Raw genomic sequence first — 288358 nt, forward strand, 5'->3', positions numbered from 1 at the left:
CTACCAAAGAGAGGTACTTGTTATTTATTTTATATGAAACAAATCTACTCGTGGAATAAATTTTATTTCTTTTTGAGCAATAACTAACAGAATTAAAATCAATTACTGCATAAACACTTAGTACATATAATTATGTAGATTATAAATGATTAAATATTTAAACTATGAGCTATCAATGATTATTTTTTCGAAAAATTAATGAATTCAGATTTGTTACTCTGGGCTAATGATGGTAATTGCATTTTATTCAGCGAAGCTAAGGATCTCCAAACGAAAATGACTTTAAGAGAGAGGTTACATATAATGAAAATTTCGAATAATTTTATTTTTTTCCATTTGATTTTGAAGCTATACATTCCTTTGTGGCGAATGGATATCACAGCAATATGGAAATTGTGACACATGGGTTGTTCTAGAACCTCTTTCAAAGGGTCTTCTTGTTAGGGAAACCATTTTCACAGAAACAGCAAGAAAGGGATTCTTTGATGATCACCTCTGGTTTTCGATCTCAAAACGCCCACATTACAGTCAATTTACCAGAGTTCAAAGACTTTGGACTCTAATGGCTCTTCTATTCCTCTCAATGGTAGCGTCTGCGATGTGGTTCAATCAAGAACCATCAAAGGAAGACCAAGATCCTGATACAGTCAGTGCTATTAGAACTGTTCAGTTGGGGCCGTTTAAATTAAGCTACAAACAGCTGTATGTAGGGTTCATGTCATCTCTGATTACCTTTGTCCCATCTATAATTATTGTTGCCATCTTTAAAAACAGAAAGATAAAACAAGAAAATACAAGCTATTCCGATTCTCAAAAAGAATCAGAAATAGTATCTATTGAGAACAAAAAACGGAGACTCGTACTTCCTTGGCAGAGTGTATATTTTGCATATGCTCTAATCGGCCTCTGCATAACTACTGGAGGAACATTTACATTTCTTTACTCGTTAGAGTTTGGAACTGACAAAACAAATGATTGGCTAATGTCATTTGTGTTTGGAACAGTCTTAGGCGTCCTCATCCTGGAACCAGTGAAGGTAGAGTTTTTTCTACTTTCTTCAATGTTTCTTTCTTGTTTGATATTTTAAAATTTTTCTTTCAAATATTATTATAAAGTAAGTCTTTTTTTTAACTTTATACATTTTAGGTTCTACTTTTTGCAATTCTGATTGCATGCTGCCTGCAAAGATCAAAGGAAACGCTATCAGATGTGGGAAATCCATATCAAAATGTAAAAGGTGTGTTTAATTTTGTTTACTGTTAGGCCATGACATCATAACACTGAATTGTAATGTTTTATGCTTGTTTTACTTTTTCATATTAAAGATTCTGATATAATTAATGTTTAATTTGTTTTGTTGTTTTTTTTTTTGGAGGGGGGGGGGGTATAAGTTTATTGTTTTAAAATATGATTTATTTGTTTTTGTTGTTGCTGTTGTAGTAGGTTTTGTTTTGTAATTTTTTAATTGATTGCTTTGCTTTCTTTCTTTTTTCTTTTCTTTTTCTTTTTGTTTTGGGTTTTTTTATGGGGGATTGAGAATGGGGTGCTTCAGTTTTGTTTTTTTCGATTTTTTTTTCGTTTGTTTTTCAAAACTCTTTGTTTAAAATCGCTGAACATAAACTTTAAAGCTATATATGGCGTATCAGCTAAAAAAAATAAAAGATAAATAAAAATACGAGATTTGAGTGTATATAAACATGATATTTCTTAATTACGTTCAAATTAAAATTTTCACCTATTTTGAACTTGAATAACCCCAAGTTTCTATAGTTAAATTGACTTTAAACTGTGTCTGATACTTAAATGCGGAGTCGGTAAATAAATCGGTTATTGTTTTAAAGTTCTAATTTAGATGAAACGCGATTGATTTAAATTGCGTAATTTAAGGAAAGCCCTATCTTCATATAAAGTAATAAAACAAGTAGAAAGATCTTTTTTAATTTTAGTTAGTCTGAACTTATCAAAAATACGCCATATATGACTTTAAAAAATCATATAGTAATTTCTTATTAAAATTTTCCTTTTAATAGAGGATGATGTAGATGGAGAATGCGACGACGTGGTAGAGGCAAAAATCATTTACCATCCTTGTCCAATCGCAAAGGCAAATACCAGAAAAAGTCAGATGAAAAAGAAGAGATTCAAATTAGACAATGAATTAGCAGAACACTTCAAGTCTTTTCTTCTGTGTATATTTTACATATTCATCCTCGCTATGATCTGCTCACACATCACCACTACGACGGCTTTCCGCCAGAACGAGGCAATGAGCATTTCCATTAACAACAGTTTTGTGGTATGAGCTGAAAATTCTTGTTTGCTTAGAGAAAAAAAGATCAATTATATTCAGTTTATTGATACATATTTGTCATATCTTTATTAACTCGATATAGTTAAAGAGCAAAAATTTGTATATGTATGATTAAAATGACCATAGTAACTACATTGTGCAGCCAAAATCTCTCTCTCTCTCTCTCTCTCTCTCTCTCTCTCTCTCTCTCTTATACAATATATTTTCTTATTTTTTTCATTTTGATTCTAATGTATTCAAAATTGAGCATATATGTAGGTGCTGGAGTATTTGACTAGTCGTTTATGACCTACATTTGTTGTTTTGCATGCCATGCTTTTACATAATTTACAATTGTGGATTATGAATCTACAGAGTATCCAGACCGCTAAAGTATTTAACAGTATTTATAACAATCCTTTTTGTCAAGCATAGTTATCATAAAAAAGAGATAAATTTAAATTTATAATTTGAATTGAAGATTATCTGCCCTTGTTTTTCATTCAAAGCATTAATACAAAAGATTCAGATTCTTTCTTCACTTTGTGTACGGTGTGGGTCATTGGACAATATAATTAAGAGTTAAAAGATTTTGTTTGTTTATTTTTGAAGGTAAACACAACAGATGACATCTGGACCTGGTTAATTGATTATTATATTAATGCAACTTGGACCAAATATTTCGTTAATGACGATCTGAGGACAGCGTATGAACAGAGGTTTACTTATGATGGATACAATTATAGAATGTCATTGATCCAACTTAGACAAGTTCGTTCTTATGGTAAGTAAACTATTTCAACAATGCCAATTTAACAATTACTTAACATGAATAATCTTGTGTAAAAATCGTAAAAGTTTTAACTTCTAAGTATTCAAAGAAATCAGCTATACATATTGGCCCTACCAGAGAAATTAGATCTCAATTTCTTACTGCTATTCTTATAATACAAGTAAAATATTTCTGCGTGCACCAGGGAACTGCAGTGGACCAAAGGTTGTACAGAATGTTGTAACAAGGTGCACAAATGATTATGATATCGAAACAGAATCCACTGAAAATTTTTGTCCAGGTGAGGAATACTTATACTTTCTTATGAATGAGTTTTTCTATTTTGATTTATTCATTATATAATTAAAATTAAGGAAAATGAAGAAATTCTGGCATGATTTTTTTATCCACAGGTTGGGAGAAATTCAACTCTTCTTGTTTTGATGAAAATGAAATAATTGACTATAGCTTTCAGTATAAATCTTCTAAGGAACTGAAATCTTTTTCGTACTTGGGAAAATATGCGTATTACGGCGGTGGTGGATATCGAATGCAACTGGGTCCCAAGCAATCCCTGGTCATCAACCATGTCAATCAACTCAGATCTAAAACGTGGATAGATGGAAATACCCGCGCAATATTCGTAGATTCAAACACGTTCAATGCCAACAGCCGACTATTTACTCATTTGAAAGTCGTTTTTGAGATCTCTGAGTATGGAGCCATTACCATGACAACAATATCTAAGTCCTCCAATTTATATCCGTACGTGTATGCATTGGATTACATCATTCTTTGTCTCCAGATAATCTTTGTGATAATAATCGTGGTTAAGATGATTCTGTTTGGGATAAACGTATTCAAATTAAAGCGAAAGTGTTTTGTTACCTTTGGTATGTGGATAACATTAGCAGAAATAGTGTTGGCTCTATTGGCCATTGTGTTCTTTATCATTCGAATCGACAAGACTATCAAAGCAGTAGATGACATAAATGATAGCAATGGTAAGTACTTTACAATCTCATTGCATACTGTCAAATCAATTATTTTCGAGGGGTCATTTTTTGGTTTGAGGAAAATTACTGGGAGAAACATCATATTGCAATATTGAATTTTAACATTTCGTGGGGGATATGAATTCGTGGGTCACTCCACTCCATGAAAACAACAAAAATTAATTCTCCATGAAAATTGGTGATCTTTCTGGTTTCTTCATGGAATCTATGCTACATGTAATTGAAAAAGTGCATCTGTATATTGTTTGTTTGAAAAGTACTTTGTATGTCCTGTTTAAGATGCTTTATTTTTTTTCTTTGCAGGAGCTTTTGTGTCGTTTGAAGAAGTAGAATTATACGACGAAATTTACCGTTTATGTATAGCTGGTGTATTTTTCATAGTGATCCTTCGTTTATTACAGCCTTTATCTTTCAACTATCATCTGTTTGTCTTGGAAAAATCTCTTTCAAAAGCCAGAACAGATCTAATTTCTTATAGTATATTGCTTTCAATTTCTTTGACGGCCTTTGCTTCGTATCTTTATTTAACTTTAGGCAGGTATGTTTTTGATTTCAAAAGCATGGATTCCGCGTTAGGAACTTTGCTTCAGATGCTATTGTCTATGATATCCTTTCGTTTTAACGTGGACATGTCTTCTATGCAAGCACAAGTTGTTGTCAGTTTGTTTGCCTTCACGGTGTCAATCATTGGAATCAATATTTTTATCGGAATACTTACATGGAACTTCTATTACATTAAACTCTTACAAACGGATAAGGAAGCGACACAAAACGTACTTTTTAACCAAGAACTCAACGACCATTTCTGGTGGAGAGTTGATCAAGTATTACGTCGACTGATTTTTAGAAGAACACGTACGTTATACTAAATTTGTCATATTATATATGATTTCATATTATATATGATTTTGTCATATCAAATATGATTTTTCGGACAAAGATCAAAATTGTTACATGAATGCATGGATTTTTGTTTTGTTTCAGCAAAGAGTAAGAACAATGATGCTCTGTATAAGGCAAGTTATATATTGTATTGATTTTAAACATATGAGTTCTATGTGGAACAAATTAAAAATAAATCAAGAAAGATTTTTTTAATAGAGAAACATCCTTCTCCCTCTTAAATTTATGAAATAAAAAAGATAAAAGAATACAATTATTATTTTTACTTTTTGTATTTGACTCACTTAAAGATAAATCGAACAAATACAAAGCATCTATAGAATGTTATGCATTTTCCAACTTCAGAAAGTAGAAAAGAAGATTGATTGTATAGATCAAAAGTTTAATGATATCACAAAGGAAGAAATCGAGTGGACATTTTCTACGACAGCAATGATGTTCATCTGCAAGAAAGATCACAGGAGAAATTTGCTGGGATGCTGTATAACCGCACACAACAACGACATTCAGTATAGGTATTACCAAATTCAAGGCTCGGTTTATTTATTGAACAATAATGTATATATTCTAATTTTGGGGAAAAGAAAGAATTTAATATTCTATCATAAGCTCTCTCCTGATTTGTTAGTATTTTTTCAGATTTTTTGACCAAATGACAAAATCGACTAAGGTAGTTCTTACCCTCCCATACTTGAGACCCGGGGATGCCCCAGAGATCATTTGTTACGAAGTTCCGCTCTCTCTATTTATCCTTAGTGGCTTCAAAATCCCACACAGCTGTTCTGCAAAGACTGATATGTTTGAATTCATTATAAATGGCGATTTACAAACAGCTAAGGTTAGACATCACTGCTTTAATTTTTTATTAGGATCCCAAAAATATGTATTTGGCAGATGATTGATTATTTTTTTTAAACACATTGCAGTGTGGTTCCAGAATAACATTTAAAGATGGTAGCATACTGGCTGAAGATATCGTTCATTGTAGCTATGACAACATGAGAACATGGCAGACGAAGCTCTTACGTGAGGTTGCATTTTCCAAAAAATATATTAAAAAGTAGTCCTATAGATTTTTATTTGTTCTTGCAGGTTTAGTGTACATATGTGATCTATGTAAAGGTTTTTTTCAGTTCTAAATTGCTTCCCGGTATTTTTTCAGGAAGAGTCATTAGGAGTGTATTGCTGCAAGTTCCATTCTGTTCCCTCTCATTGCTTTGTGGTGCATCGACAGGAATCTATTAAACTCGATATTGGAGAACTGCATAAATTTCCTGATCTAGAACGCCATCGTCTTCTTAAATCTGATCAGTGCATTCGACTTCGGTCAGATAAACGAATAGGCATTGCTATATCAGCAAATGCTGTACAGGAAAATGGGGATATTATTATTATGGTATATCAAGAATAATATATACAAGAAAGATTATTAGAGTTAAATTTCTTTTCGCTAATTATTATACCTTTGTTTGATTTATTCAGGTGGAGAAGCCGTTTGCAGCCTTGTGTCCAATATTACAGCTCTATTCTACAAGAAAAATTAATGGCACTATAGATATTTGTTTGCCATTGAAACACCAACCCACGTCAAACATTTTTAATGGTATGTATAAATTTTCTGTTTTTATATTTATCTATTATATATTTATAGTAAAGGATTCGCATTATTTTGAGAGAAAGGGGGCAATATGACCAAGGTGAACGTTCTCCGATAGATCTCTTGTTTTAATATTGCTGTTCTCAATTTATGGTCTTAGGGCATAGACTTCTTCAAATTTGCAAAAGGGTTGAAATATAAAGAAGAAAAAAAATAAGAAAGGTAAACAATTACTTCTTCTTAAAAAGGGGTAACACGTGAGTTCTGGGTGTTAATTCGTGAGAAGAATGCTACTTGGAAAAAGACTGAATGTCAAGTGGAACTGGACTTTGATCGAATAGTAGTGTGCCTTCGCCTAATCAACATGAAGTAAGGGCATAATATATACTGTCTCTTACTTTCAACATATTCATATTCCATGGCATAATAAATTTTCCTGTATTTATTAAAAATGATTGTGTATATTCATTATTTATTGAACACAGATTAAGCATGCAAAATACATAACATGATATAAATGTACTAGTATAAACTGTACAAAATAAAGTCAGCTTAACCATTCTTTTGATTCCTTCAGGACACCCACTGCAATATGTGTGAAGGAAGTTTTGCTACCCTGGGTAGGAATCTTAATTTTCAGTTTAACTCAGCCTTTGATATTTTTGCTATCTGATCTATAAATTTAGTACATATATATGTATATATTTCTATTTTTTCTCAGGGACAACTTCAATCTGCGACACAAGGTATACTTTTAACTCAAATATCTGTCACATGTAAACTGCGCCATTGAGTCAACTGAATGCTCACAGAAAGATCTGGAAAGTGGCTGAATGACAGAGATCTGCCACTCAATCACCTTTTAGTTAACTGAATAGCATAGTTTCATCTTGTAGTATCTTGCAAGTTATTCAAATAAATGACTCTTTTTGGCTTTTATGTCTAAAACAATGAAAATCTGTTTCAATATCTTATGACTTGTATATCATTTTATCATCGATATATTATTTGCAATGTAAACAGATTGGAAATTTGTGAGAGAAATAAACCAGTTGAGCCAAAATGCAGCGGTTCAGAAACACTGGCGGGATTTAGCAGAGAAATGCAAAGTGACCTTCACCTCCAAGTTTGAAGACCATCATATTCCCTATTTTATTTCTGTTGAGAACCGGAAGTATGTTTTCAACATGGACAGGTGCTTGTTCAGGCGAATCACCGCGGTCCCCATATCCGATCAAGAAAAATTCCTGACCATCTTGTCCACGTGGCTGAAAGGATTAAAGTCCAAGACCGGCGTGACCTCATTGATTCCGTTGCTGAGAGAATATAATCTGCCTTACTTACCGGGTACAGTAAACATTTTATTCAGTTTTGTTACCATAACAACCTTTTTCATTTTGCAAAAAAATTAATAATTCTAATAAAACACTTGCCAATGAGAAATGCTGGTAACATCTGAAATAGGGTTACTTTCGTTTGATATTAAATAAAAATAGGATATGATTATCCAATTCATTTACGTTACATACATTACATACAACAAAAACTGGCTATTTTTACTTTTAGATTTGTAGCTACGCCACATGTATGAAAACTTGTACAGAAAGAAGACGCTGCTACAGTCATTCAGTGTCAATCTGCACGTGAAAACATGCTTTCAATTTTATATATTTACATTTCCAAATATGTTTACTTAAGATTCTTTGCAAATTAGAGTATTGTTCATTTTCTCATGAACTACCATGGATGAGCATGAATATCCCCATTGTTACGTCATAATACCGAACTTGACGTCAAAACTATAGTGCAAACTGTTTTGCTTTAAAAATGACATTTGAATTGTGGCACCTAATCAGAAAAATAATGTAAATATAAGAAATAAATTTAATTTTTGAAGATTTATGAGGTACATGAACTACAACGCTTCACACCGGCATATTTATCATGAAGCGCTAACGCGCTTCATGAAATATGCCGGCGTGAAGCGTCGTAGTTCATGTCCTCATGAATCTTCAAAAATTAAATTCATTTCTTAAGCGAATTCCCATTTTCGCATGAATCGGATACATCATGGATCGGATTACTTTGACAAATCATAAATAAAATTCGCAGTATTAGAATTTTTACACAAGGGTGCGAATTTGAAGACTTTTTCCCTCCAATGAAACGACTTTTAAATAACAATTTAAAGAAATATATGATTTAAGAATAATAGGTATAGTCTATTGTATACTTTATTTTATTACATTTTCAACAGTGAAATACTGTGATTTATTTATTGAATAAAAGTGATATTCTCTCACAGTGTGAAAGGATACCAAAATGGTATTCTCTCACAGTGTGAAAGGATATCAAACTAAGTAAAAAAAAAAATTCTGGCCTGTCATAAGATAGAGATAGTAACTTAACATTTTGCTTGAGCTAAAACTGCAAATTTCTTCCCAAATATGTTGCTAAAGTCCATGCTATGTAATGTTTTCAATCTCACAACTGCTTAGCTATGACGTCTCAACCGCTCAACTATGACGTCAAGCCTATGACAATGTGTTAAGAAAAGACAGGGACAAAGGGAAAATCAAAGAAAATGTAATAAACAGAAAATTCAATGTTTTGTAGATAAATATGGAATTTATTTCACTCGTGAGACAGGATTTTTTGATATTTTCACTCGTGCTTCGCACTCGTGAAAATATCAAAAAATCCTGTCCCACTCATGAAATAAATTCCATATTCATCTACAAAACATTGAATATCCTCTATATATAGTCTATGTATAGTCCCTTTATGTACTAAAGCGCAAATTGTTTATCATTTGTTACTCTGTGTTTCAAAAAGTCACTTATTTTCAAAAACTTCTACTGAAGCAAAGTGTATTAAGAATTTGAGAACTTCATTTATTTTCTAAAATACAAAGTGATCACCGAAGTTCACCAAGTATCGAACTTCGTAATATATGTACAGGTATTATCATGGTATTACTTTTCTGCTGTATTTATTAACTTTTATGAAACTTGTTATTTCATAATAAACAACATTATTTTGAACGTGTTATATTTTGTGTTTATTTGGCAAAAACAAGCCAAATGTAGTCAGGGGAGTCTTTAATTCTTGAATTGAAATGCTTTTCTTACTATCCTTATGAAAATATTTTAGTTTCATGTGAACTGCATCTATTTAACATCGCAAATCCTCTCATTGTGGCTTAATAGTCCCCTACCTGTGAAACCAGAGGCGCTTGGTTTCTGGAGGGGGGATTTTGTGTATTATGTGTTTTTCTAGGTGTGACTGAATACACTCATTGAAATAAAATTTAAAAATTGCTTAAGGACAGATGATACAAACTTTTATCAAAAATCTTGAAAATAACAACTTAAGTCATGATTATGTAAGTAAAATAAGTTTATCCGAATGAAATTTAATTTTTCATTCATAGTTTCACAATAATACGATTTAAAGTGTAAAAAGGTTGTATAGATTTATATGGAGGGTTGCAGAAAGGTAGAATTTTAAACATCATAGAAAGTTTACGATTTCTTGATATTTTAGAAATTTATTATTCGCATTATTTACAACCAAAATAGGTCCCAAAATATATTCCAAACCAGGCATCCATTTTTTTTGTATCATCTGTCCTTAAGTAAGTACGTTTTAAAAATATCATATTACTGTATATGAAAAAAGTGAAGGTATGACAGTTGCCATCTTGGATTTCAGGGGGTGCCTCGGTTCATGCTTGGTTTTAATCTATATATATATATTTACTAAAACAACTCTTAAACTAACATAACTGCCCTAAGTGAAGAAATCTTAATATAGAAAGCACAAGAGAAATTTACTTTATTATTATAGGATACCCACTTCCGCCCCAACCCGTGGTTGAACTCTCGACCTACAGAATCTGCCTCCTAGCAGTACAGGAACAGCGTGCTAGACCGCTCGGCTATGCTTTCGATGCCAATGGAATTCTCGCAGCGCTGTCTACACTACACGGTCATTGAGAGTGGAAGCGAGATAGTTATTTAGACATTTATTTTATTAGAGGATCGTTACCGATACATAATGTAATGAATTAAAGCAATATGTGATCTGCAACTTTGATGTCAGAATTTTTTGTTGCAAAATTGTAATTAACTATTTCAATGACAGAAAAAAAGAATGTTTATAAACTTCTGTTGCTTATATTTGCGATGGAAGAACTATTTATAAGCTTTGAATGAAACAAAATTACATTTTTGTCGTCCTGTACAATATTGATTTCTTATATAACACTCTATATTTGATTGTACAGAATCCTTTATTCTGAAAAAATTTAATACTTTATTTCTGTATAATTGATCAAAAAGGTTTAAATTACAAATTTATCAAGATAACACATTTTAACAGCAAAATTTTTTTTTAAAATGCAGCTCATATTACTTAATTTTTTATTTATGAGGTACGTTTTACAACTCTTAAACTAACATATCCTAATAAAAGTGATTTTCTCTGTGTTTCCTATATTAATATTTCTTCTCTTAGGGCAGTTATGTTAGTTTAAGAGTTGTTGTAAAACGTGCTTTATAATTCATTACAATATGTGACGATCCTCTAATAAAACTAATGTCCAAATAACTGTATATCACTACCATTTTCAATGACCGTGTAGTGCAGGACAGCATCGCGAGAATTCCATCGGCATCTAAAGCACGTTAGATAGCCGAGCGGTCTAGCACGCTGTTCCTTTACTGCTAGGAGACAGATTCTGTTGAGAGGTGAGTTATGTACACCTTTAGAGTCCGAATAAATCAAGGAAAAAACAAACTGAAATTTTAACAAAATTTAATAAACAAAACAAAAGTAAATTTTTACAACAAAATAAATAAAAATAATAGAAATGAAATGTCTATCGGCAGACAGTCCTGGGAAGTGTCCTGGAAAGTGTTGATAACTGATCACAGCACGTCTGCTTAACATTTTAAGAATTTCGGTGTTGAAATTTCCTTATTTTTCACAAATGAAATTGAATATAAATTTACAAATAACACATAAATCACTGTTTCCTAAACTTTCACAATGGTGTTTGGATTATCTTTGGATTTAATCAATATAACTTTCAAAGAGTGGAATTCTTTTAAACACATAACTTTTAAATGCTGGTACCGAGCTGTCCGTCAGGGCTGCCGTATCTGACTCTATCACATGTGATGTTGTAAATGCATAACCAGGACTCTCCCTCTCGCCCTGGACTGGCTATTGTATCAATGGAATTAAAGTACCCCGCCCAAGACCTGTGTCATTTCAGAAACGGGAAGAAAGACCTAGGAAATAGGAACCTGGGGAAAAATAGTAAGAAAAAACAACCATACTAAATGTGTAGATTCTAACTATATAAACATATTTTACAAATTACATTTTCATTCCCGTAAATACCTGATGTACATTCGAGCACCCGCCCCGGAAACTTCAGAACAAGCCAAACAGGTCTTACCGTTGCTGTAACTTCCCAGGTACTACCCGAACACGCTCTCATGTAGATAAAATTGCTAATTCGAGGGGCTCCCCACAGGATAAAGACCAATATCTATTATCACACGATAGGGGTATCTTAAGGGCAAAATTTATTTGTTACAGATTCCGTCGGTCGAGAGTTGAGATTGGGGCGGAAGTGGGTATCCTAATAAAAGTGAATTCCTCACGAGAGGAAAATACCTCTGTTGACCATTTAGTCCAGAGTTACAACGAATGTATCTCTGATATCCTAGACACTCATGCACCTGTTGTAAGCGAATCAATTCTTATAAGACCTAACACACAGTGGTACACAGACGAACTTAGGGCAGCGAAACAACAGAAGCGAAGAGCAGAGAGACTTTGACGTAGAACTAAACTTGACATACACCACCAGCTTTTAAAGACTGAATTTAAACATACAGGCCACTTACTACACAAGGCCAAAGAGGAATTCTATTCTTCCAAAATTCAGGAATGTAGAAATGATCTGAAAAACTTCTTTAAAGTGACAGATTTATTGATGGGCAAGGTTTTTCATAGACAAAGTGACTTCCATCCGAGAGACACTGAAACAAAAGAAAACAGAACAAGATGTGTTTGTGAAACACTGATGCCCCCGTATGGCAGCTTATGGCGAAGGCTAAAGTTTCTCAAAATCCAGGCCAAAAGATAAAAAATGTTGGTATCTAAAGAAAGGTCTTGTCTCGAGGAATATACCTGTGAAATTAGAAAGCCCTAGCGGCAACTGTTCAAAAGTTATGGTGAAGGTTAAAGTCTTTTAAAAGTAAGTAAAACGTCAAGGTCAAGGTCAAAGTTGTTGGTATCCAAAGGAAGGTCTTGTCACAAGGATTACATATGTGAAGTATGAAAGCCCTAGCACCAACCATTTTTAAAAGTTATGGCCAAGGTTAAAGTTTTTTCGAAAATAGGTCAAACTCCTATTTCAAGGTCAAAGGGTCAAAGTGGTTGGTATCCAAAGGTAGGTCTTGTCACAAGGATTACATATGTGAAGAATGAAAGCCCTAGCATCAACCTTTCAAAAGTTATGGACAAAGTTATAGTTTTTCAAAAGTAGGGTAAACTCCTATGTCTAGGTCAAAGGGTCAAAGTGGTTGGTATCCAAAGAAAGGTGATGTCACAAGAATTACATATGTGAAGTGTGAAAGCCCTAGCATCAATCATTCAAAAGTTATGGCCAAGGGCAAAGTTTTTCAAAAGTAGGTCAAACTCCTAGGTCAAGGTCAAAAGGTCAAAGTGGTTGGTATCCAAAGAAAGGTCTTGTCACAAGGATTACATATTTGAAGTATGAAAGCCCTAGCTCCAACCGTTTAAAAGTAATGGCCAAGGTTAAAGTTTTTCAAAGTAGGTCAAACTCCAAGGTCAAGGTCAAAGGGTCAAAGAGGTTGATATCCAGAGGAAGGTCTTGTCACAAGGAATACACATGTGAAGATTGAAACCCCAAGCACCAACTGCTCAAAAGTTATGACCAAGGTTAAAGTTTTTCAAAAGTAGGTCAAACTCCAAGGTCAAGGTCAAAAGATCAAAGTTGTTGGTATCCAAAGGAAGGCCTTGTCACAAGAAATGCACATGTGAAGTTTGAAACCCTAAGCAGCATTTGTTCAGGTTATGGCCAAGGTTAAAGTCGCATAAAATTTTGCAAAAGTAAGTCAAACTCCAAGGTCAAGGTCAAAAGGTCAAATATGATGGTATCCAAAGAAAGGTCTTGTCACGAGGAATACACATGTGAAATAGGAAAGTCATGGCTCCAACCAAAAGTTATGGGCAAGGTTAAAATTGACAACAGACAGACAGACAAACGGACAAACAGACAGACAGGACAAAAACAATATACCCCCGGGATCTTTCGATCCGGGGGCATAAAAAGAAGACAGCTATCTAGCCACAGATATATATTATAATGGACCTCTTTTAACTGATTTTGAACGTTCTACAGAAGGTGAAGTGAGATCCTTAAGGACATACGCAACGTACCTTACCTACTGATAATTTTTCAAGACATTCTTAATTTAAGATTATAGTGCCATCATATGTTCGTAGACAAAAAATCAGTATGCATTACCAGGGGTTTTGAAAAGATATCAATTGATGAAAATTCTTGTATAATTCAAAGAAAAATATACAAAGATTACTAAACATATATTCTAGATATTTTGTTTATCCAAACTTGTTTTAGAAGAAGTGTACAACAGCATCTATAGACATTAAAATGTAGCACACAGTTCCTTTAAGTATCGGAACTCTTCAACTCAGGGGAAAAAGACAATAAAGTTCAAACTGCGTTGCGTATGTCCTTAAAGGTGCTTGGACACAGATTTGAAGTTAATATTTTCTCAAATTTTCTGTATAATTTCATGACTTATATGTTGCTATAGCATTTAATACTAAATTATAATAAAAATCTTATTTCATCTCGAAGTTATTAAAACTTCGAATTTCTGGACGCGTTGGATTGACACATCTTTGCGCTTTCACATATTTTAATTTTATTCTTAATACTTAAGAAAAGTGGCAATTTTGTTGTGTATTAATGAAAAATATTAAAACTATAACCCAGAAAATTCAGAGTAGAAATGTTCGAAAGCAAAACCTACTCACAGTATTGTAAGTCCGTGCTCAGTGGTGTGTGAAGAGTTTAACAATTGAACACACCCGGTGAATCGTAAACATTAACAGTAACAGAGCTAGTGCCCTGTTTACAAAAACAGTGTACGTTTCACGGGTGTGTTAAATTTTTTAAACTCTGTACATCACAGAGCACGGACTGACAATACTGGTGAGTTGGTTTTGCTTTCGAACGTTTCTACTCTGAATTTTCTGGGTTATAGTTTTAATATTTTTCATCAATACACGACAAAATCGCTTCTTTTCTTTAATATAAATGATAAAGTAAAATGTTGTGTAAGTGCAAAGATGTGTTAATCAAACGCGTCCCGGAATTCGTAGTTCCAATAATTTCCAGATAAAATAAGTTTTTAATTATATTTACGTGTGAAATGCTATTGCAATATATAAGGCGTGATATTATACAGAAAATTTGAGAAAATATTAAGTTCAAATCTGTGTCTAAGCACCTTTAATAATGAAGGCACCTAGTAAATCATGCGAACTGGATCCTATTCCAACAAAGATACTGAAAAAGTGCACGGATCCAATAATACCAATTATCAGACATTGTTAATTCATCTCTCGATTAGGGAATTTTCCCGTCAGCTTGGAAGGAAGCCTTAGTTTGTCCACTTCTTAAGAAACCCGAACTTGATAAGGAAGTAATGAAAAACTATCGACCCGTATCAACCTTGACTTTTGTTTCAAAAATACTGAAGAAAGTTGTGGCTCGTAAGATTGATGTCCACTTGGATGCGAATTCTCTTCGCGACCCACTTCAGTCGGCATATCGTCCCAGGCACTCCACGAAAACGGCCCTCATTAAGGTCCACAATGATATTGTGACAGCTCTGGACCAACAATCTTCAACAGTCCTTATCCTTCTAGATTTATCCGTTGCTTTTGATGAAATTAATCATAAGATACTGTTCCAACGCCTTACTGTATCTTATGGATTCCGTGATATATAGTGCTCTTGAATGGATCAAGTCTTACCTCAAGAACAGGAAACAGGTGTCACAATTGGATCCGTCCGATCAGATTCAAGACAGCTGCCTTTTGGTGTCCCTAAAGGATCTGTACTCGGGCCGAAACTGTACTGCCTTTTCTCCAAACCAATAGGAACCATGTGCCGTCGACATGGAATGATGTATCACTGCTATGCAGATGATACACAAATCTACATGATTATTAGACCACTGGAAAATTGAAAAAATTATTTCTCTCGACTTGAAGCGTGCCTTAGTGACATTGGTTCATGGATGACATCAAACCAACTCACACTGAACCAAGGTAAGACCGAGCTAATAATCTTCACCACAAGGCAGCATCAGAAGCATCTACCAAAATTACAACTTAAAGTTGGTGATAATATCATTGAAAGCGTGCCATGTGTGAAGAACCTAGGTGTCATTTTCGATCAACACCTTACTATGGAAAAACAGGTAAGTCATGCTATTTCCAAATATGCAATATTGGACGTACACGGTATTTTCTTACAAAAGAAGCCTGTAAGACCATGTTGAACGCCGTAATCACTGCCAGATTGGACTATGGAAACTGCCTACTATATGGAGTTTCAAAGAACGCACTAGAACGGATGCAAAGAGTCCAGAACACTGCAGCTCGTCTAGTAACAAGATTGCAGAAAAGGGAGCATTTTACTCCTATTCTAGCAGATCTTCATTGGCTACCCGTTTATCTTCAGCTACAATATAAAATCTTGACGTAAGTCTACCAATCGTTACTCGAGTTAGTTCTATCTTATATGGAGGATCTTGTAATTGAATACAAGCCCGCCAGATCACTGCGATCTGAGTCAACATCGCGGTTAGTTATTTCAAAAATCAGGACAAAGACATATGGCGAACGTCAGCTCAGTTGGGCAGCAGCGTTTTTGTGGAACGACCTTCCTAATTACATAAAACAGGCCCTGTCCCTGTACATTTTTAAAAGACATTTAAAGACACATTTTCATAGAGTAGCTTTTTAAATACTTGGCGCACAAATTTTAGCAACAAATCTCAAAAGATTTTCTAATATTCACAGTTTTTAATGACGAAATTGTATGTACATGTGTATGTAACTTTAGAATTTTAATGCTATAATTTCTAACACACATACTCGTATGTTAAATTACATGTAATTAATTTATGCTTAGTATTATGTTTATTTGCGTTTTATTGTACAGCGCTTTAGAGTATAATTTTATTAATATTTAGCGCTTTATGAATGTATTTTATTATTGTATATTATTATTAAGTTCTCTGTGCTTTCTTTATTAATATTTCTTCACTTAGGGCAGTTATGTTAGTTTTGAGTTGTTGTAAAACGTGCATTATATATATATATATATATATATATATATATATATATATATATATATATATATATATATATATATATATATATATATATATATATATATATATATATATATATATATATATATGTATATATATATATATATATATATATATATTAAGAACAAGATGTGTTTGTGAAACACTGATGCCCCCGTATGGCAGCTTATGGCCAAGGTTAAAGTTTCTCAAATGCAAGTCAAACTCCAGGTCAAGAGATCAAAAATGTTAGTACCCAAAGTAAGGTCTTGTCCCAAGGAATATACTTGTAAAATATGAAAGCCCTAGCACCAACTGTTGAAAAGTTATGGCGAAGGTTAAAGTTTTTTAAAAGTAAGTAAAACGTCAAAGTCAAGGTCAAATGGTGCCCAAGGGAAGGTCTCGTCACAAGTGATACACATGTTCATGAAATGTGAAAGCCCTAGAACCAAACATTCAAATGTTATGGCCAAGGTTAAAGCTTTTCAAAAGTAGGTCAAACTCCAAGGTCAAGGTCAAAGTGTCAAAGTTGTTGGTATCCAAGGAAGGTCTTATCACAAGGAATGCACATGTGAAGTATGAAAGCTCTAGCACCAATTGTTTAAAAGTTATGGTCAAGGTTAAAGTTTTTCAAAAGTAGGTCAACTCAAAGGTCAAGGTCAAAGATGTTGGTATCCAAGGAAGGTCTTGTCACAAGGAATACACATGTGAAGTATGAAAACCCTAGCATTAACTGTTAAAAAGTTATGGCCAAGTTTAAAGTTTTTCAAAATTAAAGTAGGTCAAACTCTAAGTTCAAGGTCAAAAGTCAAAATTGTTGGTATCCCAGGGATTTATCAGCCTATTTTGGGAAACGCCATTTTTGGGGAATTGGGAAAAAATTACCGGCTATTTGATGAAATTGGGAGAAATTTAAAATGTTGCTTAAATCATGTATTCAGGTGTAATTCATTTAACATTTCAGCATGAACTCTAATTTGGGCAACCAAACAGACAATTAAATATGATCAAACTTCATCATACAAGATCAATTATGAATAATAGACTAGCTAATAAAATTAAAATGACTTCAATGAGTATAAAGTATTTACCTATACAACTTAGGGTAGTACATGTGTGTATGAAATTCCAATTTAGGTCATTATAGAATCTGTTTCTGGAGATTATAAACCTCCTGCAAATAATTATACTAAGTACACATTTTCTCAAAGTCCTCTTTTAATATGTATTAAACATTGAAAATATATTTTTCTATCTGAAATAATGCCTGCAGTCCTTATCTTTCACTCGTAGATCAATTGAGTAGGTGAAAATAACTTAATATATCTATACAATTACACAATATCACCATTTTGAGAAAAACAGAGGAAATTCGGATTAAAAGTTGGCGATGTTTTTACAGTGTTTTTAAACATGTGTTATGACTGTAGCTTTGCTTAATGAGTTAAATAGATGAAAATTACAGACAATCTGACAATTTTACTCTGTGTTCTTCCAAGATAAATAAACATAAAAGCATTGTTCACCAATTGAGAAAAAATACTGCCAAACTGGGATAATCTGAACTCATTTTCAATTGAGAATGGGGCCGAATTTCGGCCCCTGAGAAGGTGCTGATAAATCCCTGTATCCAAGGGAAGGTCTTTTCAAAAGGCATACACATGTGAAGTATGAAAGCCCTAGCACCAAGTGTTCAAAAGTTATGGCCAAGGTTAACGTTTTTTTCAAAAGTAGGTCAAACTCCAAGGTCATGGTTAAAGGGTAAAAGTTGTTGGTATCCAAAGAAAGGCCTTATCACAAGAAATATACCTGTGAAGTTTGAAAGCCCAAGCACCAATTGTTCAAAAGTTATGGCCAAGGTTAAAGTCTCATAAAATTTTGCAAAAGTGGGTCAAACACCAAGGTCAAAAGGTTAAATATAATGTTGATAGATAAGAAAGGTCTTGTCCCAAGGAATACACATGTGAAATATGAAAGCCATAGCTCCAATCAATCAAAAGTTATGGGCAAGGTTAAATTTTTTTTCAAAATTAAAGTAAGTGAAACCCCAAGGTCAAGGTCGAAAGGTCAAAGTTGTTGGTATCCAAGGAAGGTCTTGTCACAGGGAATACACATGTGAAATATGAAAGCCATAGCACCAACTGTTCAAAAGTTATGGCCAAGGTTAAAGTTTTTTCAAAAGTAAGTCAAACTCTAAGGTCAATGGGTCAAAGGTGTTGGTATCCAAAGGAAGATCTTGTCACAAGGATTACACGTGTGAAATTTGAAAGCTCAAACACCAACTGTTCAAAAGTTATGGCCAAGGTAAAAGTCTCATAAAATTTAGCAAAAGTGGGTCAAACTCCAAGGTCAAGGTCAAAAGATCAAATATGATGGTACCCAAAGAAAGGTCTTGTCACAAGGAATACACATGTGAAATATGAAAGCCATAGCTCCAACCAATCAAAAGTTATGGGCAAGGTTAAAGTTTTTGCGGACAAACTGACAGACAGACAGACAGACGGACGGATGGACGGACGGACGGACGGACAGGGCAAAAACTATATGCTCCCGAATCTTCAATTACGGGGGCATAAAATTAAGTAACGTCAGGTGGTTGTGAGAACATTATATCAACTTATGTTTTCTCGTAAGAAAACCCGCGACCTACCTTACATGTATAAGTCATTTTATGGAAATGAATAGATCAAGCATTTGTCATATGGTCGAAGAGGCATAGGTCTTGTATGTGGGAACATTATTTTGTCATGGGTTCTCTTGAACTTAGTCACACAGTAAAGTTACGAGATGACCTGAGCACTTTTTTCGCACATTCTTGTTATTCCGGAAAAAAATCATCTACTACTTGTATAATTATTGTTTTAATTTTAGCGAGGATTGTGTATTTCCTATAAGAATTATGGCCAATTAATTATGGAATATAGTGACATTATTCGTTGTTTAGACGCTTTTAAAAGTGTTAAAGTCGATGAAAAATCAACAATAGGAACTTTTGAAACTTTTTGTGACGCATTAACTATCTGGATAAACAAACCTCATGTTGTAAACCGGCGACTTTGTGGTTCGAAAGTTGTGTATCAAGACAGCACTGGAGAGACCGACCTCCGCAGTTTTATACATAGATGTTTATTATCCTCCAAAGACCTACAAGCATTACATAAAAGAGATGATGTAGAAGAAGTTCCGCCCCTCTCATCTTTGATGGATATGACATTTTATTTTATTCTTCTAGAAATTTTCTACAAACAACAGAACCAAATGTCAACGAAAGAAGCCATAATAATAGGTTTAGTGAATATTGTCATAGACATATGCAGGGCTTAATTAATTGACCCTTTTTACATGTATCAGTAGTGACTTAGAGTTAAATCTAAAGCAAACTAGCATGGCGCCGCGCCATGCTCTTTTCTCTCGGCGCCATGCCCTTTTTTCCTTGCAAAAATAAATAAATATGCCTAGCAGAGGCAAGATGGACTAGCAGCTTTGTTTATTCAGTGCATGCTGATTAGCCCCTTTGTTTATTTAATGCACGCAAAGGTGTGAATTCAGGACAGGATATCACTTCTCGCTTGAACGCACACAGCCACCTGGCCAGGTAACATGCCTCAGGCTGACAGGGTATAAGAGCTAGATAACACGAGAAAATATCATTTGATTGCATTGATTATGCAAGAATTAGCCCAATGTCAAAGATAGATTAATTTGTAAATTAAAATGTAACACATTTTAAATCTGGATCGTTTTTTTTTTAATTGAAAGTAGAAAAACAGAGATGATGAAGAAATGTGAAAAATAAAACTGCTGATGAATTAAGTCAACTTACAATGTACCAAAAAAAAAACAACTGAATATTACGTGTGAAATGGGCTAGGAAACAACAAAGTATGAAGTTAGTTTCTTTCAACCTGTTCAATGATTCTGTGTTCTAACTTTTTGAGGTGACACCCTGAGGCTCAATGTTCTAAGCCAGAAAAAAAGTTTTATCCAATTAATATATTATTTCAAGTTTGATTTTTTTGTTATGATCAGTTTTCACTTGAGTTTGTTGGTAGATTACTTTCAAAATAAAGGGAATGCCCTCTACATTTATTATCCAAGTAACCCCCCCCCCCTTGCAATTTTGTTCTGTTATTTACCTCATCCACAAATAACAATATTAAAGCAAGGGACAAAATTCATACCCCAAACTAAAATAATTCTTAAGCAAGCGACAAAAAGATTCACACCTATTACTTATTAAGCATAACCTTGATAGCCATACTAATTTCTTGATTAAAAAATTTGAATTTAAATTTTGGCAATAATTGCCCTCTCATTGTGTATTGTATGAATTAAGCTGACAGATTTATAAATTTTTCTTTTAGATACTCGTATAACTAAAGATTTCAGTATTAAATAATAATTTAAGTACATAAACATGAAATATTTATAATTTCAAAGACGTTAAAAAAGTGCCCTCATGAAAACTTGTCGCGGCATAAAGTGCCCTTTTGATTATTGGATTACCATGCCCTTTTTAGGGTCTGGATTTAACACTCTGTATCTGTAGCCCTTTCAATTGGAAATATTAAATCAAGAAAGTAGCAAAATTTTTAAATATTGATCCCATATATCATGTTTATTAACTTTTACTGTTGAATAAAGTGTTACATTGTAGTGTAAAGTTTAATTTCCTTCACACATCTTAATGAATCATTAAAGTCACAAAATTCAAGGTTTTTTTTTAAATATAAAAAGCACTGAAAAATCAATTTTCTTGTCATTTGGGAATTTTTATCTAAGCTTGCCAATGGGGGAAAAAGAGAATAAATTTCATTTGGGACAGGATCCTTCTACTGGAGCTGGATGCAGGAGTTATTAATAAACCCTGATATGTCTTTGATTTTGCACAATTTTTCAACAAGTAAAAAGTGAATTTTTAATGGTAGTGTTTATGATATATTAATTGGTTCAATTTTAAACTCATGGTTAACTTAATTTATTCTAATGAAATATTATACAAATATAGATCCAAAATCACTTTTTAGACACAGTTTAGGTACATGTAAATAAAGGGGGTTACAGAACACTGTCTGCCTGGATAATAAAAAAGTCAGATATTTTCAAACTGTCAAAAAACCTGCATGATAAAAATTAACATGTAACTATATACATGTATGTGTATATTTTTGAAGAAAATTCACCATGTTCACAATATCTGCACTTAAGGGCGAAACGATTACATGTGAAAACGGCGACATTTCGATTAAATGCTCTAAACGTTTACGAATTGAGTAAACATTTACATGAAGGTCATTATCAATGTCTATCAGAAGTAAAGATAAATACAAACAAGTTGTTTTATTTCATATTTACCAAAGTCTTTGAAAAGTGTTTCAATACAGTTAGCAAATCGTGGTATACTTAATTCAGGATTAAAAGAGCCACCTTTGCAAGATTAATTTGACAGTGCTTTTTCTAAGTGTGGTATGTAGCCAAACAAACTATTAATGCAATATTGGGTGACGGTGTAGAAAGTGAATGAGTTTTATGCGCTTCATATTCTTTTGTCATAAAACACATGTAAAAACCAACAAATAACTAGTTATAACAACTAATACTTACATTATAGTGAAAGAATAGAGTATTAATTTAGTGTTTCATGAGTAAGTAACCATAAAAATTCAACACAAACTATTCTCCCGTTTAAACGGTAACATTTCGTTTACTGCTGTTTGTTTAAATGTTTACAAAATTCAGTAAACGTTTCACCCTTATCTGCACTATACTATGTATATAACATGTACAAACTGCCAACATTCAATACATATACACACTTTGGAAGGGTACAAGGAGATTGTTCATAACTTATTATCATAACTTTGATTTGTAGTAATGATAATATGCACTCAAATCCAGATTCTTTTTGACATACATTTTTTCCCTGAAGCATCTATCTCTATATTCCCACTCTGAAACTGTTTGTTTTAATATCAGTTTTAAATTGATTTTTTTTTTTTAAACAGATTTTGGTAATAAAAGTGCAACATTCTTACCAATTAATCAACACAAGAGGGATAGTAATGGAGAATGCAATAAAAGTCTTGTTGCACCATATCAGTTGTGCTTTAAACAAGAAAGCAGTCAATCATGGTATGTGATCTAGGGGAAGACATAGATTGGTCAGGAAAATCAAAGATTTGCTATGCAATCACTTACAGTTCAATTTTTTTTAAATAGTTATAATTATTTGTGAACAAATACTTCTTCATGTTAAAGATGTGACTTGATTCCACTCACTGAAACATTAAGTATCAGGTTTATAGTAAAACTTGTCTAATCTGTTTGTTGTGTATTCCTAAATCTTGCACAATTAGTAGCTATTAGTAAATTCAATTGTTTAAAATCTTATCTAAGCCAGTATACTGTCTAATTTGGCAAATTTCTATAAAACCAGTGGTGTATGGATTAGACAAGTTTTACTGTATTTCTTTTTGCACACTTTGTAAATCACCGTGTAGATGTTATCATTTCTCTTATTCATATTTGTAGGATAATCTTGAACACAAGAACTGAATTAGCTGCATCAGAGAAAGGGTATATTGACTGGCTTAAAACAACTTTGTTGACAAAACTAGTCAATTGGAGTTCTGAGAAAAATCTCCGAACCTCTGTAACTTCCCTTAGGTTGGTTCCTGTTGACAGATACAACCAACTTTACAACAGTCTTAAGGATAAATATGGCAGGAAGTTTGTTAAGGTTTGAATTTCCTAATGAGTGATAATTATATATTTTTATAGTTATTAAAAGTTAAGCAAAATGGTAAGCATTTTTTGATAATTATACAGTTATTAGCTATAAATTACACTTATATGTTTTGTGATTGCAATTTTTGCAGATTTGTCCCATCTGCAAAATTATGGGAAAAATTGGACAACCATAGATTTTTATTTTCTGAATACCTATTTACTGTATTATATGTTTATGAACACCTCTAAGGAAGTTTACTAAATGTACTTAGAATTTTCATGTGTAAATTAGGTACAAATGGTTCACATACAGTAATTATACCTTCCTTAATTTTTCTATAGATATGGCCAGAGAAAACAGACCCTGAAAAATTTGTGTATGAAGATGTTGCTATTGCCACTTATTTATTGGTGGGTATTTTGACCATGAACTAATGATGTATTAAAATTTTCTTCTGATACAGAACAAGAGTTATTTCTCTTTGTGATATGTATTTCATAGATCATATGGGAAATACAAAGAAGAGAGCAAAATCGTGAAGAATTACAAAGTTTTGTGGACTTGGGATGTGGAAATGGATTACTAGTTCATATTCTCCAGTCAGAAGGGGTAAATGGATTACTAGTTCATATTTTCCAGTCAGATGGGATAAATGGATTACTAGTTCTTATTCTCCAGTCAGAAGGGGTAAATTGTTGTGTATTGAATAAAAGCAAAAACAAAACAGCACTAAATGAGTAATTGTATTTCATGTTTTGAAGCATCCTGGCCTGGGTTTAGATGTAAGGAAAAGAAACATATGGGATCTCTATGGTGATCAAACAAAATTGAAGGCAAGTCATTGCATGGCAAAAAGCTTTAGCACTTCAGACTGTAGAAGATCATTTTGTATGAGATTAAGAAAGTTCTATTGTTAAAAAGATTTTGTCCTACAAAAGGTGAAGGCCTTTCTCAAGACACAGTAACATATAGTTCATTCTATCTAATGGTAACTCTGAATCATATAATTGTATCTTTGAACAGGAAGAGAGCATAACACCTTCAGCAGAGAGTACTTTCCCTGATTTTGATTGGCTGATTGGAAATCACAGTGATGAATTAACTCCATGGATTCCAGTCATAGCAGCAAGGTAAAAACAGAAAAAAATGTTAAATTTGCATATTGCCTTGGTTTTTAAAACCTTCTTATTGTCTCCCTGTACTACTAGTGTGGTCTTAGAAACCATTAAGTCATTCCTGTATGTGGGTGTTATTTAAAACATGGTTAAGGTGATATGATTCGTTTGAAGTAACTTTAACATTAAGTGTCCTACTTTCAGGTCATCTTTTAGGTGTAATTATTTTGTCCTGCCTTGTTGTCACTTTGACTTTGATCGTAAGTTTAGCCAGAGGGAAGCCAACGAGAGTAACTACAGATCCTACTTGAACTTTGTGCGTGAGGTTGGGGAGGTGTGCGGCTTCAGTGTTCTAGAGGATACCCTTAGAATTCCATCCACAAAGCGGGTCAGTTTCTCTTGCTACTTGTTTTAAAACTTTAACTCATTTTACTGCCATGTTTATGTGAATGGCAAGAAATTTTTTTTAACTTTTTAGAATATATTTATGTCAAATTAACATAATGCATTTTAAAAAAAATTTACTTCTTGTCTAGTTTAGCCTCTGCAATTGATGTTTGCACAGACTTTCCCTTTGCGTTTGGAGTAAAATGAACCTTTTTTGAATTTGGTATAGGTTTGTTTCATTGGTAAAAGCAGAAATTATGAGCCAGAAGAAAACAACCTAGTTGATGACAGGATAGCAAACTATATTAAGTTAAGAAGTTCAAGGTCATTCTCATCAGACAGTGATGGTAACCCAGCCAAAAAACAGAAAACTGATGATTCCTGGTCAGAAGGATTCACTCCTCGGCCAAGCGAAGAGAAGTCTCGTAACTGTAAAACTGTGGATTCAGAAACTGTGAATCACATTGTGAGGACAGTGTTTGATGTGCTACTGAACAGTCCAGACTGTGAGGAGAGGCAGTTAGAGGAGGGAAGGGTGTGGAGGAAAGGAGGTGAGTTTTCACGTTACACAAGTAAGCATGCTTTTTATAATGATTTAATGTATTCTACAGGGTGTCTAAAATTAAGTATTTCCCGTATTAGTAAATAACTGATTTAAAATACACATGTATAATTTGCACTATAATGCTTCAACATCATCCAAGCTGTAATTGTAAGTGGTTTAGATAAATTTGTAGACATATTTTATCAATATTTTGAACAAGATACAATAAATTATAAGATTGTGATGCAGATCTGTACAATTAAAGGTAAAAAGTGTCTTGGTGATGTTGTGAAACTGTTTGATAAGGATGTTCTGAAACAGTTAAAATCAGAGTGTGGTGGGCTACAGACATTGCTTAGGAACCACAACAGTGTATTTAATGGTGAGTATAGTTCATATCATGTTTGATAATGCTTTTTTTTGTTTTCTTTATGTGTACTCTCAGCTTTTCAACATAGTGATATTATTAATATAAACAGAAAAATGCATAGGCTAAACTTAAAGTTGATGGACCCTTAACTAATTTTTACAATAGTAGATTCTCTTACAATGTAGTGTGGTGATATTGACAAGTTTGATAAATGGAAGCTTTGACAGTCTATTTGTAATTAATACATTTAGTTATCCTTTACAATGATGAGAATTTTGACTGTTGGAAATAATGACTATAAGTCATCTGTCAGTATTATCAATGTTTATTTATAATCAGCATTTCCCTGTGTACAGTTATTGTACTTGTGTATATATCTATCATTTACGGCAGCACAGTCCAATTCAGTGACTCTGTACATTTTATGTACTTCTATACATATCTTTCTATCATTTTCAGTGTATGGTGGCACAGTGCAGTTGAGGGATCTAACTTTGGATGAACCGTATAGCAAACACTCTAAGTTATCTAAGAAGGACAAAAGTCAACACTTTAAAACTGTACAGTGCTGGTTCTATAACAATCACCCTGATGGATGTCCCCGAATAGCTGAGAAATGTCACTTTGCACATGGAAAGCATGATATGAAAATAATAGACACAGCCAATAAATAGTATTCAAAAAGGAGATTTATTGTCACAAGTAATTCATTTGTTTTTATTCATTGCTAGTGATGAGCCCAGCATTAGGGATCATTTGTTGTTTTCTTCCAAAGAGGATGGAAATCTAAAACTCTCTCAGATTTCATGTGACATTGCTCAATCCATCCGCAGTAGTTGCATCACTTGCATGCACTTCAAAATTAAGCATCTCTCTCTCTCTCTCTCTCTCTCTCTCATGTGAGTAATACTATTATCATAAGCCAGTAATACAAGGCATGTATAAGTGAATACCAGTAGTTATGATGAGTGAAGGTGCCTCTTCCAAAATTCTACAAAAATACTTCTCTGCTCCTGGATAGTTTAAGCAGATAATCTAAGTGCATGTTATCATGAGCAAGGATGCCTCTTCCAAAACAATGAAATCCCTGGATCAGGGGTTTTTATACCCCACGCAACAAGTTGCGGGGGGGTATAATGTTTTTGACCTGTCCGTCAGTCAGTCAGTCCATCAGTCCTTTTTTTTTTTGTCAGCGCAACTCCTCGTAAACTGCTCACAGAATTTCATCAAACTTTGCAGATATATAGGACACAATGTGTAGATGTGCATATTACCAGGAAATTTCGATTCTTTTATTTTTTCTGGGAATTTCGGCACTTTTCAACTTAGATTTTTGGCCATATCTTGAAGAGATGAACAATTTGTAAGTGCAACTCCTCATAAACCTCTGCACAGAATTTGATCAAACTTTGCAGATATTTAGGACACAATGTGTAGATATGCATATTACCAGGAAATTCCGATTCCTTTATTTGTTTCTGTGAATTTCGGCACTTTTCAACTAGATTTTTGGCCATATCTTGAATATAGAGATGAACAGTTTGTCAGCGCAACTCCTCTTAAACCGCTGCACAGAATTTGGTCAAACTTTGCAGATATTTAGTACACAGTGCGTAGATGTGCATATTACCAGGAAATTCCGATTCCATTATTTTTGCCCTAAGAGTTTTGCCTATTATTGAAGAAACTTTCCAGCTAGGTAATAAGGAAATCCACTGGAATCAGTTTTTGTAATGAAATTTTATGTGCAATATTATATGACCTTAAAAGACCCCTATTGATTTTGAGATCAAAATATAAATGATTTAACACACACACACGCACACACAAAATCTTGGATAGTTCTCTCAATTTTGATTCATTATTTATCTAGAAACTTCAGCCCAATTAAATTTGTAACATATAAAGATTTGAATGTCCTTGTATGCAAGAAGTTTTGATGTGATGATTTTTTGCAAGTAATGCCCCTTTTTGAATTATACTGTGTATTTAACTAAAATGCGCTGTGTCATTCATTACGTGTTGCATTGTCGAGTTTTGGGGGAGCGTGGGGTATGTGAGCTTGCTCGCTTTTTTTTTTTTCATTGGTTTTAGGGTGGGACTTTGTTGAATATATCATGAAAATGCATTATTTCTTTGATAATCTTCTCTGTCCCTGGGTAATTAGCAAACATACTTAGTGCATGGTTATGTTAGGGCGGGGCTCTATTGATTATATAGTGAAAATACATAAATTCTCTGGAAATCTTTTCTGTTTATAGACCAGGTAGTGAAAGTGCATTGTTTCTTTTAAAATTTTCGTCTCTGATTTTGTTTATTCAACAAACTAAAAGTGCATACATGTAGTTATGATGAACAAGTATGCCTCTTCCAAAATTGTGAACTTCTTGGCCCTGGAGTAAAGGGGTTCTGGTGTTAGGGCAGAACTGTGTTGAATCTTCATTGAAAATACATTATTCTTTGAAAATTCTCTTCTCTGCTCCTTGGTATTTAGTAGGCAAACGGAGTACAAAGCTGTAATAAGCAAAGGTATTTTCATGAGATTTTTTTTTGAAATTCTGGACCATTTAGTCAAGTGTTCTTGTCTGGGAAGGTCTACTGAGAGAAGTTATTCCCCTTTTGCTTTTCACCTTTGATAATTAATCACTGTGAGTAACGCATTTGAAAAGTCAATTGAAGAAGAAAATTATGCAAGAAATTTTATAATACATATTACAGAAAGTGATTTAGTAGTTTTTAATGGTCAGGTATACTTGTAAATAATAATTACAGAGACAAAAATACGTGATCTTTGTACATTAAATGTTTGTTAAAATACAAGTCAGATCAGTGTGAAAGAGAATGAGATTGGTTCTTCAATGGTGCTCAAACACTATTGTTTTGTCTAGTAAGAATGGTGATAGTGACAAATGGGGGCAAGTACAGGTAAGTAAATAGTTCTACTTAGTTGTATAGGATTTGTTACTGTGTATTAGACTAATTATTGTATTTCAGTACAAATGTGTCTCCTTGTAGTACACAATAGAAAGGCCAAAGTTTTTCTCAAATTCTATTTTTTTTTTATGAAACTTTGATATTTTGTTCTAGAATTCAGAATATCTGTTTATATGTAATATGAAGGAAATTCAACCGCACATTTATTGCCCACATAGTTTAAAATATAGCCTTTCAACCCCAGTAAGAAGATTGTGAAATCAGACATTCGACTTGAGAATGTGCATTATTTAAAAATTACTATTTGATCTATTCCAAACTTGTGTGATGCTGTTTATGAAGGTAACCTTTTTGTTACTAAACTTCAGTAAAATATATTGATACCGATATATTTGAGTACAATGTGATATAAAAATAGAACATACGTAGCTTGGGAATTAAATAAGCTACACTTTAAAAAAAAAGATCTCTAAAGAGAATATACATTTTTCAATTTTTACAAAAATTCAACAGAATGATTGAAATGGAAGCAGATAAAATTGCGTTAAAGTGAAGAAAATTGAACCAGCGGTTTGAAATGTTTTTGCGATATCAAAAAAAAAAAAAAAAAAAATCAATGCAAAAAAAACAAAGCAAAACAAAACAAAAAACAATAATAAAAGAATCAGTAGATGACGTCACAATGTTTAACATTAGACCTCTTTATATGACCTTGAGCTTTGTTATATTTAAAGAATGGAGACTCTTCATAAATATTCCAAAATCAGGTCACTACTATGTATGGACCAAAAGTTACTTTTCATTTTAAAACAGATGGTAATATCCCATGTAGATGGCATTAACAATTCTTTAATGTAGGTTCCGGAATGACTAATATATAAAAAGTCTCCAATTTTTAACAAAATATGGCGAAAACATGTCAAAGCTTTTTATTTTTATTGACATTATAGTGATGTATTTTTTGTTGTTGTGTTTTATACTCGGTAAGGAATTAGTTAAAACAGATTTCAAGGGTGTTTTGTACTACGTTAATAAATAAGTATTTAATTTTACTATTATATAATAATCAAAATGTGTAAGATACGATAAGCACATATATATTCCAATTATACAATATTTAAATAAAATGTCCATGCAATGCATTCTAAACCCTATATACATGTATCATATGTTTACAATTCATGCCCCCTCCCCCGATGCATGGTTTAGACCCTAAGGTGGGGCTTTCTAAAACATTTTATTGAAAATGCATTACACCTTCAAAAACTTCTTATCTCCTGGAAATCAAGCTTGCCAGTCCAACTGTTGGTATGAATTTAATGAGTACTTAAACTTTTAGCAAATTTTGAATTTAAAATTCAAGAATGCAGGGTCTAGTGTTCTGATGACAGGTAGAGATCAAGAACATCTAGCAGGCAAACTGTTAGCACGACAATAATGAACATTTAACCATCTACCAAAATTGTAAATTCGATGTCCCCTGGCCCATTGTTCTGTTCCAAGATAGGGCTAATTTGGTCAAATCTTGACCACATATAATACATTTTTGAAAATCATACATCATCAACATCAAGCAGTCGAGTTTTTGGCCTGATCATAAAAACTTGCCCTCTACAACAATTCATTCAAACTCCAGGTCCACAGATAGGTTTCTGGGTGTGACTATGTTGGTCATGCATATGAAATTATTGTACTGTGTACCTTATCATCCGTACTCCTGAGCTCCTATGACTTAAGTTGCACGAGTATGATAAAAATGAATCCTGAACAAAGCCGTAAAATTTATGTCACATTTGCGACCAGTGCATGTTCAGTTTTTGGTGGGGCTGACGCGGTCATATAGCCTGACAAACTCTTATGCCCTGGTGAGCAGCAAGGCCCACTTGGCTGTTATTTTAAACATTTTTTGGAAGTCTAGAACATTACTACTGAGTTCTTTTTACAACTTTTCATATAAATTTTGAGGTATGTTCCACAGAAAGTATCAGCCTTGTTTGTATAGCTTTAGTTTTGTCTGACTCAGTTTATCAATGACAACTGTGCCACGTTTCGGAGACAGTGTGTTTCAGTACATGTAGCTTAGCTTTTTCTCAAAGTAGCAATATGAAGTCCCTTTTCAGATACCAAAGTTCGCAGAATTAAGCGAAATAATTCATGAACTTAAAGGGATCAAATCAGGAACAAATTCGATAAAAAAGAAAGAAAATTGTATTTTAAAAAAAGCTAGTAGGAATTTAATAAAGAATTTAAATGAAATCTGCGTTCAAACAAGAGATCAGTTCGTGTGAAGATGATTGCAATGCAATGTATACCAAGGCAAAATGTTTCCAATATCTGACTTAGCAACGTTCGTTGTGATTAAGTATTTTATCAATTATAATCGTTACATTCTAATCATGCATTTATTTAATAAGACCGACTGGTCTCCTAGAGCAGAATTTTTATTTGTGACTTAATACCTGTCGACAATCGACATGAAAACATCGGATAAATTGAAGAAGCATACTCAAAGTTCTCTACAGCTGAAAATCTATCTTATTGAAACGAATTAAATCTTACAATAAAAATATCTCATTTCAAGTCTGGCGGTTTTTGATATGTGGAGGGAATTGATTTTATTTTGGATGATACTGAATCTCAGGGCAGTTCCCTTTATATATTAATGATCGTCATTGTCAGGAACCCTAACTACCTTTCAAACGGTTTATAAAACTGTTACAGGAGAAATTATATGTAACATTGATTTATTCAAATATGATGCCAAAGAAAAAAAAATAAGGATTTTAAAAATCATTTCAACATTAAAAAGAATTGTTTGTTGAAGTAAGTATTTCGTGCAACAGAGAATTTTAAATTGACACCTTGGAATTTTTATTACATGTAAAAGGATTTTTACATTAATGCAGCCAAAATCGTGTCATTAAACATACAGTATTAAACGAGTGATAAAAACGCTAAATTTCGTACCACACACATAAAAATCAAAGAAGACAGATTTTATAAAATTTATTTACAAAAATCATATTCATGATTGCACATGAAGAAATAAATCTAATTAATAATTCAACACCAATTGAAAACTGGTGAAAGAAACAGAGTACATAAAGAAACCTTGTTTATGCAACGTTTAAAATGTCGAGTAACATTAATATCCATTCATCCGCATTTAAAAGCTCAGCTTAAATGTCTTCTCAATTCTCCCCATCCTCGTACCCCACCGAGTCTTGTATTCAATACTATAAGAAGACCCCTATGTTCCCTTTCCTCTGTGCAATCGTTTAGTTCTTACATTTCAACATTCAATATATCCCCTAGTCTAGCAGTGAGATACATCGCGTGGAAATTCTTTTGTATACCGATGGATTGAAAAAGCAATTGGACCATGTTCAGATTATTTTATATGCAATGATTAATGACATTTTTACGAAGGAAGAGAAAACCCATGAACAATACTGGAATCAATAAGCTAAATAAAATCTAAACGTGGTATACAGGGGATTTTCGATCTTATATCCTTGATACGGGATAAAATTCTCAGTATTTACTGAATACAGAATGGAGGTATTTATTCTTGTCTAAGATCGTATTGGATGCTTTACCTATATAGAATAGGAAGTTCCTCTTTCTAGCGACGTCAAAAAAATTAAGGCTTGGAGAGGAGCTAAAGTTCTCTTCGTTTTTTACTTGCAAACGATAAGTTGATTGTCTGGGATATTTGTTTTCCCCACTGGAAGAAAAGTATATAATAGAGATAATCTCATATATCGTTCATACTGAGGATATTTATTGCCCCCATCAATATCTGGCAATAGATACAACACTCAAGGACTTGATTTAAAAGAGTTGCATTTGATAGCGCAATTGAATTTGCCTGCGATACGGACCATTTGGCGATAGTGGAAAATGCAGCACCATATCGCCTAGCAAGGACTGGGGGCAATTTAACCAAGTGTTATATGATCTGGGGTGATAATTGATAGACAATTGACTGTGGACATTATGTAGATGAAAATTAACACCTCAATAAACGGATGTGTATCACGGCCATGAGGTAGATAAGGATTTTACTTCGAAAACAACCGTGTGTCATACCAAAAGGAGAGACATGGACGGCTTACACGGAATTGAAGGTATTTTAACTAACTTTTAAAAAAATCAAGATGTATAATTTTTGACAATTTTTTATATAGTAATTTAATTTTTTCTTTCTGAAAACTCTCTCTCTCTCTCTCTCTCTCAATTTCATTATTTTGAGATGTCGAAGATTTACAAAGTACAATCGTCGTCTTTCAAATTCATTTATTATTGATCACCAAAATAAATTTCATCTATTAATATTTCTTTCATGACAGCCTTGTAATCAATAAAAAAGAGGATATAGTTTGTTGCTTTATCATAAATGGTATAGTTATTTTTAATATTTTATGCTTCAATTTTACCTTGGAGTATGAGAATAGCCCTTAGACAGAACTGTAACAATCTTTGTTAATATGATGCGACTCATTGCTACAGTCTCCCGTGAATAAAAGCTTGATGCGACGTTTGATGAAAATTGTATATCATTAAATCAGTATTAATCATGATAAGTGAATTTAGCCCGTGGAAACCTTTAACTATGTTAGCTAAAGAGCGTGGTTCTATATAATATAAAGACCATAGTACAATAATTCATCCTTATGTATTTGTCTAGAAGATTTCCCGGAGGTATAGATTTATAATAAATTAATTTTACGGATAATCGTTCCTATACTTATCTGAAATTCAAATGGTTCTCATGGGATTTGTATTTTGCAAATTTTGTTTAAGAAACCTTTGCAATCAGCTCGGATACCTAGAAATAGTTCCTCATTAAGTGTTTCTATGGAAACATTTGCTACGATTTATTTCTCATGAAACAAAACAAAATCGATAGATTAGTCTTTCAGAGTACAGAGATCAGCTGTTCTTCAGTAGCGTGGGGATCTTTTCTGATTGATAACTGGGATATAAATTGTCATGTAAAGAAAAGCTTTTCAGATTTATAATGGCTTATTCTTGATGCATCTCTTTTGCTGTCAGAATTGTATACAAATGCGTTTTTCTAAAAAATTAAAAAGCATTTAAATCAATTTTCTTTTTTCTTCAAAGCATCTAATTTTTTATATGTATGTTTACTTTTGAAAAATATGTTGATTCAGTCTTTAGATATTTTAGATGAATATCCATGATTATACCACGATGAATTGGATTTTTTATCTGTATTGTCCAAAGACTCGGTGTCATCGTCTAAATGTAAAAAAAGAAATCTATTCAGAACTGAATAAAATCAATAAATTTAATACCCCTTGATAATGCCAGGATTCAAAAAGACACATTTTATTAGTTTAGGGAACTTTCAAAATATCAAGTCATACTTTTTATAATTGAATCATCAATGGAACCAAAGATCCAATTAAATATTTTTGTGTCCTGAACAACAGGTAGATGTGTAGCTGTAGACTTTTGTCAGTAAGAAAGAAGTCTTTGCAAGGTGTTATTATTTGAGGAATCATATTGACTGATGTCAAAGTAGACCTGATAGACTGGTTTTCATACTATACATGTATTTTAGAGTGGATCAACGTTTCATAGCACATGAAATTGAAAGTGGAGAGGACACTGGGTTTTTTTTTCATCACTTATCGTATAAAGATATTCATAAATTTCCTTCCTGGTATAGTTTAGTATAAATTTGTTGAATGCTGTCCATGATAAATTCATTTTATTACTTAATGACATAATACATCATACTGTATCCCATAAAAACGAGATCGATCATGTCATACCGCTATTACCGGTGAAAGTGTCTTTAAAAAAGACATGTCATTGTATTTATGTAAATAGAAAACGACCCATGCATTACTTAACAACGCTCCAGATATTCTAATACAGAATGGTCGTAAGACTGTAAAGCATTCCCCTCGTGGGCGGAAGAGTGAGTTGCAATGTATAACGAATAAGAGCCTAAATCTTTGAAAAAGATATTACCTGGTCTATCACAAAAAGTCAACTTGGGGGGTGGGGTTGGGGTGGGGGTCTGATCATGATAGATGCTGACTTGATTTTAATGAAAGGCTCTTTGAACAACAATGCCTGCTTAGCCACACTCTCTATCCTGACAGATGGGAATTGTGAAAGCAATATCTTCTTGTGAAGTTTAACGAACTTTTTTTATCAGTTGTACTACCAATGATTAATTTTAGATTTACTAATTTTGGACCTTTTTATACTATTATAAATATCTATCTCCATATAGGATGTTGCTAGTGAAAAAATAGTTAAGCTATTTACTATTAATTTGAGGGTTTTTTTTCCCATTTCAAAAGGAGTCGAAAAGGCTACAATAAAGGTGTTCTGTTACGCGTTAACTGAATGTACATTAAAACATACATTATGCTCTGTATTTTGTGATTTTTCAGCCCTTTTTCGGGAACATAAAAGACTGGCATCGAAACTGACAAAGGAAGAAATGCGGGCCTTGCGGAGTTACCTTGACAACCGATTAGTGGCGGAACATAATGATCTGCTATTCAATATCAAAACTTTGAAGACGAACTTCGATATGAAAACTCTAGAAATGGAAGACACAATATCAAGGCTGCAGAAGGAAGTAGAATTGAAGAATGAACTGATGCAACAGTATAAATCCACGGATACTAACTTAGCAACAGTCCATAAACGCCGAGAGGAAAGACTGGAGAGAGAGCAAACCATTCTTCATTCCGATATGGAAAGACTGAAAACTGAAATTCTTTCTCTTACCCAAGAAATAGAAGTCATTACCCGCGAACGTAATTTATTAGACCGGGAACTCAAAGACGCACGGATTAATATTTCTGAATTAGAGAGAATCGCGGCGAAGGTGGAAGCTGCTGAGAAATTGATTATTGACAATGAAAAACTGAAACAGGATATAATTCGGAGTAAAATGAATGTGGATAACAGAGATAGAGAAATTCAAAGGCTTCACGGTGTGAATGAAAACTTATCAAAAGAATTCTCTGAAAAGAGTAAGTTATTAGCGAAACTGAAAGAAGACTTTGAAAGCTGTCGCACAGAGATAACGCGACAGGCAAAAGAACTGGCTGTAAAATGCGACAGTCTTGCGATTACTAAACACAATTTGAATGCAGAAAAACAAAAGGTGCGTGATCTTGAAAGAGAACTGAAAATGCTGCAAGAGGAGAAAGAACATAAGCCTGAAAATGGTCGAACAGATTCATTGGCATTGCGTGTTGAGCTACTGAACATTCATCAAAAGCACCTGGAAGGAAGGGTACGACTGCTCGAAGAAAAAGTTCAAATGTATCGTAACCAAGCCAGAATTCTGGGTCGTGATCTTGCCAAAATTAACCAAGACATCTCAAACTTTGCTCAGCTCAAAGACAAAGTAGTTATTCATGGAACGACCACTGTCGAAAAATTACTTATAGAGATAGCCGAAAGCCTTCAGGACCGACAAACAAATATGGAGTCCCTACTCAATGATTTATCAACCCAGGTACCTTCTATTATATCTAAAGATGTACTCGCTATCAAGCAAGACGTTACGGCTGTCAAAAAGCAAGCAGAGGCGTTCAAAGCTACAGAAATAGCAAACAAATGTTTCCGTCTTGTTCAACGCATTGAGGCCTGTGAGAAAACACAAATGTTTTTCACACCACCAAAGGGACCCTTAGGCCCTTCTATGACGAATGGTTTAAAGGACAACAATGACAATATCGTTTTGACATCCCCTAAACCGGAAGTAGATAACACAAGGCGACGGTCTGAGAGCATGGTGAACGAGGTTTCCAAGTCCCAGCCTTGTTTTGTGAAAAGGAAACCCCCAACACCAGTGCATCTACTTCGCTCCCGCATGACTCAGCCACCAACCCCATTCTCTGCCTGGCGCAGACGAAGCTCAGTTTCTTTTGACACTTCTCACAGTGTAACTCCAACGTTAATTGACTTAAATTTAACTTCACCTGGGGCCCAGAGTCCGAGGGAAAAATCAAAAGCATTCTTCCCTTAGTAATCACTTGCATAATGATGCATGATTTCTATTTCCTTTCATGTAATTGCCACGTGATAAAAATTGTGAATTTTAATTAATAAGTTAACTCTCTCTCTCTCTCTCTCTCTCTAGCTCAAACAATAAACTTAACAGCTAAATAAAAAGAATTTTTCTCCTTAGTTGATCCTTTTAGGGGACTCTTGGTAAAGACTATTTGAAAGGTGTTCTTCTCATTATTCTGTTTCTAATGTACTCTGGACTTTGGACAGTCGAATTTATAGATAAATGTAGTCTTTTATTTATTCATTGGCTATAGATTTCTATACTTAGTAAATTATAGTTATGTTCATGTAATACCTTATACCAGGAAAGGATGCATAATACTTATCTATAATTTAATCATATTACTTCTGTGGTCATTGCTATCCTTTACTGGATATGTTCAGATGTTCATTGTACTTTTAAGAAAGGTTTATTGGGTTTAGCATTTATAAAAATTAGAGGAGTAGTGAATGATTAAGTGAGATATTTCTAAATTAATCTTTCCTATAGGAACAATGGATCATGAATCCATTGACGTACATGCTGTATGTAAATAAATTTAAAAAAAAGTTAAAGGGGTATAGAATCAGTTAAATTGCCGTTTTGCTAACAATTTTTAAATTTTCTTTATTTGAAAAAAAAACTTCAGTTTAGTGCATTAAACTTTCATGAAATTTCTCTTGTATTCAATAACAATGGCATTCCTCGGTCTTATTTTTATATTACAGGATGTGTTCGATTTTCTAACACTGCATACATGATTGAACACGAACAGAAAAAAAAACAACTAGTAATATGTTGGATTTTCTTTCTTACTTTTTTTTTTTAGTTTTCTTGATTTTAAGTTTTAATTTCTTTTATTTATACACCACAGAAATGCCACTTTTCTTAAAAAATTAAGGACAAATTTAGGTCATGAAAGTGCAAGGATGTAGGACATTCAAACACATCGGAATTTCGTAAGTTGATTATTATCAGAAAACACGCTTTTATAAAATATCGGCCTGAAATGCACTTGCAACTTGAAGATCATGAAATTCTACAGACAATTTTGAAGGATATATACTTCAGATATTTGTCTATGCCTCTTTGATATCAAATATTACTCTCACTTTGTAAGTCAAAAGATGAAAGACCTCTATTTCTTTGTAATAACGCCGGTCTTAGAGACGGTTAATGTTGATAGTTTATCCAAAAACTTTAAAAATGTCAAAGAAATTTTTTTTACTTTGGCATTATTTCTGTTATCTTCTAAAGGTTTTCACAATTATGATAAAATGGAGACTGTGTATTGTTTAACGTACATTTCTAGGAGGATTTGTGCTATTCATTGTACCTAGCAAGACATTTTTTCAAATGGTTCATATGAAATTTAGGCATCGTTTATTATTTAACAAAGCATATTCCTTATGTTTGCTAAAAAAACTTGTACCGACTATTTTGTTATTCCAGTAATGTAAAAAAATTATATCTTTAATATACCATTTTACATTTTGCCATTAAAACAATGTATATATATTAAAATATGACATTTTTCTCGTATTTGCTCTATAATCTAACTGATACTCACAGTTTACTTTCTATGGATGAAATACTTGAAATCGCAATTCAGTGCATGTTTCTGTGTTTAATACTTTTAACATTCCAGTCAATCAAGCTTGGTTCGATCTACCAATCCTGCCCTAACAAAAAAATAATAAAGTTTACTATAGTCAGCTATAGTTTACTATAGTTAACTTTAGTAAATCAAAGTTTTCTGTATGGTAAATCTAAGTATTTTTACTATGAATTTCAGTTCGTCATATTTTATTTCTTTTAAATTCCTACAAGCAATTTTCCTATATTAAAAAGAAATATTACTTGTATGTTTACATTTTATTTAAAATGTTACATCGTTGGTATGCAATTTCAAATATATTAAGGCTCTTAATCTTCAAAAAAGTTCTAGAGTAAAGTTTCATAGTAAATCAAAGTATTTACTATAGTAACTTTATGATGGATTCATAAACTTCATTACACTGATACATTGCCAGCTCCAGCAAATGCTCTAACAAGCCTCTCCTTTGCTCCTTACAAATATATTCACTGCTTTAAAGGGAAAACTTCAGACGTAGTTTGCCACAATTTATTCTAGTGGTGGCGTAAATCAGATATGGATTCTCAAAAACTCGAAAGAACTTTAAGAAAAATTTGTTGAAAATAGCCTCGATTCTACACACAAGTACTCTGTAGTTGACATTCAGAGGATGCTGGAGTTCCTCATTAACAACATATATGTATTATTCGGAGACCAGGTCTTCCAAAAACTTATGTTACGCTTATTGTGCTCCTTTATTAACCGACCTGTTTTCATAATCCTATAAAGCAGAATTTTTCAAAAAAATTGACAAGAAGAAAACATGATGAAAAGAGAACACTTCAACTCAACATTCAAAGATATTTATAGAGGACATTCAATGTATGTTTAGTTGTTGAATATGGAATTTATTTCACGAGGGAATAGGATTTTTTTTTTATCTTTTCACTAGTGCGAAGCACGAGCGAAAAATATCTAAAAATCCTGTCTCACGAGTGAAATAAATTCCATATCCAACTACAAAACATTGAAGTTTCTGTTTATTACATTTTCTTTGATTTCTTTTTCCCTCTGTCTTTTCTCAACACAGTGGCATAGGCTGTGACATCATAATTGAGCGGTTGAGACGTCATAACTTAGCAATTGTGAGATTGAAAACATCGAAACATAGATTTTAGCAATATATTTTGGAGGAAATTTAGTTTTAGTCTCTATCAAGATGGTTTAATTACTATCTCTATGATCTTATGACACGCCAGAAATCACTTTTACTTACTTTGATATCCTTTCACATTGACACAGAATATCATTTTGGTATCCATTCAAACTGTGAAAGAATATAACTTTCATTATTTTTAGAAATAAATCACAATATTGCACTAATGAAAATGTAATAAATGTCGTTTTATCAGTTAACAATAGTAACTTCCATTCATATGTATGATTTGGACATATCCTATTGAAATTTATAATTACAAAGGGATTGGGCACAAGTTCTGAAAACTTATTACGCCATCTCCCTACATGTTAATTACAAGTTGATATTGTCAAATTGTTTAAAATAAAGCTTTTAAAGTATACAATATTTGCATAAATTTACAAATCGATGCATTCTGCAGATATATATGTGTGATTTTATACATAAACATATACTGATATATTAATTAATGCTAACAAGGAAATCTGCCAGAATGTTTAATAAATGTTTGAACAAAACAGCACTCAGTGAATCCCCCTCCGAAAAAAACATGTGTATCTAGAGTGTGTATTTTGTCAAATGGTAAAAGCACTATTTAAAAATTCTTTTCTGGCTCTCATATACTTTGGACAAACAAAAAATAATGATATGTATCCTCTACTTTACCACACACTTTACCACACGTGCATAAAGGACTTGATAATAAATTACAACTGTAAAGGTTGTTATTCAATACACAATTATGTAGTAGTCTGGTTTGAAGAACATTTAGTCGTCTGTTACCGTATTCAAAGTATGATGATGGAGCAGATTTTTTAGTACTAATTTTTAGATTTGAAATTAGACATTGTCTGTATATTTCTTCATACATATATGTCGCCGCGATATACCCCAGTAAACTTGAAATAAAAGACACGAGAGAGTCTGCCACTTCTGTTCTGTTCCATATTTGGACGTTTTTATTGACATTAGACAATAATTCAAAGGGCCCACTGACAACAAAATTGTATTACAAACGAGATGATTTCTGCTTTTCCATCGTCAGCATTTTTAAAATAAGGCAGTCTATCGACAGATAAGTTGATGTTACAGACAGACTTTTATACATTCTATGGTCGCTATAAATATAAAATTAGCAAAAATAAACCATAATGATTATTGGGTTATAGTTTGACTGACGTGTTTCATTGCAATTGTAAGGTCTTTGTATTATATCCAATTTGAATTCTTCGTCTACCTGATCAATACATAGGGCTTAATGCGGGTTTGTCCGGTCAACAGAGGATGCTTATTCCTCCTAGGCACCTGATCCCACCTCTGGAATTTCCGGTGTCTGTGTTTTTTGCCCTATATACATATTTGTATTGTTTGTAGATTTTTTTTTAAATCAACCACTGTTCGATAGTTTTGACTTTTTTATTATTGTAAGAAATCATATTTTAACTTATAAACTTGACGAATATGCACTTACCATTCCTAGTTAGTGATTTCTTTTTATAATAACATCAAAATTGTGCAATGTCAAAAAACATTTGCCAACGAATTGGCGATTAATATCTACGAGTTTTTAAGTGCAGATTTTAAATAACAAATTGTTGAACACTTCACAATGTTTTGTATTGGACTACATTAAAAATGTTCACTGCAGTTCTTTTTTAAAAAACAAACAAAATTGTAAATATACAACCGGTTGGTAGTACTTGAATTTGTCATTGTTTTAAAGGAAAGGTTATATGCCCAGTTCCTGTTATGTATTTCACTTTTAGGTGAGAATCAAAAGATCAATAAAAACATAGAAAATCCTGTAACCACATTCCACAATGATCTTTTAACTTCAAATTCTTTGAAATGCAGTAGCTTATAAAAAGATAATGCCAAGCATTACGTCATATCAAAAGACTTGAAAAGTAAAAAAAAAAAAGGGTTTCAATAAGTTCTAAGGAATAATCTTCAGTAGTGACAGAACTGTATTTACTTGCACACATGAATCGGGCGATTTAATCAGAGAGGTGGGTAAACAAGTCTGTATATCTCACCTAGTATAATAAGTAAACATGATATGTAGATAAAGACCACTGATATTAACGTGGACGCCATTATTTCTCATTACACAATCAACAGTGCGTGTATTCTGTAATTTTCAATAAATTGAATAAAGAAAATAGGAAGTTTTTGTTCGCTTTACTCATTATTTTAATCAAAACATATTATTTTTTTTATTTTAAGCGTGAATGCCTATAGCTTAGCGAAAATTATTCACTCTGAAAAGTTTTGTATATATACAACGAATTTTAAAAATTTCACCAAAAATGAACACATTTTGAAATTTTAATTAGAATATTGCAATTAAATAAAAGTATATCTACTGTTTATAATAATGAAAACATGAAAGAGGTGTTACAACAATGGCAAGTGTCCCAAAAACGCATAAATTCTGAACAGTTATGAAGAAATATCCACAACAATTCATATATCAATCAAATCATTTCTATACTATTTTTTCTTAAACATTTTGGATTTATTTTTCAAAGAAAAAGTTTTTCAATGACAAAAATATCATTTGCACATAGTACAAATTATACATTTCATGAGATTCATGTAAAGATACAGATATGTCTAATTTCAGTGTAATTACAAGCATGATTTAATTAAAACCTTTTTCTATTCAGCTTATCATAAAACTTATGATCATTAACTCTCGATCGTCTCTTGTTCTTTTCATTAGCATGTCTAGAAGGGGAGGGGAGGTAACTGTGTTGCAACCCCCTTTGGATTCGCAGAGAGAGAGTCCCTAACATTTGTTGTGTTTAGTAAAAGAAAATACGAGGGTCATTCAATAAATTATGCAAAAGGTCATTCAAAAAAAGAAAAAGAAAAGAAAACTACGTAAAACATTCTTAATATTTTTTAATCCCTCAAAGTATCCCCTGTCACCCTTTACACGTCTTAAGTCTTTGTACCCATGACCAGAAAACTTCATCTGTAAGGATGTCAAAATTACACTGATGATTAGCAATTCCCATAGCATATCTGAAACTGATTGTTTGAATGGGTTTTGGAATAAAATGATCTTACAAAGACTGAGATCTAGCGAATATAGGGGATGGCAAAGCTCTGTAAACTTTCCTGTCTTCAAAATGTCCTTGAATTACCATGAGAACTTGGACTTGGACATGGGAACTTGGAGAGTATTTGGACTTCCTTTGCAGGAAATCTGCTTATCTTTCCCTAATGCAATTTTATCACAAATGTTACCATTGATGGTCCTTTCTTTCAGTTTGTGTGTATGTACATGCTCTACTGGACCTCCTGAAAAAAAAATATGAAAACATGTTTAAAGTCCTTGTTTCTCTTTAAAATAATAGGACGACAGCTATCTCTCTGATATCACTTTTTTATTGGTCTTTCTTTTTCGGCTATAGAATGTGCACCCATTTTTCGTCATCCATCATGCAAGTTTATCAAGTCTTCTTTTTTCGTAAAAAAAAAGTTTGTTAATAAATAGACAATTAGCACATTTAAAGAGTGTTTTCTCTTAGGAGTTTGTAGGGAAATAAGGCAACTATCAAATAGAAATATTATTATATTCATTTGTCATGTCAGAACTCTATAAATTGTTGTAATGATGAAATGTTTAGTGTCTTAGCAATGTCCATCAATGTAAATCTGGCATATCAGATAAAATATTTTTTTTGTTTCCCCACAGAATTCAATCGACCAGTTTGACTGCTATATTTTAACTCTCCTTTTTTTACTTTTGAATTTCTGAATCCATCGGAAACATGGAGTGAAGGGGAATGACCACCTCCTTCAGGCATAACAAATAGTCTTTCGACATATTAAAATCATATCTTTAATATGAGTTCTTCAGCGATTTATGTAATGAAATACTGCTTTTACATACGCTCTTAAATTCATCTTTTTGGCAAAGATCATTTTTTAAAGTTTACACCTCAGTGTAGTTACCTTGCTCTCTTTAGAAGTGAATTTCTTTGCGAACACAATAGGAGAAGTCATGGGGTTTTTTTTACTGTGTTTAGTAGTCCTTTTATTAAATATTTAAACTGTAAAAAAAATAACATTTGATACTACTTCATTTATTATGATAAACTGTATGTTGCATTATTTATTGAATGGCCCTCTACTAGAAACGTTTAATTAAAAACTATGTATGAAGAATATTCGGTTAAGAAAAATGGAACTTATCCCATCCCCGAAGAAATGGGATTTTAGGGTTCGAAAAATCATCTTCCTTTTTTGTCAAAATTTATGGTGGTAAGCAAGAATTATTTCCCTGGGTGTTCCTCCCACTTTAAAAAAGCGATACTTGTCCCTGTAGTATTTCCTTTTAGTTGTCGTTTTAATATTAAACGTACGTTACAACAACTCTCATATCCTCTACAATCCCCCTCCCTTTAAAAAAATTCTAGATCCGCGCCTGTTGAATGGAGGAATGTATTTAGTTTACCTATAAGTCACCTCCTTCTTACATCCACTGTTTTTCTTCCCATTTAGAATTATACCTAAGGCTTACTCAAGAGCTTGGTGCAGAGGAATACATTCTCATCGTCAAGGATTAACGTTCACATTCTTTAATGCAATTGTCAACAATGCCAGACCTAAATCTAAACCGAAAGAGGAATTTATTATTTCTTATTACAAAATCTGCAGCGTAACGCTATTGTGTTTGACTCGTAAATTTTTAGTGCTGAACTTTAATCATAGGTCTGTTTTACTTTGAACTTAGAATTTAGCTGATTTATCTTGTCAAAGCATTGTGTTGAAATTGTTAACATCGCATCTAACAGTGAGAGACCACAATCTATTGATGTTTCTTGGAGGACACAGGTCATTTTAAGAAGATAAATAATACTAATAATATTGTTTTTAATTTCCTTACAAGCAAAAAGTCTTCTTGAATCAAGGTTCTTTTTCTTGGCCAGAAGTATATCTTGTACTGAAGTTTCAAGTTTCATGACATCATACCCTAACCTTGGGTCATAATGATTATAAGGGATCAGACTTTTATATAATTCCAATTTTGTGATGTACAAAAGTTTACCTACAAAATGAAACTCTACAATGAACATTTTTGTTTTACGTTAAAGAATGTACATTAAAACACACAATTTGCTCTGTATTTTGTGATTTTCAGCCCTTTTTCGGGAACATAAGAGACTGTCATCAAAGCTGACGAAGGAAGAAATGCGGGCCTTCAAGTTAGCTTGAATACAGATTAGTGGCGGAACATAATGATCTGCTATTCAATATCAATACTTTGAAAACGAACTTCGATATGAAAACTCTAGAAATGGAAGACACAATGTCAAGACTGCAGAAGGAAGTAGAATTGAAGAATTAGCTGATGCAAGAGTATAAATCCACGGATACTAACTTAGCAAAAGTCCATAAACGCCGAGAGGAAAGATCAGAGAGAGAACAAACCATTCTTTATTCCGATATGGAAAGACTGAACACTGAAATTCTTTCTCTTACTCAAGAAATAGACAGGGAACTCAAAGACGCGGGGATTAATATTTATGAATTAGAGAGAATCGCGGCGAAGGTAGAGGCTGCTGAAAAATTGATTTTGACAATGAAAAACTGAAACAGGATAAAATTCGGAGTAAAATGAATGTGGATAACAGAGATAGAGAAATTCAAAGGCTTCACGGTGTGAATGAAAACTTATCAAAAGAATTCTCTGAAAAGAGTAAGTTATTAGCGAAACTGAAAGAAAACCTTGAAAGCTGTCGCACAGAGATAACGTGGCAGGCAAAAGAGCTGGCTGTAAAATGCGACAGTCTTGCGATTACTAAACACAGTTTGAATGCAGAAAAACAAAAGGTATGTGATCTTGAAAGAGAACTGAAAATGCTGCAAGAGGAGAAAGAACATAAGCCTGAAAATGATCGAACAGATTCATTGGCGTTGCGTTTTAAGTTACTCATCAAAAACACCTGGAAGGAAGGGTTCGACTGCTCGAAGAAAAAGTTCAAATGTATCGTAACCAAGCTAGAATTCTGGGTCATGATCTTGTCAAAATTAATTATAGTTACTTCCATTCATAAATGTATGTTGACTCGATATGAAATCGAAATTAAAGGCACCTCAGACTTGGCCACATCAGTTTCATATTTGGATGTTTTGCTGACTATAGACGATAACTAACTAACAACTTATTGTATGACAAGTGAGATGCCTTTAGCTTTTCCATCGTCAAGTTTCCTTATTTATGTAGCAATATTCCGTCATCACCTGCAAATGGTGTTTATGTCTCTCAATTGATTCTATACTCAAGAGCATGTTCTGAGTACGATCAATTTTTAATTCTTTGGCAGGCTACTGACAGATAAGTTGATGTTACAGGGATTTCAACAACCTCGTTTTAAGTCAGCATTTCGTTAGTTATTTGGTCGTTAGAATGAACTTGTTAGCAAATACAATCGATCTTTGAATCGTATTTTGGCTGACATATTTAATTCCTACGAATTATTAGGCCTTTGTTTTTATATTTACATGTAAGTTGAAGGAATATACCGTCTACCTGATCATAAGGTTCACGGCGGGTGTGACCGGTTAACAGAGGATACTTGTATCTCCTAGACACCTGATCCTACATCTGGATTCCTAGGATCTGTTTTCTGTTGTTTTTGTTTTTTGCCCTGCTCACGGATTTGTATTGCTTTTTTTTGTTTTGCTTTGTTTTTTGTTTTTCTTTGTTTGTTTGTTATTTTTGTTGTTGTTGATCGTCACTGTTCGTTATCTTCGCCTTTTTACATTACGTATACATTTTTTATGAATTAAGTAAAACAATGCGCAGCACAGTTAAGGCTGCAGTAAGGAGGCGGGGCATAATTTTTACGGGAAATGCTTACTATGACATCACACAAATGTATATGTTCTTCAAATTACCGCAAAATGAAATGATTTGCTATTTTAAACTGTTGGATAGCTTTAAACTACATCAATACTAACTATTGCATGTATTTTTGTCGTTGGTTTAATCCCACAGAGCAATATATAAACAATTCACTGATCGCAATGCACTTGTCAATGTGACGTCATATCGCAAAATTTGACGCAGTTTGTATGCAGTGAGAGGCGGATCAAGTTATATTTTATACAATGAAAAATGTATTTTGTAAGTAAATAAAATATATTTGCAGATATATAAGAAGTCATTAACTTGGATGCGATGTATATTTTATGATTTTAATCGTATACTTTTCGTACATTTCCTAGACAAGCGATACTGCCGTATATTTGTATGCAGATTCATTGAAGGGTAATAGAAGGGTCGTAATAAATCGATATATTGCAAGGGCATACCCTCAATTATGACAAGCTTTTACACATAAACTCAAGAGGTATGAAGATATTTGAAAAGTGCTGCGAACCTGATGAAATCTTGCAAATGAATTAATTATATCTATATTTAATGTACTTGACCAGCAAAATACTCAGTATACGGTCTAACAAACTTGATTTTAGCAGTCATATAGTAGAATCTATATAGGTTCGCAGCACTTTTCACAAACTACAAAGAATGTTGAAAATAATTATAAATTAAACTTAGATTTTCAACGTGGTTATGCCCTTGCAATATTGGAATTTATAGATGACCTCAATACTGCAGGTATATTTGCTAAAATCACGTGACCGCCACATTACGTCACAAGTCTAGGTAAGAAATCTAATCGTCCCCAACATGTAGTTTTCAACCACATTACATTTGTCTGATAATAGTAAAGTCCTAAAAAGAATCGCCCATCCTTGTAAAGAATGTATTTTCTATATAAAAATTCGCCGATATTTTCATTTGTCACCTTAACTGTACTGCGTGTTGCTAAAGAATTCCTTTCTTCATGTAAAGTAAGAGCTAAAATTCTATTTTAAAAGACCGTCACGGTAGCTCATTCGGTAGAGCATTAGCTACGTGATCGGAAGGTCCTGTGTTCGAATCGCGACTGACCTAAGTCGATAAAAAATAGTTAGCAACTGTTCCTTCGCCAAGCGCTCGGCACTTTGAAGTGAAAGTTGCGCGTCTTTCGGATGAGACCTTAAAAACCGAGGCCCCGTTTTACGGTAGGCGTTGGCACGATAAAGAACCCTCACTGCTGAAATTTGCCGACGAATTGGATTAATATCATTTTACAAGTTTCGAAAGTGCAAATTTTCAACAACAAATTGTGGAACACTTCACAGTTTTGTATGGACTGTTACCTTGAAATGGTTTAAAACTGTTCATTCCAGTATTTTGAATATATACGAAATTGTAAGAACACAATTCGTGGGTAATACTTTTGTCATTGTTTTAAAGGGAAAGGTTATATGCCCAATTGCTGTTTTTTTCTTTCAAGTGTGAATCAAATAAGCTTTCATGATATGGAGAATCCGTAACCACTGACAAAATGATTGGTCTTTTAAATACGAATTCTTAGAAATGCATTAGTTCATAAGATAATATCAACGATTGTGTCACATAAAAGACTTTAAAAGGGAAAAATGGTTTTCAATAATTTCCATGGAACAATCTCCAGAAGTGACAGAACTGTATTTACTTGCACACATGAATCAGGTGATTTTATCAGAGAGGTGGGTAAACAAGTCTGTAAATCTCACCTAGGATGATAAGTAAACATGATATATAAATAAAGACTACTGATATTGATGTGGACGCCATTATTTCTGATTACACAATATTCAATGGGTGTGTTCTGTAAATTTCCTATTTGAACCTACATAAAGAAAATAATGACACTTTTTGTTCGTGTGACTCACTTTTAATCAAAACTACCGGGTATACAAATTTTTTTCAAAATATTTCTCCAAGGCTTCATATCTAACCCAGCAAAATATTTATTCTAAAAAGTTTAGTATAAATACAAGGAATTTTAAAAATTTAACCAAAAATAGATATGAATAAAATAAAGATAATTTAAGAAATTTTAAAACGCATGTTGAAATTCTTGCAATTTTTACCACTATGTAATTATATACCCAGTATTTAGCTATATAATAATGAAACCATAACAAGAAGCCAATGGGCCACATTGCTCACATACATGGGCACTTTGCTTAGAGAAAAGTAGAAATCAGTTCAGTATTGAAAATTTTAAATATATAAGTGGTCCCAACTTACCCCGGGAGGAGCAGGTGACAGGGTCATGATTTGAACAAACTAAATCTATATATACTTACTGAAGATGCTACTTTATTTATATGACTTCATGGCTGTAAAAGATTTTCTAACAGATTTTCTCCTATATAATTGTATTCGTATGTTAAAGTTTGATCTTCTATTGTGATCCCGCCCTACACTCAGAAGTCATGATTAGAACAATTCTGAATCTACGCTACCTGAGGATGTCTCCATATTAATATGAACAATCAGAACTTTGCTGCACTCGAAGAGATTTTTAAAGTATTTTCCCTATATATATTCCTATGTAAAATTTGATCGCCCATAATGGTCCCACCCTAGTCTCGGGGGTCATTATTTGAATCTACATTACCTGAGGATATACGACTTGTCATGAATTTGCTGTTCTTGAGAAGAAGAATTCAAAAGATTTTTCCTATGTATTCCTGTATGTAAACAAATAGAAAAATACTGTAGATCACTTAATTTTCGCGACACCTTATTTTCGCAAGATAGTTATTTACTCTTCATTAGCGGGACAAAATTTTCACAAATGGTGGTTATTGCTCTATACAATCATTAGGAATACTAATATACGCGAGAATGAAAATTTCGCGAGCTCACTGTCTTGCGTAACTACGCGAAAATAAAGTTCTCGAGAATAATACGTAATTCACAGTACATGAAGTCAAAATGGATGAATTCAAATCAAATTTTGATTTAAATTTTGAGAATATGGACATTCTTCAACTGTTTTCCAACACAGATTTTGATTCTTTTCTTGCTGATTTATAAGAGATCGGTAATCTAAATGTAGATCTAGATCTACATGTAGGCCTAGAAGAAAAACCTGAGGCTCCATTTCCCGAAACACTCACTGCATTTGATCAACCAAAAGCAAAGGTATCAATTATTAGCAAGAATTAAGATAGTAATTATTATAAATATTTCTTACTTAATCATTTAATTACTTCTAAAATAAAGTAAATTAATTACAGTTTTAGATATAAAATTATACATTATGGGTTGGACCAAGTTGAATGTGATTCCTAATAAAACCTGCATTTTCAAAGAGATTTAAAACTGTAACAAGCGAAGAAATGGATAGACTGTTTGAATCTACACAGGCAAAAACAACAAAAAGAAACACAGCATTGGGGATAAGAATTTCTCAAGGTATCTAAGCTGCAAATTGACATTTGTATAAAATCTTTCAAGAGTCAAAATTTGTTGTATTAATTGCTCAAACAAATACATGACTCCAAAAATTACAAAATGTCACTTCAAAACACAACTGAATAGGTCTATCCATTTCAAAATATTATAGATTGGAACATAGAAGTCTTTAATACCTTTTGGACATGCAGACAGTAGACATACTAGCACTTTCAAATCGACTATCACGGTTCTTTTGTGAGGCCAGGCCAAAAAGGAAACATGAGGATGACAAATCTTTGTACCACAAGAATACTCTCATTAACGTCAGGGCCGCCATTAATCGTCATTTAGCTGACCTTCGTAGAGACGTCAGTGTAGTAAGGGACAAAGAATTCCGCACTGCAAATGGTATCTTGGAGGGCCTCTTCAAAGAGCGGACGCAGTTTGGGCTGTCTAAGCCTACAAAACACAAAGATATCATAGAGATACATGTACATAATCTGCAAAAGATATATCAATACCTTAAAGGGGCGCCATCATCACCTGTAGTCTTGCGTCATGCCGTTTGGTACTTTTTGACCATCCATTTTGTTACAAGAGTGCTGGAATTTCATCATCAGCTGAATATTGACAGCTTCAAATGTTCCACTGATGAAACTGGAGAGCATGTTGCATTAAGACATGAAACCCTGCAAAAGAATAATCAAGGAGGGGTTGAGGCACATGACACCCATACTGACAAGCGGATGTACGCAACAGATGATGGAAAAATTGCTGCCCAGTTAAATTACTTAAATTATTCATATCAAAAACTGATAAAAATGCAACTTTCACGTATCACTTTCGTTAAATTCAAAATGGCGACTGAGGACCGTTTCACTCATACAGTTTGTCATTACGCATTAAACTATTTAAAGACATTTTGTCTTTTTAAACTAATAACAAAGACACAACATTGATAGTTGTTATTATCATTAATAACTGTTCAAATTTCTTTTAAAAAATGAAAATTTATTAAAAACTGTTAAAAAAAATCCTGTTTAAATAAATTTATTTTCCCAAAAATATATTTTTTGTTGTTTTAATATTTACAAAGGCTATACTTTTCATTGTTAACGTAACTACTAGTATGTCATTGTCAGTTGATTACCTGCTCTTTCGTTTACTGCCCACACCCATTCTGAATGGCGCGGAATTTAAATACGGAAAAAATAACATTTATATATAGGAAAAATTAAAGAATGTAAATGTAAGCATTGTATTATGAGTGCAATGAGAAAGAACAAATAAAAGAAATTTATTCTTCAAAAAAATGCATGGACAATTTTCATGCATTTCTAAAAATGGTTACGATTCAGTAAATATTGAATTTACTAGCCAATTTGGGCATTTGAATATATTATTTGAGCAGTTTAACAAAATAACAAATTTTTACAACAAATACAACATAAGCAAGTTTTAGAAAGGTATACATAAATGTTAATTTTCTATGGTAGTGCGTCAGCAATTTTGTGTGCAGAATAAAAACGGGTTGGATCCTGGCGACTATAGAACAATATCCATTTTCCAATAAATGTAAACAATCATACAAAAATATGTTGATTAAGAAATCCGTATTCTTATTTGTTTGATTCTGAACTCTAATAAGATTTTTAAAAATTACATCAATCATACCATTTGAACTGCTTTAAATTACTAACCAATGGATTGATTCATTTGATAAAAGGAGATAACAAACAGTAATCAAGCACAAAAGTCCATTGAAACAATACAAATCTGGAGCAAAGCAAACACGAACCTCTAAAAAAAAATCAGAGGTGTCACGTTACTTACTGACAAAAGAATGTCCCTGACAAATTTTTGATTGTAAGCAAGACTTTTATATATAATAGATCAATGACAGGCTGAATTTGGATTTCTCAAACCTCTGTTTATGATTTGTATTAAATTAACATATTATAGCGTGATTATATTGCTTCTATAGAATGTTGGTTATTTATAATTTCTAGTATGTATAAAAAGTGAAAGATAATGCCTTACATGTTATTTTGAGTAAGTGTGTCTTGCTCCTTTGAGAACGAAAATTTTAAAGAGTTCGTAACTGTAAACTCCTATTTTGACTTTTGGAGGAATAAATTTCTTTTATTTGTTTTTTATTATTGCATTCATAATTTAATATATTCAATATTCAAGCATTCTCGAGCTCCCTTGGAAGGAAAAAAAGATAGTATGAATAAATATCTATAAAAAATACGTAATTTACATGCAAAAAAATATTGCTTGCGTATGTCTACTAGAGTAGTCCCATTATTACAGTTTTACACAGTACAATAATTACTATTTTACATTTACTTGATTATTTTAGTAACAGAATGCAGTACACTGTATTTCTTATTTTAAAAATGTTGAGAAGAAATTTGCCCAGCTTAATGAACGATACTATCTTTGACAAAATCCTTTAAAAAAACTTTATTTATATTATAAACTATAATTCTACACTATCTCTTTAAAATCCTTTACCATCTGTAAGAAATGTTTTATAATGGAATGAATTCATTGGATTTTTATACTTTTCTTTTATTATCCTCTTAAATTTGAGTTTGTCTTTCAAAGAAAATATTGCTTTAATAAGAAAATGATGTAACTCGATATCTGTATTAAATATACAAATACATGTAAATTATGTTTTAAAATAGATTCTAATTATACTGATATGTTTTAATTTCAGAGTAATTAAATGTCGCACAATCTGTGAGCTTAAAACCAACCCGAGTAACCTCTTGTACGTTTCAATACTGTCTGAAGATTAAAGAATAAGTCACTACCTTCTGACATCTGATATTTTTTCCGTTTAAAATTCTACCCTACTTAAGATCTACATGTAGTGCACAGGGCAGTCATTCTGTAATAAAAGAACCAATTCAGGGCAAATAAAAATGAAGCGAAGTATCAGATCTGCCGCAAATAAGATTAAGCGTTAAAAAAGTTATTTCAGACTGTATTCAATGCTCCTTGAAGTTTGACCATATTTTAAAATAAAATTACATTCATGATAACTCTGTATGAGAGAAAATGTTCATATTTGACAATTGCATTACCTGTTACAAGATGTTTTCGGATGTGCTATGAATTTTGACCTATGACCTTGAAGGTTGCCCTACTTTCATTTTTTTTTTTTTTTTGCTAATAACGTTTGAAGTAGAGAAGATATATTTGACATTTGAATGACATATGACAAAACGTTTCCAAATGTACCACGATTTGAAACCCCATGGCTTTGAAGTTTGGCCTTATTTTTAAAAAAAATCACACTGCTGTTAAATTTTGGATGAAAGAAGATAGGGTGTTTATATTTGACATGCGCATTACCTGTGATAAGACCTTTCCAAATATACTATGAATTTTACCCAATGACCTTGACCTTGATGTTTGACCTAATTTTCGAAAAATTTTAATATTGCTGATAACTTTTGAATAAGAGACTGGCATCAAAGCTGACAGGAAGAAATGCGGGCCTTACAGAGTTACCTTGAAAACAGATTAGTGGCGGACCATAACGATCTGTTATTCAAAATCAAAACTTTGAAGACGAACTCCGACTTGAAAACTCTAGAAATGGAAGACTGCGGAAGGTAGTAGAATTGAAGAATGAACTGATGCAACAATATAAATCCACGGATACTAACAGTCCATAAAAGCCGAGAGGAAAGATCAGAGAGAGAACAAACCATTCTTTATTCCGATATGGAAAGACTGAAAACTGAAGTCCTTCCTCTTACTCAAGAAATAGAAGTCATTACCCGCGAACGTAATTTATTAGACCGGGAACTCAAAGACGCGCGGATTAATATTTCTGAATTAGAGAGAATCGCGGCGAAGGTAGAGGCTGCTGAGAAATTGATTATTGACAATGAAAAAGTAAAACAGGATATAATTCGTAGTAAAAAAACAGGTGGATAACAGAGATAGGGAAATTCGAAGAGTTCACGGTGTGAATGAAAACTTATCGAAAGAATTCTCTGAAAAGAGTAAGTTATTAGCGAAACTTGAAGAAGACTTTGAAAGCTGTTGCACATAGATAACTCGACAGGCAAAAGAACTGGCTGTAAAATGCGACAGTCTTGCGATTACCAAAAACAATTTGAATGTAGAACAACAAAAGGTGCGTGATCTTGAAAGAGAATTGAAAATGCCGCAAGAGGAGAAAGATCATAAGCCTGAAAATGGTCGCACAGATTCGTTGGCTTTGCGTGTTGAGCTACTGAACATTCATCAAAAGCACCTGGAAGGTAGGGTCCGACTGCTAGAAGAGAAAGTTCAAATGTATCGTAACCAAGCCAGAATTCTGGATCATAATCTTGCTAAAATTACCAAGATATCTCAAACTTTGCTCAGCTCAAAGACAAAGTAGTTATTCATGGGACGACCACTGTCGAAAAGTTACTTATAGAGATAGGCGAAAGTCTTCAAGGCCGACGAGCAAACATAGAGACCGTACTCAATGATTTATCAGCCCAGGTACCTTCTATTATATCTAAAGATGTACTGGCTATCAAGCAAGACGTTACGGCTGTCAAAAAGCAAGCAGAGGCTTTCAAAGCTACAGAAATAGCAAACAAATGTTTCCGTCTCGTTCAACGTATTGAGGCCTGTGAGAAAACACAAATGTTTTCACACCGCCAAAGGGTTCTACTACGAATGGCTTAAAAGACTTAAAGTTCTTTGGGCGTTAGAATGATCTTGTTTGCAAATATAATCTATCATCGGGTCGTATTTTGACTGACATATCTAATTCATAAGAATTGTTAGACTTTTGTTTTTATATTTAAGTTGAAGGAATATTCCGTCTACCTAATCAATACATAAGATTCACGGCGGGTGTTGCCAGTCGACAGGTGATGCTTGAACCTCCTAGGCACCTGATCCACATCTGGATTTTCCAGGGTCTGATTTTTTTGTCCTGCTCACAGATTTGTAGTGTTTGTATGTTTTCTGTGTTCTGTTTTGTTTTGTTTTTAATCGATCACTGTTCGTTATCTTCGCTTTTTTTCATGACGTACATTTTTGTAATACAAATGAAATGTATGGAGATAACGAACAATATTCAAGCTCAAAAGTCCATTAAACAATACAAATGTTGAGCAAACAGAGACCTCTTAAACATCAGAGGTGGGATCAGGTGCCATGGAGGAGTGAGCATCCCCTGCCAACCGGTCACACCCGTGTGCTCCTTGTCATGATCGGGAAATAACGGGAAAATCCGTCGACAATTAAGAAAATAAAGTTGCTAAAGAAGTCCTTTTTTCATGTAAAGTAAGATCTAAAGTTCTATTTAAAAATAGGTACAACAATTAATCTATAATGAAACGGACACACACAATCCACGCAGCGTTATAATGCATTACAACAATACATGCATATCAGTCGTTCCCTACACATTCAAGTTACAAAAGGTTTCATCAAATGAATCATTAAATCAGAATTTACATTTAAAGAAACATTCAAGTATCAATTATAATTATTGGAAGATACGTACAATGTTATTTTATCTTATCAATTTTTAAAACGATAATGTTTATGTCATATGTGACTATATCCTTCGTAAGAAAGATGACAAGTCAGTAAACTACAGTCGTAAAATAGGTGATAACGATAAAAATAAATCTGACAAAAACGTCTTAGTATCATTGCCCTTTATTGCTTTTTCATCAATATCTCATAAGATATACAATACTAGTAACAACATTTGTTGCATGACACCGTCAAAGTGCAATGTACAATATGCATTGCATCAATAATATAAGTAAACTAACAGATAATTAAACAGAAACAAACAATAGATCATTTCTAATAAAATTACAACTGGATGCTTCTTTACAGATCGCTAAAATAACTGTAATAAAGTCCAAAAGCCTGTAAATATAATAGGTAATATTCTAAAGTCCGCCCCAAACCCCAATACACACTAGTATTGGTGACAAACCACTTTGATTTAAGGTCAGACGATACGTTCCTCAAATATCTGTTTTGTATATCTTCGTATTGTATGAAAATATTCAAAATTTTAAATACTTTCTGATTTCTAAACTCGTTTCTAATTGTCTTTTAAAAATTGAAACACTAAAAATTGTGATATTGGCAAATTAAGTAATTCCAAAAGGATTTTATAGGAAACAACATCCTCCGGAATCTTGCACAAATGCCTGGTAAGGTACCTCAATTTTTTGCTAGTAAACAAATTAAAGTAGCAATACCTCGATGACAAAATCTTAGAAAAAAAAATATATTATTGAGGAACGTATCGTCTGTTCTTAACAATAAGCTGAAGTCCTTCCCATACATATTACAACATCAAATGTTGGAAATCATTTATAATTTTACACAGCATAATCCATGTGTTTGTTTAGAATTTTGCACCGGAGTGTTTGTTATTCTAGTAATGCAAGAAGTCGTGTTGATATCTTTGATGCATCTGCATTTTCATGCGTCTACTTCATTGTTAATGATCAAATTAATTCACAAACTTGACGAATATGAATTTTCCTTTCCTAGTTGTCGACTTTTTTTGTTTCAAAATAACATCATGTAATGGTGCAAGGATTACACCAAACAAACAAAACCCAATAACTCTCGTGGAACCGCTGATTCTTTTTATATAATGTGCATTCAAGCTTAATGAAAATCATAGGTCTTTGGGAACATGAGTCAAAATGGGAGTTCACAGTTTGAGTCTCAGAGAAGCAAGCCATAATTACTCAAAATAACAAGCAAGCAATCCGTCACTCAATACATGATAAAGTAAATAAGTGTAATCAGGAAATTCACGTATTTCCTGATATTAAGAAATACATGAATACATTCCTACCTACTCGGCTTAAGAAATAAATTGTTTCTGTTATCGGTTAGGTCATACATGTATTCACTGAATTTTTCAATATTATTTACACGTATTTACTGACTTAAAGATTGCATTAATTTTGATGGTTTTTTTTTTGGTGAAATACAGCAGTTAAACTACATATGAACCATTAATGTTGATGTAAAATATTTCAAACTTTACCTGACCAATACTTTGTGGGTAGAGTGCAAAAGTTACCTGTCAAAAAATACCGTTATCTGATTTAATTCAGATTCATTCAAAATGGCTACATGTAATGAGGAGCGGCTTTTCACTGAGGAAGGAACTCTATACTTAGTCTGACAGTGACAACTTTCATGAATACAGATATGGCATGTCAAACTTTGCAATATTCGCTCTTTTCCATTTGTTTTGCATAATATTTATTTGCATTGTATAATTTTCCATTTATATTGTATAATTTTCCATTTGTATTCTATGATTTTCCTGTATTGTAAAAAATCATTTGAATTGTATATTTTTTTATTTGCATTCTACATTTTCAATTGCATTGTATTATTTCTTATTTGTATTGTAAAATTTCTTATTTGTATGTGATAATTTTTCATTTGTATTGTATCCGAGTATTGTTTATTTGCTTCGTTACGAAGGATTTAATTGGTTGAGTATTAGCCTGTGTCGTGTTAAAACGAGCGAGATGTTCCAGATGCTCAAAGCAAACTGGACTCCTGTATATATATATATTTGCGTGCATGTTAGAGGACGGCCATTTGATTCTTAAAAGGGAGCGCTGGCAGATGGCAAATAAATTATTTATCTTTAGAAATGTTGACTGAGAAAATAAATAATTTGATCTTGACTGTACTGGTACCCAACTCCCAAGAAACGGAGTTTTCGGGTTTGGGCAGATTTTCTTCTTTTTCTCCTTGCCTCTGGTTATCTTGAAAATAAATATTCTCTCCTGCGAGAGCATGAAAATAAATAATCTGATTCGACTAAATTTGGTACCCCCCTCCTTGAGAATTAAATGACCGTCCCTTAGCATGAACGCAAATAGAGGAGCCCAGTTTGTGTTCGGCACCCGAAACATATAGCTTGTTTTGAACACTATACTACAGAAAAAAAAACTAAAACTTGACCAATGAAATCCTTCGTAACAAAATAAATAAACAATCCATTGGATACAATTTTAACCAAAGTTGGTACAAAGCATCCGTGGGTAAAGGGAATTCTAAATTGTTTAAACGAAGGGTCAAGCCCACTTCCAAGGGGTGATAATCAAGAAAAGGCAAAAATAGGGTAGGGTCATTAAAAAATCTTCAAGAACCACTGGACTAGGAAAGTTGAAAATCATGTGGAAGCTTCCTAAGGTAGTGTAGATTCTAAATTGTTCCAGTCATGGCCCCCTGGTGTAGGGTGGGGCCACAATAGGGAATCAAAGTTTTACATTGAAATATATAGAAAAAAAGGAAAGCTGAGACTTATGTGGAAGCTTCCTGAGGTAGTGTAGATTCTAAATCATTCAAAACATTGCCCCCGGGGGTAGGGGACAACAATAGAGAATAAAAGTTTTTACATTGAAAATTATAGGAAAAATCTTTTAAAATCTTCTTCTTCAAGGACCGAAAAAGCTGAATCTCATATGGAAGCTTCCTGGCGTAGTAGATTCTAAATTGTTCAAATCATGACCCCCGAGAGTTGGGTGGGGCCACAATAGAGATTATATAGGGAAAAATCTTTAAAACCCCTCAAGAGCGAATCCATAATGATTCATATGAATTTGGAAAGATTCTCTAGTAGTGTAGACCCATTTTTGTTCAAATTACAGCCCCATTGTATTGGGTGGGTCCACAATAGGCGATCAAAAATACAGAACAATACGAGGGGTTATCAAAAAGTTCGTGGACTGATGCGATAAAATTAATTCATGTACTATGAATTCTGTTCTTACATAATTTATATGGAACATAAAACAAGAGGCCCAAGGGCCTTAACAGTCACCTGAGTATAATACAACACTGTAAAGGATCCATAGAAGTATAAAACAAAATAAACTGATAGTCAAAGCAATGTTGCCCAAGAATTTCAAAAATCTGGTAAAAATACCCTTGCTTATTGTAAGGTGATAGACCCGAGTGATCTCCTTAGGATCATACTTGGTTTTCCCAAATCTTACAGGGATGAGAATGAATGCAAAATATACAAATACAATGGACACTTGCCTATTGTGTAAGGTATTCAATATATACAAATATGTTTTTGTTACTTGCCTAGTGCTACAATTCAGTACACACAGACTTGGGTATACAACGTGGCTATTTGCCACTTGTCACTAATTACAATATGTCACCCTGACTCTCTGTGATTCTTTGTTTACTTTGATAAAGTATAAAACAACTATATCCAGTCTCTTGTCAACCATGACTCTTCTACCAGATACAATAACTTAGATCACAACAGTTTAAACATACTGTGTACAATTACAACTTTTGCTAAATATATAGATAATCTTTATGTCAATCTTTTATACTGCTTTCCAGGCAAGAATCTGACTTTGAGCATGTTTTGCTCATTTAAACTAAACATTCATTTTTATTCTGTTTATATATATATATATATATATATATATATATATATATATATATATATATATATATATATATATATATATATATATATATATATATATATATATAGAATATTATTATATATTATTATATTGAAATTTCTCCTTTTTTTCAGAATGAGACACAAGTGCCTTCAATTTGTGATACTAAAGGAAGCTGTTACAAATTTAGTTTGCCACAGTTCTGGCCTGGCATATGAGGACAGGAATAAAAGATGTTTTAAAAAGAAATGTCTATAGTTTAAGTTATAAGTATGACTAACTAAGATCACAAAAAACAAATCAGTTGCATTGCAAATGTACATATAGCATGTTTGCACTAACGACTGAATATTCACTCTCAGTGAAAGTGAAGAACTTTGTTGGCATGCAGGTCAATTAATTATTGTCACCGAATCATCTGTCAAATTCTCTGCATGCAGCTGTAGAATTTGATCAGAAAGATTAGCTACACTATTTTATGTATAAGTCTTATGTATAAATATAAAGACATTTTGGTTTCTAGTCACCAGTCTAATACAGTTTATAATCATTGTAGTGTAAAAAAAATTCTGGTCCATAAGTTGATTGAGACTTTATGTTTTAGTGAAATGTTTTGTTTATTTATTTCCAACTCGCTGTAAATCAAATGTAGTTAAAAATTTCATTACTTTCATTGTGTTTATGCGTTCTTCAATATGTCAATGACATGTATATCATGTTATGATGCACAATCAGTATTATTGTACTAGATTTATACTTGTCTCTTATTGATCTGCATTTTTGGGGGATAATTAATGTTTAAATCCTACTGTGAACATCTTTTCACTTGGTGCCAGTGCTTGAAAGAAACCAGCCTGTCAATAATTTTTAAGAAGATGCTGAGATTAGCTTTACATCGTAAAACAAACTGGACATTGTATATAGTATAGCATATCATTGTTAAAGATGTATGTGTGTTTGCAAACTGTACATGTACAAATGATGTTTAACATGTTCTCTTTCTTGTATTGTAGATATAATTCTTGTATTACATCATGTATATTTCATAGAAGATTTTGTTAAAAGCTCTGTTTTCATAATTTAATTATTTTCATGTACATAAAGACTTTGATCGTTTGTTTGTTTGTTTGTTGTTTAACTGATACTCCCTCTTGAGAATTTTTCACTCAAATGGAGACGCCACCACTTCCTGGTGGAGAGCTGCAAATTTTACTCAGGACCATTGAGCAGTGAGGGACCGGTCTCCACATCCCACTGTGGGATTCGAACCCATGACGTAAGAATCAACTCCTTACTCTGTGACTCTAGAGCAGACGCTCTTACCACTGTGCCAGGCAATTTTGTTCGTGGAAATTGGTTGAAGTATTTAACACGAAATTCTACTGTTTTTAGTCCTATATAATCCATTCTAATGAATGATCTAGAAGTGTACACAGAGAACTTTGTACTGTAGATTTTAATATTATATTGTTTATTATTTGAAGAATTTGATGTAACCTCAGTCACATTACTACATGTTTGTTAGATTATACTTTGCTTCATTAAGAACCTGACTGGGGGATTAAGGGAACTCTAAGTACAGTTGAACTTCAGCATTTTGAACACTGATATCTCAAATACCATGGATAATTCAAAGTGATTTGGAAGTTTCACTCACTTTTTTTATATTTATATTTTATCCTTGGTCTCTCAATTCCTCCAAGTTTCTTCTCAGTTCCGTTGAGACCGAGGTATCAAAGTTTGACTGCAATTTCATTGTTTTTATTGTTTTTAGGCCTTTATAATTCACTTGATGAATGATCTAGTAATGTACACAGAGAATACAAAACGGATTGAAAGCAATAAAGTTATGAACTTCTGTAGATTTTCTTGTGTTCATTTTCAGTTCAAATTAAGAAAAAAAGTGGTGATTTAAAAAAAAACTGATCCTTTTTATATACACGGATTGTGAATTGTGATTATAAAGTGAAATATAAAAAACAAATATACTGAGTGGATTGGACAACAGAGTAAGTCTATAATTTTACTGTCCTTTGACTTTGAACTTTGAGAAATCAACACCTCAAGAATGATATGGGAGAATTTAAGAAAAAATATAGAAAAAAGCACAGAAAACATATCTGATTATTAAGCTTAAAGCTGAACACAATTCATAAAAGGAAGAATTATCTTTGACACCATATTTAGTTTTATCCAAGATTGTCACTCGCTAGCTGCTTCATAAGCCTCAGCTTTGTTCAGAGTTGAATGTATTTTGCTTTACAGAATTTACCTGAACAGACATCTCTTTCATGTGTGATGGACTTAGGCGCAACAAAAATGACATCTGTGTGCCACTGCCACTTCAGGAAAAATAATTACCAAAGATATTCGATGTCAATTGCACTGGTCAATGCATTACAAAATAAAATAAACATAAATGCGCCCTCAATAAAACAAAATGTAAACAAAAAATACATGCACTACACCCAACAGCGATCAGGTTGAATTAGTCAGGTGTGGGTTCCAGTGCTTGCATACGAAACAAGAAATATAATATGGCTTAATTAAGCCTATTTAAGAGATGTGTTCAACTAGCTTTAACAAGACCAATTGTTGCATATAAAGAACCAGTTGTTTATTCAATTATATATTTTAATATGTTATACTCCAGAGTCACTACTTATCTGATTGGGTTAGGTTTCTGCCTGAGTGGTAAGGTTCTAAACTGACTGTTTTATGACTCTGCCTGAGTGGGTTAGGTTTCTGCCTGACTGGGTTAGGTTCTATACTGACAGTTTTATGATTCTGCCTGAGTGGTTAGGTTCTAAACTGACTGTTTTATGATTCTGCCTGAGTGGGTAAGATTTCTGTCTGACTGGGTTAGGTTCTAAACTGACTGTTTTATGATTCTGCCTGGGTGGTTAGGTTCTAAACTGACTCTTTCATGATTCTGCCTGAGGGGTTAGGTTTCCGTCTGACTGGGTTTGGTTCTAAACTGACTGTTTTATGATCCTGCCTGAGTGGTTAGGTTCTAAACTGACTGTTTTATGACTCTGCCTGAGTGGGTTAGGTTTCTGCCTAAGTGGTTAGGTTCTAAACTGACTGTTTTGTGATTCTGCCTGAGTGGGTTAGGTTTCTGCCTGACTGGCTTAGGTTCTAAACTGACTGTTTTATGATTCTGCCTGAGTGGTTAGCTTTTAAACTGACTGTTTTATGATTTTGTCTAATTGTTTTAGGTTTCTGCCTGAGTGGTTAGGTTCTAAACTGACTCTTTTATGATTCTGCCTGAGTGAGTTAGGTTTCTCCATGACTGAGTAGGGTTCTAAACTGACTGTTTTGTGATTCTGCCTGACTGGGTTAAGTTTCTGCCTGACTGGGTTAGATTCTAAATTGACTGTGTTATGTTCCTGCCTGAGTGGGTTAGGTTTCTGTCTGACTGGGTTAGGTTCTTAATTAACTGACTGTTTATGATTCTGCCTGACTGGGTTAGGTTCTAAACTGACTTGTTCATGTTTCTGCCTGACTGGGTTAGATTCTAAACTGACTGTTTGCAGTTCCTGCATGAGTGAATTAGGTTTCTAATTTGCCTTATTCATAATTTCTGCCCGACTTGGTTAGGTATCAAATTGAATGTTTTAGGTTCAGTTTTAGGTTTTAAAAGTTACTTGATAATGTTTCTACCTGAGCGGATTATGTTCTTAGCAAATGGTTTTTATTCCTTCCAGACTGGATAAGGATTTAACCAACCTGGTTTAGCTATGAAACTGACCGTTTATGTTCTGCTTAACCGTTACTTTCACTTATATTTTATATTTATTTCATGTGTAAAAGGCGTTATTACGTCTCTTTTTTTCAATACATGACTTACTTAGCCCACCCTGGGGGCTGATTATAATTAGATTTCCAGGAAAAAAGATTTTTAAATGTGTAAAATATTTTCAGTGTTAAACCAACTTAGTCCTTCTCTGATGCCAGACGCCTCTACCAAGGTGCATGGATTTCAGAAATTTGGTTGAAGGCTAATTGCTCATTATACCTATGCAAATAGTTTGACTGTTTTTTTCCAAGAGGAGAGAAAAATATTTCAAATTTGATATGAATTTTTAATACGTGGCTAGCAAAGCCCAAAGCTGGCTCTGCCTATATCCTGGATTTTTAGAGTGTTGACTTCTCTCAATATGCATGCAAAATGCAAACAGCTGTCTGCGAGATGTGCAGGAATATAGAAAATACTATGATTCATAATATAATTTATAATATTAAAACTATAATCTAAATATTGCATAAATAAGGATGGCTTTGGTTCAGTCTTTCATATATTTATTATTTTAAAATAACGCCTTTCCATTTTTGGATATAACTCCTTTTCAAACAGACCGGTAGTACGAATGCGAGTGGGGGGGGGGGGGGGGACTTCCACACCCCACTTTTTGGGAGAATAGTCTTGCTATAGTTTAAATATAAAAAAAACATTTATTGATTGCTTGGTCCCTTAACTTTTTGTTGCAGTATGGTTAAACTCGGGCAAGTCATTGCATTTTAAAAAAGTTTTACCGAAGAGTTAGAAAAAGATTCCCCTCAAGTTTAGGCAGTTTATTTTTTTCGGGGGGGGGGGGGGGTGTTTCTTTGTTTGCTTGTCAATTCTATGGGAGACTGCCCCCCCCCCCCCAACACACACACTTCAAAAGCACGGGCCTGTCAAAAACATAATGGCCCTTCAAAAGGCGTAATAACGTCTTTTTGAAAGGTGTATTAATGCTTTTAGAAAGGCGTAATAACGCCTTTTGGAAAGGTGGAATAACGCCTTTTGGAAAGGCGTAATAACGCCTTTTGGAAAGGCGTAATAACGCCTATTCAAAAGGCGTAATAACGCCTTTTTTTCGCGTTATAACGCCTTTTGGAAAGACTAATTACGCCTTTATTTGCGTTATTACGCTTTTTTCCGCGTTATAACGCCTTTTCAAAAGGTAATTACGCCTTTTTTCGCGTTATAACGCCTTTAAAAAGGCGTTATAACGCCTTTCAATTTTTTTTTTACCGTAGTTTGAAAAAGTGGTGGGCTGGGCAGCTTTTCAACGAACAATTTAAACAGTAAAAGGATGTGCCCTCTCCCCGCCCCGTGATACTACGACCTTGTACATGTATTTACGAAAGTCTATTAGGATCAAACTACGGTAAAAAAAAAATTAAAAAGGCGTTATAACACCTTTTCAAAGGCGTTATAACGCGAAAAAAGGCGTAATAACTCCTTTTGAAAAGACCTTATAACGCGGAAAAAGGCGTAATAACGCCTTTTGGAAAGGCGTAATAACGCCTTTTGGAAAGGCGTAATAACGCCTTTTGGAAAGGCGTAATAACGCCTTTTAAAAAGGCGTAATAACGCCTTTTTAATTTTTTTTTTACCGTAGTTTGATCCTAATAGACTTTCGTAAATAACGCCTTTTTTCGCGTTATAACGTCTTTTGGAAAGACTAATTACGCCTTTATTTGCGTTATTACGCTTTTTTCCGCGTTATAACGCCTTTTCGAAAGGCGTTATTACGCCTTTTTTCGTGTTATAACGCCTTTGAAAAGGTGTTATAACGCCTTTTTAATTTTTTTTACCGTAATTTGATCCTAATAGGCTTTCGTAAATACATGTACAGGGTCGTAGTATCACGGGGCGGGGAGGGGACACATCCTTTTACTGTTTAAAAAAGGTTTGTTGAAAAGCTGCCCAGCCCACCACTTTTTTTGGCAGTATAGGCAAACTAGGCAAATGTGTATGAATAAGTATATAAATATTATTTTGCTGTGAAAGAAGTCGATCTTAACCTTACCCCCCCCCCCCCCCCCACACACACCAACACATACACACACACGTCCACACAATAAAAGATTTTCGAGTTTGCCCCCCCCCCCCTTTCTTTTTTTCTTTTGTTGGTTTGTCAAAGTTTTTTAAAGCAAGTTATCTTTTTTTTCTTCCCTTTTTCTTCCCTTCCTCCCCTCGTTTTTTTCTCAAAGATGATACAACGTGCCAGAAAGGAAAGAAACAAATGGACTCCCTTATATACCTGCTTGAAATTGATAACCAAGTTCTAAACTGCCTTAGTTTAGTTTTCGGGGTGAGATTGGGGTTATTGTTATTTTTTAATTTTTAGATTCCTTTGTTGATTGGTGGATGCGGACAGGGTTTTTTTCAGCTATATTAATCCATTCTTTAATATTCTTAATTCCATTCCATTAATTTATACCTCTGCTTTTTTAAAATTATATAAGCAGTTTCCTTTCTTAAGTTCAAATAATTGCCTTACTTAATGATACCTAGACTAAAAAGGATTTGATAACATCTGAAAAACACATAAACTATAAGGTCATTCAATTCAATCGGGTTAGGCCTTCCCTCTCCGATTACATAATCCAGAGTCATACCGGAATTTGTTTTTCCGAACTGCCTGACTTAATAGACTCCATTTACAGGCTGCAAGGAAAACTTTTCCAATATTTGAATGTGAATTTGAAACTTTGTAACCATATTTTTTATACGTTTGCCGATTCAAGGAACTAACTGAGGAAAACTTACATCGATATCAACCATTCGCGCTTTAAATATGATTTACAAGTACGTACATATTTGATTGATCATCATACTTTTTGTGTTCTCTAAAAGTAAAAGCGAAAGTAAATACTTGTGTCTTTCTTACTAGTGATAACATATCTGCTTTAAATAAATCTGGTGCAGAATATTAGTAAATCATTGGCATTTCCTACAATAAATTGATAGAAATTGCAGGAAAAGGAAATATAATTTACTTGTTAATTCCAAATTTAACACATTTATTACATTTTCAACAGTGAACTACTGTAAGCACAGTCAGAAAATAAACTTTATTAAATCAACATTAATTTTACAGTGTACATTGTAACAGAAAGATTGGAGAAAGGGGTGCTGGTTTTAATCAGACTGAAAAAAACTGAGGACAATAGGAGAAGGGGGAGGGTTGTTAATCAAACGGAAAAAAAAAACATGTAAACTTCTTAAATGACAATATCGAACAGCTATACAGTTCGATAAATATATATTTCAATCTATGGCAAAATTAGGTAACCTGTAACAATAACATTAATGAAAATAAATGAATACACTCTCCACTCTCAAACCCACATTTACGTCGGAACCGGAAGGGGGAGGCTAGGAAGCTTAGCGCCCCCCCCCCCCCATTTTTTTTTTTTTTTGCAAAGATAGACATAATATAGGCAATGAAAATTGGGGTTTGTGTGTGTGTGCTCGACGTAGAAACTTTTTGCTGGTTTAGTCCCCCCCCCCCTCCCCCAAACTTTCAATTTGCTTCCGACGCCTAGATGCATTAAACTATTTTTAGTATATTTTAACAAATCTAGTATTCTAATTATCTTTAAGTAGATGATTATTTTATAAGATATATATAAAGGAACTGTGGTAAAAGTTCTTAACGAATACAGAGTTCATTTGTCCTCGATTAAACGAGATGACTTTATAGGGAGAAGAAGATAGAGTCTGTCTTACTTTTGGCTGTCCTAGGGTGGAGTTAATTAATCATGGTATTTGTTGCCAAACATGCGGACCTGATACCAAACCACACACTCCTCACTCTATATGTCTACCAATCATACAAGCACTCTGTTCCAAACACCTTTTACACTCCCAAACCAACCAATGCTCATTCAAACCCATGAATATGAATGAGATACTTTATGAATGGATACACAGTAAATTCCAGAAGACTGTAATTTACGATGGCTTATAGATAAAAATGATATAATGAAATGATATATATTAAGTCATTAAAAAATGTATTCATATTTTTTAGAATAATTTTCTATTCACCCTGTGACACATAAATAAGAGACATAGGTAAGAGAGAAAGTCTAAAAGACTTTATGCATGGGTTCTGATGTTAAAATAGCTGTGTTATATCTCTGAATTAGCTCTCTGATATTGATGACTCATTACACAGAGTTTGTAGAAAAAAAGAGCACACGTACTAGATATGGATATAGAATTTTTTTAAACCTAGTATAATTTTTTTTAACTAGCCTTACTTTCAAGCCTTGTTTTAAAATTAATTTTGACATTTCATTTACAAGCCTTGAGGACAGAATTTAAGATTTGTGCAGAACAATCAAAATGTAAGAAGAGTTTCGAGGCTTGTATCAAAATGTCAAATTGGGTTTTTTGTCCCCACATTAATATGTTTTTCTTAAATTATTTCAGATACATACTGGAACTTCTCCTGGATGCAGGTAACAACCTTTCAAAAATATTCAAGCAAGCAACGATTCCACGACCGACCTTCTCTTCCATCGGGTGGCTTACTTTAGTAGACTGCATTGCATTAAGGAAAATTTTGAAAAATGGTCGCTTACGCGTATCTTACCGAATTTTTTTTTCATTTCAACCCAATTAGAAATCTGTGTAAACAAATTTAAATCTCACTTCTAATTTGGCAGCTTTATGCTTTTACACAATTTCATGAAATGATATACATGAATTTTGTTGAAATGTGCATTTTAAAATTTAGAACTGCCATTTGTATAGATGATTTTACACAACCACCTTTAAGGTATCAAACCAATCATTGTTTCTACTATATACACGTAATTCTTTGTAGAATTAAAAAAAGATTAAAAATGATCAATCAGGCATCTGAATTCATGAAAAAATATTTAGCAGAAAGCATGTTAAGTGTTTTAAACATAGTAACATTAGTTGATACCAAAATCAGGGTCCCTACACGACATTTTATGGGGGGTTTTAATCTGTAACCGGGAATAACCTCAAAACCACGTGTTTCCAATGTGTTTGTAAACATTTTTGTGCACCCCCCCCCCCACCCACCCACCCGAAAGCGCCCGTCTATGCCCTGAAAGAAATAGTTCCCTGGCGCGGATCCAGGATTTTTTTCCAGGGGGGGGGGGGTCCATCCAAGTCAAAAAAAAAATTCGAACCCAAAAATTTCTTGACAAGCAGAAAAAGGTAAAATTCATTTCCAAACGTGAAAAACACCTATTTCATGGTGATGATGATGGGGTCCACGTTTTATGGGGGGGGGGGTCCAAAGTCATTTTTTATTTGCTTCACTATATACTTTTGATAATACTGCAAATTCCAAGGGGGGTGTTCGTCAAAAGACTTCATCAAATTTACAAAGTACTTAAAATAGGCCAAGCATAGATATTGTAAAATGTAAAATAGAGTAAGTAAAAATATTAAATTTCTTATGAAAAAAATTCTTTATTACATATGGAACTACCATTGATTTAACAATAAGCGCTGTGATACTTTAAAAAACATTCTGATAAGTTACCTGTATGTGTTCAATAAGTTCGGATCTGTTCATTATTAAACTTGGACATTTATTGTCAACTTACTGGATAGTGCCAGGTAATCCTAAAACAAAAGAAAAATGTTATATTTTGTCAAACAGAAGCCAATTTTTTCATTTGTAATTAAATTAATGTAATAGGTAATCATCACACAATTAATTTCATGGAATTGATTTTTAAATTTTTTTTTTACTTTTAGATTCACAGTTCACATTAACACAATTATTAAGGAAATCCTGTAAATTCTTTAACTTTTAGATTCACGATTTACATGAATTCTCTTGAACAAAAAAAAATCTGGTTAAATAAGGTTATTGAAAGAATATAAAAAATCAATGTTTAGGTGAAAAGCAACATGAACAACATATATGCGCCATAAAGGTGACCTATTCAGAATACTAGTTCTTCGGTTACTGTCAAAGTTCATGTATATAAAATATTCAATAATTTTCACATTTAACCTGTCAGTTTAGTTCTCAGACTCTTTAACATGTACCCTTGTTAAAGGGTGGTCTTCCGAGTGCTGTGAAACAGGGGTCCAGCACTCGAAGTCGAAGATAACATTTCTCTTTCACGTAAAAATTCTATGAAAAGACATTGGAATTAGCCGTGCCTCGCCACCCACATTCACCACTTTAAAAGGCACTTATGTTGGCGGGCGCAGTGGAAATAATTTTCGAAACTTAATTTTTTTAAGATTATGAAGTAAACTTTTCATTAAATTCTCCATACAACAAAAAAAAAACAACTGGTCTTCAAATGGAACGATACAGATAAAATGAATCAGGGATTCAGAGGGGAAAAGTTTGTTGGTACACGTACTTTCTTTTTGAAAACATACCCTATAAGATACATGTTTATTTAGAATTAAAGTATACGTTGCCAAAAGAAACCTTTTGACAGAGTAAAATGAAAACATAAAATAGCATACAATAATTGTCGAAGTGGTTCATTTTCTTAAAAAAAAGTCATAATTAATAATGAATACTTACAAGTTACACAAGAGCTGCCTATCTTTAAGACGATTAAGCCGAGTGTATTGATTTTTTTTAAAATTCTTTATCTGCAGGTAGATAATGTATATCAGCGGTAGCATATTTCTTATCTTAACAGAGGATTTTTTTGTTTAGAAGAGAATAGATTTTATTTGTCAATCATTGTTCCACTGGGGGCGTAACATAGATACAAGTAAACATGATTTGTAAACACTCAGGAGGACAAGAAAACATATAAACATACACAGCAATACATAACATAAAAAAGAAAGAAAAGTAGACGACTGAATTTTATGATACAAAATAGAGTATAATAAACAAATTAAAAAGGTAATTGGTTTATATTTAATTAATTACCTTAATGTGAATGTATTCTCTAAAAGGAACGCTGGTGCAAAAAAATAGAAATCCTCGATATATACATGTACATGTAAGAAGAAATTCGGAAATTAAGCGAAATTGATTGTATTCAAATTGACATGATTTTGAAACTAAGCTCACACAACTTGCATACAGTTACACCTTCGAATGTCTTAATTTACCTAATAAATATTCCTCGTTTCATAAATTCTTAACTTTATATATTACTCCACATTTTTGGACTTGCAAAAAGCAATGGCTCAACAAAAAGAAAAATAGCTTCTTATATGTTATATAATATTACTAATTTTAATAAGATTTCGAACCATCATTGTCTTGTTCGAAAGATGATGTAATTGATATAATTATGTACTCCTAAAAATGTATGTAAATATATTTCTTTAGCACTGGTTTTTGGACGAGACAATTTTTATCCAGTTCGCTCTTGTACTGAAGTCACACTTGCCGAAATTCCACTAGACCTACTAAAGACGTGTGCTGAAAAAAAGGATTTCATAATACACTGCCTCTCAGAAAATACCAATGAGGAAATGGGTCTCAGTTGCTTTACACCGATTTGGATTGATCAAGGTAATCTGTTCATTGGGTTTAGCTTACACAAAACAACAGCTTAAGTGAGTTTGAAAGTTATTCGGTGTCCGTCCGTCAGTATGTTTGTAAACTTTTCTCAATTTCGACTTTTTCGAAAACCACTTACGAATTTCAAGTATATCTGATAAAAACGATTTAGATTTAAATTTGTAAATTTGGAGAAAGGGGAGAGGGGTTAAATACATGTAAGGACCTGGTGAAGGCGAAGATAACGAACAGTGATCGATCTCATAAAAATCTATAGTTAACAAATTTGTGAGCAGGGCATAAAATACGGACCCCTGGAAATTCCATAGTTGGGATCAGGTGCCTAGGAGGACTAAGCATCTCCCTGCTGACCGTGAGTCCTATGTATCGACCAGGTAAACGGAACATTCCGTAGTCAAATTCAGTATAAAAACAAAGGCCTAACAATTGGTATAAAATAAATCAGCCAACATACGACCTAATGACAGGTTATATTTTCTAACAAGGTCATTATAAATACCATAGAATTTACGAAATGCTGACTTTAAACGAGGTTGTTGAAATCCCTGTAACATCAATTTATCTGTCAGTAGCCTGGCTCGATTTAAAAATTGATCGTACTCGGATCATGCTCGTGAGTATCGAATAAGTTGGGAGATGTAAACACCATATGTAGGTGATAGTTGGATATTACTACATAAATAAAAGGAAAATTGACAATGGAAAAGCTGAAGTCGTTTCATTTTTCATACAATTTAGTGCAGTCACAGTTGTTTAGTCGGTAGAGCGCTCGCTCCGTGATCGGAAGGTCATGTGTTCGAATCAAGGCCGCGACTGACCTAAGTCGACAAAAAATAGGAAGCAACTGTTCCTTCGCCAAGCACTCGGCACTTTGAAGTGAAAGTTGCGGGTCCTTCGGATGAGACCTTAAAACCGAGGCTCCGTGTCACGGTAGGCGTTGGCACGATTAAGAATCCTCACTGCTCAGTGGCCCTGAGTGCCAAGTAAAGGTCTAAATTTGAAGCCCTTTACCGGTTTATGGTGACGTCTCCATATGAGTGAAAATCTCTTGAGGGGGACGTAAAACAATATACAATCAATCAATCAACATACAATTTAGTTGTTAGTTTGCCTTTCTATTGTCAGTAAAACATCCAAATATGAAACAAATGTGGTAGACTCTGTGAGGTCTTTTATTTCAAGTTCACTGGGATATATCGAGTCGACATATGAATGGACGAAACTATTGTTAAGCGATAATACGTTGTCGATATATTTAAATGTTGAGTTGAAGGTCACAGCAAGTGTTTTCTTCTTCTCATGTAAAAGTTTTTGAATAAATTCTGCTTCATAGGAATATAAGAACAGGTCGGTTAAAAAGGTGCACAATTAGTGCCCATGGGAATTCCAACAGTTCCAGGTCTCCGAAGACTACATAAATGTTGTCAAAGAGGAACACCAGCATCCTTTAAATATCAACTTCAGAGTACTTAAGTGTAGAATCAGATTATTTTTAACAAAGTAATTTTGTAGATGACCAGTCGCAAGATAAGAAAAATTGCGACTTCCAATTTTGTTGAAGAAGCAGTTGTCTATAATATCAAAAAGCCTAGTTTTTGATTTATCATGAGGAATGGTTCTATAAATGTAGAAAAATCGTCTTGATGTTTCTGACTTTTGAAAAATTTGGTGATTTTAAATTTTCTAAAAGCAGGCCCGTAGAACGCGGGGGGGGGGGGGGGGGGGGGGGCGGTCCCCCACTTTTTTCTGAGTATAGTATTTTGCTATAGTAAATTTTCTTTTAGAGGCGGGTTCCTCCCCCCACCCTTTTTGATGTTGTAAGGTCGAGTACTGGCAAATTCCCGGAGTCGCCCCCTCCCATTTTTGAAGCCGTTGCTACGGGCCTGAAAAGTTCTTTTGAGTTTTTGAGAATCCACATCTGATTTACACAACTTCTAGAATATGCTATAACACAGTACATCTGAAGTTTCTTCTTTAAAGCAGTTAATTTTGTAAGGAGTAAAGATAGGGGCTTGGTATATATAGCATTTGTTGGACCCGGCAATGTATCTCTGTAAGGATTTTTATGAAGTTTAGGAATTAAGTATAGGTAGGGTAGATCGAAGTCACCTTGGTTGACTGAAATGTGATTTTGAAGAATTTCATCTTTAGAAAGTGAACTGCGAGTATAAATTGGATTTCCAGATGTGGAATTAAACCAAGTTCTTGTAAAATACTGTTATGATAATGAGTTTTACGAAGACGATATTGTTACAAGTCTTGTCGGCTGGAACCATGACATATTGTTCATGTAGTCTTTTTAATTCTTTTATCACTTCCGATTAAGTGAAAACGGAAGATGGTTCGCATATTGCCTTTTAAATTTCTTATACGATTTTTAACTGTACTGGTCAGAGACCAGAAGAGCTTATGCGATAATAAGGTGTCCTTCGTCCGTCCGTCTGTCTGTCTAGCTGTCCGTCTGTCTGTAAACAATTTTTCAAAACGCTACTCCTACAGTTTTGGTCTGATTTCAATATAACTTGGCACATAAGTAGACTACACTAAGATACATAATTTAGTGCATCGGTTTTTGATTTCGATGAACGGTGTTGCCATGGTTACTAAAAATAGAAATTTCTGTGAAAATCCTTTAAAACGCTACTCCTCCTACAGTTTTGGTCTGATTTCAATATAACTTGGCACACAAGTAGACTACACCAAGATACATAATTTATTGCATCGGTTTTTGATTTCGATGAATGGTGTTGCCATGGTTACTAAAAATAGAAATTTCTGTGAAATTCCTTTAAAACACTACTCCTCCTACAGTTTTGGTCTGATTTCAGTATAACTTGGCACACAAGTAGACTGTACAATGATACATAATTTAGTGCATCAGTTTTTGATTTCGGTGAACGGTGTTGCCATGGTTACTAAAAATAGTAATTTCTGTGAAAATCCTTTAAAATGCTACTCCTCCTAGAGTTTTGGTCTGATTTCAGTATAACTTGACACACAAGTAGAATGCACTATCATACATAATTGAATGCATTGGTTTTTTTTATTTCGATGAACGGTGTTGCCATGGTTACTAAAAATAGAAATTTCCGTGAAATTCCTTAAAAACACTACTCCTCCTACAGGTTTGGTCTGATTTCAATATAACTTGGCACACAAGTAGACTACTCTAAGATACATAATTTAGTGCATCGGTTTTTGATTTCGATGAATGGTGTTGCCATGGTTGCTAAAAATAAAATTTAAAAAAAAATCCTTTAAAACGCTACTCCTCCTACAGTTTTGGTCTGATTTCAGTATAATTTGGCACACAAGTAGACTACACTAAGATACATAATTTAGTGCATCGGTTTTTGATTTCGATGAGTGGTGTTGCCATGGTTACTAAAAATAAAAATTTCTGTGAAATTACTTTAAATGCTACTCCTGCTACAGTTTAAGTCTGCTTGTAATATAATTTGGCAATAAGAAGACTATACTAAGATACATAATTGAATGCATCTGTTTTTGATTTCGATGAGCAATGTTGCAATAGTTACTAAAAATAGAAATTTCTCTGAAAAATGTTACTCCTTCTACAGTTTTGGTCTGATTTCGATCTAATTTGGCACACAATTAGAATATACTACGATACATAATATGTATTTCAGTTTTTGATTTCAGTGAATGGTGTTGTCATGATTACTAATAATAGAAAGAACGAGGGCGCTTTTGATTGGCATTCGGCAGGAATCTGGGCGCACTTGAAAAGTGAAAATTCCATTGATCTGTCACATGGAATTTTAGCATTCTTTTGATGTATCGGGTTCCTCTGAAATAGGAAAGGGAAATATTTTCCCGATACTGTATTTTGATTTGCTAAAAAAGAACTTGAAAGTTGGCTAGATGAGTCATTTGGTACAAAATGTTACATTTTTAAACACGTTTTTCTAAAAATTTGATATCTCTGGGTCATCTCTCCATGATTTTGAAGCGGTATTTGTGTGCATTTTAATTAAAAGAAACTAACAAACAGTTGTAAAAAATGGAGAGAAGACCCAGAGACGATAAAAAATGAACTTTTTCCCCAAAAATTCCAATGTTTAAATGCGGTGCTTCATTGTCGCTTTAAAAACCTAAAAGTGTGTGTAGCGGTGATAGCTCAGTTGTATGCGTTACCCGTCCAGTGCAATGAAAAAGAAGTATTTTTGGTTCGATCCTCGCATGGAGCGTTAATATTTTTTTTTGTACAAACAATCAATTCTTTTGTCAGTTTAATTTTATGAACTGATTTATTTTCAAATTTTCAAATAGATAAATTCTCGTTCTGCTGCACAAAAAGCGAAAGCAATTCTTCCAACCTACTGATACTTTAATATATACAACTATGTACTTGTAATTGGATTTAGCTATACCCTATATGTGTTTATTATTTATGTGAAGCGTTACTAAGTTTTAGATGTAGTAATTATTAAGATAAGCGGAGTGATATATTAAATTTGGCAAACTATTTCAAACTAAATGTAACATTTTCCCATGTGCGTAACTTTGTAAAGTATGTCCAGCTGTGGTCAACCGACCAAATCGTAGACATTTAAACTATAAATGTTTCGTACGCCTTATTCCTGCAGATCACACGCCAAACACGCCCATCTTCTTTCTGTGAAATACTTTCAAAACGCTACTCTTCCTACAGTTTTCTTTTGATTTCAATATATTTTTGCACAGAAGTACACTACATTAAGATACATAATTCTTTTTATTGTTGCATGTTGCAAAGTTTCAAATCCAAATGCCACTTTTCCTCATCAGAGACTTCTGGTTAAATATACATTTGTATTTCTAAAACTCTTGTAAAATTAAAATTCATTCTGACAAAGTGTTCAGATCTTCCTTTTCATATTTAGCCAACCGTCTTGCATAATCTTCGATAGAATTTTTCATAGAAATAAAGTTCTGTCGCTAATTGAAAGATCGAGGCTCCCTTTAAGGTAATTGCTTTCATGTCTTCATTTTCAACTTTATTGACATCACCAGTAATGACATGTCCAGCTGGACTGTAGTTTAAAGAAGAAGAAGAGAAAGAGCACTGAAGAGGATTTTGTTTTAGATGTTTAGTATCTAAGTACTGCAAGGTTTGTTTATAATTGAAAAGTTTGGAAGCAAAAGTTTGGAATATCTGTATGAAATGCAGGGTGTAGAGTTCAACTTGAAATATGGTGGAATACAAGACTGAACTTTTTTATGATCAAGAATGTTGCTTATGTTCACAGCATCTATTCCTTTTTTGGAAAATTTAAGTTTAAGGTACGGACGGGTTGAGTCAGAATTATCTTCCGACGCACGTCAGGTGGCTTAAAGAGCCTGTGCTGGGCAACATCCATAATCACAAACACTAGTTTGTATTCTGCAGTTAAAAGAATCTAAGTATGGACTCGCTTAAGCTTCTTCTAATAGTCCATTCCAATATTTCAAGGGAACCGAGTAGAGTTTGGAACGAATGTGGTGAAGACCTAATTGTATATTGACGTAAGGGAAAAGGAAGTGAATCAAAAGAGATATGTATATTTGGTCAATTGTATGTCTGATGTCTATGGCTACGCCTACGTCTAGGTGTATTGTTTAAAAGTCTCATGACATTTACATTTGCACACTGTGGGCTTGAAAGATTCCCTACATTATTTATGTTGTCGTTGCAACCAAACGGAAAGACCGTGCCTAGTTTTCTGATCCAGTATTCTTCTCGTTGTCTACGGAATGGAGTACTCGAAGTCGGACTATTAGTTGGATGATATATTTTTTTCAATCATTCAATATTCAAACCTGCTATGTTATGTTGATTAAATGTGTTCAAACAGTAACCCCTAGTTGTAGGGCCAGGGTGAGGCTACAGTATGGACATCATAAGAAAATACTTGCAAAAAGTATTGGAAAACCAGAAATCAATAGTGTGAGCATACTAAGTGGGTCAAACTAGTATGCCAATTCTCATAAAGTAGATCGAAGACAACTTCTAAATTTAGAATTTGTTTAATTTAAATTTGTATATGACAATTAATTGAACATTAAAGAATATGTCATGAAGGAGGACCAATCTTGAAATATGACGTCATTAATTTGTTAGGCTTACATATATTTTCTAAGTTTTCAACAGAAAAAAACCTCAAAACGACTCATTTCTTGGGTTATTTTCCCTGAGAAAATAGTGTCCACAGCCGTCGCCCACTTCAATTTTTGAATATATTGTGTAAAATCCTTTAAAAAATCACATTTATCAAAATTTTTATGGGCGATGCATGTGCTTTATATTATTTGATAGAAAAGATGTCCTTTCTACTTTTTAAGAAAATACGGGAAAATGCACAAGTTCACGATGACAAAATATTAGCATTTAAGAGGTCATTTGAGAAAAACGATTTGTATGTTCTTACTGCATGAAATTTCAATGATTCAGAAAGCACGAATTTTATATTCTTACTTAGAAAATACAGGGCCTGATTTGTATTGAAACCGTACCTTGTTCTTTTAAATTTGGCAGAGGACAATAGGAATATTCATGCCAAATCTTTAGCTCACCTGAGCTGAAAGCTCAAGTAAGCTTTTCTGATCACATTTTGTCTGTAGTCTGTCTGTCTAGCTGTCCGTCTGTCTGTAAACTTTTCACATTTCCAACTTCTTCTCCAGAACCACTGGGCCAATTTTAACCAAACTTGCCACAAAACATATTTGGGTAAAGGGGATTCAAGTTTGTTCAAATGAAGGGCTACGCCCTCATTCAAGGGGAGATAATTCAGAAATAGTGAAAATATGGTGGCATATTTTAAAAATCTTCTTCTCCAGAACCAATGGCCCAAAAAAGTTGAATCTTATAGGAAACCTTTGTTATATAGTGTAGATTCAAGTTTGTTCAAATCATGACCCCTGGGGGTAGGGTGGGGCAACAATGGGGGATCAAAGTTTTCTATAGGAATGTATACGAAAAAACTTTAAAAATCTTCTTCTCAATAACAGCAAAGGCATGTTTAGTCATATTGAAATGGAAGCATTCTCAGGTATTGAAGATTCAAGTTTGTTCAAATTATGACCCCGGGGGTTGGGTGGGGTCACAATGGGGGATAAAAGTTTTACATAGAAATATATAGGAAAATATCTTTAAAAATCTTCATCTCAAGAACAGCAAAGCCATGATTTGTCATATTAATGTGGAAGCATCCTCAGGTATTGTAGATTCAAGTTTCTTCAAATCAAGTCCCCTGGGGTTAGGGTGGGGCCACAATGGGGGATCAAAGTTTTACATAGGAATATAAAGGAAAAAATCTTTGTCTCAAGAACAGCAAAGCCATGTTTAGTCATATTGAAATGGAAGCATCATCGGGTAGTGTAGATTAAATTTTGTTCCACTGAATACCCTTGGGGGTAGGGAGGGGCCACAATGGGGTATCAAATTTTTACAAAGGAATATATAGGAAAAAAATCTTTAAAAATCTTCTACTCAGGAACAGCAAAGCCATTTGTTATATTGATATGGAAGCATCCACAGGTAGTTTTAAATTCAAGCGCCCCCCCCCCCCCCCATTTAAACTTTTCAATACTGAATTGATTTGTGCTTTTTCCTAGAAATTGTGTCCAGGTGAGCGATGTGGCCCATGGGCCTCTTGTTAAGAATCTCTTCGCATGACCACATTGAGTCATGTGCAAGCGTAGAAAGGTATTATTTTATTCATAACCTATCCCTAAGGGTTAGAACTTAAAATAGTCAAAATTGACATAAAAATAAGTAAAGGAAAAAATTTTAAGGATTTTTCAAATGTGCAAGTATTTTAGAGTTTAAATCGGCCGGATTGGGGATACAGTAATATCTGAGTTTGACATTGCAGTATGTAACTTAATCTAAATCGTTTAAAAATTTCTTTTCCTCAAGAACAGCAAATGTGACAGAATCAACATTTAGTGAGGATTGTTATATTCAAATTCTCTTTTTTTTTCTTTTTAAATATCCCAGGCCAGGGGATCAACGTTTTCTTGTAACAATACTCCAAACGATGTTCTTTTTTATTTCAGGAGAATGTCCTTACTTTAACAATTATCAGGGAAATTTGGATGCTAGAGCCTGCATGGGTACGCAGTGTGCAACCAAAACATTCAGTTCACCGCTGTCTGTTGAATGTAAGAATTTGTGTATATGGAAAATATTAAGGTTGTTCGATGCCTCTTTCTGTTCAAAAAATTTCAAAAATTAAGGTAGTAATTCTCGCAGTGGTGTGGATTCTTTTAAATTGCTCAGTCTTTTTTTTTTTTAAATTACTCTGATATCAATATTAAAGAATAATCCACTACTAAATTAAATAATTTCATTTGTCAGGATTGCTGCAATACAAGAAATAAAATTTGTCGTGAATAATAAAGAAAATATTACTAATAACATGCCGTAGAGAGGATCTTTAGAATATGTACGGTTTTGTTTTTAAAGTTTTCCACAAGTAGACGTCGATCTTGTCTGCATTATTTATTCCCAAGATTGCATTTTCATGTTTATTCTATAACTATACGTTTTATTTCATATGAAAGATAAAGGATGTTACCCTAAAGAATTATTGTCCACGGTATCTGCAACCACGACGTCTGTCATGAAACAAAGTACACCGCAAAATGCAACAACAGACATGATGCGTTTATCAACATCCGAACCACTAACAAACGGATCGCAGGACAATTGGTAACTAATTTTCTGTGGCATTTGTCATTAAAAGATTCTTAGTCATCTTTCGTAGGGGGCAGGTCCTACAAAATTAAAGGTGATTGGGTCTGAAGGTGACATGGGTACTTATTTCTGTAATAAATTATACACAATAATTTGATTATTACACAAGGTATCTACATGTAATACCCAATCCCCAGTCATTTCGCTTTCAGAGAAGATGCACTGGTAAACTGTTTATTACAATTCTATTCTACGATAATTTATCTAAAAAAAAAAAGTATATATGGCATTTTTGTCTTAATTTCTTTTTGCACAATTTAAAAAAAAATTAATTTATATCTTTTTTTTAAATTAGGGGAATGGGATAACATGTAATCATGTGTTGTGACACGATAGAGGTGTATTTCTTTGAAGTTTGCTGTTCTGTATTTAATTTAGCAATACAGATTGGGACTACAGTGGGCGGAGCTACTTTCCGTTCTGTATTAGCCCTATAAACTGTGTTGTATTAGCCAGCTATTCTGTATCTAAAATACAGCACGGTCTAAAAATAAATCTGATTCAATTTATCAAAAGCACATATAGATAGTAAATGCCGAATTTTTCCTATTATGAATTTTGGACCAATATTTCCTTATGAGTGTAAAATGTTAAATTTTCTCAGTTTCTTTTAAGAAGTTATTCCACGCAGAATCTACACGTTACTTCGATCCAAACGAAAAGGAAAATTCGCAGTATGGAAAACATCCTGTGTTGGATAAATTCCTAAAAAAAAAACCTCTTTGCTTTCCCTGTTTTTTGTATCCTCTTGAGAATGGTAAAGCCAATGGGTCACGATTGTAGCATCCATTAAGTGATATTCGACCCCCCCCCCCTTCAGTCTTCAAAGTCATTCAAGTCCTTTCTTAGCATTTTTATTTTTTCAAATCTCTTCTTAAATCCTCATCACTGACGACTGACCCACATCTCTTTCACTTCGTTTTTAATGTCGCATTTCAAGAAGAAAATAAAAATCCGTCACATCAAAGTCCACCGAAGAACTATTTGTATCGCCTGCATTTGTACCTCGGTTAACTGAGATTTTGAGACCCGGCCCTCAAATATATCAGGATCAATCTCCATAGTGTCATAGAACTACTAGAAAGTTAAATCGTCCATCTTATCCATTAAGGAGTCAAGTCAATTACATCTACCCTGTTGTCAAAACTAACCTGACTGAATCTTACTTTGTCCGTGGAATTATATAATATATACTGCGGATGCTGCACAGCTAAAACTGGGAGGTGCTTATTTTGATTGATCGTGTCACAAATCATTTAGAGAACTCGACAGGTTCTGCATCGTAGATACAAATTTGGGGGGCGGAGACTCGTGCTACGCACTCGTCCACCCCCAAATTCGTATCTACGATACAGAACCCGTCTCGTTCTCTAATTATACTTGTGTTTAGTTATTTCAAACAGTCGCTGTTACTACTGAAGTTATTTTTTAGCAAAGCAAACACTTTGAAGTTTCAAGATTTGTATTTGTTGTGTGTGAGCACAGGGATTTTTTATATACTCTTTCAACTCTAGATGATTAGGGTTTTAAACGTTTATTTTTATAATGAAAATAGAAATCTTCTTTATTTTATGTGTCATATTCTCTTAGCTTTTAATAGCATTATCGTATACTGTCGTGTATTAGATTTTGAACATATTTTAACTTTGTATATTCAGAGCCCCTTCATCCGTTCCTTTAACATGTATGTGTAATGTGATACCGTTAACGTATTTCAGTTGGCCGTTTATTCTATTTAGCGCCTTTTGCGGAAAGCAGCTACCGTTAAATCGGGTACATCACTAAATGATAGTAATTTCAGTTAACTTTTTAATGACAAAGTATTCTAATTCTTTATTTTCTCTAAGTAAAATTGGAAATAAAGAGTTAAATTCCTGTAGGATGCTTCATTAAAAAAATACAAGTATGCAAATGGGAACATTACTGAAATTAGTCATACCTTCTATTATTTATTTTCTTGGAATTACTTTGTCTAATTTCATTTGGACTTATAAAATCGTTAACAATTAAGTTTATAAAACGTCTGTACTATTTGTGTATTTCTGATTATAGTTGAACCCCATCACGCTGGTCATTTCCTGTTATTAGCCGTACCTTATATTCAAACATGGCGGTAAAAATTGTCAAAAACAACCAGTGAAGTGAGGCGAAGAAGGTTTTTACGGTTTAAAAATTCAGGATAATTTTTAACCTTTCTGCAAATGTTTTTTTAGTAATAAAATTTGAAGTTTAACCCAAATTAACCTTTAATATTTTTATCAGCGATGTCGGCGGCTTTTGTTATGTAATCGATTAAATAGTAGCATCGAAGAGCTCCAATCGATCGACAATCGAATGTCGGCGACAATTGTTTCATCACTACTACATGACATGCATATATGTATACTTGAAGAGGTACATCCAGAAATGCTCAAAAAATCCACGCTATTAGCATATATTTAAAAAAAAATAAATATCGTACACGATAAGTATAATACATTTACATGTACATGATGTACAGTAATTTTTACCCAATTTGATTATAGATATTCATTGCAAAATTTAAAAGACAACTTAAGATTTTTAATTAGGGATTTTAAGGTCTTCAAAGGTCGTAATCAAAAGGTAATTGGGAACGCTTGTTTTTCAATATTTTTATATGAAGCTTGTAGATTTGGTGGTCATTCAGTTAAAGAGATCAAAATTATCTTATATTTGTCTTTGAAAACTATCAAAATATGAGTTAAAATGACATATATGGTTAACTTTATATAACTTCACTGACTCCTGTATGAAATATGAAGATAACGAACAGAAATCAAGCTCTAAAATCCATTGGAACAATACAGTTTAGGAACAGAGCAAACACTGACCTCTGAAAACATCCCAGGTGCACGGATCAGGTGCTATGGAGGAGTAACCATCCCTTATCGACCGATCGGACTTAGGTGAGTGCTGTAGCAAACGGACATCTAGTATATATCTAGTGTGCTTCCTTGTCTTGATCGGGTAAACGAAAAAAATCCTTAGATAATTCAGTGTGAAAATGATGGCCAAACAATTTTTATGAAAAACGTCAGTCAACGTTTGACTTAAAGTTAGATTGCAGGCCCGTAGCAACGGTTTAAAAGAGGGGTGCAATTTCCCAAAAAACATCTGACAAGCAAAAAAAACCTATACTGACCTAAAGTGGGAGGGGGGAGCAACTTCCCAAAATTATCGGACAAGAAAAAAAAACACCTAATTTACTGTCCAAATCCTGGAATTTGCCAGTGCTCGACCTCACAACAACAAAAAGGGGGGGGGGGGGCAACAAGCATCTAAAGGGAAATTTTACTATAGCAAAATACTATACTCGGAAAAAGGGGGCTTGGTCCCCCCTCCACCCCCCACCCCCCGCGTTCTACGGGCCTGGATTGTATTTTTTAACAAGGTCATTGAAACAATTACATGATTTGAGAAATGTGGACTTTAAATGAGACTCCTGATATCCGTGTATTATCAACTTATTTGTAAGGTCTTGTTTAAGAAATTGTTCGTACGTAGAATGTGTACTTGCGTTATCAATCAGCTTGGAGACATGAACTCCATATGCAGGTGATGATGGTATATTACTACATAAATAAGGAAGTTGACGATTGTGGATTGAAATCATAAAATGTAGCTGTTAGTTTGCCATCAATGTCTATCTCTAGCAAAATATCCACATATTAAACAGATGAGATGTATTAGAGTCTGTGGTGTCTTTTAGTTCAAGTTCAGTGTCAGTTAATCAAAGATTAGGTCAAAATGCCAGGAATGTTGATATGTGATTTCAAAATTTTTATGCAATGCAATAATCAGTATTCTCTTACGCTTAGTAAGGTATTTACTCTATATGCACGTGTGTTTTGCGGTTATTTTTAAGGAGACACTTGCACATTTGGAACCACTTGATCAATATCAATATAAAAACGGCATTCATGATTAATTACCTTGCAGAGGGTCAGGTCTCTAGTTTTACGGGTGTTTACCCAGAAATGTTAACGTTAATGCTTTAGTCAATTGGAATAAAGTTTATACCTCAAAAGGGTGAATTTTCAAAGACACAACATTCATAATATCTAATCAGCAGAATTAATTCAAAACCTGCATGAGAAGAAAACTCTTGCTGTGGCCTCCAACTCAACATTTACATATGTCGACGACTCTTTAGGAATTTACAATTGTTGATTTCATTCATATGTCGACTTGAATATCCAAGTGAACTCGAAATACAAGACACAACAGAGTGTACTACATCCGTTTCATATTTCGATTTTTTTTCATGACTAGCTAATAATTAAATTTTATGTCAACTGGGATGATTTCAGCATTTCATGCTTTGAGTACGGTCAGTTTTTCAACAGAGGCAAACTATTGACAATAAAGTTGATTTTACATAGATTTCAACAACCTCGTTTAAATTAAGTCAGCTTTTCGCAAATTATAATGTCTTTATAATGACCTTGTTTGCAAATATCCATCTTCGTATTTTTGTGAAACATGTTTCATACAAACTGTTAAGTCATTGTATTATACTAAATATGGCTACAAATTACATGTACTCCGTCTGCGGGATCAAAAATCGGGATTATAGTGAGTTGACTGGTCGACAGGGGATGCTTACTCCTCCTTGGCACCTGATCATAGCTCTTGTGTTTCAAGGGGTCCGTGTTTTGTCCTGTTCATGATTTGTATTCCTTACTTGATTTATGAAATTGATCACTGCTCGTTATCGTCACCTTTTACATGCCAGTATCCCTATTTTATAATATTGTTAATTATGCCATGTTCATAATTTCATGAAATTTAGGTGTAAAACAGAGTCATTTAAAAGAAGGTAAAGTAAACCACTTTTCATTATACATTATACACTTATCCCCCCTCTCTCTCGAAATATATAATTACCACCTCTATACAATATCTGAATCCGAACCGTGCTTATTATCTTTATATATTACTCCAGCTATATGTTATATGAAACACATATATTTTCCGCTTCTTTGAAATCGCATGTTTGTTTGGTTTGCACAGTTTTGAAACAAGAGTGTTATAACTTCTAAAAAAAACGTTCTTTCCTTTTTGTCAACTAATTACACAAAATATTAACAAAGGCGAATAAGACTATCTGCTTGCAGTAACTATGCATGCATGAACAAAATGATTTGATATAGTATGTACAAATGAAACAGGAGATAATTATAAACTCAAAAAAAGACCATATCTGTTTGTGTTTGACTCAGTTTTAAAGAAATCGTTCAAGATTTTTTTTTTAACTTTGTTTGCTGAAACATATTGAAGAGAGTTATTCAACTGCATCATAAATTAAAACTTTGACCTTCCCTTTGACCTTAACCTCACTTTTTCTTAAATTTGCATTTAGCTCATTTCCAAAGATACTTTTTAAGATATATACGTATTTTATCAAACTTTATGTGCTTATACATATTAGTGAGAGCTATTCAACTGCAACAAGATTTTTGACCTTGACCTTTCCTTTGATGATGACATCAATTTCCTCAAATTAGTGTTTAGCTCCGTTTCAAAGAAACTTTTCAAATTTTTTTTAAACAACTTTATATGCTGATACATATTGATGAGAGCTATTGAACTATATAAAAATTTTAGACTTTGACTTTCCCTTTGACTTAACCTCACTTATTTTTTATTTGCATTTAGCTCACTCTAAAGAAAATTTCAAGATATTTTTATCAAACTTGTATGCAGATACATATTAGCGAGAGCGATTCAACAGCATAAAAAAATTGACCTTGAATTGTCTTGACCTCGCTTTTCTTAAATTTCGGTTTGCTCAGTTTCAAAGAAATTTATCATGATACTTTTATGTAAGCTTATGAACTGAAACATAATTTGGTGAAATTTATCAATTGTGTCCTTTTTTACCTAGACTTTCCCAATGACTTCTGACTTCATTATTTATTTGTATAAAACTCAGTTTTAAAGAAACTAATCAATCAATCAATCAATCAGTTTATTCACTCAAACCATACAACATGGTACATGAGGGATATAAAGTATAAATCCTATCTATTAAATTGTCAAGGGTACATACCATATATATATATATACATAAATAAATATTTTACAACTGCATGTAAAAGAATAGACATATAGTATTAACAGTATGTATGTATTCAATGCAAAGAAAAAACACCAGGAGGACAATTAGGGGAAACAGACAGTCTCGAAGATTTTTTAAATAAATGTACAAAGTTTTAAAGATTTAACATTTGAATTTGCCATGAGTTCATAGAACTTTACAACATTTGGTCTACTGCAGTAACTACTATATGTAAAATTCTTTCCTAATTTCTGAAAAAGCTGTACATTCTAAAATATAGTGGTATTCATCACCTATTTTTCCAATGTTACATAGTAAACATATCCTTTCATTTAAAGGGGTGCCACACCATCTCCCTGTTTCTACAGGTAGATGATGATTTGAAGTACGCATTTTCATCAATACCTTTCTTTGTTTTTGGGTGTAATTTTTTTAAATAGCTTTCAAATCCGAAATTGGTTTTTAAAATTCTGTAAACCTGGCCTTTAGAAGAACTACATTGTATTTACATCATTTGACCATTTCTGAATAAACTGATCTTTTAAGTTCTGATTTTCTATACCACTTATCCATTTAATATTGACCACACCTTGCTCGTGTCATACATGTATATATGAAAGTCCACAATTATTTAAAATCTTTTAGATACATTCAATCCATTCACAATTAATACCATCGTTACCTTGTTGTTTATACATATACATAATATTGACAATTTTATGTTCTGTACATGTAAACATCTTTGACCAGTATGTAATCATTCTTGTAAAAACATTAATATACATGGGGAATCGTCCCGTCTCTCCATAAATCATATTATTTGGTGTAGAGCTTCTTAAATAAAATATAGTTTTTAAAAATTTTAAATGAACACGTTCAATAACATCGAGATTTTCATAGCCCCATATCTCACACCCGTAAAGAAATATGGGTGCGACTACTTTGTCAAACAAGTCAAGCTGACATTCAACCGGTAAATTAAATTGTCTAATTTTTCTTATCACCCCATACATTGCTTTCTGTGCTTGTTCACATAATTTTTTTCTTCACTTTACATTATGAACCTGTTCTTGATAATATAATGCCTAAATATTTAAATTCTTTTACATTTTCAATAATTTCGGTATTATAATAAAATTTCCTCTATAACATTGCCCCTTTGGAGAAAACCAAGACTTTGGTATTATCAACATTGACATTAAGTTTCCACTGAGTACAATATGTATGAAATTCATTCAATGCGTTTTGTAAATCATCAGCAGATTCTGCTAATATAACAGTGCTATCAGCATATTATAAAATCATAAGTTTTAAATGTAGCAAAAGTATCATCAAGATAATATCATCAAACTTCATAACTAATACAAACGTCCATGTTGCATTACTAATCTGTAAATTTGATTAAAAAAAATAAATCCAAACTTATCCAAATCTGTTTTAATATTTATAATCTATTCGTCTAGGTTTGAAAATTATCCCATGGGATTAACTCTGTTTAACGACAAATGATAATAATTGAAAAAGAGAATGTTAGATATTTTTCAAAACAAATAAAGGATTAGAAAAATGTCACAAAATAGACGTAAGATAAAAAAAAATAATAACCATACGATAATTAAAATGACGGTGAACATTTAGGATAATACATTAATATATAATAATACATTAATACATAAATTTAATTCCGACACTTTGGTAAACTTGTATTCCATTCAGTAAATATATTTAAAACATTAATATATTTTGAAAATTATATGAAGCACGAATTAATATATATATTAATATATATAAATATATATATATATATATATATATATATATATATATATATATATATATATATATATATATATATATGCTAAAAGAAATCGTTTTCAAATTTTCTTTAATGAATGTATATGAAAATACATTTCAGATAAGAAAACTTATATTTTATAATTTATAGTCATTTGTTTAGGAAACGGTGGGTAAATTAATTGTTTCTCTTCTTTTATAGCTGTGAAGAAGAGCCTTGCCTTCCTGAAACAATTGTATCTATTGTAATAAGCATTTTTTTAACGGGGTTCATCTTCGTTATGTTTTGGCACAAGACATTCTATGAAGGGATAAGGGGAAAATTATGTGAAAGTAAGAATTTTGTTTTCATTTGTCACAACAGTTTTCATTACTTTAGTAAGTGAAGAACTATTCAATTCATATGAAGTTATTTAATTAATGCAATGAAATATATACTTGTTGATTAATGAGCTTTTGGCACATAATTTTTGTAATTTATAAATACAAATACATGTATCTCTTATACAGTAATCGGGAGTCTATGTCTACGCTCAGAAGGTAAGTTTATAAAAGATAACTAAAAATGTTTAGAGTCGACTTCAAGTCTATGGAAACCCATTTAGGATCTATTAAAAATATTTCTGAATTCGAACGGATTATCAACTTTGTTTAAACGAATTTAATTAGTTACTGAGTATAACATTTTTAGCTCTACTGGTCAGAGACCAGAAGAGCTTATGCGATAGTAAGTTCTCCGTCGTCCATCCGTCTAGCTGTCCGTCTGTTTGTAAACAGTTTTTTCAAAATACTACTCCTCCTACAGTTTTGGTCTGATTTCAATATAACTTGGCACTCAAGTACACTACACTTAGATACATAATTCTGTGTATCGGTTTTTGATTTCTATGAACGGTGTTGCCATGATTACTAAAAATAGAAATTTCTGTGAAATACTCTCAGAACTCTACTCCTCCTACAGTTTTGGTCTGATTTCAATATAACTTGGCACACAAGTAGATTACACTGAGATACATAATTCTGTATGTCCATTTTTTGATTTTGATGAAGTGTTGCCATAGTTACAAAAAAGCTGAAGTTTCTTTGACATACTTTCAAAACATTCCTTGTCACCCGCGTGGCGCAGTGGTAGAACGTTTGCTCTAGAGTCACAGAGTAAGGAATTGATCCTTACGTCGCGGGTTCGAATCCCACTGTGGGACATGGAGACCGGTCCTTCGGATGAGACCGTATAAACCAAGGTCCCATGTCGCAGTAGGTGCTGGCACGAAAAAGATCTCTTACTGCTCGATGGCGGTGAGTGCCGAGCATACGTCAAAATTTGCAGCTCTCCACCGGCAAGTTGTGGCGTCTCCATATGAGTGAAAAATTCTTGAGAGGGACGTTAAACAACAAACAAACAAAATATTACTTCGCCTACAGTTTGGTCTGATTTTAATATAACATGGCATGCAAGTAGACTACACTGAGAAACATAGTTTTTATTTTTTTTTTTTATTTTGATGAATGATGTTACCATGGTAACTAGAATCAAAATTTCTCTAAAATTCTTTTAAAAGGCTACTCTTTCTACAGTTTTAGTCTGATTGCAATTCATCTTGCAACAAAAAGAGAGTAAAACAAGGATTACTATGTATTTATTGCTGTTGCAAAGTTTCAAGTCCAAGTACTACTTTTCTCTTCCTTTGTTATAAGTACAAACCAGTAGAGCTACAGTCTCGACAGAGACTTCTGGTTTAATACGTTTTAACGAATTTAATTCCTCAAAACAGATTGTTGAATTTATTTCAGCAAATTGAAAAAAAATTAAATCAGAATAAATTCATTTAAATAAGAACAAATTTTCTTATAACGAATTAAATTCGTTCATAACGAGTTCTAAAATTGGTTATAAGGAATTCGACATTTAGAACCTTTAGAAAAATGTTTATGAACTCGTAATTACGAATTGTCGAAATTGTCTTAACGATTTTTTTTTTCGTTATAACAAACCAAAGAATTAGTTTAAACGGATTTAATTAGTTATAACGTATTCAAAAATTGATATGAAAAATTAATTTAAATTCGTTTTTAACAAATTTGACAGCTCGTTATATCGAATTCAATATATTTTTGGTGGGTCTTAAATGGGCTTCAGTACAAATTAACGAGTTATGACAAAAGACAATAACCATTTCTATAAGCTATATAAGATTAAGTATACATGTATATACTATTGTAATATTTTACAAAATATATAAGATGGAAAATATTACTTGCCATGGTAAGGAGATGGACGAACAAGGTGTGCTGAATGCCTACAGTTTTAAGATACATAAAAATCATATTCAATTTGTGAATTTAGTATTTAAAGTAAAGTTCTCATTGAAATTTATGCAATTATGACAAATAAAAGTTTTCTGAACTAAAAAAAATCATTCCTCGGCACTGCTATATTAAATATATATTCATTTTATTCACAACATCATCACACATTGACATAATTATAGTCATGAATACATCAAACAAATAACATACATCAAAAGATCCAAATAACTACACGTTCTTACTGTAGTCATATCCTTTTTGATATCAAAGCATTCCAATCTTTAGAAATTTACATAACTCTTCTACCAATTTTAACACTTAGGGGGTTAGTAATTTCAATAAAAAGGGCTCCCTTCATGTAACATTGAGCATTAAATACATGTATATCGCAATAATGTTATCTACATTGATCATAGCTAGGACAATAAAGTACTTTTTTTTTCATTTTCGATAAACAGTTTGTAGGAATGACACACATTTTTCTATAGGAACATGTGGCCTTGGGTTTCTCCCCATTACAATATGTAGTGTATGAGCAATAATTCGTAGTTTTGTTAGGATTGTACTCTCATATGCTCGTTCGTTTTTTACTACATACTGATTTTTACCACAGATGATGATCCTCATCGTAGAGATGATGAAATCGGACATTTAAAGCCCAATGAAAATGTGATCTGAAAACAAAACCAGGCAAAAAAATCTTAAGTCAAATTTAATTTTTATGCCCCCGGATCGAAAGATCCCGGGGGTATATTGTTTTTGTCCTGTCTGTCTGTTTGTCTGTTTATCTGTTGGTCTGTCTGTCTGTTGTCAACTTTAACCTTGCCCATAACTTTTGATTGTTTGGAGCTATGACTTTTATATTTTACATGTGTATTCCTTGTGACAAGATCTTTCTTTGGGTACCATCATATTTGACCTTTTGACCTTGACCTTGGAGTTTGACCCACTTTCGCAAAATTTTATGAGACCCTTGGCCATAGCTTCTGAACAGTTGGTGCTTGGGGTTTCAAACTTCACATGTGTATTCTTTGTGACAAGGCCTTCCTTTGGATACTAACAACTTTGACCTTTTGACCTTGACCTTAGAGTTTGACCTACTTTTGAAAAACTTTAACCTTGACCATAACTTTTAAACAGTTGGCACTTGGGGTTTCAAACTTCACATGTGTATTCCTTGTGACAAGACCTTCCTCTGGATATCAACCTCTTTGACCCTTTGACCTTGACCTAGGAGATTGACCTACTTTTGAAAAACTTTAACCTTGGCCATAAGTTTTCAACGGTTAGAGCTAGGGCTTTCATACTTCACATATGTAATCCTTGTGACAAGACCTTCCTTTGGATACCAACCACTTTGACCTTTTGACCTTGACCAAGGAGTTTGACCTACTTTTGAAAAACTTTAACCTTAGCCATAACTTTTGAATGGTTGATGCTAGGGCTTTCATACTTCACATATGTAATCCTTGTGACATCACCTTCCTTTGAATACCAACCACTTTGACCCTTTGACCCTGACATAGGAGTTTAACCTACATTTGAAAAACTTTAACCTTGACAATAATTTTGAATGGTTTGTGCTAGGGCTTTCATTCTTCACATATGTATTCCTTGTGACAAGACCTTCCTTTGGATACCAACCACTTTGACCCTTTGACCTTGACATAGGAGTTTGACCTACTTTTAAAAAACTTTAACCTTCGCCATAACTTTTGAACAGTTACAGCTAGGGCTTTCAAATTTAACATTTTTTATCTTTTGGCCTGGATTTTGACTTGCATTTGAGAAACTTTAACCTTCGCCATAAGCTGCCATACGGGGGCATCAGTGTTTCACAAACACATCTTGTTATGCTTTGTTTTTATTTAGCAAATATGTTTAAAATGCTATAAATTTGTATGATATGAACTACAAATGCTTGATGAAAATTTTATTTTATTTTTAAAATTATTTCTTAAGTTATATACTTACTTCAAATTTTGACTTTTCTGTTCCGAGTCTACAGTGTAGAGTCAGTGACTCTACAGACTTGCTAGACATATTCTTGTTTTTTTTTTTTTCAATATCCGAAAGTAATAAACTTTAACAATTCGACTCTTGAAATATGAACGTCTCTTCGAAGAAATGTTCAGTCCAAAATTGTTAGTGTCGACGAATCTCGCTGAGATTACACAAAAACTCAACCCTGATCTATAAGTCACTGATATCAAGACACATACCAGAAATAATTGATATTCCTTAATCAGCTCATTATCCACAAACAGAGTGAAAAAATTCAGAAAACAAACATATGGACTCGGTACAGATAGTGTTCATTTAATTAAACAATAAATGTTTTCTTTGTTAGTATGGTCTGCAAAAGCCGCAACGTTAATTCCCATACTAAAAAACAAAGGAAGGCATTTTATTGTTTATATTTAATATCTATATAAATATTCATATAAAGTAAGATTAAGCAGGTAATATATTGTATTATTGAAATGTACGTCATTGTGTTTCATTGATGGAAGAGCCCCTTCAAGAAATCTTTACAGGTGGTATGCTTAGTGGCGTTTATTGACTGATAAACGACAATGATTTTCTTAAAGAGTAAAGGAGATCATATTCAGTGGATCCAAATATTACTCATTGTGTGTATGTCTGTGTGTGTATTATTATGTATCATTTTTAAACCCTCATTTTGTATATACTCATCCAATTAAATGTACATTTTCAAAATGACAAAGACCAAAGGAAAATAAAACTGAAATTTAACTCCAGTGATTGTGCAATATTGAAAGTAATTCTCCATTTTTCACATGGATAATTATGAGTATTTTTGGGTAGACGTTACTTTACCGGTCCCCAGATCCGCAAGATCCGCGCGCTCATTGCACTATGACGTAAGATTTACGTCACTCAACTGACAAGGGTTAGTCTTGCACATTTTTTGACTGGTTAGGGTTAGTCTGGCACTCACCTGAGAGATTAGGGTTAGTCCTTGCACAAGTTTTCAACTGATTAGGGTTAGTCTCGCATCCATCCGAGAGATTAGGGTTAGTCCTCGCAAATGGGATAGTCTAGCATCCGCCCGGGAGATTTGGGTTAGTCCTCGCATACCATCCGAGGGATTAGGGTTAGTTTCTTGTTTGTTTGTTTTTTTAGATAAATTAAGAAATTCAGTTGCATATCTGTATTTTTTGCAAGATCTAAATTCAGCTTTCACGAATCTCTTTGGTTTGTTTACATGAAAAAATGGCTAAGTACGAAAGAAACGGCACTAAGCATGCGCCGCACGCGCTTCGTTGACAATTATTTTTCGTCTCCTTTTCACTGAATAAACAATATTAATCACTTTTTTCAGAAAACTTGGTTAAAAACATCGTTTAAAAACGAAGTTTTAAACTAAACTTTTAACCGTAGAATTCGATTTTGGGGTCAAAAAGGCTAAAAACCTCATACTTTTAATTTTTTTCGATTGCTCACGCGATCTCATATATACTGAAGTCGCCTACGGAGACACTATATTTTAGCGCATTTTTCTGGGGACCGGTAAAGTAAAGTCGTTCCGTATTTTTTTTTTTTTACTTATTGTAATAATTTTTATTATTTTTTAATGTTGCAATATATATTTTGTGCATCCCCGGTGTTTTCCATTTCAAAATGACTAGGAATTATTTTTTTTAATACACGTATTTACTTGAACCAAAAGATTGCAAAAATTTAATTGGTTGATATTATCAAGTCTCAGTAATGTATAGGAATATTTTATGAGCTGAAAATACAGGTCAATTTTATAATAATGGTTGTTTGCCCTCTCCCGATTCAGGATGAAAAAAATTGGGTCGGTAGGTATGTGAGAAATTTTTTCTCACAGAAAATTTCAACATCAATGCTGAATTTTAAAAATCTATTTTCCGAAATGCATAAAAAAAATAATTGCTTCCTGGAGGTCAAAATTTTTTTGGAGTCAGGCCATTTTAGCTGGTCGGTCGGGAGATGACAACCAAACAATTTTTCAAAGTTGGCCTCAGAGGAAAATTTTTTATGGGAAATGAAAGCACCAATTTAAGTCTCTACTTTGTATTGATGTTTAAAATGGGACATTGAGTCTTGGTCAGTTAATAGGTATATAGGCAGGGTCATTTTATGGATAAAGTGAACCTAGCTCTTTTTTTAAGAAATAACAGAAAAGGGTGCTAATATGCACATATTTATATTATATGACTGTAGTTTTTACAATTGTGTTATATAATTTTTATGACTGTGTTCAATCTTATTACTACCAGGTATTCACAAGTGCAATGTTGTATTTTGTCAATGTATAATGTTGTAAATAAAATGCATTTAAATTTAGCACTTTTATTGCTTGTCAATAGACCTTTCATTATAGGCTCACAGAATGTTATTTTTTTAAAATTTAGTATTATGCTACATATGAATACATGTATCAAAGCTGGATAAGATATATGTATAAGGATTTAAAAAAGAGGGGACAAGTCAAAGATACCTTAAATCTCTATCCTAATTCAAAATAAAATGGCCTATGCCTTTGAACCTTAAAAAGTTGGCTTTGATAGATGGAATATTAATAGACTTTTTATTGAAAAATGTCATACTAGGGTTACTGACCTTGTGGTCTAAAATTTGACCTTGTTTTATTTTTCCAGGAGGGGTTTGCAAGGGGATACAATCTATATATTTAAAAAAAAATAAATGGTGATTTGGTATAAAGTGTGTCAGTTTTTGTGGCTACAAGACCTTCAGAGATAGATCTTCATGTCCTTGGCCTTTGTCTATGAACAAGTTTTAAAAAATCTCTATTGTAAGATTTTTCTGTTCAATTCTCTGTGTAAAATAAAATCAAGTTTGGATCAATTAGATAATAAATATTACTGTAACAAGTGATGGTAACCCAAGAAAACTTTAGGGATACATAAATGAATATAAAAATATTATCCGTCCATTTTATTAACTTCACATTTGATGTGCATCTACAAAAACACTTTTTTTTAAAATATAAATTGCATTATTGTAAAATTTGATGAGAGAATGTCAAAATTCAAATCTAATTCATTTTAACTTTGGATCTGTGAATCATGGCAAAAAGAAATCCATACAATAATACTAATCCAATCACAAAGAAACAAAATCCCACTAGTCCCACACCCCACCACAGGGTGAGAATCAGGTAGAAAAGTCCCAAATACACCAAGGTCCGATAACTGGCCAGCAGTCGAAGGCTGAGTCGTGGTCTCTGTAATGCTCGTTTCTGTGTGCTTGATATTGGAGAATTTAATTTACTGTCCAAAGGAAGAGGTGGAGCAAAATACACCTGTGCCATCCGTCCTATAAGGTCAGTCCTGTCACATAGGTTCTGAATATCCTGACCATACTGTAAAAACATCAGAATTAAACAACCCTTATTTACTCAAGTGCTAAATAAAAATTTTATCTTTGAACCAAATATTTTCAAGCAATAATTAAATATTTCTTACAGTAAAATGTGTAAATCAAACTAGACTCTTGTACAACCCCTTACTGACAGTCATATGAATATCATAAATATCTCTATACACTCAAAGGGGTACTGGAGTAGAGCAACTTTTGAGGTCATTTGAGTCATTCAAGTCCAGTTACCTATGATTGAGATTTGACTTGTCTGTTTCATGATCCTGGGCCTGAAGCCAAGGTCAGACTGAGTAAGTCATTGCCAAGGAAAACAGTAGTTAGGTGACCATTACAGTCCATGAGTCTCTTGTATGTCACATACCAGTCTTCAAATTCCTCTTCTACATGCTCAAACTTAAGGCCATACAGACCTTTTATAAAGTTCTTCTAGAATCCTTGACCTTCATTATGATGACCTTGTGTCAAGTTTACAATAATACAATATTCTGGTCATAAATGAATGGCATGTGAAGAATAAACTAACATTCCTTATAAATGACTACAATGTAGCCACACATAGATGTCATATATGTATTTTCCCTTTCAATAACAGTGACTTTGTCTTAATAACATTGTGTTACTGCTTTGACAAAGCAATCTTTCTATAGGTATGAACATGCACTGTATCAGCAGGCAATTTCTTACCAAGTCATGGTGACTCATATACATGTAAAAAAAAAACCTATAATTTAATTTCAAGAAGGAAATTTTACAATGTGTGGAAAAAATACACATGCATATTCCCAAAAATCTAAACATGAAAGATTTTTCAGGAACTCTTTTTTATCTCTCATAAGGAAATCTGTATAAATATCACAATTTGATTTTGAGGGCCCACTGATGGCTGCTTTTCATAATCGTGAAGATAATTTGTCTGCTAGATGCAAAAATAAAATGTAAAATTTAGAGATACTGAGAGTGGGCTCTCAAAATATCCTCTATTTCGCAAGCTTCCCACTTTTTCTACCACTGAAATGAACTTGTCCACATAACTTACTTGTATAAAGGTCATGACAGTTTGAGAACTTGGATATTCTTTAACTTAAATTTCATTACAAGCTTCCAGTGTTTTATGATTACAAGAAGAAGACAAGCACATGATTTACATTTTACAACAGTAACCTTCAACTTTGTCCAAATAAACTTGGGTTAAAAGTAAGACATACTCTCAGGTCTTTTGTTTGCTTTCAATGTGTCTCCATTACAAAGTTGTGGATTAGACACTATTTAACAAATGGAAGGAAGGAGAGACAAAGAACTTCAAAGACAATTCCTATATAGATGTACTAGTATAGTAACCAAACTTTTTTTAAGAGTCTGATGATATAATGCATTTCCAATGTATCATCATCTTGTCTCACTCTAAAGGACATAAATTTTACAAATTTGGTAAAAGGGTGGCTGAATGCCATGGACTAATAAAAGTTTTTTTTATTATTATTTAATTTTCAAGATTCATTGTATGGATCACCTTCACTGAGCTCTGAACCCAGGAAACATAAATTTAATAATTTTTGTACAGCACTTATTTGTCATTTATAATTGTGCATACAGTTTGTCTGCAAGATGTTCAAAAGTAAAGAAGATTGTAAAGAGGAAAGAAATCATGATAATTTGGAGATTATGACCCCCATTTTTAGGCCCCATGAGCTGGATACCATGACAATCACTTCTAGCCTTGTAACCATAAACACAATATATCAAACACTGAGCTGTACTGTCGGAAAAGAAGCCAAAAATAAATAATCAGAGTTTACAGACTCATGTGCAATCATGGGAGGTAAACAATGATGGACAGATGGAAAGTAATACATGTATCAAATAGCCACCTGTGTGACTCAGGTGATTTAACCTACCTGAGTATTAACGAAGTTACAGAATTGATGAAGCAGACGAACTAATGTGGCATTTTCAAAACTTCTGATTGGCTGTAAATCTGGGTCACCTTGATACACAACATCAAACTTCCTCATCTTATTCTTCAACTAAACAAAAAAAAAATTGTGAATTTAAGCAAACTTTTTACAAATATTCCAACTATTCTTAGCTAAGGTTCATAATCCTTTTAGACCCTTAATGGTATTATTGTGTTCCCCTCTCAAATTTAATACACAGCTTGACAAGATAAAATACATTATTCAATAAAATAATAAAAACAACACAGTTTCAATGATTGATAAAATAGTAAAACACTGCATTTCTCTTCACTGTCTATTACATCATTTAATAAGGAGAATCTGACCTGATATCTTCCATGAGGTGTCAGTGTAAACCCCTCCTCTGTCTCCTCACAGTCTGGTATTGTATTTGACAACAAAGAGCTCTCCAAAAATGAGGACTGCTCAAATTGATTTGGTGAAGACATTTGTTTTGAAGGAAAAGAATGAGTTTCAATCTACAAATACCCAAAAATGCTGTTAATATAAAGTAGAAATAACCAGTGAGCAAGTCTGCATCGTTAAAGGGATGAGAACAAAACTTGACAAAGAAAAATGTATTAAGAAAAATGAAAAAAAAAAAAAAACGACAGTAATTAAGAAATTTCAAGATCCTCTCTAAATGACAGAATGATGTTACCATCTTACTACTTTTTCATTCTCTTGAGATATTTCTATTTAACATAATAACTCGTACATTCTTTGTTGTGCAATGATTTCAAAATATTTATTATTTGATTTTGCATGCACATTTAGTGCAATTTATATGAAGAGCAAACTAAAATTGTCCAATTCTTGGATCATTCTATGTAATAAATATCCTCCTATATGAAGAATCGATGAGTGTGAAATCCATTCCTACCTCAAATATATAGCATATGTTAGAAGCTGCTGTGTCCAAGTATGACTGAACTTTTTTAACTTCTGACGGAGACATGTCCCCCATGCTCTGGTCATCCTGGAACCAAGATGACACGTCAAATATGGCTGCTAATCCTGACTTTCTGGTCCTATTAATAGATTCTTCATAGGCTACAAGGGTTTGTTTGGCAACTTCTATATGTCCTAAAATAGCTTTCATCTGAAAAGTAAGTCCATAATGTCAACCTCAAGAAAAAGCAAAGCAAAATTATCACTTTGTTCACTTCTCCATCCATCTGATGATCAACACATTTATATAAGTATCTTTTTGATCAACATGTAGGAATTCATATCTACATGTAGTATGTGTATAATAATGTTTTAGGACATCTTAAGGAAAACATACAGATTTGATGTCCCCATGTCAAAGATCAAGTTAATTAATATGATCATTTATGTGATGTGATATCCTAGTAATTTTACCGGGTTGCAAATAACCACTCACCCACTCGAAAATATAAGTAATTTTGTCTGTGACCGACCAAATCTTAAGAATGTTACTGCCAACATGCAATTTGAACGAATTTTATTGGAATTTTTTTAATTTACTGTGGTTTGCTTCTAATATTAAAGGCATTTTCATTTTCACTATTTCCTACACACTCAGAGCTCCTTGCATGGCTCGTACCTTGCACACTGGAGCATAGTGGAGTCAGCTGAGGATTGCAGATTGATTATCTATCTGCAAACCATTTTGTAGAGCCTAAATCGCATCATTATTTCCATGTGGTATCAAAGTGAAGGAAAATGCATTAAACAGGAAATTTCATACAATGATGAGGTCTAAATCCACAGAAAAATGGAAGACTGTGGACAGGAAAGTAGATGTACTTCTCAGAGACTTTGATATGAAAAGATGAAGATTTAATTACCAAGTGGACAGAAAATTGTGGGCCACAAAATATCAATGTATAAAGCTGGCAAAACTTGAGAAGTTGGGGGCCCACATGGTCCCTAAGGTTTTAAAAGTTATTTGCCACCCAAATTCTATCTCTCAACTTAAATTACTTGACAGAGACTTCACATTCACTACATACATATAGTTGGAGAATGGCTAGAGGAAGATGCCTATAAATTTTGAGGTCCCTTATTGAAGGTTCAAGACAAAGGGTAATGACTACTGATATGACCATTCCATGATTTTTTTTGTTTATACAAGTTGTCTCATTTGTAGACTACATGTATGTGTTCGTCCTAAGGGGAACAATGGTTAAAGAACAGTTACTGTACTTATAACTTTTTGGATCATTCAGTCGAAAGTCAAAATAATTTATTTACCAGGTACTTGACATGAAGCAAAATGTTGAGAATGCTGCATGTTCTTGATGTTAAGAGTTTATAAGGAGAAACATGTACCCAGGTCAGCAAAGCCATATGAATTTGTCAGTTTTGGTTTTGTGTCTAAGTTAAACTTTCTCTTTAAAACAAAAACAAATTCTCAGCAAATCCAGATTTACCTATATTTCAACATTATTTTCCTGAAAAGAAAGAGCTACTCTTTTTTGAGATATCACAGGGCTCAGATAGCTAAACCTGAAACTTGTATGTTGCATGTATCAACATTATTTTTCCTATAAGTAAAATCTACCACTTACCATTTGAATCATTTCTTCACTGTACATTCTGCAATACTGAAATCCAGGCTTCTCTAGCTCTGAAATCTGTGAGTGGAGGGACAGACTAGCCTCGGGGGAGATGTAGCTCCCTCCCAGGTCATGACTTCCTGGACGTCCTAACCTTATAGCATTACACATTTCCCTCTCGGCTACAAATCAAAATCAATGTCATTTGTGAAGTGTATCTGTTTGAATTACAATTTTTTTCCACGACTAGTGTTTGAAATTTTGAATTTGAATTTACCAGAGGCTTCAGATTAGGTGTTCCTACTATCACTATAATGTTATAATTACAAAATGACTTGAACAATTACAAGCTTCTTTTATACAGAATCATGGACAATTCAAAACTTTATAACAATATACATGTTATGGGGTACATTTTAAGCTAAAAATTTAACAAAACGATTTCATTTTTTTTCTTATTCTTTTTACTCTGAAATGAGATATTTGCAAAATAGATTCTGAAAGTTTATACCTCTAAATACCATGTTTGATAAGTTTGGCAGACTATACACCTGTGTAAACAAAAATGTACATGTAAATACGTGTATGTTACAGAACAAAATTAAAACAATAAACCAATCAATCTTTCTATTGTGAATGAACAACTTTAAATATCTGGAACTTTTCATCAACATGATCAAACAGTAAATGAAACTCGCTTCTTCTGTATCGGATTCACTATATATACATTTGTACATGGTGTAATATTTCACATGAAAAGAAGATTTCAGAAATCCAAAAAACTGTGATAAATGTCTTAATAAATGTTTGACTTTCATCAAATTAACAATTTTTCAAACATATTGTACATGTTTATCTCATATATTGTGTGACAGGTTAACACAAAGTTGTCAAAAATAAGGTTAAAACTATCAAAACTATCTACACCAATTTTCTATGTATGACACTGAACTTTGAAATCAGCTGCATACATGCACAAATACATTTAGTGTAATGAAAACAAAACTGAATACAAAGAACTGATTACCCAAGCAAAATGACTACCTCTTTAATGCACTGCAATGGTTGAATATTTATTAAATGTAATAAAAGTTGATGTTATAAATTGAGCCTTCCGAATAACAAGACAAATATTTACATCAAATATGATTTTCTTGCATTTTAAATACCTGGCACATACATGTATGTAGCAAAGTTTATTTTTATACTCGTACCTTGTTTGCCCTGTAGAGCATGCAGGCATTAAATTGTGTAGTGAGATCCATTCTGAATACTCTCTGTGTAAACTCCTGATACAACACTGTATAAAACAGCAGGTTATCCTCCACAAAAGGAAACCTACAATCATGTATAGAGTATATAAATATTGTATATTAAAATTACTATAATATTGTACTACAATGTATTACTCCAGTCACTGAAACATACATGTAGTTCTGCATTAAAAATCTTAACTTTTTTCCCTTTATGAAAAATCATTATAGTAGTTTCCCTTTCTAGGGAAACCTGAATGCTTTTCTTCCTTTCCTGGAGTGAGTGTTTTGTAATACTGACCATTTTTCCTCTACTGTTTTATTGTCACCAACATCACTGTCCCTACAGCCTGTCTGTGACTTGCTGTAAATGTAACGCCATGGCTGAATGTACGTTAACCATGTCTCTAGAAGCTACAAGAAAAGTAAGTTTTAAAAATACAGTCCAGCCTCATTAATCCAGACATCAATAATCAGAACACTTCAACAGTCTGAAAGCTTCATTTTCTGGATGAAATTTTTTGAGGAACAGAATTTATTTATGTATATCTACCAATTATAAAGGGTCTGTGTTAGTAATCTAGGGACTCCATTAATCTGGACAATTTTTGGGGGGAACATGTGCATCTGAATTATGGGGCTTGACTGTACATATTCTCACTATGTCATTTCACCTTTAAAATCGAGCATCACAGTTTTTCATAACTTGATTTCCATATTACATATTCATTGATTGGATGTTTGATTTCCATGAAATTATTATTACATTGCATATGGAACACAGAACACACCAATACATGTACTACTGACAGTACTACTATGATTATTTGTGCTGAATGATTGTTTACAGTAAACAACACATGGTTATTCAAAGCCTGTTTTACTTCCTATAATCATAATGTCATATTGTTATAGCAACCTTCTGAATACATTTTCTCTCAAAATACAAGGACGGAACCTTTTAAATACATGTACATGTATTTTAATCTATTTAAATAATTTTGATCAACACATCGAAGTGCTAATGTTTCTTGAACAGGAGGAATTATCAACTTAAATGTATAGAATATAAATGACTTTTTTTTTTCTAACTTTCACTTGCAAATGTGCATCTTTATACCTTAGTAGTTTTCATGTTGTAATTTTTTTATACTAGCTCCACCTTGTTAAAACACAACTGAATATGACACATGATTATAGGAAGTAAAATGGGCTTTAACTGGCCACATGCTTACTATGAATGCTGTACAAGTGAAAATTTATTCCATGAGATTTTTCACACTATAAGTGGTATTGTTGGGTTGTTGGGCTTTGTGTTTCATATGCAAAGTAGAATTCATTTCATTGAAACCATACATCCAATAGATAAGTAATATCATAATGGTAATCATTTTATGAAACTTGAGCATCCTTGCTTAAATGATCTGACACCCTGTTACTGGAATGATAAATTATAGTACAGTGTACATGTACTTTAAAAATTGTAACATATTTTGCCAGATTTGAAAAGCTAAATGCATGAACATGTATTTGAGAACTTTCTTTCATGGTAGGGAATGAGAGGGAAAATATTTATGATTTTGAGTCCTTAACTGATTTAAAGAATATTCAACTTACAAGTCTGAAGGAACAGTCCAGTGGCCATCTATCAAAGCCATGGCGAAGGAATGTGTAAAGCTTCTTCTGTATGACATACGGTATCAGAGACCTGTCAATAAAGCCCTGCTGATTAGTTAAAACCTACTTAGAGGAGACAAGTATCTTTTATCCTAGTAACTGATGTGAAGGTGATTTTTTTTTATCAAAGATTAAAAGCCTAGAATTATGCTGCTAAATCCAGTAAGGTTTTTTTTTTGGTCTTTACATGACATTTTTCCAAATTTAATTACAGAAGAGAAGTAAGTTTATTTCTGCAACAGAAAAGAATATTAATTGCTGTACTGACTTTTTGAACTCGTCTAGTGTTGACGTGATTTGACTTTGATATGGTGAGGACACCACCTCAGGTTTGGCCGTGTTGACAAAGTTATGGACGTGTTTCACCAGCAATCTCACGAGGCGTACATGGTTTGTGCTGGGCATGAAATTCTCCTGAAAGATGGCAATTATCTGAACACATTAATGGAATTCACATATGAAATGTATAAAAGTACTTAACAGTTAACTATCATCTTTATCGAATAAGAAAAATACTATTATTTCTGTAATGTAGTATTTACATGTATACATGTACTCTCTTTTCCCAGTGATTTATAGGTTAAAAGCTATAAATACCTGAAACATTGTATGCATGCCAATTTCAGACCCAAACACATTTAACATTTGGATTTGCATGCTCAATGTGTAATGTATGAATGCTGTTTGTGTATTAGTTTAAAATTTTTAAATTTGGCTTAGCATAATAGTATTACAGTAGTTTCTTTAAAAGAAAAGAAAAAACATGCAAAATTCATTTTTTTCAACAACTATTGCATGCATAGCATCTAAATTGTATATATATGTACACAGGTATATTTTTCTGTCCATCCAAAATCATACACCATTAAAAAAAATTCAGCTTTTTTTTCTCTTTTCTTTTTTAAGCTACAACCACATATCATTATTCAAAAATTCTTTTTTAAACAAAACTGAAGACTGTATTACAAGCCAAGCTGGTTTACAGGATAACATGACTACAGTAATGTGTACCAAAGTACTCACAAACCAGTATTGGTACGGCCCTCTTTGTAATCTCAGGACATACGGTGGCTTGTCAGATAAAACACTAATATTTAAGTACATGTATTACACACTTAATATTTCAAGATTTGCAACAGAAATTTATTGTTTGTTTATTTGCTCTTGCATACTGTACTGTCTAAAAATTCCTAAGAAATTTTCATCTGATTACTTCCAAATGCACTGATGGGAACAAAATACTGAACTTTTGTCAAAACTTACCGAGGCTGTATGAGAAAATGATTGTCGGTCAATGCTTATGGGATTCTGGTTCAACCAAAACTCAGCAAACACCTACATGTACCGGTACATGAAAATAAAAATAAATGCTCTTAATAATGTATTTTAAAACTACATTTCACTCTTTCAATTTTTAAAAAGCTCAAAAACATTATAATTTGAAATAAGAACTCAATGCAATACTGTATAAGTGGAATTTTTAGCGAAAAGAAGATTTAGCGATTTGTCCTTAAAAATCAGTATTTAATTTTAGCGAGGAGTAATTTTAGCGATTTCATGGTGCACAGAAAGATAACGGTAACCTCCAATACGGAATAAAATATTAGCAATATTTAATTTTAACGATCTCAATACCCTTGCTAAAAATGCCAAAATTGAATCCTCGCCAAAATTTCTGCATATACGGTATTTTATAAACTGAATTTCAAGTTCTTTTATATAGTGTTCAATGAATGGCAAAAACCAAGGTGCAAATGAGCATTTAGCTTAGAAAAAATACTAAAAATGGCCTAATACTAGACTTTTTTACATCTTAATGAAAATTCTGAAGAAATTTTTGATGAAATCCAGAAACCCTGCCTATACACTTCAACAAGGAAACCTGGCTTATTTCAATATAATGTCTTGAGCCTTACCTGTATAAGAGTGTCCGATCGGTATGTCTCAGTTGTCTCCCCCTGACTGATAACTGCTGCTGTCTGGGCATGCTGTTTCTGGGCTGATACGAAACTGGACTTCAGCAGACTGGGTCGCTGTGGGGAGGGGGGAGACGTTGGCATATTGAAGGACTTCCTGTAATGTGGGAATATCTTTACATAGAAATCATTCTGTAACATTTTCACATTTTTTTTCTTTATCACCCTATCTTATTTCTTTTTAATGACAATCATAAAGTTCTTTTTTCTTACTTTAATAAGATTTTAAAACATTGCTCATTTGATTTCATTACTCAGATATTTTCCAGAAATTAGATTGTGGAGAAGTTTTATAAATTTTATGGATTCTGTGAACAAGGAAGGCTTGATTATTACCCCGCCATTGGAGAGTGGGCAACTGGACTGCGTACAAGTGCTTGAACTATGGGCATCTTGGGCAGACTGTCTTTATTCAATGGCAAGAAAAAGTTTAGGTAATCATCAATAAGAACTGGGTAAAGGGAATCAGTTATGTTATTCCAGGTACTGTTGTGTCTCTGAACACTAGGATTGACTAGATGGTAGGCAAGGTGAAACATATACAGCTCATAGGCATCTAATCAATAAGTCAAGGCCAACAAATAAAACCATCAATCTGTAAAGTAAGTTGTATATGGTACATCTATTTTACAATCAACTGAATACAATTCAAATAAAGTTGAACTTTGTTATCTCAAACACCGTTATCTTTGATGCATGCCATATGTCAAAGTGATATGGCAGTCCCAATCACTTTTTCTTTATGGTTTTTAACCTTGTTATCTCAAATCCTTGGACATCTTTGAGTTTTATCTTGGTCCAATGGAGATCGAGACAACAAGGTTTTACTGTATTGTGTTAAGGTCAAGGATACTAAGTACAATGACTGGTCGGCCAAAATTCAGATACTGAAGTTTGTTGGCATAAAAAATTGGTAAACTGCCATCTTCAATCAAATGTTGCGTTGGTGTCTGTAAGATTGAAGTCATATACAATACAAATTAAAGTGAATATTTCAATCATATTACAGAAACCTATAAATCAATTAAGAATTTAAATTAATTTTATTTTAATTATAAATACTTTTTACCAAGATGTATATACATGTATCTGTCCTGAACCTACATGTATTTAAATTTAACCATTAAAAAATTACTATTACTATTTGGTGTACAAAAATCAGAACATAAAAGGAATACATTTTTATGTAATGCTTACAGGTAGACTGTTTATTGGAAATTCGTAGAATGAATCTGTCATCAGTGTGTACACTAGAGACAGGAGAGTTCCCTCAGGGGCTAGTAGTCTTCTGATGTTATCAAAGTCCTGTGAATTGGAGGATCTGTTGATCAGGTCTAACCCCCAGCCTGGATTTTGTCCATACCCAAATATGTTCTCCAGTAAATAAGGCAGGACATTCTTCAATTCCTAATGGAAGGAATATTCTCAATTCAGATGTAAAGTTTATTTCAATACTAGTTAACACTGTGTGAGTAGTTGATACATGAATGAGATAGAAGTTGAATGTAAACTGAAGGCATATTGTTGAACAAAAAATATTTGTTTGCAGTTGAAATTTTCCTTATTATTGCCACTCATAATATTTGAGATATATGTGCTGTTAGCCAGGCTAGCTTAAATGTGAGGAACTGATGCTTATTTTAATGACAACAATTAAAAACAGTTTTACATAATGTGAACAATAGATCAGTGTTTTGCAATTTAATATGAAAATGAAATGTCTTATCAAATTGGCATGTAATTTATAATCTTGATAATTATTTTCAGAATGAAATGATTAAACCAATACATTTTAAGAGCATAGGAATACATACAGTGTAATATATTTTTCTTACCTGCAGGCAAAATAAAGTTTGAAGTTCAAAGCTCATTACTTTTTCATCTTGTAAAAAAAACTCCTCCTACCCAGCTCAAAAATTATGAGTCAGAGCCTCAGAAGAAACAAAGACTTATTTAATTATGGGCTGAGCTATAATGAATGGAAAAAGAAAACATGTAGTCGTACCTTAGTACTTGTATTCTTCAAAACTTTTTCCAGTTCTAAGCACCTCTGGTATAAAGGTTTTATAGAATTCAAACTCTGAACTTGTGTCTGAAAAATTAATACACAGAACAATCAACCCTAAATTGTAATACTGATTGGCACAAAATGTCTCCTGCATAGTGAGGTTTACGACAACATTTAATGAAGAGAGTACATTTGAGTTTAAATCTACACATAAAGGTATTTACCAAAATTTGATTTCCAATCATGGAAGCCGCCATTTTTAAAAAATTCTACATTAACTCGATCATCGAATGCTTCATATTTCTACATGCTTATTTGAGGAGACTCAAACATACATTCCGACATTAATTAATTTTAAATGGAATATTCTAAATAAAGAAAAAAATAGTATAGTTAGGCCTAAATGAAGGTTTTATAAAATATAACTAGTCAGTTAAATCAGAACTCTTCTATTTTGAAAACAACATTTGGTGTAATGAGGAATTTCAGAGGTTTTTCGGCCTGTTTTGTTTTGTAGGAAAAAGAAGATGAGTAGAACTGGTGCAGAAATACGTGCAAGGTAAACAATTAATCAATGTATATGTATAATTATTATCAATACTTTATGACTGTTATGAATGACTACATACTGAGTTAGAAAAGAGGAGAGTCTTCTGCTTTCATGATTTGACATGTTTGTTTACTTTTGATATGGACCCAGGGCTAGACTAAGTTCAGTAAAATATTGAAAACTGAATAAATCGGTATCTTTGTTTAACTTCTTTGTCCCTAGACAACTATCATACAATAGGTCGTTTAATAATTATAGGGAATAACTATGACATTAATGACCCTTGGTTCAGGGTTCATGACCAGGGTTGGAACAAGTTGATCATAAACTGGAAAATGCATCACATCATTTAAAAATCTCTGCACTCCTGAACATGTAGCATTTTGATCAGACAAACTTGATGTATAATTTTAATGAGCTAGTAGGTGTCTACTAAGATAGTGCAGTTCATGTCCCCTGGGTCTACTAGATGCCAGAGAGTGGACATACATATAGTTGATCATAAGTTGAAATGCCATTTTGTCTAGCAGACAAATTTTTAAATATTTTTAAAGATTACACTGTACAGAAAACGATCTGCGAATCCAGGGTTATATAAAATGGGAGATCAGTTTTATCATTGCATGAACCCATTCTTTCCGCAATTTAATACCAAGTATATGACACACACACAACAATGGTATGGGTGTTCTAAATAATCAGTAATTTTTGAAAATAAATCTAGTGCTGGTAGACTGCTTTCAGAATGATTGTAAAAGTTTATAACAGCAAATAAAATCTACTTCAAAGTCTGTAATATATACAATCTTAAAGATTTTTAAAGAGTTTTAATGTGCCTTTAAGCAAACAAAAGCCAAACCAAAGAAGCTGGATTAAACGAATGATGGGTAATGATTCTAAAGGGCAATCAAGGTATATTGCTATGTTACATTCTTTGTTTATGTTGGCTAGCATAGATTACCTTTGTACTCCAGAGAGGCATATCATTATTTTTTCCTGCATTCATCACCTGTGCATGGTATCTGTTAATAGTCAGAACAGCATGTTGCATGAGTAATGCATGAGGATTTTGAGGCATTACCAGTATCATACATATAGGGGAAGGGGGCATTAACATTAATTTAGAATTGACAGTTTCTGGCATTTGTTACTATGTTTGGTGTAAATTATATTGCTTGCTTGTTATAAAGATGATTCCAGTGATTTTAAATATTTTTTAAAGTAAGATGTAATACTTAGTTTTATACATGCATTATTTACAGTCATGTTATAATAAGGTAATTTATTAATTTGATTTTAGGTAGAAATACTTATTAATATCATTAACCTATACCAGAATTCTGTGCTTTTAAAATATTATAAATATTATGGATGTCAAGTGTTTAATGTAAAATGATGCTCCATTAATATTAAAATTTTCATTTGTGAATTAATGCTTTATTTGCCATTATAATACTCTTGAACATCTAGAAAAGACCTAATGCCTGTACATGTCTTGATTCATGTAACTTTATGAAATCTTTCCATCTGGATTTTAAACAACCATTTATAATCATAATCTGTTGATGGGATTTATGGTAATGAAACTAATTTTAGAGAAGTCCCTTAATTATGTCCCCACTTATGTTGTCAAAACAAATCTCATGAAAATGCTTGAAAAATAGTGATGAGTGGAAGTTATGCTAATACATCAAATAATGTTAAATGAAGAATGAATCACAGGCAAGTGCTGTAATGTAATGAATCCTACATATATTCAATTCAATTCACTTTATTGACAATTACCATGTCGGCATACAGTCATGACATAAAACGAATTAACAAGAATAATACATACATATACAAAGTGACAAATGTGAGTTGAACAAAATAATGTAGAGTATATTCACATATTTCTAAGTATTCATTGCTGACTTTCTTTTCTGGTGTCAAAGCACTTTTTCAAAAAACAACATATCCTTCTAGAAGTTGTAATATTTGTAGGATTGACAATTTTTCTAATGGGATTATCACTAGTATATGTGTTTACATTAAATATATCAGTATAATTGCATCTAAATTGGTCATACTATATAGTAACTTAGAAAAAATGTAGAAATGAAGTTTATTTCAGTTCAATTTATTATTATTGATACTTCTAGACTATCATAATACAATGTTGAATAATGGTTTTTCCAAGTTGATTCAATTTATAATCAATGTTTATCCATGTAATATATTTCCAGTCAAAACTTTTATTAATACATGTATAAATTATAATATTTTGTGTATTTATATTTGATTTTGTCCATGGTATTATTTATTTATTTGTGTTAAACTGACTATATAACTAACATCGAGTCTATATTTGAAATATCATATAAATGGAATTTTTAGCAACCATCAAATTTTGGCTTACATTTATTTAGTAGTGGTCCTGGAAAAGGTAAAAATAATGTCTCCAAAAATTTTAACCCAAATAATGTATGGGAAAACAAATAGAGTTATCCCTAAAATCACTAAAAATTGATAATATTTTAAACATGTTAAATAATACAAAATGTAGTTAATTTTAGGATAAAATCACAAAATTTGCTGGGTGCTAAAATATCCTGTTATATATCTTATGATATGCTGATTGACAATTGCTCTTTATTACTGATTAAATTTAATGTCTCAAAGGTCAACTGTTTATATCAAGTAAATTCATGTGATTCTTTTTTTTCCTTTAAATTTTATTTTCCTTATTACATTTAACTTTTTCTAATATTTTACAATTCAGTATCTATTAATTGTACATGTATTTGCAAAAAAGAGTCTATTGAAAATATTTCTGTGACATTTACATGTACATGTAGAGTATTTAACTGTACAACCACTATTTTTTCTACATCTGATCTTGTAGTGAGAACAAAGTTAAGCTGATACAAGAGCGTATAAACCTAGTGGAGCGACACTTTGGTCAGCTGTGTGATGATGTGGCATCTTACACAAGAAAATGTGCCCGTCTCAGGGATAAAGGTAAAATAACAGCTGTCACCTGTAACATCAATAAAGGTAACCTTCAGGATAAAGGTAAAATAACAGCTGTCACCTGTAACATCAATAAAGGTAACCTTCAGGATAAAGGTAAAATAACAGCTGTTGCCTGTAACATCAATAAAGGTAACCTTCAGGATAAAGGTAAAATAACAGCTGTCACCTGTAACATCAATAAAGGTAACCTTCAGGATAAAGGTAAAATAACAGCTGTTGCCTGTAACATCAATAAAGGTAACCTTCAGGATAAAGGTAAAATAACAGCTGTTTCCTGTAACATCAATAAAGGTAACCTTCAGGATAAAGGTAAAATAACACCTGTAACATTAATAAAGGTAACCTTCAGGATAAAGGTAAAATAACAGCTGTCACCTGTAACATCAATAAAGGTAACCTTCAGGATAAAGGTAAAATAACAGCTGTTGCCTGTAACATCAATAAAGGTAACCTTCAGGATAAAGGTAAAATAACAGCTGTCACCTGTAACATCAATAAAGGTAACCTTCAGGATAAAGGTAAAATAACAGCTGTTGCCTGTAACATCAATAAAGGTAACCTTCAGGATAAAGGTAAAATAACAGCTGTTTCCTGTAACATCAATAAAGGTAACCTTCAGGATAAAGGTAAAATAACACCTGTAACATTAATAAAGGTAACCTTCAGGATAAAGGTAAAATAACAGCTGTTGCCTGTAACATCAATAAAGGTAACCTTCAGGATAAAGGTAAAATAACACCTGTAACATTAATAAAGGTAACCTTCAGGATAAAGGTAAAATAACAGCTGTTGCCTGTAACATCAATAAAGGTAACCTTCAGGATAAAGGTAAAATAACACCTGTAACATTAATAAAGGTAACCTTCAGGATAAAGGTAAAATAACAGCTGTTTCCTGTAACATTAATAAAGGTAACCTTCAGGATAAAGGTAAAATAACAGCTGTTGCCTGTAACATTAATAAAGGTAACCTTCAGGATAAAGGTAAAATAACAGCTGTTGCCTGTAACATTAATAAAGGTAACCTTCAGGATAAAGGTAAAATAACAGCTGTTGCCTGTAACATTAATAAAGGTAACCTTCAGGATAAAGGTAAAATAACAGCAGAAACATAAAGGTAGCTTTTAGGATTCAGGTTAAAATAACAGCTGTCATATCAATAAAGGTAGCCTTCAGAATAAAGTAATTAAAATAGCAGCTGTAGCATCATGAAGGGAGGCTTTGAGATAAAGTTAATTATAGCAGCTGTAGCATCATGAAGGGAGGCTTTGAGATAAAGTTAATTATAGCAGCTGTAGCATTATGAAGGGAGGCTTTGAGATAAAGTTAATTATAGCAGCTGTAATAACAGTAAAGGTAGCTTTTAAGATAAAGGTAAAATACCTTCTGATGTGTCTGTGAAGGAAGCATTAGGGACAAATATTCATGTATGTAGTCTTGACTATAAAGTTAGATTCAAGAATAAAGGTAATATGCTGCAAGTTTTACTTCATTCAAACCCCTCTTCACTTGTTTCTGTACTGCAGCAGCAGTTTTTAGTGAATTGCTTAAATAATGTTTATGTCTCCCAACTGATTCAATATCCAAGAGCATTTTCTGAGTACAATCAATTTATAAACTGGAGCAAGTTACCGACAAATAAGTTGATATTACAAGGATTTGAAAAGCCCTATTTAAAGTCAGTTTTTTGCATATTCTACAGTTGTTATATTTACCTTGTTTGTAAATACAACCTATCAGTTCACTGGGTCATATTTTGTCTGACATGTTTGATACCATTTGTAAGGTTATTGCTTTTATACTAAATTTGACTACAGGGTACTACAATATACTCCGCATACCTGATCAATACATAGGGCTCACGGTGAATTTAACATGGAGTGCTTACTCATTCTGACACCTAAACCCACCTGGTGTTTCCAGGGGTCCATGTTTGTGCCCTGTTCATTTTGTTTACTGGATTCATGAGATTGGTCACTGCTTGAGATCTTCACATTTTACATAAGATTTAAAGTATAATCAGTCACTGTTATATGTGTAAAGAAAGTCTCAAGGTTTAAAGTAAAATATTAATAATTATATCTGTCAATGTTAGACTATCTGCATTCTGAAAGTGTTTTAATGAAGGACAATAAATGTCTCTCCTTCAGATGTCTTAAACTTTCTGAATGCCAAAGTCAAGGTTATCAAAACGATCTAATAATCTAAAGGTCAAGGTCAAGAGAGGATCAAGATGGTTTACACTGTCTTATTGTCTTTAATACCAAAAATCACTTGTATATTTGAATTTTAGAACAATATGAAAGATTCTTGCCTGAAAATGGTTGTAATAGAAAAACAGAATTGAGCTTTAAACAGTGTTTGTTCCTTCAGTGAAGGCATACCATAAAGTAGTGACAGTTAAGATTTCCCAAAAAAGAAATGAAAACAGTTCTAGCTGTAATTTTCCTTACTCAGTGCTGCCTCTCTGAGTGACACATAAGAAGATTTGGTGTACGTGTGACACTAGATATTGTTCTGTATAATAGAAGGACACTAAACATTCAAGTGTAATTTTGCTTTACTATAGGTGATCAGATAGCAAAGGACTTGGTGGATTATACAGATGCTGAGACCCATAACCCAAGCATGGTCAGGTCATTGTCAGAGTTTGCTTCCAATCTGTCTTCAGTGCAGGACTACAGACAAGCTCAGGTAAAGATAGGTGACATTGTCTTATTACATGACTGTAAACAAGCCCAGGTACAGATAGATGACATTGTCTTAATATGCGACTGTAAACAAGCTCAGGTTCAGATAGGTTACATTGTCTTGTTACATTACTGTAAACAAGCTCAGGATCAGATAGGTTACATTGTCTTATTACATTACTGTAAACAAGCTCAGGTTCTGTTCAGATAGGTTACATTGTCTTATTACATTACTGTAAACAAGCTCAGGTTCAGATAGGTTACATTGTCTTATTACACTACTGTAAACAAGCTCAGGTTCAGATAGGTTACATTGTCTTATTACACTACTGTAAACAAGCTCAGGTTCAGATAGGTTACATTGTCTTATTACATTACTGTAAACAAGCTCAGGTTCAGATAGGTTACATTGTCTTATTACAAGACCATAAACAAGCCCAGGTACATAGATAGGTGACTGTAAACAAGCTCAATTATAAATAGGTGACTTTCTCTTATTACGTGACTGTAAACAAGCTCAAGTATCTGTATCTGAGCTTGTTTAAAATCTTGTAAGCAGACAATGTACAGATAGGTTACTTTAAACAAGCTCAGGTGACTGTCTTATTACATGACTGTAAACAAGCTCAGGTATAGTAAAATAACATTATTTTATTATTAGACTACAGACAAGGTCAGGTATACCGATGGATAGACGACATCGTCACATGGTGCATCAAAGGAATCATATCCACTTTTAATACTTGAACCAGATTTTATGGGGTTCTTTTTTCAGTTAAACCAGATTTTAGTGTGTGTTGAAATCAAATTATGGTCCAAAGAGGACAGCGTATGTTAATTTATGTACAGGTATAAATGGTTATATCATGACATTAAAATGTGTAATTTTTCAATGTAGGTAACAAGACTGGAAGCCAAAGTTCTGACACCTCTCGCAAATTACGGACTAAAATGTAAACAAGCCAAAAATGATATTAAGGAAGGAATGAAAACACAAGAACTAGAAGTCACTCAGCGTAAGAAGTTAGACAGACTGCGGCAGAAAGCACCTGCTAACAGAGCCCAGCTGACAATGGCGGAGACAGAGCTACAGAAGGCCAGTGTTAAAGCATCAGCTGTCACAAAAAGTCTAGAACAGCTGATCGATAAATTTGAAGAGGAGAAATTAAAAGATTTAAAGGTATATGGGAGAGGAACAGCATATGCACTGTATTATTCATAGCAAAACAACATGTTAATACTGAACGAGAGATCATTGTACAGCGTATTGATTTAAATTTATTACACAGTGTTTTTAATTATCATTCATTCCCTACACAATCTGAATAATTAAAGTGTTTCATATGTATATCATGAATATACTTGTAGTAGAAATGCAGTGATTTTATGCTCAAAATTATGAAATAATTCATTCTTGCTTCATATTATTCAACAGAAAGTTTTGACAGACTTTGTCAACATTGAGATGATCTACCATGCCAAAGCTCTAGAAATGTACACAGAGTGTTTTCAGAACATTAAATCATTTGATTTGGATGAAGATATAGAGGTATGTCATTGTTAAACGAGTGAAATGTTTTTTTCCAAAGCCCATTTGAGGCTCAAGTAGGATTCATGGACCAAAGTTTGTCTATTGTCAATCTGTTGTGTATTTGTTAAATTTTCTTAATTTTGTAATACTTCAGAATAACTGGATGCAGCTTCATCCAAACTTACCACAAAGTGTCTTTGTAAGAAGGGAATTTTAAATTTGTTCAAATGAAGGGCCACATTTCATTAACATTAAGTAATCTTATATTCATTACTAGTACTCTGTTTAATTTTTATTTTAATTCATTAGGAATTTAGGTCCAAAATGCAGCCATCCAATTCTGCCAACCGAATGAACATGGTAAGGTCCTCCTCTTACACCTCCCTGGAGTCAGCTGAGGACCGACATCCACCGTCCAGTATTCGACGACAACAGTCTGCCCCTGCCAGTCGTAATGTCACCCCCACCAAGTCAGCCAGCACAAGTGCCTCACCTCTCAAAGCCACTGTGGACTCCAGGGTACACCCATATTATGCTCATTTCAAATTTCTCACATTTTAAAATCCTTCAAACTGCAAACCATTGAGATCAGTTTTAATATAACAAGGAGTGAAGAGACTTTTTAATTTTAGTTACATTTTCCAGTTTGACTGTAGAGTTTTATGAAAAACTTAAAATAAATAGAACAAATTGAAAATTTCAGCTTGAAATCCATGACAGTCATTTTATTCTATTAATTAAATCATCTATTGAATGTCCTCTAATATCAGACATATGGAAAAAAAATAAATGCATTTTGTACACTCACAATGCAATCTGAAATTCCCGATTTTCAGAATGGTTTGGATGATGATGAAACTGAGGAAGATGAAGATGATGAAGAAGAATCTGATGAGGATGATGATGATGAAGACGATGATGATGATGAATACACAGAGACAGAAACAGCTCGTACAGAGACAGCTAGATCCACTGCACGGACAGACAAACCATCAGGCCAATCAGAAAAGACTGTAATTCGGCCGCCCTCTAGTCTGATAAAGAAGGTATCCCAGTGAGTGGCTGTTATACATACTAGAAAATCAAGTCTTCTGACCTCAACAAAGTTAAGTTTTGTCATCATCAAAACTGCTATATATTAACCAAAATACAATGCTGTATGGATTCAGATGTTAAATGGTGGAATATTAAGGCTATGCAATATTAATGAAAGAATAACTTTTTTTATACATATTTGTACTTATAAAATTTTAACTGAAAAGTTTCATCTACGTCATCTGCTATTGGAGGCAAGAAATTTACACACTTGGAAATACTATGTACTGTCTATATCTTGTTATATATATATTATATATAATTTGTACAGGTAAAGTGTGTTATTGTTTACTTTTGAAAATACATGTACATGTATCTTCAATATTGTCAACAAATATGAAGTATTGGTGCTGATGTTATGAACAGAACTGTACAGACAAGCAGTAGTTACAAGACTGAATATTTGTACATATGGAAGTTACGAGACTGAATACTATGTACAGTATATGGTGCAGTTGTCATGCATTTTTTGTGACATGGTTCACACATCCGTCCAGCATTTAATCAAGTTGTTATATACTTGTGATATTTTAAAGGTTGATTTGGTTGTCGATCTTAATTAGGTTATCTTATTAATTGGCTTGAATAATTTATTGTCGTAATCAAATTTCATTGCCTTATTTAGAAAAGTACACTGATGTTTTACAATGTTTGATATTTCAGTAAGAAGATAAATTTATATAAGATGCTTATATAATATGCATGCATGTTTAAAAAATATTTTATGGCAGTTATTTTGTTCTGACTGTCATCTTTTCATAATATGTACATGTATGTAGACAAGAAAACATATAAGAGGTTTCTTTTTAAAAGCAAGTCTTTAAAAAACTCTCAGGAAATCTATGGATCTTAGGTGATGCAAAATTACTACATGAGTACATGTACCATTACATGAACTGCCACCAATAATTTCTCATCTGCTGCACATTAAATTGATCACTTTAGTGCAATTGTTTTTTATTATACAGTATATGCCCTTTCACAAGAAATTGGTTCAGAAATAATGTATAAAATGAGTTTATAAGCTCATATAATCTACAAAAACATTTTGACATGACCACTTTTATAGTGCATTGAAACATTTACTGAAATATGTACACAAAATTCGAATAAGAAAAAAATTATGGTATTCGCCCAAAGAATCATAATTATGATATCTGCCCCAAGAAGGAATTAAACACTTGTCATAAAAGGTAGAGACCACTAAATAATAAAGAAAGAGAGTTTTCAGAACGTTATTAGAATATATGTCAGAAAAAACAACAAGTATTGATATCAGGAAAACCTGCTTTGTAAACAACATTTTTACACTATTTCTGGGCCAACTTGTTTCCACCTTGCCACAGTACACTGAAATATATTTTACATTTGTATTTATTATAATACATCATTATAGTATGAATACATGTATCATCTGTTTAGAAGTGTTGATTTAAACATTGTTTTTGCATTTGTATATAAACATGTACCAGTAACATGTAGGGTAGTTTGGCACAAAGATTTGAAGTCAGATGGCTTATCATTTTGAGCCACAAAAAGAATAATTTTGGTTTTTTCATAATCTAAAGCAAAAATTAAATGGACCCATGTTATTTGGGATTAATTTATCATTTTTTCTTTCAAAATTTACTTGGAATAAAATTACATGTACTCCCTGATAAAGTTAACTGTCATGTGTAATTGATATGCCATATGTGTTTTGCACGGAATTACGCACTTGTCTGTTTTTGTTTTTTTTAATTTTTCCAGCCACTCTATTAAATATAAAGTCAATAAATTTCTGATGTAATAAAATAAGCTTTATTATATAGATACATGTAGACATGTATATTTTTTTTAGAATTACATAGAATCTCATCCTTACGAATTTTGTTTAATATATAAATATTCTTATGCCCAAAGTCATTGACTAATTTTTTTATTATTATTTACACATACACACTTGAAGTTTTCTTTTGAATTTCAAATTATTGTTTGTATCATCAACTATTTCTGGCAGTGTTTAGAGAATTAACTTCTGCACTACAATGTTAACAAGATGCACAGCCTGTGATAAATGACAGATTCTCCACTGAAATGTTTGATAAAAAGCAGTTCAATAAAATCTTAATTATAGAGAAATATTCTTTGTAATTTCTACAGAGCTTGACATTAACAATACAGATGTGTGCTTAAGATCAGTTTCAACAAATTTATATTCTCCATGACTTGTCGCATTGTTCAAGATGATGCATTCTGCATTTTTATTTTTGAAGATACACATAATTTACTAAATTATTTGGTTTTATTTCAGAATTTAAAAAAAAAAATGAAGAAAATTTACTCAACTGATGTTATTGTAAAATACACATTATTATTGTAATGAATAAAAATGTTGCTTTAAACCTAGATGTCCGATTACTACAGTTTACATTATTTAAGATATCTGAATAAAGTATCTTTACTTAATCTGAAGGTCATGAGTTCGAATCTTGGCCGTGACTGACCTAAGTAAAGTAAGGTTCCCATAAATATCTGATTGCAGAAACTATCCATATTATTTATACTTTAAATACAAATTTAATGTCCAGTCAACAATGAAAACCAACGATTTTCATTTTTAAATAATAAATAATTGATAACTAAGTCAGTACAATGATCTAAAATTTAATATTATAGCTAAAAAATAATTTGTACAATATATGCCACAATACATGGTAGGTTAAAAAAGAGCCACCAGTAGAGTGAATAGACATTCTCTAAAATGAACAGATCACAGAATCTGATATATAAATGCATATACTTGTACATGTATTTATAAGAAGATGGAAACCATTTATTCATAAAAATAGCTTCAGGTATATACATGTAAATAAGGTGAAAATTGCTTGTGCTTTCTACTGTACAAAAGAATGTGAAACAGAGAATATTACATACTAAAATCCATATCATATGTCATATCAGCCCGAGGGCCGAAGGCTATGTATGTAGTACATGTATTCTATTTATCAAATATTTGAAATACTTAATATGCACATAAAATCATTGAAGAATGTTTCGTGCATGTTTATGACCTTTTTCTTTAAATCTAATAAAGCAAATTTAAGGTCTTTGAAAACAAATTAAGTCCACAGATGTTAGTAAAGAATTATTTTACATGTATACTTAAATAAAATCAAGTTAATTAACTTTTAAACTTTAAACAAACGTTACTTTCGGTTCGATATGGATTTTTGCTCGCTGGTCCGATACATGATATGGATTTTCGGACTAGTCCTTGATATGGGATATTGTGACGTCACCCTTATCGCACAGTGCAGAATCGGTGTATTTACTACTAAGTATATGATAAATAATAATATTAAACATTGGTTGCATTATATACATTGTATTATAAACTTGTGTATGATAGACTAAGTACAACTGGTCCCTTCACCCTGTTCAGTCTATTTGTATAAAGAAAAATTATATACTATATATTAACAAAATCTACAAACTTTAACATTGCATTGAGCCATACACACAGGATTGTCTACAAGACCAGGGGGTGGGGAATTTTCCCACCTCTACTGACATAATCCGACCGTTACTCTGTACTCGGGCATTGCCCCCCCACCCCCGCCCAAACACCCGTCTACTTTTTTAATTTCTCCATCTATTTCAGTTCTTATGGACAGCCCTGTATGCAATACAATGCATTCAAAACATAATGGACTAAAAAACATAGTTTATACATGTTACAGACACCTTGTTCTAAAAATTCACACTGCATCTATCTCAAAAATTTATCTTTTCATTTTAACATGTAGTACATGTAACAAAAAATCATGCATAGGTGTAGTACCTGTCACCCAAGTCACTCAGGTGACCTACTGCTGTGTTTTTGTCTGTCGTCATGCATTGTCCGTTGCGATTTTTTTTTCTGGAACCGTTCAACCAATTTCAACCAATTCTATGGGTAAAGGGGAAGAAAATTAGGAATTGTGAATTTCATCCACTCTGCCTCTCTGGAGCCTTTGGGAGGATATGGCCAACACCATAAAATTTAATGCAATATTCAACAATCGTCTTTTATGATATAGGTCTAGACCAGTTCCAGGTGAGCCCAAAGAGGTCATATTAGCCTCTCATCCCCCCCCCCCCCAAATTATATTAGTCAGCAGTGGATCAAGAAAAACAAGAAAGATCAATATGTGTTTGTGAAACACTGTTGCCCCTGTATCTTTGATCGATTAGGGGCATAAAAATGCATCCCTCTTATAGCCTCTTCAACATATTCAAAAAAGTATTATTTGAACTACCGGTAGTTGGTAAATACATGTGCATGTATATCACATGGCAATAAATTACACAATCTCACTCAACAGAATTTTCCTAATTAATATCGTATTTGAAATAAAAACATTGTTATCCCCCCTACTTTATTTTTTAGTTCTGAAGTCCTAATAAAAGTACAATGCTGTAGTTAGCAAAGTGCACTGTAAAATTTTGTAAAAATGTGCTTAGCAGTATGGCATTAAGTCATACCCCAAAAGCATTTCAGCAATAGGCTCACTCAAAGAAAGAAGCTTAAAGGGTGGGTGCTCACATATCATTTTGGCATGAGGCAGTGAATCTGTAATCCAGAAATTTTCAAATTTGACATCAGAATCTATAAACTTCTTCCAGGACTCCTTAGGAAACACAGCATGGGTGACATAAGCACTGACTTTTACTGCTCCTTTCTCGTACAATGCTTTAGCGCACTCTCGCAGTGTTCCTCCAGACTGAACCAGATCATCTATAATAAGAACATGTTTTCCAGCAGGGTTTCCATCCTTGACCTTCACAATCCTACGATTACCATCCCTGATCTTAACACATGTAATAGGGTCATCATCGGGAAAGAAGTTATGGAACCTTTTACATGCTCCATCATCAGGAAATGCAACACTCATGTTGTTAAAATCAGGCAAGGTTTTCATTTCCCTCAACAATAGAGGAACAGCAGATTCAAGCCTTGGGATGACATTTTCTGAGAAGTAAAATCTTTCTTGAAGTGCATGTATGTCAAATATGACAATTTGAGCTGGTCCTTTTGTTGTGAGCGGTATACCTGACAATAACGTGGCCATAGTTTTTGCTGTAGCTATCTGTCCCTCTGTGTCGACACGTTCCATGGTTCCAGTTGGAAAATATGGCATTATGAAGTGAAATGAGCGTGCTAAATATCTTGGAAACATATACAGAACTGACAGCTGTTCAAAGACCACATCAGGAGAGTGAAAACTCCCGATGAAGATGACATCTTTCCCTGCCATGTATTTAACATCCTCAATAAACAAATTTGGAAACCCGTCGGGAAATGTTTTCCACTGAATGGTTTTTCTAAACTCGACTTCTCGGGGTTTGGAGCTACTTCCAGAAATTGAGAAGGCACGGACCTCACGGAATGCCGGCCTCTGGCTCTGCTCAGACTGCTGCTGTTCCTTCGGACTAATAGAATGGGAGCATATGTTGGCAATGTTTTCTGCTAATGCTTCCATTGAAGGATGTGCATAGAGCAGAACCGGGCTGTCATCTCCATTCATATTGCAGTGCAACAAATCTACGCCTTAGTTTCGATTCAATGTTTTTGTTGTGTAAATTTTATTGTATTCTCGATCCCGATCTTAATTAAATCGGTTTCAGAACCCTGTTCACTTTTTTTCGTGTACTAGACTTATCGAATTCATAACAAATATAATGTAGGAAGTGTTAAATGTTACATGTCATATTACAGGGTTACTTCTAAAATTCACGTCTTATCAATGTACACGTATAATTATATAAATATACAATTCTTGAGTTGTGTGAACACCCCCCCCCCCCCTTTGCCCTGAAAGAAATAGTTACTGCCAAAAAAAAAAAAAAAAAAAAAAAAAAAAAACTTCATCAATTTTTTCATACATAGATATATTGATATTTATTGATAAATACATCTATATATTACATAAATATATTTATTTTAAAACTGCGCTAATTTCAGCGATTTTCAATTTTTATTTTAGTTAGTTTATTTATAGACAGGAAAACATACAATACACAAAACACATCATCATGAAACCGAGAAAAAAAAAGGGGGGGTGGGTCTCAGCCTCTACAAGTTTGCATGGCGACAAAATCCATGACGAAAAGAAGACGCTGTCCTTGTACTAGGGTAAACTAGCGAAGAAACCACAATAGTTCAGTATACTCTAAATAATTCACATAAATATCAAAGGCACTCCCAATCTAATATATTTGGTAAATGACGATATCATTAATGATATGTTCAATTTATTTAGGTCTACCCCTCTATACAATAAAATTAACTTGATTTCATAGTATAGAGGGAGAGACCTAATTTCGTCTTTTTACAAAAGTAGATCGTACGTACGTGGCCTACGAGCCTCTTAGTCTTATATTAAACATTCTGATTGTACATACGAGTACTCTAAGTAGATTGATAGGATGGTTGAGTTTCTGATTGACAATATCTTCGTAGTTATCGGGTATCAGGTATCCCAGCAATCTGTCGGAATTCCCATAGATACCAAATTGCGCCTCGTTATCAGCAGACCTATTTTTGTATTCATATGAAGCAGAATTCCGAAACGTCTACAGAAAAGGAGAAGACACTAATACTTCCTGTGGCCTTGAACTCGACATTTAGATATATCGACGACGCTTTATTTAATTTACTTCCATTCATTTGTCGACATATATCCCAGTGAACTTGAATTAAAAGATACCACAAAGTCTGACAAATCTGTTTTATATTTGGATATTTTACTCGAAAAGGACGTTAATGGTATCCTAACAACAAAGCATTATGATAAAAGTAATGACTTCAATTTTTCAATCGTCATCTTCCCTTAAACTCAAGTATATATCCCAGTTGATTCGATACGCAAGAGTATGCTTCACGTAATAACAATTTCTAAAACGAGGACATGCAGGTATTGACAAACAAGTTGATGAAATAAGGATATCAACAAACTCGTTTAAGTCATCATTTCTCAAGTTCTATACTCGATACAATGACCTTGCAATTGTCAGCAAATACAATCTATCATTAAGTCGAATGCTGACTGACATTTTTCATACTAATTGTTAGGCCACTATTTAAACACCGAATTGTCAACGGATTTTTCCGTTTGCCCAATCAGGACAATGAGCACATGGCGGATGTGCCCCGTCGACAGGGGATGCTTACTCCTCGATGGCACTTGATCCCACCTCTGATATTTTTTAGAGGTCGGTACTTGCTCTGCTCCTGATTTGTATTCGTCCGTCTTCCTTCGTACGTCATGTGTTAACATTTGAACATTTCCAGCTTCTTTGAAACCGCTGAACCAATTCCAGCCAATTTTAGCATATGGCATCTATGGGTGAAAGGGAACAAAATTTGTGAATTTCATGGTCCCTGCCCCCCCCCCCCCCCGGGGGGGGGCTGAGGGACAGGGCCAAAACCATCAAAATTAGTGCTATCCTTACATCAAGCAATCAAACTGTTGGCATGATTGTAATAAGCATAGAGCCCTCTATCAAAATTGTGAAATTCATGGCCCCAGGGTCAGGGACTCTGGAGTTCGGGTGGGGCTCTGTTGATCATAAATTCTTTGAAAATCTTCTTTTCTCCCCTGTATATAAAGAAGATGAACTAGGTACATGGTTATGATGATCAAGGGTGCCTCTTCCAAAATTGTGAAATTTATGGCCCGAGGGTGAGGGGTTATATGGGAGGGGGGCTCTATTGATTATATAGAGAAATTGCATTATTTCTTCGAAAATCTTCTCTGCTCCTAGGTATTTAGCAGATAAACCAAGTATATAGTTATGATGAGCAAGGACACTTCTTCTAAAATTGTGAATATCTTGGCCCCTGAGTTAGGGGTTCTGGTGTAAGGGCGGGGCTCTATTGGTTAAATAGTGAAAATGCATGAATTCTTTGAAAATCTTCTCTGTTCCTTGGTATTTAGCAGATATACTTAGTGTATAGTTATGATGATCGAAGGTTGTGAAATTTGTGGCTTCAAGGTCAAGGGTTCATGTATGTGTGTGGGGGGGGGGGGGGGGGGGGGGCTATTTAATATATAGTGGAAATTCATTTTTTTTTTTTTTAAAATCTTCTCTGTCCCTGGGTATTTTACAGAAAAAAAACTAATTGCATGGTTATGACGAGCAAAAAAATCTTTTCTAAAAGTTTGAAATTCATAACCTGGGGTCAGGGATTTTGGTGTTTGGGTGAGGCTCTTTTGTATATCTAGTAGAAATGCATTATTTCTTTGAAAATCTTCTCTGCCCATTGTTATTAAGGAAACATACTAAGTGCATGGTTATGATGAGCAAGAGTACTTCTTCCTAAATTGCAAATGTCTTGGCCCCTGGGTCAATTAAGGGCTTTGGTAATAGGGTGGGGCTATATTGAATCCATAGTGAAAATGAATTATTTCCTTGAAAATCTTCTTCTCTGCTCCTAGGCATCTAGGAGGCAAATAAAGTATATGAATTTGTAACAAGCAAGGGTATTTTTACCAGATTTTGAAATTCTTTACACTTTGGTCAGTTTATTAATTTCCACTGAAAGAAGTTATTCCCCTTTGCTATCCACTTGTAATAGTTAATCACTGTATAATAAAAAGGATTATAAAAGAAATTTAATAATTAATACAAAAGTACTTTCATAGTTTTGATAACCTTTTAAACAATAGATAAATAAAAATGGGACAAAAATACTGTATCAATGTACAATAAATAATCTTCAAAGACTAAGAGAAGCCAATGAGAGGGGGGAAAGAAATGTGTTAACTAATAGTGCTCTAGAACTATTGTTTTTAGTATGCATGAAGATAGCGACAAATAGGAGAAAGTATAGGCAAATAAATATATCAACTTTAATATTTATTATTGAGTACTTAATTAATATTTTGCTGATCCATGATCATCCTATTTCTCTTGCTTTTGTACATCATAGCTTTTATATTATTTATCAACTTATTTTGTTTTAATCTATGGGTCGTTGCATTATACTCAGGTGACTTTTAAGGCCCTAGGGCCTCTTGTATTATTTGTTATGCCACAACATCTAACTTCATGTTGTCATAAGACAGTAATACCAGCAAGTAAATATTTGCCTGTAAATGTACTTTCCATTAAACCTGGGTAACTAGCTGCAATAGTTATACAATGATTTACAAAAATATACATGAATCAAATTGAGCATAAAATGCTCTGACAGATGATCATGTGGCTTCTTGTAGAATAATGCCATTTTTTTGTCCCTAATTGGTTCTCAGGATTAAAATGACAATACCCAAGCCTTATTGCACATCTACAGGACACCAACAGCTACTGCTCAAATGTGCGAGATCTAGGAACATGGGTTTTGAAGGGAAAAAAAAAAATTGGGCCTCCCAGATGATAAAAAATCAAAACCTCAGTCTAATCAAATACAGCAAAACTCTTTCATTTATTTAGAGAACTGTAATCAGCCTGAAATTGGAATAAAGCTAATCAGTTTTGAAATAAAAACATTTTTATACATAACTTCTTTCATTTATTGTGAAAATTTATAAACAGTATCTAATAATATCACAGATACACAGAGCAACTATATATACTAATAATTAATAAATAACAAGTGTTTTCTGACACAATGAATTTTTACAATGATTCTAAAGTATTTTTATGTAGAGTCATAATTGACAGGTGGTTTTTTATTCCTGTTTTCTATAGCTAGTTTCTGTCGGAGTCGTCTGACTTCATTTAGGAGAGCTAGCTCCTGTTTGTCAAATGTACGACTACTCCTCTCTAGTGACACAGATGACTCGGGGTCTGTGGATGTTTGGAGAGTGTTCCAGGCTGAGGACTGAGATGTGTTGTTAAGGTATGACTGACCAAGCCTTTGTTCTACAAACAAAAACGTACCAAAAAATCAAATACTTGTCTTGAATGCATAACCTCCCCGATAAATCAATCTGTTTTAAATCAATTTGGTGTATAGGACATGAATGGCTTAATGGTACCCGAAAAGAAATGTACCTTGTTTCTTTGGTCTGACCAGTGATAAAATACAGAGAAGAAAATGGACCTAGCTTTCTGTTTACTTTCAAAATCAACATCCTAGTGTTACTCTTGTAACATGGTACATGTATATGAAGTGTTGATTTGTCACTGAATTGTGTTCAACAATATGTACCAGTATACTAAGTTTGTTGACCCTTTTCAAATCTTAACAAAATGCAATATGTAGAAAAGTGAGGTCAAGGTCAAATAGAAGGTTATTAAGTTGACAGTTTCATTATGAAGGCTTGTTATGTATATACATGTACATTGTACTGGTGATAGAAATTACCTTAAAGGCTGTCCAAAACCTCTCAAGCTGATTATCATAATGTTATCATAGATAAGCATCACTAATACATGTATATGTATATTAGTGGTTACATAGATTAGCTGACAATAAGTAGTGCAAAAGGCACTAAAATATGATTAAAACTTAATAAGTTTATTTACAGTACTCTTAAACAAAACTTTACTCTGAAGGCATAATAAAATCCATATTGTATGACTTACTCCTGGTTGCGTACAATACATCCTCCGTCATGGACTTGCCGTGTTCCTGAGCATTCCTAGCCTCATCCTCCACAAACTCCAGTCGTCGTTTATCGGCTTTGGTAGCCTGCTGCTTCTGTTCCTCCAGCTCTTCCTGCTTATCCTCTACATCTCTTTCCTGTCAAGAGAAAAAAGTCATTCTCATTAATTCATATCTACTGTAGAAGAACTGAATTCTCTAAGCAGTCCTCAAGGTTCATTCTGCCTCATTGAATTCCATACCAGTAAAAAAATATTTTGCCATTTGTAAAATGTATAAATTATTGCAAAATAATTTTCCAATGTCTGAGTATGGATGCTATCATCAACAAAGACAGAAAAAAAATCTTCAAAAAAAATCACGGTCTCAAATTCCATATACCTTTATATTTTACAATGAATTCTTTAAATTGCATTCAGATTTATTTCTATTGCCCAGATGTCATCAATTACAAATGGGATACTCTTCACTGATTACTGTACATGTATGGTAAGGATACTAACCCTTTTCTCCTGACACTGAAGCATCAGATCATGGACTTCCCTCTCGAGCTGTCTGTTCTGACTGTTTGTCTTTGAAAGCTGCAGTTATACAGAGAATAGTGGCCTTAAAAACTAGCTCAGACAAAAGGAATACACAAGTGAAATACAAAATCCCTAGCACTAGCCATTTGAATGTTATAGCTAAGATTAAGGTTTATCAAAAATAGGTCAAACTCCAAGGTCAAGGTCAGGAGGTCAAAAATGTTTACTCAAAGAAAGGAATTGTCAAGAGGAATACACAACTGAGACATGAAAGTTCTAGAACCAGCCATTCAAAGTTATGGCCAAGGTTAATGTTTCATATAATTCATAAAAGTTTTTAAAAGTAGGTCAAACTTCAAACACATGTAAAATATGAAACCCCTATCACCATTCTTCCAAAAGTTATGGGGAAGGCTAATTTTTTGGTGGACAAGCAAAAAGAATCCACCGCTGTTATGATAAATCATTTTGTGCATTTCAGACAGATGGATAGACCCAAAAATATATGCCCCCAAATCTTCGACTACACACAAAAATTTTATGTTGGAAACTGTAAACAAAGAATTTTCTACAGCTTGGCCTTATGTACATTACATGTTCAAATTGAGAAAGTGTAACATAACAGCTACTGAATGAGTACTTGGACAACATACTGAACTGTTGCTGTGATTTTCAGCTTTGGGCAACAGTTCAGTTCCTGATTCAAAACAGCCAGCAATTATCCCTAGATCTTGTCAACCACTGCATATTATTACACATCAGTAGACTCCTCTGATGTATGACAAACCTGTACACTCTTGGTCTCTCTTTCTAAGTCCTCCACTCTCCGACGGTACTCAAACTCATTTTGTGCCCAAGCTTCTATGTTCTGTTGTGCTGCCTTTGCTAAGTTTTCTTGCAATTGCTAAAATATAAAATTACAGATGAACTAAAGAGAATGATGCATTAAATGACATTAACTAGATTTTGATTTGATAATTACTGATTTTACCTTGCGGATTTCCACCTGTCTCTCCCTCTCTGCATCTCTCAGTCGCTGTTGGATCCGTTCTTCCAGTTCGGCTTGCTTTCTGTGCATGTCTTGTTCTGTTCTTAGCTGCTGTCCTGCGGTGGCAAAGTCCCTGAACAGCTCCTACATACATGAACAAGAGGCCCAAGGGCCTTAACGGTCACCTGAGTACAACAATTTAGAGGATCCATAAACTGATAAAATGAAGCTTTAATTGTTGCCCAATAGCAAGAAAATTAGTACGATTAAGATCAACAAAATAATTGGTCTAGTATCTTTCTATCTGTCTCCCATTTATCACTATTACCATGCAGACTTTTAACAAAATGTCTATATTATTACCTCTCACATTGACCTCACTTGGCCTTTGAAGAACATTTTAGAAGATAAGTTATTTTTGTTTCATTTTTATTCATCTATTATTTCCAAGTCTACCTGATTATTAAAACTATGAAAGTACTTTTTATATTATACAATAAATGTTCTTACATAATTCTCTTATTCTATTAACCTTTCAAATACATTATCTATAGTGATTAATTATCAAAAGTGAATGGCAAAGGGGAATAACTTCATTCAATAGAATACAAATTAATAGAGCCCTGGTCAGGACCAGAACACTTGACTAAATGGTCCAGATGTTGAAAATTTACAAATTTGGAAGAGGTACCCTCATCATCATAACTATGCAATAAGTTGAAGATTTTCAAAGAATTCACACATTTTCACTATATTATCAAATAGAGCCCCCCCCCCCCCCTTTCAGAAAAACAACAGAACCCCTGAGACCACAAGTTTTAAAAATTCTGTAAAAGCATCCTTGCTCATCATAACTATACACTTGTTTCTTTGCTTTATAACCAGGAGTAGAAAAAAATATTTTGAAAGAAATTATGAATTTTCACTATATAATCAATAGAGCTCCCCCCCCCCCCCCTTTCACCAGAACCCCTGACCCAGGGGCCATGAAATTCACAATTTTGAAATAGGCAGCCATGCTCATCATAACAATGTACTTAGTTAATTTATTTCATACCCATGAGCAGAGAAGATTTTCAAAGATATAATGCATTTTCACTATATAATCAATAGAGCCCCGCCCTAACACTAGAACCCCTGACCCAGGGGCCATGAAATTCACAATTTTGGAAGAGGCAGTCATGCTCATTATAACTATGTACTAAGTTACTTTATTTCATACCCAGGAGCAGAGGAGAAGATTTTCAAATATTTAATGCATATTCACTATATAATCAATAGAGCCCAGGGTTCTCCACAAGGGGTTTTACCATGGCGGCCCGCCATGGTTAAATTTATGTGCGCCATGGTTAAACGAGCTGCGCCATGGTTAAAATGGGCGGCCGCCATGGTTAAAATGGGCGACCGCCATGGTTAAATTTTTATTGCATTTTAGTATTTACACCTACTTTTTAATGACTTGAGTAGTTAATTGTGTTTATACTACGACTGCCATGCATCTGGCATGCCTCGAGGGAAACTGGACTGTGCAAACAAACACGGTCGCTGATCGGCGACTATGCTGGGAAGCGTGACAATGGAGGGTCAATCAGCTGAAGATCAATATCTTGAGAATTAATTATCCTGTAGTATACAAACATGTAATTTCGGGAAATTCCAACGTGTTCACTGTTTGATAAAAGATCATAACGAGCAGTAGGTATGCCCAGAAAAAAATGAGCCCTTTCAAAATTTCCTATTCTTTGTATTTAATCAATTCCTCATGCTTTGTTTTCAAGTATTAACTTTATTATCTTTCTGATAAAATGTTCGTAAGTGCCAATCGTCGTCTTAGTTTTAGAGTTACCTCCCGTTTTTATGAAACTTCGCGTGGCGCTATTCTTAGCACGGGCACGTGGAGGAATAAACAATGGAGGAAACTCAGCGAAAATGCAATATGTAGAAAAAATAACGTTTAGAGAAAGACAGAATAGAGAAAGGAAAATTACATTAATGCAAATTGATGCCCCCGGTTATACTAAGTTACTTTTACCATGTATGCCACCAGTAAGTTTTCAAAGATCATGAAGTTAAAAAAAGCTTAGGCATTAGTAGGATGTCGGCTTTCGTTTGTTTGTGTGTCTGTTAACTTTTTTTAAAGTACTACCAATTCATCAGTTTTTGTCATATTTAAATAAAACTTTTTATATAACAGGCAACATCAATTCTGTATATCAGTTTTTGAAAACTGTTGCCATGGTTACTCTATAAAAACATTATTTTGAAATTCCTTCAAAATGTTCCTTCAGTTTTAGACCAATTTTGGTACATTTGTAGAGTAATTAAGATACATAATCCTTTTTATTTTTAATTTTTTAGCTTAAAAAATTATTGGTTATTTCAACTTTTTGTGCTGCAGTGGTTAAGTTTTGTGAATTAATCAATTGATTAATGAAGGTTAAGAAGTCTAACATGCATTCGTGTTCTTGGTCGCATTGCGCCTTCGCTCAGCTTCCTCCATGGTTAAATTTTCAAATGTGGAGAACCCTGAGAGCCCCACTCTAAAGCCAAAACCCCTGACCCAGGGGCCATGAAATTCACAATTTTGGAAGAAGCAGCTATGTTCATCATAACAATGTACTTAGTTAATTTATTTAATACTCATGAGCAGAGAAGAAGATTTTCAAAGATATAATGCATTTTCACTATATAATCAATAGAGCCCCGCCCTAACACTAGAACCCCTGACCCAGGGGCCATGAAATTCACAATTTTAGAAGAGGCAGCCATGCTCATTATAACTATGTACTTAGTTAGTTTATTTAATAACCAGGAGCAGAGGAGAAGATTTTCAAAGAAATAATGCACTTTCACTATATGATCTATATAACCTCACCCTAGCACCAGAACCCCTGACCCTGGGGCCATGAATTTCACAATTTTGGTAGAGGGCTTAATCCTTATTACAATCATGCCAGCAGTTTGAATGCTTGATGTCCAGGAGTAAAGAAGAAGATTTTTAAAGACTGCATTAATTTTGGTGGTTTTAGCCCCACCCCTCAGGCCCCAAGGGGGCAGGGACCATGAAATTCACAATTTTTGTCCCCCTTCACCCATAGATGCTATATGCCAAAATTGGTTGAAATTGGTTGAGCGGTTTCAGAGAAGAAGCTGAAAATGTTTAAATGTTAACGCACGATGGACGACGACGGACAAAAACGGATAGCAATAGGTCACCCGAGTGACCCAGGTGACCTAAAAATACCATTTATCAATCTACACCTGTACCAGCATACACAAGACTGTTTAAAGCATTGTTTTGCATTCAAACATTTTCCTGTTGTTTTTTTATCATTATTTCGGACAGGATTTCTGACCAAATGAATATACTTTTTAATTTTTACCTGTTCAAACATTTTTTTCTGAAGTTGGAGCTCCAGGTTTCTAATTTCTGCTTCCTCTAATGCAGTTTCAGTTTCTTGGTCTCTCAGTAATGCCTGAAATATACTTAGTTTAGCATCAAATACTCCTGCGGAGTGTTTAAATCAAAATGTCTTGAAATGATCGTTATAAATACCTTTCTCTGTACTTCATCATCCAGACGTTTGAGCTCAGACTCTCGCTGCTGCTTTTGGAAATGGAGAAACTTCCTCCTGGCAGCATCCAACAGCTGAAGCTCCTTCAGTTTCACTTCCCTGTTCATCGCATACAGTCTAAATATACCATAATTTTCTGAATTAAAGCACAAAGGTACCAATATGGGACAGAATAAGTACATGAACATGTATCTTATGAGATTTTGTAATTAATTTGTGAAACTGTAACACATTTTCAGTTAAATAATACAACATGACAAAGGAATCTCGAGCAGTGTCCTTTCTTCTTCAAGGTTGACTGACCTCTTTCTCTGGTCCACTAGTTTCTGCTCCTCAGTCTGAATCATGTGTCTCCTCTTCTCCTCAGCCTCGAGGAGGAGCTGTTGTTGTCTGTACCAGGCCTCCTCCTCCTGCTGTCTCTTCACTGTCTCCTTCTGCATCTCGAGGGACACTTGTCTACAATACATATTGTCAACTCTTGTCATGAAACATCACTGGTATCTTATCAACATGAAAGTGCAATAACTGTCTGAGCCTGTATGCATTGGATGTACAGTAAAATAAATAATATTCCCTAACAAAAAAGATATTCAATAAATCAATAATCAAATGTATTTCTTTTTATGTTACACTCCTTACTGTGTAATGCTTATAAAACAGAGAGCTCAGTCACAATATTTTAAAATAGCCATGAGATTTCCATAGGTAACTTCCAAATAAAGATGTCACAAATACTATCTGGTTAACATTTGTCTGTGAAATAATATGTAGAAGACACGAGTCACTACCTTTGCCTCATGTAATCTAGTTCCTCCTGCCTGATTCTCTCTCTTTCCTGTACTTGGTAGTCCACAATGAACTTGGGATACTTATTAAACACTGGATACTGCCCCACGGTAAGAGGTCGGAAATCCTCTAGGGAGCCCCGCGGATGGATATCCTCTGGAGTGGCCTCCATCAGTCTGTAGGCTTCCTTTATAACTCGCCGTACATCCACAGCATTACGATGGTGGTAGAAATACTAAACATTAAAGAAAATAATAGTATTGAATGATTGACCAGTTTTTAATTTGTTAAAAATTTATAAACCAATTTTCAGCATTGTAATCACTTATTTGATTGAGCCATAATTTTTATTTTAAAATCTTAAAGGCTGAATATCAATAGCTAGGTCCTTTTTCTTCAAACTTGGGTTTAAAAGGAACTTTTTTGTTTTAAAAATTGTAGGTCTTACTCTGAAGTCATCCAGTTCTACACACTGCATCAGTGGCCCCCGGGCTGACATGGCATAAGCGACCACCACCATCAGTAGAAAGGAAGGATGGTTAGTAAAGACATTATCAAACAACATCAGCCACTCATCTCGTGTCAGGACCTCAGAGAACAGAGTCTCCAGTAATGGCCACGCGTAGATCTGGAGCCAAAAAAAAACCCCACTGATGACAATATTTTAACTTACAAAGACGAATGTAAATAAAGTACATTATATACATATGTCAAGTCAAGCTTCAGTTCTCTTCAAGTTTTATGTATTAACTCATCCACTATCACAACAGCTGATTTGTCAAAATGAAATCTAGTAACTGTACATTAAGATTTCACTGTGTTGTACAGTAAGAAAAAAACCCAAAGGAAGGATGCCAATATAGATTTCTATTTGCAGAGTTAGATAATGTATGCTGGCTAATGAATCTATTCAGACACTACAAATATGTGGTAAAACTAGAAAGTGAAACTATTGCACATCATTATGATAAATAATCATAATAGAAGTGTTTTTGAATACTCCACATCATAATTCTTGTATTAAATCAATACTCTACAGGCACACATCTACTCTGGGTGTACTGATCTTTTCCAGCCACATGCATTGGTGAGTTAATTGATGAGATTACTTTGAATATATAGCAAGAAAAATTGTAAACATCTATAACTATAGCTGTGAAGTCCATAATTTATACTGTAAAAGTATTACATTTAGCTGTGTATTCTTTTTATCATTTTTCCCACAAAAGCCATATTCACTAAATCAAGTACAAAGCTTAATGTCTTTATATTAAATACATGTATGTTTATATCTAGCACATTTATAACTTGTACAAAAATTAATTTCCTCCAATCACATACACATGAAATAGAATACATTTACAGTGCAGTCAAACTTTGTTATCTCAACCTCTATGGGACCAAGAAAAAACTTCAAGATATCCGAAGATTTGAGATATCGAGGTTAAATTACTTAAAGAATAAGTGGTTGGGAAGTGATATCGAGGTTAAATTACTTAAAGAATAAGTGGTTGGGAAGTGATATCGAGGTTAAATTACTTAAAGAATAAGTGGTTGGGACTTCCAAGTCACATCAACATATCCATGGTATTCTCAATATCAGTGTTGGAGATACCGAAGTTCATCTGTATTTGCACCACATTTTCAGTACATTGAAGTATGTATCAATAGTACCTCTAAATCAGCTTCTTATACTTGGCTAAAACTCAATAGTTTTTTTTTTCTTTTCAATTTTCCATTCTTTTTATAAACAAAAGACAAATTATTTTATCTTAAATATTTACAATTTATTACATACATAATTAATAAAAACATTTAAATACAAATTGTGTACTTACAAAGCACTATACAAAAAGCAACATGCACTAAAAAATAAACATTTACAAGAGTTCAAAATGGAAAATGTTTCACTTTGGTTCTTGACTTATTTTAGTCAATTCAAGCAGAGGAAATCCAAATTCCACATCACATACAAGAAAAGAAAAACTATGCACTTCCATTACTGTCCTCACTTGACAATAGAAAGTCAAATTCTGGTTTCTCAAATCCTTGGTTGAAGGCAGTAGTGTTGACAATATCTGACAGCTGCTGAATTATCTCCCCATACATTCCAGGCTGTTTGGATGAGCTTCCTGTTAATTCTGAACAAATGCTCAAAAGCTTCTTCTCCACTTGCATTTTCTGCTTTTTTGGTTTGGTGTTGCTGGTACGATTTCTTTTATTAGCAAACCAGGCCTTGACTTGTGCCACAGTTATTCCCCCTTCTCGAGCCAGCTGTTCCTTCTGTTCGTCAGTAGGATAAGGGTGGTTAATGTTTTTCTCAAACCACTGCGACATGATGGATGTGGCCTTGGAGTTGAGCTGACGGGAGCGTGGTCTGGTGGTGGTAGAACTGTCAGGAAGTTTATCCATGCTGATTTTGAGGAGCTGTAGACTGCTGTACACCCTGTTAGTGAGGTGAGATCTCTGTTTGTCATGGTAAGCATGTATACTAGTCATCTCCTTCAAATACTGGGATGGTGTATCAATATGATGAGCCTTTAGTTTAGCCACAGCATCCAGCCTCTGTGTTTCAATGGTGGCCAGCTGGGTGTTGTAAAATGTTTTTAATTCCTGGACTTTGGGATTGGAGTTCGAGGAAAATTCCAGGAATTGCTGTTGTAATGTTGTTTCTTGCACCACTGCATAAGAATATTCTGGTGTTGACTTGGATTCACAAGAGGTTGCAGTATCATCTGAACACAGGGCATAGGGAACAGTCACCTGGAGACAATCAGACACAAGGGTGGCTTGTAAATCCTCAAACATGGGGTGGGATGACAACCTAGCTAGTCCTTCACATCCTGTCACATTCATCTTAGAATTCTTAATTATGGATGCCATAATTGTTTTCACAGAATCCAATATTTAAATGTCTATAAAATTTCTGATTATTCTTCAAAGTCCATCAAAGTTGAACTAGGACTTGTCAAACACTTTCTCTGAGCACTCAGAAACAAGTTTGCAGTGCTGGAAGTCATTAAGACTGTGAACCTGTCCATGTGACCTCTATCTGGTAATTAGTGAGGAGTCTCAAAGTCACTCCAGAATTATTTTCCCACAGAACAGTATTCACCGAGACCCTACCTTGACACATGCATTTCACAGGTCATGCCTCTACTGAACACTTACTCAGACTTATTGACCAATGAATACCTCCCATTGCATGACAATGGACCAATCAGAATGCTTGGTTTGCCTGTCATGATCCTGTGTACCACAGTTATTATTTTTAATGATACACAGGTAAAACACAATAATAAAATGATAATTGTGTTATTGTTGTTTACAAAGTGCACCCCAATGAAGTTTGGCTTGGAATGAAACAAGGTGATTGAAAGATGATCACATGTAAACAATATATGTATGGATACGGGTAATTTTCCCAGGCTCTCAAGCATTGCTAACAATTTCAATAAGGAGTTTCAATTTTCTTTGTCATAATTTTTTTAGTTTGAAATTCTTTATTTCAGTTACTTTATTTTTCTGATGAGCATCTATCCTTAGTGTCTAATAAGTGTAGTTTATTTTTTCAGTAATTATTTTATTTTATTCAATTAATATGGTTAATAGTTAAAATTTTGTTAGTTTCTTCTTGTTATCAGGATGCTATGATGGAAAATTCTCCTACTTCATTTGTCTTCAAAGAAAATTATATAAACATTTACTTTCCCACCGATTGTACATAAAGTGGAATTAAACATAACTATAATTTACACCCTACACATTTCTTTGACACACATAATTTTCACATTTGAAAGCTTGTAAATGTTCTTTTTTTTCCCTATATCATTTTAAGGACAATATTTCATTTATTGCTCTTCATATGAAATATATATGCCAATTATGACTCAAATTTATTAAGTACATGTAGTTTTCACTCTGGGAGAAGTTACTTAATTCTCGCTTATGAAAATAATTTTTCCATTACAATGTAAATTCTGTATTTGGAATTTTTTCTCTGTTTTTCACTTGGAACTGGAATCCATTGGCTACTCCTTTTCATCTTTAAGTCATTGATTTCTCTTTTCTTACTACATAAAACCTCTTTCCATCTAACATAGTACCCGTAATGCAATTTTTGGATAAAAAAAATAAATTATGAATCTCCCAAAATATATTAAGTACCTGTATGTATCCTTACATAATTTTACAAACACTATCAATATATAGTTAAACTTTGGTATCTCAAACCCTGATATCTCAAATACCATGGATATATCAAAGTGAATTGCAAGTCCCAGCTACTTATTGTTTAAGTATTTTACCCTGATATCTCATATCCTCAGATTTCTCTCAGTTTTTTTTCTTAGTTCCATCAAGTTAGAGATAACAAGGTTTGACTGCACTTTATACATGGATACCCATATTAAAAGAATAGGTATGCCTGCTTATTCATACATATGATTTCATAAAATTATGTATTACATAATGAAGCATTATTTTATATTTTAAAAAAATCAACCACACAACCAAAAATAAATAGCACAAAATAATACACAGCTAATAAGTAAAATGGATTCTGAATATTTGAAATCTGAAATAAATTTTATTACTTGGTGTTCACACCTTATTAATCACCTGAGACCTACAAACTTACCTGTGATGTGACTCCGTACTTAACAAAGTGCTGTAGAAGGTATTTATCATGATGAGCTAGGACATTTTCAATCATGGCTAAAATGTTGATGGGTGGATTAGGAAAATACTCAAACCAGTGCTCTCCCCAGTTTACTGCATTATAAAGGAGAAAAAAGAAAATTAAAGTATAATGATGTTAAAAAAAAATCCACGGTGGTAACAGGAAAGAATTATGGGACACGGCAAGGAAAAAATCAAAACAATACATCCCTCTCAATCAGAGAACATCTAACAAGAAGACTATGGGCTACAATGCTCACCTGATTTACCTTGATCCTCCCATCCTTCAGAAGATTGTTTTTAATAGATTTTTTCCCTCCACATGTATACTCAAATGAAAAATTCTGACCCCTACTCTGGCTCTATTCTTGCCCCAAGGGTTAAGACTTAACCAAACTTGAAACCCATCTACATGCCAGAGATTCTGAACATCAATATAATTAAGATGTCTTTGCTATTCTGTAGAAGATTTTCTTATGCCCTGCCATGAAAATGACCAGGGCTTATAGAGTTTGTCATGTCCGTCTTCTGTCCCACTTTGCCTTTAGCTCAGTTCATAGCTTAAATTCAAAGAAACTATTCAAGATATTTTTATCAAACTTTCTACGCTGATAGATATTGATGAGAGCTATTCAACTGCATCAACATTATTTGACTTTCACCTTTCCTTTGACCTTGACCTCACCTTTTTTAAATAAGTGTTTAGCTCAGTTTTAAAGAAACCATTCAAGATAGTGTAATCAAACTTCTTGTGCTGATAAATACCGATGTAAGCTATTCAACTGCATCAACATTTTTTGACCTTGATCTTTCTTTTGACCTTGACTTCACTTTTCTTAAGTTAGTGTTTAGCTCAGTTTTAAAGAAACCATTCAAGATATTGTTATCAAACTTAATATGCTGACACGTATTAGTGAGAGCTATTCAACAGTATCAAAAACTTTTGACCTTGCATTTCCTGTGACCTTGACCTCACTTTTCTTTAATTTGCATTTTGTTTAATTTTTAAAGAAACCATTTAAGATATTTTTATGTAAGCTAATGTTCTTATTCATAATTTGGTGAGAATTTATCATCTAGATATCCAATTTTTTTTTTAGATTTCGATTTTAATTAAAAAAAACTATTCAAGATATTCTCATCAAACTTCATACACTAATAAAAATTTTCATGTTTATTACTAATATACACTCGCTGGGGCATTCATGTCCTATGGACATATTTCTAGTTCCTATATGCATGTATTATATAAACTAAATTTTAGCTCATCCCTAATTCAAGTGTCCATAATTTAAGCCAAACTTGAATCCACATAACTTGGGAATATTTGTATATAAATATGAATAAGTGTTGCCTTGCTATTCTTAAATTTTATTATTATTTACCTAGTAAAATGCCCATTAAATTCCATCCTAGGCCCAGGGGTGATGAGTTTAACAAATATGAATCTGCATGTCACCATGATACATAGAGAGTGCTATCTGTTTGACCTAGGCTTACTTACTGGAAACCTCTTTCTGTGTATTATTGTGCCCTACTTTCACAAAAGCTGGGGGACATTAAATTTCATTCCTCTGTTCATTTGTCTGTCAAAAAAAACTAACTTTGGTCATAACTTTTGAATGAGAGAAGACAGGCTTTCATATTTCACAAGTGCATTTCCTATGACAATACCTTTGAACTTGAAGTTTAACCTCCTTTTCAAAAATTTTAATCTTTGGCTGTAGCTTTAGCACCTGAAGAGATGGGACTCTCATATTTTTCATTATTACTAAATGCACAATTTAATTTAATTACAAGACATTTCTGAATGTATTATGACTTTTGACTTTATGATCTACACCAGTTGAACTTTCAAAAACTTTAATCTTTGCTGTAACTCTTGCACTAGAACATGTTGCTTCCAAAATTTTTCTGCATGATGGATAGACAAGCAAGAATGACAAGACAGTTACAATATGCCATAAATCATTTCACCTAACCGATAAGACCCTGAAAGTTGGGTATCACAATTCTATGAATTTGCTTGTTTCTATTCAATGTGAATATTTGACCCAATCTAAACCCCAGGGCAATTGGTAATAATGGCCCAAATGTTTAATATTGAGCAGTAGATTTTTAAAGATATTTTCCTTTATATTTTCTGTATATCTGCTAACTTTTTATATTTTTGATTTCTTCAGAACCACTGTGCCAATTTCAACCAAACTTGGCACAGTGTATTTTGGTGAAAGGGATTTTTTTTCTTGATAAGCAGATTTTTGAATGACCCGCCCTATTATTGCCTTTTTTATTATCTCCTCTTAGATACATTGAACAAACTTTAATCCCCTTCATTCTCATATACCCATACTGGGAAAAAATACCTACCCATAAATGTTGCTAAGATTTCAAAACAAACAAGATGGTTATTCTGAAACAGTTTGACAAATGGAAATGCTAAAACAGGAAGGTACTGGGTTTCTCCAAAAATCGGGGACCAGTGAGCCAGGGCAGATAATATCCTGTAAATAAAATATCAAACGGCATAAGTACAAAAGTTAGAGATTAAATCTTGATGAACATTATATATGCATGTACCAGTATACAATATGTATTTTTTTATTTATATCTTTTTTGAACATTTGTGTTTAAAAGTCAAAGTAAGGATACCATTATATAATAAAGAACTCATGCGTACCTCTGCAAGATGCGTAACAGTTTTCTGCTTTTGACAGGGTAGTCTTCATGAATTTTAGCATATGCTGGATGTGTGCCTTTGTCAACAAGAGCAGCATACGCTGTGTGGTTCTCTGGTAATCGTAGAATAGATCTCCAAATGAACATTCGGTATTTGGCTGGGTATTCTCCATAACCCTTTAATATGGCCTTTAATCTCTCTGCATTTAAAGTTTCTGGAAGCTCCTTCTACAACAGACATACATCAAATTATTTCTTAAATTGATTTCACACACAATCCAAACTACATGTATTATACAGTAGTCTTGAATGTAACAAAATCCACTCTCTGTACTTGGTTCAACAGAAAACCTCTGTTGTTTGGACTACAAAATTTTAGATTTTACAGTACATGAATACCAACAGAGAGAAGAACATGCTGGTCCTTTTAACATAAGCTGATTTTAATATTCTGTTTTACGTAGAAAGTAGTTCCTGATATTGACCTCTATATCTGACTCCTCTCGGTTTTCTTTGCCCCTGGCTGGAGCTGACATTGACCGGTTTTTCTTGAGTATAGATGACCTCTCAGTGGACATTGTCTCTGACATCTTGTTGTTGGTGACCACTTTGACCAGAGGAGCCGGTGGCTGAAAAGAACTTCTTTTCATTAAATGGTTATATACTCCATGACGCTCAATATACTAGAAGCTAAATGTATGAATAAATATTTACATTTCCATTGTCTTTGTCAAGATAAAATTTCAAATACTAGTAAAAATACTTTATTTCTACATAAATCTACTGGTTCATCAATAGGCGTGGTGAAAAAAAAAATCAAGTGCGGGGCGGGACAAATAGAGACAGAAGCGGGGCTTGTAGCACGTGAATTCGCAGAATCAAGAGCATGTAAATATAAGGAATAATTGTCAGATTTTTTGGTTTCATGACGATGATCAATCGATTGGCTTGCATGATAATTTTATGCATAAACGCCTTCAGCGTTTATGCAATTATCACGCAAGCCAATCGACTGATCACATCATGAAACCAAACAAGAGGCCCATGGGCCACATCGCTCACCTGAGCACATTGGCTAGGAAAAAAAGCAAAAATCAGTACAGTATTGAAAAGTTTACAGGGAGGGGGGTGTTGAATTTTAAACTACCTGATGATGCTTTCACAATCTAATTAAAATTAGATGTTCCGAATCCGCTATCGCTTCTCAAACATCTAACAACATCCCATTCGGGGTCATGTCAGAGCGACCTTTCGATTATGAATAAACATAAAAATTTGGCCAATCAGATTCAACCTTCTGTATTCAATTCTAAAATTAGTTCCACGGCTACATCTCTATATTATTGATGCTCAGTAGACTGTCTTACGTTGAATTAAAGTAATTTTGGTATAAATTGAACGTATAGTCCGCCAATCTGACATTCTTACCTGAATAACGCAAACGAAAATGCACAAACTACTATATATCCCGCAAGTCACATTCATATATAGCACGGTCTTTACCATGCATATTTTGTTTACTACGAAACCTCTCGGGCGTTTAGGTTTGGCAGTAAAAAAAAGAAACGCATCCGAACTATGAGCCAAGATTTCGACGACGGCGATTTCATTGGGTAATCGAAAGGTCGCTGTGACGTGACCCCGAATGGGATGTTGTTAGATGTTTGAGAAGCGATAGCGGATTCAGAACATCTAATTTTAATTAGATTGATGCTTTCATATCAATATAACAAATATCTTTGTTGTTCTTAAGCAGCAGATTATTTTCCCATATATTCATTTGTAAAAATTTGATCCCTCATTGTGGCCCCACCCTACCCCCGGGGGCCCTCATTTGAACAAATTTCATTCTACACTACCGAAAGATGCCTCCATATCAATTTGACTAATCATGGCTTTTCTGTTCTTGAGAAAAAGACTTTTTCCTATATATTCCTCTGTAAACTTTGATCACCCATTGTGGCCCCAACCTATCCCCGGGGTAATGATTTGAACAAAGTTGAATCTTCACTATCTGAGGATGCTTCCATATAAATATGACCAATCATGGCTTTACTGTTCTTAAGAAGAAGATTTTTAAAGATATTTTCCTATATATTTCTATGTAAAACTTTGATCCCCCCTTGTGGCCCCACCCTACCCCCGGGGGTTATTATTTGAACAAATTTGAATCTTCACTACCTGAGGATGCTTCCATATAAATATGACCAATCATGGCTTTACTGTTTTTAGAGATATTTTCCTATATATTTCTATGTAAAACTTTGATCCCCCATTGTGGCCCCAACCTACCCCAGGGGGTTATGATTTGAACAAATTTGAATCTTCACTACCTGAGGATGCTTCCATATAAATATGACCAATCATGGCTTTACTGTTTTTAAGAAGAAGATTTTTAGAGATATTTTCCTATATATTTCTATGTAAAACTTGGATCCCCCCTTGTGGCCCCACCCTACCCCCGGGGGTCATGATTTGAACAAACTTGAATCTACATTACCTGAGGATGATTCCATATCAAAATGACTAATTGTGGCTTTGTTGTTCTTGAGAAGAAAATTTTTAAAGAATTTTCCTATATATTCCTATGTAAAACTTTGATCCCCCATTGTGGCCCCACCCTACCCCCGGGGGTCATGATTTGAACAAATTTAAATCTACACTACCTGAGGATGATTTCATATCAATATGACTAATTGTGGCTTTGTTGTTCTTGAGAAGAAGATTTTTAAAGAATTTTCCTATATATTCCTATGTAAAACTTTGATCCCCCATTGTGGCCCCACCCTACCCCCGGGGGTCATGATTTGGACAAACTTAAATCTACACTACCTGAGCATGATTTCATATCAATATGACTAATTGTGGCTTTGTTGTTCTTGAGAAGAAGATTTTTAAAGAATTTTCCTATGTATTCTTATGTAAAACTTTGATCCCCCATTGTGGCCCCACCCGACCCCCCGGGGTCATGATTTGAACAAACTTGAATCTACACTATGTAATGAAGGTTTCCCATAAGTTTCAACTTTTCTGGCCCAATGGTTCTTGAGAAGAAGATTTTTAAAAGAAGACACCAAATTTTCACTTATTCTTAATTATCTCCCCTTGGAAGAGGGCATGGCCCTTCATTTGAACAAATTTGAACCCCCTTCACCCAAGGATGCTTTGTGGCAAGTTTGGTTGAAAATGGCCCAGTGGTTCTGGAGAAGAAGTCGAAAATGTGAAAAGTTTACAGACGGACGGACAGACGGACTACGGACAAAATGTGATCAGAAAAGCTCACTTGAGCTTTCAGCTCAGGTGAGCTAAAAATATGACCAATCATGGCTTTGCTGTTCTTAAGAAGAAGATTTTTAAAGATATTTTCCTATATATTTCTATGTAAAACTTGGATCCCCCATTGTGGCCCCACCCTACCCCCAGGGGTCATGATTTGAACAAACTTGAATCTACACTACCTGAGGATGTTTCCATATAAATATGACCAATCTTGGCTTTACTGTTCTTAAGAAGAAGATTTTTAAAGATATTTTCCTATATATTTCTATGTAAAACTTGGATCCCCCATTGTGGCCCCACCCTATCCCCGGGGGCCATGATTTGAACAACTTGAATCTACACTACCTGAGGATGTTTCCACATAAGTTTCATCTTTCCTGGCCCAGTGGTTCTTGAGAAGAAGATTTTTAAATGATGCCATTATTTTTTCACTAATTCCTAATTATCTCCCCTTGAAAGAGGGCTTGGCCCTTCATTTGAACAAACTTGAATCCCCTTTACCCAAGGATGCTTTGTGGCAAGTTTGGTTGAATTTGGCCCAGTGGTTCTTGAGAAGAAGATGAAAATGTGAAAAGTTTACAACAACAACAACGCCAACGACAACGCCAACGACGACGACAGAAAACGGACAAATTTTGATCAGAAAAGCTCACTTGAGCCTTTGGCTCAGGTGAGCTAAAAATTAGACAGTTATTCCTCAAAAGTATACAATATTTATATCTTATCATTAACTTGTTAAGTGCTTGTGTTTATTAATAAACTAATAAGCATTCTGGCCTGGGGTAATTTTTTTTTCTAAAATAAGCTTACCGGTAATATCTTCTCTTTTTTTAAGGGTAATTCCAAAATAAGCTAAAACCGTAGTAGAGTTTACAATGAAATCAACATAATCCACTTTTCAACTGCCTTAGTCTACCAATGCAAAAGCTACATTAAACTCTATTATATTGGTCATTTTTCCTTTATGAGACATATACAATGTCAGTATTCAGAAAATTTTATAGTCAGAAATTAGTATGTAGAAAAATAGAAGGGAAGCTCAATTAGAGTTCATGGTGTATCCAAGAGGACTTTGAGTGGACAGTTGAGAATGTATATATACTTTAGTATTAATCTTAATCTACTGACGACCTACACGATACATGATACCATACAAAACGCGTACAGAGCATATAACAAATTACCTTGCTGAGTTCATCAGACATGGTGTGTAGATTGTAGACATGTAAGCTTCCATCCTCCATGATGGCCACTAAATACCGCCCCCCAGGACTGACCGTCACATTGTTAATCCTATTCTCAACCCCTCCCACATCAAATAAAAGCTTACAAGTGTTGATATTGATAAATCGAATAATTCCATCCTGGCTTAACACCCCCAATGTCTGAAATAGAAGAATTTTATCACTTTTATAGTCTACAAATTTTTTTCAGGTTAGAGACAACTTGGGTATAATCAATAGAAATATCATATAAAAATACATATAATTCAAAATGTAAAATTTGTCCTTTTTTTCACACCTTCAGGTGAAATTACTATAATTTTTGATTAACAGTTAAGTGTCAAACCTGACTAGCTCCTGCATCAAAGTTATCAGGTAGAAACACTAGTTGTTTGACGGTAGTGACTTTAATCGGTAACTCTATAATCCTAAGGAGTCTATGAGTGTCTAAATCCCAAAGATGAATAAACCGGGATCTACCTCCAGCTGCTAACAGTCTTCCATCCCTGTCATACAAATGATGAAAGGAAAGTATTACAATAACATTACCTTCATCAGACATGTACAAGTATTAATCAGATTTCTTCCATATCAGAAATAACTGAATGACGTACCTTGTAGGAGCATATGCCTTATAGTGGGGGGATTTGCCAGGAGGAACAGGGAGCTGGTATTTACAGTTCAGGGTGTCAGACTCCCATCCAAATATTGTATCATCCTTAAAACCTGTGATGATGGTGTTACTCAGGGGCAGGAAAAACACCTGGAATACGACAAAAAATATTAGAACTGCAGTCTGCTTCAATTTTATTTTACATATATAAAAAGGAGAATGTTTTTTAATCAAACTTTTACCAAAACACAGCACAGCACAATAACTATTTTTATAAAATAAATTAATAAAGACATGCAGAGTAAAGATTTACAATAAAGAGCACAGAAGTTTGTATACCAACATTTTAATGTATTCCTTTAATTTTGTATGAAATTAGGTAATTAAAATGCAATTATATATATTCTAAAATTGAAACACAGCCTTGAATAAAATGCACTTGCTGTAAATAAATTCAGATGTACATGTAATACTTTACGGTTTGGATAAACTATATAAATACATGTACCTGCACAATACCAACATCCTCTTTGATATTCAGTTTTCGTTTGCGCTGAAAGGTGTCTAAATCCCAAAGCTGTGCAACATCAAAGGAAGTTGTGAGGGCATATCTACCAGAGGCATGGACTGATATGCTACTGATGGCAGATTCATGACCTTTCATCCAGGCTACCATTTCTTTTGTATCTGAAAGATTTCATCATCAGATTTTACTGAATACTGACAATCTACATACACATATAATTAATACTTAATTATATTAATTGTACAATCATTAAATTTGACTACAAATATGCTAAATACATGTATTCAATACAGCCAACAGTTTTATTGTCTACATTGTGACATTCAAGATTAATATCAATACATTTATATTCCCGTACCTGTATCAAAACATTTCAATGAGTAGTCTGATAACCCTACAAGGAATTCTGTTTTTCTGCGCAAGTTGTAGGCTAGTGCTGTACAGGGATGGCCACATTTCTGTGTCAGAGCAAACCTGATGAAATAATCAAAAACCAAAATAGTCATTCTGAATAGCCAAAAATTTAAGAAATAGGTAACTGCATATATATACATTGTATATTTAATCAAGATGTCACAGAATAAGCTCAAGTCTATATGGAAATATGCAGAATGTTCTTTTTAAAATTTTACCTGTTTTTGTTGAGATCAAATAAAAAAATGTTTCCTTGGTGATCTCCGGCTATGAAGCAATCTCCAGTGTTATCAAATGATGTGTGTAAAAACCTTATACTCCTGCCATTTTGTGACAAAGGTCCAGACTGACTGTTGGTTATTGAAACCATTAACCTAGATTATCAAAATGACTACATATAATTCACTTCTTGTTTTCTTGATCACTTTTAAATACACATTCAATTCTACATCTGAGCACCCACAGTACTGGTATCTAGAATATTTTCATATTTTCTACCCTGAAACTCTCTCTTTTTTTCAAATGGATTTTAATTTAGTGTAAACATGTCAGCTGGCCCAGTCTTAAAACCATAACCTGTGAACAGACTTAGGTAAAAAAAAATTAAATTGACAAATTAGCTTTTTAATAATCTTGATAATCAAACAAGATTTTCATCATATGTTTGTATATGAATTTTAAGAACCTGCATTGTTTAAAACACATTATGTAAAATAAAAATCAGGATGTTCAAATATTGTTAAAAATGACTTAAATCTGTTCTCATTTTATGGTCTCAAGACCAGGACTCCTTGCTACTAAGTAAATGTTTTAATGTCTAATGACCCTCTGTTCTAAATTTCATCCAAATTTTTTTTAAAAATTCTAAACAAATGAATTTCATCAACAACAAAAGCATTATAATTGATTCATAAGAAAATCAATTAGTTAGGCTGAATAAGTATCACCTGATGAAATAAATCATCAGATATATTTGAAGTATTTCTTTCAAAAATTATTTCTTCTATCAGAGGGTCATTAGACTTAAATCCAAAGGATAATTATCCCAACTAATTATAAATTAACATTCATCCTTTTCATATACAGTAAAACAGGGTTACAGTGAACATGCTTATAACATGTATAATGAATTCAAGCTTATAGTGAAGTAATTTTCATTCCCCATGGTATCAAAACCAGTAAACAGATATATAAATTACATTTAAAACGAATTAAAATAGTTCGTCCCTGGCACTTCGTTATAAGCATGTTTAACTGTAACATTTATAGGGGCTTGGGTTGTATTCTAAATAAGTATGTTGATCTTATAGAATAATAAATACACGAGGCTGGATGGCTCAAAGTGTTGTCTGCTCAACTCACTTGTTTACAGTGTTCAATGCAAAGTAAGTTAGCATAGGGTTTAGAGTCAATTCATGAACCTGCTCGAAAAACTTTAACCTGGTCACTAATCCAAAAAATGTAGTTCAAATCCAGTTTCCAAAGCTAGCACAGTAGTGTGTATCCATAGATGTATTATCTATGCAAGTTTGGTCATTGAACATAGGGCTAAAAGTTACTTTAGAATGAACCTGCTCCAAAAACTTCAACCTGCTCCAAAACATTAACCTGGTCAATCTTTAGCTGAAATTGAGGCATCTAAAACCTTGACTGGTACAATGAAACACACTAGAAGCATCCTCCATGCATCTCTGATTAATATAGAGCATAGAAGTACTTGAAAAAAAATATGCTCCAAAACTTTAACTTCAATGGGATTCTGACACCAATGGTATCAAATAAGTTCCCCCAACTTCATTGAGGTGAGCTAAAAATGAAGCCATTTAAAGAGTCCTAAATTTAGAAGCATTCTTAGAAATTAAACAACATTGAAATTTTTTTGGGATGCTTCTAGAATTTAAGAACATTTTCAGATAAAAATTCCCATTAACCAATTATAACCAATATTTGACACTAAGTTAAGTCCAGAATTAACCATTCTCTTTGAGAACCCATCACCACTTCATGGTAATGTTAAAAAATGTAATAATCATCAGTTCTTCTGGAGAATCCTAGATGCTTCTCATAGGAATACTCTAGAGTATAATTTCTCTTGACATCACAAGGATTTGAATCTGGGTTGATCTCTTGACATGTAGTCTACTAGCTGTGTTAAATGCATATTTACCCATTATCTGTTGATGGAGTTGGTTTTCTGTGCCAAATTTTTCCTGATGTTCTTTTACAAACATCTAAAGACTGCATTTTCTTTGAAACCCTTCTTCTGTATAAAAAGTTGTAGATTTAAAATATCATATGATGATGAAATTATTTTAAATCAACTATTATTTTACTTCAAAGTCTTTAAAGCAGGACATGAATCAATCTATTATGGTTTAAAGGGGCCTGGACACAGTTGCATTGTTTACATATTAAATTTCTACGCTTTTTCAAAAACCAGTTAAACAAATTGAACTTACATGAATATTCTTAGAATTCAATGACAACAACATTCTTCTTTACATCATATCAAACATCTGTTTTTGTAAACAGAGCACAAGCTCTGTTATTGTTATTGTTTACGTTTGATGAAAATTTGTTTTTAACTCTGCACAGATCAATGAGCACAGACTGACAATACTGCCAGGTGAGCTGGTTTTGCTTTCTCACTCTACTATGAATTTTCTGGATTATAGTTTTAATATTTTTCATTAATACACTACAAAATTTTTCTCTTAAGTATAAAGGATAATTTTTACTTTGTGAAAGTGCAAGGATGTGTCAAACAAACGCCTCCCAAAATTCGTAGGTTCAATTATTTCCAGAAAAAAGAAATTTCTGAACACGCTTTTATCATATTTCCATGTGAAATGCTATAGCAACATAATAAGTCATGACATTATACAGAAAAATTGAGAAATTATTAACTTTAAATCTGTGTCCAGGCCCATTTAGTAGCTTAATCCAGTAAACGCCATTTTTTGCAAAGTTAGATAACTTGTGTTTGTGACCTGGCGGCCATCACCGTTCGAATTTGTTATGTGAAGTAAACAATGTTAGTAAATTGAATATTCTGATCTATCTGCCTAAGGACAGTTCAGAATTAAAGATTATGTAAGTAGCTATTTTGTTTTCCGATATAATCTTATGTTTTAGATAGAAAAAAATTATTTTGATAAGAACATTTTTGATGAAAATGTACGTTGAATAAGAAGTGTAGCATGTACACTATTTTTTCAGATTGTCTTTACGTTTTTAGTGTTTGCACAAATTTGCAACTTTCTAACGATTTTAAACATTATTCAAGATTTTTTCAGGACTAAACGAAGTCCCCAACACGTAGCACAAATGTGCACAGACTTTTATAAAATGTTGTCTTCATCAGGATCGGAGACATAGTTGGTATTTCATTATTTGAAAAAAATAAAGTGCTGACAGCTCAAAATAGCTATAAATATAAGGAAATTTTTGCAATTTAAAATACATTTCTTAATTTTTTTAACTTGAAAATTACTCAAACCTTAAATTCAGTCATCTATATTTTGCTTAATTTCAATCGCGCTCGAAATACTTCTGGTAGTTATCTTCCCTGATTTGCTCTCCTGGGTCACAGACTGTCAGTGTTTGGGTATTTTGGGGCATCAATATTTAGTTTATTGTGTGAAATTCCTTAAATAGAATGCTAATTCTTTTCATTCTATGGACTTAACTTCCTAGAAATCAAAGATTTGCATTGAAATTCCTCTTTTTAATTTTTAGGTGGATTAGCTACATTTAGAAATCAAAGATTTTTTAAAAATAAAATTTGCAGTCAGAGTGAGAGACATATGGCAAGAAATAATACTTTCCACATATTTTTATTTGCAACCCGTTGCACAAGTCAGATAAGCTTTTGAAAGGACGTCGACAACATTTATTTATCCATTTTTTTTATTTTTATTTTTTTCAAGAACACTGAACAGTAATTTATCTCTGGTCATGCTGATGAGGATGGTTCAAAATAGTTGTTTTAAAATCAAACATGCTAAGTTTCAAAGTTCAGCTTCAAACACATAAAACAATTTTGAATTAAAAATAAATTACTTACATGCTTCACATGAACTTGTGTACCGTTTCGAGACCAAACATGTTATTGAATTTGACGCGCTATAAATAGCAATTTAAATAGTAAAACGAAATTTAAAATGTTGTCTTAGAATTAGTATTACTACTAATAAAACTGATAACATATTTTAAAAAAACAAATATGCATTCTATAATGCATGCAAATAACATACACATTTAAATAATATTTATTAATCAATTTGTCGTTTTCTTTTTCGTTTGAGCAAATATAATAGTAATTACATATTATACTTCCGGTTTGTGAAACCAAGTTTGTTTTGATTTAGGACACGTCAGATTAAAAAAAATTGTAGATTGTATGATTTGAAACCAATTAGAGGACGTTGAATCGTCAGAAAATAACCAAAAAGAAAGATGGCTTCAAACGATATAGGGGACTGGTATCGAGGAATTCCTCAGATGACAAAATACTGGTTTACCGGTTCTGTGGTGGTGCCACTCGTGGCAAGATTTGGACTAATTAATCCTAGGAATCTTATTCTTATATTCGAAAGTGTATTTTACAAATTCCAGGTAAATTAATTAAGTGTTGAATTATGTTTCTCAAGTTCTTTTGAAACACATAGAAAAATTTTGGTGGATTTAAATTGTCAAAATAATATTGTTGATGAAAACTGGTTTTGTGTTCCATTACAATAATGTTTTTTTTGTGTGTGTCCTGTCATACTCTTTTCATCAGTCTATGAATGTTTCAGAAATGTGATTGATGTCAAAAGAATAAAGTACTCAAAAAGAATTATCCAACTTAGTAATCTAAGGGCTGTCTCAATTCACCATCTTTTATATGCAATTCATTTTACATTTTTCTGGAATGAAAGAAATCTAAGTTTTTGGTCTTTACAATTTTATAACACCAAAAACGATGGTTACCAGCAGAACCAAGAAGCAAACCTTATGTCCCTGCTGTTGAAATATTTTGGCCTCAAAGAATACTGAAATGCTGCGATAGATAAATTTGTTTTACCTCTGTACACACACCTGGCAAATCATTTGAAATGAAAACATAGTACATCTCTACAACAGATTGTCATGTTTAAAAGTATAAGGAAATAGAACAGGAGAGTTGTATTTCTTTATTGTATTATCAGAGTTTTGATACCTTTTAATTGAATAAAAAATAATCTAATTGTGGTATAAGCATTGAAAATTGTGAGATACCTGAATTGTACTTGAATTGTTGTAGCTCTATTATACTATAGTAAATTCTCTTTCATCTAAGATTAAATCAGAGACATATATAAACATGATATATATATGTCACTAATTAAATCAATTCATTATGCCATTGATGTATCAAGTCAACCCATAACCTAACTCAGTCTGGCTCTTAGTCAACTTAACAGATGAAACCAAGAGATGAATTTATTGTCACTAAGAGAAGCACCACTACCAAAATTAAATTGCACACTTTTAAATTTTTTGTTGCTGAAGAACATGTAAAAACTTTCACTCACAAACTCATATTTTGTGATGTCTACAAGTCATTTTTGTGATTATTAAGTACTTGCATATAACTAGAGAGTTCCAAGGAATGCCTGTGTTGCCTGCTTTGTAGCTCTATTAAAGATTAAAATAAATCTTAGAGTGGTCATCTATATATTAACCACTAGCATGATAGTTCATGCATTTGCTTGCAAGGAAAAAAGGGCATCCATGGATATTACATGTATTAGACTGCGATACAATCTGACAATAAAAAAATATGGTTTCACGACCCTCAAATAAATAATTAATTGAAATTATTAGAAATAATTATCATTTTATGAATATGTGTTTCCAAAAATCCTCCAAAAGAGATTTCAGTGTGTCTTTACTGAAATTGTCAGCCTACATGATCCATTGTGGAATATATCCTGATGTATTTTCATAGCATTTAAATATGAGTTTGTGTGGTAGCTGAATATCATCAGTTTCATAGTACAGTATCATGAGCTGGTAAACTAAATGCTAATTATCAAAACCCTGCCTCTCAAATTCAAATGTCATAAGTAAAATTAAACTGTCCAGTGATTTTTTGTAAAGTAGGTCAAGGTCAAATGGATTGTAATGCTGATATTTTTTTTATGATGTTTTATGACAAACGGTGCACATGCTAAATGGCACAGACTTACCTCTTAAATGTAAAAAATATGCTATATATTGGCACTATGAAATATTTTGAAGAGGTCACATTTTAGGGTCAAGTGTCACAAAGTCAGTAGCTAGTATTGAAATTTACAAAAGCCATAGTTCCAAGCAAAATATGTGCAAAATATCAAATTCATATCTCTTACCGTTCTCAAGATATAAGGTGTGACAGACAGACAGACAGACAGACGCTGGGTAAAGTGATCCCTAAGTGTCATTCTGCTCTGCAGGCAACATAAGAAGGAATCTACAGTAATGTAAAGGTATTGCACACAGTTAAGTGAGTTGGTTAATGAATGATAAGCTGAACTTTTCCTAAAGAGATTGAATTCCTTATTTCCTTTTAATTACAGATCTGGAGACCAGTGACAGCTGTTTTATTTTACCCGATATCTGGACCCAGTGGATTTCACTATCTGATGAACCTTTATTTCTTATATTCTTATTCTACAAGACTTGAAACAGGTTCATAAAAATTAAACATGTTTTCAAATTACCAATGTTCTTCTTGACTAAGTTGTGTATCACCACACTGTGGTAGCTTTTCCCATGTTCACAGAAATTAGAAATAATATTCTACCAATGTTCAGTAATGCCCTGGGAGAAAATTCCCTCTATTCTTAGAGAATTAAAATACTATGAAATGGCAATGTACAGTCATGTTGTTATTCTTATTTTTACCATTGTTAAATATATGAGATCATTTTAGTTTGTCATACATCTTATTTTCAAAAGGTATATTCGATGGGAAACCTGCAGAGATGGCATTTCTGCTGATCTTCAACTGGTTGTCTCTTGTTGTATCCTTAATGAATATGTACTTGGAGAATTACAACAATTACATGTATTATCAATTTTTTGTTGTTATAAAAAATTCATTTCATATTTCTGTAAAATTACTATTTCTCCTTATGTTTTATGAGTTTTATCCTTAACCCTATAAACAGATAATTGGATTTGCTGCAGAAATGTGGGTAAGTACTGTTGAATCATAACACAGAAAAAATGTCAAAAAGAAAACCTTATCTTCAATATTTATTTATTTTTTGGGAGCTTTAAATCAGGAAATATGCTTAGCACACGAATGTTACACATCTATAAATGTGTTTATCGATGTTCTTGTAGCTCTTAATGGATCCCATGGTGTTAAGTGTCCTGTATGTTTGGTGTCAACTTAACAAAGATATGATTGTTTCTTTCTGGTTTGGAACTCAGTTCAAGGTTTGTTTTTTCATAATAGCGCTCTACATTAAATAAGGGAGTCCAGTACAATAAATCGCAATGTCCGTTTATCCTTTAGTCAGCCTGTTATTGACACAAGCACTCTGATATATTTCAGTGATTTAAGCACAGTGATATAAATAGAACATGGGTAAAGGAAGACGTTTATGGATTTTTGGTACACTGTTGAAGGTCAGGGTCAGAAGGTCAAGATAATGTCACTCTGTTAACTCTTGTATGTGACACATTACTCAGTTTTAGGTCACCTGAGCTGAAGGCTTACGTGATCACATTTTGTTTGGTGTCTGTCAACCTGTCTGTCTGTCTCTAAAGTTTTCACATAGTCAATTTCTCCTCAAGAACCACTGGGCCAATTTCAATCAAACTTGCCACTAATTATCCTTGGGTAAGGGGATTCAGTTTTGTTCAAATGAATAACCAGGCCCTCTTCCAAGGGAGGTAATTATGAAATAGTGAAAAAAAGTCTTCTTTTAAGAACCACTGAGCCAGAGAAGATGAAACTTATATGGAATCTTCGTTATTACATATTGTAGATTCAAGTTTGTTCAAGTCATGACTCTTGGGGATAGGGTGGGGCCATAATAGGTGATCAAAGTTTTACAAAGGAATATACAGGAATAAATCTTAAAAAATCTTCTTCTCTAAAACAGTGAAGATAAGACTATCAATATGTAATAAGTAAAATATTTTATTTTATAACTTTGCTTTCTATTCAACTTAGTCTTTCCATATATTCTCCACACAGGTGGAGGTTAGTCAAATGAAGAGAGCAAAAGGTTTTGGGTTATGAGATCAAAGGTCAAGGTCATAAAATTGAGATTTTGATTGGTCCTTACTGCATGTTTCTGTTTGAGTCAGAAGTCCAGAGGTTAACAATTTCCAATGAAATCCTACAAAATGAATCTTTTACTACTGTGTTATTGTTCTCTGTATTCATCATTTAGAATTTGGTGATTATTTTTCAGGCAATGTATCTCCCTTGGGTCCTGTTGGCCTTTAATATGATTATTGGACAAGGGTAAGTTTTCTGATTATACTACTAATTTTCAGTTTGTTATCATAGTATGGAGACAAATTTACCGGTATAAGACTAGCATTAACTTTTCAGAAAAGAAAAATGTCCTTTATTTTTTTTTTATTTTTTCATTCAAAGGTCTACATTAAAATTCAGTACTAAACCTTAATTAGGACTTATTTTTCTTTGAACATATGGTTACATGCACTTAGTGCAGGTTGTGCACAGGTTGTGGTATTGTAGTAGGAAAAACAGGAAGAATGAATAAAGAAAATATAGGGCTGGACAGGGAATCAAAATTACTAGTCAGGTGCTCTAACCACTGAGCTACCTAGGCTGATACCCGTGGTCCATATAGCTCAAACTGGGATATTGTCATGCCTCTATCAGGATATTATTTATACTCCATCAAATATTGGGCCATTCTCCATATTAATGTATAAAATTTTGATTCTAAAGAAAAAAAGCTGCATAGCATCACCTCTTCCAATGTTTTGATACATTTATGAGCAATAAAATAATATTCATCATCTAACATGTTATTGCCCCCCCCCCCCCCCAAAAAAAAATAAAAAGGTGCTATGCTTGCCTGTACTGAATTCATATTTTATGGTAACAAGTCTTTTGTGCACAGCTTTTGAGATTATATAAATCATAATAGACTGTAAAAGAAATACAGTGTAACTACTGTGTTATAGCCAAAGAGCTGATACATGTACCAGATACTTGTGATCTGGAAAACAGTTGTATTAAAGAAACAATCCTGATATGTGGAATTTCTTTGAAAAAGATGAACAATTTATATAATTTCATAGTGAAAGAAATTCAAAACATTAGAGTTGATAATTAAATTTTGTATGGTACTCATATTCAATGGAAAATGGTAGTAAAAACAGAGCTGAGGCAGTTTTTAGCTCTACTGGTCAGAGACCAGAAGAGTTTATGCGATAGTAAGGTGTCCGTTCGTCTGTCTGTCTGTCTGTCCGTCCGTAAACAATTTTTCAAAACACTGCTCCTCCTACAGTTTTGGTCTGATTTCAATATAACTTGGCACATAAGTAGACTACACTAATATACATAATTCTGTGTATCGGTTTTTGATTTCAATGAACGGTGTTGCCATGGTTACTTTAAATAGAAATTACTGTGAAAAACTTTCAAAACGCTACTCCTCCTACAGTTTTGATCTGATTTCAGTATAACTTGGCACACAAGTAGACTATACAAGGATACATAAATCTGTATATCTGTTTTTGATTTCAATGAACGTTGTTGCCATGGTTACTATAAAAAGGAATTTCCGTGAAAAACTTTCAAAACGCTACTCCTCCTACAGTTTTGATCTGATTTCATTATAACTTGGCACACAAGTAGACTACACTAAGATACATAATTCTCTGTACCAGTTGTTGATTTTGATGAACAGTGTTGCCATGGTTACTTAAAATAGAAATTTTCTTGAAATACTTTCAAAATGCTACTCCTCCTACAGTTTTAGTCTGATTGCAATAAATCTTGCCACAAAAAGAGACTAAACCAAGGATCATTATTCTATGTATTGCTGTTGCAGAGTTTGAAGACCAAGTGCTACTTTTATCTTCCTTTATAAGTACAACCAGTAGAGCTACAGTCTCGTCAGAGACTTCTGTTTTTTTCAGGTTTGATTTCAAGGTTAAAAAGGATTAAGCCTGAAAGTAGTAAGATTAAGTAAATGAGAAATATATGTTTTATTTTACAGAGGTCTAATGGAACTTGTTGGAATCATCGTGGGGCATCTTTATTTCTTTCTGATGTTTAAATATCCACAAGACTTTGGAGGAGCAAGGCTTATTTCAGTACCCAACATTTTGTAAGAAACACATGCTGCAATATAAACAATAGAGAATTAAATGTACTGCAAAATGCTGGCAATGATTTTCACAAGTAAAAAACATGTGTTTAAATGTAAATATTACCTGATTATGGAATACATGTAATTTGCAAAAAAGAAGTTTTCCATATTTTTAAATTTAATAATTTCATTTGGAGTAAATATGTATCAATTTTCTAAATAAGAGATGACAGAATTATTAACCGTTATTGTACTTACGGTTTATCAAGATGACCACTAGATTTTTCAATTACACAATAATGAAAATATTCAAAGCTTTGAAAGCATTTGGAAAAAAATTAGTTGTACTTAACAGAAGCACATAGAATCAGACTGACCAATATTGTGTATAGTAAAACACCATGCATGTAAGTTTCTATTTGTTAGGTAAAGAATCTATCAATAAACTAAATTAATAACTCTTTTCTTTGATTATCAGGTACAAATATTTTCCAAACAGAAGAGGTGGCATGTCAGGGTTCGGAATACCTCCATCAAGTCGTCGGCAGGCCCCTGATAATAACGCGGATAATCAAAGACATCATTGGGGGAGGGGCCAAAATCTGGGAGGAAACTAATGTGTCATCATATGATTTGTCTTACTAAATTAACTTGCATCCTTTTTTTAAATGATGGACAAAATCTGTGTTATCTATTTAAAGAATTTTATGGGGTTTTTTTTTTTGTATATTGTGTAATTTATACTTTGAAAAAAAAAATCCTTTGATGCCTGCCATTATGTTCTGATGCAGCTTGTTCTATTCACATTGAAGTCATTCTTGATCTATACATGTATTGTGATGGACATGTACATTGTAAGTCAGATATCCTAGTTATTAATCATTTAATGATTTATGTGTTCATGGGTTCTATATGATGCAGTCATCGATTGTGAGGATGTGTTGGAACATCCTGTACATATATCAGTGTACTACTCTAACGCTGAATGAGCTTTATGTACTGTATGGAGAATTCATTTCTCTGTAGAAACATGATACATGTACCTGTCAATCTAATTAAAATTAGACTTGTAATTTTCACTCCTCTACGATACGCTTCAATACATTGAAGCATATCGTAGAGGAGCGAAAATTACAAGTCTAATTTTAATTAGATTGATGTACCTGTGCATGTATTTTCAAAATATTTGTGAAATATTTTATTATATGAATTTGTGAATTGCAATAAATTGATCATATCTTCATAACTATACTGTACTTACTTATTCTTTATAGGACATTTTATGAGGAAGTTAAATTTTAGGGGTACAGTTCTTTCCAGAAGAATTTTTCCATTTGTTGAAATGATTTACATGTCTTGATGAAGATTCAACTTTTTTAAAAATCCATTTTTTTAAATATTCAAGGATTTGTGAGATTAATTGTTGGAAGATTAACTGTGTCAGAAATAAGATAGAAAAACTTCATATAAAACATGGTTGTTTTTCTTTACAATGATACATGTAGTGATGTAACTTCTCTCAAAAAAGTTTTAATTTTGTAATCAGGTAAGAATTTTTAATATTCTTTATTTTATAAAATCACGCCAGCCAGAAATGCTTAATCACAAATTAGTATTATGTAGCCTAAAGATATGTTATTGAGTAAATTTTCAGAACAACACTGAACTGTGTCACTGGCCATGCTGGGGTGTGTTGACATAAAAATTGACAAAAAAGGTGTTTTTTAGAAGAAATTAAAAAAAAAAATCCCTTTTATTTCTATTTTTTAAAGATGAATAAGGAGGAGAGAATCCCTTAAAAACCAGCAGGGCCAAGGTGACTCAGGTGAACATTGTGGTCCATGGGCCTCTTGTTCTGTAAGGAATGGTTCCAGGGGTATAATGAGGTCACAATACCCGGGGATCTAACTTTTACATTGGAATAACCTGTTCTTAAGAACAGCAGAGCCACAATAAAAATTATATAACTATGCTGGAGTCGAATTCCATGCAATGATGAGATAAAGCAGAGAATCAAATGGTCCTGGGGAAAGGTTCGGACCTTTGCACAGACACTTTTTTTCTAATAAAAGTTTACCTTCATAGTATGATCATGAAAAATATTGTTATAATTAACTATGGGTAATTTTTTATACGCAAACAGAATGCCTGTGACAGCAACTTAGGCATGTAAGTGAAGAACGTAACAGGGTTAAGGTTGAATCAGGTGAGCTTTGTGGCCCATGGGTCTCTTTTTTTATTTTAAAATGTAATCATTTACTTAAGAAAAAAAGATCAAAGCACAGTTTTAAATGTTATAAGTTAGAGAAATAAATGCAAAAGTTTCTGGAAAAGATTATGCGCAAGTTAATTTATCTATGGAACTCTCCAGAATGTCTACTTTCTCTTTCACATCATGAAGGAACTTGGGAAGATTATTGATGTTAAAGATGTCAATTTGAATGAACCGGTGTCAGAGGAAGTGATTAACCTAATTAAGAAGGAAGTACATGAACATGTTTTATTGATATTCAAAAATCAAGGGATTGTCGGCGGTGATCGTCATGTGGAAATAAGTAAATGGTTCGGGGACTTGGAATCCACATTTTACAAACACCCAAGGTCGCCTCATCCTGATGTTTTTCGTGTGTCAAATAACGAGGAGGAGGGGTGCACGAATGTGGGGCGGACGGGATGGCACATTGACGGGAGTTTTATGAGAGAGCCATTCAAATTGTCACTCTATCACATGGTGGCAGTCCCCAAAAGTGGGGATACAGGTTTGTCATTGTTTCCAGACATTCACCCAAACATTTGTAACGGGAGCACAGGTGCTTGAGGACAGGACCCCCCCCCCCCCGATATAGACCCCGGGTCTGTTCGACTTTTTTCCTCATAAATTATATATGTATGACACATCTGTGATATAATCTATATCATCAATTCGGAAAATTGGCTTAAACAAACATTTTATAAAAATTACTACCCTACTCTATATATAAATTAAAGAGAGTGGGTAAATTTTGTAAAATGTTTGTTTTAGTTAATTTTTCCAATTGTTGGTATATATTATATCACAAATATATCATTGAAAGATAATTTAAGAGAAAAAAGTCGAAAAGGCCCGGGGGTCTATATCGGGGTGGGGGGTGAGGTCCTGTCCTCAAGCACCTGTGAACAGGAGAGGAGAAAAATGGACCAGACTGGGATTTGAACCCGGGCCCCCTGAATCTCCAGTCAGGTGCTCTACCAACTGAGCTATATCTGGCTACCGGCAATCGAACCCATCTGATCACCATGTACATTCCATCCTCCTTAAAAGTCTTCGGCCCTCGAAGACACCAACCCAGACTTTCCCTTGGCAGGTCTTTCACCTGTCACTTCCAGGGCATGGCACAGCACCAAATGTAATGGGAGAGGAGAAAAATGGATAGACCAGACGGGGATTCAAACCCCTGAATCTGAATCTCCAGTCAGGTGCTCTACCAACTGCATGAGCTATCTGGCCACCGATGATCGTACCCATCTCTCCGCCACACATTTTTTAAATGCATTTCTGACTCCTGCTATTAATCATGAAGCTGTTTAGATTTCCAGAGTACTTACTTGTAAAGTATTAAAATAAATACCTTCTGATGTGTGAATATAATACATTTATGGGTTAGAGGGCAATTAAAATGCATTTTGTCGGACTGGAAAACCAAACAGTTTGCCTAAGGCCATTAGGCTGAAGGCAAACAGTTTGGTTTGAGGAGTTGACAAAACACATTTTGCCTGAGCACTCATGCAGTCATTATAAAGTATAAATGTTTTGTTACCTTTTCCTTTTTATTTTGACATATTTTGTGCTGGCTTTCATGTTTGCGATAATTGATAAGATATAGCTGTTCCCGATTACCGTGTGTTGAAAAAACATCGTAGTGGTCTACTATCTCATTGACAGGTCCATTATCTCACTCTATGGTCCTACATCGATTTTTTTGACTGCTCAGTAAAACATTGGAAATATTAGACTTCTTTTAGAGTAGATTTATATAGGAAACAATTTTTAAAGGTATAAAGGTATAACAATAAATTTTGTTTTACATGCAATGGACATTTCCTCTGTTGCTTACAGCATTTGTACCACTGACAGACTTGATTGAGAGTCTACAACCAGATGTAAGAGCCAGGTGGGAGAGGCTGTACATGGTCAGTGATCGTCGCTCAAAGTCCACACACCCCTTAATATATGCACACCCTGTCACAAAGAAACCAGTAAGTTACTATTTCATGGCAGTGACATAAGGTTACTGACCACTTTGACTAAATATTGTTTTCATTGGCAAGTAGTATTTTGAAGTTCTGAAAGTTTAAAGGAGTCAATCCGCATCACTGGATTATTTCATTATTATTCAAAAAATAAATAGTAAGCTTCTCTTGCTATCTGTTGTTATCTCAATCAAGAAAGTCTTCTAGTTGAAATATGAACTTCATAATTATTTACTTCTTACTTGATATATATTTCATGATACACTGATAATTAGACTGGTCTCTTTGAGGGAACTTGATTTTCATGGTTGACAAAGTGTAGAGTTGCTATACATTTGAAATTTATATTTCATGGAGGACATGAATTAGTGGGACTATTCATACCACAAAAACAACGAAAATTAACCCCCAATAAAAATGAGTTATTTCACAGTATCTTAAAAACTCAGAGCTTTTGCAATGAAATTTTATATCACAATTTTTATGGTCTATAAAAGACCACTTTTGATTTTGAGGTAAAAAAGTCAAAGGTCGAGATCAGAAATTCATACAATGCAAATAACAATTTCCAAGTGATAACTTCAGTTTTCTTGAAACTTTTTGCAAAGAAATTTATCACAACTCCTTGTGCCCTAAAAAAGACTACTATTGATTTTGAGGTGAAAAGGTCAAAGGTCAAGGCCAGGAATTCATACATTCTGTCTGTGTGTAACACTTTCATTTCTGGACCCTATCTTAAGAAGCTTTTGAGATTTTGCAGTGAAATTTCATATTACAACTCCTTATGGCCTTAAAATGACCCTGTATTGGTTTAGAGGTCAAAAGATAAAGGTCAAGGCAGAAATTTATATATGGCATAAAATGGTTTCTAGATGAGAAATTTTAATCTCTTTGAGCTTTTTCAGTGAAGTTATACATGTGTATCATATCTCCTATAGACTTTAAAAAGACCCCTATTGATGTTTATGTCATAGGTCAAGGTCAGATATTCATACAATGCAAAAAGTTGTTTCCGCTGATAACTTTGGTTTTCCTTGAGCTTTTTCTATGAAGTTTTATATAATAGCTTAAGGAAGACCCTGTTTGATTTTTGGATAAAAAGGTCAAGAGGAAAAATTCATATTTTGCTTAAAATGGTTTCCTGGTTTTGAGTTTTTTTTAAACTGAAAAAAAAACCTGGGGATCCATCCAATATTTTTCTTTACAGCAATTGCATACAATGTACATATTTTCAGATGATAACCTTAGTTCTCTATGAGCTTTTGCAATGAAACATAAGGTCATGAATTTCTTTAACCTAATAAAGACCCCTACTGACATTAAGGTCAAAAGCTCAATGGTTAGGGTTGACCTTTTTTCTTTCTACATTTCTACATCTGCATACTTTTTTCAGTTCTTCCACCCTCTTCTTTTTTTTATTAAAGGGATGGGGATACAAATTTTCTGAATTTTCATGTTTGTTGCAGACTCTGTGTTTTCACCTGGGAATGACTGATGCTTTTATGTGGGATGCTGGGACTGACAAAGAGAGAATGACAGACTGGCCTGAAACCAAACACATTCTAATGGAGATCCACCAAGAAATCGAGAAAGACAATCGTAGACTGATTTATTCACATAAGGTAAACTTACTAGGACACTTAAATGATAAGGATAAAGAGGATATTTATTCCCTCATGTGTCTGCTTGCTCTTATGCCCCAAGATCAGAGATCAGGGGGTGTGATATTTTTGTCCTGACTGAAAATCTGTCATTCTGTATTAATGTCTTTAGCTTTAATGTTCTTTATAAGGAAGTTAGAGATATATTTGGCAGTTATGATATATGTGTGAGCTTTGATATTTGTAATCACCCTGTTCATCTGCCTGTCCATGCAATTGTGTCTAGGCCCTAAGTTTGGAATGGAGAAACAGTGTAAGCTCATAATGGGCATGAAGATTGCATATGATATAAGAAATTCAATGTGTATTGACTGTAATCCAAGGTCATCTGAGGCAAATTCAAGGTCACTAAGAAAATTCTAAAAATCCATGGCCAGTTGAAATTTCCTAATTAAGAAATGAGGGGATGGTATTACCCACTCAAAAATATCTGAAATCCGAAATATTTTGAAATATAAATTAATCATATTGATTAACATCTTCATCAACCCGTGTGCACAGGGATTAATGTCTAATAGTTATTTATAATAATAGTTTGTATAGCATGTAGGACAGTAACAGTGTGTTCCATATAAAAGTTAACTTAGTCCTAGTGTTATTCTGTTCCTTAATACACCAGAGCTGAAAATTATAACTCTTCATGCAGTGTGTTTATTTTAATATTGAGCTGGAATACCAGTAAGTTATACATTTCTTGTATGTTTTTAAAGTTTTACATGTTCATGTATGTTTTTTTACAGTGGGAACAAGGCGACTTCATCATCTCTGACAACCTGGCCGTGGGACATGAGGCCTCACCCGAGACACAGTACCCCGTATCAGAAGTGGGCCTGCGCATTTTACACCGAACCACAGTGAAAGGAACTTCCACGCCCACCAAATCTTAAATTAATTTTACATACGTTTTGTTAAAAAAAAGTAATATATGCATATATGTTCTAGCTGTGAAAAGCTCTGTCAGCAGTTAATAGTTTAATTAGTGCCCTAGTATGAGAGCTTCTCCTTGTGGACTATATAACACACTTGCTAGTCAAAGAATATAGACCTTGGTAGTAACCTTGACTTAAAGTACTTCTCCATTCCTTAGAAGTAATCCAACCAAGCCCATATAGTGCCCAATAAACACTGTATTTAGAATTGGAGGTACATTAGAGTACATATATATTGCTTTTCCAGTACTGATAACCCACTTTTATGCCTTTATTTTTATTTTGGGTATAAAATTAACATGAAAAGATTGTTTTACGGGTAGAATTTATGTATTTGAGTCAGAGACACAAATTGAATAGATTTGTCTCATAAGACACACTTGTATATGTTACAGCAACCCTCATTTATACAATTGCTAGTAGCTGGTTTCTTCTAAATAATCCCCGCTTAATAAACAGTGGATATGGATTAGATCATTTATTAATTATGTATTTATTAATTATGTATTTGTGAGAGATGTTTGTTGTAGATATATTTATTTACATTTTTTTGTTATGCCCCACCATGAATATGGCTGAGAAATAGTGTTTTACATGTCTGTCTTCCATCCTTCCGTGTGTCTGTCCGTCATACTGAAGATCACAAAAATTTAAAAAAAAAACATTTTTACAAATTTTGGTTATTGTTTTATATAATCTTTCATTATATAATTTACATGAAAATAATTTTTTTTTGTGAGTAGACAGTCTTGCGTAATTATGCAAAAATAAAGTTCTTGCGAATAAAACATGTACTTTGCATTTAGCTCAGTTTTAAAGATTTTAATCCAAAATTCATACACTACTACTTATTGGTGAGAGCAATTAAACTGGCATAATTTTCTGACCTTGACCTTACTATTACCTATTTCATGTCTTGTTCAAATCAATTGTTAAGGATATATTCATATCAAAAAACTCTTGCACTGATACATACTAAGTCAGGGCCATTCAACTGTGTCAATAGAGAGGTTTATCAAGCTCACTTGTTGTACTTGTAAACTACAAGTTAGAATTTCAAGTACACGTTTACATTATTTTTCTTGTTTAGCAATGTATAACGTGTATGTGTACTTGTAAGTATTTTCAATGTACTAGAAGTCCTTATCATTAAAAATCATTAGAATGCACATGAAATCTATTGCATGTATGTATATCACTGTTTTTAATGAATATATGCATGTATTAAATTTTATAAGAAATAATTTGAAAAGAGTTCTTATAATTTAATCCACCAAAGTCTGTTTTTAAAATCTAGATGTTGTGTATTTAACACTCTATATAATTGTAATTTTATTTTTTAGACGTTTAGTTCTTTATATCAGTATTTGCATCAAATCTTCAGGTTTAGAAAAACACACTTTTATTGAAAACAACTACAGATAAGGAAACATAAGCTACAAGTTTGGACTTATATGTACTCAGCAATTTACAAGTAAGTGCATACATGTAGAATTTTGTGAAAAGCAAAATATATGTCGTAATGCACAGATTTCTGGGGGGGGAACCCTTGCTACACGTACGCGTACACGGTTTGCTAAACTCTCTAATTTTCTGGCCTTGACCTTCACTATTCATTTTTAGCTCACCACAACAAAGTTGAGAGGAGCTTATGTGATACCTTCGGTGTTGGTGTCGGTCTCCGCATCCCAGGTTAAAGTTTTTGGTGCAGTTTGCTTTTTAATTACATGTAGTTCTATGCCCTACATTAGTCAGAGATGCATGGAAGATGCTTCTAGTATGTGTCATTGTACCAGTCAAGTTTCAGATGCTGTAATTTCAGCTAAAGAATGGTCAGATTAATGATTTTGGAGCAGGTTAAAGTTTTTGGTGCAGGTTAAAGTTTTTGGAGCAGGTTCATTCTAAGGTAACTAAAAGTTCTAATTATGTTGACCAAACTTGCACAAATGATACATCTAAGGATACACACTTAACCAGGCTAGCTTCGGATACTGGATCATCTGACTTACATTTTCTGGCCTGAGTGACCAGGTTAAAGTTTTTGGTGCAGATCCATTATCAAGAAACTATAAGGCCTATCTGAACCAAACTTGCATTGATGATGCATCAAGGGATGAACAATCTCAAACTTGCTTCAGATGCTGGATTTGAATACATTTTCTGGATCAGTGACTAGTTTGAAGTTTTTGGACAAGTCCATCAATCCCAAGTAACTGCAAGCCCCACCAGATCAAAATTGCATAATTGTTGCATCTTGGGATGTACACTACTACATCAATAGTTTAGTTTGGGACTTTGCCTTACTAAAAGACACCCTTCGTTGAGGTGAGCTCTTAATCTCCGATTACCTATGTTTTGCATTTATGTTTCAAATTTTTCTTCAAACTCCATAGATACAAATTGATAAGAGCTATTCAACTGTGTCAAAATTTGCTGACCTTGACTTTCCATATGACATTGACCTCAGTATTAATTGTTTTGCATTAAACATAGTAAAGAGTTATGTATATGAAAAAAATATAAAATTATTACTACCTTCATTTTGAACAACTATCATATTTTAATATTATCTCTGACTGATAATGGTACATTTCTTTTCATGTTGCAATACAAGTTTACCTTGGGTGGGGAATTCATGTCCTACATTTTTATTGTTTTACAAATGCATCGTTTTCATACATATATATTTTTGTAGATGGAATACATATATAATCATACCCCCTTAATTGAAGATTTGGGGGGGTATATAGTTTTTGCCCTGTCCGTCTGTCTGTCCACAAAACCTTTCACATAGCCCATATTGAGTGGTTGGAGCTAGTGCTCTCATATTTCACATATGCATTCTTTGTAACAACACCTTCCTTTGGGTACCAACATATTTGACCTCTTGACCTTGGAGTTTGACCCACTTTTGCAAAAATTTACCCAACTTTAACCTTGGCCATAAACTTTGAACTTGGTGCTAGTGCTTTCATATTTCACATGTGTATTCATTGTGAAAATACGTTTCCATGGGTGTAAATATTTTTGACCTTGGAGTTTGACCCACTTTAAAAAACTTTAACCTTGGCCATAACTTTTGAACAGTTAGTACAAGGGCTTTCAAATTTCACAGGTACATGTATATTCCTTGTGACAAGATTTCCTTTGGATACCAACAATTTTGACCTTGACCTACTTTTGAAAACTTTAACCTTTGCCAAAACTTTTGAACAGTTGGTGCTAGGGCTTTTATAATTTGCATGTGTATATCTAATTGTGTATTTCTAATTAAAAGGTATTCCCCTGCGTACCATTAATTTTGACCTTGGAGTTTGACCTACTTTTAGAAAAATAACTTTGACCATAACTTTTGATAGCTTTGTGCTGTGGCTTTCATATTTACCAGGTATATGCACTGACACAAGTCCTTTCTTTGGGTAACAACATTTTTGATTTCTTGACCTTGGAGTTTGACTTGCATTTAAGAAACTTTAACCTTCGCCATAAGCTGCCATACAGGTGCATCAGTGTATTACGAACAAATCGTGTTTTTTTTTTTTTACGAATTTTCAATGATTTTCTTCATTTCTTGCTCAGGAAGTCTGAATTTGAAGCATACTGTAATTAAGTCTTGAAATATTTTTTGGTATCCCTTTAATCTTGCGAATCATTGTTTTGAATCTTTGAGAACATTGTTTTACTTCTATTCTTCTGAATAATTTTGCTTTCTGTAAGATTTTGCCATGACAAACATGTATGTATATGTAAGAAAGATTTTTTCAAAAACTGCTTCGTATATCAGTCAGCAATCAAGTTTGAATTTTGTGAAATTATAACCATACTGGACTGAAGAACAATAAAAACTGTTTTTTCAAGTCTCAATTTTGTAATGTTTAATTGGAAATTAATACTTTCTGGAGATGTAACTGCAAACAGTGTCTGAAAAAGGAGAGGCCCATGGGCCACAATGCTCACCTGAGTAACTATGGTCCTTCTTGTTCTTATCAGCAGTTCCATTTACCTATATACAGTTAAACCTTGTTATCTCGAACTCAATGGGCCCAAGAAAAAACTTTGATATATCCGAGGATTTTTGATATCAGGGTTAAATACTTCAAGAATAAGTGGTTGGGACTTCCAAATCACTTCGATATATCCATGGTATTTGAGATATCAGTGTTCGAGATATCAAGGTTCAACTGTATTCCTACATAAAACTTTGATTGCTTATTGTAGCCCCATTCTATCCCCAAGGGGTCATGATTTGAACAAACTTGAATCTAAACTACCGGTACCTGAGGATGCTTCCATGTAAATATGACTAATAAGGCTTTCCTGTTCTTGAAAAGAATTTTAGTGACTCAAGTTACCTAAAAAGAGCATGGGGGTGAAAATTAAATTTTTGCATGTGTGTGTAATAGGTTAAAATGATTGTACAAGTAATTGAAGCACATATCCCACTTAAGTAAATATTTAATCAAAAATCAAACATAAATGACTGCAATGATTTCAGCTCCTTATTATACAGGTATATATTTAGGCGCACCAATCATTCACATGGATGATAAATTTAAAGTTTTGTACACAAATATATATAAGAATTTATATTACAGAATGGAAAATATGTACAATCAACAAAATACAGTATGCTTTGTAAGTTATTCAGTTTCCATTTATAACAACACAGTTGTTGTAATCTTAACTATGTCAGCTCTCATAGTTATCTACCCTTAGTTCACCTAGACATGATTCACTGCAGATAAAACAAACATCGACAAGAATGCCTCCATATTACAAATGTCATGGTTGAAAGACTGGGTACATTCAGCTACCATGATAATGATCAAGTTCAGTGCATTGAAAGGCAAATTTTCAAATACCAAAATAAATTAATCACTCAATATAAATCCAGATAATGATCGGTGCAGTCTTTGTAGACAGTAAAAGCCGTACACAACGACAAGCATTACTTCAGTCCTATCAAGCAATGACGGATATGTGGGTCCAGTAACTAATGCATTTCATTTGTCTCGGATTCTCGTAAACCTGAGGAAGCTTGTTGATTCTGTTTTGGTTGCATACAGGATCGAGCAACGGATTCAAATAACCTGAAATAAGACAAAAATTGCTACAAAACCCATGTCCTTGTAATTTTTTTAGTTTCTTCCAATGACATCATACATGCATAGATACATATAAATATTAAACAATAGAATTCTTTAGTTCCTTTTAAATATGTATTCTCTTCATTTGCTTGACGTGAAAAAGCACTAGAAAAATAAGACTGTTACAATTACTAAACCTTCATCTCTTTATTTCAAACACTTGCTACTTGGAGGCTTTCAAAAAACCACATTTGTATTGACTTGTATATTTGTTATGAAGAGGACTCCAACAAAAACATGAGGTACATACTTTTCTATCTCAGGTGCACAATGGACAAACTCATGATTCCAAAATTTAAACTGAGGATTTTTAATCAGCTCTATAAAGGTGATGAGAAGTCCCCAGGGATGCGGCCTGTTCACAATTAGTCTCTCCAAAAGAACTCTACAACATAAGATGAGGTTTTAATCCATTATTTGAACAAATGTGTATTTAATATTAAAGCAAACACTATTTCAAAATTTGAAAGTAGAAATTTGAACTGTAAAGGTATGTTACACCCTTTATTGACAATGCATGCAAACCAAGAAACATAATTAAACATCAACTACAGTATCGAGCACTTGGATTATAAAGATGTGCTTCTGAATGAATTGACTTTTTATCTTACCTTGTTATCTGCTCTTGAATGGCTTCGGTGTTTGCTTCTGCAAAGAGGTACAGAAGTGTACAGCTGAAGTAATGGGTATGACTATTGGGATACCTCAGCTGGTTAGCAATGGCAGTCAAGAACAGGTAACGACCTATAAAATATCAACAATAAAATATACTTTGTTCCATGTTGTCAGTATTTTTCATCATTTTGAAAATTCAATGAATTCTGTTGGCTTCAAAATCTGTTTCTCTCTATTATAACACCCCATTTATAATGCATTAAATAAGTCATATAATGAATAGGCTGGTTTTACCCTCTGTATCTAAGGCCACAGCTAAGTTCTGGAAAATGTCCATATGGGCAGAATGGGCAATTGTACTCATACTGGGAGTCAGGCCTTTTCCATGTATGAACTGTATAGCTTGTGTTCCCACATAGAGCACTAAAGCATTCATTAGCTGAATGTTGTACCGTGTTCCTGGCTCACTGGACTGTTATAAAATATATATACAAACTAGAGTTAACTCATTCAGCCCCGATCCCTACTACAGGCGGGGTATTTATCATACCACTATTGGCCGATACCGACTACAGTAGTGTTGTTTACAATGTTATGAATGGCCGATCCCGCTTGGAGGCGAAGCCAACATAGGGTTTAGAAAAAGTCCTCTGATTGGCTGAATAATTGGATTTCAGCCAGAAATGTTGTGATTTATCCAATCAGAAAGGTTCTAACAAGTCTTTCTTAACTTTTACCTTATAAATATTCATAAAATAAAGGAAACAATGGAAAATGAAAGTATAGTGTTACTTTCAAGCGTGGCATTACAAACACAATGGTGGATGACTAAAAATATTCCATTATTTGTGAAGAAAATTATACTGATGAATTCAGAATTTTGTTTTCTTTGTTGTGTAAAAATTGTATTGATATAAGTGGAATAATTTAAGAGATACAGAGGTAAACAAAGCATGTGTTTGTTTATATCAAGCGCTAAGCATCCTCCTGAAATCTCTCTGGGGCACATGCTGATAACAGATGTTGAGGCACTGTGTAGATAAGAGTGGCTGGGGCTGAATGAGTTAATACAATGCAAGTTACAATGCTTCACAATTTGAAATACATGTACATGTACAAACATATCAAGCATCAGAATGGACTTACCTGTAAGTAACTTCTAAGATCTGATACAAATGTCACAGGCGACCTCGACTTTAAGTAAGAGTCTAAATCCTGCAAAGAAAATTACACAATTCAAATCCAAAATCTGCCCTTCTGAGCCCCAATTCCAATAAAACATCATTCTAACAATAAATAATTTTAATTTTCGGGGTCAATATTCATGTGCAAGCAAAATTTTACTAGTTCATAGGGATATAAGTTCATGGGTAACTCCTATTTCCAGAGGACTCAGTGAACCAAAGTGTTGACAATTTTGTTTCATGGAGATTTAAATTCATGGGTAAGGCTGACCAATAAAATTGGGTCCCTCCATGAGCAAAGATGACTCCGAAGTAACTGAATGCAACACTAGTCAATTAAAAGCCCAGTGTTATCCCTTTCCCCATAAGAATTACTTCTCCATCATTCTTTCTTCTTAAGATATCGACTAAGTGTTCTCAATATTCTCACTGCATAGCCCTACCATTGATTTTGCCTATTGATACTCTACATGCACTGTATTTGCTCTCTAATTGTCACCCTACCTACCATTTTTTGTTTTTGACCTTATTATTGAGAGATGAGTTGATAAAGGATTACCTGTAAAATCAACACATATTAATTCTTTGAACCTTACCTTTTTAAACTGAGCAGGCTGTATCTTGCTTGCAAAGTTGATGAGAATGCGAGGTGGATTTGAGATGTCTGCCAACATGTCTACCTTAAGGTGAGGGGTAAAGGGATCAGGAAGCCTCATGTTCCGAGGGAAAGCACTCAGAATTAAATTACGCATCTGAACACAGTTTGGTGGAATGACATCACAGAATCCGTAATGGTAATCACAGAGGAATTCTGGGAAGTCATGGAGCAGGACCAGTAAAACCCGAAGTGTGCCCTAAAACATTCAAAACATTGATATTATAATGCACCATTACCTGTGAGAAATTACACGACTTTCACAAAAGGTAACAATCAAATTCACACTAACAGATAAACATACTTGTATGATGATCTTTTAGCAATGAATAATATTTGATATAAAGTTGCAAAAAATTTTGAGGAAAACTATTAATGGGAAGATTGGATTTATATTGGACTCTTCTTAAACAGTTTCTTGCTTAGTCGTTTATAAATACATGTGTACACATTAGAAGTATCCCTCAGAAACAATGAATTACCTTGTACAACATCTGAGTGGGTTTGGTGAGATCAGCATTTCTCAAAAAAGGAGCCAAGAACTTGAACAAATCAATCAACAACTGGGCATACATTCCCCATCCCTACAAAAGGTACACAACTCATATTTCAGCAGCCTTTCCAGATCAGCCTTTTTTTAAACATAAAAGTTTCATATGCATGTATGTAGAGTTTACAGAAAATCAGCAAGCATTTATCTCATAAACTAACTTTTTGTTGAGGTGTCAGAGCAAGCATACGACCAATGAAGACCCGATGAGAAATAAACTCCAACCATGCGTAGGAAAATCCAGGTGATTTGGCAGGTCTTAACACGTGGAAAGTGTTGCTATAAATAATAGTAAATCTTTATATATATGTTTAGATTGCATATTTTATACATGTACATATCCTTACATAAAACCTATAAACTGGCCAGTGGTCATAATCTTTGGATGTTCTTACCAGAATGCTGTGAGGACCTGATAGTTAATGTTTTCTAGGATATGTTCTGGTGCATTCAGCTCAATGAACAGCATGATAAAGATCCTGTGATAAGGAAGTTGTTGGAATTCCGACATCCTCACAATGTGATCCTGTAACAAAACTCCTGCCACTATCCCTAGTACCTATCAATGCAATGGTTTAACATTAAATACATTACATGTAGCTTCTCTATACCAAACATCATCAATATATATATGTACTTTAGCTTTAAGAAGTCTTTTCTTAGAGAGTTGTTGCATATACAGTGTATATACTGTATACCTTTTATCTCTTTAGAAATACACATGAAAATGAAAATTTAACAGAATCTCTTATAATCAGCATTACCCAGAAACAAAATCTCAGCTTGTAAAGTATACCTTGTTAAGGAGATTTATTTTTGTCACTGTATTGGCATTGTCTCCTGAGTGTTTAATCAACAAAGCAATGAGGCGAACAAAGGCATCCAGTGTGTAGAAACACTTGGCTCTGATTAAGGCTTGGTTTGTGGAGGGTGTAGCCTCACCCATAGCTCTATAACACAGGTCTACACACATCTCAGAGCAGAGCCGAAAGAAGCGAGTTATCACATCATCGTTCTTCAATATACCCTGCTGGTGCATCTAAAACACAAGAAAAATCCTTCAGTTAAGTACAAAACATCAAAAAGAACATCATCCAGATGTCTCTGATGAGACTGTAGCTCTACTAATTTGTACTTAACATGTACTATAGTGGAAAAAAAGCTGCACCTGGACTTGAAATCTTTTTGTTTAACAATTACAGAATTATGCAAGCATACCTCGATATTTTCTAAACTTGTTTTATTAAAATGAAACCAGAACTGTGGGAGGAGTAGCATTTTTCACGAAGTTTTTTTTTAAGTAGCCATGGCAACAGCAAAAAAGAGAAATTATGAGCCCCCGTGCCAAATTGTTTTGACAGACCAAAACTGAAGAAGAAGCAACATTTTATTTTTTATTTTTGGAATTCTACTCATTCCATTTTTGTAACCACAGCGTTGTTCAAGTCCATATTAAAAAATCATTCAAAAATTGAAGAATTGTTTACTTTGTTATAGTATACTTTTGTACTGTTTCATTGAAATTAAACCACTATTATTATTACTTTCATTCAATAAATAAATCACAGTATTTCACTGTTGAAAATGTAGTAAAACTTATTTATGTTACAGCTTGATCTCTAACCTACAGAATGAGAAGAAAATTAACAATTTCATTCTTTAAACATGCCGTTTAATGATAACATAAATGAATCCTGAATATCTAACAAAATGTTTTTCTTTTACACACTGATATAAAAAAAAACATTATTACCTGTTGTACAAATGCAGTAAATGCTTTAGTACTGTCCCTCCCAGCAGCAGGGGAGTGGTACATATTGACCCACTCCCTGAGGAGGTACTCTGCTTTCTCGTGAAGACCGGGGGGATCACCATCGATGTCCCTGGCCTGTATGATCCCTGTGTGCATCATTCCAGAGGCAGCTTTAAAAGCTGCTGTCTGGTCCATTAAGTTGAAGTCTGAATTAGGAGCTGTCCCACTGCCACTATTACTGCTTCCTCCCCCACTCGTGGAGCGCAGGTTGTCAAGTAAAGTCTGTAATCTGTTAACGCAAAAGAAGAATCAATAGTACAACCAACATACCATCATTACATACACGTAAACTACATGGACATACTTCTCAGTCTGAATAGCACCAAAAGACTACAATACTATGCCCAAACATCTTGGAGTTAATTATAATAGAATTCCCAATGTGTCAAGTATTGTCTATTATTTTTATTTTTTTTTTCTATAAAAACATGTAATTTTGTCTTACCCTTCTGGTGGGTTGATGGACCGGGTTGAGAGGGCATTCAAAACTTCTATTGTATTGGCAAAGTCAGCCTGCAGATACAAATCAAAACATATTACACAATTTAGATTGCTATTTCGATGACAGAAAAGCAGATATTGAATCGCAATCAAGCATGCAGATATGTTAATAAGGAACCCACCTCAGTAAGTCCTGCATTATTTTTATCACCAATGCAGTATCTCTGAACTAATTGCATCGCAAAAGCCACTGCCATGTAATTCATCCCATTCTCCATTAGTTGTACTAGGTACATATCGTACTGTGACAGAGCCACCAGCTGGCTACGAATGAGACAATCCAGAGCTTCCAAGTTATACTTGGGTTCATCATTACGCTCAACAAGGGCTCTCGTTACCTGCTTCTTCAACCAAGCTGGGCCATACGTCCGGGAATCTCTTAAGCACTTTAGAACAAGTAGGTGGCAGTCACGGAAATTACTCATCAGTTCCTGTTCTGTTGTATTGTTGGTGTAGAATTCCAAGAATCCACTCACTGTCTTTTGAACCAGAGTCTCTATTGAAGCTATTTCTCTACTATTTCGTGTAAACATTACTGCATCTAGTAATTTTCGCAGCTGGTTTCCAAGAGGATTTGATGGGGGGACCATCAAATTTTGAAGCACTTGTTCAATTTCCATTCCAATCTTCTCCAGCATTTGAGAAATTTCATCTGGCTGCACCTGAAACAAACCGTATGTACATATTATTTTCAGAGAGGTATCAAAATAATCAGAAATACTGTACGTCCATTTACATTATCTCAGTGACTTCAAAATTTAGTATGAATGTAGTCCATGGACTAGCTTGGACACACAGGAATAAGCACTTTATATGATATTTATAGTAAATAATACTTTGGTAGTTTACTTCTGTCATAGCTTAACCCACTAGAGATTGTGCAACAATATGAATCCTGCTTAAGAACACAAACAGTTCTTTGTACTTTTTAAAAAACTAATTCAACTTACAGGGGTGGGTTTGGCCACAACAGCCTGTGGTGTCTCACTGGTTGGCAGAAATCCAGGAATATTGTGTGCAAATTCTTCATAAACTGATATTTGAGCTTGAGTTACACCTCCAACCTGTCCAAAAAAAAAAAACCCAATCATTTTTTCATGATAAAATAAGATACATGTACATCTTTACTAATCTATCAAACATTGAAATGTTTCATCATCACACCACTCAGCATCATCAGCTGACTACCTACAGCTACCTGTTCTCTTCTTCAAGATTACCTTTAGTCTAATCTGCTCTGGCATTCTTTCAGCTTGGTATGTCAGAACCCCTGGATCGCAGTAGCGTCTGCCCTCATTTCGGGCATGCTTACGAAGTTCATATTCCTAGGAAGAAGAGATAAAAAACATGCATGTGTGCACCAAAACCTATACTTGTATATGCATGTTCCAATAGAAGATGAACTACACAAATTATTTAGTATTCAATGCTTTTTCCCAAATTTTGATCTTTGGAACCACAGACATATCAATTTATGTGTATATGTAAAATACATTACTTCTTTAGTAGCTTGGAATGGAAAAATTTGTAAGGAAAATGCCAAAGCTTGGGCTTTTTCTTCAAAATTTTTAAGTCAGTAAACTGTGGCTAATCAAAGCAAAATTCTTGACTTTATCTTTCTATAGGAGCTTACAAATAGACTATCTTACTGTTGCCAGTCTCTTGTCCATCTCTGGAATAGCTCTCTCCACAGCTGTTTTCTGTATGAAGACACAGGCTAACTCAGCATTGTCCGTGGCCAGAACAGTAGCTGCTTGTTCAATTGCATCCTTCTCTTGAGTACTTGCAATCTGTATTATGTATATCAAAGTTTTATGACATAATTCTATGCTGTTAAATCAATATTTTTTGTGGTGGTTTAATTTTCCTTGTATGCAGACATGAATTCATGTCCTCCTCAAATATTAAATTTCAAACTACACCACCATGCATTTTCTTAAACCACAAAATGAAAACTCCAAGAACCAATATTTTTTCCCTCAAAACACAAGACCACATGAAAATGTGGTTTTTAAGTACAATGTATATAGATGATGAGATTTCTATTAAGACTCTTTTAAAAGAACTCAAATAATGAGGAGTTATACTTCAGTTGGACTGCATTGCATTGAATAAATAAACCCCCAACTGTTTGTCTGTATTTGATTTAAATGAATAGCATGTTTGAATTAAATGTTGTGAATATACAGGTAAATGTAGGTAATGACTTGATACTTTTCACCCACATATATTTTTCATGAATTACTAATGCACCTAATGAAATATGGCTGGTTGAAAAATATCAGGACATACTTTCATGAACTTTCATATATTATATAAAATGAACATGTACATGTACGTAATAATGCTTCATCTTGATATTACCTCTGTTGTGAGTCGGAGTGCACTCATAAACGCAGTCCTGAGATTTGAGGCAATGCTGTGGTACAAGGGCTCCCTGGATGTGATGAGAGCAAGGGCAGAGGTCATGTTCCTTATCATGATGTGGGCTGCCGCTCGCATTCTTGTTTCCTCAGGATCCAATGCAAAATCCTGTAAGGTCATATTTCAATATTTATTCAAAATAACCTGGTATCTCAAAATCACTTCTCTCTTTCGTGTTTCTCAGTCAGCGTGATCATTAAATAAACAAGAACTGTACCTTTTTGATAATCTTTTCACATGCAGTGTGATTTGTACCTTTTTTGATAATTTGTTCACATGTAATGAGGGTGATTTGTACCTTTTTGATAATTTGTTCACATGTGGTGAGTGTGATTTTGTTTGTTCGTTCCACCACTGGAGGCATCAGTTCTTGTACAGACTTCTCAACTGCCATCTTCACCAGCTGTTTCAGTTGTGGATGATTTTGCAACAAGCCCAGCTACAAGATGGAAAATTTATCAAAATTTAATGTTTCATACTAATCACCCAGTGTTTTGTACTGTATAGAAATCACATATAAATTTTCATTAAAGAATACAGTATTTGGTTACCAGGGTATAATCTCTTTATTAACACCATTCTGCTTCTGGTACACATAGTTTTCAAATTCACTATTTTGATCCTTACTTATTTAATTCCATCAACTGTTTAACCTACCTGCCCACTTATGTGAATCTGGTAAGCCAAAGTAGCAAAGTTGTTGGTGTTGATCTCCTCATATGCAAACTGAGGTCTTGGTGGCAGATTGGGGGTACCAGTGGAGGGGGCAGGGGCAGCTGTTGTCGTGGTGACTGTGGTGGTAGTGGTGACAGTTGGTGTGGATGCTGTCATTATTAGGGACGGTTCAGGCTGGGGGGTGACCACTGTAGGCGGCATGGCAGGTTTCACCGAAGCAGACAATTGAGGTTCATGGGTCTGTAGTCTCAGGGTGTCTTTCAAGTAGTTTCCTGGTTTCAGCTCCTTGAACAATTAAGACGAGTTTTAAGCCATTTTAATGAAATCTTTATAAAAGCATATAAGCAGCATAATAAAATGATACAAACTGTATCGATTGAATCTTTTTTTCTATAAAAAAACCAACACTCACCGATAAGTCTATATTCAGAGTCTTACATAGCACTTCTATTTCAAATTTCAGGTTCAGTTTGAGGTCTGGCTCTTGATGCAGTTCTGCCAGTGCATTCATGATGGCCATAGTCCACGGATTTGGAGGTTTAAAAACCTGAAATAAATATGTAGATAATATAGAGAAAATTTTTAATTGAGCATAACTACAGTATCTGAATTTTGTGCGATAAATCCCTGAAATGAAAGTTAGATACAAGTACATGTGTTCTTTACTTACCTTGCTTTTAGCACACGACTCCAGAACTTTGGCAGTAAAAGGAACAACATACAACAGTTCTCGAAAGCTTTTATGGTAGGCCTCATACAGTAGACCTTTCAGATCTATATCCTGCAACCAAATCACAGGCAAGTTAATAACTCCTATATATGTAAATTTATGCATGAAAATATTTAGAAAAGTTCACCTTGGGTTCACTACAGAAATACACTGTTGGAGTGACTTACTATTTGCAGGATTGGTTTATTTTTAGCCAAGGTTAACATTCCCAGCCAATGACCTAAATTTTTCAGCAGTGTTCTGTCTGAGAAATTGGCATCTCCTTTATCACTCCTCAATAAAACCTAGAAAAAAAAATAACATTAACTCAGGAAAATACTGTTAGGAAATACAATTTACATAATGAGTGGTCACTCACCTTTTGTATATGTACATTATTATACTATAGCAAATAAGATTAAGACGAGTACATTAAAGCTATTTCATGTTCCCTCAGTTCACAGCAAAATTCCCATCAACTATTATTCAAAACTCGCTCTGCTAAACTAAATACTGTATTTATTTAAACACTAACCCTGATATTTCTGAAGGTCTCTCTTGTCACCATTGTAGAAAGTTTGGGGATGTTTAGGGCATCCACAAAGTTGGCATATAATGTGTGGAAATTAGGCTCTATACTGGCCCTCTTCATCACAAGGTACTGAGCTGCCCAGGGTAGGTATTCCTCTGTTACCTCTTTCTTAAACTCTTCAGCCTGTTATCAAAACAATACCAATGAAACATTACTTTAAGGATATGAATCCAAAATGCATCTGACGACATAAAGTCAATAACACAGAAACAGTACATACATGTATGTGTAAACTTATTTCATAGCATTACACTTTTGTTAAAAACACTGATATCAGTTTTCCTCTTTCCCTCCATGCCCTACCTTCTGTGCCATGTTGGCCAGTGAGAGGTTGTTAAAGATGAAGAAGACTTTGTCCTGAACTGCCTCTGGGGGAACAGAAAACTCTTCCTTCCCTTGTCCAGCCAGCAGGGTATCAATGTTTGTAGCACTTGCAATGGAGGGCTATGGAAATAATGTAACCTTTGTTAACCCTTTTAGTATGTGGACAGAAATATTAATATTCTGTTTTAATGAACTCTAATTTCAAAAATTTTAATTATAGTAGTTTTAAATTCTTTTCTAACAAGAATACGAATCGAATTAAAGACAAATAGAAAGAACAGGTAAAACTATCAGACATTCATAAAGCCTAATGTTACCTTTGGTAGAGGCTTGGCTGCTGGTTGTGATGAGGGGATTGGTGTGGATACAGTAGTGGTGGGAATTCCCTCTTGACTAGATCCTGCCACACTTGGTGTGGGGGGCCCAGCCTGCTGCATCAAACCCAGAGGTCCTGTCTGCAAGCTGGTGAGACCCAGTCCCCCAACTGTGGGGGTAATACTGCGTGTTGATGGAGGTTGCTGAGGGGGTTCCTGGGACTGAGCTCCATACTTCACATACTAAAAAAAACCCCCTCCCTTTTACAGCATGCACATATTGATGCTACAGATTATTGGTATCACTGAACTATGAGAAGTACAATTTATTCTTTTTCAAATCAAATACACACGATAATGCAGAAATCATTGCTTTACCTCGATGAGATGCTGTGGAAATTGGAGAAAATGTGGAATAGCTGCCAGATGTTGACAATACTGAGGGTAATCTTTTAATCTGTAAGACAGAGCACTCATCAGTGAAGTCTCGTATTTTACTCTAGAATATACATGTATGTAGCAAGAATTATTATTCTGCATGATTCCTTCTTAACATACCTTGTTTTAAACCTGTCTAAAGCTGCAATTCCAAAGAAATACATTTTAGAATTGTGCTGCTTCTTCAATGCCTCCAATACATATCTCAGGGCGATCCCCAAAGCCATATACCTGGTAAATATCAATTTGTTTTATGTCCTTAGGTATTCCAAGATTAAGCCTCAAAAGAAATGATTAAATACATGTACATGTTTCATGTCTTGTTTTTGTAAGATAAGAAATGTCCTTAATTTCTTATCTCCTTTAATGGGGCCTGGACACAGTTGCATTGTTTACAATTTTAAATGTCTATTTTTATTCAAAAAGTAACTTCAGTTAATAATTTGAACTTACATTGTACATGAATATTCTAAGAATTCAATGACAACATTCTTCATAAACAATGAAGTTTCTGAACCTGCTTTTAATATATTTTGGTGTGAAATGCTCCAGCAACATATATGTATAAGACATGATATTATTTAGAAAATTTTAAAATATATATGAGCTTCAAATCTGTGTCCCAGCCCCTTTAAGGAACAAGAAACAATGCCTCTTACGTTGCTAATCCTTTTTCAATGATCCCTCCAAATAGCACTGCTGTTGTGTGTAACTCTCTCTCAGGATATTGAGGGAAAAATCTGTACTCCTCAAACAAATTCCGTAACATGCACTCATACACTTCCTGCAAATAAAAAAATCACAATATAAATAAATACCAAGCATTGTTAAGAAACTACATATTCTGATTTTTTCTTTTCAAAACACTTTCTTCATTACTCTTACTTCAAATTTAATTTTATCATATCCTACCCAGTCAGATCAATTACACACTGCAAAGCCTACATTCAGCACCGACAGCCTATGCAGTTTTACATTTATCTATTATTGACAGGAAAAACCTACTGACAGTTTATTAAGACAGACTTTGTCTATTATGCACAATTAAACAAAATCTACCTTTTCTTTTTTGTCTGGAGAATCTTTGAACCTCTTCAACATGTCTAGCACTTCATCAATGGACATAGTAGGGGTTGGGGGCTGATTATAAATCCTCTGAAAGTAAGAATTAGCTTCATCCTCCACCTCTTTGGAAAACTGCTGCTGAATATCTGGGAAAATACTGGATATGTCTCCAGTTGTTTGTCCTACTAAACAATTAGAAAATTAAAATATTAGAATCACTTGGAAATCACTGTAGTGTAAATGAAAACCTACTAAAAGATCAGTGTTTTTTGCAGTGCTTAAAATCTTATAAGACAATAAACGAATTTCAAAGCAATAAAAATTTAACCCGAGATTTTAGTCATACATGTTAACTCTACCGCTTTAGGCAGAAGTATACCGCTTATTTTACTCCATCTCCCGCCTGCCACTTTTATTCGTAAATCTACTGCTTCTTTACAAAATCCATTTTTGGTTCACTTGGGTAGCCATTTTTGAAGCCACTCGTCATAAAATCTCGTTAGATATCGCGTGATTTGAACTGAGAGCATTCGAACACTTTTTTTAATCCGATGTTTACACAGATTTCAAGCTCGTGTTTGACAATGACAGGTGCACAAATTTAACACTGATTACAATAAATTTCGTCGACATCCCCGCCAAGAAAAAGGGAGATATAGTATTCTAGATGTGGATGAAAACTACTGACATCTTTCAGCTGTTTCTTTCAGGGAAAGGGAATCAGCATTCATTCATAATATTTTTTTTTTCATATCTACTTTCGTTTTCAGTCATCGCGGGAAATCCAATTTTTTTAACAAAAGATAAGAACTAACTTCACATTTAAATTAGGCTAAATAATGTCATCATTCACTGTATTTGACAACTGAATGCGCATTTAGAATTATTGCATCCAGGATATATCAACAAAGATCCCTCTTCAAAAGGCGGATTTTAAGCAGCCATTCAAAGCCAAAGTAATGAGCATGAAAAACATCTATATTTGTATATAATTTATATTAAAGGTGTTTTTGTCTTCTTCATTGCAGTTGATATTTTAGTTTAATTATTGCAGTGGTCAATTTAGGCAATATTTACCTATACTAGTATATCTTCTTAAATCGATGTGTAAAACAACGCGCACAATGCTACCTCTTTCGAGGTCTGAAACTCCCTCTTTTTCATCATAGTAGGTTAACATGTATGTTTTAGTAAATATTTTTATACTGAAAATCTGAGGATCTTTAAATGAGAAATAGTACTTCTGCAACAATTTTTTATAAACTTTTTAATTCAAGTCCCCATGTTATTTCACCTATCAAAAACTTATCAGTAATAATGATTGTTGTAAGTATTCACTATACCAGAGAACTGACCAGGTCTGACCACAGCCTGGGGTCCAAGGGGCTGTTGTTGGCCCAGAGTGGGCGGTGTGGGCTGTTGAGGAGGTGCTCCCTGTGGAGGTGTGGGCTTTAGCATGGTCTGTCCCACTAGTGTGTTGATTCCTGGATTTCTTGGGGGTGCAAGAGGATTTGGAATGGAAAGAGCTGCAAAAAGTTGGTCAAAATCAAATTATTTGACTCAAATAACAATTTTAAAGACAAAGTATTGTATACCAATTAAATCAGAAAATTTCTACACGAGCTTACACTGAAGCTGTGATGTTATGCCTTGCAGTCCTGTGACAGAAGTGGGCTGTGAGATCTGCTGGAACCCTGGCTTTGCGGGGGATCCCGGGGTAGTTGTGGATGTCAGGGGAGCAGCCAGTCCCTGAGGAAACCCAGAATTCCCCACAGCACTCATGCTCCATGACTTTGGAATTCCTAGAGGATTGCTCATATTGCTCTCTCCAATATCCAACTAGAAATACACAAAGAATGAATTTTCTGACAAATCTTTAAAAGTCGCAGAATATACTTGGTGATGAAAATTGTCCTTCATGTGCAAGAGTTTTTGATGAACTTTCACATTCTATGACACTTGCATCTTTGTAGTTATAATAAAATGATGAACCTTTCGTGTACACCCATCTGGATACCTAACTACTCAAATATTCAATTTAATTAAAAAGTTTTATAAGTTTTACAGAATCTGACTCACAGGATTACTGGGAGGTGGGGGCATGGTTTTGGGTCCTGGTCCAACAACTCCTGGGGGAGCCTGTCTGGCTTTGTTTATAATCATTGCAGCATTGGTTACCATTGTTACAATGGCTTCAGACAATTCTTGGGACACTTGACTGTAAAATACATGGGCATGTGATACAAGTATAACATGTAAAATTATCACAATCAAATTCTGTGTATTATCTTTTATTATCACAATAATTTCCTCTTCTTAATTCAAACAGTCTGGGTATATGCCATGCAGGGAAAACAAGCAGACCTGGCCATATACATGAAAATGTAAAAATGTGTGTCAGCCAGATGAGCTAATATTTCTGAAGGCTTAATAAAGCTTCTGAAATCACTTTCACTTCTCCCATAAACCCCCAGAAATGAAAAATCTACTACCTTCTTAGACTACTGATCCTGAAATTAGATTAAATATGTATGAGGAATAATGATTTGTTACTGATACTTTTGTTACAGAATCTTTATATCGGTGAAGCCCAGTCCTACCTAGCACACTGCTGGAGACAGGACAACATGGTGGCTATAGTTTCCGTCGGTAGCATCTGACTCTTTATCTGAGGCTGGTTCTCATCTTTGGAGAGTCCTCCCACCAACTGAGGACATCTACGCTTCAGGAAATTTACACAGGTCTGGATAAAAGGCTCCTGAAAACATCCAATCAACAGAATATTTGTATTACATGTAAACTGGCTTTTACTTTTTTTTTTTGTCTAAGATCGCAAGTAATGTAATCAATTGTACATAATAAATGACTGATATAACAAGATGATTAACATTGTCCTTTAGAATTTGCTAAACATGTTTTACTGTGATAAACAGCATTGGATCTCAGCAAGAACATTAGGTAAGATAAAGGAGACAAAACTAATGCAACTTTCATACAAAATGAGCTGAAAGGGAAACGAGGCAAGAGGAGAACTAGTTCACAGGCCAACAAGAGAGCTGAGATGGGTATATGAGACTTGACCTTGGAAACATTAAACAGACTGCCTGAAGCTGAATAAGCAGTCAGACTATGTAATATCAAGGATCTCTATGACTTCATCATAATGTAGTCTGTCAGATACAGCATGTTTGCTTGTGCACTAAAAGACACAGAGCACCAGTCACAATTTCAAGGTTACTTATGATGGATGCATACTTTATGCAGGCCACCCACAAACATCATATGCTTGGGCCTGAAACCCTTTATCTCCCTCACACATTAAGTGAAAAGGGACAAGGAACATATATGGTGTTAGGATGTTCATATAGCCTGGGGCTAACTTGGAGAATATTAGAAAGAAAAGTATAGAACATAGAGCAATGAAATGCATATGTCAGCAGCCTATCCCTAAAGGCTGGAATATTTACTATATACATGTAATATACGTAATATAAGCAACATGAGATTCCCTTACAGATTATACAGATATATACTTACCCCATGTTCTCTGATCTTGTCAGAGAGCCACTTGTCTAGTTTGAGGTATTCTCGCCTGGAGGCCAAACAAGCAAGGTCAATCACAAAGGCAAATGGAGTGGCATTCAGCAGCATTGATAATGCCTACAGAAAGGAAATCTCACATGCAACAAAGATCAAATTTAAGTAAATTTTTCAGATTCCACTTTATTCTTTTAGATTTACTTGTATTCCTACAATTCAGTTAATGCGTTAACCATTATTGTGTGCATACCTTTAAGTCCTGTGCAACGTCCAGTATTCTTGAGAGCCTGGCCTGGTCATGCTGTTCACCCCTCATGTACCACTCTGCCATGGAGTGCATGATAAGGGTACGTATTGTGCTGGAGTGTCCCTGGCAGTGCCAAGCATAGTGTAACACCACTGCAGAATTGGAATGATTACCAAGAAAGATGGGCATCAAAGTGGATATTAATTCCTGCTTCAGAGTGTTCCATGTGGGCTGAAAAGTATCAAGAAGTACTGTTGACACGTTGTTGAGCAAAGGGCAAGAATTTCATTGAAAGATACCCACAAAGTTTTCATAGCAAACACAGCACTATTCTTAAAAGGCCTGTAATATCTAAATATACACAGCACTACTCTAAAAAGGCAAGTAATTATCTAAATATACGACCCTTTATCACTTACAGTGATCTGCAGTAGTGCCAATACCAGCATATCTGGACAATTCTGTATAGGAATTTTAAACAGTTCAGAAACAGGCTGGTAGTGCCCAGAGTCTGAGAGTCTTAACAAGGTCTCCACCAAGTCAAGTGATTTCCTAAAAATAAGTAACACTTGTTCATCTTTCTTAGTCTTTTTGGGATGCAAGTGCAGCAAGATACAAGTACAAAAGCACTACAGATTATACATGTATAAAACTGAAAAAAAAAAAAACCAACAATGAAATATTTCCATTGCCGAGTTTTTTTTTTTTTTTTGGTTTTTGGCAAATGTACATGTATCTGTAAACTGAACTGCAACTTTTTTTAGCACACTGTGCAAACTCAATCTTTTCAAACAAATTTAAAATTGAAGAAAATTAGTGAAAATGAAAAAAATGGAATGAAACCCTAGATAATTTATTAAGCAACTTTTCAAAAGGCTGAGGAAAATAAACTTATTAGTGCCTCTACCTACCATGTGACAACTTCTCTGTTGTCATCATCCGGGGCAGATTTCAATATATCAATCACCACTGTATGACAAGGGTAGTCAGCAAAACAGAAAACATCAGGGTTCCTCAGGGACTGCACAATGAAAGACAACTGCAAAAAAAGAACAACACGTATTTCTGTAAGCTTCTCCAGCAAAATATGTATTTACCTACCAATAATTAATTCTACGGTGACAAATTCAGAGTGTCATCCCCACACACTAACCTGTCCGTCTGTGTTTTTCCATGGTCTGTAGATATGTTCTATGGGGAACATGTCCTGTAAGCCACGATTCAAACCCTGGATTAGGAGTCTTAGACCCCTTTTGTTCAGAACAAAGAATGTTGGATGGTCCAGCTCTGCTACTACATCTCGCCAGTTCAAATGTGGCGCCTGAAATGAGACAGTTCATAAATAGAAGTCTTTATATGTGCATGAACCTGCTCCTAGAACCTTAACAAGTAAAACATTATTTTCAAAGAAAAATTAAAATTGCAGAGAGGAAATTATCATTCAATTATATACCAAGTCTTGTGTGACTGTGACAAAGACTTCTACATTCCATGTATTGAATCCTGGTTTATCTCCCTTGTCCCCCAGATCTCCCCAGCCTGTCCCAGGGGCCATGCTTGTCTGCAAATGATAACAAATTTATTTATACATGCTGCCATTTAAGTTCTCTAGATGCAATGTCACTCTTGCATACATAGTTAGACAAGCACCTGTTGAATGTTTTGCCCATCCAGACCTGAGGGCATTCTTGCCATCATGCCCAGGACTTTTGCCACAGAAGATGGGGTGATCTCCCTTACTCCAAACTGCATCAAATTTGCCCTACATTCTTCCACGCTGAAAAAATTTTTTCCAATCATATTTTTTCTAAATGTAATCTAAATCCACAAAGTATGCAACAGAGTGTATACTTCTTAAAAACAATTTTGTGGGGCAACTTCTTTAAAAATCATGATGACACGAAGTACAAATCTGTAAACTTTATCTCTGTAAATGTGTATAGTTGTGCAATGAAACATTAAGAAACTGGGACAATAAAATTAAAGTCCTGATTTAAAACATTTTAAGGCATTCCCACAGATGACAGTTTGTATAATAGTATGTGTTGATATATTGATTGTTCCTTACCTTGATGTACAACTGATACCTGCCTCCAATATCATTTCAGCCAGAGAAGCATTTAGCTAGAAGACAAATTTAAATGTCATAATATTTACTTTTTAACAGAAAGATTCAAATAATATTTTATTTCCTTTGATAATACACTTACAGCAGATTTAGGCATTGCGGACGTGTCTGCTAACTTCTCTACAGATAATTCTTCGGCTTCAGGGTATAACAATGGTCCAAGTATCACAGGGACCCTCTCAAAAGGAAAATCTGCAAAGATTCAAATATAATGATAAATCCATAGTATATCATTATCATGATTATAATTCCAATTTTTATATCAAGTAGAGTGATGTTTCTAAGAATATTTGAAGTTCTGAAATAACTTATTTTACCTTTCTTTAATGTTTTAATGAAAATGTCTTTCTGCTCTGTTCCTATCCCAAAACTGTCTTTACATTTAAAGAGGCTTGTTAACAAAAGATGAATGACTTCAATGGGTACGTCCTGCAAACCTCCTTCCTGTCTTAAACTACTATCTGGAAATCAATAGTTAACCATTAATTCAGTAGATTGTGATAAGAAAATGAATTATTGTCTATTGAGGTTTTTAATTACTTCAAATGTTGCATCACCTTGTCCTTTTTATTTCCATATCAAAGTTTCATCATAGACTTATAAACTAACAGGATAGGCAACTCATGTTTTTGCCAAAATGTCCCACACAACACTACAAGTTTTTCAAACTACATTTATTTCTAGTAAAAAATCTGCATTTTGCTCTTTTTGTTTATTGAAATAGAGTTTTAATAGACTTTAAAACACACATAGTAAAATATTTTAAATATAAAGCAAACAACCACCAAATTCAGCGAATTCTTGGAAATACGGCCAATCACGGGTATACGTTGATTTTGAAATAAAACATAATAATACTAAGTTAAGGAGTATAAGCAGTGCAAACAACAAATCTTGAATAATTTTTTGATCGATAAATTAAGATTTTCTTTTGAAATATTTGATACCATTAGAGATACATGTAATTAAAACTGACTTAAGAAATCTCACAACTTAGGAGATACCAGAAACCTGTGAAAGTTGCCTATTCCATAAGTATATACGTCCCTGGTTTCATTATGAAATTCTTTGACACAACCAAGATCTGATTGGTTGAGTGAAAGTATGTTTTTAACAAGAGAGACGTCAAAATCATCCCAATTATTATCAAGAAGGTCAAAGCCCCAATCCAATTCCCCCTTCTCCCTTTCATCATAAATTGTATCTGTTTTATTAGATTTCAAGAGCAGTGACATGTGTAAAAAATAAGTTATAGATCAATTCATACATCCAAACCCTTAGAATCATTATATTCATAAATTTCATTCACTGCATGCTAAGAAAAAAAGTAACTTGTCAGTAACACATTTACATTCAATTTTGCCTGCATATACTTGTATATTTGTTTAAATGTAGTATTAAGCAAACAAGAGCAACATAAAGCTGAGCATGCCTAAAAAAGATGATTCAATTTTGCAACTGATGATACAAACCTGCATCAACATAGGACTTGATGAGATCAGGCAACTTTTGTTTGACAAACTGGGTAGAATAGCTCCTGGTTTCAGAGTTGGATGAATTAAGGAGAGCTAATCCAAACACGACCTCTTGAACTCGTGTTAGCTTCAAGACACGACTGACTTGAGTAAAGAGCTGTGATGATGGTTTCAAACTCTACAACAGGCAAAGTCAGAAAATGTACAACAAAGAACTCCACCAAGATCAATCAAGGCAGCAATTAAGTAATGCTTCTTGAAACCCAAATTCAAAGCTGTATTCATGCAACAAAGAATTTTAAAAGCAGAAAGCACAAGACCTGTGAGATAATCATGCATCAAGGATTATCTTAATATTACAGCAATTGTAATGATTTCACTGTTTTAGTAATTGTGTTTACTCCTTAAGATACTACCTTAAAAATTGTTATGTACTTTCTTAAAAAGAAAAATAATGTTTATCTCTGTTGGAATCATGTCACAAAAATCAAATGATCTGGAAACACTACTTGTGTGTGACTATTTATATGTGTCTATGTGCACATGGTGCATAAAAAAGATAGACTTCAAGAAATTTCAAAATCAGGATGCAAAGGGAATGTACGAATCGCATATTGTTATTAGACTTATTCCCACAAAATGTCTTTAGATAAAGCATGTTACATGTAGCTTGATCCTCAGTCTATACAACATAGTTTGTTTTCAGGTCTTCTATAGGTATGTGTTCCTCCCACCACATTAAAATTACATGTATATACAGAGATGATAGCAATAAAATACTGATGACAATGAATACAAAGCAATATTTAGGAAATCATTCACTTAGATATACTGACAGTATCTACAAAGTGCACTGGTACATTGCACAATAAAAATTAGTCTTTAAAGCAAAAGTATGAATAGCAATAAAAAAAATACCAGGTATGTCAAGTTCAATACCCTCAAAAGGTAAGTAACATACATGTATATGGTTTCTTCAGTTACAAACTGAAAGTAATATGTTACAAACTGAAAGTAATATGTTTTGTAGGGAAATTACCTTCTGATGATGAAGAGGGTTGTCAATAGCGTAACAGAGAGTTGATACAAAATTTGGTTTTCCCAGAAGATTTCCAAACTCCTGTATCAAAAACTGAGTCTGGAAAACAAAGATACTTTCTTTTAAACTAAATCTTGTGACAAAGAAAACATATCTTTCATTTAAGTCCGTTTAAACATCATAGACAAACCTTCAGAATGTGTAACAAACCTGGTGAAAATCTTTTCCACTACTTCTACCATCACCACTGAAGTCTACATGAGAAAAAAGGCAGCGAAACAAGTGTCTATCTGCCTCTGCACCGTGTTGACTTACAAGCTGAAAGTAAACAGTTTAGAAATTTACTTTTAACGATAAATTATCCATAATGAGACATTTGGCTTAACAATGTAATACAGTACATATACTTTTTCATCTGGTCAACACTGCACAAGAAAAAAAACAAACTTTTGTCATTTCTATCAAGTGCAAAGGGTTTTTATGTCTGAAAGATCCTACGTAGTCTGTATTGCCATGGGGATAACTTGTATTATAACTAAAATAAATTACCAAGAATAAGGTTAGATAGATGGTAAGAAAAGGTTTGGATAGTGAATGAGAAAACTGTAGCGTAATGTGAATATCTTATACTGTGTTTAGAAAATTTAGGCTGCTTTGGGTGCCCACCATGGTTAAAAATAATGCCGCAGACCTATACAAAACCAAAACTCAAGGCAATCTACGTCCTCAAACTTAAAAAAAAAGTAAATGCTATGACAAAGGAATGCACATTTAATCAGTGTTAGAACAATAACTACTGTTGAAAAAACTATCAACAGAGGCACATACATAGAAGAACAATGAGTAATTTGTAACCCTTTATTGAGAAACATTTCCCAACACAAAATTTTCTTTTCCATTATGACCATACATTGATACTTTAGACATAAAATCTTTCTGAACTTTTTTTTTGGTTGGTTTGTTTGCCTAACATCCCTTCGAGATATATTCAAGCAAGTTGGGATGCCATCGTTTGCTGTACCCTGCATTTTGGGACTTTTGCAACACCATCCTGGAACCTCAGTTTATAAGTCTAATCGGAGGGACCATGCATTCTCCACATCCAGCAGTGGGATTCTAACCCATGATGTAAGAATTAAATCCTTACCGTGTGACTCTAGAGTAAACCACTTTAACCACTTGGTGGTATCAAATGCTGGTGCAATCACCTAATTTTGACCATCATCAGAATTTAGGAGAGATTACATTTAAAGGAGACAGGTGCATCCTACCCAAAACATCAGCAGAACTTTTACGTGCTATAAAAAATGTATCATGGTATCATAAGAATTGTTTTATATCGAAATTCTTTTGACAGGGGGTGAGTAATACCATGCCTTGAAATCCAACATACTATTTCACAATATTTGTACCCTTCTATTAAATTTGGCAGTATGTGGACCTCTTACACCTTTGGAATTTTAGACATCAGTCATCAAATAGTGTCCTTGGTGATGTGGGCAGGATTAGGATTTCTGTCTATTCCTTTGTTCGTCAAATTTGAATGACTTAAACATTCCAGCTTCCAAACAAACAATAAAAGAGAAGTTTCATGACAAAAATACTTACATGACTTATTTCAGCGACGCTAGACTTAAAATTTTTCTTCGTTAGATTGGCCACTGAATAACTTATTTCAGCCAAAGCAAATGATAAAGAGTCTAGATTCATATTAATCCATTAACATAAAATCGAAAGCCCCAAATGTCTTTGAAGCCTTCTTTTCACAAAATACAGTCTGCAAATTACTAAAATATGTACAAAATCTAGAAAAGGGGGCCGAGTGTGGCCTTTCATATGGACAATTTCCAATTTTTACATCGTCATTTTCTTTCTGGACATGGCGTCAGAGCAGCCATGTTTTTCCGCACCGGAAATAGACGGATATTACCGATCGAAGTAACACGTTTCTTTACATAAATAAAGCTTGCAAAATAATGGCAAGATATTTGACTGTATTTTAGGAATAATCAGTAAATATTTTTGGGGGTTACACAATTTGATTAAAAAAACAGGAAAATGGATTTTTTCAACTTTCGCATAAAATTGAAAACATCTTGTTACAATGGCGGGAGATTTAAATAGGTGTAAGTAAAGTGTATTTTAATATTGTTGTGAAAACAGCAATTCTTGTATGTTAAACTTGTTTTTAATTATTCTTTTTACATTTTTTCCAATTTTTCTTTTTTATAATTGAAATTAAACACTGAGTTCCGAAGAGTCACACATACTGCTTCACAAATAAAAGTTGACTTGTGTACCAGACTCCATCATAACAACAAAAACTGTACACCCTTTTGAAAATAGATTAGATAAATACTGGGAACCTCACCCACTCAAATTCGATTTTACAGGTCTGTAGAATGTTCGAGGGGGGGGGGCTTTTTCTGAGTAGCCACGGTAAATTTTCCTTTAGATGCTTGTTGGCCCTCCACTTTTTGATGTTGTAAGCACCGGCAAATTCCAGAATTTAGACAGTAAATTAGTTTTTTTCCTTGTCAGATAATTTTGGGAAGTTGCCCCCTCCCCCTACTTTTGAAACCGTTGCTACTGGCCTGTTTTATACAGGATCGGACGATTTATCGGAAAAAGAGTAGTGGAAACAGACCACGATGAAAAAGAGCTGCCTACAGAGCACCAAAAGGTGCTGCGGGCAGAATCAACATAAGGTTGTATAATGTAAGGTTACAAAAAATATGCCTTGTCTTTTCAGTCGCAGTGGCGGATCCAGAAGTTCCTTTTGGGGGGGGGGGGGTTGAGGCCTGTAGGGCCGAAGGGGGAGGGCATGGGAGGGGGTGTCCCCCTCCCATAGGTGGGGGTTCGGGGGGCCTCCCTCGAGAAAATTTCTTTAAAAATGGCTCCAAATGGTGCATTTCCCAACATTTTAAACTGAATTAGTTATTTTTTTTCCCACTTTTTTCTAGTTGTTTTTCAAGACCGACGTACCCAAATTTTCGAGAATTTGAACAAAAAATTAAAATTTGGGATTATTTATAACTTACTTGTAAACATGAAAAAAAAATTTTTCTAGAAAAAACAAATGCAAAATCTGCTAAAATTAGAAATATTGTTATTTGACATTATAAAAGTATCCAATTCTTCATTTTAAAATGCAGGTCCAATGTGTCACATGTGAAGCTAGAACTACCAAAATACAATTGCATGATGTGCAATTTCCCAACACTTAGAAAATTTGGATTCTGTGTAGAAACCCTAATTACTCTTTTCAACTACTTGACTATACTGTTCATATAATTTGCAGTATATAAACAAATAATGATATTTCATATTGAAGAATAAATAAAAACTATTTTGGGAAATTGTTGGAATTATTGCTTATTCATTTGGGGAGGAGGGGGGGGTAATTATATGCACTCTTTAATTCTTTTTTTTTTTACCCACTTGCATGTACATTTATCAGCCTAATGTTTGGAAAAAAAAAGTCTTTGGGAAATTGTTGGAATAATTGCTTATTCATTGGGGGGAGTTAATTATATGCACTCTTTAATTCTATTATTTTTTACCCCCTTACCAGCCCAATGTTTGAAAAAAAAAGTCTTGAAAAACAATAATTAAAAAAAAGTGGCCAATTCTTGTTTTCACAGGACCTCTACTTTATACATATCTGTTCCTAAATTCATAATACAGAGTTGTAACCGTTACATGTGGTTGTTTTTTTGTTTTTTTTGTTTTTGTTTTTTTTTTTAACATCATTCAACAGTAAATTAAAAAAAAATGCAGATCTTTTGCTTTTTAAAATTGCATTGAAACTTCTATCTACAAAAGGAACACTTTCAATGTGCTTTTTGGTGCAGGTCACAACGTAAACCACTGGTAAACTGTTATTACTCGAAGGGTCTACTTTCCCAGTAGTAAAAGCAACCTGATTATTTCATGAAAATATTGTATTAATTGATTTTTTTCTAAATAATAATAATAATCACAGTTTATTCACGTAGTTCAAGAAACACTGATAAAGTAACATTCAATTAAATTCTTGAAAGTATATTACTTAAGCAATTATACCAAAACCGTAATAACTATGTGCAGTTTTGGTTAGTATGTGACCTTGTGTGATCTCTGTACTGTTGATTACCTGTGTATTGTGTGCACTCAAGCGGAAAGGGATTTCTCGTGGTGGCTCTATATTTCACCTCTTTGTGTATAACATATGGGCTTGGATAGAGTCTCATTTATGAAATATATTGTTAAAATGACACTTGTAAAAAAAAAAAAAAAAAAAAAAAATTGATTGGGCGGGGGGTGGGGGGTGGGTGGGTCCCGAACCCCCCCCCCCCAAACCCCCCTGAATCCACCACTGAGTCGCAGACAAATTAAAGTATTCATACTGTTTCACCCTCAGGACTATTTATCAAGTCTTATTGCTATACCTTTAAAAACTGGTTCTCGTAAAAAAAAAAAAAACTGAAGAAGTCTAACTTTTTCAATGTTTTACTGAGCGGTCATAAAAAAAATCGATGTATGACCGCGGAGTGAGATATTCAACCTGTCGATGAGATATTGGACCGCTTACGTCACACTTTGGGCGGGATCAGCTAAATCTTATAAATTAGCATTCGTTGGTGTTCGACAGTGACAGAATTGAGGCAAACAGTTTGGTTCTTGGGTCCGACGAAACGCACGTTGCCCCGGCTATCAATAAATGTATAATATTTAACAAAGTAGAAGGAAATGGGGCGAGGCTATATTTTTTCCTTGTATACACAGGTCCGTAGGAAGCAATTTCAGTTTTGGTGGAGGGGGGGGGGGGGGAGTCCTAGGGCCATGAGACATATGATGAACACAGACACTTAATATATAAATATAGCGTATATATAGCTAAAACAGTGTTAAAAAGTGTTAAAAGATACTGAAAAATAAATGTGTTACTGATTCTTTTAGTACATATCTTCATCATTAATTACACAACAAAGTCTTTCATACTAAAAGAATTTTTAAAACATGCATGTACAGTATTTTTGGCTAGAATTTTTTTCAAGCAATCCGGACTCAAATGTAATGATTTAAAAAAACAACAGCCAAAAAACAGAATACATTTTAGGAATGACTCTAATTCTTGGCCAAATTATTCGAGTATAACCTGGTTTGGGTCAGTTTACGCTTTATAATCCGCGAAGCGGATTATAAAACAGCGTAAACTGACCCAAACCAGGTTATACTCGAATAATTTGGCCAAGAATTAGAGTCATTCCTTATAATTTAATTCTAAAATCATTAAACAACTGTGGGTGTAAAATTTCGTTGCTTTTTATTAGTTCAAATTTGCCGCTCAATAATACAACCCTAGTAACGGAAGTGATGGGAAGCGAGGGGAGGTAAAAACTGATACATAGTCCTAGCAGCCATGTTGTTTGTTTACATGTGGTAAGATCCAACAGGCGCGTAGCTGCCTATACGCAAATACGCGAGTGCGTACACATCATTCTCAGAAAAAAAAAGAAAAGAAAAAAAAAGAGAGAATTATTCGGAGAAAAAAATCTCAATACCACCCAACAAATATTCGTGTTTCAAACTAGCTGTGTAACACTGTGTCGATTTAAATTTTATATTATTATGACTGTATGATAAAATTTGAAATCTTTTATGAAATAACTGCAAAATCCAAATAAATCAATCATTATTTTATCATTGTTCTATCATACATTGCTATTTTTTTTTTTAAAGATCTTTGAAAAAATTAAATTTCAGCCACATCGTTCAATGCTATGATCTACTAGTCTGATTTACAAAACGATATTTTTTTTGTTCATAATTAAAATTTTGTATACGTGTTTTTAAACGTTAAGAAAGATTATATATAATACCAATTAATATATCGGTTAAATTTTTAGCCTCAATTATATGTGCAATAAGTTTCCATGGAATATTAATTTTCGTTAAAACAATAAATATTACTATGTCTTTTATTTCCTAAACAAAAACTAAATGGCATATTTTTTATATTTCAAGAAAATGAATGAAATATTTGGTAAAACTCCGGAGCTTCAGCAGGCACGTAGTATCAGGGAAGCCTCCCCCCAACTTATTCCCAAAACCTAAGCTTTTACTATTGAAAATGTACAGTGAAAGGGTGGACCCCCACTGTTTGTTGTAGAAATTTGGTTTTTGAAAGTTGGATCCCCCCTCCCCCTAAACAAACACACAAGAAATAGGACTTCGAATTTTGACAATCTTCCTTTTTCGTCCTTGCTTGTCAACATTTTTAAAGTTGTAATTATTTCCTGGCTGGCAAAAACTATATTACGTGCCTGACCAGAGCCCTTAAACACTTGGGGGGGGGGGGAGGGTCAAGACCCCCAACCCAACCCCCTGCCGTTCTCTGCGTACACATCATTTCAATTCTGGCTACGCACCTGTCCAAGTTACTGTTTGAAGTTAAAGGTACATTTATTAAATCTGGAATTTTCCATGAATCCCGAGGACTGGAAATGAGAGGATTGCATGGATACAGATGATTCAGCTGGTTGTCAGGAGGGTGTGTCCCCATACCAAACCAGGTTATACAGAAATAATTTGTGTTCCTTTCTGGATATTAACCAATCAGAGGCTAGAATACAAACAAAATTAAATTATTATATAATATTGAGGCAAGACAGAGGGCTCAGCGAAGTATAAGAAGAGAGACAGCTTACATTTCAATGACAAGAAAATAAGGTAAACAAGTAGGGGATGGAGACGAATGATGACACATGCTAGGACACGATGACAGCATTCTACGTCTAAGGAGGCATAGTATAATTTTATAAAAGTATGAATTTTAGGAGTTTCCGGGGCTTCCTAAATAACAAGTGAAAAAAGAAAATTTGCAAAATTTGATAATTGATACCAAAGTGTGTAGGGTAAGAGTTGGGATACAGCATTCTATGTCTAAGGAGAATAAGTTTACAATTTCACTGTTTAAAACTCTAAAATCCAGGAGTTTCCAGTGCTTCGTCCAGGACCCAATGGGGGCCTTCTGGCTGCCCCACACTCCCTGTCTCTGAGATATATTTCACGCTGCCGGAAATTACTGGATCCGTCCCTGCCACACGTGACGCGTGCCATTCTTCCATCTGAATTATTGAACTACGGATTTGTGTTGCAAGAACTATATTTTGAAAGTCGGACCTTTTTCTGTAAACTATGCATGGTTCATTCCGGGTATTATTTCAGTCTTAAAACTGGTAAATCACGTTAAAACTGGTACATCAGATTTCTCCTTTGCACATAAGATCTAGATGCCAATAAAAGCGTGATACATGCATTGAATGAGTTTTGTTGCTTGTATTTCATTAATACATGCATATATGTGATAATTTTTTTTTGTTAAAGACAAATATGCACAACCGCTTAAGGCTTTCGACACATGCTATTCTATTACTTTTATTTATTTATTTTGTTTTATTAATGTTCCAGTATGAGAAAATAGCGCGCCCAAATATAATGACTATCCTTGACATTTTTAATAATAAATTCATCATATAAACTCTTGTCAGCATCAAGCCTTTGGGGGAACATAAGATTATGTTTTATGTCCACTCGGAATTTACAATGTATATATATTTTCAACTCAGATTGGCGAAAACCGTGTCTCACATTATATAAAAGTAAATAACATTGTTGATAATATTGGATTTTAACATTAAAATCTCTTAGATCTGCTGTTGATTGTATTTTTTTTATGCGTACCATGTTGTAAATTTTGAATTTTCTGGGTTCATGAGGGTCGAGGTCGTTGCAAAATACATGGTAGTTTGAACAACTCGGTTGAAATATTGAACGATCTGGCAGAACTTTTAAAAAAAAATCAATTGATTTAAAAGTTACAGCATTCAAAGAACTGAATAATTCTCTCTCTCTCTCTCTCTCTCTCTCTCTCTGATAGATGCAAAGATTTCTAATAACATTTCCGTATTTCACAGAAAGTAATATGTATAATATTTAATAAAAATTAAAGATTATGGAGAGTGCTATTTATAACTGAGGCTATAATTGTTTTCTTTTCGGATATAAACGCTGCAATATATACGTCAGAAGGATGGTCATAGTCATCTGGACGTCACTGGTCATGTACATAAAAAATCAGCTGACCAAGACAGAACGATTTTTGCACCCATGTTTATTTACCTTAATGAAGTATTTTTTGTCAAATAAAATTCTGCTTGTAAACACAAAGGACAAGTCAAGCCGTTTGTCTAGTTTTACTGACATAAGATACTTAAAAATATATATATTGTAGAAATCTCTGGGAAAAGTTTGTGCAGGTTTAATTATTGTCAAAACACTTAATTATCATGAAATTTCCATATCAAACAAGCCTTTATTTTTCTTCCCAACACTATTATATCTATATTAAAATTCAAAGCAAAAAAAAAAAAAAAAAAAAAAAAAAAAAGGAAACAAAAATGAATCCCCCGAAATAAATGTGATAGAAATTCCGACATTTCCCAAATATTGGATATCCCATGGCATTAAGTATCGGTTTATTGTGCATTCACAATTTATCTGGGGAAAATAGCATCATAATCAGGAGAGAGAGAGAGAGAGAGGGGGGGGGATAGTGGTTGAATTTTTCCCAAAGATGGATACAAATGTGGTAAAATTAGAACTCGGTATGAAGTGGTGGTGACCCCCCCCCCCCTCCAAAAAAGAATTTTTTTATTAATTGAACAAATATAAATAAATAAATAGATGAATAAACAAAAACACCAAAAAAGTACTATTTTCAATTTCACAAAATGACAAAGATGTTGGATTTTTTAAGTACAGAAACAGACGTAGAATGTAGGTTAACCTCGAATAACATAAATTAATTATAAACTTACAAAAGGCTGTTAATACAGCAAGGAATAACATTTGATTCATGTCACATGGACAGCAGGGTGTGGCTAGAAACAGCTGACTGTGAAAGCATAGGATCAAATTCCTTCGATGGATATTTGAGGAGCTGAGAGGATTTTATATATAATCGCCCATTCGGGATCTATTTTAAAAGCTTATCTGGCACATCTTAACATGAGGAGAAAGAGAGCTTCACAATTTTCCTCCTTCCAAAGTATTATTACTAGACTACTATACCATTCGTTTTTGCGTATAAATGTTTTGTGCAAATTTAGGATTATAATTTTCGCAGACAACAAACATGCATGTTTGACCATGATTGTGAAAACCTATCGTATTTTCAGACGCAAAACAAACTAAACAGAGGACATTTTATGATTGATGATGTAAAATTTAGTAAAATCTGTTAATATTATCAGGAAGCTAATTTGCATAATTTTGTTTGCGACCACTGTATAATTATCACCTTATCACCCTTGTATTATCATCATTCAAAGGCGTAACTTACCACAGTATATAATTTTTTACCATTTACAGTACTAGTACAAGTACAAGTACACACGTACTAGAGTTCTAACTCCTTGGTATTTTATATTGAAGTGATCTACCCTTAGCTCTAAAGTAAAATAAATTGAAATCAACAGTCTATAACTCAATCTTTAATAAAATCAAATATTCTTCACATTTAATTAGGCATAGATAAACAAATCAGACCCTCTTTTGCATGCATTTTTCATATTAAAGAAAGCAACAATGATTTCTGTTAATTAATACTTTGTTGTCTTTGAATATTTTTCCTAGGGGTAAATGGCAAATACCCTATGTTGAAAATGAAATAAACTCAGTATTTACACTTTCGCACAATTTAATTTTCTCAATGTCCATAAAATATTTTTCATATATGTTAAATTACAAATATACATTGTTTCATCAGCTCATTTATAACTGATTTTTAACTGTTTATTCAGTCTTGTTTTAAATTTCTTGTTATAGATACACATGTTATGAAACTAATAACTTGTACATGTATGACTTTGACCTTGAACTATGGAGAGGACTTGTTTTTTGGTTCAGCTCATAATTTGTATTGGTTTAAAAATGAGCTTTAGAGAGAGGTCACCCTTCGTTATCTTCACATTTCATTAAAGGAAATTCCGAGGAAGGTGGGGATAGAATTTGAACATTTTTTTTTATTAATGTACTTAGATAATTGAAAATACCATGTTCTGTGATAACAGAATCAGAAATCGCGAAGCTATTTTCAGTCTTTTACTTTTGTCTGAAATATTGCCAATGAAGCTGAATGTGCATTGCTTCGGTGCTTTGGGGTGAAAGAAATACAGTACAAATATGAAATAGAAAAAACATACAAATTATAAAAATAAATTGAATAACTAAATAAATATTTTACATAACCAGTGATCTCATTAAAGAAAGGCAAAACTTTTTATTTGCAAATTAAAGAAAAGTTGTCACATACATTTAACAAAAAAACAAAAACAAAAAAATTCGGTATACATGTCTTTTTCAAAATTCGGTTTGTTGTTTTGTTAACGTTTAAAATTCAGGTGCTACTGTTCTATAAATAATGTCAACCATAAATTAATGAATTATAGTATGAGGATCTCTGACATTTTGTCAGTATGTATTGGTTTTAACTAGATCTCTCTGGCTTAAGATACTCTAATTTTCTGAACTTCCGGGAGAGTTCTATTTCCATAAAATTTACATGCATATTACCTTAATTATATCGCGTGCGTTGTTTATGACTTATTGTGAGAGTCATATGAGGAACCCGCGAAGGACGTTTAGTGACATGCCTAATAAATTGATAAAGACAATGTATGTCCACAGGGGGACAATATGTCCCACCGTATGCAAAATTAAAGGGCGTGATTCTGCTGCTAAAATAGATTAAAAATAAAACCATTGTTTTGATGTGTATATTATCACATTGATTGCTCTCATCAACAGTGTTGATATGCCATTTGACCAAAATCCCCCAAATCGTATCAAACTGAGCTTTTCACTGGACCAACCTAGGGTGCATTTATGAATATCCCTCTCTAAAAAAAAGTTCTTGCACAGAAAAAAATGCTGGACATACAAGTGGAATTTACTGTATTTATGTGATAATTAAAAGCTTCTTTGAAACCAGAAAAAGGGAGAAGAAAATAAAAACAAACAAACAAGGCCAGCTCCCTGCCACCTTCGATCTTCTACCACAAACAAACTAACACTTAATTAAGATCGACAAGCTAGTACTTAAAATGTATTGTACAATCGACAGTTATACATGTTTTTATACTGAACTTATCTAGTATCAAATTCTCTTCGTACATTTGTAGATAAATTATACAATCACATTTTATTCGCAAGAACTTTATAGCATAATTACACAAGACCGTCTTTTCGTGAAATTTTCTCTCATAATACTAAAAATTATTAGAAACTGTATACAATATCAACCAAAATTCGAATAACATTTTCCTCGATCGTTAATAAATACCATATTAACTATGCATGAATCGAACGTTATCACAGAGGGAGTAAAACCATAATTTCAATTCGTTTTCTGTTGTTTGTTCTGTTGTTTGTACGTTGGCAAAATTATTAAGGGGGGGGGGGGCATGCCGATGTTAGTTTAAGAGTTGTTGTAAATTGTGCTTTTTAAATAAAATTAATATCATTACAACGTGTATTAGTAACGATCCTTTAATGAAACTAATGTCCAAATAACTGTATCTCACTTCCATTCTCAATGACCATGTAGTATAGGGCGGCGCCACGAGAATTCCATCGGCATCGAAAGCAAGTTTTTTGACTTGCCTAGATAGCCGAGCGGTCTAGCGTGCTGTTCCTGTATTGCTAGGAGACAGATTCCGTAGGTTGAGAGTTCAACCCCGGGCTGGGGCGGAAGTGGTTATCCTTATAAAAGTGAATTTCTTTGTGCTTTATATATATATATATATATATATATATATATATGAGAAATCTGATAATTCATTAAAAATTAAACCCGAAATTTCACGCTAAAGGTAATTTAAGTCGCTTGAAATGTAGTCTAGCGACAACAAGAGATCTATCTAAAACTGTGTACATCTTTATCAAGACGAAAACAATACTTGACATAGAGACACAAATGCGTTGTCGTTCAACAGGTCTCGCCTTTTCTTTGGAATTATGTCATGCGTCCATTTCGATAATGAAATATTCATAAACGCTGTTTACAATTACGCACACGCAATACATATATTTTTTGTATGGTTCTTTTGTTTCTCTCCATTTAACTTTGAAATTGGTTTGGTAGGAATGCATTTTTTAAAATAGTTTTTAGTTTTACTGGTCAGAGACCAGAAGGGCTTATGCAGTAGTAAGGTGTCCGTCCGATGTCTAACTGTCTGTCTGCAAGCAATTTTTCAAAATGCTACCTTTCCTATAGCTTTGGTCTGATTTCAATGTAAACTTGGCACACAAGCAGACTTTACTAAAATACATAATTCTGTATATTTTTGATTTCAGCGCACGGTGTTGCCATGGTTACTAAAAATTAAAATTTCTGTGAAATACTTTCAAAACGCTACTCCTCCTATAGTTTTCGTCTGATTTCAATATAATTTGATACATAAGTAGACTTCACTAAGATACATAATTCTGTCTATCGGTTTTTGATTACAATGAACGGTGTTCCCATGGTTACTAAAAATAGAAATTTCTGTAAATACTTTCGAAACGCTACTCCTCTCACAGTTGGTCTGATTTCAACATAATTTTGCACACAAGTAAACTTCACTGAGATACATAATTGTCTTTATCGGTTTTTGATTTTGATGAATGATGTTGCCATGGTTACTAAAATCGAAATTTCTGTAAAATTCATTTAAAACGCTACTCTTCCTACAGTTTTAGCCTGATTGCAATGAATCTGGTCACAAAAAGAGACTAAACCAAGGATCATTATTCTTTTTATTACTTTTTCAAAGTTTCAAGTTCAACTGCTACTTTTCTCTTCCTATGTTATAAGTAAAAACCAGTAGAGCTACAGCCTCGTCAGAGACTTCTGGTTAGTTGCACTTTCTTAAAATCTGGGGCTTTGTTTGCAAAAACCTACGCAGCCACCCTGCAAATATCTCGTATTTATAACAAAAGTTATGAACAGTTTCCAAAATTCTAGCTAAAATGTGCTCTTAGGCAGTCGCAAGAAAATTTCGATCCACTTTTGAGACCGAATCCGGTAAATTACCACAAGATGGGATTGGATTTGTTTTGTAATCACGTTAATATTATTGTTGTTTTATTTGAACCAGAGACATTACATCTCATAGGTATACAAAATATGTACATAAATATTTACACATAAGCTTTGCACAGGATAAGTGTAGTATATTTTATATAATATACATTAGCAATTACATAAGCAATAGCATTTACTGCTTTTTCATTTCTTATTGTACATTATTTAAAACATCATTTCTTAATTGATAAGAAAAGTACAGAAATTATCTATCTAACATGGTTCTTTAGTATTTGTGGAACTCAGTAACCTTACTAATTTAAACACTGATAATTTTTTTAAAAATAATAACTCTTGATATATATTTAATTCTTAGTTCTTCATATCGAGGACATTTTAATACAAAGTGAAATTCGTCCTCTATCTCATCTGATATACATATTTCACATTTTCTATCTTTTCTTTCTATGTTGCTATACCTTCCCCTCTCTATCTTTAAATCATGCGCTGATAGTCTTAAACGACTTATAGGTATTCCATACACTCTGAATTTAATGGTTTTCTTATATAGGTCTATAGTACCACATTATCCACTGTTCAAATAAAAAATATTTAGGAGAATTACAAATTCTTGACATAATATCTTATTTATAAACGTCGTACATTCTTTGAAATACAATGTTCAAAGTATTATTATCAATGCAATTGCTATTATACATGTAAGTTAAACCAAGTCTTTGAAACTCCTTCTTAATGTTTACAATCCATACATCATTATTTTCAACTACATCTTGATAACATGATTGTAAAATACAATTATTGCTTTTGATTTAAGATCTCAATTATAAAAGCAAATTATACTTTGCTTAAAATACACTAACAAGTATTCTCTAATTGTTCAATAGACTTGTCAATTGGTTAATAGAAAAACAAAATTTATAGAAACAAAGATAAAAGTTTAAGGTATAGGAAATTTTTCCATGATTTTTATCTAGTAATTGTCAACATATCGTTTCAAATACATTGCTAAAAAATCTGATATTTATAATTTCTTTTTACTTGACCAATTACCAGACATGTACATAGATGTGTTAAAATTAAGTTGTTATTCATTACTTAATTACGCTAATGAAATGCTTCTGGTTATTGAGAAGATCAAATAATAAAACGAAATTTATGAATCTTTAAAACTTATTAATTAAGAAACACGCATGTCATTCAATCATGTGATATGCAGAATATATAAAAGATGTTTCTCTAGACAGGCAAGAGTTGATAATATTACAGGTATATCATTTTTACTTTTATCATTATCTTCGTTTGTTATTCTACGCAAATTCTTATGAAATATTGATGCTTAAGGCCATTGAGCGCGTCATGAAAGATAATTTACAATGTATAAATAGCTTTTGAAATAAAAAATCACGTTTTTTGTTTTTCAGTTTTTAACTATTTTGCTTTTGTTTTGTTGTGAAGTTGAATCTGCACTCTTTCTGGGGGTCCCTGATCTAAATTTTTTCTTTGTGTTGAGTTTTACCAAACATAATCTTGTATATATATTTGTGATTGAAATCAAGCAAGAAAAATTGAACAACAGAGAATCTTGGTGCTCAATTAGTAGAATTAGAACACGCCCATGGTATTACTGTAACGTATCACAAGGCTTTGAAATAAACAGCCAATAAATTAAAATTTTCGTCATACTATATAAATAAGACTCCTTATATCCAATGAAGTATAAAACTGCGCCTCACACAGTTCACTGTTTCTCGGAAGTCTAGTCCGAACAAGATGTCTTTGATACCCCTTCTGTTTCTCGCGGTAACTTTGGTGGCAACAAATGCCCAACAACAGCCAGATCCTAAGGTGATAGAAATGCTTGAACAGAGGAACTGGAGAAAGTATACACAAGAAGTCGGGGTAAATACACGTACTCGTATCCATGTTCTCTTTTTGTTGATAACATGCTGTTGAAAAAGAAGGCATTGGGTTCCTCTTCATTTCTTTGTAGAAAATATCTTTGAATTAATTCTAAATTAGTTTTAAAAAAATTCTAAAAAGCTTTTTGTGCAATTGTTATAATAAATATGGAAGAAAGGGGTAAAGTATAGATTTAATTTGCTTGGATAAAGTGTTCTCTCGGTAAAACCAGCTACCCCGATAGAGTCATTCCTTTGCATTCCTTATATTTCTAGGCTTTGATATAGACCGGTTGGAATCAAATTTCAGGTTTCAGGATTGATCAATTGATTTGCGAATCTCCGTACAATGACTAATATAATGGTTCCTGCAAATAAATAAATAAATAAATAAATAAATAAATAAATAAAAGATCTAGAGAGTTATGATTTACCGATGTTTGTCTTATAGCAATATTTGACTAAAAATGGGAGCATCGGTTTTCGGTGAAATTTTAGGGGAAAAAAATATCTGCCATGGAACAAGAAGGAGTCTTTTGATTTTGACTTTTTGAGGCAGAGGACATAAAAATGGGTAATTGGATACTCTCCAAGTGATCTCTAAGTTTTGTCTGATGGGGAAGTTAACCTCTCTACAGAAGTTACCATTTGCTCTAAGAATTACATTTTGCGTATTTTATACCTGTTTTCAGCTTGTTGCTTTTAAATGGACTACTAACATAACAGGACAACTCGTGAATGAGACAGCTTGGTTGTCTGAGAGAAACAATGTTGTCGCTATGAAATCTCGAGATAGAGACGTCAGGAAGAAGGGATTCGAGAGAGTTGACACTATGATCGACCTTAAACGGTGAGAAGCATTCACTTCATATATCAATGTCCAGAACACAATAATAAATTTTTCAGCTTGATTTTAATCTCCGCTTTCAGGAAAGTGGAGGATATTAATTTTGAGTCTGTCTGTCCATCTGTTTGTCTGCCATTCTGTCTGTGTGTAACACTTTCGTTTCCGGACGATATCTCAAAAAATCTTCAAGCTTTTGCAATGCAATTTTATATCACAACTTCCTATGACCTAAAGAAAACCTCTATTGATTTTGAGGAAAAAATTCAAGACAATTAAGACATTCATAATTCTGTCTATGTGTAACTTTCTTTTCCTTAAAAAGCCTTTGAGCATTTGTAAAATTAAATTTCTACCGATTTTGATGTCAAAAAATCAAGTCAGAAATTCATGAAAAAAGGTTTTCAAATGATAACTTTAATTTTCTTTGAGCTTTTCAATAAAATTCAATATCACAACTCCCTATGGCCTTAAAAGACCACTAATGATTTTAAGGTCAAAGGTCACGGTCAGAAATTCATAAATTCTGTCTGTGTATAACACTTTCGTTTCTGGACAGTATCTTGCAAAAAAATGGTTTAACAAATCCCTATTGATTTTTTGGTCAAAAGGTCAAAGGTCTAGGACAGAAATTCGTACAATTCAAAATATGGTCTCCAGATGATAACGTAAGTTTCCTTGAGCTTTTTAAATGAAATTTTATATTATAATTTCCACTGACTGAAAGAAACCCGTTTTGATTTTGAGGTCAAAAGGTTAAGGTAAAAAAAAATTATATCTTGTATAAAATGGTTTCCTGGTGATAAATATATCGAGGTTTTGCAATGAAATTTTATACCCCTAGTGAATATGACTTAAAAAAGACTCCTCTTGATTTTGAAGTCAAAAAGTCAAAGACCAAGGTCGGAAATTTATATCTTGCATATTGTTCTGATCGAGACGATAACTTAGTTCTTTGTAAGCTTTAGCAATGAAACTTAAAGTCATGGATTTCTTTAACTTAAAAAAGACCCCCTTTGACTTTAAGGCAATTGCTGAAAGGTCAAGGTTGAAATTTTTTCTTTCTCCATCTGCATATTTTTTCCCCAGTTCTTCTACTTTTTTCCCCTTAAGCCCGGGACATAATTTTCCTAAATTAGCTTGTTTTTTTTTATTGTGGAAATCGAACAGAACAGCGCGGCTAAAATGGTAGAAATATTTGGTATCTGGTAATACAAGTAGTTGGTAATGAAATCTTATGGTTTAAATCGAAAAAAAATAAATAGTGTTCCTTAGTATATTTTACTCGTATACATGTAACATTTAGCTTAATTTTCTTGGTAGAAATGATAAAGAAATACATGTATATGTTTTAAAAGACTATTACTATGAAAACTAAATAATTTCCTAACTGAATCTATACAGGTTATTCAGATATGTAATACCAAATTTTACACTTCTTATGAGGACAAAAGTCGAGGAAAAATATGATCTTGAATTGACCTTTGCAGAATTCAAGACCGATGACGTATGCTTTTTTCATGTTTCACCAAATAATATATTCTTGGTGTGATTTTCAGAATATTGATAAGACAACATGACATAATGTATGTCATGGTTATTTTCATCCCGTTTTATTGCAGCTCTTTCACACTTCATTTTGAATTCACCCAAACACAGTTGCACTATAAAGAGATGATGCTGCCATCTTCAAATTCGTACGTTTTAAATTGCCCACTTGCAATGATTGAGAAAGGGGCAAAAATAAAACTTGGGCGAAAATTTACCTGTATACAGTATTAGCAACATGACTCCATTCTTAATTTCGTTAATTTTATTGGTTCAGGGAGAAATGGCGATTCGAGTCAGAGTTCCTACCTCAATTACTGCCCTTCCAGCTTCCATGGTTGATCCACAGATGACTAGACGAGAGAAAAGACAGAAACTCAGAGACCTGGTTAAAGGCAGAGATCGAATGTGCTTCATTCATTCAGATCCAAGACTTACTCTCGCAGCAGTAAAGACCGAGCTCCAGAGGCGTGTTGCTGTATGTTCATATATTTTTTTTTTAAAATCTTAGATTTCAGAGAAACTCAAATATTTTTGTCCCCCAGAACGCTAAATTAAGATATACACTCAGACAATCAAAGATATATGTACAGCAACTAGTATATATACTCAGATAATCAAAAATATTTGTAGCTTTCAAGAAATTATTTTAGGATGATTTCTTTAAATAAAAGTTTTCATCGATCAAAGATGTGCAAAACACAGTGTGTTGAAAAAAATACAAAAAAGAAAAGGTATTTAAAGAACAGTTGCCCTTCCGTACCACGCCAATATGGGTGGGTGGAGGGCTGAAAAGAGGGAAGATAGACAAAATGTTATAACATGTTTATGTATATGCATGTTTCTTGATTTCCATTTTTAAAAAAAATGAGTATAAGTACTATTTCAATAGCATACACATAGCTGGGAATGTCCCTTACTACTGCTAATACTTTGTTCAGTTTTGATGCATCCATTTTCGATCCGAAAAGTCTCCCTATTTTCAAATGGTGCTTGCTAAGCTGAGTACTTTAATCAAACTATGTCAGACTTTGTGCCAATAAAAGGAAGTTTTCGTCTAGCATGATTCGAGTGGATGTTTGTCGAGAGTATTTCACATATTTTGTGGGTATAGAATATTTTCATGTGAGGGTTTCAGCCTTCATTTAATGAAGTCTGGATACTTTTGATGGGTGCATTTCTATTTCATACAGAAAAAGGTTTTCTTCATGCGTTCACAATTCTTAATATGCTATCACCAGTCGTGTTTTCCACATTAATATTTCTTCACTTTATTTCCTTTTTTCTCCCTCAGGGCAGTCCAGTCCAAATGGGTGTTCCTCAAAACTTTGCTGTAAAAGAACAAAACCGCATCTTAACACAAAATCTTAAAAGCCCGCTAGTCACAAGCTTCTGCACAAAGGCTGCTGAATACAATAATAACTTCAGGCTTGAACAAGGTGAGACGTCTTTAGTTAGCATCTTTGAATAATTAACTTGTTCCAAAGCATTTGTAATAATTTGTTCTCTCTCTCTCTCTATATATATATATTATACGCTCTGACTCTCATGCATGCTTTTACACTTGTATTCTATCCACTTCCAGGTACTCCTGTCGCATCACCAACTTCAAAGTTCAAGAAAGTCAAATTCATGGGTCAGATAAACACAGCACAAGCTGGGATGTCAGTTCCTTATACCTTACACATTGAACAAAAAGTTATGGACGGAGTCACGTCTGAGCCGGTGTAAATTGGAAAAACTTTTTACAAGCAACCATGCGAATGCTACAGAAACATATGACTTTATGTCATCTAAAATAAATGATAATCTATATTGTATGAGATACGACGTCGAGATTGTGTTCTATGAACCAAACAAAAGCAAATACTATGGCAAATGTATAGCTACTTTTTCTTACATGTTCAGTTAACAAGTAAGGTGTCACATACTAGTATCATCATATCGCTTAAAGTCGTATTTTTAATGCATTATTGGTGATTTTAAGTTGTCATTGAGTGGCTGAGAGAATGCATACTATTACCAACGAATCGAAATATCTTTATATTTTAAGAGATTATATATAGCGGTAGTGCGATTGATCGCTATACTTACAGTATTTTATGCCACAGACTGTTGCAAATCATGCAAGCTAGAAATCATACGATAACCTGTAATATTTTTTTAAACAATAAAATCGAAGTTTGAATATTTGCCTTATCTTTAAAATTCATGTGAATTAACTATTTTCCCCTAAAAGCAAATGCTATTGTCGTGGACTGAGATCCACCTTTAAGATCAGCCAATGAGCAGGATGTTTGGACGGAGCTAACTTGCCGGTGGACAGAAAAACATTCGCTTCAGCTGGTAAACAAGCAATTGTAATTATCGCCGGGTTTTCAAAAGTCAAATATCTACCAGTTATGGAACTCCAAGAGCCTTGATCCAGCGTTAACTTTGTATGATAGATAAGTTACGACACATGATTTCCTGAAATAGGAAAACATGTGAAAAAAATTAGATCTATAGACATTCTAAATTTGTAAATGAAAAAAAAATATTTATGAAAATAAAACATTTGCTTATATCTTTTTAAACCCATCTAGCATGTTCATTTCAATTTCTTTTTAAAATATGTTTGTACAGCAAATCCTTCCGAACTTTTCTTCAGATTTTTTCCATAGGTTTAAAAGATATTAACGAACAATGTGTTTTAGGTTCATAAATAATTTTTCATTTAGAAAATTAAAAAAAATATATCTGACTGCAACCATATTTTATAATAGATGACTTTAGGATCCATCAAATAAAATGTTGTAGCATTCCTCTTAGCTGGACTTACTTAGAAGTCTAAACCTTGCAAAAATCTTCAGACGCAACCTGTCTGTAAAGTATCTAAAAAAGACATGAACGGGTTTTCAATGAAATTCTAGTAAATATATACCCATTGGGCAACAAAGAATTGATTCAGTCTTGAGGTGGATCCAGATAAATATAGAATCGAAATTTTTCCCTCATCCAACTTTATAAAAACTTCCATATTGCTATAATATAGGGTATTCCGGAACGTGGCTTGAGACGATTAATTATCAAAAGCTTTTAAATTTCAATCAAGCTAAAAAAAAATTTTTGACAGGAATTCCTATACGTACTGGTCCCTGCTGACAAAGCAGGTAACAACATTGTCTTTGTTTGTAAGGCTCATTATATAAATTGGGTTTTAGAGGAACTGGGATTTAATTCTACAAGTGGTAATCCAACTTATACCCATTCTAAGGAGGAAATTCTTCAAAATCATATGTCGGTTTTGAATATTTTTAATATTCCCAACAACAAAAATGAATTTGAATTACAATTTCTATATTGGATTCCGAAACTTCATAAAAATCTTTACAAACAAACATACATATCGGGTTTCAGTAAATGTTCTACCAAGCCTATTTCATTACTCCTCACTAATATATTAACAGTAGTGAAGGAGAAACTTCAAGAGTACTGTGCAACAATATATTCGAGAAGTGGCGTAAATAAGATGTGGATACTAAAAAATTCCAAGGAACTTTTGGAACATTTGAAATCACAAAATTTTACCAAAATCAACAACATAAAAACTTGCGACTTTTCAACTTTATATATATACAACTATTCCCCACGATAAATTAAAGTCCAGACTTTCTGACATCGTTGACAGCTGCTTTTTCAATAAAAATGGGACTCGTAAATTTACTTAACTTGTCATTGGTCATTTGCAAACTTACTTTGTTAAAAAAAAATTTATTGTACACACAAGTACTCTGAAGTTGACATTAAAAAGATGCTCGAGTTTCTGATTGACAATATCTATGTGGTCTTTGGAGACCAGGTCTTCCAACAATCTACTGGAATTCCCAAGGAAACCAATTATTAGCAGACCTATTTTTGTATTCATATGAAGCAGAATTTGTTCAAAATCTTTTACGTGAAAAGAAGAAAAAACTTGCTGTGGCCTTCAACTCGACATTTAGATATATCGACGACGTCTTGTCAATTAACAATGGTTATTTCCATTCTTATGTCGACACGATATATCCCAATGAGCTTGAGATAGAAGATACCACAGAGTCCGACACATCTGTTTCATATTTGGATATTTTATTAGAAAAAGACGTTAATAGTAATCTACAACAAAGCTTTCTGATAAACGTGATGACTTCAACTTTTCAATCGCCAACTTCCCTTACTTATGCAGCAATATACCCTTATCACCTGTATACGGGGTTTATATCTCTCAGTTGATTCGATACGCCAGAGCATGCTCTACGTATGAACAATTTCTAAAACGAGGTAAGTTGTTGACAAACAAATTGATGAAACAAGAATATTAGCAGCCTCGTTTAAAGTCATCATTTCGTAAGTTCTATGGTCGATACAATGATCGTGTCAGCAAATACAATCTATCATTAAGTCAAATGCTGACTGACTTTTTTTATACTAATTGTTAGGCCATTATTTACACACTGAATTGTCGACGGATTTTTCCGTTTTTTCCCGATCATGACAAGGAACACACGGCGGGTGTGACCGGTCGGCAGGGGATGCTCACTCCTCCTTGGCACCTGATCCCACCTCTGATGTCTTAGAGGTCCGTGTATGCTCTGCTCCTATTTTGTAATGTTTAATGGACTTTTGAGCTAGAATACTTTTCGTTATCTCCACATATTTCACTATAAACATTCTGATATTATTTGTAGTAAGAGCTTATTGTCTTTTGTCTATACAAGATAATATAAAGTAAAACAAACAAAATAAAATAAAAGATCTAGAATTTTCCCTTAACTTATTCTATCAAGTATATTCGTCCATTGTTTCATATGTATCACTCAACACAACACCAGATTTGATATTTTACTCGACTTTTAAAATAGTTTTCAAACTACGTAGAAGTGTTTATAGCTGTAATTTATTACTAAAGTACGCTAATGAAATATTTCTGGTCATTGAGAGAGAGGGAAAAAAACAAGGTTTAAAAACAAAAGTCATAGATTTAAAAACTGCTTTATTATAAAATATGCATGTCATTAGTCATGTGATTTGCAGAATGTATACATTTTTTAGACTGATAAGAATTGATAATATGGCCATATATTATAATAAAAAAAATTTCAAAAAATCATGTCATTATACAATAATATTAGTATAGTCTTTTCTATTTTAAATATGTAAAGATGAATTTTACCTTTTAAAAGACAAAGATCATTTTTTTTTTTAATTTGATTAACGAGAAAAGCATGACAACTGCCCATGTATTCTGCTTTTATTCTCTTGTGCAGTTTAATCTGCACTCCTTCTGGGGTCCTGGTCTAAATATTTAATTTGGATTGAATTTTACCAAACATAATATTGTACATATCTTGTCATTGAAATCAAGAAAGAAAATTTAAATGATTCAATAGAGAATCTTGGTGATTAATTAGTAAAAAGTAATTAGAAAATGTCCCGTGGCATTACCTAAACGCATCACATGACCTTGAAATAAATTTAAATTTTCGTCATACTATATAAGTGGACATTCTTTTATCACATGATGAATACAGAGTGAGTCTCACACAGCTCACTGTTTCTCGGAAGTCTAGTCCGAACAAGATGTCTTTGAAGCCCCTTCTGTTGCTCGCGGTAACTTTGGTGGCAACAAATGCCCAACAACAGCCAGATCCTAAGGTGATAGAAATGCTTGAACAGAGGAACTGGAAAAAGTATACACAAGAAGTCGGGGTAAATACACGTACTCGTATCCATGTTCTCTTTTTTTTGAAGATAAGAGCTGTTGAAAGTGATAAAATAATCGTATCTCTATTCATTTCTTTGTGGAGAGCGTTTTTGATTTAATGTGCTGAAAACGGTTTGAAACAATTCTGAGATATATTAGGGTTTGTACACGTTTTCTCTAATCTCAGCTCTTTTATAAATATGGAAGAAAGGGATAAAAACAATTGATCCTTACAACTGATGAGCTTCAATTCAAGTTTCAAAATAGTCGACTGATTTGCTTACAGCGTCTCCTTCAAAGAGGGATGTATTACACCCATGTTTGTCGTCAATAAATATCTTAAAATGATATTTATAAAAAAAAATTACCACGGATAAAAAAGACCTTAGGCAGAAGAGTGAAGTGGATAATTATTTCTGAAGTTGATAATTATTTCTCTGTTTTGTCAGAAGAACATTGATATTACGCCGGTTCATACTGGAATTGGTTTGAGGAATATTCAATCAAATAGGCAGTTGGGTACCTTCCAAATGTCCCCCAGTTTTTGTCTGTAGTTGGGAAATAAAACTCACTACAGAATTTATTTACATTTAGCATTCGCACTAAGAACTACATTTTATTCTATATCTTTTTTCAGCTTGAGGCTTTCAAATGGACTGCTAGCGTATCAGGACAACTCTATAATGAATCAGCATGGTTGTCCGAGAGAAACAATATTGTCGCAATGAAATCCCGGGATAGAGATATCAGGAAGAAGGGATACGAGATAGTTGATTTTATGACCGACCTTGCAACGGTGAGACTCATTCATTTCATACATCAATGTGAAGAATGCAGTAGTTTATATTTTTATATTCAATAGATTACCCTCGTCGGCCATTTTTGATGCCCACATTTAACCAATGATAGATTACTCCTGTCGGCCATTTTAGATGCCCGCATGTAATCAATGATAGATTTACTCCTGTCGGCCATTTTAGATGCCCACTAGTAACCAATGATGGAAATTACTGTCTTTGTGATTACTTTTTCTTTTCTTTCTTTTTACATTTCCTTTTTTTTTTTATTTTACATTAAAGTAACTTAAAACGTTAGAAAAGATAAGTATTAAGTAGTATGGAAATTTTATCCAAAAAAAGACAAAAAACATTGTTAAATTATTTCTAAAATTGTAAACATTAGTGTTTTTTTCTTCTTACAAGTAATAAAGAAAAAGGTCTTTAAATACCTGTACCAATTAAAAGGAATGAGATTTACCAACGAAACAGGAGGAAAAATATGATGAACTTGAAATCCAAGGATGATGACAAATACTTTTCCCCCTCATTTTCATGTTTCACCAAACAATGTATTCTTGGTGAAGTTTCAATTTGAGTACCATTTAAGTATTTTGGCAATACAAGAAAATCGATGTTATAAGATTCTACCTTATTTTTGTTTCTTCTGTTGGTTCAGGGAGAAGTGGCGATTCGAATCAGGGTTCCTACCTCAATTACCGCCCTTCCAGCTTCCATGGTTGATCCACAGATGACTAGACGAGAGAAGAGACAGAAACTCAGAGACCTGGTTAAAGACAGAGATCGAATGTGCTTCATTCATTCAGATCCAAGACTTACTCTCGCAGCTGTCAAGGCCGAGCTCCAGAAACGTTCTACTGTAAGTTTCTTTTTCTTAATTCTTTGAAGTTCGGCTATTTTTGGATTTAATTGAATATTTGTTACAGAGGAGAAAAAAAACCCAAACACGTCTCTCAGAATGCTAAATTTACATACATATATTTACTTTCAAATAATCAGAGACATGAGTAGCCTACAAGTGCCTACTTTAGGATGCTTTTAAGTATGTGTCTTTTTATATTGGCTAAATGCTTGACACATATCTCATTGATATATATTAAGACACAAAAAGATATGCCCAAAAATGATGCTAAAAATGTTAGGAGTGCTACCTTTTTGTAACTTTTTAAAAATTTCATGTTTTTTAAAGATCTATTAGATAAATAATAATGACTTATATTATAAATAAAGATTTCCCTGATGAAATTCAGTATATTGTGATTTAAATTTAAACTGTCGTAACTTTTGCTTGACCAAAATGCTTATGCTGAATAAAAAATTATATCATGTCAGGAGTGCAACAGAAAAAATGAATTGACGCCAACATATTGATTTTAAAAATATGTTAATCTGACAAGTAAATCAAAAAAAAAAAAGTGCAAAACAATATACGATTTAAAGTGTTTAAAATGTTGTAAGTTTCACAAGCTACATAAATGAGAGTCAAGTATCTGTACATACTCATTTATGTCAGGAGTGCAACATTTGATGTTTTGCTCTCCAAAAAAACTTTTATCAGCATATATATATATATATATATATATATATATATATATATATATATATATATATATATATATATATATATATATATACACATATATATATATTGCTTTCTTGTTTTGGAAAATAAAGTCACAAGGAACATTTTTACCAAATAAATCTATCATCTACAGAATACTAGTATATCTGCGTTTCAGATCCATATTCAGGAGGGAACACATTTTCATAAAGATCCAAATTCAATGTTGAAATGACTTCTATTCATACTAATATTATTTGATCAATATGCATCTATTTGAATAATTTAGTACTAAATTAATGACAGTTTTATTATTGAAATCTGTCCCCTTTTCTATTCTATCAGTCCATATATATATATATATATATATATATATATATATATATATATATATATATATATATATATATATATATATATATATATATATATATATATATATATATTTCTTTTAAATTTTTTAAGAAATTAAAAAAAAAACAAAAAAAAAAACAAATAAACAAACAAACACAAAAAAAAACACACACACATAGAAAAAATGTATTAAAATTCACATAACTCCACCACAATTTTACTGAAACAATGGAACATGTTCTAATGTAATATGTAATTTATGCTTCACAATTCTACTTTAAAGTCTTACATGCTCTTCGTCAACAAAAACGCTAGAATTATCAATGATCAAATATGTAGAAATATAAACATAAATTGATCGTTTTGAACATATTTTATTGATTAAATGAAAAGGATTGGAAACAAGTTCTAAAATAAATTGCTAGTTCCTTTCCTTATATGATACAATATGTCATGCAATTTAAAGAAAAATAATACATATGATACAAATAAAATTTAACACATTAACTAAGAAAATCTACATGTTTCGTCAATAAATTTATGAATAAATTGATGAGTAAAATGTTTCTGGTTGACATCAGTTGCAAACAGTGTTTGTCCCATGAAGTAAATGTCCTATAAAATATACTTCTTACTACATGTATACTCTCAGAGAGATTTACGATTTATATAAAGCCAAGGTTAAACAATTTTATGCTTCTTAATCATGAAGTATTACAATATAAATACAGTAATACTCAGTTTCATTACAAATTGATGTTGCCAGAACTTTATGAATTTCTGTGTTCTATGGCTTTAATTTTGAATTTTACTGCAGTCAGGAGTGCAACAAAACTGTTTTATACATGTATTTATCAATGAACTTCATCTCTCTTTACTGCAAAATAATTCGCAGAAAATGCTTGTAGTTAAAATCATTATGTATATCAACAAATCACAGACATTTTTGGACATTTTGAGTATATATATTACTTAAGCAAATAAGTATATTTTGAAGTCAAGAAAATATGAAAACATTTCCCTAAATGTGTAAAAAATATCAACGACGAACTCCTTTACAATATTTGAATGAGATATTGTATTTTAAAATTTTTAAAACAATGTTTAATAAAAAACATATTAGATGTCAGGAGTTCAATAAAATAAGGTAAAATAGGATCATTTTAAAATCTAATATTTTCATAAGAAAACTTATTTTATCAAACTTTTTTTTCTGGTAAAGATTTGAAAAATTGACTAAAATCACAAAAAAGTAATTTTTGGGAAATATATTGAATCACATTCTTTCCTATTAAAACTTTTCAAACCAGAATTGAGACAATTAATGTTAAATCACAATAAAACGGCCAATTTTTTTTCCACAAGAGAAGTTTATATCTAATAATTTATACCCCTGAGACAAGTCTGAAAGATTAAAAACTACAAATTCTTTTGATTATACATTTCAGAAAGTCTTTTAGAATGTAGTAATATTTTCTTTTTTCAACTATTTTATGCATTTGTCAATTTTATTGTTACATCGGAAATGTAACTAGAATGTATATGCAATATAATATAATAAAATGTTATAATTAAAAATATGTTAGGGTAAGTTGAATTTTAAAAAAAAAATCAATTACGGTAATTATTTTTGAATTCACCCTAAATCGATATAAGCTGGAATGTTCACCTTCCATATAGTGCTAATTCTTTGTTCTCTTTGATGCATTCATTTTCAATCCTTAATCTAGAACTCTCTTAACTGTTCCGAAAGGGTGCTCGGATCTGAGCACCATAATTTAATTATGTGCAAGTTTCTGTCAAAAATTGAAAATATTTATTTAGCATGTAAGTGTATTATGCTTTCTATCTTTATGAAACTAGAATAATAGATAACCTTTTCCATGTCACACCCTATGCCAGCTCGAGACCCTAATATCACCCAGAGAACCGAAGGCCCGAGGGCTCATATACATGGTATGATAAAGGGTATATCACATACTTAGTAATATCATGCAGATCACTTCTACTTCTTCAATTACCCACTAGTTTATTATTTATCAACTACAACAATTCTCATAGTGATTATATTTATTAATAAGTATGAAATATCTAACGGTTGTTCGTCAAGAGTTTATATATCATATATTTAATGAATATGGAAGGTATTGATGTGAAGGTTTCATGAAGTGTATTCTTTTGATGGCGTCTTCATCCAGAAAAAAGTTTCGAAGGAAGGCTAATAGTCTTAGATCCGTGATCTCAGGTCTTTCTTTGACGTATATGCCTTTTCTTACTGATTTCACCAGCAATTCTGCACTATCACCAATGTTTTTTTCCCCCAAAGACAATATCACTGTTTTTTTTGAAGTTTATATCATTTTATTTGATTATTTTTCACCAGGGCGGTTCAGTCCAAATGGGCATTCCTCAACACTTTACTGTAAAAGAGAAAAACCGCATCTTAACACAGAATCTTAAAAGTCCGCTAATCACTAGTTTCTGTACAAGGTCTGCTGAACACAATAATAACTTCAGACTTGAAAAAGGTGAGACATCTTATTTCTTTTTAATGAATTGTTGCAGAGCATGCATAATAATTTACCATATACTAGTATGCAGACAGATTGTACTCTCTGATGCGTTGTTTAACACTTTTCTTGTATTTCTTCCCAGGTGCTCCTGTCGCAACCCCAACTTCAACTTACCAGGAAGTGAAATTCATGGGTCAGATAGACACAGCGCAGGCTCGGGCATCAGTTCCATATACCTTACACATTGAACAACAAATTATGAATGGTGTCACGTCAGAGCCGGTTTAATTTAGAAAACTTTTTACAAGCAATCGTACCAATGTTGAAAAATGAAAAATGAAGTTAGATTATAATTCTACCAAATCAACTGCATACTGAGGTATCACATGCCCTCACCACCCACCCTATTTTGGGCTGGGAGATTGGAATATTTCCTTTACATTGTATTAAAACATTGTTCATTATTGTTGCTTTAAATGCTGAATCACGTGATGACCTACATCTCTTTATCTCATCTGAAATAAATGAAAAAAAAATCATTTCTGTACTTGTTTGATAATGCTGTATCCTGTATTCCTGTGTATTTTACAAAGTGGAGGTTGTGTTTTGTATCAGCAGTTTTACTAAATTTAGCATGTTTTTTTTTTCACAAGTTGACAAAGTTAAGGTGCTGCATACTAGTATCTTGATGTCGCACAATGTTATCTTTTTAAGCTGCTACTGAGTGGCAAGAGAATACCAGCAAAACAATATTTCATATGAAATTTTTAAAAATATATATTGACTGGTCGACAGGGGATGTCTACTCCTCCAACTCACCTGATCCCATCTCACAATTCTCACTTCTGTTCACAATTTTTATTGTTTAAATGGACTTTTGAGCATGATCACTGCCTCTATCCCTAGTTGTCGTTTATTGTTTGATATGTTTATATCTGCTTGATATCCATAAAAATTTCAGGTATCTGAAAAAAAAAATTGGAGGGTCGGAGTAAGGTCTCGGGAAGGTACCCCTTCCACTATAAACCGGAAGAATTGTTTATAAATGTGTAATAGAAGTTTTTTTGGTGGAATTTGGTGCATTCTGAGAGTCATATTTTAAAAATATTACACAAGCAAAATCTAGCAGTAATACCAAGACCAAATGAACAAATTAATTTTTTATCAAAAAGGATATTTTGAAAATAATTTTCGGTCATGATTACCGACTTGTTTAAAATTTGAACGACATGAAGAAAATATATGTTCGGTTATGAAAAACGATTAATTATCAAAATTTTCGCAACGCATTTAATGTAGCTGTTGGTTTATCGGCTGTTAAAACATTATTGAAAAGTTATTTTTTGTGTGTCTTATACTTTAACTAACTAAAGTGTTTCAAGGAACGCATGTGTCATCTGCTTTATAGTTTCATTAAAATGTAAATTAAATCTGAGTGGTCAGCTATTTAATGATAGTTCATGCATCTGCACGCAAAAATAAAACAAAAGGCATACACGGATAGTAAAAGACTACGATAGAATCTTACAATCAAAGAAAATTTGGTTCCAGACCTTCAAACGAATAATTGAAATTATTAGAAATAATTATTTTTCGTTTTATTAATACATGTTTCCACAATCTTTCAAAATAGATTTCAGTCTGTCCTTACTGCAATTGTCAGTCTACACGATCCTTTGTGGAATACCGATCCTGATGTATTTTCATTTTATAGTATTTCTGTGGTAACTGAATATCATACAGTTACATTGTACAATATCATGAGCTCATAAACATGTATTAATGCTAATTATCGAAACCCTGACTCTCAAAATTTAAAAGACATAAATACAACTATCCGGGTATTTTTTTGCAAAGTAGGCCAAAGGTCAAGGTAAAGTGGATTATCACGCTGGTATTTTCCTTAATGTTTTTTGACAAACAGTGCACATGCTAAATAGCATAGACTTCCTCTTAAATGTCACAAATATGCTGTATATCGGCACTACAGTATGAACAACTTTGAAAAGTAGATGAAAGGTCAAGGTCAAGAGTCACAAGGTCGGTAACCATGGTAATTTACAAAAGCCATAGTGCCAATAAATATATATGTGCGAGATATCAAATCCAAACCTCGTTTAGTTCTCGAAATATAAGGTGTGACAGACGGACAGACAGACGCCTGGTAAAATGATCCTTAGTGTCGCTCTGCTTTGCAGATAATTTTAAAGATTTTCCCCATGTATTCCTCTGTAAAACTTGTATTGCCCATAGGGGCCCCACCCAACCCCGGGGGTCATGATTTGAACAAACTTTAATCTACGCTACCTGAGGATATACTTCCATATAAATATGACTAATCATGACTGTTCTAGAGAAGAAGAATTTTAAAGATTTTTTCCTAGGTATAACAATGTAAAACTTTGATCATCCATAGTGGCCTCATCCTACCCCCGGGGGTCATGATTTGAAAAACTTGGATCTACACTACCTGAGGATGCTTCCAAATAAGTTTTAACTTGACCCAGTGGTTCTTGAGAAGAATATCTTTAAAAGATGCCATTAATTTTTCACCAATGCGCAAATAGCTCCTCTAGGAAGAAGTGGCCCTTCAATTGTATAAAATGAATCCCCTTTATGATGCTTTATCCAAGGACACTTTGAGACAAGTTTGGTTTAAATTGACCCAGTGGTTGTTGAGAAGTCGAAATGTGTTTACCACAACGATAGACAACGGACAAATTTTGATCAGAAAAGCTCACTTGAGCCTTCGGCTCATGCAAGCTTAAAAACATAGAAGTTTGTTGTTAATTTCCTAAGTTTCTGAAGCCATACTTAGCCCTGGAATAAGGAAATGAAAGTCGCACACTGAAGAAAGCAATAAATCTACAAATTAAGAATCCAAATAGAAATTATTCAATCAGTCGCTGATAGATCAGGGAGGGGTTTCTTTACTGTCAATTCCTATACATGTAGACACAGGCACACTGTTTTTAACTCCTCATTCCAAAGACCAGTGACTTTCACTTTATCATTTCCAATAAAATAAGGGTAACAGCCTACACTGTATGCAATAGGAAGATGTTTATTGTTTGGAAAACAACAAGACGGACGCAAGAGCTTGCACCCAGCCTGTAGAAAAAAAAATCCATACGTGTACATGTGCAGTGACGAAGCTTTGCAATAATACTGTATAGGTGTACAAGGAGAAATCATATTCGGCCTAATCGTTCTAAATATTTTGATTTGTGAACTACCATGTTTCCCGTGCACGTAATTTTCATCATTCCTACCACCCCACTATCAAAAAAGAGAAGCATATATAGTGTGGAATACGAAAAACAGCACTTGACAACCTTGATGTGTGGTTAAAAAACATGTGCATATGAAAGACTTTTGGGATCAAATACGGGATTAAAATTCAAAGGTGTTACAACGCAAATAGAAAATCATTATAACGCACAAAGGCATAATATAGCGTAAAAGGGGTTAAATGTCATTCAAAGGCCGTAATAACTTGAAGTGAAAAGGCGTAAATATGCCCTTTAAAAAGTTGTATGAACGCCAAGTAAAAAAAAAATATTAACGCAAATAACGCAAACACTTTTATCTGGGTAAAATCACGCCGTTTTGAAAGGCTTTAAAATCAAACTTTTCACTTTGCGCAACTACGCTTTTGAAAGATACAAACAAGCTTTTTTCGCGTTATTATGAATTTTTACTTCGCGTTATTACGCCTCACCACTTTACGTTATTTCACCCCACCCCCTGTACTTTCATAATAATAGTAACTTTTGTACTTTTACTTTGTATAGGGATTACAGCTGATTGATTCCACAAATACTTTGAAAGCATTTACTGGTATAAATTTAAACATGTGGTACATCTTACGATTCACATGTTCCGAATTATTCTTTGGTTAGACCCGTGCTTGTGCCCGTAAGAAAAAACACCCTATGTCTACTATATAGCCTGTACATTTGGTGCACGAAGCATTTGCGTTGCGCAAGACTGTGTACTTACGAAAAGATATATAGCCGAAGATACATTAAGTATATTTGGCATGGTCCCCTATTAATGGCTTACTGACAATTTATACCTGTATAAAAATACATCAAGTGCAACGCTTGCAAGTGCAGCCAAGGGTAAATGGAAGAGGGAGAGATGATTGGTGGATAATTCCTTTTATATAACTTAAGGTGTTCATGGTATAAAATTCCTGATTTTACGTAATTCTGCCTCTACCCCTTGGAATCAATTCCACTTAAAAATCAAACGGGCGTTCCAATACTAATGTTTATATATGATCTTGCAGTAACTTATCTCAGATTCTCTTTTTTATTTCAATCCAGTAAGGTCATAACTTTTTGTCACATTCTTTATTTGGATCAGGTGATTACGTGTATGACCACCTTTGGTGCCCGAAGTGACGTCAAAGAAGGCCCCAGGGCATTGCTTGGACGCATCATATAACCTTGAGTTGAGCAGCCAATAAATTGTTCGTGGAAAGTCAAAATTCTCCGTACTGTGTATATAAAGCCCTTCTATGAAAAGATGCACATTTGTCGACTAGCTTTTTAGGGGTTCAGTCACGATGTCTCTCCAATTCCTCCTATCGCTTGCAGTTTTTCTCGTGGCAACAAATGCACAGCCAGAAGCTGTGGCAGAAAACAACCAACTGCTTCATGACTTGTACGAAGCAAGGACCTTCAGAAGAAATTGGCAAGAAGTCACTGAGGCTTTTGGGGTAAGTGCTAACCTTTTTTTCCTTTTTGATCCTCCAGAGTAATGTTGACAAAAATCAGGATTTGTATTCTTTTGATATATTTTTTTTTAAAATTAAGATTTGAAATAAAACACTAAGCAAGTTATGGATTGAGATATTTAATTTTATAGTTTAATTTTATAGAGAACATATTCTTTATGAGAATGTATGATCTGTGAGAAAAAAAAAATAAAAAGAGAGAATTAAAAAGAAACTGTTTGAATGAAACCAAGTCCCAAGTAGCAAACTGAATTACCGGTGTTGTAGAGTAGGACTTCCCCCAGAGCCAGCCCCCCCCCCCCCCCGCAATCTGTTCTCTAGAGTAGGATTTCCCCCAGAGGGGAAATCTCACACTAGAGCTAAATTTCCCCCTCTTTCTTTCTCAGAGTAGGATTTCCTCTCTTTAATCAATGCTTAAATCATTTACAAGTAATATGGCAAAATTTTCTATGAAAGTCAACTGATTTTTTAATGAAAATATAAATGTTTTCGACTCAAGAATTGTTGAATTTAGTATGAAATCTTAAAATAAAGAGTTCTAATCATTGGACCTCAACCCAACATTTTAACTCAAATTGTAAATGAGTCACTTTAAAATCTAAGACTCGATGTTTCAATTCATTCTCTCGGCACAGCAGTACGTATTTGCTCACAAATTTTAAAATTATATCAGGGCGCTTTTAGTGATTTGATAATTTCTTTGCCCTCTAGAGGTCCAGTATTTTATCTATGAATCCATCCTTTTTATTACATAGTGTGTGCAAGAAAATTCTTAAGGAGATGGGTGAACAAGGCGTGCAGAATGCCTATATCTTCCGATATGTTAAAAAAAACCCGTCAAATTCAGCTTGTGAAATTAGTATTTAAAGTTCTCCTTATTGAAATTCATGAAATTATGATAAACAAAATTTTTCTGAGGAAAAAAAAATTTATTCTGTTATTAAAAAATAACGTGGTATTCGTGGGATCGAACCCACTAGCAATAAAAATCCTGAGTATCAGTTTTCTTTAAGACCAACGCGCTAACCACTACACTACACAGCTCCTGATGACTAGTGGCATTTAAATCATGCTTGTGATATGACCCTTGACTAATTGGACTCCAAGTATTTCTCAGAAGATGCGAATATGTCATAAAAGTGTATTTTTAAGGTATAGTGGATCTTTGCTCCATGTTTTTGTTGACCAAAAAATGTATAGTTTTACGCAAACTTTGATGATAACCTTTCAAAAAATGGAGCGAACACCCACTCATACCAAAAAATTGTGTTTTAGTATGAGAAAATGATCCTTTTTGCCCTCTTTAGTGCATGTATGCTATTTCATAGGCAAATAATATCCATCTTCGTGGGATTTTTGCAAATTGTGGAAATTTTACATAAAGTATACTTTAATGTTAGATGAAATATCAAGGAAAATTTTGTTATTGTTGAGATTTAATTTTTCACCTTCATGTTTGTTGCACTATAGGCACTTCGCTCGCCTTGTTCGCCCATCTTCATTATGTTTTGATGGGTTTTATGCACATGCCATTTTGTGAGTACTAAAATCTTGTAGTTCTTCAAAGGAAAATAAGCCAAATCCATAAACACAACAATACAAAAAGCACTGCTTTTGCAAGTGGAAGCATTAAGTATGTCCCCTCGACCCTAGTGATGTAATATTGGATTTGAAAACAGAGAGCGAATACTCTCTAAAAGTTTTGCAAAATTTTTAATTTTCTTAGAAATAAATGGCCCATTTTTTAGTTCCATGGCAATATTTAAATACCAGAATTTTGAAAAGTAGTTTGAAATGCGATTGAAGAAAAAATCCATTTAAAAAAAAAATAAAATTCATTTTGTTTCTATGGAAAAAGTTAAAATTTACCCACCGATTACACTGTCCTAATTTTTTTTCAGCAGCCAGTATGACCAGATGAAAAGAATAAAATTTTAATTCTCAAAAAAAATTTTGGACGGTTACTGAGAAATGAGATTTAAATTTTCCTTTTTCATACTTCGTATGTTCCAATGGAATTGGGCTGAAAAAAGAGAGACATATTGTTACAAGTGTCCCTTTCGAAGAAGGGACTCTTGTAACAATATGTCGCCCCTTCCCCCTTATACATAAATACAGCCATGATATTTTACGGGGGGATTGGCTCTGGGGGAAATCGCACTCTATAACTATTACACAAAGTAGGATTTCCCCCGGAAAATTTAATCTGGTGTGGGATTTCCGCAGGTGAAATCATACTCTAGAGTCATTTTTGCGTGGGGGAAATCCTACTCCAGAGCCTATTTTCAGGGGGAAATCCTACTCTAGAACCATTTTTCCAGGGGGGGGGGTTAAGAGGGGAAAGCCTACTCTACAAAACTGGTATTAGAAATGTTCTGATTTTGTATACTGTATCTATATAAACTTTTTTTTAGCTTAAGCCTTACAAATGGACCACTACCCTGCCTACGAACACATTAGTGAACGAGACAGCGTATCTAGCCGAGAGCAAAAATATTCTTCTGATGAAATCCCGAGACAGAGACTTAAAGAATGAAGGGTTCGACAAATCCACTACTTTAATCGACTTCGAAACGGTGGGTCTCAATTTTTTGTTACTCATTCTCAGTCACCCTTAGATTTCTTTAAGAGTATTTGAATTTCCTTTTTCACAAACGAATTTGATTACAACTCTGCTAAATGAAAAACGTAAAAGATTTTTCTATGATTTTTTTCCCCTCTTTTTACTGATATAGGTCCACAGAATAAATTTTTGAGCTACTAGTGAACTGTTTCGTACAGTTATACTTACATATAAAAACAGACCTAATTATCAAGTTTGTATGTACTGTGACAAACGATTCATGTAATTTTCGATGCCGACGTGGGCGATATATTTGATGGATGTATGACCACAAGTCATGCTCAGCGGTATAAAAAAGGCATTTGTCCGACCACTGACCAAGCATAAATTTCTTTTTTTATTTTCCTGTCCTTATAGCCTGTTTGTTTACATAATTCAAGAATGCATGTCAAACACTCGAGGTAACTCGATGAATCATTTTCCCATTGTCGTTGTAGGGGATGATTGCCTTCCGAACTAAGTTCCCCACAACAAACGAAATCCCTGCTGCGATTGCGGGAGCAGGGGAGCCAGCCGAGATGACCAGACGAGAGCGGCGAAGAAAACTCAGACAATTTTTTGCTGGCAGAGAAAACGCCTGCTTTATTACAAATACTGGCGTCACTCTCGCAGATGCTAAGAGAGAGCTTCAAAATCGTGTTACAGTACGTATACTGATTATGTTTTATAGGATGTATGATTCATTTTTGATGTGCGAACTTTCATAATTATTCCTGCACAATTGCTTAGTAATAGTTTAAAACCTCATTATTCATTGTTTGGTTTTTTTCTTTGCAGAACTCCCCAGTTTCTACAGGGACTGCCAAACGCTTTGTTGCAGAGGAGATGAATCGTATTTCCACAGCGGAGCTGACCAAATTAAACCATAAAATAGCAAAATTCTGTACAAAACCCGGCAAACACGGGAACCATTTCAGACTTGTAGCAGGTATAGGTTTATATTTTCGCTGTAGTCTATTTTTAGCTTGTTGAAAAAGGGGATTATTACATATTCATCTTCACTTTTTTTTCAAATCCATTTTTAGATTCAATGGCAACAACACACAAAGACAATTTAGTGGTCATGGGTCAATTTGACACCACCCAGAGAACAAAGTCTGTACCATATGAAATCCACATTGAACAGTCCATTATTGACAGAATTCAAACACCACTTTCTGGAACTACACCGGAACCGTAATTAGGAGATTCTATTTTTAGAATTCTAATATTGGACAATTGTATAATCATGTTATCTCGTCTTTAGTAAAACCATCTATTCATGTACATCCTTATAAAGTTGCTGAAGTACAGAATCTTCTTTTTCTATGGCACCTTGGTTTTCTATATTAACAATGATGCTAAATGTAAGACGTGATATTATTCACCAGAGCAGCATGACACAGAAGACGAATGAGTGCGACTGACAATATCGTTGTGTCCTTGTAGAATAATCTTGCCGTGAATTTAGAAGAAAGCCAATGCATAAACCTAGAACTTCCTTGTCATGTCTTTATCTTGTTGATTTCACGTGTCTATATATTTGGGTCTGCAAATAAATCGTCTCACCAAAGATTAGTATTGTGTGTATTTCTGTTAATTCCAAAACGTCTCGTCTCCAGGATGAAAATTAATATAAAGTAGAAAGTTTTAATTATTCCTAAAAAAAAGTGTAAACTAAAACTCTTCAATGCAAACGACAGCAGTTTGATGAAGCAAATCTGAATAGCATTTATATTTTGGACTGTTCAACTTTTTGCTCATCAGCTGCTCATTCAACGCAATATACAGATTTGACTTAACATGACCTTTGACCTTGGTTAAACTTTATAATTTCTACCAGCTCCTTGATCTGAAGTCTCTATCACATATGTCTATGTTGATTAGTAAACCATGAAATCAGAAATATGCATTCAAAATTAAAAGATGGTGTTTCATAAAAAATATTACATTTTTTAAATGTCTTTATTATTAAAATATCACTAACAATTATCTGCAATAAATAAATGGATAAAAATCAAACATTCAAATAAAAAATGTCTTTGTTACAAACACCAAATCCAATAAATCTATGCTAAAACTCTTCAACAAATGATATTTTTGATTTTAAAAATATTTGAGATAAAAGATTTGATAAATGGCCTAGTGTTCAGGAGAAAAAAACAACACATGGTCAGTAGTTGTAAAAATATCAGTAGTCAGCCTTAAAAAAAGAAGAAAAAAACTAGTTCCCTTGTGTTCTGATTTTGGTTTCTTGGTATAGTGGTTCTTTGGTGTACTGGTACCTTGGTATACTGAGAATGCAGTTTGTTCTGTAGGGGTTGTAAAGTCTTTTGAGAGATTTAAGAAACAGAGTTCCTGACTTGATTGAATCTGACAGGCTTAGCTCTGAAAAAAATAATTAATATAAGATATCAGTTTACAATGCAATACCTGTGAAGTTTTGTAGCAAATTTGACATGATTATTACACCTCTTGTTCAATATTGACAGACAACTTGATAACATGCAAATAATTATTAACAGTATTCAAAAATGTCATTTTTTCTATAATAAAAATCAAATGATACAATTTAATGTTAACTAATTAAGATTAAAACAAAGAGTAGCCACATCATGCAAATTAAATTCAAGCCAAAAAGTTAAAGCAAAACATTAAGTGCAGGAAAGCAAATCAAATCCTCAAACATAAAGGAAGCATAATTCATGTCAGGTTTTTGTGCAAAAATTGATGTGTGGTGAATTGTATTTTCCCGTAAAGAAAAGCATGTAAAAATTATACACAGCGATTTACAGTTGCCTTGACTTGGTTGCAGTGCTCATTTCTCAAAAACAATTAACAGTCAAATTCTTTTTAAAAAAGGAAGAAAAAAGAAAAAAAAAACCAAACAAACATGATAAAACTTTCCTAAGAGACACTTTCAAAGAATACTGCACTATGTCTAATAAAGGTCTTATAAATGAATGTACTTCATGTAATTAAATATAAATTTAAAAAAAAAACAAATATTATACAAAGGTAAACATTAAGAACTGCATATACAGAGTAACTCAAGAAACACAATGGTTAATATATATTGATTAAATATACATAAACAAAATATAAAATACTTGAGATGAGTCCCCCCCCCCCCCCTTTTTTTTTAATCTTTTCAGAACTACAGGTAAAAAGAAAATGTAACTGTCAAGTCATGGCTATTTCTTGGAAGTAGACTGAACTGATTCAAATAAACTGAGATAATTCCGATGCTTCTGCCTGAACAAAATACTGAATATAGTAGTTATTGCCATGCTAAGCAAAGATTCTGACCTTATCATACGATTGTGGCTGGGAATTTCCTAGATATAAAACCTTAAGCCCACCCATTTTAACCATTTACTACATACATGTATCTCAATCTAGAAATATAAAATACCTAAAATGATGTGTCATATTCACAGTTTGACTAGCATGTTTCTCATGCTTTGTCTAGCCATTGGAATAGTACTAAAAAGTTCATCCCGCACATAAAAATGTTTTATTGTGCTTTATGAGCGTATGCATTGATGTATGGGAATGTCCTAAAAAGTACATGAGTGAAAACAATAAACAGTGCAAGGTCAAGGTCAGAAGGTAGGAAAACACAGAGTCCCATGCATAATTAAGGGAAAGAGAAAAAAACAGAGGCATGCATTTGATTGACATCAAACCTGAGGTTAGCTCATGAATGTCCTCTCTCGTCGGATGGGAGCCCCACGACCTCTGATTATTAATAGTAGTTTTTTTTAATGAATGAATGACTTTTTTTTCAAATTTTAAAATTCATGCTACAATTTTTTCTACATTTATGTACATATTCAAAATTCTAATTGTGTTTCTAAAATCCTCTAAGGTGAGCATGCTCAACAATCAGTTATTTCACGGTGATACCAACACCCATAGACGGAAGCTTTATACACATCTAACATAAGCACTTCAAATCAGCTTCAAATGCAGTTTACAATGCACATACATATAAATGTAATCAACACTTCTTAAATGCACAGTTAATTAACAAGAAGCATCAGACTAGTACCTGAAGGAATTCATGGTCTGCTGTTTGGATTGTTGTTGTAGATTGTTGATCTTCCACTGGGCCTCTAGCCTACTGAAGGCACCACCAGCAAACTACAAAGTTTTGTTCCGATTTGTGTTTTATAACAATTTAATTCTTTATTACTACCAGTAGATTATTCTCTTACTGTTATAAGTATTGTTCTTTTTTTAAAATACACTTGAACCTTGATATATCAAACATATACAGACTGTTGAAAAGCTTTATGATATATAAGAGTTCAAGATAATGAAGTTGAAGCTAGAAATAATGAAAAGGAATTCTGAGTCATTTGACATATATATAGTTTGGTTTGTCTCTAATATGGACAAATCCTTGGTATCTGACATATCCCTTATATATGACATATCCCTGGTATTTGTCATATCCCTAGTATCTATTATCCCTGGTTTTGACATATCCCTAGTATATGTCATATCCCTAAGTATTTGAAATATTTCTAGTTTTTGACATATTCCTAAGTATTTGACAAATCCCTTATTTGACATATCCCTGGTATTAGAAAAAGTCCAGTGTTTAACATATTGCTGGTGTTAATTAAACATGAGGCTCAAAGTGTCTACATAACTAATAATGCCTGATATTTGACATAACCATAAGTATTTGATGTGAAATATCCCTGGATTTGATATATCCCTGGTATTGCTGTAGTCTAAGTATTCGATTTGTCTCTTGTTTCTGAGATAACCTTGGTGTTTGACAGATCCCTAGTATTTGACAAAAGCCTTGTGTTTAAAACAAAGTGATTGATATAAGTATCCTTGGTATTTGACATATCCTTATTGTGATACTGAGGTTCAACTCTGTTTAAGTTAACACATGTCAAAGTGTTCCCATGGTCTAAATAACAGCTTGGACTTAAGTTCCAACTTCATTATCTTAAACACTCAAAGTTTCTTGTCATTCAACTGAGTTTGATATATCAAGGTTTTATTCAATTTCTAAAAAATTCTAACTTAAGATCAGGCGTAGAAATTTAGTAAGTACTATTTTTGCCTTCCATGTTTTTTTTTTCTTTAAAAAAATGGTGAAATATATAACTCTCCCTTCCAACATAACTGCTGTTTTGTCCCTGCTTGTTAAATTAGTATTTTTCCCCACACTTTTTTAAGAAAGATTTTTTATTTGCAAGTCATGCTTATATTCAAGTGGAAAATTTTTCTTGCTTTCAAATGTGAATAATTTTCTTGTTTATCTGAATAATTTATGCCATAAGCACAGTGTTGTGAACCTGATAACAGGTCATCCACTTTCAAAATTCCATTATTGCATTTAAGTACTCTTAATGATTTTACAAAACAATAATCAAAATTTGTGAAAATTTTTGAATCGCTTTTAAAAACAAAATAACTAACTTGTCATGAGAATTTGGTGATATACAGTATCTTATCTGGTTTAAGTCTCATTTCTTTCTTTGGTTTATTTTTTCTAGTTTTAATCTCACCTCTTTCTTTGGTTTATCTATCTTATCTGGATTAAGTCTCAGTCTTGTCAAATAATGTCTTATATCTTTCATTCTTCTGTGATCTAGAAAAAAATAAATGATTTGATTAAAATCTCAGACACCTTGCCTCACTATGCTTAATTTTATCTGGTGGATGAGTATAATTATTCTCTATATGAATTGTTTTTAATTACAGTTGAATCAAAGGTCACTGACCTTCCTGTCTCTGTGCATCCTGGTTGTACCTCATGGATCGACCCGTGTCCCAGGTTGACTTCTTGGTTTGACTGTAGAGAGCAAATAATATTCCATGTAGTAATTGTGTTTCATATACATGTATCTCAGCAACAATCACACAGATTCACCGGGTAATCATACCAAATATCAGATAGCTCTGATGATCAAATGATTATTAAATTGCCCGTTAATAATAATAATAATAATAATAATAATAATACTTTATTTAAAGAAGGTAACCCTATTAGTGCAAGCACTATTCTTCCCCGGGGCCTTCTGTAGACAAAAGTCAATATACATACATATACAAATACACACAATCAATAAATAATTTGTTTCATGTCATTTTCAAACATTCACTAAGAAAATCCAAAAACACGTATTTATCTTATTGGAATCACAACCATTGATATTCAGAACATATTTGATTCTTACTCAAAGTCAGGGGCATCCAGCAGAATTGCTTGTGGATCTATTGTCACTCTGGACTTCCTAAAACCTTTGGCTTTCCGACCTACAAAATTGATTGGACATAAAAATAGTAGTACTCTTTTCACACAGAGACATTAAATTCCAGTATACTGTAAACCAACTTTTATTCGCGACGACTTTATTTCGCGATTTACCGGGGATAAACTAGTTTGCGACGATTAATTTTCGCGATCAAGCCTTTTTTTTGATCTGTTGTTAATAGAAAGAGAGACTTTAAGGACCGGTTCACGGCAAGAAATATTCGCGATGACAAGGCTCTCGCGAACCTCGCGAAAATTTCTCGCACGCGAATAAAAGTTGGTTTACAGTAATTGTCTTTGGTGGAAAGACCAAATCTAAATCTGACATCACCTGACATTTTCCAGTTTTACAACACAAGCAAAGGAATTTATCTGTATTTGAAAAGAAACATTGGCACGAATGAAAAGGGGACATACATACAAACATATTTAAATCAATGGTCTTACCTGTCCCCTTTGGAATCTCATCATCACCCAGTTCATCATCGCTCTCTCCCATCCCAATGTCATGGTATTCAAACGACAACTCTTTTTCTACTGTCAGGGCCTGAAGTCTTGGTACTGGCCTTACAAACTAAAATTAATCATTATATTTACAATAGTTGCTAAACAAGTTCATGGTCCATTGTAATGTAACATATAAAAGACAGGCAACTCTTAATGTTCTTAAACCATCAATGGTGACTTTAGGCAAGGAAGGTTTTCTTCCCTAAATTGTCAAGCTGAGTAAAATGTGATCACTAGCAGAACATCAAAATGTTAAAACCCATTGTCCAAAGAATTGATAAACCATTTTCAATCTGATTGGATGATTTAAAATTGTACAGTGATAGTAACAAGATACATAACAACACTGAATATATTGATAAAGGACAAATATTAATGTTTAAAATTCTGTGTTCTTCAGTAACTTTAACTTTGAGAAGAGGGAATATCTTGTGAGATATATATGAGAGGACTAAAGTTTGGTGGCAACCAAGGCTCTTGATTGTCCTTAATTGCAAAAAAGGTACCTTTTTTCCCAACTGAATGTTGAATGTGTTAATTTTCCCAATAGTCATTACCTTCTAATATTAAAGACCAAACATTTGGATATATAATAATCACACACAGAGCCTGGCCCTAAGTACCACTACTGTAGTATGTAGTGTTAACTGACATCATACCTCCCCCTGTTTCTTGTCATCATCAACTGCAGACATCAAAGATGGATGTATGGCAATACCATGGTCCTTCTTTGTTCTTGTGGTGAACTCCTCATTCTCAAACACATTTAAGTCCATCTCACTATATACAGATAAGAGGTATAGAATATACATGTATTTACTGCACTTTGAGAGCTTCTGAAACACCCTTTAGAAATGGTCAATTTTTTAAATTTAGTTAAAGATATGATCTACATGAAAGATTTGATGATTCTAATTAAAAACCATATGTAGTAACTTGAAAGAAGAAAGCAAAAATTTGTTAATTCATAATGAACTACAGACTACCAAAACAAACGTATCATACTATCGTAATGGCAAAGCAAGAGATGTCACACTAATGAGAAATATGACTCGCTGTACAGAAGAATTAGTCTGTGTTCATACAAAGACTACAGTTAGTCAGATCTATATAATACTAACAAATTAGACTTGATCTAATCTCTGTATTTATGTGTATTTATAAAGAGACATGCTGCAAAAATTTAAGTATTTCATCTGCATGTTTAGACTTTACAGACTGGGTGTGAAGTTAGGTGCTGAATAAATATGGTAAATACGGTACTAACATGAAAATCTTACTCAGTTCACAGTTTAAAATACCTTTACTTGTTTGATGTGTGATTCCAAGAATTGTTTTGAGATTTTCTTTATTAAAAGTGAATGCATGATCTGTCTTATATTATTTAACTGCATGTATTGGTAAAAAAAAAAAAAAATTCATGACTCTGATAAATATCAAGTGCTTTTTGGGTTTCAGTTTTACTTGCCAAAACTTAAATTGAGTTATCATCAGGTAAATTTTCGAACCTAAGAACAAATTATCTGTGAGAACTTTATTTGACAAGTTCTGAGTCTCACAAGAAATAAATAAAGTTCTTGCATATATAAAGTGATTTACAGTAAATTAATGGGTTGTTTTTCTGTTCTTTTTTGTTCATTGTTATTTTTTTCTTCCAAGTTCATCTATCAAAACAATTTTTACAGCATGACTATATAAATACACTGTACAACTTCAAATCCAATATGTTAGTAAATCTCCATAATGCCATTTATAAGAATTAATTTCTGTCTTCTTCTGTGTGTTATAAATATATCTAGTAAGTACTATAGTTCTCAAAGAAAAAAAGAGATATATACATCTATTAATTACCAACTAAATGATACCATATAAAGAGGAGCAGATATCAAAATTAAAATGTGTTTAAATAAAAGTACAGTTTCTACGTGTACACTTCCCTTCTGCATTATCTAATTTAACAGACTATTTTGAGAGAAAATAGTAAAAGCAGGAAGAAGATGAAAAAAGCAGCACATCAAAACCTTCACTCATTTAATTTTGTGTATCTTGGATGATAATTTATTAAAATAGTGACATATCACACATGTTCTTCCTATATCTTTTAAAGCAACACTCTCAGGCCATAGCTAATGACTGAATCTGAATAAATATGACTAGTATGCAATCTTCGTAAAGTATTTGTACATATAATTGTGTTAAAATTATCACGCCACTAACCTTCCTGATCCAGATCTATATCAAATGTATTTACTTCAGTATATAAAACATACATCAAGATTTTATCTCCATAATTCTAAGGTATTTTTCAGATTATTTGCAATTCCACTCCATGCAAATTTTTTTTTCTAAATTTTCCAGTCATACTTTCCATATCTATAAATTCATAAACTGTTTTCAAATATATTTTTCTACATTAAAAATGAAATTGTTTGCTGCATTGTACTTTATGGAGAATTCATGGAAAATAATTCATATATACTTATTTATTATGATCATAATCGGATTAATCACACTTCATTATTATTATAATTATCAGTATTAAGAGAAAACTAGAATCCAATCTCCTATCCAGTCTCCTACACAAAAATAAGACAGGAGTATTAGTTTCTACGATTACTTGAATGTTTTTTTTAAAGGACAAAAAAAATACATTTGTTAGATTGATAAAATAAATAAGTCAGCAACACCTGTCCCCGACCCGACACCAAGGACATAAAACAGACACCTGTCCCTGACCCGATATCAAGGACATGAAACAGAATCTGTCCCTGACCCGATATCAAGGACATGAAACAGAATCTGTCCCTGACCTGACATCAAGGACATGTAACAGACACCTGTCCCTGACCCGACACCCTGGATGTGAAAAAGAAGTGAGACACACAGACAGTACCTGGCATCTGTTAGTCTTTGATATGGCACACAAACTATGTCCCTATGTGACAGTAAGTCATCATACACATGGTTCTGACATGTCTTACTCAGATCTAGTTCACCTGAGCCATTCACTTCTGTCATTGTTGTCACGATATGATCTCGCACACGGCAGCCCTGGTACAGCAAGCAAGAATTAAAAACATCGGCATCAATCTTTAAAACTCTTTCTCACAACCTATTAATTAACTAAAGGTCTGTGACTTCACTGATTTATCACAGCTCATTATGTAAATACTACTGTGACAATAACTATCACATAACATTGATTACCAAATACTGGTAGTTCAAAGTTCTATGAATTGGATTTGAAAAAAAAAACAACATTTCCTTAATGATGTTAAAAAGTAATTTGAACTGGTCATTAGAACACTAGTTTAGTAACACATTTAGTAGTTTACTTTACCTTGTTTTGCTGTGTTGGATCAAATCTTAAAGTTTTCAGATGGCAACAAGGATATGTCCCAATACATGAATACATCCCTGTTTCATTGTCAAACCGTGTGGGTTCTGCATGATATTTACAGTGTCCAAACTCACTACAGGGGAACACTTCCTTACATCTGTTACAGGTGAGGTAATTAATCAATCCCCATATCCTCCAGTACACATCCCGCCACGACTTCAGTTGTCCTTTCAGTTCCAAGAGGTAATCATTAACATCAAAATTTTGGTCTCTCATATGACAAAAAGTCAGTTTTCCACGCTTTTCTACAGTCATTCTGAAAAATGATTTGTGCTCTCATTATTCAAAACAAATACTCCACTTTTTTTTGCTGTTTCATATGAATGAAATGGATAAATTCAAGAAAAATGGCAGAATAAAAGTTCATAACTGAATGTTTCTTTTTATGAAATCCTCTTGCACTCACCACACCAGTATGCTAACATTTTAACATTGGTAAAATGTATAGATAGTGATTAATTCTGTGATCCATATGCCTTCAGACTTCATTCATTACAGAATCCACATGTAATAATTACCTGCTAGGCATGCATTTGATTTTCTTTTCCAAGTTCTGTGTCATGATCTTTTTGCAAATAGAACATCTGTAAATAAAGTGAGAAGAAATCAAAATAATCCTCTCGTTAAAGAGGCTGGGTTGTCAACAAATTTACCCAACAGATCCACTAAAAATTAGAAATATAATCATTCTAGACATAAAATATTATTTCAAGAAGAAAAACCACATCTATCACAATAAAACAGGTATCATATTTAAAACAATTTCCGGTGTTTTTTAGACAAATCAAGCTCCTCTCCTCAATGATGTTTAAAGTCTTAAAAATGACCATTACTATACCCAGTCCTCTTAAGGAAGCTCTAAACACTGCTCACTAAAGAGTTCTATTTGTAGGGTAGTTTTATTGAGTTAGAATGATCTGCCCTTAGATGAAAAATAGAATAAATGGGAATCTACAGTTAATGACACAATTTCTTATGAATTAAAGTATTCTTAATAGATTAAGTAATTGAATACATTATTTCCATTAATTTTCCCGATGCAAGTAAACAACAGTAATTTCTGTTCACAAATAGTTCATTGTCTTTGAAATTTTTTTCTGCAGAAATAAGGCAGGCACCCTATGTTGAAAATGAACTAGATACACTGAATATGTGCACCTCTATATGATATATTTTTCTCAAAGTCCAAAAAGCATTTTTCATTAGTGTTTAAGAGCTTCCTTAATGTGAAATAAATGAAGCATTCTTCATTGGAAAGCATATTTTAAAAAGATAAATCTGAATTGCTAAGTATCAATAAAATAAAAAAATGCAATCATTATTATAGTGATTGTCCTTATAATTTTCTGTTTTTATATCAAAATTTAGGTAAAGATCAAGGCCAATTGATACTATTTGAACTCTCTTCCTTGGTTGATCTATATGAATGTGTACTTAAAAAGATATATGTAATCTGATTAGGTACCTCCAACAGAATTACAGGTAAATAATGAATTATAATCAAGCACACAGACATACAGATGGAGAGATAGAATATTTTGTCCATCAACATATCTACAGCTATGCAGAAGGATGGATGAATGGATGTACATGTAATTCCAGAATATCAAAACCATAACTTTGTTGCAGAAGTATAATAAATAAGCAATGTCTATCTAATTAGTGAGTGAATCAAACAAATGTTGTTCAATGTCCAAGTATTAGTTTACAATAATTAAGCTCACTTGAATAGGGTGGAAGCATTTTCTGGAGAATCTGGATTTGTCAAATCTGGATCAAACAACTTTTCCAACTTTTTGGCAAAAAGCTTGCTGTTCAAGGATAAACAGTTCAGATGTATAAAAGATGTACATGTTGGAAAGATATTTTACAAAAATTTACAATCATTATCTTTGTCACATATAATTATTTACTTTGCCACTAAAAGTTAACATTAGTCAGAAAATCAAGTTTGTGAAAACAGTTTTAAAATTCCATGCATTACTCCTTAATTCAGCTTGAAGAAAACTTTCATTACCTTTTGAATTTATCTTTTCGGTCTTTGATATCATCTGCCTCATTATGTGTAAACAAATCAGCTATCCTAGTGTGAATGAAATAAATAGTGAACAAAATGAAAATGAATATTCAAAACACTCAAGTTAATCAAATACATTAATGTAAACTTATGTTTCAGTTAAAGCATATTCCAATGAATGCTCTACCTTCCTACAAGTTTGTCATTGATACAGTTCATGTTGCAGGGGGTTGCTACAATTGCAGTCATATTTTCATGGCAATATTCAATGCATTCCTGAACCTTTTGGAAAAAAATGACCAAGTTTAGAAATTAATTGCATGTATAGCACAAAAGTGTAAAAAGATTGCCAAAGGAAATACAGAATAAACTATTAAGAGAGAAAGAGAGAGCTTACCAAAGTATCCATTTTTAGAAAGTCTGATGAAATCAGGATTGATATGACATTATTTGCCTCTGAAAGAAAAAAACAACAAGATAATCAAATGCTTTGTTTTTGCAGAGATCAAAAGTACCTTATTATGAATCTTTACCATTGATCATTAAACTAATGTCACAGGTCCTTAAAAAGTATACAAAGACTAGACCAATTAACATACCAAGTTTGGGTTTATCTGGAAGATCCTTGGAGCTCCTTTTCACATACTTCATTAACCAATCGAATATCTGTACATCACAATGTACAGAAATATCGACCTCTTCCCATCTCTGAGCATCAGTGGACAGATATTCAGCAAAATACTTCATCTCCTGAACCAGCAGGTCTCGGGGACAATGGAAATCCTGCTTCACTAAATACAAAATTCTAATGGTCAACATACTTACATGTAATATACTATAAGTACATTTATATGGATCTACAGAAAAGGCTTTTAAAAAAATAATTAATTCAAAATCAAAAGGTTTACTGACCGCTGCATCAGTGTCAGATCACTCTCCAACTTCTTTCATAACACTCTTGCAGATAATTAGAAGTAAATATTGTTAATGGTTCTAGTGAGAAAAGAGGGGTTCTGCTTTTTTGTGAAATTATTGAAGATGGGGAAAAAAATTCCTATGAAATGTGATGGCTAAGAATGGAAAATGTGGTCACATCAAACTGCATGTGTCAAAGTCATTTCCAGTGAAGGAATCTGGTGTGAACCCCCCAGTAACAGAGTGCAAATTACCAAATACACGAAAATGAGGTTTGAACAGATAATTATTATATGAAATGGCAAAGGCACACTCTCCCAAGATTAAATCAGTGTCTCCAGTGAATACCTGCAAGTTGTGTCTTGCCTTGTTTAGGATCAGAAGCTTTATTTCAAAGTCGACAAAAAAATATTATAAAGAAATTATCACAAAAGAAGAAAACTACAACTGAATAAGATGTTCCTAACTAAAGAAAAGTAACTGCTTAGCATACATTGCCTTTATTGGTATTAAATTCTTAATCATATAATTTGATTATTTAAGTAAGACATATGTTTAACTTACAGTTCTTTGCTTCATCACAGACATGGATTGTCATTATTGGCCTAGAAAAAAGACAAACATAATTCAAGGTACATGGATTTCCATTGAAATTTTATCTCTATTTTCATGCATTTTGCAATTCTCTGTGTCCTCACCCCTGGTCATTTGCTTTCCGGCCTCCCTGCTTACTCCTGTTATCTGTGTTGTCTTTGTCATCTTTGTCCCCTAAAAGCAATGTATTTCAAAAAATATACATCAATTTTATAGCGAGCACAGCGAGTGGCGTGAAGCGTCGCTCGTCACTGCGAGCTCTTAAAGCAACGCCTGGGCGAAGAGAAAATTCAGACTTTGCACATTGATCCAAATGAATTTTTTCCGCAGTTACCTGTGGTCCCATAATAATGCTTAGTGAATTGCATCTCACCGCAAACAACGTTCTCGCGGTAGCAACAAAAATTCGACAAAAAATAAAATCACCTTGATATAATGGATATAAAGAAGAAAAATAGTAGATCAAATGTTCTTGATTAAAATTAGCACTGTTCAGACTTCGTTTTGGTAATTAATGCGACATACATACGACGTCATATGACGTCAGAGTCGTAGCAAAAGTCACATGCTGTTTGACGAGCCCGATCTAAATTAAAACTGAAAGGTATCTTTGCTCGCCCTAACGGTTGCACCGTCAACATATTATCTTCTTTACTCCTACCACTCAGAACAGCATTATATTTTACAATCATGTAAACAGATACATCTTTTAGGACAAGTCTGAATTATATCATTAAATCCCCAGCAAAAATCACAGCAAGTAAATCTATGTACTTGAGAAGTGACCACTCTTTAAATTCAAAATATTTTTTTTTACTTTTAAAACTAAACTGGCATTGAAATTTATTGTTGTTGTTTTTATTTTTGGAAGGAAATAACATTTGCTACATATGTAACAATGTACTCCAGATAAGCCTGTACAATAGAAATGACATAATCTTTTGACTGTGAGGGACTTTACCTTTCTGTTTGTCTGAGCCTTGGCCACTGTTGCCACCTGCCTTACTGCTAACATCAGACTCTGACAAACTTGTCTGGAGGGAGCTGCCGGGGTTTGTAAAGTTTTTCTCAAGTTGGTTTATGGCATAAACATCTCCAGACAATAAAAGTTCTTCATACCTCCTTGCAATCTAAAATAGCCACAGATCATGAATTCTCACTCATGCCACCAATTTCAAATTTTAGTTCAGCTTTTACCAACCAGTTTATTTACTGATTCTTATAAGTAGCGAATGCAGTAGTAAGAACTCTACTTCATACCTGTCCGGGGGTTGATCCTGGTATAAGCCTTGCTATGGCATCCCAATTTTTTGTTTGAAGATTGGCAAAATCTTGAGATGCTATCAGTGTCTTCAGAATTAAATCCAGTGCAACACCCAGACTAGAAGAGGGTTCCATAATGTGTAGATCTGTTCTTACTGGCATTCAGAAATTTCTTTTACTATCACAACTAAAGAATCTTAGTTTATATCTTCAGATCTAAAAATAAACCAGCAATAACCATTATGAGAAGATTTATTTGCAGGGATTACCTGGTAAACTAACATTCTAGGGAATTTATTCCTATGAAATATTTTGAAATGTTGGGATTCAATTGACAGTGGTTCCTTAACAAATGCATGTTAGTATTTCCAGTGGACAAGGCAGAATGAAATACAATATACATGTACCAGTTAGCTTGTTGTCAAGTTCTCTTCCTTAAAAAATGAAGCTGCAGGTCTTCAACTCATTTGTCCAAAAAGCTTAATAAAGCTACATAGCTATTTCAACATGTTCAAGCTTTATAGTTAAATCAAGAGATTGTGCTGAACCTGACAAAAGCAATCCAATAAATTTTTTTCTAACGATGTAACAGCAGCGAACAATTTTTGCGATATAATCGAGGAAAATAAAAGGGGTGCGACTCTAGGACCATAAGGAATTTAAGACCTCCGACGATATGCATAACAAAAATTGCTTACACCAAAGACATGATAAATAATCTCTGCTTGCAGTTGCAGCAAAGGTGACAACCATATCATTTCTAAAATCAATTTACAGGCATCATATTGAAGTCAATATAAATTATCTATTGAATTTGAAAATAGTAACTATCTCGCACCTTGCCAAGAAGACTTGAAACGATGATAAATCATATCCGTAACCAAGAAAATGCAGCCATTTTTCAACAACAATCGTAAAAATGGGTTAATTCATGACGAAGAAATATAATGGTAATAATATTCCATTTGGAATGCATGAAACATTATAATAAATATTGTGTAATTAATTGAAATGCTTATAAGGTCTCTTAAGACGATATTTGGATTTCTTTATTTGTTTCATTTTTTTTCGTTTTGTTTTTTTCTTGGCGAGAAGATTGACTCGAGCACAATTGTTTCGTATGCAAACAGATACTAAGTTTATGACTGAATATGGATTTATTCATATTGTTCCTAAATATTTCTATGTGTTCAAACGTCAAACATCAATAACTGTAATACTTACGAAAAGTAACTGCCTTCATCTTTTCACAATTTAAAGTATGCAGATATGGGACAAACTAATGTGCACCTGTTGCACCGTTTCCGGTTTTAACTTTCAAATCATCATCATGTCCAAGCGAAAGTCAGACGTAGAAAGCAGTATAAGTGATATTTATGAAACAAGCGACGAAAAGCAAAGTCGCTTCAAAGAAAAACATTCTTTAGATAGCGATGAAGAGGATGAAGGGGGTCAAGATTATGAAATTCTTCCAGAAGATGACATTGAAGGTATCCCCGTGTGCCCTTATTTCGATAGTTTATAACATGTGTCAATTCTATATTTCAAATAAACAAATATCCACAAAAATAATTTTTGCTGTAGAAACATCATTCAAGGGTTATCTTTTCTAGATAGCTATTCAACTTAATATGTTGCCGGTGCGACCGTTGGGGCGAGCGGAGATGGCTGTTCAGTTTAATTTTCATCCATTTCTTCAAACCGCACGTGTCATTTGGTACGTCGATCTAGACTCTGACGTCACATGACGTCGTATAAGTTGCATTACAAAATCAAAGCCTGAACAGTACTAGTTTTAATGATGAATGTTTTATCTACTGTTTTTTTCTGCAATATGATTATATCCATTAAATCAATGTGATTTTATTTTTTGTTGAACTTTTGATGCTACCGCGAGAACTTAGTTTGCGTTGAGATGCAATTTGCAAAGCATTATGGTTCCACACGTTACTGCAGAAAAAAATTCATTTCAATCAATGTTCAAAGTCCGAATTTTCTCTTCGCACAGGCGTTGCTTTAAGAGCATGCTGCGCTTGCTATTATTTGTATGTAATATGTTTTATGGGGCCACAGTTGGGGCGAGTGCAGTTGTATACCATAAAAAAACCCTTTACATAGCATACACTTTTGAACACTTCAAACCACACAAGACAGTCTAAACTCACGTCACATGATGTCCTATGTAAATTGCATTCCTTAACTGAGTCTAAATAAGCCTTTCGAAATTTTGTAAGTTTGTGTATTACTGGATACCTATATTCACTTTTAACTCATTTGGATACGCCTCATCAGACCACAAGAGACATTTGGAAAGTCTAGACTGTGATGTCACATGACATCATCTGTTAGCATAAAGAAGTCTGAAAAGAGTAACATTTTTAACGAAGAACATTTATTCTACTTCAGTTATCTATATATGCAATATACACATTAAATCAAGGTGATTTTATATTTTGGTGAACTTTTAATTGTTGTTACTGTGAGGATGCAGTTTGCAGAGAGATACAATCACATTTCATTGTGGATCTCGAAATAAATGCTGAAAAAAATTCATTTGGATCAATGATTCAATCTGTATAATGCAATTTTTCTCTTCACTCTTGCTTTGTTGTGAAAGCTGGCAGTGCAAGCAGCGCTTTACCATTTGCAATTCATTAAAAAGTGTCCCATAAAAACAACTGCACTGCAATAACCAAGTCATAATTTCTTTAGTTTCATAATTGATCGATATGCAAGGCCAAACAAAACAAATTTTTAATGTTGATATAAATAATGTTAAATTTGTTGCTATTAAACCTGAAATTAATTTCAACAAAGGTAGAATTAGCATTTGATTGGTTAAATGTCATTCTTAAATACAATGGATGCACATTGTACTACCTCATTGCACCCAAAACTGAATATATGTCATTTTGTATTAACAGGTAAGCATAAGGGAGGGCAGTTGGTATATATGGCTTATATTTAGATAACTAATATAAAGGATTGACCTAAACATTAAGATATTAAATGCAAGTCTCAAATTATGTCACTATTTTCTCTTTCAGATTTTAACAGATTCTTAGATTTTGATATTAAAAAAAAAATAATTGCATTAAACTCAAAATAAAATTGTCTTGGTATCTTTTTCCAAAAGCAGGATTGTGTAAGTTTCATCAGTGATTCTTCAATCTAGGCAGACAGTATCTTGTCAAATTATGTGTTGCAAGCTTATATTAGTAATATGAATCCAAGAATCTTTTTAAAAATGAGTTAAAGTAAATCGGACATTAGAAACTTTATGAAATAAGTCACTTACCTATATAAAATAAGTTGATTTGTTTGTCTGTTTAACATCCCTCGAGAATTTTTCACTCATATTGAGACACCACCACTTTCCAGTGGAGGGTTGCAAAGTTAGACCTGTACTCAGCACTCAGAGCAGTGAGGTCAGAGCAGTGAGGGAACTTTTTTGTGCCAGCACTTACTGCAACACAGGACCTCGGTTTATACTGTCTTATCCGAAGGACCAATTGCATGTAGGTGATGCAATTGCAAGTCTACTGTAGTACGATTTGTTTACAAAGATGAGTCTGTTCTCAGGCAAATGAAGGAGATATAAGCAAAATAATGAAACTGTTGAAAATTGGACCTTGTTAATATTAGGACCATAAAAATGTTAACTTTCCAGAAAAATAATCAGATCTAGCCATGTAACATGTTGATAGTTTTCTTTCATTTAACTCTCTTTTTTAAGGCCAGGAAGATGAAACAATAGATTCCTATGAAGGAATTAAAGTAACACCTTTCAACATGAAGGAAGAGTTGGAGGAAGGACATTTTGATAAGGATGGGATGTACATATTTGACAAAACAAAGGTAACATAAATATTAAAACAAGTGCAAAATAATGGACAGTATATTTATAATGTTTAGAGCTTGTTTATTGTTTTATTTGTTTATTTCTTTAAATTGACTAAAGTTTAATCCTGTCTGTTTAAGTATACCAGAAATCAGGTGCTTTAATAGAATCTCTATTAAAGTAGATGTTTGTAGACCTAGTAACAAAGATTTTTTCAACTGGCCTTTTATTTCTGATTCAGATGTCTAAAAATAATCCCATGTTTGTCTATCTGTCTGTAAACACTTCTAAATAATGCTTAGCGGTTGATTTTGGTATCTTGTACACTGAATACCATGGATATGTCAAACTGATTTGGAAGTCCCAACCCCTTATTATTTAAGCATTTTACCCTTGATATCTTGATTACTTGGATATCTCGAAGTTTTTTCTCAGTCCCATTGAGTTCAAGATAACAAGGTTTGACTGAATATATGATTTTGTAGTTATTAGGTGGACAAAGAGAAAATGCCTTAAGATTTTGGCAAACTGAATCAAAGGTTAAGGTTAAAACACCAGAATTACTGATTTCTGTCAGCACTTGTTTGTGATACAATACTCAATATGACTTTTTCATTTTCTATATACAAAGAGAATGTTTAAAGCTTTAGGGTCTTGTATAACTTTGTAAGTTATACTAGTTTATAATGAAGGAAGAAAATTTTAATCATTAACTAAATCCTGACATTTCTGTATAGTGATGCAATTACATGTGTAATATTAAAATCTCTCCAAGAGATCTTATCTGTCATTAAGGATTGACAGGGGTTTAACAGCAATATAAAAGAACCTTTTAATTTGAAGAGTAATATAGCTTTTGCAAATGTTAAGAATAGAGCAGTCTAACTAAAAGTAGGTCCTTTACGCTCCCGTTTTTGATATGTGCCGTTATAAAACTTGGAACCTTTATGCTCCCATATTTTGTTATGATGCTGTAAGACTTATAACAACATAACAAAATACGGGAGCGTAAAGGATCTAATTTTAATTAGATTGAGAAAAGGGATTATTTATCTGAATTACATAAATTATGTGACTGAATATATGACAACAAGCATCATAATCTAATAAATGATAAACTCTTAACATGAGGTTTTGTACATAGAATCTACTTTAAAATCATCTTTAATATTGAATTCTTTAATTGAATTCGACAAAATATACCACAAACAATTTTCAACTTTACATTTTTCTTTTCATAAAGTTGGTAGATGTTTTATTGCATATACATGTACTGACTATGATAGTCATTGATTTTTTTTAGGAAATTAAAGACAATTGGATTGATAATATTGACTGGGTCAAAATTAAAGAGAAAGAAAAGGAGGATGCCAATAAAATGGCTGATTCAGAGTCGGAGGATGAAGAGGATAATTTCAATGAGAAAGAAACATATACAGAAATATTGACCTATTTAAAGCCAGGTGAAACTATTGCAAAGGCACTCCGTAGATTGGGGGGTAACAAGGGGAAAATGCAATCTGCAAGTCAGAGGTGGAAAGCAAAAAAACAGAAAACACAGGAAGTGGATGGACAGTCCGAGGAAGACAAAAAGAAGTTTCTGAGGCTGACAGAACTAGCAGATAGAGTGCTGAGCTCAGGGAACATGGAGGTGTATGAAATGACATACGAAAAAGTGAACTTTTTGTTGAAAAAATATGAACCAACGAAAACTGAAATCCCAGAAGGCATAGACAATGATGATGCATTGGATATGTTTGCAGAAAATTTTGACAAAGAAACCAGTGAAAAAGATGGCAGTAAACAAAATGACACAGAGGAGTCAAAATCTGAACAGAAGGAAAGTAGCACTGAATCAAAATCAGGTATGTATATTTTATAGTTTTATATTAAAGTTTCCTAGATTTTGACTGCAGGAGATAAAATTCTTCCTCTGTTCATTTGTGGAAAATTTTGCCTCAATGAAAATTAATTTTCAAAAGAAATCTAAATATTGATTAAAATGCAAAGTATTTCAGCATTCCTTGCAGTGCAAAAGTGATAACAATTGAGGATGTCATTAAAAAAGTCCAACAAATGCATAATGAATGCTAAACATACAATCTGTGTGTAAATAAGACTATGTTGATTTTTTTCCCCCAGAAGATTCTGTCCTTACAACATCTGAGGTGATGTGGGAATATAAATGGAAAACGGAAGATGAGGAAATCCACGGTCCATTCACCAGCTCCCAGATGTTGAAGTGGACAGAGGAAGACTATTTTCCCGAGGGAGTTTTTGTCAGAAAAACCTCAAACAAGGAAGGGACTTTTTACAGCTCTAGGAGGATTGACTTTGAATTGTACACATGATTTTCACAACATTGTACATATATTGAGTCTCATTTTCTTCATATCATTTTACACATTATATGCTTGTATCAGTAAATATGCTTTCATTTGAAATCAGGCAAGTTTTTAGTTAAAAGAAGTCTTGGTCTCAGTTATATGGATGCCATCAATTTTCCCTCCATGTAAATTTGTATGGCAGCCATCCAATAACATTCCCTAGACTGTAGATGTAGACCAATTTTAGTGTGTTGGCATCATTATTTTCATACTAAACTAAATCACTGATAAAAAACAATGCATAGCTTAAAACCAGGTATGATATATATAAAAAAGAGAAACCAAAACTAAAAAAGAAGCAACTTGATAAACTGTGCATGCCCCTGAAGGCTGACCTAGCATGGTACACTATAATTATGTGTCAAAATCAAGTGTATACCTTACAAGTAAGTTAGTCTAACCTGTCATTATAACTCCCTAGTGAAGATAGAATTTCAAAATAAAATAGAGTTAACTTTCTTTTTCTCAATTCACCTTGAAATTACAGCATTACTTGTTCTTGTAAGAGAGCAACATTATTGATGTAGCTACCCAAGACCTGGCCAGGATCTTTGTTTCTAATCCAAGGGCACACTAGACAAATTAAATCACTGTTATACTTGCAGTTTGTTTGCTCTCAACAAGGATTTATCACCGACTGTACATTTTGTTAGCTTGATCAACAGAAATTTTGATCTGCTTGCAATCAATTATATACTGTGAAATTACTAATTTTCGTTTGGGTAGGTAGGTGTAATCTGCATTGATCAGAGCTGTCTGATGCTATTTGAACTAGCGTTTCTGTTGGTGTTTGTAGAAAGGAAATGGAATGCATGAGAGGTTGAAATTAAAAACTTCAATTTTGCAGTACTCAAACATGAAAGCCCTAACTCCAGCCCTTCATAAGTTATGGCCAAGGTTAAGGTTTTTGAAATGTGGGTCAAACTCCAAGGTCAAGGGTCAAAATTGATGGTTCCTTAAGGGAAGGCCTTCTCACAAGATATACACGTGAAATATGAAAGCCGTTGCAACAACTGTTCAAAAGTTATGGTCGAGGTTAAAGTATTTTCAAAAGTAGGCCAGGCTCTAAGGTCAAAGGGTCAAAATGGTTGGTATCCAAGGGAAGGTCTTGTCACAAGGAATACACATGTGAAATGTGAAAATCCTAGCACTGACCGTTTAAATGTTATTGCCAAGGTTAAAGTTTTTTTTAAAGTAGGTCAAACTCCGAGGTCAAAAGGCAAAAAAAAAAAAAAAAAAAAAAAAAAAAAATTATACCCCTGGAAAGGTGTTATCAAGAGGAATACACATATGAAATAAGTCCTAGCACCAAACGTTCAAAAGTTATGGCCAAGGTTAAGTTTAGTAAAATTTTGCAAAATTGGGTCAAACTACAAAGTCAAGTGGTCAAATATGTCTGTACCCAAAGAAAGGACTTGCCACAAGGAATACAGATGCATGTGAAATACGAAAGCCATAACTCCAACCAATCAAAAGTTATGGGCAAAGACAAAAAGACAAACATTTATTTGATTTTCAACAAGGGTGTCGGCACTTACATCCAGGAAAAATGTTCAAAGACAACGAGGTATTGATGGAACAAAAATCACTTGTTTACTTTAGTGGGGAATATACATACAAATAAAGTGTTCAATCTTTTAATCTTGGGCTAATAACACCTTAAAAATGCTTGAATTGATTAAAAATTAAGTAATACACTATAGATTTCTATTTAGTTTACTTTTAATCAAAAGACAGATTACTTTAACTGCATAAAAATACCATAGAATCGGGAACTCTTCAGTGTGCAGTGTATGTGGGGTTCTTAAATCAGTCGGAACATAACATATACTTCTCAATGAAATGGCTCACTTATGAAAAAAAATATTTGGTTAATTTCGTTAATCCTTTTGGTTCTTACATCGACCTCATTTCGTTCAGTTGGGGGTGTGGGGTTGCAATTTAATATTTTTGTATACGGGGCAGTAACTCAAACTTAACAAGAGGCCCATGGGCCACATCGCTCACCTGAGCACATTGGCTAGGCAAAAGCACAAATCAGTTCAGTATTGAAAAGATTACCCTGAGGATGCTTCCATATCAATATGACTAAATATAGCTTTCCTGTTCTTGAGAAGAAATATTTTTTCTATATGTTCTTATGTAAAACTTTCTATCCCCAAATGGGCCCCACCCAACCCCTGGGGGTCATCATTTGAACAAAATGACTAATCATGGTTTGCAGTTCTTCAGAAGAAGAAATTTTCCTATATATTTCTATTTAAGACTTTGATCCTCCATTGTGGCCCCATCCTACCCACGGGGGTCATGATTTGAACAAAATAGAATCTACACTAACCTGAGGATGCTTCCACATAAATATGATCAATCAGGGCTTTGCTGTTCCTGAGAAGAAGATTTTTAAATTTTTTGCTATACATTTCTATGTAAAACTTTGATCCTCCATTGTGGCCCCGCCCTACCCCCGGGGGTCATGATTTGAACAAACTTGAATCTACACTACCTGAGGATGCTTCCATATAAATATGACTCATCATGACTTTGTTGTTCTTGAGAAGAAGATTTTTAAAGATTTTTTCCTATATATTTCTATGTAAAACTTTGATCCTCCATTGTGGCCCCGTCCTACCTCCGGGGGTCATGGTTTGAACAAACTTGAATCTATACTACCTGAGGATGCTTCCAAATAAATATGACTCATCATGGCTTTGCTGTTCTTGAGAAGAAGATTTTTAAAGATTTTTCCTATATATTTCTATGTAAAACTTTGAACCTCCATTGTGGCCCCGCCCTATCCCCGGGGATCATGATTTTAACAAATTAGAATCTTCACTACCTGAAGATGCTTCCATATAGATATGACTCATCATGACTTTACTGTTCTTGAGAAGAAGATTTTTAAAGATTTTTCCTATATATTTCTATGTAAAACTTTGATCCTCCATTGTGGCCCCACCCTACCCCTGGGGGTCATGGTTTGAACAAACTTGAATCTATACTACCTGAGGATGCTTCCATATAAATATGACTCATCATGGCTTTGTTGTTCTTGAGAAGAAAATTTTTAAAGATTTTTCCTTTATATTTCTATGTAAAACTTTGATCCTCCATTGTGGCCCCGTCCTACCCCCGGGGGTCATGATTTTAACAAATTTGAATCTACACTACCTGAAGATGCTTCCAAATAAATATGACTCGTCATGGCTTTGCTGTTCTTGAGAAGAAGATTTTTAAAGATTTTCCTATATATTTCTGTGTAAAACTTTGATCCTCCATTGTGGCCCCGCCCTAGCCCCGGGGGTCATGATTTGAATAAATTTGAATCTACACTACCTGAGGATGCTTCCACATGAGTTTCATCTTTCCTGGCCCTATGGTTCTTGAGAAGAAGATTTTTAAATGATGCCATTATTTTTTCACTAATTTCTAATTATCTCCCCTTGAAAGAGGGCGTGGCCCTTCATTTGAACAAACTTGAATCCCCTTTACCCAAGGATACTTTGTGGCAAGTTTGGTTGAAATTGGCCCAGTGGTTTTTGAGAAGAAGTCGAAAATGTGAAAAGTTTACAGACAGACAGACAGACGGACGCCGGACAAAATGTGATCAGAAAAGCTCACTTGAGCTTTCAGCTCAGGTGAGCTAATAAAAACGGAATAAAATATCAGCTAACAGAAATTTGGCATGGCAGGACTTCACGTATTTTCGATAAGTTACCGAGTCTTTTAAAAAATCTCCGAAAGTTTGGGGGATTACACCATCCAAATGTCAGGTGTCTGTGCTCCATCTAATCCTGGTAGATGTCTTCTTGATGTTTTGGGACTTTTTAAACAATTGTTATTTCTGTATTTCTATCCAAGATAAAATATAAATAGAACTGGCAAAACTGAGGAAGAAAACAATTATTTCATTACAAATTTGTTCCTACAGAAAGTACAATCATTATTAAATATTCTGTGAATGGAATTCTAAATTTTAAATATATATAAAAAAGTTTAGTTTATGAAAATTTAGTAAAGTTAGTAAATCCCTGGGGACTCGATCGTAGAATAGGTTTATGTTAATCCGAAATCTTGATGATAGAGACAGGCTTGTCATATGTTCATATACGGATGGAATGCTTTGATACTTTTTCGCTCATTGGGTTTCAATAGTAATGGACGTCCTCAACTGAAGATATATATTAAAAAGAGATAGCGTACACACTTAATACACGAGACAAAACAGTCTTAAATAATATCATTGTCTAGAATAAATATTTCATTTGTTTATTTTCCGAAAACCTTTTACTGCCGACTTGTCTGTGTCAGGTTTCATTTACAATTCAGTCCATTGGCCCAGCGTCAGAATAATGTAGAATGTAGAGGCCAGGCATTTAGACTGAACAACTTTGTGCATGTTATGATATTAATAATCGTCCATTTATATGACTTGTTTTATCATGATATGGTGATTTGACAATTTAAAACCATTAAGTGCAGCTGACATGGGCTTCTGTGATTGATAGTTTAAAAACCGAAAATCCTTTGGTCAACACTTAAAATATTTACTGTAAATTAAATCACGTCTCTTTCTTTTTAACCAATAGCTTCAGATATCCCATTGGCGTGTTATTCCCGGGTCAAACTCGCAGCACAATGTTGACTTTCCTGCTTGAAAAGTTCGACCTTGTCACTCTCAAAATCGACAAAAAATACAGAAATGGGACACGAAAACTGTTATCAACTGGAACACTTTAACAGTTTAATTAAAACTCTATCAAAAGAACTTGAAATAAATCTGTTTCTTATTCTAAACGCTTCCTTTGTCCTCTCGTTCTTTGAAGTACCACATCAAATTGAATTTCATGTATAAGGAAAAATAGAAAAAAAAATATATGCTGGAATTTAACTTTGTCAATTATTTTGGTGACTAGACGTTCTTTTTTCATTAATGCTCAATGCATCTAGATGAACATAAATAACGAGTATAATATGTACAATTCTCAAGGTCATCATGTACATATAGTTTTTGCTCGTGTTTTATTTCGTTGTTTCCTCCAGTTTTATTATTATTTTTTTTAATTTCCACAGTTTAATTCCACCCTTTGTTAGATGTCCATTATTATTCAGCTGCAACAAGAAAATGTGCACATTAAGGGACAAAAACTGGTAACCCAAGTCAGGGAGATTCATCACCCCGTCTGTTACACAGCCAATGTTACGGTGAAAAGTCTCCGGTATCATCTTGTTCCAAAAACATAAATTTTGATTGGCTTTCAAAGCTCGTCAAATTACGGCGGCAGGAGTTTATAATACTGCGCTACATTAGATCACCTTCTCCCCGGTAGACAAAATGAGTGTTGACGATGTTTTTACGGCCCAATTCACTGGTATTTTTATGTTCTCTTACTTGTTTTTGAGACCGTTTTTCATACAAATTTTGATGGCAATATGTTGGCCCATTTGAAAATAAAACTCCATGAAAATGACATGGTAACGGTTTTTTAAATACAATTTATGTTTTCATACAACAAAGGATTCAAAGAGTCTCAAAGAAAACATTGAATGCCCAGGAGATTTTATACCCAATAAGGTTATGTGTTTTTTATTTTATTTCAAACTGATCTGTCGGAAAAACTAGTATGGGAAAACAGCCTTAATTAACTTAAGTACACTAACTTACATCGATCTTACCCTTTTAGTTTCACTTTGAACACTTAAAGAATTTAAAGAGTACTTTTTTATTTCCCACACTTTATTTCTTTGATGACAAGGTGGCAGTTTTATATATCTTACTTACACAACAGTATGTAACGCACAGATGTGTAATTACCGAGAGACAATGAATGCACTTTATGGTTTAAGAGTCAAACACTTCCACTCGAAGCAAACTGAGATTTCGTCGAATTATTTATTATTGCTTTTCAATCGTTAAAAAGACATAAAATCGGCTTATTTGGGTCAACATTAGTAGGTTACAAACAACAAACGACCGATTTTAACTGTTCAATTGGACTGAATGAGCACCGATAATAAAACATCGAATGCACCTATTCTGCATCAGACATTAATAACAGAGAAAGAAAACACGGATAGCTACTTCATCTCACAGTCTCTCACTGGGCTGTGCTAAATCTCCAAGTTCACGGCATTTGGCTTCACACTGGGTGACCCTGTCTTATTGTAATTAATTTTTACGCTGTATAAAATCTTCTTTTATTTGTTCCTACAACTGTTACCAATTAATGTCTTTTAGTACACACGAAAGTCGAAAGGCAATTCTTTTTATTTTAAGATTGCAAATGTTTTATTCCACTCTGCAGGCCATGGATTTGTTCATGAAAATATAATTTGATTAAACATAAGTTTTTTTTGGTTTTGATAGCATTTCATAGTTGGATATGATTGTCAACATGGAGGAAGGTAGTAAAAAACCAAAACACCCCCCCCCCCAAAAAAAAAAACAAGAACAAAAAAAAAATTAACCAAAAAAAACCCCAAAAAAACAAACAAACAAACAAACAAAAAAACAAACAAACAAAAAACTTCTGGAGCTCTTAATAAGCATAGACTCAATTAACTGAAGACATTATCAATTCATTTGACACGTGCAGCAATTCACTGATATCTTCAATTCCGAATTATACGCGCATTAATTTAATCGTTCATAGCATTCAGTAATTTGGTGCATTGATGCGAGCAATAATTGCTTATTCAAATGAATTGAAGATATCAACAATGGAATTGATTAAGTTGAATAGAGAAATAAATTCAATAAATGCGCTCGATAACTTATATTATCATTGCTTTCTTCAACTGAATTTCTGATGTCATTAATTTAATAAATGTGTACAATAATTCTTTTAAAAAGAGCAGTTGTTTAAAAAAACGCGGTCAGGTTTATATAAAGCAGTGTAATTAGTAATATCTTCAATTCAACATATCCAAACTAACAACAAATCTTTATCATAAACGCGATGACTGTTCTATCATCAACTTTCCTTATTTATGATCAATATACTTGTATCACCTGCATATGGAGTTTATATCTCCCAGTTGATTCGATGCGCAAGAGCATGTGCTAAATACGAACATTTCTAAAACGAGGCAAGTTATTGACAAATAAGTTGATGATTCAAGATATCAACAGTCTCGTTTAAAGTCAACATTTCGCAAATTCTTTGTTCGATACAATAACTTTGTTAACAAATACAGTCTATCGTTAAGTCGAATGTTGACTGACGTTTTTCATACAAATGTTAGCAATTTCTAAAACAAGGCAAGCTTTTGACAAATAAGTTGATGATTCAAGATATATACAGTCTCATTTAAAGTCAACATTTTGGAAATTTTTTGGTCGATACAATAATTTTGTTAGCAAATACAATCTATTGTTAAGTCGAATGTTGACTGACGTTTTTCATACAAATTGTTATGCCATTATTTTCACACTAAATTTTCTACTGATTGTTCCATTTGCCCGATCATGACATGGAGCACACGGCCGGTGTGACCCAATCGACAGGGGATGCCTACTCCTCCTGGCACCTGGTCCCACCTCTGATGTTTTTCGAGGTTCGTGTTTGCTCTGCTCCCAATTTGTATTGTTGCAATGGACATTTGAGCTTTTATTCAGAAGTTGCTCTCATTCAAAGAACTGTTGAATGCATTAATTCTTGTCAGAAAGTCTAAACTTTTTATACTATTTGAATTAGAAATATCTTTGTGTATCTTTATTATTTTTACTGTGTAATTCAATGTCTATTTTTTTCAATAGCTTTTTAAATGGATATTGACTTGAGTTACTAAAAATAACAGGGAAAATATAAAGATTAGTTTATAATGGTAAAAATTGTTTAGAACTTACAATCACTGATATAATGAATTTGTTGGTATCTTATTTGTTCTAAAGACTACAAAAATGTAGGCCCTTGATTCAGTCAATCCTTAGATATATCGACTACAAGAAAAGCATATAGACTGAGCACGAAAAGCATGATTTCTGTGAGTCGATATATCTCATAAAAGAGCTACAATTATACATAATAAAGAGATCAACACATAGTTTATATCTAGTTCTACATAATTTTTTGCGATTTTTTCAATATCGATTTTTTCTTCAATTTTTAATTGAATTAATCAAATCAATTACTGTATTGCACCCACCAATTCAATTGATGCGCGCATTTATTCACTTGATCCGCTCTTTAGTTGAAAACAAAACTTGATTTGATGGGCGCATTTATTCAATTATTGCGCACAATTTTTTAATGAATGATATCTTTAATTAAAAGAGTTTTCATGCATGTTAATTTGGCACTCCTTGATAACTTGGGCTAACATCCATTTATGTACACAAAAATATAGTCAAATGTGAAACCTCTTCTATACGAACTATAATGGGTTATAAGCAATGAATACGTACAAATTATATGTGTAAACCTTTTTCTCATTTTGCAGCAAAGTCTCCAGACGTTAACGTAGTTGGTTTCAGGAAATGTTTAACCTTGACTGGGTGTTCTGTATTTGTAGGCGTTGTGGTCTAGTGAAACTATATATTACCAATATATTGATAACTATCAAGCACGCATCTTCATAGACCATTCCTCATTCACAACTAGCTGTATCTAAGCCATAAATTTCAACCAGATCAAAGAAAACTCGTTTGTTAATAGGTAAAAACATACCGGGACTATTGAGTAAGCCATGTATAACGATGGAGAGGTGAATATTCTGTATATCGAAGGCTTTTATCTAATATTTTCCCTGATTTTATCTTGTAAACCATTAAAAGAAAATTGGGTAGCGAGGAATAACAGAGAGTCTCCCATCTGATAAGAAATAAATATCCTTTAATATATCATCGTGTTGCTCTTAGCTATTTAGACTCTGCAATCTTGCTGAAAACTGCTAACAGAAAAGTATATTACAGTAGGTCACCAAACTCCCCTCTTTTATTTAACGTATGAAATTGCTGATGGTAGACATGCAATTTTTCTGAAAACAAACATTTCTCATTCAAGAGGTTGAAAAATTACTTCGGCACTTGAAAATCAATTACATGTACTCAGTACATGTATATGAACTATTCTGTTAATTAAGAAATAAATCTGGCTACAAATTGAATAAAAATCAGTCAACTTAACATTGATTTTTCAATGGCTTTTTCAGCATATTCAGAACCTGTTCAGTTGTATACCTTCCACTAAATAAGTAATCAGTATGAATTTAAACCTTTTTGGGGAAAAATGATTTTAATTTAAAAAGGACAACTAGTCGTAATACAGAGGTAAGCATACAGAAACGTGTACTGTTCATTTTCAAAACAATATCGATCCGTCAACTTACACAAAATAGCATTCAACTTGCAACATTTGAGTACCTCAACGCGTTCTTTCAATAAACATAAATATCTCAACGTATTCGTTCAACGAACATCAATATCTCAATGTGTTCACATAGAAGCAAAATTCTCTTTAGATAATTGATTCTATACCGAAGCTAGAGAGTTCGGTCAGTTTGTTTCATTAATTTATTATTGCAATAGCGATACCATATGCGTTACAATATTATTTATTTGATTCATCACGCAGGGATTTCTTTAAAAGCAGTATAAACAAGTATACCAAATAAAGAAACCTCATCACTCCCAGAACAGTGAACTCAGTTAAACCTTCATTTGTTGTGTGTGCAGTTTTGTGCAGTGCTTTGATCATACACTGGTCATACATGTCCTAACCCCTTAAAATATGGAGACTTGAATGACAATCAAAACTAGTCAACTTCAGGCAAACCTTCTTCCTGACTGTATCTTTCTTGTGCAATTTAGGCAGTACATAATTCTCTTTAAACGCTTTAAAAGATTGAAAACGCTTTAAAAGATTGAAAACTGACACATTTACACTTTATAAGAAGGACGGTTCTGTGAAGTTTGAGGAATTATAGTTTTTTTTAATCTAGGCCAGTCAAGTGTCCTTTGTAATCTTATATCAGATCGGCGGTGTGGCGCTGGACACTTGATACTACTTTAACATTATAGAAAATGAAATTTTTGGATCATCGGCCTTGTTGGTCGAGAAAATGAAACCCTTGCTTTGGCATGGTTACAGACTTAAACACGAAACTGATTTAGAAGTAAGTGCTTATATTGCCATCCATAGATTATAATCCGAAATGCATTAGATATTTTTATGCCCCCGGATCGAAAGATCCCGGGGGTATATTGTTTTGTCCTGTCTGTCTGTTTGTCTGTTTAGCTGTTTGTCTGTCTGTCTGTTGTCAACTTTAACCTTGCCCATAACTTTTGATTGGTTGGAGCTATGACTTTTATATTTCACCTGTGTATTCCTTGTGACAAGACCTTTTGACCTTGACGTCTGACCCACTTTTGCAAAATTTTATGAGACTTTAACCTTGGCCATAACTTCTGAACAGTTGGTGCTTGGTGTTTCAAACTTCACATGTGTATTCTTTGTGACAAGGCCTTCCTTTGGATACCAACAACTTTGACCTTTTGACCTTGACCTTGGAGTATGACCTTCTTTTGAAAAACTTTAACCTTGGCCATAACTTTTGAACAGTTGGTGCTTGGGGTTTCAAACTTCACATGTGTATTCCTTGTGACAAGACCTTCCTCTGGATATCAACCTCTTTGACCTTTGACCTTTACCTAGGAGTTTGACCTACGTTTGAAAAACTTTAACCTTGGCCATAACTTTTGAATGGTTGGAGCTAGGGCTTTCATACTTCACGTATGTAATTCTTGTCACAAGACATTTTTTTTTCGATACCAACCACTTTGACCTTTTGACCTTGACCTAGGAGTTTGACCTACTTTTGAAAAACTTTAACCTTGGCCATAACTTTTGAATGGTTGAAGTTAGGGCTTTAATACTTCAAATATGTAATCCTTGTAACATCACCTTTCTTTGGATACCAACCAGTTTGACCCTTTGACCTTAACATAGGAGTTTGACCTACTTTTGAAAAACTTGGCCATAACTTTTGAATGGTTGGTGCTAGGGCTTTCATACTTTACATAAATGTTCCTTGTGACAAGACCTTCCTTTGGATATCATCAACTTTGACCTTGACCTTGACGTTTTACTTACTTTAAAATAATTTTAACCTTCGCCATAACTTTTGAACAGTTGCAGCTAGGGCTTTCAAATTTCACAGGTATATTCCTTGAGACAAGACCTTTCTTTGGGTACCAACATATCTTTTGGCCTGGATTTTGACTTGCATTTGAGAAACTTTAACCTTCGCCATAAGCTGCCATGTTTCACAAACACATATTGTTTCTTACTGTCAGTCTCCAAACAACCTTTCCAATATTTCAACCTTGAATTAAACCAAGTCATTTATTTAGGAAAACCCCCCAGAGATCATTTGCTCCTTTTTTCATCGATATTAACACCAGTATTTTGAGTATTTTAAGAAGACTGAAAAGTACATACATGTAGATATAGAAGTACGACAAGAATGTTAAGAAATCCCTAGTTCCGTTTATCCTGTTTATGTACCGCACACAGAGACTTCTTGTTTTTATTCACTAACCACAGTTTAAGATTTCCTATTCTGTTTAAGAATGAAGGTGGGTAAAGAAATAAAAAAACATGTAAATTCGCGTCTTCCACCTGTCAGAGTAAAAACCGCGAAGAAGTTTGATAAAACCTTGGGAAATGTGAACAAATGGTTTTGATAATTTGTCATAATTGATGGATCAATGAAATAAGTATTAATTTTTATATGTCATTGATGAATCACTGCAGGTGACATAGATTTACAATGTATTTTTATAGACTCTGATGTCTTAGTCAAGCGATGAAACACTGGAATACTGAAAAAAAAGGCACATGGGCCTTAACGGTCACCTGAGTATAATACAACAATTTAGAGGATCCATAGAAGTATAAAATAAACTATCACCATGCAGACTATTAACAAAACAATTAATAGTGCTTCTGTACTACTTTTAACCCTATATTGTGACCTCTCACATTGGCCTCTCTTGGTCTTTGAAGAACATTTATAATAAGTAATTTTTGTCTCATTTTTATATATCTGTTATTTACGAGTCTACCTGATAATTAAATTTATGAAAGTACTTTTTGTATTATACAATAAAAGTTTTTGCATAATTTCCTTATTCTATTAACCTTTCAAATAAATTACTTTCTGTGATTAATTATCAAAGGTGAATGGCAAAAGGGAATAACTTCCCTCAGTAGAATACAAATCAGTAGAGCCCTGACCAGCATCAGAACACTTGATGAAATGGTCCAGAATTTCATTATCAATAGAGCCCCCACTCCCCGAAACACCAGAACACCTGACCCTTGGACCACAAGTTTTAACTTTTTGTAAGAAGCACACATGCTCATCATAACTATGCACTTTATCTGCCCAACACCCATAGCAGAAATCAATGCATTTTTACTACATGTATATTATCAAGAGAGCCTCAAGGTATCAAGGTATGATCAAGGTAGCTCAGTCGGTAGAGCGCTTGCTCCGTGATCGGAATGTCGTGTGTTCGAATCACGACCGCGACTGACCTAAGTCGATAAAAAAATAGGTAGAACTGTTCCTTCGGCAAGCGCTCGGCACTTTGAAGTGAAAGTTGCGGTCCTTCGGATGAGACCTTAAAAACCGAGGCTCCGTGTCACGGTAGGCGTTGACACGATAAAGATCCCTCACTGCTCAATGGCCCTGAGTGCCGAATAAAGGTATGAATATGAAGCCCTTTACCTGTATATGGTGACGTCTCTATATGAGTGAAAAATTCTCGAACGGGACGTAACACAACATACAATCCATTAATCAATAGACCTTCACCATTACACCAGAACATCTGACCCAAGGGCATTGAAACTAACAATTCTGGATGAACCTCCCTTGCTCATCATGAATATACACTTACTAATAGTAGTTTCTTTGCTTAATAACCAGGAGCAGATAAAAATATTTTCGACGAAATTCTGCATTTTCACTATATAATCAATTGAGCACCCCCCCCCCATTTACACCATATCCCCCAACCCTGGGGTCATGAATATCTGAATTTTGGAAGTAGTATCATAGCTTATCATAACCATGCCATGCACTTAGTTTGTTTACATAATACGTGTACCTAGGAGCAGAGAAGAAGATTTTCAAAGAATTAATGCGTTTCACTATATGTAATCAATACAGCCTCGCCCTAACACCAGAACTCCTGACCAAGGGGCCATGAAATTCATAATTTTGGAAGAGACACCCTTGCTCATCATAACCATATACTTAGTTTGTTTACATAATACCAGGAGCAGAGAACATTTTCAAAGAATTAATGCATTTTGACTCTATAATCTATAGAGCCCTGTCCTAATACCAGAACCCCTGATCCAGAGGTCATGAAATTCACAATTTTGGAAGAGACACCCTTGCTCATCATAGCTATGCACTTAGTTAGTTTGTTTAATACCAAGGAGCAGAGAAGATATTAAAAGAAATAGAGCACTTTCACTATATGATCCATGTAGCCCCGCCCTAGCAACAGAACCCCTGATCCTGGGGCCATTAATTTCACAACTTTGGTAGAGGGCTCAATGCTTATTACAATCATGCCAACAGTTTGAATGCTTGATATACAGGAGTAAAGAAGAAGATTTCAAAAGACTGCATTAATTTTGATGGTTTTATCAACACCCCTCAGGCATCAGGGGGACAGGGATCATGAAATTCACAGTTTTTGTTTCCCCTCACCCATAGATGCTATACGCCAAAATTGGTTGAAACTGTTTCAGAGGTTCTAGAGAAGAAGCTAAAAATAAGGTTCAAATGTTAACGCTCGACGCACGATTGCAATAGGTCACCTGAGTAACTTAGATGACCCAAAAAGGATTACTTTGTCCATCAATTTACTTCCACCAAAAATACATGTTTTGTAAATAGGTTAGCACAATAAAAATTGCAAACAATTTTTTCCACATGATTCATATTTGCTGATTTTTTTTTTTTTTTTTTTTTCCAAGAGAAAATGGAACTTTTCGAAAGGTATGCTCTGTACTGTTAAGAGAGCAAAATCATCAAAATGAATTACACATGTAGTATAAGTATCTTTTGATGATGATGATTATTTAAGCATTTAACCTCTCTGGTATGAAAAAAAAACCGTTGTGCCATTCATTAACAGATTGTTTTCTTAAGAAACTTAATTAAAATTGAAAGGTCTGTATTAGATAAGAGTGAATAAAGCAACTCATACAGTACATCGGCCGTTTTCCTAAGCTGTGCCACGGGGAAAATTGACATTCGGCAGACTCTGGCCCAACCAGTACCTCGGAACGTAGTCTAACCACCCCCGTAAACGCCCGATCGGCAACTTGGGTGCGATCAGCAAATTAGATAAAAGCATGGAGTAAGTATCGTACGGGGTAAGTTTAAACAGTTTTGTATGTGCTGGAGTGTAACCAGCAGTAAATAAAACTATAAAATATTTAATTTGGGTGAATATCTACAATTATAGTTTCACCGAGAGTAGTTTTGTAAAATAGTTTATTTTTAAATCATACATAATTTTATTCACATGAAGTGTTCCAAATATCGAATTTCCATGCTTTGAAATAGTTTATTATTGTTATAATTTACTAACATTGAATGTTACATGTATTGTTATGTAACAATTCTTGGAAGTATGAACTAGAATTATTAGAATTAAAAACTGCATACGTTAAACATTATCATCAAAACAAATTTTACTAGAACATTTGACAACTGCGAGGGGATCGTCAGCGACATACATCGCATATGAAGCGAACGTGCAACAGGGAAATAGCGATCGTAAAACGCGTGAAAAAGAATAGGACGAATCAGAGTAAATTCTTTTCCAAGAGTGTTATTTCAATGTATAATTACTGCTGTTATTTCAATGTATAATTACTGCTGTTATTTCGATATAATTACTTCTAACGGTGAGAGGCAGATGCAACTGAGATTCAAATCGGTCGATTGCTAATAGCATTTAGCTGATCCCTCCCTCCGGATTCCATGAAATTAGCTAAGGTTTGCCAATTGTATGTCTTTTTTTAAATAAATGGTAAGAGCGACTTGAACTGAACGATGGAATCCGATCCATCTCGCCCGGACTATTTCCTCATTGCTATGGTGTCTTCAAAAGCGCAAATAATTAATAAGGAATACTACCGTGGCGCGCCAGCTAATCATTCCCAATCCCTGAGGTATTACTTTTTACATGTATCAGTCTTCCAGTTTTTCTGTCCAATTTGTAAAAGACCCTTTGAATTGATACGTTTACATGACATATTAAACAGGACGACTTTATACCCATAAACCCTGTGAAAGAATAGTATAATTCACATGAGTCCGACTACCGAGTATTTATAAAATGGAAGACACGATCTCTCAGACATTACATTACATTATTACGAGACATTACATTATAGAGTTTAACCTTAATCTAAGAAATTTCAAATATCTTATTGATAGCAAACTTTTTTTTATCCTATTAAAAATATGTCTTGGAATACGTTCCTTTTTCCTTGGCGTTCTCCAATAACAAACTGATTATCTTTCAAATAATACATGTATACGTTGTAACTACAGAATATAATATCGTCTACATTCAGGACTGAAGATTCGAATGCTACAGACATTTTTAAATTAATTTAGAATATAATTTTTGGTTTATTTTCTATTAATCAATATTGTTTTGGGACAGAGGAGAGGTGCTCATTGTTTTAATTGCTATAAAATCATAGCCCTCAAGGGTGGCTACAGCATTTAATCAAATATGAAAGCACACAAAATATACCGCTTTAGTAGTTTGCATACAAACTCACCAGATTCTGAATATAGTTTAGCATTGCCCGTACCTGTATAAAATTATGTTAAGATGTATCCAACTATTGATATCAATCGCATGCATCCAAAATGTTTAAAAGATGAACCCAATAGATATCTTCTATTTCTATCGGTAAACCTCCAGCGTCAAAATGCTGACTATCGGTGTACGTATAATAAAATCTTTGGTGTGTATAAAAATAGAATGGGTGGCTCTTTGAGGAGGCGAGCCCTAAGCAGTCAAGGCTCGGAGCCATTACAGTAGAAGGAGAAAGTATGGCATGTCAAACGTTGCAATATTCGATCTTTTCCATTTGTATTGTATAACTTTCCATTTGTATTGTATAATTTTTATTTGTATTGTATAATTTTCCATTTGGATTGTAAAATGTTTATTTGTATTCTATATTTTCCATTTGTGTTGTAAAAAAAATCATTTGTATTGTATAATTTATCATTTGTATTCTATATTTTCCATTTGCATTGTATAATTTCTTATTTGTATTGTATAATTTCTTATTTATATGCGATAATTTTTCATTTGTATTGTATCCGAGGATTGTTTATTTATTTCGTTACGAAGGATGTCATTGGTCATAAATTTAGTCTGTATAAAGGTCTCAGGTGCCCATCACAAACTTAGTCTGGTACCCTTCCCACAATTCCGATCGCGCACTCTCTACAAACACAAACTCGGCTCCTCTATTTCCGGTGCATGCTAAGGGACGACCATTTGATTCTCGGGGGGTGTCGAATCCGATTATTTATTTTCATTCTCTCGCAGGAGAGAATATTTATTTCCAATATGACCAGAGACAAGGAGAAAAACAAAAAGAAGAAAATCTGCCCAAACCCGAAAACTCAGTTTTTTAGGGGTGGGGGTAGTTACCACCACTCAAGGTCAATTTATTTATATTCTCAGTCAGCATTTCTAAGGACAGATTATTTATTTGCCATCTACCAGCGCTCCCTTTTTAGAATCAAATGACCGTCTAACATGCACGCAAATACATATGCCGCCGAAATATGGCTGAAATATTGCCGACTCGGCGTTAAACAATAACCAATCAATCAATCAAGCAAATAATATGAGCCCAGTTTGCTTTGAGCATCCGGAACATCTTCAACCCGATACAGGCTGAAACTTGACCAATGAAATCCTTCGTAACGAAACAAATAAACAGTCCGCGGATACAATACAAATGAAAAATTATCGCATACAAATAAGAAATTTTACAATACAAATAAGAAATTATACAATGCAAATGGAAAATTATGCAATACAAAAAAAATTATACAATACAAATGAAAATTATACAATACAAATAGAAAATTATAGAATACAAATAAAAATTATACAATACAAATGAAAAATTATACAATACAAATAAAAATTATACAATACAAATGAAAAATTATACAATACAAATAGAAAATTATACAATACAAATAAAAATTATACAATACAAATGGAAAATTATACAATGCAAATGGAAAAGATCGAATATTGCAACGTTTGACATGCCATAAGAAAGGGCATTCTACTCGTGGTTAGAAAGATTCCTTCCTCACTGTGTTCGAGTTATAGGTGCCTGTATTTGTATTGCTAGGATGCTGTTGTTCCTGATCTTAGATTTTAAGTTTCTGGCTAGTGTCAATCTTGACTGTATTACTAATCAGCTTATACATAACACTGAGGCTGGGTGTTCTTGGCCGCTCTTCTAATGATGACCATTATAGCTGGTCAAGCATCTCGGTTACAGATAACGTGTTCTGACATACCAGGCTGCTCTTGACGCTGTCTTTTGAATACTAGTATATCATTTCTGGTGAGGATATCAAATATATATTTAAGTGGTGGTCAGATGATTCTAGGGTTCTGTAATTGTAAGCACATTAAATTTTTCAGGATGGAACTACATGAGCCATTTATTTTCCCAGGTAGCTTGTTGGTTCAGGTCAAAGTGCAGCTTCTGCAACCATACCTGAGTTCATATTAATTTTATGCGACGGTATCATCAGCGAAGAGTCGTGCAATTCATAAGAGACCCCCAGGCATATCGTTGAATAGATTTTGTCCGAGGACCGAGTCTTGGAGCACATTGGAACCCATTGGGATTCATCCTCCACGGCTTCACTTTGCTTCCAGTTTCATGATGATTTGTGATGATTTGCTCCATTATCTTGCTTGAGATTCACGTCAGCGACACCGGACTTTTTATTTCTCTCCTTTTCAGCTCTTCTGGTCAGAGGCCAGAAGAGTTTATGCGATAGTAAGGTGCTCGTCGTCCGTCCGTCCGCCCGTCTGTCTGTTTGTAAACAATATTTCCAAAGCTACTCTTCCTACAGTTTTGGTCCCATTTCAATATAACTTACTAGTAGTACACAAGTAGACTACATTGAGATACATAATTCTATATATTGGTTTTTGATTTCGACTAACGTGGTTGCCATTTAGCCCCTTCGCTTAATAATTTACGGGCTCTGTTTGCTGTTATGTGTCCGTCTTCAGTCTCCAAATGTTAACCTTAAATTATGTCGCATCGGTTATTAGACATCACCTGTTATGTACAGTTGTTAGAGAAGGTGTCTTGAAACTGCTTGTTTAAGTTATATGCCTTATCTTCTGATTACTGATGAAGAAGGTGGTATGCAATTACCGTCCACCGTCCGATTTTTTTTTTTATTTTGATGAAAGTCAAATTGTCCAAAGTTCAAATAACTTTATTACCCAGGATCGAAGTTTCGTATTTGAAAGATTGATTAATTTTATGTTGTTTTAAGTCTCGTTCGAGAATTTTTCACTCATATAGAGACGTCACCATATACCGGTGAAGAGCTTCAAATTTAGACCTTTACTCGGCACTCAGGGTCATTGAGCAGTGAGGGTTTTTTATCGTGCCAACGCCTACCGTGACACGGGGCCTCGATTTTTAAGGTCTCATCCGAAAGACCCGCTACTTTCACTTCAAACTGCCGAGCGCTTGATGTAGGAACAGTTGCTACCTATTATTTATCGACTTAGGTCTGTCGCGGCCATGTCCGATCACGGAGCGAGCGCTCTTCTGACTGAGCTGACGGTCGTATTTGAAAGAGAAAATAGAGACAGGTCGATGACATAAAACCGATCAATGAAGATCAAATGCAAACGAACTGTTAGAAACATTCAATAAAAAGCACCGTAATTCAATAAAAGAAACTACCAGTATAGATATTAACAGAAACCTCAAAGCCTAGCCTTGAAATTCCGTCGACCCAGACTTATTTCCCTTTGATCTGGCTCGCCTGATTCCCGAGACTACGTATATAATTAAATTACGCAAATTCCATTCCTTGTGGCGTTTTTCGTGACACTCATTCTTTTGCAATAATTTTTACGAGTCTCGTTATATAATATATTTTTAAAAAATCGTTCCTAACTTGAGACTACAAGAAGATTGTATATCATAGATAAGGTAGGGTCGCTTGTCCTAGTGACCGATCTCTCTAATATTAAAAACATGAAATTCTTTTTCTATTGAATAAGATTTTAATAGAGATTTTAATAAACTTTTTCTCATAGTCGTGGATTAGAATGAGAGTACTACAGTATAAACGTGTACGGATTTTCTTTTAAGGATTGTAATTTGTGGAAATTACTAGAGCATATATCAGTATTGCACTGCCGTACTCGTAGTCAGTTTTTATTTGACAATATAGAATGTGCTTAAAATTTCCAGAAGGTTTAGGCCCGAATGTACATTGTAAGTTTCTAGTATCAAAATAATGTATTTTTAAATTCCCATCTATAGATAAATGAATAATCTGTCACGCACACCAAAAACATTATAATTAGTTATTATTTTTTTTAATTTCATTTTTTAAAAAAAAATATTTTATACATATACATGTACTCCATACAATCTAAATGCGTATAGACGAAAATGAACAATACCCTTCCGATATATGTTATAATATAAATAAACAAATTGAATTATAGAAAATAATCAATGTATTACTACATATAAATTCTTCAATTTATTTTTTTTTTTTTTAAAAACTCCCTTTTATTTTTTGACCTTTTTTTGTATTCGTGTTATTGTCATTAAAAAAAGTAGAAAGTTTATATTTATATCATTCCCTCAAGAAACTCCCATAAAAATATTTCAAACGGTGTCATGGTGATGCTTTCTTGACAAACAGACAACAAATATATACAAATTAGACAAACCATGTTTTATTCATCGTTTTGTGGAAAACTAGCTTTACGCTTCAAAATATGAAATTATGGCTTTCTGCCGTTCACAGTCCTGAGGTAAGATTTATACCCGATCTTCAATAAATATATAATAAATGTCACTGAAATTTAGGCATTACTACCAAATTTGATGTACAAATTAAAACGTGTTAGTTTTTGGACTTAAGCTTCTTCATTTCTGTGAAATTAAATATCAAGATTACAAGACATGATTTCAATACAAAAGCATTATCACAACAAATTACACATAAATAACATGATTTTTTTTCTAGCGTGGGAATTTAGAGATTGCATGAAAATATTACAATACAATTACGTTATTACATCATAATGAATACCTTTTAAACGTATATTGTGTCGCATTTTGTAGAGATAATCTGCAGTCCTGGACTTTTGATATGGTCACACGAATTGTATGGTCCTTTATATTACGTAACAAACACGGAGGAGGAAGACAAACAGTGATGTAAACTATCTAGACTGGCTAATAACAATTAATGTCTAATTAAGAACACTTCCGTGTCGTAATTAATGCAGCAGTTCATTAGGACTTATATCTAGACAAAAGTGCAACACACTGAAACTAATGCCATTTTAATTGGTTGGTAAATAATGCCTGCATCCCCTACGAGATAATCAATTAATGAACACCTAATGTAAACTAAACCTGGATACTTTACATTCCTCTTTGTATTTTTATTACTTATTTGTTGTTAAGCTCATAAAAAAATACCTCAAAGATATATGTATATCTTCAATCATAATTCCTACATGCATGCATGTATGATTACACTCGTAACATATCAAGGAGAGTTTGAACTTGAATTAATCACCTTATTCATCAGTTTGCACTTCAACTTTCACCACAGGGTTGACATTAATCATTTTTATACAATACGTCTTATTTGTCCGCCGTTCTTCTTAACAGTATTTCAAATGTGTCAAAATTAAACCCACTAAATTTGTCGTCAAAAAGAAAACACCACGCGAGAATTTCCTCACCTGATTACCCTTTTTACTGTGACGAAATAATTTTTTTTGTCTAAATTAAATATGTCAGTTTAATATTTAGTCATTTTTCTGTCTAGGACTGTTAAGTAGAGGAACTCGCTATCATTGAGAGCAGCAAATCACGCCGAGAGAACTTTTTGTCAAACGCAAGTCAAACGTGGAATGCTCGTATAAGGTAGAATGTAATCCACCAGTTTTCCAGTCTCCCCCTTGTTCTCCCGCCTGTAAATATGGAGTTTAAATGAAGCAATTATAGCTTATTAAAGGTCTTTTTTTAAAAAGAGTAAATTTTGTGTATTATGAACAACGATGAAACCTAAAAAAATCAAGGAAAGAATTTTAACATTGTGTTTTGGATTTATATGCTTAGTTCAATACTCAGACAGCCGAAAATGGTCTGACAAGAAAGGTAACGCAAATAAAAATTTTGTGAGCGTACGATACAACAGTTTCAGACATGAAAGAGAACTTCGGATTGCTTTCAAAGGAATTCTTATGTTGGAGACCACCGCATTTTTGGATTCTATTTATGAAACAACATTGCATCAAATCACGGATGGGAGCAAACTGATACAGACTGTATACCAGAACGGTGTCGTCAAAGACTGTGATTTCTCTGTGGAAAACGCTACTATTTTGCAGTTTGTGCAGGATTTTGCTAACGACTCTAAAATTTTCTACCGAAAAGAACAGGGTGATGTGTTTTCTTTGTACAGTTCCAATGCACGCGAAACAAACGCCAGTGCTCTTGTGTTTTTTCGACGTAGGAAGTTTTTGCAGAAATTTAGAGATCTGATAAAAATCAGACATGACATTAAAATTTGTCACAAAATTGCTAATAAAATCAAACGAAGCCATCGTCTTCCAAGGGAAGAATTCATCCCGGTGTACGATGTTGAACCTTCTCTGACAAACGAAAAAGGAGGGACCAAAAGAAGCAGACGACGGAAGAGGTCCTCGCTGTTTGCCAGCTTCCTGATGTACCCCGGCACCAAATGGTGTGGGAGGGGACAACTTGCCACTGAGTACGACGAGTTAGGGGAGGATAACGAGCTAGACACGTGCTGCAGGGACCACGACTTCTGTCCCCTTATTATAGAACCCTTTACCAAAAAGTTCCACTACTTTAATTTCCGTTTCCACGCTGTGCTGCATTGTAAATGTGATGACGAGTAAGTATTGAGACAGAAGAGAAAGGGAAATGGGGGTACCGTAGAAAAACGGTACGAATTCGCATATATTAAATAGGATGAAAGATGGAACGTGCATGTAACCGCCATATTGTTGATGCTAATGGATATTTTGGGCGTTAAAAAATTTTAATTAAGTTTTTAATTGTGACACACTGTTCATTATATTAATATATGAAGCATATTATTAACAGAACGGAATTTTTCATAGTGACACGATAATTTATATCTTAGTCAAAATAAATAATATTGTTAAGCAATAAAATTAGAGTTTTAGCTGCATGTAAGTGATCCTCGAATGGACAAATAACGAGCGAACACCACAAAAGTGATATTTATTAAGATTATTTTTTTTTTTTTAGAATTGAAATGATTTTCCAAAAACCTAAATTAATTTAAAAGCATGTTCAGCGGAGTGACGTTTTTATAATTACAAAAAAATGATTTCACAGATTTTAAAAGAAAATGCATTCGTTGGAAAAGCAGTGAACATAACACAAAATAAGAAATAAAACAAATTTAGAAATGTTTTATCTTCATATTTAATCTACGCAGGTGGCCGCTGAATGCTTGTATGAATTAAAAAAAAAAAAAAACTTCCTTAGTCTGCATCAGCGAACATTGTTGTGTACTTCTGTAAGCCGATTTATATTTGTGGTTTGCACATTGCATTAACTGCAAAGAAGAACCATTATAATGACATTTCACAGAAGTCATAACACTTGACCCGTTGTCCATTTCATGCAAGATTATAATAATCGGTATTTTTAATGTCCTTAAACGCATATGGAAATCTAAGGGGGAAAAAAGTTTTTTCACTTCTCTGTGACTTTATTTTTTAAATTAATGTCACACGCTTCAGATCTTTTACTACTTAATGCAGTAGTACACAATAAATTTATTTAAATCATTCGGAGGTGCAAGTTTTATTCAGATCTATGATTATCACTTTTTGATGTTGTCAAAATTCATTATAATCTATGAATTAGTAATAAGTACTTTAATGTGAGTCATATCTGTTATGTCGTGGTGACAAAAGGTGTAAAGGGTTTTCTCCCCCAAAAGAAACCAGGTCAGATTGCCTGAATAACATCAACACCGGGGGTCGACAACAATTCTGTAAAAATGTAAAAAATGAATTTTGTGAACTGTACGTAAATTACAGACAAATATTGAGTCGATGACATCTCTATTGTCACCATGTCGCACTTTTTTCTACCTCGGAATATCGAATTTCTAACTCCATTTTTTCTTTATCATAGTCACAGATGCAGTAATAATTACGTATGGGTTCACCAGTTCACGACCAGGGATTTACTCATTCCTACCACACAGAAAGGGTATTGAATTGCAGGATATTGTGCACATTATGAACATATAGTTCATTCATGAATTTTCCGTCTCAAAGATATTGATATATTGCAGAATTAATAATGCAGTTGTTATTCAAATACAAATGATCCTGCAATGTCAATTTATTTTTTAGACGAAATATATCCTCATATCCGCTTACTGTGAAAACCTATAATTGGTCTTAGTAGAAATTATTGTGGCGTGAGATTAAATTTTTTGAGCAAAATTATTATACTTTTGAGGCAGATAGGGACTGTTCTATGGCTATGTAATAAGTAAGATAACACCCTGATTTCTGCTGACGACATTACAGAACACGGTGTCCAATTCCAGTGTACTGATTGATATTAGAGTCTGAGACGTATACTCCTAATGAAGCATCAGACAGAAAAGACCACACAGATCTAGCCATCCTATATAGATCTCCGTTTTAATTATGATCGATCTCAAAACGCTCTCCCTTTCTTTTCGTTTCAATTAGAGCGCCCGACCTCTTTAAAATATACGGATGCTGATATTTTCTTAAACGAAACAATGGTTTCTTAATTCATTATTATTTGGAATGGAGCAAAGACCCACTTATGGAAAAAAAAACCCTGTGTGATATAGTACGAAGAAATTATAATTTTTGGCCTCTTTGGCGCGTGTATGCTATTTCAAAGACAATTGATTTCAAAACTTATGAGAATGAAGCAACTTGTGGAGATATACATGTACATCAGTAGACATTTATAATAACTGGAATATGAAAGAAAATTTTGTTATGCTTGAGATTTTTTTTTTTTTTTACTTTCTTATATGGGCATTTTTTTCGGCTTATTCTCCCTTCTTTCAAATCTAATTGGTACAAAACTCGCAATGCATTTTATGAACGCGGTAAAAGTAGCAGTCAGAAAAATAAATTTAGATTCTCCATTAAAGCTGGACCACAAGAGTTCTTTTAGAAAGATAGGTGTAGATAAATCTACGTTTAATGTTTACTTTTATTCATATCTACCTGCATTTGCAAGAGTTTAGAAAGTTTAACGTTTTATTGACAGCAAAATATATATTTTTTAAGAGAAGGGATGCAAAAATTCATGGTCCAACAGCCAGTAAAATCAAGAAAAGCCAGATAAAATGTGGAACTATTTAATAAGCGAGAAAATTCCTACTCCTGTTAAACACCTGGGAAGCTTAAAGTTATGTAGCTGGACTTCCATTCAAAGAACTCGTTGAATCAATTTGAATACTCCTCTTTAATGTTTATATTTCGAATTTTTTGTTCCAATACCCCACATTATTGTTATAAATTAGGACGCAAAAATTTAATATGTAGTCAGCAATAAATCCTGAAAACCGAAGGGACAGCGGAGATCCTTTTAAGATCATGTCAACTGTTTAGAAAAAGACCAGTAATTATGAGTGTTCTGGCATTTAAAATAAATTAATCCTCAGTCTTCTCGTGGCTACGCATCATTTATGGTTCTTCATTGCACCAAGTCATGGCGATGATAAGATCTGGGTTTGTTTGGATCGGACTAAGATTCTCAGGTATTAATCAACTTTAATGATAGCTCTCTTTGGGAGAATTTATTTGATCCTTGGTTTAATCTTAGACACTATACCTTCCGATAACATCGCCTGGTCACACAGAAGTCAGATGGAGACACATCTGTTCCTAAGTTGGTCATCTTTCTCGGTTCATATTCTTTTTTTCATTTATTAAAAAAAAATTCTTCTTTAGCATGCATGCATTTTAGAGTTCTTGGTTAACCTCTACAGTCCAAATTAAATTATATGGAAAAATTTAAATATACATTTTATACACAAATAAAAAAAAATTAATTCCATTCCAAATGTTTTTCTTATCTCTTAGGTTATTCTTATTATATATATAGGGCAAATTTTTGAATAATGAAAAATGTTTGAGATTGTTATAAGGAAGAAAGTATTTCTGTTTCGTAACAAGTTTGCGGAAGCGATTATAAATGAATGTACTGCTAACAGCGAGTATTCATCTTCGAGGTGTCTCTCCAAACCCTTATTATAGACATGCCGTGTTGTCCGTCCTTGTAACAAGGACTTTTGATAATGGAGAATAGGGCACAGTGATTAAATATCGTTTTAACAAAAATTCTGCCACTTTAAATGCTATTTTATACACCAGTTGCTTCATTTGAAAGACGAGTAAAGCTACTGTTGATACTGAAGTAATTATCCCCCACAGAAAAAAAGTACAAGAGCATCTCGACCCAGTAATCTTCTTAAGTAAATATTTGTAGACCTAAAGATCCCTGTTCTTCTATTCCATTCACCGTTAAGCATTCGCCGTTAAGATGAATGAAAATCGACATTAGCATTCATCTTTTTAAAGCTTATGTAAAAAGGTTTAGTTTCTACGTGCACGAAATACCAAAGAGTAAGGGCAATAGTTTAACATAGCCAGGTCCAAGCCTGACCGGGGTGGGGTGTGGGGGTGGTAAGGGGGTCCACATCCCACCGGGATAATATTCTTCCGTATCATTAGATTCAAAGTAAATTAGCCGAAAAACTTTCAGATCCTCCTGTATAATTAGTTAAAGAGATCAGGGGAAAAAATAAAATTAGAAACAAAAATAATACCGTGTATAATTTAACGAGAAGCTGACAAGTGCTTGTTTTTATATAGGAAAGTCTTCACAAAATATGTAATTTAAATAGGAGACGCTATTTTATGACAGAAGAGCTCCCGTAAATCTTTATACACCGCTGCCCAAAGACCTTCAGACTTACTACAGGTGGGAGGTTAAAATATTTACAGTCTTGAATCCATAACAAATGTAAAATTAGGTGAAGAATAATTATAATCTTTATTATAAAAACTCTATGCCTCAAAGAAGAACTTCATGTATGACTTAAAAAACCCAAAACGGCTAATTTTTATGCATCCCATCTCATTAATGGTAGACATCAAAATAAATCGGTGACTCCACATTGAGAACATTCATATGTTTTTATTTGAATCAAATCATAATTTTTTTTTTCGGCTGGCTGGGTATAAGTTGTAGGAGTATTCGGTTATATCAATACACGTTCAGTCACACAGAAATATCATAGGTGTGTCTCGTAATTCATTGTGATGTTTCACTGGATAATTATCTTCAACTCGTTGAACATCCTTATTTTTTCTTTGTTTATTAACGTTGTGGGAGTCTTGCTCTTTCAGAAATATATCCCGGTTATCTATTTGTATTTAAAGTTGATTCCAAATAGTCACTCGAAAAATATCTAAACTTATACCGGGTAGAACATGTACCAAGTACAACTCATTTCCAAATTTTTATGTACGGTTTTCAATCCTTTTAATGTTGTTAGCTTAATGCACACCTGTTCATTATTCTGTTGTGTGTGTTTTGGTAGTAATATATATATATATATATATATATATATATATATATATATATATATATAAGAATTTTGATCTCATAATATAGTTATTGGACGATTTCACTGCTCTTTTTAACAGATTTCTGTCGTGTGTTTTTGCAATAAAATATACATGTATCTCATAACATAATCAATATGGAAATTGGAAGTTTTCTAATCTTTTTCAGATTTCGACAATGTCTTCAACAGTCGTTTTCACCAAATGCGAACTTTTTGGGCAAAATCTACTTCAACATAATGGGATCAAAGTGCTTCGTTCTTAAAGAAAAACCTGTTTGTAAAGCGTACACGTGGTACGGAACTTGTGCGGAGTATAAAACAGACACTGTGGCGCATATCAAGACACAGCCCTATTTCACGTACCTCTAAGTGAAAAAAAATCACAATCCAAGCTACTTTTTCCACATTTTTCTCAGGAATCATTCAGTTCACAGTTCTGGCAATCTTTTCCCAGAATTCTGCATTCATATTCTTAAAATATATTTATTGAACATCCAACCAAATTTTTACTCTTTTGTAAATAAATTATAAAAAAAAAAACTTTATTTGTGTTTTAACAAGAAACATTTAAAAAAAGAGAATTTTACTGTTGGCCTGAAAATGATAGAAAGGACAGAGTCCAGTAATGTTGCCATTTCAGAAACGTTTAATTTATGGATGCAAATGTGTACCAATGGGTTATGACAAAACGTTTAAACTTTTTCGAAAGTTCGTTTTGTTCAAAAACTTAATTACTGGAGAGGGGCGTTTAAGGTACGAAATCGGGTATCTCCCTTCCTAACTTTTTATAATGCTTGAAATTAAATGTCAAGAGATGTAAAATTTTAAAATAGTGAATTAAAAATTAAAAGACTCTTTGGCCACTTCGCTTATTTGATATCATTTGCTCTTGACCTTTGCTCCAAGGCTTACGTGTATGACTTCAACAAAGTAAGGGTGCTTGTTTAAGTTTGACTTTCTATAACCTCACAATTTCTAATGGAGAAATATATCATATTCCATGCAAAACTTAAATCTCACTCTCCTATACAATAACCCCACTACCCATGATTTGAACTACATTTGAATTCTACAGGTAATAATATGGGGATTAAAAATATATATATTTTTTGTTAGTAGTATGCATTGTGATAGTGATAAAAGGGGGGACAGATCGTCAAGGCCCTTGAGCCTCTTGTAGAATATAGAATTCTATTTATCCTGGAATTTTTTTTATAAACCTGTCACTTTTTTCTATTTTAACGTAATTAAAGAATGCATGACCTCTTTCTTTAAGGTTAACTATAGCTAAATTGAAGTCATTTCACAACTCACTAGTATATAGCGAACAAATTTAGAACATGAATCAAAATTACAAGTATATTACAAAAATTCAGTTTAATATTTTTGGTACTTCATATATATATATATATATATATATATATATATATATATATATATATATATATATATATATATATATATATATATATATATATATATATATATATAAGTAAAAATCCAGAGGTTCGACATGCGTTGTTGCACGGCAGTCTGTTAATGTTATATGGGTTTTCGAGTATTATGACAAATTGCACAAGTGCTAAGTAGATATATGATAAAAATCAAGAGAGAACCCCGTAATTTCTATTAAAAGTACATATGTACAGTTGAGCAAACAATTGTTGCTCAGATAAATCAATCTGTACTTTTTTCTAAAACGCCTTCAAATATCCATGTTGCGGAAGAGTATTTGGTTATACGGCTTTGTTTTCTTCCGCCAGAGACAAGGAAATGTGTGCATGCTTCTAGTTTAGATAAAAATCTATTGTGTAATTACTCTTCGGTGACATTTATTTTGAAACAAGATTAATTACTGTTATTTATGACTTTTTTTTTCTCCAATGAAAATCTTGTATTCAAAATACAATATGTTTGTTTATATGTTTATGCTGCCAATTTCCATTTATTTCTTTGCTTGGTAGAAATGATGAGATGATTAGTCACTTTACAATTTATATATATATATATATATATATATATATATATATATATATATATATATATATATATATATATATATATATATATATATATATATGTAAACTCCATGCAAATGTTATGGTATAATGCTACATAAATAAGAGAAGTTGACGACAGAAAAGTTGAAGTCATCACGTTCATCACAGTTTTCTTGTTTGTTTGCCATTTATGTCTTTTTCTATAGTAAAATACCTAAATATGAAACAGATGTGTCAGACTTTATGGTTTCTTTTATTTTGAGTTCAAAGGAAATATCGAATAGACGTAGGAATGAAAATGGATATTGTTAATTGATGAAACGTCCTCGATATATCTAAATGTTGAATTGATGGACAGCAAGAGACTTCCTTGCATGTAGAAGTTTTTTGAATAAATTCTGCTTCATATGAATACAAAAAATAGGTCAGCTAATACATGTAACATGTTTGACCTATCGTTTGGCGTAATCTTCGACAGAATTCATTACATTTAAGAAATTTCGACTTTCACGATTTGTCACATCTAGAAGCAAAAAGCAGAGAAAATGTGTTATTTTACTGTGTATTTGATCTGGCGTTTGTAATAAAGCTGCATATAATACATGTAGGTTTGGAGCTGATTGTTTTTATAAAATTACGCAGTTTTCCTTCATGTCTGGTCCTTTTTAGTGTCAGGTGAATTTAGTTTGCTAATTTAGTCAATGTATATTGTATTCAGCTTCAATTCTTCACTACAGTTTTATTTTATTTGCATATATGCGACAATGCAAAAATAAGGTAAGATTCAGGCAAAACTTTAAATCTTCAATGCTTGAAAAAAAGTATTTTCAGAAGAAAAAGTCTAAGGAAAACCTAATTTTCAAAGCTAAAAAATAATTATTTTTGTTTCAAAACGGTATATGAAGTAAAAGAAAAAACCCACTCAGACACAAGATAAACATAAATGACAAGCGCTACTTTAATTTTCAGTGCATTTATTAATCAAAAGAAATAACGTGTAATAATCAGTGCCCATTGTGAGTGAGAAAGTATCATCAAAATGTAATATATACTCAAAATTTATAATTAGATCTCCAGATAACAAAAGAATAATCTCTCCGTTTGATAATACCCTAGATGATGCCGATGATTTCTACAGACTATGCATGGCAAAGTGATGGACAACAATAAATGCTGTGTAGAAAAATAAATATCGTGTCATTCGCAACTATGGCATATTCAAAACAAAACAAAAAATACTAGTTTTACCAGCTTTTATATTTTCATTTGTAAACATTTGGCACTTAATTGATATACGGAATCTCTTAACGATTTGGGTTCACATTTTATACATTATACACTCTCACGTAGGGAGTACCTATTGTAAACCCATTTAAATAAAATCTAAAATGTATTAATCATCCTGTGAGAAATGAAAATAAAATTGGAACAAAACTAGAGGTACTGTGAGTACTGAGCTCACAAAATGATACCCCGCTCCCTTATGAGTATAATGGAGAAGTCCATTGTTTGCGATAGAAAACCCTGAATATGTGTACAATCAAAAACTAACAATGGTAGTGTGTAATAAAGATTCTGTGAAAGTCTCAATTAAATTTTATTCAGTACTAGAGGAGGAAGTGAGGATAAGAAATGGGTATACCCCAAATAATATAGAAAGAATTGCAGTGACCATATATTGCTATGGGAAACCCAAAATATGTGTCCACCCCAAATAATATAGAAAGAATTGCAGTGACCATATATTGCTATGGGAAACCCAAAATATGTGTCCACCCCAAATAATATAGAAAGAATTGCAGTGACCATATATTGCTATGGGAAACCCAAAATATGTGTCCACCCCAAATAATATAGAAAGAATTTCAGTGACCATATATTGCTATGGGAAACCCAAAATATGTGTCCACCCCAAATAATATAGAAAGAATTGCAGTGACCATATATTGCTATGGGAAACCCAAAATATGTGTCCACCCCAAATAATATAGAAAGAATTTCAGTGACCATATATTGCTATGGGAAACCCAAAATATGTGTCCACCCCAAATAATATAGAAAGAATTGCAGTGACCATATATTGCTATGGGAAACCCGAAATATGTGTCCACCCCAAATAATATAGAAAGAATTGCAGTGACCATATATTGCTATGGGAAACCCGAAATATGTGTCCAATCAGAAAGTAAAATAGGAGGTGCACAATGGCTATGTAATAAAGATTCTGTGAAACTATCATTAAATTTTAGTGGTATAGGAGGAGTTGCGGATAAGAGATGGGTAACTCAAAGCGTAATATAACGGACAGATGGACGTAAGACAGACAGATGGACGGACGGACACCCCATCACTATACACCCTCCGCTTTTCAAGCGGGGGTATAATTATAGTAATATTTAAGACCTAGTTAAAGCAATGTTGAGGATACTATAATCATTATCACATTCATGTCTCCTAGAAGTGTCAGGAGTAAAGAAAATAGGTATGATATATTACAATTTATGACATATTTATGAAGTTTATATAATTTTTGTAGAGAGCTAGCTGCTCATTTTAATGCAAAAAATCTGTCTATTAAATCCCTAGGTAAGGAAGAATTTCCAAGAATGAAATATGGAGATAATGAAGAGTATTCAAGCTCAGAAGTCCATTCAAACAAAACAAAATCAGGCGCAAAGCAAGCACGGACCTCTAAAACATCAAGTAGGATCAGGTGCCATGGAGGAGTGACCATCCCTTGCCGACCATGTCATACCCGCCGTGTGCTCCTTGACATAATCGGGAAAAACGGGAAAATCCATAGACAATTCAGTGTGTAAATAAAAGCCTAACAATTAGTTTGAAAAACGTCAGTCAGCATTTGACTTAATGATAGACTGTATTTGCTGACGAGGACATTGTATCGACTAAAGAACTTGCGAAATGAATACTTTAAACGAGGCTGTTGATATTCTTGTTTCATCAACTTGTTTGCAGTTAGCTCACCTCGTTTTAGAAATTGTTCATACGTAGAGCATTCTCTTGCGTATCGAATCAACTGAGAGACATAAACCCCATATGCAAATGATATGGGTATATTGCTACATAAGTAAGCTAAGTTGACAATTGAAAAAATTAAGTCATCACGTTTATCATGAAGCTTTGTTGTAGGCTCACATTCAAATTAATGATACAAATTTATATTTGAAAAAAAAAAAAACCATTCATCGGAAACAAACATTTTAAAACGCATTTTTAGTTTAGGAAGAACAGAAATGTTAACTTTATTTTCTAGGGGGTATGAACAATCCTGACACTATGCATGAAAAAAATATCTTAGCATTTGAAATTAAAAAAAACAACAACTTTATTTACTATAATGGTAAACAAATTGCTAATTCTGCAAAAGGTTAATATGGATTCGCATAATGTAATATGTTTAACATTTTGCCATCACATTTCAAAAATTGCTACACACTTGATTTTGACGGCATTTGATTTTTTTAAATGCGAAATGAAACAGACACATGCTATTTTGATTGTCCAAGTGAATTCAAAATAAGGACAGTGAATAAATCTTAACTTTTTTGGTCCTTTGCTTTAATATTAAATATCGTAGCATAAGTATGAGTTTCTTTTCAGAGTGAAATAAATTTTGAGTTAACCTTGATCAATATGAATAAGAAATCGAGAGAATGGAAAATACACGTCTAAAGAGGCATTACTCCGATGTTAACGACAAATCTTAGCGCCCTTCTTTCTGAAAGACATACCAATGAATTTACTTTGTGGGTAGGATTCAAATAGATACTAATATCTATAGCAAAGTGTATATATATTTTTTTACATCCAAGAATTTCATTTTATTTATTTTTTTTCTTTTTACAAAATTGTCAACTTATGTTACATTCAATAGTAAACGCTAGGTGGAAAGAAATAGTTTTTTTTCCGGCGCTCCATATCTATATCTTTACTTAAAAATGATTTTATATATCTGCAAATTATTTGAATAAGAGGACTTCCATTTTAGGATGTAGATAGAGTGTGGGAGAAACAGTAGCTGAGAACATGAGATACGAGCATAGCAGTCAGTTAGTTTGGAAAAGGGGCATATATCGGCGATGAAGTGCTGGGGATCAATCGGAAGTGATTCTTTTACGGGAAGTACCTTCTGACAGACGACAGCAGTTGTGACTTGTCTGTAAGCAGTTGTTACATTTGTTCCACTTTTTGGCAATGCTTTTCCGCGAAAAAAAATCCCGCTTTTCTGCGACAATTCGTACTGCTATTCTGCGATTCTATTTTTTGCTTTCCCGCGACTTGGTTTTACAGCATTTCTTCCGAGTCCATTAGCCAAGTTGACTAAAACTCCTTTTGCTTTACGTGTAATATCGCCTTTGTTGGTAAGGCTCGTTATTATAATTGTATTTTAGAATAACTTGTTTTTAATTCTACATATGGAAATCCTTCTTATACTTAAAGTTCACTTTCTAGGGATGAAATTTTTCCAATTCACATTTCAGTTTTATTACCTTTGACATTCTAGTCAACGAAGGAGGGTTCGAACAACCCTACCTATACTGGATTCCTAAACTTTATAAAAATCCTTACAAAGACACATTGCCAGTTCCAGCAAGTGCTCTACCAAGCCCCTATCTTTACTCATCACAAAAATATTAACTGCTGTAAAGGAGACACTTCAGACGTACTGTGTTACAGTATATTCTAGGAGTTGTGTAAATCACATGTGGATTATCAAAAAGTCCAATAAACTTTTAGACGATTTAAAATCATAAAATTTTTCCAAAAGTTAGTAACATCAAAACTTATGACCTTTTTTTAACACTTTATACGACCATTGCCCACGTAGCATTAAAAACTAGGCTTTTAGACATCACAGACAACTGCTTCTTCAATGAAAGTGGAACTCGGAAATTTTCATATCTTGTGAGATTGATCATCAATATAATTATTTTGTTAAAAATCACTATGATTCTTCATAGAAGTACTCTGAAGTTGATATTAAAAGGAGCTGGAGTACCTCATAAGCAACATCTATGTAGTCTTTGGAGACCATATCTTCCAAAAATATGTTCATTAGCCGGCCTGTTTTTATATTCCTATGAAGCATAATACGTATATCCAATAACTTCTGATGAGAAGACACTTACTATAGCCTTCAACTCGACATTAAGATGTCTATACATTTTATCAATTAATAATTGTTACTTCCATTCATATGTTGACTCGATATATATCCCAGTGAACTCGAAATAAAAGACACCAAAGAGTCTGCCACATCTATTTCATACTAGTATAGGAATGTTTGACTGACTCTAGACGACAAGGGCCAACTAACAACTAAACTGTATGACAAACGAGATGACTTCAGCTTTTCCATCGTAAACTTTTCTTATTTAGGTAGTGATATCCCGCTATCACCTGCATATGGTGTTTATGTCTCCCAAATTATTCGATACTCAAGAGTATATTCTGGGTACGATCAATCTTTAAACCGAGGCAGGCTACAGACAGATAAGTTGATGTTAAAAGGATTTCAACAACCTCGTTTAAAGTCAGCATTTCGTAAATTCTATGGTCGCTGTAATTACCTTGTTAGCAAATACAACCTATCATTTGGTCATATTTTGGAATTTTTGGGGACCCGTGGTTTTTTTTTGCCCCTTTCACAGATTTGTATTGTTTGTATTTTTTGTTTTTGTTTTGAGATCCAATATTTTTCGTTATCTTCATCTTTGTCATTTTCCTACACTGCATTACCAGAAACATATCAATAATTTAAAACTTTGATTTTTTTATGCATGTATACATCGTAAATTATACATTGTCTACCATGATTTGTTGCCATATATGTAATTTTCATGATATCTGAAACATATAACTTAGTGTGAACTGATTTGTGAAATTCATTCAATTTTTCTTACAACATGAGTTCATAATCACTCCTACTGACGAGTTATGAGAAAATACAGGTAAACATCAGCAACATTTTGATACCAAGCTTAAGAAGATCGCTTATAACTCATAGATCGGAAAAGCAGTGTGACGTTGTCGCGGAAAAGCAGATGGGGGTCTGAAATACATGTAAGATCGCGGAAAAGCAGATGGGGGTCTGAAATACATGTAAGATCGCGGAAAAGCAGATGGGGGTCTGAAATACATGTAAGATCGCGGAAAAGCAGATGGGGGTCTGAAATACATGTAAGATCGCGGAAAAGCAGATGGGGGTCTGAAATACATGTAAGATCGCGGAAAAGCAGATGGGGTCTGAAATACATGTAAGATCGCGGAAAAGCAGATGGGGGTCTGAAATACATGTAAGATCGCGGAAAAGCAGATGGGGGTCTGAAATACATGTAAGATCGCGGAAAAGCAGATGGGGGTCTGAAATACATGTAAGATCGCGGAAAAGCAGATGGGGTCTGAAATACATGTAAGATCGCGGAAAAGCAGATGGGGGTCTGAAATACATGTAAGATCGCGGAAAAGCAGATGGGGGTCTGAAATACATGTAAGATCGCGGAAAAGCAGATGGGGTCTGAAATACATGTAAGATCGCGGAAAAGCAGATGGGGGTCTGAAATACATGTAAGATCGCGGAAAAGCAGATGGGGGTCTGAAATACATGTAAGATCGCGGAAAAGCAGATGGGGGTCTGAAATACATGTAAGATCGCGGAAAAGCAGATGGGGGTCTGAAATACATGTAAGATCGCGGAAAAGCAGATGGGGGTCTGAAATACATGTAAGATCGCGGAAAAGCAGATGGGGGTCTGAAATACATGTAAGATCGCGGAAAAGCAGATGGGGGTCTGAAATACATGTAAGATCGCGGAAAAGCAGATGGGGGTCTGAAATACATGTAAGATCGCGGAAAAGCAGGAGGGCCATTAGGTCTTATGAGAACAATCAATGCCTTGGTGATAGAAGAAAATTACCAACCACCAGCTCGTCCATGTTGAACGCTTCAGAAAAAAAAAATATAGATAAAAAGATGAAAATGATCAAGTACAATATCTCGATTTTTTTAGAAATGAAAAAAAAATAGATAATCGAACATTGCATTTTTACATTATTTCTTTTAAAATAATATGTCTATTCAATCATACTTGCAAAGTACATTGCCGCAGATTTCATTATATAATTTTTTTGACGATGTTTTACACTGAAAAGGTGCCCAAGTATTATTTCACCACAACATAACCAGTGAATGAATTCATTGCTGAGCATTAATTAATTAACACACTTTTCATATCCTACAAAATTGCACTTTAACAATTCAAAAAAAATATTTTACCGCTCACTTTCAAATTATGTGTAAGACCAAATTAGCATCAGAAATATCCAATAGACAATTCCACACCTTTATTAAAGTCGGCTGCTATCTTAGAAGAAAAACCTTTAGCACCTTTTTATCTTCCAGGTTTGTAATTTTATCATTTGGCAATAAAAAAATCACTTGACCCTTATTTTTTCTAGTCAGGTCAGAAACCAGCTAGCTAGAAGAGCTTATGCATTGGTATGGTGCTCGTCGTCCGTCCTTCTATCCGTACCTATCCTACGGTTTTAGTCCAATTTAAATAAGACTTAGTACACAAGTAGACTATACTAAGATAAATAATTCTGTACATTGATTTTGATTTTGGGAAATGGTGTTGTCATGGCTACAAAAGTAATTTCTTTGATTTTTTTTTCTAAATACTACTCCTCCTGCAATTTGATCCCATTTCAATAAGACATTGTATTGAAGTAGAGTATACTAAGATACTTAATTCATAATATATCAGTTTTTTGAATATAGCTATAAGAAATAAAATATTTTTTGAAATTCTCTCAGAATGCTACTCCTCCATCAGTTTTGGTCCAATTTCAATAGGTAGATAACATTAAGATACATAATTCTGTATATTGGTTTCTAAAAATTGAAATTTCTTTGAAATTCTTTCAAACCGCTACTCCTCCTACTGTTTTGATCTAATTTCAATAAAACTTGGCATACAAGTAGACTGTACTATGATACATACTTCTATTTATCGGTTTATGATTTATACAACCAGTGTTGCCATGGTTACTAAAATAAAAAAATTTAAATTCTTTCAAAATTCGTCTCTTCCTTCAGTTTTAGTACAATTTCCTAAGACTTGCTACATAAGTACACTATACTCAGATACATAATTTTGTGTATCGGTTATTGATTGCGACAAATGGTTACAAAAAAGAAATTTCATTGAAATTCTTTTAAAGCGCTACTCATCCTATCAACAAATATCCTAGCAGTCAATGATCAAAGATTAAAGATAAACAGTGTTTTTTGCAGAAGTTGCAGATTTAGATTTTGACTTTCTATCGCTTGAGTAATAAGTACTATAGAAATTAATAAAATTAATACTATAGAAATAAATAAATACTATAGAAAAAAATGAACACACAGCATGATCCTGATCACTGACTAGTATCTGCATGGAAAATATAGGTTAAATACAGTATACGAATCTTTATTACTAAAATATTTCCCTAGGTGCAACATCTATGCATTTTTAGTCAATGTAGGATTTATACTAACTTCAGAATATGAATGTGATAATACAAATAAGTTATATAATTGTTTGTTTCATTTTATTTCAATAAATTCTTTTGTTATATGTTTGACCATGTTTTGTTGCACAACCGAGTAATCTTTTCTTAGTGTAACTTCATTGGTTCTTTTATTAGTCCCCTACCGGTGAAACCGGAGGGTACTATAAGTTTCCTCTGAGTCTGTCCGTCCGTCTGTCTGTCCGTCTGTCTGTCCCTCTGTCCCACTTGGTTTTCCGCACATTTTTCCTAAACGCTTGCAGATATTGAGCTGATTTTTGATGTGTGAGTGTATCTTGATGAGTTACAGATCAAGTTTGCATTTTGTTCCGCTTCATTGGTTTTTTACGGAATTATGGCGTTTTCAATTTTTAAAGGTTTTCCGCAATTTTCTTCTAAACGCTTTCAGACATTGAGCTGATTTTTGGTATGTGACTTTACCTTGATTAGTTATAGATCAAGTTTGCATTTCGTTCCGCTTCATTGATTTTTGACGGAATTATGACATTTTCAATTCTTAACGGGAACCAGATTACACTTGCCGGTAGGGGACTAGTATTGCTAATGCAATACTCTCAGAATGCTTGTTTGATTGGCTATTTCCTGAGGTGCAACACGGGGCTGTACGCTACATTATGGGCTATAACAGCATGGAAAGCAGTGTTACACTTATGCTCCATCATTTCATCTTGACACCCTGCAGTGGATAACAGTGCCAGCCACCATGATGTACAGGGTTGTTAATGACCTCGTACACGTTCCATCTAGTCACTTACAACCAACACTTAACTACACCAGAGGCTTTGCTTTGGAGTTTGTACAACAATTCTGTCACCTCAAATGCGACGAGTATTCCTTCTTACCGACCGGAATAAGTGATCTGGAACTCATTACTAGCCTTCATGATGACAGTTAATTTACTCGAGGCATTCAAGTCACGAATCTTATTGCCAGAAAAACAAACTAATATACTACATATATAACTATTTGATTAACTATTACATTTACCAATCTATTCTTTCAACAAGTCATTGGCTTGTGTTAATTTACAACATATACTCTAAATCTTTTATTAGAATCGGGATTGTTTGAGAAGAGGTTTTGCTGTGGTACTTAACGTACAAGTATTTATTGAAAAAGCCATAATTAGCTAATGTTCCATTTTAAAAAATAGCCCAATCAAAAGAATCTTACAAGAATGAGTAATCTCATTTCAAAAATAAATAAATCAGATTGCTCATTGTACACAATGAAATGTGCAGTAGAATCTGTTTATAACTTTTGTCATATAATAAAAAAAAATAATCAAGTTATACACAATTTCAATTTAGTTAAATAATTTGTAAACAGTGCATAAAAAATAAATTATATAACATAAAGGCTTAAAAACACTGCTTCCAGATTATTGTTCCATTACGTGTAGTAGGTTATCAAAGGATGTCGGGTAGGTGAAGCCGAGCACGTAGTCTTAACTGGAAACACCATCTTGAAATTTCAATCAATAATTTCATTTTTAAAATCACGTTTTATTTTGTTTTTTCATTATCTCTAGCGTCTTGATGAATATGGTGTGGATTACTTTTTCACCGGAACTTTCTTATTAAGACCGGCAAGAAAAGTCTAGGATAAGGAAGGGCTCTTGCAGATTTAAAACCTTACCTGATCCATGCGGGTCTACCAGATTAAATACAGAAAATGTTTAAATTAAAATTGAATGTCCAACTTGGCCATTACAATTTCCTCATAAAAATCAGAGTTTGAAAACTTGTACTGATAAACATTCTTAATACCGAAAAAATTCAAATATTGCAGAATTAAAGTCACACGATTCATTATTTTGCATATTTTTATACTATAATATATACTACTGTATAATTATGGACTCGTTTTTTGTGCTTCAAAACTGGTAAATCCGGAGAGAACTGCACGTTGCTTTGAATGAAATATGAATATTATATAAACATTGTTACATATGTACTTAACTGAGGTTTTTAAACCGAAACTTAATTTTTCCTTTTTAGGGTTAATTTAATTTATTACTTTTAAACGAATTTATTTGCTATATTTGTCACAGTATGATGAGAAAATTCACAATAATTAATTTAATATCTAATTTGGGACCAGTATAAGACATTTCACTGCACAAAATAAATCAAGTAGCCTGTATTGAAAACTAAGAATCTAAACATCACAGTTATGACAATACTTCAAACGAGAAAAATTGATCATTTTCTTCTAAAAAACCCTTCCGCTACAAAATATAGTTCCTTGCTTAAAGCCTCTCTCTCTCTTTTTTTTTTTTTTTTTTTTTTTTTTTTTTTAATTTAATCGTTGTATTAATCGTTTATATTTTATTTGGCATTTTAGAATCCAAGTGTAAGAACTAAAATATGATGCAGAATTTTAAAAATAGAGTTCCAGACAAAAATGTGCTTAAAAGCTCAGGATCGAACCTCCTAAATACGCAAACTAGGGGAGGGGGTATCGTTAACGAATTTACTTTATGATAAGCAAATTATTTTATTGTCAATGAAAGTTTTGATCCACATATGACTTAATGTTTTCTTGAGTAAAATATATGAGTTTAAATAAAGATTGATTCCAGCGAACAGTGTTATTCAGGGATCCAGAAAAGTAAGTTTTCTTTAAAAAAAAAGAAGAAGAAAAAAATCATTTGATTAATGGATTTAAGCTACCATGCAGTGTGATGCGTTGACGAATTTACTGATTGAGAAGCAAAATTATTTTTTGATCCACCTATGAATTTAGGTTTTCTTATATAAAATAAGATATCAATTTAAAGAAATTAAGATGGATTCCAGCGAACGATGTTATGCAGGACTCCAGAAAAGTTAAGTTTCTATAAATAAAAAGAAAAAGAAGAAGGAAAGAAATCATTTTAAAAATGGATTGTTCCAAGCTCCAGAAAAATAGCCACATGACAATATGCGTTGACTGTGAAATTTATGACGTCTTTACATGTATATCAGTGAAATATTTCTCATTTGTTCAGTAAATATAAATGCGTATACAGTGTAGGATTCAAATCTGTAATAGAGTAAATAAAGTCAAGGGTGATTCTAGGAATGATTTTTCGATTTCTCCTGGGAGGGATATTACCCACTCAAAAAAAGTACAAAATATTTTGAATTAGAAAGAAATCATACCCAAACGTTTTTCTTGTGGGAGAGAGGATTTCAAGATGATAGGTTTAAAAATTACATTAAAATTACATCAAATGACAAAATTAAATTTCAATTTAGAATAATATTAAAAACTCATCAAAAGGTATAAGTTAGCTAAATAAATTGTTTTAAAACCATTATATATCTTTAGTATGAAATAAAATTAGCAGTGTGTATGTTTTAAGCATATAGTCCTTCTTAGGTATCAAACTGCATTTGTCAAATCGGAGAGCACTTTAGTTTGACATATGCCAGTCTCCATGATATTCGACGCTTATGGTCTTGAAGCAGTGAGGGTTCTTTTAAAAATTTTAAAAAGCTGGTTTATTATAATACCGCATATTTGAGCTCGTCTCACAATATGCGTCGTTATCAAAGCTCTACTCTGTTATTAATGTCATCATTCGCCTCTTATTTTGCGAGAAACTGATATTGAGTAAAGTCGGAATTTTGTTATCCACCCATACAGTGTCGGTACTTAGTCACTATGTTTCCGGGTTATCTCCCCTTTTCTATGCATCAATGAAAGTGAAAGGTGGGTGATGAAAGTATCTGATTTAATTTTTGTATTTTGAAATAGTCTATCACAATTTATGTTTTTTTAAAGTTAATTTTCAGGCAAAATAAGTAGCATTAATTATTTTATTGACATTTATATTGCTCGATGGCGAATATTTGATTGGATGGAAACAGATTGATTTGCCACCCCATTCTTCCATTGTACTGGCACATGTTACAAGGGATAACAATGGCAATAACCAATTTCATCAACAAACTTTGAATAAATAAAATGTTATTTAGTTGAATAATCTTAAAAAGAGAGCCATGGTGAAAATGATGATTATTAAACTTCAAATTTATTCGATACCCTTCTTCAAGGTCAAAAAACGTATCTGGATATTTAGATACTTATGTCCCTTGGCCACAGTATTTAGGGGAATATCCATATTATTCTCACAGTGGCTTCTGTAACATAGATTTGTTATATATATTTATCAGTTTAATACTTGAAAACATTTAGTGACAAAAAAAGGTTATTGTACAAGGATAGTGCTACCCTGTACCTTTAAAGCAGTAAGTAAATAAATACAGATTGAAAATTAATTAGAATACAGTAAATCTATTGCAGCATATCCAAAGGTTATATAGCGGAATTCACAAAGGGAAGTACTGTATTTATTTTTAAGTGTATACATAAATAATGGTTTATTTCCAATCAAGCCCCCCCCCCCCCTCCCCTCCCCAAGAGGGATGAAAAAGATACATTTGTATACAAATGCAGTAATTAATTGTGATATAAAATCATGTAAAGTAAAATACATGCAGAGCAAGTTGTTGTGCTTTACAATGTCTTATTACAATAATGCATTATAATATGTATATGAATAAAACATAAGTAGATGTGTATATAATTTTCCACATATTTACTTTTGTCACATGTAGTGGCAAAGCTCTAGGAAGGTTAAAATGAATGAATGAATGATGACTTAATATATTTGAGACATAAATATCAGTTGGATGGAAGCATTACAATGAGCAATTCAGGCTATTTAAAATGGAGGCATGAGCACCCTAAGTCGAATTTTACATTGTCCAAATCCACAATACAGTCAAATTTGAGCCAGCAGCATCCTCACCTATCAGGATATCACTTCTCTTATAGGGCTTGGCAAGGAGGACAATTTCGGCCTCCACCAGACCGATAATAGAAGGGCATCGCAATTTAAAAACACAATTGTTCACCAGTTAGGGTAGATAGGATTCCCCATATTTTTAATAATTAGCTAAAATTCTATCAAGGCTAGCTACTGTTTTGCTTGTCGGATATCAAATGGGTTCAGATTAATTAAGATGGGGTCAAAGACATGTTTCAGATATATATTCTGTGTCTGCTCATTGGTTCAGTTTTAAGATTATAAAGGAAATCAAGGAGGTTTGGGCTACTGGGTCATTTTCAAAACTGTGTCCACCTTGCATAATCATGAACTTCTCTAATAGAGCCTGTACTTTAATTGAGTGAAGGTTTAATGATAACATGTTTATTGTCCTCTCTCTCCTGCCCCCTAAGGCCCCTTGGGTATGATACATAAATTTATAGAGTTGTGTTAAGTAAAAGTTTTGTACCTTCTCAAGTTAACCTCAAAAACTCAAATAAACTTACATTATTTTCACATTATATAGAATATTTCTCATTTAGGCTTGGGAAAGTGTTTGATTTTACATGTAGGAACTAATTTCATCATGGGAGTTTTCTCTCAATGTAATAAAAGCTTCTGGTCTTGTTTGATATTTTTAGGCACACAAGGGCCTTTTAGGTTCAAATATAAATACAATTATACAAATAGTCTAAGTAAATAAATAAAAAAATAAATAAATAAATAGGTAAAATGAAATGCAGATAATTTTAGCAGAGCTTCAGGATAAAATTGTCACAGGAGACATTTTAACTTGACAAGTTTATTAGAAATATGCACAGTTAAGCCATTGAGTTATCTGTCTTATCAGAGGGTTGGTTAACCTTAAAATATGATTATGCAACTTAAATTTCCTGACCTTTTACAATTTTACTTGATTAACTTAGTTTTGACAAATGAATAAATTATAGGGTTCCTAAATTGTT

General features: G+C 33.4%; 17 protein-coding genes and 1 pseudogene across 24 annotated transcripts in view; 13 read left to right on the top strand and 5 right to left on the bottom strand.

Moving 5' to 3' along the window:
- The window catches only part of LOC133197002 (uncharacterized), a 26506-nt gene extending 18354 nt beyond the window's left edge, over window positions 1-8152 (top strand). Inside the window, exons 13-31 of the mRNA XM_061332843.1 lie at window positions 1-13; window positions 349-1036; window positions 1147-1237; window positions 2031-2296; window positions 2903-3074; window positions 3268-3363; window positions 3476-4066; window positions 4382-4933; window positions 5063-5094; window positions 5327-5496; window positions 5621-5819; window positions 5908-6012; window positions 6144-6377; window positions 6464-6584; window positions 6827-6947; window positions 7156-7198; window positions 7300-7324; window positions 7602-7925; window positions 8145-8152. The exon at window positions 1-13 is cut by the window's left edge and continues 142 nt beyond it. Of these exons, the coding sequence (XP_061188827.1) occupies window positions 1-13; window positions 349-1036; window positions 1147-1237; window positions 2031-2296; window positions 2903-3074; window positions 3268-3363; window positions 3476-4066; window positions 4382-4933; window positions 5063-5094; window positions 5327-5496; window positions 5621-5819; window positions 5908-6012; window positions 6144-6377; window positions 6464-6584; window positions 6827-6947; window positions 7156-7198; window positions 7300-7324; window positions 7602-7925; window positions 8145-8152 (3851 nt within the window). The remainder of the gene's footprint in view (window positions 14-348; window positions 1037-1146; window positions 1238-2030; window positions 2297-2902; window positions 3075-3267; window positions 3364-3475; window positions 4067-4381; window positions 4934-5062; window positions 5095-5326; window positions 5497-5620; window positions 5820-5907; window positions 6013-6143; window positions 6378-6463; window positions 6585-6826; window positions 6948-7155; window positions 7199-7299; window positions 7325-7601; window positions 7926-8144) is intronic.
- An 11796-nt stretch (window positions 8153-19948) lies between these two features.
- LOC133196651 (probable tRNA (uracil-O(2)-)-methyltransferase) lies at window positions 19949-26868 on the top strand. Its single transcript, XM_061332511.1, has 11 exons — window positions 19949-20321; window positions 23041-23167; window positions 23567-23774; window positions 24107-24175; window positions 24267-24374; window positions 24527-24602; window positions 24793-24895; window positions 25085-25268; window positions 25497-25818; window positions 26077-26193; window positions 26641-26868. Exons 1-11 carry the CDS (start codon window positions 19949-19951, stop codon window positions 26853-26855), a joined length of 1902 nt encoding a protein of 633 aa, XP_061188495.1. The 3' UTR covers window positions 26856-26868.
- A 5872-nt stretch (window positions 26869-32740) lies between these two features.
- On the top strand, window positions 32741-38632 carry LOC133197623 (GRIP1-associated protein 1-like). Its single transcript, XM_061333732.1, has 2 exons — window positions 32741-33245; window positions 35553-38632. Exons 1-2 carry the CDS (start codon window positions 33221-33223, stop codon window positions 37145-37147), a joined length of 1620 nt encoding a protein of 539 aa, XP_061189716.1. The 5' UTR covers window positions 32741-33220; the 3' UTR covers window positions 37148-38632.
- Window positions 38633-45310: 6678 nt separating this feature from the next.
- LOC133197003 (uncharacterized) lies at window positions 45311-54981 on the top strand (annotated as a pseudogene).
- An 11228-nt stretch (window positions 54982-66209) lies between these two features.
- LOC133196652 (uncharacterized) lies at window positions 66210-94258 on the top strand. Its single transcript, XM_061332512.1, has 8 exons — window positions 66210-66298; window positions 67931-67959; window positions 70803-70988; window positions 79038-79142; window positions 79545-79692; window positions 87816-87946; window positions 88124-88153; window positions 90534-94258. Exons 1-8 carry the CDS (start codon window positions 66288-66290, stop codon window positions 90596-90598), a joined length of 705 nt encoding a protein of 234 aa, XP_061188496.1. The 5' UTR covers window positions 66210-66287; the 3' UTR covers window positions 90599-94258.
- A 673-nt stretch (window positions 94259-94931) lies between these two features.
- Window positions 94932-106986, bottom strand: LOC133197624 (sphingomyelin phosphodiesterase 4-like). Of its 2 annotated transcripts, XM_061333733.1 has the most exons (18): window positions 106933-106986; window positions 106706-106792; window positions 105898-106107; window positions 105554-105650; window positions 105037-105256; window positions 104641-104797; window positions 103988-104059; window positions 103748-103795; window positions 102993-103138; window positions 102665-102755; window positions 101349-101461; window positions 101009-101132; window positions 100306-100345; window positions 99807-99976; window positions 98153-98371; window positions 97596-97748; window positions 97210-97338; window positions 94932-95297 (listed from the first exon to the last, which is right to left on the bottom strand). In XM_061333733.1, the coding sequence occupies exons 1-18, from the start codon at window positions 106963-106965 to the stop codon at window positions 94971-94973; spliced, it is 2436 nt and encodes an 811-aa protein (XP_061189717.1). In that variant the 5' UTR covers window positions 106966-106986; the 3' UTR covers window positions 94932-94970. The 2 variants fall into 2 exon arrangements, with proteins under 2 accessions (XP_061189717.1, XP_061189718.1); XM_061333734.1 differs by lacking the exon at window positions 103748-103795 and having other exon boundaries at window positions 94933-95297.
- Window positions 106987-107181: 195 nt separating this feature from the next.
- LOC133197625 (CBY1-interacting BAR domain-containing protein 1-like) lies at window positions 107182-117493 on the top strand. Its single transcript, XM_061333735.1, has 8 exons — window positions 107182-107267; window positions 108102-108170; window positions 110143-110258; window positions 112842-112966; window positions 113861-114142; window positions 114398-114511; window positions 114803-115012; window positions 115330-117493. The coding sequence occupies exons 1-8, from the start codon at window positions 107236-107238 to the stop codon at window positions 115549-115551; spliced, it is 1170 nt and encodes a 389-aa protein (XP_061189719.1). The 5' UTR covers window positions 107182-107235; the 3' UTR covers window positions 115552-117493.
- Window positions 117494-119978: 2485 nt separating this feature from the next.
- LOC133196654 (uncharacterized) lies at window positions 119979-121171 on the bottom strand. The gene has a single exon (XM_061332513.1). The coding sequence runs from the start codon at window positions 121135-121137 to the stop codon at window positions 120070-120072; it is 1068 nt and encodes a 355-aa protein (XP_061188497.1). The 5' UTR covers window positions 121138-121171; the 3' UTR covers window positions 119979-120069.
- A 3990-nt stretch (window positions 121172-125161) lies between these two features.
- LOC133197627 (TBC1 domain family member 31-like) lies at window positions 125162-147710 on the bottom strand. Its single transcript, XM_061333737.1, has 21 exons — window positions 147619-147710; window positions 145670-145825; window positions 145396-145511; window positions 145020-145198; window positions 144513-144661; window positions 144245-144404; window positions 143860-144060; window positions 139882-140025; window positions 139398-139624; window positions 139088-139221; window positions 136677-136810; window positions 132486-132665; window positions 132040-132272; window positions 131555-131707; window positions 131233-131368; window positions 131060-131152; window positions 127680-127820; window positions 127476-127592; window positions 126668-126745; window positions 126146-126302; window positions 125162-125479 (listed from the first exon to the last, which is right to left on the bottom strand). Exons 1-21 carry the CDS (start codon window positions 147693-147695, stop codon window positions 125256-125258), a joined length of 3189 nt encoding a protein of 1062 aa, XP_061189721.1. The 5' UTR covers window positions 147696-147710; the 3' UTR covers window positions 125162-125255.
- Window positions 147711-149799: 2089 nt separating this feature from the next.
- LOC133196655 (derlin-1-like) lies at window positions 149800-156865 on the top strand. The gene is made up of 8 exons (XM_061332514.1): window positions 149800-150068; window positions 152036-152147; window positions 152418-152482; window positions 152630-152656; window positions 152808-152903; window positions 153890-153942; window positions 155678-155788; window positions 156249-156865. Exons 1-8 carry the CDS (start codon window positions 149910-149912, stop codon window positions 156385-156387), a joined length of 762 nt encoding a protein of 253 aa, XP_061188498.1. The 5' UTR covers window positions 149800-149909; the 3' UTR covers window positions 156388-156865.
- Window positions 156866-158120: 1255 nt separating this feature from the next.
- Window positions 158121-166454, top strand: LOC133197004 (alkylsulfatase-like; the record flags this gene model as incomplete). The annotated part of the gene is made up of 4 exons (XM_061332844.1): window positions 158121-158529; window positions 159867-160006; window positions 161467-161622; window positions 162402-166454. Coding segments are annotated over 4 exons (852 nt in total), but the record flags the coding sequence as incomplete, so codon positions are not given.
- A 573-nt stretch (window positions 166455-167027) lies between these two features.
- Window positions 167028-189925, bottom strand: LOC133197628 (CCR4-NOT transcription complex subunit 1-like). Of its 5 annotated transcripts, none has more exons than XM_061333742.1 (47): window positions 189634-189925; window positions 188236-188343; window positions 188026-188124; window positions 186984-187164; window positions 185829-185972; window positions 185594-185703; window positions 185452-185507; window positions 185034-185160; window positions 184837-184944; window positions 184537-184704; window positions 184295-184422; window positions 183803-183935; window positions 183387-183614; window positions 183134-183256; window positions 182197-182354; window positions 181676-181814; window positions 181225-181435; window positions 180952-181122; window positions 179591-179778; window positions 179191-179315; window positions 178652-178762; window positions 178472-178550; window positions 178097-178336; window positions 177759-177899; window positions 177399-177578; window positions 177052-177168; window positions 176825-176935; window positions 176567-176701; window positions 176137-176439; window positions 175778-175918; window positions 175420-175587; window positions 174705-174845; window positions 174276-174380; window positions 174006-174119; window positions 173178-173717; window positions 173000-173067; window positions 172495-172783; window positions 171538-171780; window positions 171137-171300; window positions 170903-171020; window positions 170674-170775; window positions 170133-170390; window positions 169499-169567; window positions 168647-168824; window positions 168349-168481; window positions 167988-168122; window positions 167028-167680 (listed from the first exon to the last, which is right to left on the bottom strand). In XM_061333742.1, exons 1-47 carry the CDS (start codon window positions 189733-189735, stop codon window positions 167584-167586), a joined length of 7287 nt encoding a protein of 2428 aa, XP_061189726.1. In that variant the 5' UTR covers window positions 189736-189925; the 3' UTR covers window positions 167028-167583. The 5 variants fall into 5 exon arrangements, with proteins under 5 accessions (XP_061189726.1, XP_061189724.1, XP_061189723.1 ...); XM_061333740.1 differs by having other exon boundaries at window positions 179591-179781; XM_061333739.1 differs by having other exon boundaries at window positions 180940-181122.
- A 15807-nt stretch (window positions 189926-205732) lies between these two features.
- On the top strand, window positions 205733-207638 carry LOC133196656 (uncharacterized). The gene is made up of 3 exons (XM_061332516.1): window positions 205733-205928; window positions 206745-206889; window positions 207036-207638. Exons 1-3 carry the CDS (start codon window positions 205734-205736, stop codon window positions 207179-207181), a joined length of 486 nt encoding a protein of 161 aa, XP_061188500.1. The 5' UTR covers window position 205733; the 3' UTR covers window positions 207182-207638.
- Window positions 207639-211014: 3376 nt separating this feature from the next.
- LOC133196657 (uncharacterized) lies at window positions 211015-216935 on the top strand. The gene is made up of 5 exons (XM_061332517.1): window positions 211015-211180; window positions 211813-211971; window positions 212631-212831; window positions 216271-216415; window positions 216543-216935. The coding sequence occupies exons 1-5, from the start codon at window positions 211052-211054 to the stop codon at window positions 216686-216688; spliced, it is 780 nt and encodes a 259-aa protein (XP_061188501.1). The 5' UTR covers window positions 211015-211051; the 3' UTR covers window positions 216689-216935.
- A 4038-nt stretch (window positions 216936-220973) lies between these two features.
- Window positions 220974-225274, top strand: LOC133197005 (uncharacterized). Its single transcript, XM_061332845.1, has 5 exons — window positions 220974-221126; window positions 223559-223720; window positions 224205-224411; window positions 224545-224695; window positions 224793-225274. Exons 1-5 carry the CDS (start codon window positions 220974-220976, stop codon window positions 224945-224947), a joined length of 828 nt encoding a protein of 275 aa, XP_061188829.1. The 3' UTR covers window positions 224948-225274.
- Window positions 225275-225792: 518 nt separating this feature from the next.
- LOC133197629 (SANT and BTB domain regulator of class switch recombination-like) lies at window positions 225793-239607 on the bottom strand. 3 transcript variants are annotated; one of them, XM_061333744.1, is made up of 22 exons: window positions 239567-239607; window positions 238726-238944; window positions 238427-238595; window positions 237570-237639; window positions 237436-237476; window positions 236556-236747; window positions 236354-236412; window positions 236144-236238; window positions 235957-236022; window positions 235664-235750; window positions 234458-234523; window positions 233880-234195; window positions 233433-233590; window positions 232757-232771; window positions 231199-231319; window positions 230480-230606; window positions 229956-230034; window positions 229500-229570; window positions 229284-229366; window positions 227801-227892; window positions 227436-227487; window positions 225793-226134 (listed from the first exon to the last, which is right to left on the bottom strand). In XM_061333744.1, exons 2-21 carry the CDS (start codon window positions 238888-238890, stop codon window positions 227442-227444), a joined length of 2118 nt encoding a protein of 705 aa, XP_061189728.1. In that variant the 5' UTR covers window positions 238891-238944; window positions 239567-239607; the 3' UTR covers window positions 225793-226134; window positions 227436-227441. The 3 variants fall into 3 exon arrangements, with proteins under 3 accessions (XP_061189728.1, XP_061189730.1, XP_061189729.1); XM_061333746.1 differs by lacking the exon at window positions 232757-232771; XM_061333745.1 differs by lacking the exon at window positions 227436-227487.
- Window positions 239608-240023: 416 nt separating this feature from the next.
- On the top strand, window positions 240024-245017 carry LOC133196658 (CD2 antigen cytoplasmic tail-binding protein 2 homolog). Its single transcript, XM_061332518.1, has 4 exons — window positions 240024-240218; window positions 242465-242586; window positions 243873-244434; window positions 244712-245017. The coding sequence occupies exons 1-4, from the start codon at window positions 240059-240061 to the stop codon at window positions 244918-244920; spliced, it is 1053 nt and encodes a 350-aa protein (XP_061188502.1). The 5' UTR covers window positions 240024-240058; the 3' UTR covers window positions 244921-245017.
- A 21142-nt stretch (window positions 245018-266159) lies between these two features.
- LOC133196659 (uncharacterized) lies at window positions 266160-272473 on the top strand. Its single transcript, XM_061332519.1, has 2 exons — window positions 266160-267201; window positions 272148-272473. The coding sequence occupies exons 1-2, from the start codon at window positions 266339-266341 to the stop codon at window positions 272347-272349; spliced, it is 1065 nt and encodes a 354-aa protein (XP_061188503.1). The 5' UTR covers window positions 266160-266338; the 3' UTR covers window positions 272350-272473.
- The last annotated feature ends 15885 nt before the right edge of the window (window positions 272474-288358 follow it).

This window comes from Saccostrea echinata, unplaced genomic scaffold, assembly GCF_033153115.1.
Source record: "Saccostrea echinata isolate AGI-Se365-2 ecotype Australia unplaced genomic scaffold, CSIRO_AGI_Sech_v1 ptg000030l, whole genome shotgun sequence".
In the NCBI taxonomy this organism is placed as follows: Eukaryota; Metazoa; Mollusca; class Bivalvia; order Ostreida; family Ostreidae; genus Saccostrea; species Saccostrea echinata.

What these genes read in the sequence shown, in the direction of transcription:
- LOC133196651 (XM_061332511.1), top strand. Translation starts at nt 19,949, where the DNA reads ATGGAATATAGTGACATTATTCGTTGTTTAGACGCTTTTAAAAGTGTT. An exon ending in TCAAACAAAATTGAAGGCAA is followed by an intron (nt 24,603 to 24,792) that starts GTCATTGCATGG and finishes TTGAACAGGAAG; the next exon opens with AGAGCATAACACCTTCAGCA. An exon ending in ATTCCAGTCATAGCAGCAAG is followed by an intron (nt 24,896 to 25,084) that starts GTAAAAACAGAA and finishes TCCTACTTTCAG; the next exon opens with GTCATCTTTTAGGTGTAATT.
- LOC133197623 (XM_061333732.1), top strand. Translation starts at nt 33,221, where the DNA reads ATGGACGGCTTACACGGAATTGAAG. An exon ending in CGGCTTACACGGAATTGAAG is followed by an intron (nt 33,246 to 35,552) that starts GTATTTTAACTA and finishes GTGATTTTTCAG; the next exon opens with CCCTTTTTCGGGAACATAAA.
- LOC133196652 (XM_061332512.1), top strand. An exon ending in AACGGATCGCAGGACAATTG is followed by an intron (nt 79,693 to 87,815) that starts GTAACTAATTTT and finishes CTTCTTTTATAG; the next exon opens with CTGTGAAGAAGAGCCTTGCC. An exon ending in TCTATGTCTACGCTCAGAAG is followed by an intron (nt 88,154 to 90,533) that starts GTAAGTTTATAA and finishes TTTTTACCACAG; the next exon opens with ATGATGATCCTCATCGTAGA.
- LOC133197624 (XM_061333733.1), bottom strand. Translation starts at nt 106,965, where the DNA reads ATGGCGGCTTCCATGATTGGAAATCAAATTTTG. An exon ending in TTCCAATAAACAGTCTACCT is followed by an intron (nt 105,651 to 105,897) that starts GTAAGCATTACA and finishes TCAATCTTACAG; the next exon opens with ACACCAACGCAACATTTGAT. An exon ending in TGCTCTACAGGGCAAACAAG is followed by an intron (nt 100,346 to 101,008) that starts GTACGAGTATAA and finishes TTGTTTACACAG; the next exon opens with GTGTATAGTCTGCCAAACTT.
- LOC133197625 (XM_061333735.1), top strand. Translation starts at nt 107,236, where the DNA reads ATGAGTAGAACTGGTGCAGAAATACGTGCAAG. An exon ending in GGTGCAGAAATACGTGCAAG is followed by an intron (nt 107,268 to 108,101) that starts GTAAACAATTAA and finishes TGTGCCTTTAAG; the next exon opens with CAAACAAAAGCCAAACCAAA. An exon ending in AGGACTACAGACAAGCTCAG is followed by an intron (nt 112,967 to 113,860) that starts GTAAAGATAGGT and finishes TTTTCAATGTAG; the next exon opens with GTAACAAGACTGGAAGCCAA.
- LOC133196654 (XM_061332513.1), bottom strand. Translation starts at nt 121,137, where the DNA reads ATGAATGGAGATGACAGCCCGGTTCTGCTCTATGCACATCCTTCAATG.
- LOC133197627 (XM_061333737.1), bottom strand. Translation starts at nt 147,695, where the DNA reads ATGCAGTCTTTAGATGTTTGTAAAAGAACATCAGGAAAAATTTGGCAC. An exon ending in TGTCTGATGAACTCAGCAAG is followed by an intron (nt 140,026 to 143,859) that starts GTAATTTGTTAT and finishes AGTTCTTTTCAG; the next exon opens with CCACCGGCTCCTCTGGTCAA. An exon ending in GACAGGTGGAAATCCGCAAG is followed by an intron (nt 127,593 to 127,679) that starts GTAAAATCAGTA and finishes TTTATATTTTAG; the next exon opens with CAATTGCAAGAAAACTTAGC.
- LOC133196655 (XM_061332514.1), top strand. Translation starts at nt 149,910, where the DNA reads ATGGCTTCAAACGATATAGGGGACTGGTATCGAGGAATTCCTCAGATG. An exon ending in TCAACTGGTTGTCTCTTGTT is followed by an intron (nt 152,483 to 152,629) that starts GTATCCTTAATG and finishes CCCTATAAACAG; the next exon opens with ATAATTGGATTTGCTGCAGA. An exon ending in AATATGATTATTGGACAAGG is followed by an intron (nt 153,943 to 155,677) that starts GTAAGTTTTCTG and finishes TTTATTTTACAG; the next exon opens with AGGTCTAATGGAACTTGTTG.
- LOC133197628 (XM_061333738.1), bottom strand. Translation starts at nt 189,735, where the DNA reads ATGAATCTAGACTCTTTATCATTTGCTTTGGCTGAAATAAGTTATTCA. An exon ending in TGTCTCCAGCAGTGTGCTAG is followed by an intron (nt 181,815 to 182,196) that starts GTAGGACTGGGC and finishes TGTATTTTACAG; the next exon opens with TCAAGTGTCCCAAGAATTGT. An exon ending in TCCATCAACCCACCAGAAGG is followed by an intron (nt 172,784 to 172,999) that starts GTAAGACAAAAT and finishes TTGCGTTAACAG; the next exon opens with ATTACAGACTTTACTTGACA.
- LOC133196656 (XM_061332516.1), top strand. Translation starts at nt 205,734, where the DNA reads ATGGCGATTCGAGTCAGAGTTCCTACCTCAATTACTGCCCTTCCAGCT. An exon ending in AGCTCCAGAGGCGTGTTGCT is followed by an intron (nt 205,929 to 206,744) that starts GTATGTTCATAT and finishes TTTCTCCCTCAG; the next exon opens with GGCAGTCCAGTCCAAATGGG. An exon ending in TAACTTCAGGCTTGAACAAG is followed by an intron (nt 206,890 to 207,035) that starts GTGAGACGTCTT and finishes ATCCACTTCCAG; the next exon opens with GTACTCCTGTCGCATCACCA.
- LOC133196657 (XM_061332517.1), top strand. Translation starts at nt 211,052, where the DNA reads ATGTCTTTGAAGCCCCTTCTGTTGCTCGCGGTAACTTTGGTGGCAACA. An exon ending in AGTATACACAAGAAGTCGGG is followed by an intron (nt 211,181 to 211,812) that starts GTAAATACACGT and finishes ATCTTTTTTCAG; the next exon opens with CTTGAGGCTTTCAAATGGAC. An exon ending in AGCTCCAGAAACGTTCTACT is followed by an intron (nt 212,832 to 216,270) that starts GTAAGTTTCTTT and finishes ATTTTTCACCAG; the next exon opens with GGCGGTTCAGTCCAAATGGG.
- LOC133197005 (XM_061332845.1), top strand. Translation starts at nt 220,974, where the DNA reads ATGTCTCTCCAATTCCTCCTATCGCTTGCAGTTTTTCTCGTGGCAACA. An exon ending in AAGTCACTGAGGCTTTTGGG is followed by an intron (nt 221,127 to 223,558) that starts GTAAGTGCTAAC and finishes ACTTTTTTTTAG; the next exon opens with CTTAAGCCTTACAAATGGAC. An exon ending in CTTTAATCGACTTCGAAACG is followed by an intron (nt 223,721 to 224,204) that starts GTGGGTCTCAAT and finishes TTGTCGTTGTAG; the next exon opens with GGGATGATTGCCTTCCGAAC.
- LOC133197629 (XM_061333745.1), bottom strand. Translation starts at nt 238,890, where the DNA reads ATGCCAGTAAGAACAGATCTACACATTATGGAACCCTCTTCTAGTCTG. An exon ending in AGGCTCAGACAAACAGAAAG is followed by an intron (nt 237,640 to 238,426) that starts GTAAAGTCCCTC and finishes CATTGCTTTTAG; the next exon opens with GGGACAAAGATGACAAAGAC. An exon ending in ATCCAACACAGCAAAACAAG is followed by an intron (nt 233,591 to 233,879) that starts GTAAAGTAAACT and finishes TTGCTGTACCAG; the next exon opens with GGCTGCCGTGTGCGAGATCA.
- LOC133196658 (XM_061332518.1), top strand. Translation starts at nt 240,059, where the DNA reads ATGTCCAAGCGAAAGTCAGACGTAGAAAGCAGTATAAGTGATATTTAT. An exon ending in TCCAGAAGATGACATTGAAG is followed by an intron (nt 240,219 to 242,464) that starts GTATCCCCGTGT and finishes CTCTTTTTTAAG; the next exon opens with GCCAGGAAGATGAAACAATA. An exon ending in ACATATTTGACAAAACAAAG is followed by an intron (nt 242,587 to 243,872) that starts GTAACATAAATA and finishes GATTTTTTTTAG; the next exon opens with GAAATTAAAGACAATTGGAT.
- LOC133196659 (XM_061332519.1), top strand. Translation starts at nt 266,339, where the DNA reads ATGAAACCTAAAAAAATCAAGGAAAGAATTTTAACATTGTGTTTTGGA. An exon ending in CATTGTAAATGTGATGACGA is followed by an intron (nt 267,202 to 272,147) that starts GTAAGTATTGAG and finishes AATCTTTTTCAG; the next exon opens with ATTTCGACAATGTCTTCAAC.